The following is a 256,655-nucleotide window of genomic DNA, read 5'->3' as shown; positions in this document are numbered from 1 at the left end:
AGACTAAGTTTAATTCAAGATTGAGACCTCATTGTTTTACAAATCTGTGATTGTAATTTTCAAAATTGTCTATTGCCAACATCAATGCTTGAAGTATCCTTAATAGGGAGCTAGCATTATCTATAAAGGAACCAAAAACACACGATCCAGCAGCGGTGGCCTGTGCTGCTCGAGCCGTCTGTCTTGTAGCTCAAGCCGGCCTCGCCGCTTGACTTTCCAACGGTCGTTGGTTAACAGTCGGGGCCAGCCATAGAATATACCAAAAAGTTCAAACTAGGTAATTGTAGCTATTGTATTTGTAGTGTATTTTGTAGCAGTCGGTAATTAGTTTGTGACATTGTTGCTACCTTCATTTTTGGACTGGTCATAGTTGTTTCTCCGTTACCGTCAGCTAACTCTTAGGGTAGAGGTAGCTAGCTATGTGATATTTGGTAGCTAATTGAGCTAGCTAGTATTTTTGTTTGTAAAACATCAGTAGTCTACTGTAGCTAAGTGTAACGGATGTGAAATGGCTAGCTTAGTTAGCGGTGCACGCTAAATAGCGTTTCAATCGGTGACATCACTTGCTCTGAGACCTTGAAGTCGTAGTTCCCCTTGCTCTGCAAAGGCCGCGGCTTTTGTGGAGCGATGGGTAACGATGCTTCGAGGGGTGACTGCTGTTGATGTGTGCAGAGGGTCCCTTGTTCGCACCCGGGTATGGGCGAGTTTGCAGGTTTTCTTACTTACAAAGCATGTAGAGGTCTGTAATTTTTATCATAGGTACACTTCAACTGTGAGCTTTCTTGGGAACAAGAACAATGGTGGCCCTCTTGAAGCATGTGGGAACAGCAGACTGGGATAAGGATTGATTGAATATGTCAGTAAACACACCAGCCAGCTGGTCTGCGCATGCTCTGAGGACGCGGCTGGGGATGCCGTCTGGGCCTGCAGCCTTGCGAGGGTTAACACGTTTAAATGTTTTACTCACGTCGGTTGCAGTGAAGGAGAGTCCGCAGGTTTTGGTAGTGGGCCGTGTCAGTGGCACTATATTGTTCTCAAATCGAGCAAAGAAGTTATTTAGTCTGCCTGGGAGCAAGACATCCTGGTCCACGACGGGGCTGGTTTTCTTTTTTGTAATCCGTGATTGACTGTAGACCTTGCCACATACCTCTTGTGTCTGAGCCAGTGAATTGCAACTCTACTTTGTCTCTATACTGACGCTTAGCTTGTTTGATTGCCTTGCGGAGGGAATAGCTACACTGTTTGTATTCGGTCATGTTTCCGGTCACCTTGCCCTGGTTAAAAGAGTGGTTCACGCTTTCAGTTTCGTGCGAATGCTGCCATCAATCCACGGTTTCTGGTTTGGGAATGTTTTAATCGTTCCTGTGGGTATAACATCGCCGATGCACTTTCTAATGAAAGCCCCAGCTCATCGAATCAGCGTATTCGTCAGTGTTGTTGTTGGACGCAATGCGGAACATATCCCAATCCATGTGATCGAAGCAGTCTTGAAGCATGGAATCAGATTGGTCGGACCAGCGTTGAACAGACCTGAGCGTGGGAGCTTCTTGTTTTAGTTTCTGTCTGGAGGCTGGAAGCAACAAAATGGAGTCGTGGTCAGCTTTCCCGAAAGGAGGGGGGGGCCTTAAATGCGGCCACTCACTCAAAGTGGTCATTCTCCCTCATTTTTCAGAATAAAAGACTGAAACAATGTCTAAACGCTGTTCACAACTAGTGGAAGCCATAGGGAATGGAATCTGGGTCCTATCTTTTAAATGGTGGATAGGCTTTTATTGTAAAAACAGCCATTTCAAAATAATGACACTTCCTGGATGGATTTTCCTCAGGTTTACGCCTGCCATATCAGTTCTGCTATACTCACATACCTTATTTTAACAGTTTTGGAAACTTTAGAGAGTTTACTATCCAAATCTACCAATTATATGCATATCCTAGGCTTCTGGGCCTGAAAAGCAGGCAGTTTACTTTGGGCACGCTTTTCATCCAGAGGTGAAAATAGTGCCCCCTACCCTAGTGAGGTTAAATGACAGTGAAAATAACAGTTGCGAGGCTATATACCGGTGGTACCGGTACAGAGTCAATGTGCAGGGGCACTGGTTAGTCAGGCTAATTGAGGTAATATGTACATGAAGGTATAGTTTAAGTGACTATACATAGATGACAAACAGAGAGAGGTAGAGGTCCTGGATGACAGGCAGCTTAGCCCCAGTGATGTACTGGGCCGTTCACTCTGTCCTCCTTTTCCTGTAGTCCACAATCATATCATATCAACTGTAAAGTGTCCGCATAACAGAGCAACACAACTCCAAACATGACAGATAAGAAGCCACATAGCCCCTAGGCCATATGACTATAAAGAGACATGAGCCAAAAAAAACTATAGAATGAAATCAGTTATAAGACCTCTATCATTAATTTTGTCAGTTCTATCAGCTAATGTGTGATTTTTACTTTTTGAGGACACATAACTTAAGGCCCTATGTATTTTCAATGTTTTGTTCACCTACAATCTAACCACAAAGCTCACCATCTTTTCCCCTCTCTTTCTGGCTTTCCTCCTCCTTCCCTTTTAAGTTCAAGTTTGTTTATTTGTCATATACACAGAGTATACCAAACATTAGGAACACCTTCCTAACATTGGACTCTACAAGGTGTTGAAAGCATTCCACAGGGATGCTGACCCATGTTCACTACAATGCGTCCCACAGTTGTGTCAAGTTGGCTGGATGTCCATTGGGTGTCTGACCATTCTTGATGCACACAAGAAACTGTTGAGTGTGAAAAACCCAGCTGCGTTGCAGTTCTTGACACAATCCGGTGTGCCTGGCACCTACTATCCTACCACGTTCAAAGGCACTTACATGTTTTGTCTTGCCCATTCAACCTCTGAATGGTACAGATATACAATCCATGTGTCAATTGTCTCAAGGTTTAAAAATCCTTCATTCACCTGTCTCCTCCCCTTCATCTACACTTATTGACGTGGATTTAACAAGTGACATCAATAAGGGATCATAGCTTTCAACTGGATTCACCTGGTCTATCTATGTCATGGAAGAAGCAGGTGTTCTTAATTTTTTGTATACTCAGTGTACACATGATATGCATGGAGTACACTACAATGAAATGCTTACTTGCAGGTTAACCTCTCGACAATGCAACAACAATAGAAAAAGTAAGTAACTAAGTGAATAAAAAGAGTAATACAAATTAAAGCTCAGTGAAATAATTTCACCAATTTCAATAATGGGAAGATTTCTACAAATAGTTACATAGCCTACATGGAAATACAGACATGAGCCAAGCATGCTCACTGACAGGGATGTGTGCGCACAACATTTTAAATACGTTTTTTGTGCGTGTGGACCATTCCTGGGATCTTTTATTTCAGCGTATGAAACATGGGATAAAACTTGACATGTTGCATTTATTTTTTTGTATAGCGTATCTCCCTCCAAAATAACTTCAGTCGCACTCATAAATGTGAATAATAGTTTCCTCTTTATCACTAAATATGCATTTATCCTCTAAGTCCATGAATTTAGACAAGGGAAAGATACCGTAGAATAGGTATATTTTGTAAGATTATATTTTGTAAGAATTAATATATTAATTCCAGATTCATTTCCTTCTGGGAGAGATCTTGTTCTTGAAATGAAAAAGTTTCCTTATTAATTTAGTATTATATTTTTTATGTAGCAGTGGACAACCTTCTAACAAGTTGTACATCTCTTGAAATGTTCTCCGATACACATATGAGATTTCATTAATTGAGTAAATGTTGCTTTGCATATATAATTACATTCTTTAATTTATTGGGAAGTTATGTTTCTAAGACCTTTCTATAAGCATATATTCCCTTTGTAAATCAGTAAATCAAGCACAAATGTATTTTTTCAAACCATTTAGAGAATATCTGTTCCGCAGAAGTGTTTTGCTGGGAGAGAAGTTGTGGACAGGCTGAAAGGGCTCGGTAGTTATATTTTACTGGAGAATAGTTGCACTTCCACAAAAATAGAAGACTACACAATTTCTTAAAAATATGTCAAGAAATGAAGTACCATGTACACTGTAGATTAAGAGCTAAGCATGCATATTTTTATCCAGTTTATTTTAAAGGTGTTGATATAAATTAAATCCACAATCAGCTCTTTTTGTTTGATATTACAGATTTATTTTGTTTATTTTTCCATAAAATCTAGAAAGGTTTTGACATCCTTGCTGGTTGTACTGTATCTGCTACAAATAGAAATAGGGATAGAGCAGGGTAGACAACGTGACAGACCTTCTGCTTTGGAAGATAAAACCCTTTCAATAATAGATGTCACGCTGTAGCAAGTTATTCAAGATGGATGTTGTTTTTTTTCATCTTGGAGAGACATTGAGATGTTCAACAACTATATGGTTCAAGACCCGAAGCTGAAGAGGATGATTTTGTCTTAAGAGCGATAGTGATCCTTGTGATTTAGTTGTATCATCTACTAACTTATATATTTTTGTTAAATTTATTTTCCAAATATAGAAATCAATGTTGTTTAAAATGCTGAGAGATAGTACTTCTGAAAGGCAATAAAGAGAAGACAAAGACAGTATGTGATGATGCAGGCACTGGGGAGACACATTTGGTGCCACCCAGTGGATAGAATTAGAATGAGCGTATGATTACAACTAAGCTAAAGCTACAGCAATGATTCTAAATTCTATGGAATGTACTGCGTGGGAATAGAATGTGGAACCATAGAAATAGAATGAATAGAACGGTCTTGGAAGCTCTAACCCTGGAAATATGACTGGTACATTCGCAATGGCTGCCTGGTATTGTGACGCAATCCTTTCCATCGGTATTTTGGATTGTTCTATCAAATGATGCTGGATTGCCACGGTAACATAGAATGTTTGTTCAAATGTTGCAATCTGATGTGGCTCATGCAATGGAATGTATTTTCTTTGTAATGTCAGTTGAGTTGATTCAACAAATCACACCACAGATTGAAGTGTACACTTCCTGCTTTTACTTCCTGGGATGGGCACCCTCAATGGCTGCCAGTCCATCCAATATGCCACCATTGACTTGAATGTAGACAACCTTTTTATTCATTATATTTCTATAGAACTCCCCCAACTCTGTTCTGGTTCTTTACTAGTTTTGTGGGTAAGAAACCACAGAGAATTTCTACTCCCGCTCTATCTCTATGGAAAAGGAATAGCCCCTTTTAGTTGGTTGCTAGAACACCACTGCTAAGTATTTCCTGACCAGGTATGGCCAAAACCACCCATTAGATATTGCATGTACTGATGTGACAGGAGTAGTCCACAGTAGGTGTCTTGTTGCTACCAGTATAGCTGACACAGCCAGACTGACTGTCAGACATGGACGATAAGAAGGCAGCAGAAGATCTGACAGATGACTTCAAAACATACTTTGTGAACAAACTTCAAATAAAACTGCTGTAAGGTCACAAATAACCTCATGACTTTCATGATGATAATTTTACTTTGGGATAGGCTCCTTACCCATAAAAACTGAACAAGGTTGTAAATGTCAAAAATAAATCACACAGACTTGCTATTGTTGTCCACCAGGAAGGCGGCCCCGTGCCAAGTCCACTGATGTCTTGGCTCCCTCGCCTTATTAGGAAGACAGTAGCTGAACATACACAAGGTCATGGAGGCCCTTCAAGAGGGGACACACACATGCACGCAGGCACACACATAATAGTTCTTACCCCATAACGTCTGAATCTCTGGCCTGTAGACCTCTGACTTCTGCCCTCTTCTCCTGTCTGTCTCTGTCTGTCCGTCTCTGCCAGGACTTTAAACGTGACCCTGATGGCCCAGCGTGTCAGAGATAAAGAACTGAAGGAGAGGGAGGTCCAGATGAAGGAATACCTCAAAGAACTTCGACTCCTTCCTCAAGCTAATGGGTGCCTGCTTTCGATCCAGCCCTGCTCTACCACACCTGATTCAACCTTTCATAATCTTCAATCCCGGAGTCTGTCCGAAGTTTATATGCCACCAACCACCAAGAAGAAATCAGCGCAGGAAAGAGATCTAGCCCATCAGAATGCAGCGGACCTACTCATCATCATTGGGCGTGCATGACAATTGCACGCCCAATTTTTCAGTTTTTGATTTGTTAAAAAAGTTTGAAATATCCAATAAATGTCATTCCACTTCATGATTGTGTCCCACTTGTTGTTGATTCTTCACAAAAAAATACAGTTTTATATCTTTATGTTTGAAGCCTGAAATGTGGTAAAAGGTCGCAAAGTTCAAGGGGGCCAAATACTTTCGCAAGGCACTGTATATACATAAGTATGTGGACCTCCCTTGTGTGGATTCGTCCATTTCAACCCGTTGCTGACAGGTGTGTAAAATCGAGCTAACAGCCATGCAACCACAAACAAACAGTGGCAGTAGAATGGCCTTACTGAAAAGCTCAATGACTTTCAACATGGCACTGTCATGGGATGCCACCTTTCCAACAAGTCAGTTCATGAAATGTCTGGCCTACTAGAGCTGCACCGGTCAACTGTAAGTACTGTTATTGTGAAATGGAGAAGTCTTGGAGCAACAACGGCTCAGCCGCGAAGTGTTAGGCCACACAAGCTCACAAACGGGACTGCCGAGTGCTGAAGCATGTAGCGTGTAAAAATCATCTTTCCTTGGCTTTAACACTCACTACGAGTTCCAAACTGCCTCTGGAAGCTACGTCAGCACAATAACTTGTTGTCGGGAGCTTCATGAAACGAGTTTCCATTGCTGAGCAGCTGCACAAAAGCCGACCCAGCTAACACAGTGGATCTGGGCCGGATTCCGGCTGAGAGTCGGGGCATTTGGCTGAGAGTCAGACTTGGCCGAAGTCATGTTGGCAGTATTAATTATGGTGAGGATGCTCGGGCCGATTCTGGTGTGAGTTCGGGCCGATACCAGTGAGAGTTATCTGGCCCAAGTGTTTAGATTACTTGGGGCTCGGGCAGATTCCGGTGTGAGTTATCTTGCCCAAATGTATTGCTTCTTAAAAAAATAGCATAGCAGTCAGACGTTCTTTGTCCTTGTCTTGTTGTTTTCCGTGTATATATATTTACATCTTTCTTCGCATATCTTTTATATATTTTAAAAAACTCACCTTCAAAACACACTCCTGCAACCCGCATCACCAAATTTAAAAAAAGTATTATTTACATCAAATCTGAAATCCACAATAGAAGCTAGCCTGAAGCTAGCCAGAAGCTAACCAGAAGCTAGCCAGAAAATAACCAGAAGCAAGCCAGTTTCCTACAACGCGACTCAGACCAGAACATACCGGACCTATTTTTCTCTCCATAACCCCAGATTTCAACCGCATGATCTGGACATTTACACCTGGATCTCGCAGCGAGCTAGCTGCTATCCGTGTAACTATTGGCAAACATCAATTATTCCGGAGCTAGCCAGCTGAAGAGTTCCATCAGCCACTCCTGGGCTACAATCACCGATCCGGACCCGTTTTACTGCCGATGCGGAGCCCCACCGGGCCTTCATAGCTGGACTACCGACGTAATCTGCCAGAGGGAGTTATCCAACTGGTCCCTCCGTCACGACGTTACCTGAACGTCCATCTGCGGCCCACTAATCGTCAGCTGTCTTATTGGCTGCTATCTGAATAGGTCTATCGGACAATTTGTCTTGGGTCACTAAAACTATATATTGCCAATTGGTCTGATCCCCTCTACCACACGGAACCCCACTAATCTACCGACGGAAACGCACGAGGTAGCTAAAAACAGACCTCCATACTATGCTAGCTTGCTACCGATGGCCCGGCTAGCTGTCTGAATCATCGTGACCCCAGCCAACCTCACTACTCACTTAATGTCAGTATGCCTTGTCCATTGCTGTTCTGGTTAGTGTTTATTGGCTTATTTCACTGTAGAGCCTCTAGCGCTGTTCATTATACATTATCCAACCTTTCAGTTCCACCACCCACACATGCGATAGCATCACCTGGTTTCAAGGATGTTTCTAGAGACAATATCTCTCTCATCATCACTCAATACCTAGGTTTACCTCCACTGTATTCACATCCTACCATACCTTTGTCTGTACATTATACCTTGAAGCTATTTTATCGCTCCCAGTAACCTCCTTTTACTCTCTGTTCCGGATGTTCTAAACGACCAATTCTCATAGCTTTCAGCCGAACCCTTATCCTACTCCTCCTCTGTTCCTCTGGTGATGTTGAGGTGAATCCCTGCAGTGCCTAGCTCCACTCCTATTCCCCAGGCGCTCTCTTTTGATGACTTCTGTAACTGCATACCACCCTGCATATCACTGCTGGCTTGCTTTCTGAAGCTAAGCAGGGTTGGTCCTGGTCAGTTCCTGGATGGGAGACCAGATGCTGCTGGAAGTGGTGTTGGAGAGCCAGTAGGAGGCACTCTTTCCTCTGGTCTAAAATAAATATCCCAATGCCCCAGGGCACTGTCCTGTGTGGGGGGCTGTCTTTCGGATGGGACGTTAAACAGGTGTCCTGACTCTCTGAGGTCATTAAAGATCCCATGGCACTTGTCGTAGGGGTGTTAACCCTGGTGTCCTGGCTAAATTCCCAATCTGGCCCTCAAACCATCACAGTCACCTAATAATCCCTAGTTTACAATTGGCTCATTAATCCCCTGTAACTATTCCCCAGGTTGTTGCTGCAAATGAGAATGTGTTCTCAGTCAACTTACCTGGTAAAATAACAGATAAACAAAATTAAAATAAAAACCGTAATAGCCTTGGTTTCATGCATGTTAACATTAGAAGCCTCCTCCCTAAGTTTGTTTTATTCATTGCTTTAGCACACTCTGCCAACCCGGATGTTCTAGCCGTGTCTGAATCCTGGTTTAGGAAGACCACCAAATAATTTGAACTTCTACTTTTAAAAATCCACCTCTCTAAAAACAAGTCTCTCACCGTTGCCGCCTGCTATAGACTACCCTCTGCCCCTAGCTGTGCTCTGGACACCATATGTGAACTGATTACCCCCCATCTATCTTCAGAGCTTGTGCTGCTAGACGACCTAAACTGGAACATGCTTAACACCCCAGCCATCCTACAATCTAATCTTGATGCCCTCAATCTCACACAAATGATTAATGAACCTACCAGGCACCTTCATAGATATCATCCGAACCAACATATGGGTCAGTGGTGAAACAACCTCCACTCATCACTGTCAAATGCTCCCTGAAACACTTCAGCGAGCAGGTCTTTCTAATCGACCTGGCCGGGGTATCCTGGAAGGGTATTGATCTCATCCCGTCAGTAGAGTATGCCTGGTTATATTTTTTTAATGCCTTCCTCACCGTCTTAAATAAGCATGCCCCATTCAAGAAATGTAGAACCAGGAACAGATATTAGTTCTCTCCAGACCTGACTGCCCTTAACCAACGCAAAAGCATCCTATGGCGTTCTGCATTAGCATCGAACAGCCCCCGTGATATGCAACTTTTCAGGGAAGCTAGAAACCAATATACACAGGCAGTTAGAAAAGCCAAGGCTAGCTTTTTCAAGTAGAAATGTACTTCCTGTAACACAAACTCAACAAAGTTATGGGACACTGTAAAGTCCATGGAGAATAAGAACACCTCCTCCCAGCTGCCCACTGCACTGAAGATAGGAAACACTGTCACCACCGATAAATCCATTATAATTGAGAATTTCAATAAGCATTTTTCTACGGCTGGCCATGCTTTCCACCTGGCTACCCATACCCCGGTCAACAGCACTGCACCTCCCACAGCAACTCGCCCAAGCCTTCCTCATTTCTCCTTCTCCCAAATCCAGTCAGCTGATGTTCTGAAAGAGCTGCAAAATCTGGACCCCTACAAATCAGCCGGGCTAGACAATCTGGACCCTTTCTTTCTAAAATCTCTTTCATATCGTCTGAGATTCCCAAAGATTGGAAAGCAGCTGCAGTCATCCCCTCTTCAAAGGGGGATGACTATCTATCCTACCCTGCCTTTCTAAGGTCTTTGAAAACCAAGTCAACAAACAGATTACCGACCATTTCGAATCCCACCATACCTTCTCCGCTATGCAATCTGGTTTCAGAACTGGTCATTGGTGCACCTCAGCCACGTTCAAGGTCCTAAATGATATCTTAACCGCCATCAATAAGAAACAATACTGTGCAGCCGTATTCATTGACCTGGCCAAGGTTTTCGACTCTGTCAATCACCACATCCTCATCGGCAGACTCGATAGCCTTGGTTTCTCAAATGATTGCCTCGTCTGGTTCACCAACTACTTCTCTGATAGAGTTCAGTGTGTCAAATCGGAGGGCATGTCGTCCGGGCCTCTGGCAGTCTCTATGGGGGTGCCACAGGGTTCAATTCCTGGGCCGACTCTCTTCTCTGTATACATCAATGATGTCACTCTTGCTGCTGGGGAGTCTCTGATCCACCTCTACGCAGACAACACCATTCTGTATACTTCTGGCCCTTCTTTGGACACTGTGTTAACAACCCTCCAGGCAAGCTTCAATGCCATACAACTCTCCTTCCGTGGCCTCCTATTGCTCTTAAATACAAGTAAAACTAAATGCATGCACTTCAACCGATCGCTGCCTGCAACTGCCCGCCTGTCCAACATCACTACTCTGGACGGTTCTGACGTAGAATAAGTGGACAACTACAAATACCTAGGTGTCTGGTTAGACTGTAAACTCTCCTTCCAGAATCACATCAAACTCCCCAATCCAAAATTAAATCTAGAATTGGCTTCCTATTTCACAAAAAAGCCTCCTTCACTCATGCTGCCATGAGCCTCGACTTCGGCGATGTCATTTACAAAATAGCCTCCAATACCCTACTCAATAAATTGGATGCAGTCTATCACAGTGCCATCTGTTTTGTCACCAAAGCCCCATATACTACCCACCACTGCGACCCGTACGCTCTCGTTTGCTGGCCCTCGCTTCATACTCGTCGCCAAACCCTCGGGCTCCCTGCTAGGTAAAGTCCCCTTATCTCAGCTCGCTGGTCACCATAGTAGCCCCCACCTGTAGCACGCGCTCCAGCAGGTATATCACTCTGGTCACCCCCAAAACCAATTCTTCCTTTGGCCGCCTCTCCTTCCAGTTCTCTGCGGCCAATGACTGGAACAAATTACAAAAATCTCTGACACTGGAACCACTTATCTCCCTCACCTGTACATAGCCCATCTATAATTTAGCCCAAACAACTACCTCTCCCCCTACTGTATTTATTTATTTTGCTCCTTTGCACCCCATTATTTCTATCTCTACCATGCACATTCTTCCACTGCAAATCTACCTTTCCAGTGTTTTACTTGCTATATTGTATTTACTTCTCCACCATGGCCTTCTTTTTTTGCCCTTACTGTCAGGATTTGGCCAGGGTTGTTCCGGGTTTTGGTCACTAGATGCCCCCATTGTGCTTTTTGACCTTATGTTTTTTCCCTTGTTCCCCATTATTATTTGCACCTGTGCCTCGTTTCCCCTGATTGTATTTAAACCCTTAGTTTCCCTCAGTTCTGTGCTCTGTGTTTGTATGTTAGCACCCAGCCCTAGTGTTCTGTGTATTCTTGTCGATTCCGGTGGATGCTCTTGTGGAATTCTGTTTTTGGTTTTGAGGATCTCTTAAGGCTTTTTGTGCTATTCCTACCATCTTTTGGATTTACTATTTTTGTATTGAAGGACTTCTCCTTTTTACTTTATTAAATACACCGTCTTAAGTACTGCTGTGTCTGCCTCATCTTCTGGGTTCTGCTGACTATTCGTGGCTCAGTTGGTTAAGTAACTGTTTCTCACTCCGGAGACCCAGGTTCGTAACCGGGTCCTGACACTTACCTCCCTTATCTCACCTAATTTGTACTGTATTATTGACTGTATGTTTGTTTTAATCCATGTTTAACTCTGTGTTGTTGTATGTGTCGAACTGCTTTGCTTTGCTTTATCTTGGCCAGGTCGCAATTGTAAATGAGACTTCTCAACTTGCCTACCTGGTTAAATAAAGGTGAAATAAAATAAATAAATAAAAAATTGCTTGGACCGATTCTGGTGAGTTATCTGGCCCAAATCTATTACTTTGGGCTCGGGACGATTGGGACTACTCTCAGGCAGATGATTAAACGGGCTGCTTTATATAATTAACATTTCATTATTTATTTTTCCATATTTTCTCCTTGTTTCTGTGGCCAGTGTTCTAAGACACTGCATCACAGTGCAAACTGCGTTGCTTCAGATGCTGGTTCAAGACCCGTGCCAGCCGTGACCGGGAGACCCATGAGGCGACGCACAATTATCCCAGCATTGTCCAAGTTTGGGGAGGGTTTGTCCCATCGCGCTGTATCAACTCCTGTGGCGGGCCAGGCACATACACGCTGACACAGTCACCAGGTGTGTGGTGTTTCCTCTTTCACAAAATGTGTTTTTGTGGATGGGTATAATTTGTATGTATAGAAGTAACATTTTCACCTGCAAATAAGATTGCTTAGATGTGCGAGTGTCTTTTGAATTTTATAATAGTAATATTTAAAATGACTAAATCAGGTAATTTTGTATAAATGTCTTTAAATTCTGGGGGGAATTCTGGTAAGACGCTGGCAAAGTTGGCTGAATTCTAGTAGACGGAAATGGCTCAATATACTTGGGCCAATACTTGGGACAGTCATTCATTTTGATTCCGGGCCGAGTCCGACACCCAATTCTGGGCCGATTCAATCAGTTCTAGTCCCCCGGAAGAGAGCCGCTTCTAGGCCGATTCCTTATCGCTAGCTGGGTAAAATCACCATGTGCAATGCCAAGCGTCATTACACAACTATCAAACCACATTTAAAAAATGTCAGATACATGCATAACTTCATCAGTTAATCCAAATTATTCCAATCTACTCAGCAGCATGTGAGGTTGGCACAAAACACAAAATAATCTATAAATTTATGTTGGAGATATATTTGACATAATGGATGTATTCTCCATTTAATAAACCTGCACGAGTAGGTCAACTTTGTCTCAAGATGTCTAAAATGTATTTAACAGCCTGCATTTAGAGATTTGATTTTGTTTAGCTGTGGGCCTAGGTTGCTAATATACAAAATGAACGTTTGCCAGACTGCTGTCTTGCATCAACTGTCAGTTGACTAAAGAATGTTCCATGAAGTTGAACATTCCAAAGTTCCAAACTTTTGTTTTGTTCGCCTTTTGTGATAATCCTTTGAATTAAAATCTAAAAGTGTGGCCAGACTGAGGCTGTCCAACCAGAGAGAGTCTCTCTAGGCAGACTTCATGTTGTTCAGGTCTCTCTCGCATATACAAATTCTTAATCAGTGGTTTTCATTTTTAATTTTTTTGTTGGATGAACATTATGATATTTATTATGCTTCTATTATTTGAATTATTCAATAACAGTTCCCATATATGCTGAGCAGTTGTTGGCTGCTTTTCCTTCACTCTGCGTTCCAATTCATCCCAAACCATCTCGGGTTGAGGTCGGGTGATTGTGGAGGCCAGGTCATCTGATGCAGCACTTTCCTTCTTGGTCAAATAGGCCTTACACAGCTTGGTGTGTTTTTGTCATTGTCCTGTAAGAAAACAAACGAAAGTCCCACTAAGCGCAAACCAGATGGGATTCACTGTATCTAGCGGGTCAGAAGTTTACATACACTACGTTGACTGTGCCGTTAAACAGCTTGGAAAATTCCAGAAAATAATGTCATGGCTTTCGAAGCTTCTGATAGGAAAATTGACATCATTTGAGTCAATTGGAGGTGTACCTGTAGATGTATTTCAAGACCTTGTGAAGATGCTGGAGGAAACAGGTACAAAAGTATCTATATCCACAGTAAAACGAGTCCTATATCGACATAAAGGCCGCTCAGCAAGGAAGAAGCCACTGCTCCAAAACCGCCATAAAAATGCCAGACTACGGTTTGCAACTGCACATGGGGACAAAGACTGTACTTTTTGGAGAAATGTCCTCTGGTCTGATGAAACTGTTTGGCCATAATGACCATCGTTATGTTTGGAGGAAAAAGGGGGAGGCTTGCAAGCTGAAGAACACCATCCCAACCGTGCAGCACGGGGGTGGCAGCATCATGTTGTGGGGGCATTTTGCTGCATGATGGACTGGTTCACTTCACAATGGATGCCATCAGGAGGGAGGAAAATGATATGGATATATTGAAGCAACATCTCAAGATATGAGTCCGGAAGTTAAAGCTTGGTCGCAAATGGGTCTTCCAAATGGACAATGACCCCAAGCATTCTTCCAAAGTTGTTTCAAAATGGCTTAAGGACAACAAAGTCAAGGTATCAGAGTGGCCATCACAAGCCCTGACCTCAATCCTATAGAACATTTGTTGGCAGAACTGAAAAAGCTTGTGTGAGCAAGGAGGCCTACGGACCTGATTCAGTTACACCAGCTCTGTCAGGAGGAATTGGCCAAAATTCACCCAACTTATTGTGGAAGCTTGTGGAAGGCTACCCAAAACAATTGACACAAATTAAACATTTTAAAGGCAATGCAACCATATACTAATTGAGTGTATGTACACTTGTGATGAAATAAAAAAAATAAAAAAGCTGAAATAAATAATTCTCTCTATAATTATTCTGACATTTCACGTTCTTAAAATTAAGTGGTGATTCTAACTGACCAAATACAGGGGATTTTTACCAGGATTAAATGTATTTGGCTAAGGTGCATGTTAAGTTCTGACTTCAACTATATGTGTATATGTAAATATTGTTGTCAGGTACCATCTAAATGGTGTCTCTATACATAGTACAATAGTGTTCAATAGTGTTTTGAGACATATCATTGCATGTTTTTAAGACATAGCACAAAATGGCATGGGGGTGTCTTGAGGCACGTCTCCAAAACAGCAATGTCTGAAGACGTCTTGAGATGTCTTGAGAAATAGCTGATGGCTGGGTATGTATTCCCTAATGGAGATTCTAGAAAACAGTAGTCACATCAAACTCTGAAATGACAGCAGGGGAAGATCAAATTCATATTGTTAAACATTGTTGCCAAAGGTCTGAGTGGCAAACAGCAAGGTTCGTACAAACCTGTGCTGTTGCAAACTAAATGGGAGCTAGAAGCAAGAGGAAATAGTGTTTAATAAAAGCATACACTCTTCGATATTTTTTTTTTTTAATTGCCATTCCAGCATGATTACACAAAGTTTATTATTTTATTCAAATATAAATCAAATCAAATTGTATTTGTCACATGCACTGAATACAACAGGTGTCGGACCTTACCGTGAAATGCAAGCCTTTAACCAACAATGCAGTTCAATAATTTTTTTTAAGAAAATGGAGTCGTTGACCATTTTTGGGGCCTTCCCCTGACACCGCCTGGTATATAGGTCCTGGATGGCAGGAAGCTTGGCCCCAGTGATGTACTGGGCCTTACGCACTACCCTCTGTAGTGCCTTACGGTCAGATGCCGAGCAGTTGCCATACCAGGTGATGAAGCCAAAGTCATAAGATAAACATTTACAGTAGGCTAGATAAATAAAGTTGAAATGTTAGTAGATTTTTGCATTTTTGAAACCTAGCTAGCTAATTTATGCTAGTTCTGTTGCGATAACGTTAGTTGTGTTGTGTCAGAGTTAAGGCCTGGGCCATCCACCATGCAAATAACTATGATGGTAATAAACTATAGGCTAAGGCTGTAGCACTATAAAACATTGAGGAGCATCCACACTAGAGGAAAGTTTATCATTTGTTGTTCTACAGTCCTTACACCTGTCAGTCAACTGTTCAACGCATAGTACTGCATGCGGCAACACAAGACCATTCGTGAGGTCTCTTCACTGGTTCAGACCATTCAGGGCTTTCGGGGTGTGTTCGTTGTCACAGTGACAACTGTAAATACTACTTCAGCATACATGTAAGCCTAGTGACCAAGTCGAGTGACTTGCATTTAAATGTAGCAATTCAACAAGGAACACCCTTTCGCCTGCGCATCTTTTACAGTCTAGTTGCTCAAGTGGTTTGCAAGGGTCTTCTTTTCCACTGTGCTTACCTCTGTATGTCCTGTGCAACTATTTGCAATGTATCAGTGCGACTATGTTATCATGAATGGCAAAAAGTGATCACAACAATGCACTTTCTCTCCTCGACTTTCCCTGACATGCATTTTCTATGCCGTACGCCTGCTTCTTTCGCCGAATAGGCTATTATGCCTAGTATATAACTTTGGAGAGAGGCCAAGTGTGTAATTGCCCAACAGAACAAGGAAGGCAGACAGTCTCGAGATGTAGGTAGCATAGGTAGCCTAGCTCGAAAAGCTACCATATTGTTATGAAATATATCCTACCTAAGCTACAACAACACAATGTAATGAAGAATGTTATTGTTTTCCAGTGAGTACAAAACTCTAGTTAAGGCAGTGAAACTGCAGTGAATAGCCTGTCATTTAAATAACCCCCCAAAACCACAGCGTTTTAAATGCACATTCATTTCGAAATAACTTCATATAGCCTGCATGATTGGGCACTTGGATCAGTTATGGGGGTTTTTCTCTGCAGTTTAGCCAGGCACATTAGCAGGACAGTCATATGGTGTCTTCCTTCATGATGTATCAGCTAACAGAAACACACTAACGCAGGGATTTCTAGTGGTGTGTGCGTCTGATTTATGATAAAGTGCTCGCACGGAGGAAGTTTTATCCATAGTTTCAGCGTTTAGCTTCCGTGTTTTAAAAGTGTTCGAAAATTAGGTGGATAAAAGGCTTCTAGAACTTTGAACCTCGTTTTCTAAGAGTGTATGTGACAAGACCTAGATGTAGTGTTATGAGTCTGGATATGAGTCCTTTCCTTCTTTTTGGCTGTGCCATTGGCAGTAATGTGTTTCATCAGCTGTAGATGGCGATGTTTCATTTCAGATGATGTTCCTCTACCCACTCAGCACTCAGAACAGCCACACCTGAACTTGCCAAAAACATACATGGCAACGGATGAGTGTAGAAAACATTTTCCTTAGTTCCCACTTCACTTTAGTGCTTTAAAAGGTCCACTGTCTCTCTCTCGCTCTCTCGCTCCCCCCCTCCCCCTTTCTCACATCTCCTCTATTTCTCTCTCTGCCAACACTCCTGTGTCCATTAGCTCTGGCCCTCTGAGTGGGGAAATGGTTTTCCAAGTGTGCGTACCTCTCTCCCATGAGTGGTGGTGTGGTCGTGAGTGGGGCTTCAAGAGTTTTTTAGTGGACAAAACGTGATGCAAACCCGAAGCATCAGCTGAAATCTCTCCCAAATGATCTGGTACAAAGGCAGCCAAATGATCTGGAGTTTGGATTGTGTTTTGTGCGGAGACCAGAGGGGGAGAGGTGGAGGAGAGAATAAAGGAGAGCAAATTTCACTGTCAATTCACAGCTTCGCACATTAGGCCAGGTGTTGTTCATAAATTATACATGGAGGACATCAAAGCCCGTGTGTGTGTGTGTGTGTGTGTGTGCGTGCGTGCGTGCGTGCGGGAATGAATGAATCTCTCATTTGCATCCTCAACATTTGCATCCTCCACTGTCACCTTGATTCAGACATCCTTCTGGAAGAGACTTTGTTACCTGACATGAACCACAGGTGCAATGACAATGCGTTTCCCATGGACATGATCACAAAAGAATATGTCAAGATAGTGACATTTAACTATTGTAGTTCTGTCATGTAAGCGGACATATTAGTTATATGTCATTTATGGTGACATATTACGTATCGGTTTAGCGCTCTATTCGATCCGTACCTTGGAAGTTCAGCGTAACAGCGTGATTGAAATTGAAAGGCAATGTTCCCGCGTTTGCGGAGACTGCATTCACGGTAAATGCACGGCTCAATTGGAAATTACCTTGACATTTTTAATGCACGATCTGTAACTCTTCAACAATACAGATTGAATAAAGCCCTTAGTTACAGTTAAATAACTACTAGTTTTAATAAAAAACAACCTGGAAACTATCAGTAAATTTATGATTATGCAATATTTTCTCCACTTAACAAAATCTTGTACACCGTATCAACATAATAGAGTGCTCTTGGTTCTATCCCAGTTTAGAAGTCTGATAGCAGCATCTCAGGCCAATACAAAGCATGCTCTGTTTATTTCCATGGTGTTTCTGTGTTAGCGCTATCTGCTCGGTGGTGTCGGGGAGCTTCTAAACACGACACAGGGACCTTAATGGTACCGCAGACCCAGGACGTTGTCACATAGAGGTCAAGGATCAGACAACACAATGAGTGCCAATAACACATCAAGGTTGAAAGTTACCAAGTTACTCAGTTGCCCAAGCATTGGCAAGTACTGTTGTCTTGCCTGACCCTTGAATTTGATGTGCCATCAGTAGATGTAGAGTAGAGTGTGTTGGTACTATCCAGATTACTCTTTGATGTGTAGCATTGCCAACAGGACTGGACGGCTGGACTGGCATACATCAGCTCACACTTTGAGCAGTCAGAGATCTAGTCTGGCAGTACAGATAAAAAGGAGATCATGTGTTGTGTGATAGAAATGTGAAGGTGTTAGATTACTAGGAAATACAATAACTATTTTTTAATTGAAAGAGTTAGAATTCTGGGAAACATTATATTAGATTGAGTTTATTAGACACAAGTACAGGGATGCAGAGGTAATTGTAGGGTACTGTGAACAAAGGTTTAAAAAAATCTACAAATCTAAAAGTATGCAGTATATGAAATAAAAAGAGAAGTGAACGAGACAAAATATGGAAAATAATAATTATATATATATATATATATATATATATACACAATGATAAATGACCGTTGGGTGTTGGGGCATAGGAAGAGTCCGTTGGGGTATGTCCTTAGGGGGAGCAGAAGGGAGGGAAGTGAGACGTGAATAGAACAGAAAGAAAAAATAATAATACATACAGTCGTGGCCAAAAGATTTGAGAATGACACAAATATTAATTTTCACAAAGTTTGCTGCTTCGGTGTCTTTAGATACTGTATGTATGTCAGATGTTACTATGGGAATACTAAAGTATAATTACAAGCATTTCATAAGTATCAAAGGCTTTTATTGACAATTACATGAAGTTGATGCAAAGAGTCAATATTTGTAGTGCTGACCCTTCTTTTTCAGGACCTCTGTAATCCGCCCTGGCATGCTGCCAATTAACATCTGGGCCACATCCTGACTGATGGCAGCCCGTTCTTGCATAATAAATGCTTGGAGTTTGTCAGAATTTGTGGCTGTTTTGTTTGTCCACCCGCCTCTTGAGAATTGACCACAAGTTCTCAATGGGATTAAGGTCTGGGGAGTTTCCTGGCCATGGAGCCAAAATATTGATGTTTTGTTCCCCGAGCTACTTAGTTATCACTTTTGCCTTATGGCAAGGTGCTCCATCATGCTGGAAAAGGCATTCTTCGCCACCAAACATGTTCCTGGATGGTTGGGAGAAGTTGCTCTCGGAGGATGTGTTGGTACCATTCTTTATTCATCGCTGTGTTCTTAGGCAAAATTGTGAGTGAGCCCACTCCCTTGGCTGAGAAGCAACCCCACACATGAATGGTCTCAGGATGCTTTACTATTGGCATGACACAGGACTGAGGTTAGCGCTCACTTTGTCTTCTCCGGATAAGCTTTTTTTCCGGATGCCCGAAACAATCGGAAAGGGGATTCATCAGAGAAAATGACTACCCCAGTCCTCAGCAGTCCAATCCCTGTACCTTTCATAGAATATCAGTCTGTTCCTTGTGTTTTTCCCGGAGAGAAGTGGCTTCTTTGCTGCCCTTCTTGACACCAGGCCATCCTCCAAAAGTCTTCACCTCACTGTGCGTGCAGATGCACTCACACCTGCCTGCTGCCATTCCTGAGCAAGCTCTGTACTGGTGGTGCCCCAATCCCACAGCTGAATCAACTGTAAGAGACGGTCCTAGCGCTTGCTGGACTTTCTTGGGTGCCCTGAAGCCTTCTTCACAACAATTGAACCACTCTCCTTGAAGTTCTTGATGATCCGATAAATTATTGATTTAGGTGCAATCTTACTGCCAGCAATATCCTTGCCTGTGAAGCCCTTTTTGTGCAAAGCAAAGATGACAGCATGTGTTTCCTTGCAGGTAACCATGGTTGACAGAGGAAGAACAATGATTCCAAGCACCACCTTCCTTTAGAAGCTTTCAGTCTATTATTCAAACTCAATCAGCATGACAGAGTGATATCCAGCCTTGTCCTCATCAACACTCACACCTGTGTTAACAAGAGAATCACTGTCAGCTGGTCCTTTTGTGGCAGGGCTGAAATGCAGTGGAAATGTCTTTTGGGATTCAGTTTATTTGCATGGCGAAAGAGGGACTTTACAGTTAATTGCAATTCATCTGATCACTCTTCATAACATTCTGGAGTATATACAAATTGCCATTATACAAACTGAGGCAGCAGACTTTGTGAAAATCAATATTTGTGTCATTCTCAAAACTTTTGGCCACCACTGTACATATTTATAGTTGAAGTCGGAAGTTTACATACACCTTAGTCGAATACATTTGAATTCAGATTTTCACAATTCCTGACATTTAATCCTTGTAAAAATTCCCTGTCTTCGGTCAGTTAGGATCACAACATAATTTTAAGAATGTGAAATGTCAGAATAATAGTAGAGAGAATGATTTATTTCAGCTTTAATTACTTTCAACACATTCCCAGTGGGTCAGAAGTGTACATACACTCAATTAGTATTTGGTAGCATTGCCTTTAAATTGTTGAACTTGGGTCAAACATTTCAGGTAGCCTTCCACAAGCTTCCCTCAATACGTTGGATGAATTTTGTCCCATTCCTCCTGACATAGCTGGTGTAACGGAGTCAGGTTTGTTGGCCTCATTGCTCGCACATGCTTTTTCAGTTCTGCCCACAGATTTTCTATAGGATTGAGGTCAGGGCTTGTGATGGCCACTCCAATACCTTGACTTTGTTGTCTTTAAGCCATTTTGCTACAACTTTGGAAGAATGCTTGGGGTCATTGCCCATTTGGAAGACTCATTTGCAACCAAGCTTTAACTTCCGGACTCATGTCTTGAGATGTTGCTTCAATATATCCACATCATTTTCCCCCCTCATGATGCCATCTATTTTGTGAAGTGCACCAGTCCCTCCTGCAGCAAAACACCCCCACAACATGATGCTGCCACCCCCGTGCTGCATGGTTGGGATGGTGTTCTTCGGCTTGCAAGCCTCCCCCTTTTTCCTCCAGACATAACGATGGTCATTATGGCCAAACAGTTCTATTTGTGTTTCATCAGACCAGTGTACTTTTCTCCAAAAAATACGATCATGTCCCCATGTGCAGTTGCAAACCGGTTTTGTAGCAGTGGCTTCTTCCTTGCTGAGCGGCCTTTCAAGTTATGTTGACATAAGACTCATTTTACTGTGGATATAAACACTTTTGTACCTGTTTCCTCCAGCATCTTCACAAGTTCTTTTGCGGTTGTTCTAGGATTGATTTGCACTTTTCGCACCAAAGTACATTCATCTATAGGAGACAGAACGTGTCTCCTTCCTGAGTGGTATGACGGCTGCGTGGTCCCAATGTGTTTATACTTGCATATTATTGTTAGTGCAGCTGAATGTGGTACCTTCAGGCGTTTGGAAATTGCTCCCAAGGATGAACCAGACTTGTGGAGGTCTACAATGTTTTTTTTCTAAGGTCTTGGCAGATTTCTTTTGATTTTCCCATGACGTCAAGCAGAGGTACTGAGTTTGAAGGTAGGCCTTGAAATACATCCAGAGGTACACCTCCAATTGACTCAAATTATGTCAATTAGCCTATCAGAAGCTTCGAAAGCCATGACATAATTTTGTTTACCGGCACAGTCAACATGGTGTATGTAAACTTCTGACCCACTGGAATTGTGATATAGTGAATTATAAGTTAAATAATCTTTCTGTAAACAGAAAAATGACTTGTGTCATGCACAAAGTAGATGTCCTAACCGACTTGCCAAAACTATAGTTTGTTAAAACTTGTTATGGCTGCAATCCCCCTATCGGGATAAGTGTCATCAACAACCACTGAATAGCATAGCGCTACATTCAATAAATATTACTAAAAATATTTATATTCATTAAATCACAAGTGCAATATAGGAAAACACAGTTTAGCCTTTTGTTAATCCACCTGCCGTGTCAGATTTTGAAATGATGCTTTACAGCGAAAGCAATCCAAGCATTTGTGTAAGTTTATCGATCGCACGACAAAACATTAAGTACACTTAGCATCAGGAAGCTTAGTCACGAAAATCAGAAAAGCAATCAAATGAATGGTTTACCTTTGATGATTTTCGGATGTTTTCACTCACGAGACTCCCAATTACACAAAAAATGTTCCTTTTGTTCCATAAAGATTATCTTTATATCCAAAATACCTCTGTTTGTTTGTCGCGTGATGTTCAGAAATCCACAGAAAAGAGTGGTCATGACAATGCAGATAAAAATTCCAAATAGTTTCCATAATGTCCACAGAAACATGTCAAACATTTTTTATAATCAATCCTAAGGTTGTTTTTAAAATATATAATCAATAATATATCAACCACAAATGTCTTTCACAGTAGGAGAGGGAAAAGCAATACCTATCCAAACTCTGCTGCGCGAGCAAAACTCATGTGACCACTTGACACGATGTTATCGTTCTGGCTAATTTTTAAAAATAAAAGCCTGAAACTATGTCTGAAGACTGTTGACACCTTGATAAGCGACAGGAAAATGAATCTGGTTCATATCCCTTTAAATCCAGCAAAGGGAGGCTATGGAACATGGAGTTTTCCAAATAGAAGCCACTTCCTGTTTTGATTTTCCTCAGGGTTTCGCCTGCAATATCAGTTTTGTTATACTCACAGACAATATTTTGACAGTTTTGGAAACTTTTTAGAGTGTTTTCTATCCAATACTAATAATAATATGCATATATTAGCAACTGAGATTGAGGAGCTGGCCGTTTACAATGGGCAACTTTTCATCCAAGCTACTCAACACTGCCCCTGCAGCCATAAAAAGTTAACAAGAAATCTGTGGAGGGGGCTTCCCGGGTCGCACAGTGGTCTAGGTGCGAAACCGAGACTCTGGGTTTGCGCCCAGGCTCTGTCCCAGCTGGCCGCGACTGGGAGGTCCGTCGGGCGACGCACAATTGGCCTAGCATCGTCCGGGTTAGGGAGGGTTTGCCGGTAGGGATAGCCTTGTCTCATCACACACTAGAGACTCCTGTGGCGGGCCGGGCGCAGTGCACGCTAACCAGGTTGCCAGTTGCACAGTGTTTCCTCCGACACATTGGTGCGGCTGGTTTCCAGGTTGGATGCGCGCTGTGTTAAGAAGTGTGGTTGTGTGAGTGGGATGTGTTTCGGAGGTCGCATGGCTTTCGACCTTCGTCTCTCTCGAGCCCGTACGGGAGTTGTAGCAATGAGACAAGATAGTAACTACTAACAATTGGATACCATGAAATTGGGGAGAAAAGGGAGTAAAAAAAACTAAACAAAAAAACCCAAGAAATCTGTGGAGTGGTTGAGAGATTTAATGACTCCAACTTAAGTGTATGCTAACTTCCGACTTCAACTGTAGCAATTATAAATGTCCATGGGGAAGGGGGGCCAGGGTAAATGTACATTGGGGGGTGTCAGCTGGTTCAGGCCGGGGAAGTCGATCACTGGACTCTGGCGTTAGTGTCAATGAGGCCTTTTTTAGAGGACACTGAGGAATGACCCCTTTAGGCCTTTAGTGTCCTGTTTGTCGATGGGAGATTTGGCATCAAGACAAAGTAACTTCTCAGCTGACCATAGGCTAACATTAGCTTGATAAAAAAAAAATCACAAACCATTTATTTCACAATTTGTTGCAGGAAGGACTACAGTATATTGTTAGTGTGTGGCAAAAGGTTTGTTCTACACACAGTACAATCCAGGTTGAACTTTATTGAACTAACTAATTGGGACATCAAAGTACAACTCTGCAACAATTTTTATAAAAGTAGTCATTTGTTTTTTTAATTCATTTTCATTTAAGGCAATCCAATACAAAGCATTTCACAACCCACCGTATGACAACGATCATATACAACAACAACAAAAAAGTTTCAAATAAAAAGGGGGAACCATGCACATGAGAAACCCAGAGGGATAAACAACAAAGGTGAAAAGAGGAGGATCACAAAAAATGGTGTTAATAAAAAATAATGAACAATTAATTGTTGCAACATGCTGGTCGGTTACAGTTTTCCCATGTGTGATCTCTCCTCCTGTCAAGAGATCTCATGGCAACAACAGAAATGGCCAGGCATGAGAGAGAGAGAAGAGAAAGCAGACAGCCCACTGAATTTGTGGCCATTAATCCAGATGAAATGGTGTCTATATTCCCATTTATACCTGGTGCTAATATGGATCCTTTGTCCTGATCTTGTCTACATTCTGATTGTGCCCACATTTCCAGAAATGTATCTACACAAAAATGTGCTTAAAACGTGTCTGATATCCATCTGCATTGCGATCAGATTTCCTGGCACTTCCTTTATGCAAATAGCTTCACAGCTATTCATTCAAAATAAGATTTATTTATTGTAAGACACATATTGATGTACTTGGATATTGGTGCCACTTTTCAATGATTTTAGATGGCTGAATAATGATGATTTAAATGGTTTCTCTATCCAGATCTGTCTACACCTGTAAGATATCCAGACACAATGTGTGTCTGACTACCTCCAGGGGTGGGCAGAATGATCAGATCCCAATCAGATCACAATGTGTCTTTTGATTGCGCATTTTTTGACCGGTGTAGACATTCAGAATGTGGATAAGATCAGGACAAGGACGCAAGCTAGAACCAGTAGTAAATGGGGCTAGTGTTACAGATAGTTGGCACAAAATATAAAACACTGTCTTTCCATCCCAGGTGAGTGGATGGATCTTGTTCACAATCTGGCAATCCTACAGGGGTCGATTGAGGCGAGATTGAGGACTTGGCAGCGTAGTCTAGTGGTTAGAGCATTGGACTAGTAACCGAAAGGTTGCAAGTTCAAATCCCCTAGCACAAATCTGTTGTTCTGTCCCTGAACAAAGCAGTTAACCCACTGTTCCTAGGCCATCATTGAAAATAAGAATTCTTAACTGACTTGCCTAGTTAAACATTAAAAAATACTGTTTTTATAGCATAGCCATAGAAATAGAATTACTAGAATGAATAACATCCCCATTGAAGTCAGTGTGCAAGTCTACTTCTATTATTGTGGCGTTGTCGGCAGAATAAATGGCTTTTTATCATACAAATTCCAGAAAAAATTAATTGAATCATATAATATATCAATAAGATCATCACTATCTCTAAAAATGTATAAATAAACATACTGTCGAAGTACCAGTACACCTGTTAAGGAATAGAATAAAGTGCTTTCCTTAAAATGTATCAGTAGGAATATGTACTGTTGTAAACCACTCTTATTATTGAACACACACACTCACTCCTGATACTCTAGGTCCACACCACTTAGTAAGAAAAAAACAACCCATATAATTAACTGTATAGATATCAGATATACCATTTGTCTTTATCCCCATATATTATACACAACACTTGTACAGAACCAGGTTTAGCCATTTCCAAAACATACAGTACTCTTAGCGATTATGACTCCAAGAGAAGAGAGCTGTGAATAGGGTTGCAAAACTCCAGTAACTTTGCAAAAAGTCCTAGGTTTTCAAGGAATGTTCCTTGTGATTCCAGGGATTTTCAAAGCAGGATTTCTGGAAAACCTGAACATTTTGTAAAAGGTAATTAGAATTGTTCAACCTTAGTTGTTTATCAGGCTTGGTTGGAATGCTGTCTACAGTACGTTAAGGCCTACAGAGTATTTAGCTAGCTGAGGAGATCTGTCCCTCTGTCTGTCTATGTGTGCACCGTGCAGCAGGTGTCCAGACTGTCTATACTCCTCAGCTTGATTTAATTTCAGCCTGGCTTCATCTGATTATAACACAATAATGGCTTATTCTCAGGGAGCAGAGAAGCTGTTGGGTGACCAGGGAGAGAGAGGGGCGGACGGTAAAGGACTGGTGGGCGAGTTATTGTTGGTTAGGAAAAGGTTTCAATGGAATTCAATGTGATTCAAGTGAATACATTTGCTGTCTTTATCCAGCAGTTTAATGTCAATAAACAAAAATCCATTCACTATGGGAATTGGGGAGATGGAAAGAGAGAGAGAGAAGAAAATAGTAGTTGAAAGAGTTGTATATATTTTCACTCTTTGACTGATGAAATATAGGACACGGTAAACTATCAGAACCCTTGAAAAAAATAAAGCAATACTTCTGATGTATGTATGTATGTCACAGACAGGTTCTAGTGTGTCCAAACGCTGATGTGCATAGTTACATTCCTGTGGTGGTGGTTAAGTGGTTTAGAGAGCTATGATGAGCTCTCCCTTGTGCTTCTCCATATTGTTAAACTATCCTTGTTTGTAATTGAGAAATTCAAACTGGATGGTCACATATTAATTATATATCCTTATATATCCATGCCACTTTTGATACATTATAAATACAGACATATGGGGAATTCCATCCTATATACGAACATGCTTTAAAATAGAAAGCAAAAGAAGAGTCCACAACTTATGGGAGTACAAAGAGCAAAGACACTCAATGACTAAAAATTAAACTCACAAGGTGAATACACTTTTCTTTTTTTCAACCTTAAATCATAAAGCTACAAATTAATATGGGAATGTGTCTTAGGCCCAAAACAAAACAAAACAAAAATGAATGAAAAGTATCCAAAAACATCACCTTATCACACACTCTAATACACCAATGGCGAGCTAGGTCAAAAGTCAAAGATCAGAGTTCAGATGAGAGTTCCACTTGTCCCATTACAGTTAGACAACCAGATCACAGACAGGCACAAGTTTCAACCACAATATGACCCCACATGACCCCTTCACCCACCCGCTCTCAAACAAGACAAGAAGAAACAGTCACTGGCCCATGTATGTTGATAAAAAGACAAGTTCTTGTATGGTCTGTCCATTGCCGTCTCTCTTTCGCAGAGAAACAGACAGAATAGATAGAATCACAATGAACAGAAACGCTGTTGTCTTCTCCAGAGAGTCACCTGTCTGGGAGAGTCCTGACACAAACACCTATTGCTTCAGCAACTTCCTATTACATCACTTCCCGTCCCAACATTCCAATCAGGAAGTAGAGAGTTCCCAGGGTCTGCAAATCTTTGACTCTGTCTCTCGTCAGTACTCAGTGTAAAGGTTTGTGTGGTGGGCTCAGATCTGTGTGTGGTGTGTGTGTCCAGGGGGTGTGTAGGGAGGCGGTGTGGGGTTGGGTTTGACGCCCCTACTCTTCATATAGGAGATTAACTGATCAGGGATCTCAGCCAGGACATCCTTGGCTAACCGGGCCATACTCAACACGTGATTTCCTGTTCGGTCCATGTAGTCTCTAAATGGGACAAACTGACAGGGAGAGAGCAAAGACATGATAGCAACTGAGAAACAGCCTGGGATAACACTACAGCATATGAACATTTTCATTAATAATACATTACACATATTTATACATCCGTTTGAGCCTAGTGGTTAGAGCGTTGGGACAGTAACCGAAAGGTTGCTGGATTGAATCCCCGAGCTGAGAATGTAAAAATCTGTCGTTCTGCCCCTGAACAAGGCAGCTAACCCACTGTTCCCCGGTAGGCCAACATTGTAAATAACAATTTGTTCTTAACTGACTAGTCTAGTCAAATACAGATTAAATAAAAATGAAACAATCATTAATACTGATAAGGCTCATCCTTTGTACTGCCTTTGCCTTGTTGTTCTTTTACACAACAGTTAACCAGCATTCCCAGCATTTTTACTCTGTATACCTTCCCGTTTTGAAATTCCTTGAAATTCCTCTTGAAGGCAATTTAACAAAGCAATGTAACCTTCCATTCATCCATTTACTTAACCCCTCTTGTACAATGTCTGTACAAAGCCTTACTCTGGATAAAGACCTCCTGGAAAACCTGGACATTTCTACTGCTCAAGGTTACGATGTGTTTGTTCATAGCCGTGTTCATGGTCAGATTGCGTCACTGAGCTGTGTGCGCGCGCGTGTGCTTGTGTGTGTGTGTGTGTGTCTGTGTGAGTCACCTGGACAATATCTCTCTCTGCAAGCTTCCCTCTGGATGAAATTCTGATGTCATCACCGTCCAACTCCACCATGGCTGCAAGGTAAAGAGATCACACAAACCCGAACATGTACAACGCACACATTTGAACCAATATGTATCAAGGTTAGTCTCATTGAGAGGAGCATCTCGTTCACAAGAAAAACAAGGAACATGATGAAATACAAATGCATTTTTAAAGGGTGTGTGTTCCCAGTACAGATGTAGGATCTTCATTAGAGATGTATTGCTACGGCAGGGTAACAATCCAGCAGCAACAGAACATATACTATTATTATTACTACGTAGATTAGAATTCATGTACATTTCTGTAGGGGTTGACACATTTTTTCCCCCTCTGGGAAAATCAAGTCTGACGTTTGAAAGTGGAAATTCGAAACTCCAGAAGCCTTTTTAAACCTCAAATACAGGGAAGAACTGAGAAGAAAGTAAGACTTGTCGTTTTTTTTGTTGTTGTCCCTAATTACCAAGAGATCGATTGGAACTGGAGACACCATATTTTATGACAAACAACTTATATACAGTGAATTCAGGAAAGTATTCAGACCCCCTGACTTTTTCCACATTATAAAACTTGTCAGAACCAGGATGAACCCATCCATTAGCCCTGATTACTTTAAACTACATTACATTAAAAAACCCTCAACGCCATACCACTCTACTCTCCTCCACACACAAACACAGATGCACTGCACGTACAGTAGGCACACGTGTTGTCTCTCTCTCTCTCTCTCCCTCCCTCCCTCCCTCCCTCTCCTCTGCTGAATCAAATGAGTTGCTAATGGTCTTGCAGGCCGTCCGTCTAACTAATTGCTAGAAGTGAGAGCGAATAGGGGCTACACCCACTGGGGAGCCAGGCCCAGCCAATCAGAATTAGTTTTTCCCAACAAAAGGGCTTTATTACAGACATAAATACTCTGCAGTTTCATCAGCTGTCCGGTTGGCTGGTCTCAAGACTATCCTGCAGGTGAAGAAGCCGGATGTGGATGTCCTGGGTTGGCGTGGTTACACGTGGTCTGCGTTTGTGAGGCCAGTTGGACGTACTGCCAAATTCTCTAAAACAACGTTGAAGGTGGCTTATGGTAGAGAAATGAACATTCAATTCTCTTGCAATAGCTTTGGTGAAAATTACTGCAGTCAGCATGCCAATTGCACACTCCCTCAACTTGAGAAATAAGCTCAAATAAGCTCATGTTAAATGAGCTCCCTCATTTTAGAGAAATAAGCTTTTTGTGTGTATGGAACATTTCTGGGATCTTTTATTTCAGCTCATGATACATGGGACCAATACTTACATGTTGCGTTTATATTTTTGTTCAGTATAGCTTTCAGGCCAGCTTAATGGTGATAATGAGAATATGGACGGAGCGTAGATTGCTTTTTGATTAGTTGTCTGACTGTATCAATCGGGCACTAACAATCAGCCTCATACGTTAAATGATATATCATCGGATCTTGGTAGAGTTTAAACATGAAACACTAGGTTATATTTGAAACATTAAATACTAGGTTAAAGTTTAATAAACATTCATTTTAAAAGAGTTTTAGTAGAGTTTCAGGCAATGTGAGTATTGAGCAACAATACCAGGGAGTAACTTTTTCCTTTGATATTTATTGCTATAAAAAAAACTACAACAACAAGTATCGTAAACTAAGTGAGATGCAGCTACTTACCGTCAAACTCAGCCTGTCCCACTCCCACGATAATGATGGACATGGGCAGTTTAGCCCCCTGAGGAGAAGAACAGGAACACACCATAATGTTATAGAGACTCTGATGGTCATTCAACACAGCCAACAAATCCTAACGCTTAACTCTTGACATAACCACTTCACAACTCCAAAACACTCTTGATATGACACACATGTAAAGTACATCCATTCTCTTTTTTCCATATAGACAGAGAAAAATGGAAATATATTCGAGGCTGTTCCATACAACCTGATCTATTACACATATATATAGTCATGTATAAGTTAAAGACATGTAGGAGACATGGGTCATTTACTTTCCTGAGAGACCGATGAGTCTCTTACATGCTATACTACATACGAATACACGGCCACACAACTCCAAGAGGGCAGTCGTATTCATTCAAGCTCACAGTGAGTCTCCATTGTTGTTGACCCAGATGTGATCTCCATGCTATATATTCTGTGACAGCTACATGGTTAAACACCCAGTTATAGGTTAGTACACCACACCACTAATGTTCTGGAGAGGAGAGCACTTTAGCTTGATGAAGGGCCATTAACTATGAATGGGTCTTTATTGCTGCAGACACATGGAGTACAGAGAGAGAGAGAGCAGTGCATTGTTACTGCGTGATCTAAACCATTTCTGCACTGTTTGCATCTCTATCTGGGTGCATCTCTCTCTGTGTGCAAACCCACCGCCGGTGTGCATGGCCAACCATGACTATTTTCAAGTTATATGACCATAGCACCGGTTCCAATCTAAGTGCCATTGCCATTTAACAAACTCCAGGCGGTGCTATGGTTAGATGACATTAAAATAGAGGTCTTTGGTCAAGCACACCAATGCTGGGTTTAGCCTTCGAAAGAACAATGCCAAAGGCTCAGTGTCGTTATCCTAGCAAGGGGAGGGTGCTGGAGTATTGAAAACTGGGGATCCAATCATTTTGACCCTTATCTTTTATATTTTGTTTTTATTACTTGTTTTTATTACTTTATTACTTAATTCTCTTTCTCTGAGCAATTCTATTAGTCTAAAATAATAGAATTGGCGCAGTATACACTGTGGCTCAGTATTTGTATTATTTATTCCATACAGCGCAGTCTTTTTTTGCTCATTGTCACGGTCGTCCTCCTCTTCATCTGAAGAGGAGAGGCGAGAAGGATCGGGGACCAAAATGCGGCGTGATTTGTGTTCATGTTGAATGTTTTAATTAAAGAAAGAACTGAACACAGAAACACTATATAAAAACCAGTAAACAAAATAACAACCGTGAAGCTAATGCGAGCTGCGCTGAAACAAGTCATCAACATAGACAAACACCCACAAACAAACAGTGCAACCCAGGCTACCTAAGTATGATTCTCAATCAGAGACAACTAATGACACCTGCCTCTGATTGAGAACCATACTAGGCCGAAACATAGAAATCCCAAATCATAGAAAATCAAACATAGACTGCCCACCCAACTCACGCCCTGACCATACTAAATAAATACAAAACAAAGGAAATAAAGGTCAGAACGTGACACTCATCTTTATCAAGGAAGCCAATAAACATTGGTAAAGTGTTGATTAGGTAGGAGTTGGGAGATTGAAGATGACTGTGAGGTGGGAATGGGGAGGCAACCCTTCCCGCAAATCACCCTCCCAACCACTCCCAAGACAAGTCCTGCGGAAGCAGGAACAGGAGCTGGAGGAAGTTACTTCTAGACTATGATCCAAGGTCCAATTTAGCATTTTTTTTTAACCCTAATGTTTAGTATTGGGGGAACTGATCTGAAATACCTTGTAGTTATTTGTGCTTAAATCATAAAAAATATATATATTTCAGATGGATGCATATTCTCACAGAAACTGCATTTGTCTCCAGCCCAAGACTAACGCAGCGTGACAGCTGACCGAGTTTGTTACGGGGGCGAGATCTACTACTTATTATCCTGAAACAGATTGAGGATCCCAAAGTATCAGTGTTCAACACTGTCAGTCCCTGTCCTCCCATGCTACACACACACACACACACACACACACACACACACACACACACACACACACACACACACACACACACACACACACACACACACACACACACACACACACACACACACACACACACACACACACACACACACACACACACACACACAGCTCATCAAGTATTTACGCTGCTAAAATATGCTGACGTGTGTGTGGGGAGGGGGGCTTGGAGTGTGAATGGGTAGACTTTAATTAAACTACAACAATATTCCAATAAAATAACTATGCAAGGTAGAAAAAAACACTATGTTTTTCTTGGACAAACTTTAATTAGATAGAGAATGGATTGAGAAGCCTATTTTTCATGTATTTCTCTCTCCGACTTCCCACCTCTCTCATTTCTCCCCCTCAGTCGTTCCTATCAATTCAAACACACTGAAACTGACAGTATCTTTAATTAAAGATACACCATGGTGTTAGGACTGTAGTCAGTTAACAATAGAACCGCTGGGTTTCTCAGCCTCCGTGTATCGCTATCAGGCGTCCCCTTTAGCCTATTTATCAGAATTATCCACTGTGTTGTTGTGACAACCGGGCGATACTCGTATTCTTAATATTATCCGTAAATTGACAGTTGATACTCCTGATCAGAAAAAAGGGTAATGTTTATAATGCCTAAAAATTGGCAAATGACCAATCTCCTCAAAAGTTTATTTATAGACCAAAAAAAGATGCAGATTAGGAGCAGTGTGTGGAGGTGACTGTGTCTGTGTGTCTGTGCAGTAGCGTAGTTCATCATGACAGGCCCAGATGCCCCCCCCAAAAATTATGGGCCCCTATCACCAGCCATATTTCCCTTAAAATTCAAATAATTTTGTTGGTAAGGCTGTGTGGTAATATTACTAAGCATTGTAACAGCTGAGCAGAACCTAGTCTAAGGGCACATTTGAAGCTGTTACCAGAGAAGCCGCAATATAGCCAATACATTCAACGCTATGGATGGCACCAGAACATGGTTTCCAAAGACAGATCGAGCATAGTCGTAGATAGACAAGCAATGTAAATGAATATCGACTTATCTGGGTAGCCTGCCCTGTAATAATCTAAACTCACTCACTCATTTGATTGGCATTCGACGGGTCTGCGAAGTCGTTGACAATGGCATTGAAATTCATGGTCCTGGCCCTGGTGTTTTCAGTGGACAGAATGGCCAACCCACTCAGTCTCTCCTGTACCATGCTGCTCCGCAGGTATGGTTTCATTATTTTACCTTTGGAAAAGGAGCGCTCGGCACTGGCTACCGTTAATTAAAGGCAGAGTCATAAAAAAGAGCATCGCTGTAACTACTTCCCCAAATGTAGCAGTGACTGAATTGTTATCCACAATGAGCATATTGGCCAGATCTCTCACTGTAGTGTGCTTTGCTATTTACATTCTTAAAAACAGGCCCTGAAAGAGAGTAATTGGCCAGGGAAGCATGCTGATATATCTTTGCTGTAATGTTCAGCCAGCCGGCTGGCGGTCTCGAAGAGCGCATCATCATCTGCGTTGGCCAGGGTAGTGGGATGGATGGAGTCAAACAGACTCGATGTTGCCTGCATACTTTTAAATCGGTTTGACAGCTGGTGGATAACGATGTCAGGGTTTGCATTAAAGGCGTTGACTCTAAAACGACTCTCCCCATCAGACAGTCGCTCGTCCTCGCATAGCTCATCAAAATGACGCCTAACCTTCCTTCCCCGAATGTCTTCAAATGCGTTCTTAGCTTCCCATTTTATCGGCAAGGGTCTTTGCAGTGACTTTGGCCATCTCAAAACCCCGTTGGACAGGACCTCTATCATGCCTTTATCATGCCCTTGCGTAGGCTGACTGCTCTGTGCAGGTCTGCGTCTTTGGCCTGTAGCACTTGAGTCGACGTTCAAAACAGTCTGCACAACGACAACAAAAAAATGTAACACAATTTTTCCATTTTCTTTTTCAGTGCCCCTGCATCATCCCTCTCGCCCTTCTTGTCACTTAAAAGCACAATCTTGGTGAGGGCCTTTATTATGTCCACATATCTGTATCTCTGGGCCGCAAGGGACTCATATCTAAATGACCTGCGGGTGGGACACAATCGTTTTAGAGTTACATTTTTTTTCTCTGATGCAAAATCAAATATACCACTCAACATTAACCATCTCTTTATGCTATGTCCGAAGAAGGTGTATAACAGTTCAACAGTTTTATAAAACTTGAATAGCCAGGTTAAGATTGTGTCCTGCACAATGCACATAAACAGCAAGCGTCTCTTTTTCAGATATTCTGGCCTGCGCACCCGAATAGACCCTGCTCATGTCAGCAGCTACATCATACCCCTGCCCACGACATTTTGAAATATCCAGCCCATTGTCCTCTATGCTGCCCAGTATTTTAGTACGTGTCAGCAGTCTCCAGAAATCCTAAAAACGACTCTGTGATGGTCAGATCTGTGGCGACATTATCTGCATCCCTTATCACTCTCACATAGCGATAAACTTGGCTTAACTGGTCTACTTTGGATACATCCGGTGTGGTGTCAATAATAAAAAATTTAAAACATGGGGGCTTCCTGCATCTCTCCCTGCATGTCACACTTCACTCGCTCGGCTAAAATATACATCAGCTCATTTTGGATTTGAGGACTGAGATAGTTCACGGATCCTGCGGGGTGTTCTAAAAGTTGTTTCAGAACTGGGTTGTAAAAATGACAGAAGTTCAATTATACTGAGCAACCCCCGCTGTTGGCCTGCCCTAGCTTTTCACGGTGCCGTCTGAACTCCAAATTACACAATGCAAGTGTGAGAATTACATTAACTATGCACTCCAACACCTGTCGCCAGAAATTTGCTGCGTTACTCATGCCTCCATTTCTGCGTCAATAGTGCCATTGAGCTTCCATTGTTCATGTGAATCTGGGATGTCACCCACGCATCAGAGAAGGAAGGGGCACACCGATCTCAGAACAGCCAGCAAGGCTCACAATACGCAATCTAGTTTGGCCGAATAACATGTGTTAATTTGTTTCCTGCCTTGGTTGTAGTGGTGTAATGCGACTCGGAAAAACACCGCCTTTCGTCATCTCTTGGGAATGGGCCAGTAGGCTTACACGAGTGAAACAGTATAGCTTCCGTTCCTCTCCTCGCCCCTACCTAGGCTGAACCAGGGACCCCCTGCACACAACAACCACAAAGCATCTTTACTATGAGGATTCTGTGTTATGCATTATAGCCCGTTACCATATATGTGATTGAATATTATCTGCTGTTGGCTTGTGTGGATGTATGTGTTATGCAACATAGCTGATTTGAGACATTGTTAACAGTTTCTGGGCCATGGGCCTTTCTCATGATGGAAAAATACAGAATAACATGAAGACAGGTACTGTGCAATGAGTTGGGGGGTCACATTCAGAACGTAGTGTTGCGAGAACAAACAGTCTTTTGTTCGATAACAGGAGCCAGGTGCCTGATAACTGTATATTCTACACAACTACAACGACTGACCGCTGAAGTGGTTAGGGGGCTGGGACCAGCTCGGGCGCCAACAATAAATGATAGGCTGAGTGAGTTTAAACCACGCCCAGTCTCTACTCTGACAGGCCGGCTCGGAAGCAGGAACTACTTCTGTCAAGAGTATATTATAGTATATTTGTCAGGAACAATTTAGTTCTCTGTTTGCCCTGCGAGGTGTGACAGAGAGCCCATATATACGAAAATTGCATTTACCACTTATTGCTTAGCTAATAAAAAATACATAGCATACAATGCGGTGACTCATTGTCATATTTATCCTGATACCAGATTCGATTGACGCAACCCTAACATTACCCATCGCTCAACAAAAGCCGCGGCATTTGCAGAGCTAGCGGAACAACTACTTCAAGGTCTCAGAGTGAGTGACGTCACCGATTGAAACGCTATTAGCGCAAACCCCGCTAACTAGCTAGCCATTTCACATCGGTTACACGTGTGGTTAACTTTTGCATCCACATTTTTTGCATAATGCCCTCTGTCATTTGGATAGATTAAAAGGCCGTCTGTCCCATTTCCACAGTTTCCTCAGCCGACACGATTCTAGCCTCACCCTGCTCCCTATCCCCCCGCCCGACCCGGGGATAGCTGGTGCTCAGGGTGTATCTGCCGATACCTGACAACCTGTACCCTCTGTCAAAGTTGCTTCTTCTGGCACAATGGAACAGCTTGGCCTGGGCTCACTTGACCCGCTAAAAGCTGCTACTGGCGATGATAAACCTACATCGTCTTTTGCATTTGAAAAAGGAATCTAATTTAACTAATTTTGATACCTCCTTTGCGTTCTCATTTTTTGGCCTTCCTCTTTTGGGATCCACTTGTGTTGATATTTTGCTGATTTTTAAATCCGGAATTTTATATTCTCGACTTTCTTTATTTAATTTTGGCCATTGTCTCTTGACACAATGAGGTGTGTTCCGCCTCCTCATTAATTCACATAGAAGTAGCCCATTTCACTGTTGTAGACAATTTAATGTTTGAGGCTTTACTGAGCCGGACAAACTACTCGCTGAGGAGAGGCTAAGCACTTTCCCAGACATGTGCGCCTCTCCAGTCAGAAAATAACTTGCACAAACATTTTCCCCCTGGCACATTTTCCGGCTGGCGCCCGCATTGCCTTCATTGTTGTTTTCCACACTAAAAATAACTTTGGACATGTCTGCGTAAGTAAGTGCCTGATTACACTGTCATTATACTTTCTGAATATGTGCCTCACCAGCTGGATTCAGTCTTTCGTAGCAAAATTAGAAAATTAGTTTGTTTTTTACATTGGATAAAAGTAGAGACTCAGAGCTACAAAATGGTATATCATACCCTGCATTTTTTACGAACAATGGAAAGTAATTATTCTTTGAAAGTTGCTAAACTTGTAAACTCACTTTTGAGAAAATGGCCTTTGAATGTTTTGGTATCTAGTGAAGAGCTCTTCTTTGTCTACACCCATTCAACATCTTTCGCACCAGAAACTACAATATGAATTAGCTAATAGCAATTACTATTTATATTTAATCACATCACGGGTGCGCTCATCATTGATTGAAATAATTGAGTAAAACACTTTCTAGAAATCAAAAGTAATCCGACGATGGGTAGTTTGTGCATGCCGGAATGTTTGTTTTATCGCATCAACCAAAGATAATAAGAGGAGACAAGATGAGTTTGATCTGTTTATAGTATGCATGTTGAAGGGGGAGTGTCATCTACGATCATCCACTTCCCTTCATTCACTTCTGGAAGTTTACCCAAAAGATGAGTGAACCATTCCTTCACCTCATTAGACGAGTGGGAGGCCCCGTTGCACAACTGAGCATGAGGAAAAGTACATTCGAGTGTCTAGTTTGAGAAATAGGGGCGGCAGGGTAGCCTAGTGGTTAGAGCGTTGGACTAGTAGGTTGCACGTTCAAACCCCTGAGCTGACAAGGTACTAATCTGTCATTCTGCCCCTGAACAGGCAGTTAACACACTGTTCCTAGGCCGTCATTGAAAAGGCCTAGGAACAGGCCGTCAAGCTGTATTAAATAGTACGCACAACATCAACAGTGAAGATGCAACTCCTGGATGCTGGCCTTCTAAGCAGAGTTGCAAAGAAAAAGCCATATCTCAAACTGGCCAATAAAAATAAAATATTAAGATGGGCAAAAGAACACAGACACTGGACAGAGGAAATCTGCCTAGAAGACCAACATCCCAGAGTTGCATCTTCACTGTTGATGTTGAGACTGGTGTTCTGCGAGTACTATTTAATGAAGCTGCCAGTTGAGGACTTGTGAGGCATCTGTTTCTCAAACTAGACACTCTAATGTATTTGTCCTCTTGCTCAGTTGTGCACCGGGGCCTCCCACTCCTCTTTCTATTCTGGTTAGAGCCAGTACAAAAGCACTTTCTAATGATCAATTAGCCTTTTAAAATGATAAACATGGATTATCTAACACAACATGCCATTGAACACAGGAGTGATGGTTGCTGATAATGTGCCTCTGTACGCCTATGTAGTATTCTATAAAAAAATCAGCCATTTCCAGCTACAAAAGTCATTTACAACACTAACAATGTCTTCACTGTATTTCTGATCAATTTGATGTTATTTTAATGGACAAAAATAGTGGTTTTCTTTTAAAAACAAGGACATTTCTAAGTATTCCCAAACTTCTGAACAGTAGTGTATATTCTTTTAATCAAAATGTGTTTTTTTGGGGGCAGAAATGCCTTCTGGAATATGTGAACTTTCATGTGCCTTAATAACAAACGTGTATTTCATCTGTAAATACAAAGAAAATGGTTAAATTACGAGCCTAGTTGGTTTAGCAACGGAAAAAGACAGGAACTTTCCCGCTGGGCATGATTGGCTGAGATAATGGATGGATTAAACATACCGGGAGATGAGTTTGGATTGGTCTGCCATGCAACATGTTTCTGTTTATAACGTGAGCTGCTCAGTATGTGTTGAGAGCCCTTTCTACCGCATCCATTTTTAAATATATAACGTTAGCCAACTAGAACAAAAGTTTTTTTTACTTTTCTCCACAACATTGATGCCCTGAAATTAGCAGGCTCTATTGACCAATCAGTTGGGAAAAGTGATTTGTTACTTTCTGCACATGCCACAGTCAGTGTGAACTGGAGTGACTTGACACAATGCTGCCCAAACAAGATGTAGCTACGAACAAAACTGAGTTAAATGTTTCCAGTCTGCCTTGAAGCATTCATCAATGTATACGGGTAAGAGTCTAGATACATTTTTAGTTAGTATAAGTTTCTAATTTTGTCAGAAAGTCATTTTTCATTGCAAGTTACAGTGTACTGTTAGCTAGCTAGTAAACGTTAGCTTGCTGGCTCGCTAACTAACGTTACATGTATGATCTGTGTGGTAATATTATTTGAACCAGAAATCCAGTTGCATTCTTAGTTATAGCCTAATGTTAGCTAGCTAACGTTGAACCTGGTTGGTATAGTAGTAGCGTGAGTTGGGATTATGCCGGTTCATTGTGTAGCTAGCTAGCTACATGTCTAGACAATAGTGACCCATCCACTTAGCTAGATGTGTTTGGGTGTTGGTTACAGAATTTCCTTCACATGACCCATCAATTTAGACACGTGTGTCAGGTAAGTGTCATCTCATAATGATAAAATATTTTTATCTGGACACTTTCTGTTTTTGATATTGCTTCTCTGCAAGTAACCATTTCATTGTACTGTTTACACCTTCTGTTTCCAGTGCATGTGACAAATCAACTTTTTATTTTATTTCATACCGTTTGTGTTTTACCAGAGACGGTAATGCGAAGAACCACATGACCTGCACCAAAGTCAGATTAGGATGTAGGCCAATGACTAGATAAAGTGTATTTTTACCTGGAGTTTATCCTTATTGTAGGCTACTACTTTCACCGCGTTTAGTCTTGAAATCTTTGGTTGTTTACTAAACGAATCCCCCTGTTCAGCAAATGGCCTCACATGTGAATCCTTAAAGAGATGGATGGGGCTAAGACTTAAGAGGGTGTGAACGATGCTGAATGGGTGTAGATAAAGAAGAGCACTCCAGTAGGTGTACCAAAACATTTTCTCAAAAGTGGATTTACAATGTCATCAACTTTCAAAGAAGAATGACTTTCCCATTGTTCTTCAACTGCAGTGTAGGATATACCATGTATACTTTTATCCCATGTAAAAAAAACACAATTTAAAATTTTGCTACATAAGACCGAATCAAGGCTTTCGGTCACATATTTGCGATGGTACACTCCAGGGACCACTCAACAATGATCACAAAGATGTGATCGTACGCGTCAAAGGGTTAAGTTAGGAATAGGTGTGGGAAAAAGAAACAGGTATACGGGCTCTAAATACTTTTCTGTTTGTGATTTTTTTTAAACAACAACATTTTGACAGCTGAGTAATGTAAAATAAAATGATTTAGGAAGTCAGGGAAGCAGGAGGATGTTGCTTTCAAAATGGCTGATTTATTTTAGTTACAAAATCAAACGGTAGGAGGCATTAGCGTTTGGTGGTTCTAGTGTTTTTTTCTCTTCTTTACATTTTTTTATATATCCCCCCTACCCTACCATCCCTACCCTAATTGGAGTAAACTAACTAACAACAGTACTTCTACTACTACTTACAGCTATTTTGCAAGGGATGGCCATTTCGGCAGAGGTATAGAGGTATCAGGCCTTCTTGTGTGGACAGCTGGACTTTAGGGAGCTAAAGGGGAGTGGGTGAAGACTCAGGTTGCAGCCCAATTTTCTCTCCTTCCTCCGAAAGTGTACACTTCCCTACACTGATTTAAAAGGAAATGACTGGTATAAGACATTTGATGTAAACTCCCACTAGCCCATGGCTACACCAATCCAAGGCTTTTACTTTTGTGGGAAGTGGTGAAGGAGGCATTATTGGGACGCATCCTACACAGTGGTGTAAAGTACTACTTAAGTTATTTTTGGGGGGTGTTTGTACTTAAATTCACTATTTATATTTTGGACAACTTTTACTTTTATTTCAATACATTCCTAAAGGAAATAATGTACTATTTACTCCATACATTTTCTCTGACACGCAAAAGTACTCATACATAGCAGGACAGGAAAATGGTCCAATTCACACACTTCTCAAGAGAACGTCCCAGGTCATCCCTACTGCCACTGATCTGACATACCCATTAAACACAAATGCTTAATTTGTAAATGATGTCTGAGTGTTGGACTGTGCCCCTGGCTATCCTTAAAAAAAGAAACAAAAGAAAATGGTGCTGTCTGGTTTGCTTAATGTAAGGAATATGAAATTATTTATATTTTTACTTTTAGTATATTTTAGCAATTACATTTAGTTTTGAAACTTAGGTAAATTTAAAACCAAAACTTTTACTATTTTACTCAACTAATATTTTACTGGGTGACTTTCACTGTTACTTGAGTCATTTTCTATTAAGGTATCTTTACTTTAACTCAAGTACTGGACCAGCAGAACACAACAGGAAGTGATGTCACAGTAGTTTAACATGTCCATCATCCACTCTGAGACCACCGTCCATAAAAAAATGTTTAGGAAGCCTGGGGCTGTCTAACTGATTAGTCCTGTCTGTTTCTATAACACTCATTCAGAGGCGACGAGAATGCATGTCTGCGGCGCAGAACGTCTTCTGTGTGACACACCAAAGGATTTCTGACCAGAGTCTGAGAAGCCAATCACACCTACGTCTGAGTCGGTGACTCATAAATAACGTAATTCACAAGTCGTCAATTATGTCCTGTGATGTCCCACTGAGAGAGACAAGAAACTACCCCAGACTTCGACTGAAGAAGACATTAAGCCTAGTACGTCATTTGGAGGACTCCCCTCTAGATACCACAGTGGCAAATGAATGTGTGAATCCAACTAAGAGCTTTGCAGCGCAACGCTAAACTTCTCCCCTGTTTTGGTCTCGAGGCTACCACGTTGTAGCAGCGTGAAGCGCACCCGTGCACATGAGCAGATACTCTGTGTGACCGCGTGGTCTCAATATCTGCGGTGCTGTTCGTTGCAACATCATCTCGCTGAGTCTTCCTTTAAATGTGTCGGTTGTAATCAACTGAAACGGCAATGTCCAAACTCTCTTCGTATATGGGTCCTGGACTAGAGTAGCCTACAGAACAGGTCTACAAAGGGAGGGCTGGATGAATGTTGTCTTAAAACCAGATTTGAACCACATAGGAAACACCGGGGAACCGATAATGAGAGAACCACACCTCAATACATTATCAGGCTGTGGCAGACTAATAGAGAAGCAGTGGGCTAGCCTCCTAAATCCTCTCTAAGGGATATACTGTACCTCTAGTAAAGCCATGTTTTGAAACCTCCCGAGAAAGTGTGAGAGACATGAACAACATGATCTGTGACATGCAGAGTCACATTGATGCTAACATCAGGATGTGGCGTTAGGCTCCGTCTGAGAGTGTTGACGGGGCCATAGTAGAATCGTGCACGCCACAATTTAATCGTTGGGCGGAGAAAGAAATGTGTCAAAGTGTCTGATTCACCAGGGGCCCTGATATGACATGAACTGTTTTAACATGACAGGAGCCCGAGAGGAGAAGAGAGAGGGAGAGAGGGAGAGAGAGCCTGAGAGGAGGAGAGAGGGAGAGAGAGCCTGAGAGGAGAAGAGAGAGGGAGAGAGAGCCTGAGAGGAGAAGAGAGAGGGAGAGAGAGCCTGAGAGGAGAAGAGAGAAAGAGAGAGGGAGGTACATAGAGAAAGAGGGAAGGAGGTAGGGAGAGGCCAGAGAGAAAGAGAGGTGAAGCAAGAGAGAAAGAGAGAGGTGACGCAAGACAGAAATAGAGAGCAATGAAAAGAGGTAGAGCGAAATAATGCATTGAGAGAGCATTGCTTTGCTTTGGAGCACTGTTGTGTTCTCTAACTGAGTGACAGGTTCCATAGTGTACTGTCCCCCTGCCCCAGCTGTGTTATGAATGACACACAGCATGGGCCTCGCCTTCCTCCCTCCGTTACCTCCCTCGCCTTCCTCCCTCCGTTACCTCCCTCCCTTCCTCCCTCCGCCAGCTGTAGAGAAGTAGGTCAGTGTTCCTGAAAACACTCTCCGGAGGACACACACACACACACACACCATCCTGTCCAGCTCTTTGAACTGAAGAGGACGCTCAAAGCATTTCAACTTCACTCTCCTATTTCAGAGAAAACACTCAAATAATCAATGTTTCCCAAAATTAGATTCCATCATCATCAAAAGAGCAGAACTGAAAGCAGTAGAGGCAGCAGGTTTGTATGCCGGTAGAGGTGCAGTAGTCAGTCAGAGAGGCCAAGCAAGATAGAGCAGCAGGCAAGATCTTAAAAGGAAGGTGTGGCTGTTCTAACGGTTTGACTAACAGTCGCAAATTCCCTTTAAATCCAGTGTGCTGGAGGTCTGGCCGATTCCACGCAGACGACTTTCTCTTCATTCTTTCTCTTCGTTTGCTTCTCTCTCCAAACATTCTTGCTTCTCTCTTTCTCTCTCTCTCTCTCTCTCTCTCTCTCTACATATCCCCTAATTTCTCTTTCATGTACCACCATTTTATCCCTCTCTCTCTCTCCCTCTTTCCTCCTTCCTCTTCAACCACTCTCTCTCTCTCTCTCTCCATCTCTCCTTCTCTCCAGACTTACATTGACGATGGCCTCCTTGGTCTGAGCCATGTCTGATATGACTCCATCTGTGATGATGAGGAGGACGAAGTACTGGGACCCGTCCTGAACCGCTGCAGCATAACTGAAGAGGAACACACACAATCACACACACACACGCACGCATGCAGGCAAGTCAGGCAGGCAAGTATGCACACACACAAACAGGCGCGCACACACACACACAAGCAGATTGTGAGAAAAAAAGCAAACACCCTGAACCAAACTCAAACTCCCTGTGACCAATGACATGCTTGAATGTCATTCTTTAACTAAAGTCATTGTACTCCCTCTCCATCTTCTCCACTCCAGTCCCTTCTACATTTCAGTGTCTATTAAATTTAAATACTATACTCTGATATCATTCTGCAGATTGATAACATTCATTCTATTCATTATCATACCTCGAAAAACACTTTGACCTCAAACACTGCAGGATATGAAGCCGAACTACGCCGTGTGTTTCAGTGATCAACTGAGTGTCTGTGTTCATTTGTTCCCTCTGTCTGGAGTCATTTTCTCCCTTTCAGCCCAACTCCATTCACATGGTAATAGGGTTGGGCTGACTGTTACTGTGCCTGGAGGGACATATTCAGAACTCTTTTTATCTCTATGGTCTTATCTCTGTTTGAAAAGTTAGCAGACTGTGGACTAGGTGTGTGTGTGCCTGTGTGTTTGTGTGTGTGTTAGTGATGTGCGCGTCAGCTGTTTGAGCACCCAGGCATATGTTACTGCTCATAATTTCCAACATTTTGGTAGGCTATTTGTTAGTCAACTGGTCTATAGATACATGCAGCTTCTGTTGCTTCCCTTGCTCACCAGAGTAATGTCATAGATCAATAGAATGAATGCTTCAATCTAGTTGACATAAGTAAAGCTTGTTTTCTTTTCCTCTTTTATCTCTGCTTCTCTCGAGCAGTAAAGACATTTAGGGACTGTGGAGAAAATGCAATAACAAATTACGGGAACATTTCCAAATGACATCAGTTTGACCGATTTTAAGGGAATTAAAAACATGTTTCTGATAAGATTTCAGTTTGGCTTGGATGCATATTTTATGTTTTTGAAATGCTATCAGATTTTATGATGCTGATAAAGAACGCAGCTTTACAGACGGTCCCTAACAGTGCATTCATTCTCTCAAGATGCTGAAAAAATATACATATATTTCTCCACTCCTGTTCCCGAAGACAAAATTTCATTTGGTCTATCATTTTACTGCAAGAAATACATAATTCTGCAGCAGTTCATATTATATTAGGCTATATGAGATGTTACAGACTACTATTTAATTTAACCCATCTGAACAGCACAGTTCCCTTGATGTACCATACTGAAGTCCCCGTCTCCTGACTGTCAAATTCGTATAGCACCTCACAATCATCACACATGACAAAGCTGGAACTGCTATCATACTCTTTTACCGTTTCACCAAATCTTTTCCAAACATTAGACTACTAACTTTTACTGCTCAAGTTCCCAAAAGGCAATTGCCGTGTATTTGGCACGCTACAGTCAGGCCCTACAGCTTCGGCTACACACTAACGGCAGATAAAAATTCTGAAAGAAAAACCTCAACGTTGCCTATTGATATGAATTGCACAGGAATGATACATTTATGGATTATTTTGTGTGCGTGCCTTGTTTTATCTTTATTCAACCCGACCGGCACCCACACGTTCCTCATCCACACAATGCTGCACTTCATGGACCTAAACCCCGGGTAATGCGGGTTACGAGTCAACCCGTGCATCTCTAGTGTGTGTACCCCATCATCCCCCCCTTCCTTATTAAACCACCATCCCTATCCTGTGTGTGTGTGTACAGCAGTGTCTGCATTTATCTCTCCTTTTTCCACTTCCCACTCCTCCTCTAATGTGATCAGAGTGCTTGCCCTCTCTGACTCTGAGTTATGTTTATATGTTTACGTTGAGTGCTCCGCCGCCAGTCTGGCGAGTCAGTAATTGATTCATTCTCTCACAGTGCCAGGGTGTTAATGTGTGTCACATCCTGTGTTTTGGGTTTTTTCTGTCCATTGAAAGGCCAATCGTCACAGCCTTTGAGGTCAGAACAGGAGAGAAGCCCAGGGATGGAAGACTGAGTATGAATTACTGGGATTACTGTCGTGGAACAACTACACGACAAGGCTGATATCTGACAGCAGCAGAGAACGAGACATTTCACGCTGGCTTGCACTGCTGATAATCTGTGATAGCAGATTTGTGAGGGTGTGTGCCTTTATGTCTGCCTGTGTGTACAGCATGTGTGTATGTGAGTGTGCATGTGTGTATGTGGGTGCATGTGTGTATGAGTCTGCCTGTATGTACGTGTGTATATGTATGTGTTTGCAAATGCGCGCCTGCATTTGTACGTTTGTACGTGTGTATGCGTCCATTACCTGGCCACGTGGTTGACTACGGGGGCGAAGTTGGTTGGTCCATAGAGCTGAACAGTCTTCAGACTCTCGTGATAGGCCTCCAGGATGCCATCTATACCGTTACAGTAGGGGTTCTCTATGTTACCGTTCTGGAGAGGAGGAACAACAGAACAATCAACAGGTTTAAAACAGTTTGCTCTAGTTTATCTATATCGTTAAAGTCGGGCTTCTCTCATGTTCTGGAGAGGTAGAAACAATCAACAGGGTAAAATCTCTTGTATTTAATAAATCAATATCTTCTTTCTGGAGTGGACTGAATTTGGTGAGTCAAGTAAATTCAAGCCCAGTCAAGTCCAGTCCAGTTTTAGTCCAATCTTGTCCAGTTCAGTTCAGTAACAAGTGACCAGAAAGGGCTCTGTGTTTGACTCACCAGTGGGAACTCGTGTGAGACCCGTCCATCCGGGGGCAGCTTGGCTCCGAAGCCCAAGGCAGGGAACATCTTATCACTGTCGTAGTCCTGGATGATCTCCCCTACAGCCTTCAAGGCCATGGCGTAGGCATTCATCTGGTATGGGTTCATATAGTGTAGAGAAGTGGACTGGGATGGGTTACCTAGGGAAGGGGCAGAAGGCATAGGTCAATAGTGTATGGCCAGTTTGTTCGTTGTTGAGAAAGGGGGCTGGAATGCTGTTGCAACTAAATCAAGTGCAGCAGGTTCATGCAGAAAACCCAAGCATTGTCATCAGCCAGAATATGTTGCTCTACATTAACATGGTAGTCTATTTAGTCAATCAGGTTCTATACACACATTATCTGATGGCTGCCATGCACAAGCTATGTGCTGGTGTTCTTAGTGGCATGCTATTACGGAGGACAAACTTGCCATAATAAATAAATAAAATAAAATAAATAAATAAAACGCACACATAAATATATGAATAAATGAATAAATAAATACATCCACACATAATTAAATAAATGAGCAAGGAAATATTAAAATACTGACCAAAATTCATTCATTTTCTCGACATCTGTATGTATATAATTATTTATCTATGTATTATCTAATTACTCAAACTTTAAATAATTTAATTCATTTATATACAGTGGGGCAAAAAAATATTTAGTCAGCCACCAATTGTGCAAGTTCTCCCACTTAAAAAGATTTTCATCATAGGTACATAGGTACTTCAACTATGACAGACAAAATTAGAAAAAAAATCCAGAAAATCACATTGTAGGATTTTTAATGAATTTATTTGCAAATTATGGTGGAAAATAAGTATTTGGTCAATCACAAAAGTTTATCTCAATACTTTGTTATACACCCTTTGTTTGCAATGACAGAGGTCAAATGTTTTCTGTAAGTCTTCACAAGGTTTTCACACACTGTTGCTGGTATTTTGGCCCATTCCTCCATGCAGATCTCTACTAAATATTTTTTTGCCCCACTGTATATAAATGAATTTAATTATTTAAAGTGTGAGTAATTAGATAATACATAGATAAACAATTATATACATACAGATGTGTCGAGAAAATGAATTAATTTTGGTCAGTATTTGGTCAGTACAGGCCTCTCTCATCTTTTTAAGTGGGAGAACTTGCACAATTGGTGGCTGACTAAATACTTTTTTGCCCCACTGTATATATTTCTTCCTCCAATATGATAATAATGGGATGTGAATCAAACGTCGGTGGGTGGTATCTAACACACCATTGGTTGATCAATAAGAGCTACGACGCTAATGTTTGTGTACACTCTTCACAGTTGTGTTCTGTGGGTGTCACTGAATAGGCTGATACCCCATTTCATGGACCCAAGATCCATAGGTAAGGCAGTACAGTGCATACAGTATGCCCCTATTGCAATGATAAAGTCTAATACATCCAAAGTAGGATTTCAACTGATTTGTACTTTTTTGCTATATTAACAAATTATTTTCTTTTGTTGAATTTATATAATAACATTCCAAATTGAAGCAATATCTACAGATGTGGCCAAAGGTTTTGAGAATGACAACAATTAATTTCCCCAAGGTTTGCTGCTTCAGCGTATTTAGATATTTTTGTCAGATGTTACTATGGAATAGTGAAGTATAATTACAAGCATTTAATAAGTGTCAAAGGCTTTTATTGACAATTACATGAAGTTGATGCAAAGAGTCAATATTTGCAGTATTGACCCTTCTTTAAGACCTCTGCAATCCGCCCTGGCATGCTGTCAATTTACTTCTGGGCCACATCCTGACTGATGGCAGCCCATTGGGTAATACATGCTTGGAGTTTGTCAGAATTTGTGGGTTTTTGTTTGTCCACCCGCCTCTTGAGGCTTGACCACAAGTTCTCAATGGGATTAAGGTCTGGGGAGTTTCCTGGCCATGGAGCCAAAATATCAAAGTTTTGTTCCCCGAGCTACTTAGTTATCACTTTTGCCTTATGGCAAGGTGCTCCATCATGCTAGAAAAGGCATTCTTCGTCACCAAACATGTTCCTGGATGGTTGGGAGAAGTTGCTCTCGGGGGATGTGTTGGTACCATTCTTTATTCATGGCTGTGTTCTTAGGCAAAATTGTGAGTGAGCCCACTCCCTTGGCTGAGAAGCAACCCTGCACATGAATGGTCTCAGGATGCTTTACTGTTGGCATGACACAGGACTGAGTGTAGCGCTCACCTTGTTTTCTCCGGACAAGCTTTTTTACGGATGCCCCAAACAATCGGAAAGGGGATTCATCAGAGAAAATGACTTTACCCCAGTCCTCAGCAGTCCAATCCCTGTACCTTTTGCAGAATATCAGTCTGTCCCTGATGTTTTTCCTGGAGAGAAGTTGCTTCTTTGCTGGCCTTCTTGACACTAGGCCATCCTCCAAAAGTCTTCACCTCACTGTGCGTGCAGATGCACTCACACCTGCCTGCTGCCATTGATTTAGGTGCAATCTCACTGGCAGCAATATCCTTGCCTGTGAAGCCCTTTTTGTGCAAAGATAACAGCACGTGTTTCATTGTAGGTAACCATCGTTGACGGAGGAAAAACAATGAGGCCAAGCACCACCCTCCTTTTGAAGCTTCCAGTCTGTTATTCTAACTTAATCAGCATAACAGAGTGATCTCCAGCCTTGTCCAGCCCTGTGTTAACGAGAGAATCACTACCATGATGTCAGCTGTTCCTCTTGTGGCAGAGCTGAAATGCAGTGGAAATGTTTTTTGGGGGGATTCAGTTCATTTGCATGGCAAACATGGACTTTGCAATTAATTGCAATTCATCTGATCACTCTTCATAATATTCTGGAGGATATGCAAATTGCCATCATATAAACTGAGGCAGCAGACTTTGAAAATTTATATTTGTGTCATTCTCAAAATGTTTGGCCACAACTGTAGTCCAAATATGGCAAGATTCCAATATTTGTATTTGTTTGCATCCGTTTCAATAAGGGACTTTAATTTTTAAGACAAATAGCAAATTTCAATATTTTGGCTAATCGTTATTGTGGCTAGCTTCACATAGGTGGCTCTGGCAGTGCCTGCCTCTGCTGAATACGACACATCTCCAGATTACCTGCTCTTCTGTGTGGAGGCATGCATCGAAAACTTTGGTCAGCTAGCTGCTACAAGGGACACATAGGTGTACAAATATTTTTGCTAGCTATTGACGCAATTTCTTTGTTGCTAAAATTCGAATAGTTCACCTAATTTCAGTTTATGTCACAAAACACGAAATGTATAGTGTAGACTAGAGAATCATTGTACCGTCAAAACCAATGTGAAATATGTAACCCAAAATATTGTATTTTTAGCTGTTTGAAGATTGTGTACAATACCAAAAGTAAAAGAACAAGAAGTATAGATATAGCCCACATAGAACCAGTTTTAGACTTGATTTTAATGAGAATGACAGTTCTATAACTCACATTTCTATGTGAATGAGGTTGGGTCACCCAAAAAGTTACATATTGCAGCTTTAACTAGCCAGCTATACCGCTGTGGGAAAGCTAGCCCAATATTGGACTAAAGGAGCCTTGCGTTACTCCTTAGTCCAAGGAGCTTACATGTCCTGTTTCTCAACATAAATCCCTCTGCTTTCATATCCCATCAAAATAAATTCACAAATGCAAAATAAATACTTACTGTACACAGTTTAAAAAAAACTGATAACACAGTTGCAGCCGACAGTATTTTATATTGGGTATTGGGTAGGGTAGTGTGTACGGCACAGTATATCATAAGGGCCAAGCTTCCTGCAATCCAGGCCCTAACTAGGTGGTGTCAGAGGAAGGCCCCAAAAAATGGTCAAGTCATAGACTGTTCTCTCTGCTACGGCACGGCAAGTGGTACCGGAGTGCCAAGTCTAGAACCAAAAGGCTACATACTTACTGTACGCAGTTTTTTTAAACCAATAACATAGTTGCAGCCGACAGTATTTTTATATTGACAACACGCTTGTGCCGTCTGTCTTCTGTTTACACACAGGTGTTAGGAGATGCAGATAGCTAATTAGCACAGGTAGTTCACTCTGTTTTGGTCTGTTTTCAATAAACAAGTGGTGTAACATGAAAATATGGCCATGTGGGAACCATAACCCTAACCCTATTAAAGGTGTGTAACAATGGAACCTTTATTTACGTTTTTTCCCCCGCCGTTATGAAACCGAGCTACAGTTCACTTAGCTGAGCTATCTAGCTAGCTAGATTAGGTGAACTCTGATGGTGGGAGTAAGCATATCAGGTCCTTATGCTTCCTAATCCATACAGCAAGCAATGCGTGATAATGTTGCGACTCTTAACAACCCCCCCCCTCCCCCACAGAGAACGTCTTTGTCCAATGACTCTTATGTGTAGTGTAATGGAACTGAGAGTCATGATCAAGGGCTAGGGGAAAGTTAGCTAACGCTAGCTTACTCCCACCATCAGAGTTCACCTTAGCTAGCTAGCTGAATAGACTGTATCTAGGTTTCTAGAAAATAACATACAAATTGGTAGCTATATTTTAAAGACTAGCTAGTTTCTGACTATTGAACACTTTTTGTCAAACTACTTTGTTCCCCTGCTTGTTTATTGATGTATTGTTGACTGAAAGTTGGCAAGATAATACCCCTCCTAATTTCACTGCAAATAGACTGTGTTGTTTTCATATAATTTGGCTTGTGCACATTTACATGAGTGTTTCAATAGCTAGTTAGCTAAGTTACTGACTGACTAAGTTAATTATTTTGTTTTTGTTGCATTTCAGGTGTAGTGGCATTGCTGACAGACCAGCATGCAGACAGGCCAGGGTCCATATTCACAAAGAATTTCAGAGTAGGAATAATGATGTTAAGATCAATATTGCCTTCACATTGAGTACAATTATATTGACAAGGGGGAGGTTATCCTTGATCACTATCCCTACTCTGAGACACTTTGTGAATTTAGGCCCTGGAAGAAAGCTGTTGCTCAATACCTAGCACAGCAGTCGTTTCACCGCAGGACCCTAGAGCAGTGGTAGGTAACCCTATTCGTGGAGTGCCCCAGGTACTTCAGGATTTTGTTCCAACTAGGTACCATACCAGGGGTGTGTTCAGTTCGCTTGAACATTTGCTACTTTGTGGAACGGTTTGTACTGAATGACACATTTTCCCAAAACAGACTTTTAGATATGTTTGCTAGGTATGGAGTGACATATTTACAGGTCAGCGGTGCATTTGAACCCACAACCCGACTCCCCTCTGTTATTCAACTGGTCATTCAGTACAGCACTGTTTCTGTTCAATTTAATGTTCTGTTAGGTTTTTATGTACTGAACGCAACCCTGCCAAACTGAGCTAATTGATCAGTTCAGTGATTGCCTAAATTCAACACACCTGGTCTTCCAGATTGGTTAAATCAAAAACATGAAGTGCCTGCGGCACTCCAGGACCAGGGTTGCCTACCCCTACCTTAGAGGTATTACAGTCAATGCTTATGAATTGAATATTGTATTTGAATTTCCTTATATCAATGAAACTAACAAAATGGTGGAATTGGCATTGAGGAGTATACGACCTCAGTCACCGGCTTCATCAATAAGTGCATCGATAACGTCGTCCCCACAGTGAACGTACGTACACATCCCAACCAGATCCATGGATTACAGGCAACACCCATAATCAAGCTAAAGGTTATAGAGCTGCCGCTTTCAAGGAGTGGGACACTAATCCGGACCCTTATAAGAAATCCGGCTACGCCCTCAGACGAACCATCAAACAGGCAAAGCGTCAATACAGGATTAAGAATGAATCCTACTCCACCGGCTGAATGAATACTACTAATCCTACTCCATGCACGGACCAACTGGCAAGTGTCTTCACTGACATTTTCAACCTCTCCCTGACTGAGTCTGTAATACCTACATGTTTCAAGCAGACCACCATAGTCCCTGTGCCCAAGGAAGCGAAGGTAACCTGCCTAAATGATTACCGCCCCGTAGAACTCACGCCGGTAGCCATGAAGTGCTTTGAAAGGCTTGTCATGGCTCACATCAACACCGTCATCCCAGAAACCCTAGACCCACTCCAATTCACATACCGCCCCAACAGATCCACTAACGACGCAATCTCAATTGCACTCCACACTGCCCTTTCCCACCTGGACAAAAGGAACACCTACAGTGCCTTGCGAAAGTATTTTGTCACATTTCAGGCTTCAAACATAAAGATATAAAACTGTATTTTTTTGTGAAGAATCAACAACAAGTGGGACACAATCATGAAGTGGAACGACATTTATTGGATATTTCAAACTTTTTTAACAAATCAAAAACTGAAAAATTGGGCGTGCAAAATTATTCAGCCCCTTTACTTTCAGTGCAGCAAACTCTCTCCAGAAGTTCAGTGAGGATCTCTGAATGATCCAATGTTGACCTAAATGACTAATGATGATAAATACAATCCACCTGTGTGTAATCAAGTCTCCGTATAAATGCACCTGCACTGTGATAGTCTCAGAGGTCCGTTAAAAGCGCAGAGAGCATCATGAAGAACAAGGAACACACCAGGCAGGTCCGAGATACTGTTGTGAAGAAGTTTAAAGCCGGATTTGGATACAAAAAGATTTCCCAAGCTTTAAACATCCCAAGGAGCACTGTGCAAGCGATAATATTGAAATGGAAGGAGTATCAGACCACTGCAAATCTACCAAGACCTGGCCGTCCCTCTAAACTTTCAGCTCATACAAGGAGAAGACTGATCAGAGATGCAGCCAAGAGGTCCATGATCACTCTGGATGAACTGCAGAGATCATGGCTCACATCAACACCGTCATCCCAGAAACCCTAGACCCACTCCAATTCACATACCGCCCCAACAGATCCACTAACGACGCAATCTCAATTGCACTCCACACTGCCCTTTCCCACCTGGACAAAAGGAACACCTACAGTGCCTTGCGAAAGTATTTTGTCACATTTCAGGCTTCAAACATAAAGATATAAAACTGTATTTTTTTGTGAAGAATCAACAACAAGTGGGACACAATCATGAAGTGGAACGACATTTATTGGATATTTCAAACTTTTTTAACAAATCAAAAACTGAAAAATTGGGCGTGCAAAATTATTCAGCCCCTTTACTTTCAGTGCAGCAAACTCTCTCCAGAAGTTCAGTGAGGATCTCTGAATGATCCAATGTTGACCTAAATGACTAATGATGATAAATACAATCCACCTGTGTGTAATCAAGTCTCCGTATAAATGCACCTGCACTGTGATAGTCTCAGAGGTCCGTTAAAAGCGCAGAGAGCATCATGAAGAACAAGGAACACACCAGGCAGGTCCGAGATACTGTTGTGAAGAAGTTTAAAGCCGGATTTGGATACAAAAAGATTTCCCAAGCTTTAAACATCCCAAGGAGCACTGTGCAAGCGATAATATTGAAATGGAAGGAGTATCAGACCACTGCAAATCTACCAAGACCTGGCCGTCCCTCTAAACTTTCAGCTCATACAAGGAGAAGACTGATCAGAGATGCAGCCAAGAGGTCCATGATCACTCTGGATGAACTGCAGAGATCTACAGCTGAGGTGGGAGACTCTGACCATAGGACAACAATCAGTCGTATATTGCACAAATCTGGCCTTTATGGAAGAGTGGCAAGAAGAAAGCCATTTCTTAAAGATATCAATAAAAAGTGTTGTTTAAAGTTTGCCACAAGCCACCTGGGAGACACACCAAACATGTGGAAGAAGGTGCTCTGGTCAGATGAAACCAAAATTGAACTTTTTGGCAACAATGCAAAATGTTATGTTTGGCGTAAAAGCAGCACAGCTCATCACCCTGAACACACCATACCCACTGTCAAACATGGTGGTGGCAGCATCATGGTTTGGGCCAGCTTTTCTTCAGCAGGGACAGGGAAGATGGTTAAAATTGATGGGAAGATGGATGGAGCCAAATACAGGACCATTCTGGAAGAAAACCTGATGGAGTCTGCAAAAGACCTGAGACTGGGACGGAGATTTGTCTTCCAACAAGACAATGATCCAAAACATAAAGCAAAATCTACAATGGAATGGTTCAAAAATAAACATATCCAGGTGTTAGAATGGCCAAGTCAAAGTCCAGACCTGAATCCAATCGAGAATCTGTGGAAAGAACTGAAAACTGCTGTTCACAAATGCTCTCCATCCAACCTCACTGAGCTCGAGCTGTTTTGCAAGGAGGAATGGGAAAAAATGTCAGTCTCTCGATGTGCAAAACTGATAGAGACATACCCCAAGCGACTTACAGCTGTAATCACTACAAAGTATTAACTTAAGGGGGCTGAATAATTTTGCACGCCCAATTTTTCAGTTTTTGATTTGTTAAAAAAGTTTGAAATATCCAATAAATGTCGTTCCACTTCATGATTGTGTCCCACTTGTTGTTGATTCTTCACCAAAAATACAGTTTTATATCTTTATGTTTGAAGCCTGAAATGTGGCAAAAAAGGTCGCAAAGTTCAAGGGGGCCGAATACTTTCGCAAGGCACTGTATGTGAGCATGCTGTTCAGTGACTACAGCCCAGTGTTAAACACCATAGTGCCCACAAAGCTCATCACTAAGCTATGGACCATGGGACTAAGCACGCACCCCTGACCCTTCATGTACTCCCTGTTCACCCATGACTGTGTGGCCAAACACGACTCCAACACCATCATTAAGTTTGCTGACGACACAACAGTAGTAGGCCTGATCACCGACAACGATGAGACAGCCTATAGGGAGGAGGTCAGAGACCTGGCAGTGTGGTGCCAGGACAACAACCTCTCCCTCAATGTGAGCAAGACAATGGAGCTGATTGAGGACTACAGGAAAAGGCGTGCCGAACAGGCACCCATTAACATCGACGGGGATGTAGTGGAGTGGGTCGTGAGTTTCAAGTTCCTTGGAGTCTATCATAGTCCAAACACAACAAGACAGTCGTGGAGAGGGCACGACAACACATTTTCCCCCTCAGGGGACTGAGAAGATTTGGCATGGGTCCCCAGATCCTCAAAAAATTCTACAGCTGCACCATTGAGAGCATCACTTGAGTGGGTTGAGTCACTGATGTGATCTTCCTGTCTGGGTTGTCGCCCCCCCTTGGGTTGTGCCGTGGCGGAGATCTTTGTGCGCTATACTCGGCCTTGTCTCAGGATGGTAAGTTGGTGGTTGAACATATCCCTCTAGTGGTGTGGGGGCTGTGCTTTGGCAAAGTGGGTGGGGTTATATCCTTCCTGTTTGGCCCTGTCCGGGGGTGTCATCGGATGGGACCACAGTGTCTCCTGACCCCTCCTGTCGCAGCCTCCAGTATTTATGCTGCAGTAGTTTATGTGTCGGTGGGCTAGGGTGAGATTGTTATATCTGAAGTACTTCTCCTGTCCTATCCGGTGTCCTGTGTGAATTTAAGTATGCTCTCTCTAATTTTCTCTTTCTCTCTTTCTTTCTCTCTCTTGGAGGACCTGAGCCCTCGGACCATGCCTCAGGACTACCTGACATGATGACTCCTTGCTGTCCCCAGTCCACCTGGCCGTGCTGCTGCTCCAGTTTCAACTGTTCTGCCTGTGATTATTATTATTTGACCATGCTGGTCATTTATGAACATTTGAACATCTTGAACATCTGTTATAATCTCCACCCGGCACAGACAGAAGAGGACTGGCCACCCCACATAGCCTGGTTCCTCTCTAGGTTTCTTCCTAGGTTTTGGCCTTTCTAGGGAGTTTTTCCTAGCCACCGTGCTTCTACACCTGCATTGCTTGCTGTTTGGGGTTTCAGGCTGGGTTTCTGTACAGCACTTTGAGATATCAGCTGATGTACGAAGGGCTATATAAATACATTTGATTTGATTTGATGATCCAGACCGGCTGCATCACCGCCTGTTATGGCAACTACTCAGCATCTGACCGTAAGGCACTACAGAGGGTAGTGCGTACGGCCCAGTACATCATTGGGGCCAAGCTTCCTGCAATCCAGGCCCTAACTAGGTGGTGTCAGAGGAAGGTCCAAAAAATGGTTAAGTCATAGACTGTTCTCTCTGCTACGGCACGGCAAGTGGTACCGGAGCTCCAAGTCAAGAACCAAAAGGCTTCTTTACAGCTTTTACCCCCAAGCCATAAGACTGCTGAACAATTAATCAAATGGCCACCCAGAATATTTACATTGACGTCCCCCCTCCATTTGTTTTTACACTGCTGCTACGCGCTGTCTATGATCTATGCATAGTCACTTTACCCATACCTACTTGTACAAATTACCTTGGCTAACCTGTACCCCTGCACATTGACTCAGTACCAGTACCCCCTGTATATTCTACCTTTATTTAACTAGGCAAGTCAGTTAAGAACAAATTCTTATTTTCAATGATGGCCTAGGAACAGTGGCTTAACTGCCTGTTCTGGGGCAGAACGACAGATTTGTACCTTGTCAGCTCGGGGATTTGAACTTGCAACCTTTCGGTTACTAGTCCGACACTCTAACCACTAGGCTACCCTGCCGCCCCATATAGCTTTGTTATTGTTATTTTATTGTATACCTTTTGTATATTGTATACTTTTTATTATTTTTTTGCTTTAGTGTATTCAGTAAATATTTTCTTCACTCTATCTTGAACTGCGTTGTTGGTTAAGGGCTTGATTTGAATACAGCAAAAAAAATAACAACGATTTAGAACTCTCCTTCTCTTCAACCCTTCAGAGATAAACTACCGCCTGCTCTCACCAACCCCGTCACACAATGAATGGGAATAGGAAGGAATACTCTGATAGGCTAGGAGCTTAATGGAAGGGTGGGAAATGAACTGCTGAGCTAGAGCTCAAGTGTGGCCTTTTAGACTGTGGTAAGGAGGGTGTATTCGACCATTTTGGGTGGCATTTGGTCTCTGAAGCAGTGCTATTATGGGGCACAGTGGTCATCCATTTTAGGCACAGTGTGGTGGTATTGACCATAGGCACTCAGGAAGAAAGGCAGGAGGCAACCCAAACCCAGAGCAACACGTATAGTATGGAGGAATAGGGAGGGTTTGCGTGTGTGTGTGTTTCGAGTTTTATTTGTCACATGTACAAGTACAGTGAAATGCTTAACTTGCGAGCCCTACACAACAGTACAGTAATTCAGTATCAAAATGGTATAACAAATAAGAGAAGAATAATACAAAATAAACAAGAGAAGTAGAAAATAAGAGAAAGAAAAAAATGTGAATGTCAGCTATATACAGGGTCAGTGGCAGTACCACATATACAATGTGCAGGATACTGGGGTATTTGAGGTAGATACCTTTATATACATAGGAAGAAATGAGGTGAAAGTGACTGGTAGCAGGATAAATAATAATAATATTATACAGTGTGGCAGCAGAGTGTGTGTGTGTGTGTGTGTGTGTGTGTGTGTGTGTGTGTGTGTGTGTGTGTGTGTGTGTGTGTGTGTGTGTGTGTGTGTGTGTGTGTGTGTGTGTGTGTGTGTGTGTGTGTGTGTGCGCGCGCACGCAAGAGTGTAGTGTAGGGCGGCAGGTAGCTTAGCGGTTAACAGAGTTGGTCCAGTAACTGAAAAGTGGCTGGTTTGAATCCCCGAGATGACGAGGTGAAAAATCTGTTGATTTGCCCTTAATCAAGGCACTTAACCCTAATTGCTCCTGTAATTTGCTCTGGATAAGAGTTTAAACCATTTAAATGTAGGCCTGACGTGTGGATATACATGTAAACAGGACTGAAAAGTGACTGATAGCAGGAATATATGAATGGTAATGTAAACAGGAGTAATAGTGACCAGTAGCAGGATAAATAGACATATACTAATGGCAATCAATGAACAGTAATGTAGTGGTAGTAATACATCTAATCAATAATCATTTTAGCAGCAGTGTGGCCTTATTAATGAGTTTGTGAGTAAGAGTGACAGTGAAGGTGTGTGTGTCTGAGTAGGTAGAGACCTGTGGATGGACATAGAGTCAGTGTGGCTTGTCTGTGGGAGAGGGAGAGCAGTAGTTGTTTGCCATTTAATAGCCATTTGGCCAGGGGATAGAGGATGTTTAGCAGTCTGTTGGTCTGAGCCTTGATGCACCGGTACTGCCTGCCGGACGGGAGTATGGAGAACAGTCATGTCTTGGGTGGCTAGTCTCTTGCAATTTTCCGGGCCTTCTCAGTACCACCTGACCTTCTCCCTGTAGGCTCTCATCGCTGCTGGTGATCAGGTCTACCACCAGCATGTTGGCTGGTAACTTGATAATGGAGTTGGAGTCGTGTGCGGTCACACAGTCGTGGCTGAAGAGGGAGTACAGGAGGGGGAGAAGCTCACAACCCTGGGGTGCCCTCGTGTTGAGGGTCAGCGTGGGGGAGGTGTTGTTTCCTACTCTTACCACCTGGTGTTGGCTCATCAGGAAGTCCAGAATCCAGTTGCAGAGGGAGGTGGTCAGTCCCAGGGTCCCGAGCTTGGAGGGAACTATGGTGTTAAACGCTGAGCTGTAGTCAATGAACAGCATCCACCCTATTGGACTCCCAATCATGGCTGGTTGTGTTACAGCCTGGAATCGAACCAGGTTCTGTAGTGACGCCTCTGGCACTAAGGTGACCCGACCAAGCTGCATTGCTTCTTGGCACAATGCCCGCTTAACCCGACAGTCAGCCACACCAATATGTCGGAGGAAACATCGTACACCTGGCGACCGTGTCAGCATGCATGCACCCGTCCCGCTACAGGAGTCTCTAGAGTGCGATGGGACAATGACATCCCTGCCGGCCAAACCCTCCACTACCCCGAACGACGCTGGGCCAATTGTGCGCCGCCCCATGGGTCTCCCGGTTGCGGCCGGCTGCGACAGAGCCTGGACTCGAACCAGGATCTCTAGTGCCACTGCTAGCAACTGCGATGCAGTGCCTTAGACCACTGCACCACTCTGGAGGCGGCCTTAAGGGTGTTGACCCGTTTAAAAACCTTACATCAGCCTCGGAGAGAGAGATCACCCATTCCTCGGCGGGGGCCCTCATGCAGGGATCTGTGTTGTTATCGAAGCATTCAAAAAATGATGGTAGAGAGGCATCGTTGGGCAGATCATGGCTAGGTAGTCAGAGCCGGAAAATAACAGGATTCCACCATGTTCTGATATTGCCCTTTTGCCTGTTTGATGGCTTTGTGGAGGTCGTAACGGGACTTCTTGTATGCGTTTGTGTCATCAGCCGTAGCCTCAGGGTTGGCTGTGATAGCCCTGTGAGCGGTAGCTCGTTCCTTTAACTTAATGCGCACCTCAGTGTTCATCCAGGGCTTTTGAACGCTGAAGCAGTAAATCTTCACTGTGGGGATGACGTCGGTGATGCATTCCTTGATGACGGAGGTGGTTAGCTCGTCGATGCTGTCGGCAGAGTCCCAGTCAGCACGAGCAAAGCAGTCCTGCAGCATAGCTTCTGGTTTGGTAGGCCCTTTTTCTACAGAGCACGTCACAGGTACTCCCTGTTTGAGCTTTGTTTGTAAACAGGAACCAGGAGTCATGATCTGGTTTGCCGAAGAGGGGACGAGGGAAGGTCTTGCATGCTTGCTTGTGGGTTGAGTAACGGTGGTCTTTATCGCCCCATAGTGGCGCGCCACATTCTCTCTCTCTCACACACACACACACACACACACACACACACACACACACACACACACACACACACACACACACACACACACACACACACACACACAGTCTTTAGAATCCCTTACCATTAGACAGTGAAATCACACACACACACACACACACACACACACACACACACACACACACACACACACACACACACACACACACACACACACACACACACACACACACACACACACACACAGTCTTTAGAATCCCTTACCATTAGACGCAGTGAAATCGATGGCCACAGTGAAATTGATCTGGGTCCTGAAATGAGGATATAGAAGAGAGAGTGAAAAATCAACAAGAGAAGTGCAGGTAGACCACCAGATAATTATATGCAAAGCACAAACTAAAGATATTTTCTCTGAACACACACACACGTGCACAAGCACACACATGCACACACACAGACACACACAATGTAAATGTAATATATGGGAATTGTTGCTAATTGCATTGTAGTCACGATCATATATTTAAGTGACCCTGGCAATTAATTCACTCTATATCAGTGTGTGTGTGTGTGTGTGTGTGTGTGTGTGTGTGTGTGTGTGTGTGTGTGTGTGTGTGTGTGTGTGTGTGTGTGTGTGTGTGTTTGGACTGAAATTTCTTATTCTTATTCCCCTTAGGAAGAGGAGAAGGGGTGTGAGAGGTGCATGACATCCTCACATTGAGCTGAATAACAAGCAATTAGACTGCTGGAGCACTTAAGAGAAACATAACCATAATCCAATTTTCCGACTGATGAAATGCTCTTTCGCCGCAACGCTAATATATGAGTGAGAGAATAAACTCCAGATAACCTCGTTAAAGATCAACCCAGAAAGAATACAACAATAAGAAAGAGTCAAATATTCCGGGACAGAGGGAGGGATGGAGAGATTTGGGATTTTATTTGGATCCCTATTAGCTGTTGCAAAACCATCAGCTACTCTTCCAAGAACAAGAACAGCTCAAGGACAGAGCTACATACATTTAAAATAAATATAGAAATTAAAAAGGTCCTACAGTGCCTTGCGAAAGTATTCGGCGCCCTTGAACTTTGCGACCTTTTGTCACATTTCAGGCTTCAAACATAAAGATATAAAACTGTATTTTTTTGTGAAGAATCAACAACAAGTGGGACACAATCATGAAGTGGAATGACATTTATTGGATATTTCAAACTTTTTTACCAAATCAAAAACTGAAAAATTGGGCGTGCAAAATTATTCAGCCCCTTTACTTTCAAGTGCAGCAAACTCTCTCCAGAAGTTCAGTGAGGATCTCTGAATGATCCAATGTTGACCTAAATGACTAATGATGATAAATACAATCCACCTGTGTGTAATCAAGTCTCCGTATAAATGCACCTGCACTGTGATAGTCTCAGAGGTCCGTTAAAAGCGCAGAGAGCATCATGAAGAACAAGGAACACACCAGGCAGGTCTGAGATACTGTTGTGAAGAAGTTTAAAGCCGGATTTGGATACAAAAAGATTTCCCAAGCTTTAAACATCCCAAGGAGCACTGTGCAAGCGATAATATTGAAATGGAAGGAGTATCAGACCACTGCAAATCTATCAAGACCTGGCCGTCCCTCTAAACTTTCAGCTCATACAAGGAGAAGACTGATCAGAGATGCAGCCAAGAGGTCCATGATCACTCTGGATGAACTGCAGAGATCTACAGCTGAGGTGGGAGACTCTGTCCATAGGACAACAATCAGTCGTATATTGCACAAATCTGGCCTTTATGGAAGAGTGGCAAGAAGAAAGCCATTTCTTAAAGATATCAATAAAAAGTGTCGTTTAAAGTTTGCCACAAGCCACCTGGGAGACACACCAAACATGTGGAAGAAGGTGCTCTGGTCAGATGAAACCAAAATTGAACTTTTTGGTAACAATGCAAAATGTTATGTTTGGCGTAAAAGCAGCACAGCCCATCACCCTTGAACACACCATACCCACTGTCAAACATGGTGGTGGCAGCATCATGGTTTGGGCCTGCTTTTCTTCAGCAGGGACAGGGAAGATGGTTAAAATTGATGGGAAGATGGATGGAGCCAAATACAGGACCATTCTGGAAAAAAACCTGATGGAGTCTGCAAAAGACCTGAGACTGGGACGGAGATTTGTCTTCCAACAAGACAATGATCCAAAACATAAAGCAAAATCTACAAAGGAATGGTTCAAAAAATAAACATATCCAGGTGTTAGAATGGCCAAGTCAAAGTCCAGACCTGAATCCAACCGAGAATCTGTGGAAAGAACTGAAAACTGCTGTTCACAAATGCTCTCCATCCAACCTCACTGAGCTCGAGCTGTTTTGCAAGGAGGAATGGGAAAAAATGTCAGTCTCTCGATGTGCAAAACTGATAGAGACATACCCCAAGCGACTTACAGCTGTAATCACAGCAAAAGGTGGAGCTACAAAGAATTAACTTAAGGGGGCTGAATAATTTTGCAAGCCCAATTTTTCAGTTTTTGATTTGTTAAAGTTTGAAATATCCAATAAATGTCGTTCCACTTCATGATTGTGTCCCACTTGTTGTTGATTCTTCACAAAAAAATACAGTTTTATATCTTTATGTTTGAAGCCTGAAATGTGGCAAAAGGTCGCAATGTTCAAGGGGGCCGAATACTTTCGCAAGGCACTGTATGCTGACAAAACATTTTGGAAAAACATATTACTTTACATAGACATCCAAGTTATTTAGGTCAGATAGGGGAGAGGCGTAGTACTGTGAGGTGTTGTTTTATTTGTTTCTTAAGCTGATTTTGTTGTTTGATTGAGTAATTTGAGATAGAAGGGCATTCCATGTAACTATGGGTCTATACAATATTGTGTGTTGCCTTAAATTTGTTTTCGAATTGGGGACTGTGACGAGACCCCTGGTAGCATGTCTGGTGGGGTATGTATGTCTGTCAGAACTGTATGTTATATTATTCAAGATGTGATAAAACCAGAGCCTGCAGGACTTTTTTGGTCGATTGTGGTGGAAAAAAAGCAGAGCATCTCTCTATCACACACAGACCTCTCCCCATCTTTACAACAATTGAACCAATGTCTTGACTATGACCATTTCCAATCTAATGTAACACCAAGAAGTTTAGTTTCCTCAACTTGATCAACAGCCATGTCATTCATTACCAGATTCAGCTGAGGTCTGGAACTTAGGGAATGATTTGTACTAAATACAATGCTTTTAGTTTTAGATACTGTATGTTCATATCTAGTTAATTACTAGCAACCCTTTCCAAAACTGACTGCAACTCTTTGTTTAGGGTTGCAGTGATTTTACTGGATGTTGTTGCTGACGTGTATAATCTTTAAACATCAGCATACATAGACATGCATGCTTTGTTTAATAAGGCTAGTGATCATTATTAAAATAGAGACACAGACAGCTGCCTTGCGGAATACCACACTTTACATATTTTACATTCGAGAACTTTCCAGTAGCTTTTTCCTGCAGTTAATGACCAAAAGCTCCCCATTTGGCCTCATGAGTGGAATGTTATCAACAAAGATTATATATTTTTTTACGACTAAAATCCAGTGTTTCTATGTTGAACATTTTTGTTATACAGTGGGGCAAAAAAATGTTTAGTCAGACACCAATTGTGCAAGTTCTCCCACTTAAAAAGATGAGAGAGGCCTGTAATTTTCATCATAGGTACACTTCAACTATGACAGACAAAATTAGGAAATAAAATCCAGAAAATCACATTGTAGGATTTTTAATTTATTTATTTGCAGATTATGGTGGAAAATAAGTATTTGGTCACCGACAAACAAGCAAGATTTCTGGCTCTCACAGACTTGTAACTTCTTCTTTAAGAGGCTCCTCTGTCCTCCACTCGTTACCTGTATTAATGGCACCTGTTTGAACTTGTTATCAGTATAGAAGACACCTGTCCACAACCTCAAACAGTCACACTCCAAACTCCACTATGGCCAAGACCAAAGAGCTGCCAAAGGACACCAGAAACAAAATTGTAGACCTGCACCAGGCTGGGAAGACTGAATCTGCAATAGGTAAGCAGCTTGGTTTGAAGAAATCAACTGTGGGAGCAATTATTAGGAAATGGAAGACATACAAGACCACTGATAATCTCCCTCGATCTGGGGCTCCACGCAAGATCTCACCCCGTGGGGTCAAAATGATCACAAGAACGGTGAGCAAAAATCCCAGAACCACACAGGGGGACCTAGTGAATGACCTGCAGAGAGCTGGGACCAAAGTAACAAAGCCTACCATCAGTAACACACTACGCCGCCAGGGACTCAAATCCTGCAGTGCCAGATGTGTCCCCCTGCTTAAGCCAGTACATGTCCAGGCCCATCTGAAATTTGCTAGAGAGCATTTGGATGATTCAAAAGAAGATTGGGAGAATGTCATATGGTCAGATGAAACCAAAATATAACTTTTTGGTAAAAACTCAACTCGTCGTGTTTGGAGGACAAAGAATGCTGAGTTGCATCCAAAGAACACCATACCTACTGTGAAGCATGGGGGTGGAAACATCATGCTTTGGGGCTGTTTTTCTGCAAAGGGACCAGGACGACTGATCCATGTAAAGGAAAGAATGAATGGGGCCATGTATCGTGAGATTTTGAGTGAAAACCTCCTTCCATCAGCAAGGGCTTTGAAGATGAAACGTGGCTGGGTCTTTCAGCATGACAATGATCCCAAACACACCGCCCGGGCAACAAAGGTGTGGCTTCGTAAGAAGCATTTCAAGGTCCAGGAGAGGCCTCGCCAGTCTCCAGATCTCGACCCCATAGAAAATCTTTGGAGGGAGTTGAAAGTCCGTGTTGCCCAGCAACAGCCCCAAAACATCACTGCTCCAGAGGAGATCTGCATGGAGGAATGGGCCAAATTACCAACAACAGTGTGTGAAAACCTCGTGAAGACTTACAGAAAATGTTTGACCTCTGTCATTGCCAACAAAGGGTATATAACAAAGTATTGAGATAAACTTTTGTTATTGACCAAATAGTTATTTTCCTCCATAATTTGCAAATAAATTCATAAAAAATCCTACAATATGATTTTCTGGATTTTTTTTCTCATTTTGTCTGTCATAGTTGAAGTGTACCTATGATGAAAATTACAGGCCTCTCTCATCTTTTTAAGTGGGAGAACTTGCACAATTGGTGGCTGACTAAATACTTTTTTCCCCCACTGTATTTCAGTCTTCTGTGATGTATATAAAGTACAATGTTTGGGATGCAAACTCAAAATTGAATACATTTTAACTCTATATTTGACATACTACTGGTGTCTTCTTTTTTAAGCCCATAACCATGTGTGTGAGGTGTATACTTTTGTTTCAAATTAGATTTGTTTAAGACTACCAAGAATCACTCTGCGTGACCCTGATTTAGTCCACTGCAGTAAAAGGTTAAAGAAGACCCTCGAAAGCTCTTAACCCATGATATTGTAGAGAATGTAAAGCCATAACACATACGTTTTTCCAAAAACAGATTATGGTCAATATTATCAAAGGCTGCAATAAAATCTAACAGTACAACTCCCACCACATTCTTATTAAACATGTATTTCAACCAATCATCAGTCGTTTGTGTCAGTGCAGTACATGTTGAGTGCCCGTCTCTATAACCATGCTGAAAGTATGTTATTAATTTGTTCACAGAAAAATAGCATTGCATCTGGTCAAAACCATTTTTCCCCCAAAGGATTGCTAAGAGTCGGCAGGAAGCTGATAGGTAGGCTGTTCGATCTAGTAAAAGGGTACTTTACCATTCTTGGGTATCGGAATGACTTTACCATACCTCCAGGTCTGATGACAAACACTTTTCTTCAGGCTCAGATTAAAGATATGACAAACAGGAGTGGCAATATAGTCCAATACCATCCTCAGTCGCTTTCCATCTGTTGTCAATATCAGGTAGTTTCTTATTATTGATGGACAACAATAATTTCCCACCTTTCCCACACTAACTTTACAGAATTCTAAATTACAATGTGTTTCTTTCATTATTTGGTATTTTATGCATAAATATGATGGCTCGCGGGTTGTTGTTGACATTCCATGTCTGAGTTTGCCCACTTTACCAATGAAATGGTCTTTTAAAATAATTGACAATATCAAAAAGGTCTTGTGATGAATGAGCCTTCTGATTCAATGAAGTTGAATTGGTCATTCTGCCCATAATTTAATTTAAAGTGCTCAAAAGGTTTTTCCCATCATAATTTATATAATTGAACTTACTAGTTTCATAATACAATTTATTGTTATTTTTGTTCAGTTTAGTCACATATTATTTAAATTGGCAGTAAGTCTGCCAAGCAGCTGTGCAGCCAGACTTATTAGCCACTCCTTTGCTTCATCCCTCGCAACCATAACATTTTTCAATTCCTCATCAATCCACAGAGCTTTAACAGTTCTAACAGTCCGTTTCTTAATAACTGGATGAAACAATTTCATAAATGCAACAAGTTCAGCATCTGGATGCTCCTCGTTACACACATCAGACCAACAAGTACTTTTTACATATTCAACATAGGAATCCTCACAAAATGTTTTGCACAATCTCTTATATACTATTTTAGGCCCAGCCTTTGGAACTTTGGCTTTTCTGGATATAGCCACTATATTATGGTCACTACAGAGTTAGAAATGGAGGGAGGAGAGATGTGATGGTCAAACCTCTAGGATCCAGGTATTTATTAATAGTTATGGGGAGCCATGCTCCCCTGATTGCACCTTCCCTGGGTCAACCAGACTGAATACTGAGCTCGGCATTGCTTAATTTCTCTTATCAGTCTGGTTAACCAGGCTAGATTTCTCAGATCTCCCTCCCCAGCTGTGTGTGTGTGTGTGTGTGTGTGTGTGTGTGTGTGTGTGTGTGTGTGTGTGTGTGTGTGTGTGTGTGTGTGCGTGCGTGCGTGCGTGCGTGCGTGCGTGCGTGCGTGGCCATGTGTGTGGCCATGTGTGTGAGAATAGGTCAAGGTCAGTGTGTGTAATCAGAGTGAGAGAAAGTAGGAAGCAGCTCCCCTCAGTCTCTTTTCACAAAAGTGACCCCTTGTCCAGTAAGAAGCTCTGGCATTGGGGTTAACATGGAGATCTACACCCTTTCTTCCCGCCTGACTGACTAACTGTACTTACAACCTTGCCTTCCATTCTTCAGTCTGTATTCTCTGTAATGTACAATACATTTTAATTCAGTGCTACCATTCCTTGGAGTGTTCTCTTCACAACGTAGAGAGGTAAGCCAGGGTGCTGTGTGTGTGTGGATGTGTTCCTAAGAACTGTTCGAGGTGTTTTCAAACTATTCCCAGTAGTTGCACTAGACAAGCTGCTTTTCTGCTGCAATGTCTTCTTTTGATTGGAGCTGGCACTTAATCAATTCACTGTCAACATCTCCTTCGCGCACAACACCCACTATCAATATCCTAGATCACTCCGGCAGTTCACAGGCTCACTTGCTTACACGCAAACTTTTTGTTGTTGTTGTTCTTTCTCTTCATTGAAACAGAATGTCACGAATGAAAGGGTTGCGGCAAGGGGGAGGATAAATACACACATGAGGGCGCAGGCGGGGTTTGAACCCCTGCTGCAAGGGTCCATGTGTGGCGCCGAGTCAGCCGCGCTACCACTAGACTCAGGATGATATTTCAAAATGAATTGTAAAACCCATTTCTGACACATTGCCCTGCCCAGTCAGTATAGATCCATGTCAATATGCAATGCACTTTGCTCTATCTATATTCCTTTCTTTCAGTCGCCCTGAATTTACCCCAACCTTTTTTTTCACCTTCGCCCATTCATTCCCAGTCATCTCATATCTCAAAACTTTTCTCCTCTCTGTCAAGATGTGGCTGATGTAGTCTAAACCATTTCCCTCCTAAGAGGGGCCATAAACCAGAACCAGAAAGGGAGAGATATAGGGCCATTTATCCTCTCACCTCAGTACCTCCTGTCCTTTACCTCCTGTCCTTTATTGTGATCCTGAATAGAACGGGCCATTGCAGTCAATGTGAATGAATGAATGAATGAGAGAACATATGTTTCCCATGCCAATAAAGCCCTTTGAATTGAATTGTATTGAGAAAAAGGGAGAGAAAGAGAGAGAACCTTTTAATGAAGTTAGGGCTTTTTATTCCAAGTGTCTGCGTTGGCTTAATGGTCCTAAACGGTCACTGATGGTCCTAAGTGGTTTTTAGAGGATTGGTCATAGCCAGGGTGAACATTCTGATCTCTCTGATGAAGGCCTCAATAGACATTAGCTTTCAATAAGTCTCATTTTCATCAGCTGAATATCTTTTCATAGATAGTTTGTTTTTCCTAGATCCATCCTATTTTTTGTCCTTGCATTTGTCTCAACTTTCATTCCCCAGAGAATAGAGGTCAGATCATGTTTTATCTGGTAGAGTAGAAGTGTCATTACTCTTGTTAGAGCCCTCTAGCTGGGGGGGGGGGGGGGGGCTACCGACTGTCAACACACCAAAGCTGAAGGGTGTCAGTGAGCTCTGTCACAGTTGTCAAATCTGCTACATCTGAAAAGCCCTGGAACCTCTGAAATGTCACCTCTCTCCTTGTGACGGATGTTGCGATCAAAGCATTGTCCTCGATGACTTAAAGGGACACTTCACCCACCATAATACAGTCGATACCGCCAACGTGTGTAAGCCATCTGTTATTTAGAAACTAGGCTGTTTAGATATGGAATTTATGCCAGGCTGTTTATTGCTATAAGGACATTATGTGTTGGTTATTAATATCTATGTATGTACAGTATATATGGCCTAGAATGTATGTCTTAAAGACAGGAAATCATTAAGGCATGGAATAATTCCTGTCAGGGATAAGCGCTGGGAGATATACGATGCTGTGGATGTGCATAAACGTACACTACATAAACAAAGCTCGTCGAACATCGGATTTCAAAATCATGGGCATTCATATGGAGTTGGTCCCCTCCCTTTGCTGCTATAACAGCCTCTACTCTTCTGCGAAGGCTTTCCACTAGATGTTGGAACATTGCTGAGGGACTTGCTTCCATTCGGCCACAAGAGCATTAGTGAGGTTGGGCACTGATGTTGGGCAATTAGGCCTAGCTCGCAATCGGCGTTCTCGACAAACCATTTCTGTATGGACCTCGCTTTGTGCACGGGAGCATTGTCATGCTGAAACAGGAAAGGGCCTTCCCAAAATTGTTGCCACAAAGTTGGAAGCACAAAATCGTCTAGAGTCATTATACGCTGTAGTGTTAAGATTTCCCTTCACTGGAACTAAGAGGCCTAGACTGAACCATGAAAAACAGCCGCAGACCATTATGCCACCTCCACCAAACTTTACAGTTGGCACTATGCATTTGTGCAGGTACCATTCTCCTGGCATCCGCCAAACCCAGATTCGTCTGTCGGACTGTGTAATTCAACACTCCAGAGAACGCGTTTTCACTGCTCCAGAGTCCAATGGCGGAGAGTTTTACACCACCAGCCGATGCTTGGCATTGCACATGGTGATTTTAGGCTTGTATGCGGCTGCTCATCCATGGAAACCCATTTCATGAAGCTCCCAACTAATAGTTATTGTGCTGACGTTGAGTCCAGGAGCAGTTTGGAACTCGGTAGTGAGTGTTGCAGCCGAGGACAGACGATTTATATGCACTATGCGCTTCAGCATTCTGTTTTCCTGTTCTGTGAGTTTGTGTGGTCTACCACTTCGTGGCTGAGCCATTGTTGTTCCTAGACATTTCCACTTCACAATAAGAGCACTTACATTTGACCAGGGCAGCTCTAGCAGGGCAGTTATTTGACGATCTAACTGGAAAGGTGGCATCCTATGACGGTGCCACATTGAAAGTCAATAAACTCTTCAGTAAGTCCATTCTACTGCCATTGTTTCTCTATGGAGATTGCATGGCGGTGTGCTCGATTGCATAACCAAATCAAATGTTATTGGTCACATACATATGGTTAGCAGACGTTAAGAAGAGTGTAGCGAAACGCTTGTATACACCTGTCAGCAACGGGTGTGGCTGAAATAGTCGAATCCACAAATTTGAAGGGGTGTCCACATACTTTTGTAGATATTGTGTATATCACAGAATGTGGGTGTGTATGTGTTTGTGTGTGTTGTATGTGGTATGTGTGTTCCCTTCTCCTCCCACTCACCCTCCTTTGATGTAATCCAGGAAGGTGCACTCGGATTCCACTGAAAAGGAGAGGAGGGTCACCTGGGAGAGAAAGCACAAAGAGGAACATGAGACCTCAGTACCCATTCACATCCAGACCTCTCAATACACACACACACACACACACACACACACACACACACACACACACACACACACACACACACACACACACACACACACACACACACACACACTCCCTAGTGCCCATATAGACCAGTAGCATATGTTGACTTAGACGGAGCCACTGTATCCAGTAGCACATCACTCTCCTCATCCTGAAACAAGACGTGGGATGTGGCAGGTTGCAACCTACTCTCATCACAGACACATACTGTAGATGATTGATGAGTTCATTACTACACTCTCTGAAACCACGGGGGAGAGGGGAGAAAGAGAGGAAGCGAGAGACAGATAGAACAACATTAAGCGAGAGAGAGGGTGGGATGCGTATGTACAGCTCCATCTGGGAGCGAGAGAGAGAGAGAGAGAGAGAGAGAGAGAGAGAGAGAGAGATAGGGAGCAGATGGGAACGTGGGATCTGGGCCCTGTAATCAGTCTTCGTAGCGAGCCAATATCACATTAGCCGCCGCATGCTACGAGATGCTAACTCCACTACTCCCACTCTCAGATCTCTCCTGGGGTGTGAGGGGAGACTTTCATATTCTTCCTTCCTTTCTTTTTTTATTCCTTCATTCCTTTCTTCCTCTCTTCCGTCTCCTTCCTCCCACGTCTCTCTGCTGTTGTCATTGTTCAAGAACCTCTCTCACCCTCTCTTGTTCGATCGCTTTGCTAACTTTACTTTACCTACTCACCCCTCCTCCCTCGACAGCCTCCCTCCATCTGTCAATGTTACGAAACAATGTACAGTACACTAGCTAGTTAGCTGGCTCTAAGAACTCACAGCTCTGCTCTGCGTGTTTCTCTGACAGAGATGGGCACTATTGTCTAATGTCTTTAGACAGCTGAAGCGGACAGACATGTGTGTTCTTCATCTTTCACTTTCACAAGTTTTAATTAGCAGGAAGGCGAGAGAAGAGGAGATACCAGTTAATGAGCAAAACCTGCATTGACAATCACAGTCTATGGTTGGTAGCACTGCTCCTTTCAACAGAGCCCAGATAACCATCAGAGAAAAGCATCATAATTACCAGAAGAAAAAGTGCAGAGGAGGCAAGTGAGGAGTGAGGGAGAGAGAAAAGGGGAGTGATGGATGGATAGTAGCGAAGGACGACCACAACGTTCTAACGCTCATAATGTGTAGGCTATAATCACCGTTCCAGAATTCCCATATTTCTTTTTCTTCATTTTCTTTTTGATATTCACCACCTAAGAGAAGAAACGAAATGACCAAATTAGAGAGAAAGAATAAGCAATTATGTTACGTTAAGGAGAGATTTGGAGGATGGTGGACATGGAGGGAATTCTCCTCACAGCAGGGGGCTTTTGGGAAGGAAAAAATGCAAGTAATTATATAAGAAAGGTGGCAGCGATGAGAAATGTAGTACCATACATCTCCTGTAGGGGAAAGGCTGTTTCTCTGAACGAGAGAGAGAGAGGGTGTGATACAGGTTTCATGTTCCATTAGTCAACTGTAAAATGTATACTCTCTCTCTCCCCCTCTCTTTCCCCATCTCTCTCTCCCCCTCTCTCTTTCCCCATCTCTCTCTCTCCCCCTCTCTCTCCTCTCTCTTTCCCCACATATACACACCCATTCCCTCTCCAGCTCTGCTTCCCTTTCTTTCTCTCTCCCCCTCTCTATCTCTCTCTCCTCCACCCCCCCCCCTCCCTGCATCCCCCGCCCCACCCTCTCTCTCCTTCTGTTCCCTGTCCATCTCTGTTCCTCCCTAATTAAGTTATGTAACCAGCATAATGAGAGGGTGTGTAGGAGGGAGGGACACCATAGAGAGGCATTCTAATGGATAGAAGCATTACCTATGTTCAAATACTATTTGAAATCATTTAAAATACTTTAGCTGGGTTTGATTGGGCTTGCCTGGTACAATGGAACCAATAGAATAATTGAAAAAGTCAAAACCCCGCCCATCTGGAACTCCAGGCAGACTAGGGGAAACGTTTGAAGTATTTAAAATGATTTCAAAAGTATTTGAACCCAGGTCTGACTGATGGAAGGCAGGACTGGAAGATGGGGCTGGAGAGAGGGCCAGATCCAAACTATTGACAGGCTGGATGTGGGAGGAAGACTGATGGTAGGGAACTGACTGTCGGTGCATGAATAAACAGAGAGGCACACATACTGCATGTCTAACGGAGGTGTAATGGAGTTGGTTCGGTGAACCATACTTGAGTGATGTGTATCCGTGGCTGAGAGCTGAGGACTCGCATTAGCTCCCCATTGCAAGAAGCAAGATGTTTTATCCAGAAGTAGGTTTACTGTAAACTGAGTCTGGGAAACTAGCCCTAAATTATATTAAAGCACTGATCCAAGACAACATTAGTCCTTTTACAATTGAGAGAGAATGATGAGCAGAAGATTCACTGGAGGTTTTGGTGGCAAAGTAAGAATCAAAGTCTAAAGGAAAAAAAACTCTCTCGTTTGTGCTTCCAGAGACAAAAGCTGCCTGGTCTCATTAAGGTCCCCTGTAGCGCCAAGGGGCCTGGAAGTGACAGACAGTGACAGGCCCTAATCTAATCTAGGGAAGACAATCTGGTTGACACGCAGACAGCAAAGAGACCTGCTGATGCTGAACCTAAATGAGCTTTCTGTCACTGTTCCTGTCCCTCTGCCAGGTAATACTAATGGTGAACACCATGTACAGAAGCAAGGTGACGTCTAAAAGATGGGCCGGCGTGTGTGTGTGTGTGTGTGTGTGTGTGTGTGTGTGTGTGTGTGTGTGTGTGTGTGTGCGCGCGCGCACGCCCTGTGACAGCAAATCTCTGTGAAATAGATCATAATAGATCATAAACAAAGGTGAAATAAACAATCAGCAATGAACAGGAAACCTGAAACTCACAAAAGTTTCAGAAGAATAGAGATGTTCCAAAGTTATATTATGGTTATGTACAGTATTCTAACAATGCGCAAATAGTTGAAGTACAGAGGGGGAGATAAATTAACATAAATATGGGTTGTATTTACAATGGTGTTTGTGCATCACTGGATATGTTTTAGATTTCTTTGTGGGTCTGCGTAATCTGAGGGAAAAAAATAAAAAATAAACATCCCTTTTTCAGGACCCTGTCTTTCAAAGATAATTCGTAAAAATCCAAATAACTTCACAGGTCTTCATTGTAAAGGGTTTAAACACTGTTTTCCATGCTTGTTCAATGAACCATAAACAATTAATGAACATGCACCTGTGGCACGGTCGTTAAGACACTAACAGCTTACAGACGGTAGGCAATTAAGGTCACAGTTATGAAAACTTAGGAAGAAAAGAGGCCTTTCTACTGACTCTGAAAAACACCAAAAGAAAGATGCCCAGGGTCCCTGCTCATCTGCGTGAATGTGCCTTAGGCATGCTGCAAGGAGGCATGAGGACTGCAGATGTGGCCAGGGCAATAAATTGCAATGTCCATACTGTGAGACGCCTAAGACAGCGCTACAGGGAGACAGGATGGACTGCCGATTGTCCTCGCAGTGGCAGACCACGTGTAACAACACCTGGACAGGATCGGTACATCCGAACATCACACCTGCGGGACAGGTACAGGATGGCAACAACTGCCCGAGTTACACAGGATTGCACAATCCCTCCATCAGTGCTCAGACTGTCCGCAATAGGCTGAGAGAGGCTGGACTGAGGGCTTGTAGGCCTGTTGTAAAGGCAGGTCCTCACCAGACATCACCGGCAAAAATGTCGCCTATGGGCACCAACCCACCGTCGCTGGACCAGACAGGACTGGCAAAAAGTGCTCTTCACTGATGAGTCGCGGTTTTGTCTCAGCAGTGGTGATGGTCGGATTCACATTTACCGTTGAAGGAATGAGCGTTACACCGAGACCTGTACTCTGGAGCGGGATCGATTTGGAGGTGGAGGGTCCGTCATGGTTTGGGGCGGTGTGCCACAGCATCATCAGACTGAGCTTATTGTCATTGCAGGCAATCTCAACGCTGTGCGTTACAGGGAAGACATCCTCCTCCCTCATGTGGTACCCTTCCTGCAGGCTCATCCTGACTTGACCCTCCAGCATGACAATGCCACCAGCCATATTGCCCGTTCTGTGCATGATATCCCTCAAGACAGGGATGTCAGTGTTCTGCCATGGCCAGCGAAGAGCCCGGATCTCAATCCCATTGAGCACATCTGGGACCTATTGGATTGGAGGGTGATGGCTAGGGCCATTCCCCCCAGAAATCTCTGGGAAACTTGCAGGTGCCTTGGTGGAAGAGTGGGGTAACATCTCACAGCAAGAACTGGCAAATCTGGTGCAGTCCATGAGGAGGAGATGCATTGCAGTACTTAATGAAGCTGGTGGCCACACCAGATACTGACTTTTACTTTTTTAGACCCCCTTTGTTCAGTGACACATTATTCCATTTCTGTTAGTCATATGTCTGTGGAACTTGTTCAGTTTATGTCTCAGTTGTTGAATCTTGTTATGTTCATACAAATATTTACACATGTAAAGTTTGAAAATAAACACAGTTGACAGTGAGGGGATGTTTCTTGTTTTGTTGAGTTTGTCTCTCTAATCTGGTCATACATTTGGCAGGAGGTTAGGAAGCGCAGCTCGGTTTCCACCAATTTTTTGGGGCAGCGTGCACATAGCCTGTCTTCTCTTGAGAGCCGGGTCTGCCTACGGCGGCCTTTCTCAATAGCAAGGCTATGCTCACTGAGCCTGTACAAAGTCGAAACTTCTGTTAATTTTGGGTCAATCACAGTGGTCAGGTATTCTGCCACTGTATACTCTCTGTTTAGGGACAAATAAGATTCCAGCTTTGCTCTGTCTTTCCAATGTGTCAAGTAATTATCTTTTAGTAATTCTTATGATTTGGTTGGGTCTAAATGTGCTGCATGACTCTTCTCTAGGTTCATCTCTCTGTAGGTGATGGCTTTGTTATGGACGGTTTGAGAATTGCTTCCTTTTAGGTGGTTGTAGAATTTGATGGCTCTTTTCTGGATTTTGATAATTAGCAGGTATCGTCCTAATTCTGCTCTGCATGCATTATTTGGTGTTTTACGTTGTGCACATTGTACTGTATGTTCCTTTTGATGGCGTAGAAGGCCCTTCTTGCCTTGTCTCACAGATCGTTCACAGTTACCTGTGGTGCTGATGTTGAGGCCGAGGCAGGTATAGTTCTTTGTGTTGTCAAGGGCAACGTCTAGATGGAATTTGTATTTGTGTTCCTGGTAACTGGACCTTTATGGAACCCCATTATTGTTGTCTTACGGAGATTCACTGTTGAATCTGTGCAGAAGATCTAGGTGCTACTGTAGGCAAGATTTTAGCCTACTGCTCGCACGCACGCACGCACGCACACACACACACACACACACACACACACACACACACACACACACACACACACACACACACACACACACACACACACACAGCCTTAAACAAAGGGAATTATGAATGCATGGAATAAATCTCTGCTGACGTTATACGATGCGGAGATGGTTTCTCTATATTCCTGACAGAACAGAACTGTGTGTGTGTGTTTGCACGTGTGCGTTCGTTCGTGTGTGTGTCGGGAGGGACCAGAGGGATCAGAGAGGAGCATTCATTAGTTCTACTGCAAAATAAACACATAAACAAGAATAGAGCAGGGTGAACGAGGGTGAGGACGGGGGAAGAGGAGTGGGGGGCGGAGGGGTGATAGAGGAGGAGAGTTGTGATGCAGTAAGGGTATTGGAATATTTGTCACGCTTGTCTTTGAACCACCTGCATGCATAGTCCCTTCAAAAACACGTGTTAAATATTAGAGGACTTTCCAGATGCATTCCTAACGCAACGGTCATCAGATAAGGTAAGACTTTCTATACACATTCCTAATTGCTCAAGAACTCTAATGCTAGAGGACAACAGCAACATTGGTTTCCCAGTCAATTAGTCATTGATTTAGACCAGAGGCATAAAGAAAAGGCAGCATGGATGAAAACAACAGACACTTCGTTTGTGATCCTGGAGGACTGAAGTTGAGGAGTTTTAGGGTGCATCCTAAATGGCACCCTATTCCCTATTTAGTGCACTACTTTAATCCTATGGGCCCTGGTTAAAAGGAGTGCACTATAGGGAATAAGGTGTCATTAGTTATCACCTGACCTTGCCCAGGGGTATTATTCTTGTTAAATAAAATACATTTGGGACGCAGCCCTAAACTTTTTGACCCGCGAACAGAAGCTATATGATGAAATAAATGAAAGAAAAGCTCACCTCATAGACATTGAACTGGCTCTGGCCTCGAGCCAGCTCCCGGTAACTAGTGGTGAACTCGCCTATGAAGTCATGGCTGACAGAGAGATGAGAGAGGAGAAAAGACAGGAGAGGAGAGAGGAGAGAGCAGAAGAGAGGGGAGAAGAGAGAACACAGGAGAGAGAAGGTGGAGGGAGGACGGGGAGAAGAGAGAACACAGGAGAGAGAAGGTGGAGGGAGGACGGGGAGAAGAGAGAACACAGGAGAGAGAAGGTGGAGGGAGGACGGGGAGAAGAGAGAACACAGGAGAGAGAAGGTGGAGGGAGGACGGGGAGAAGAGAGAACACAGGAGAGAGAAGGTGGAGGGAAGACGGGGAGAAGAGAGAACACAGGAGAGAGAAGGTGGAGGGATGACGGGGAGAAGAGAGAACACAGGAGAGAGAAGGTGGAGGGAGGACGGGGAGAAGAGAGAACACAGGAGAGAGAAGGTGGAGGGAGGACGGGGAGAAGAGAGAACACAGGAGAGAGAAGGTGGAGGGAGGACGGGGAGAAGAGAGAACATAGGAGAGAGAAGGTGGAGGAGGACGGGGAGAAGAGAGAACACAGGTGAGAGAAGGTGGAGGGAGGACGGGGAGAAGAGAGAACACAGGAGAGAGAAGGTGGAGGGAGGACGGGGAGAAGAGAGAACACAGGAGAGAGAAGGTGGAGGGAGGACGGGGAGAAGCCGGAAGACATCCGTAACATCAATAACATAATTGACACGTCTTTGTTTCACCCTTTGAGCTAGTGAAAGTTATAGGTAACATGGCTATATTACATTCAGGTTCCTCTGGACCGATAATAAACTCTTAGTGAAACATACACTGAGTGTAAATAACATTAGGAACAGGTGAATTCAGGTGAAAGCTATGATCCCTCATTGATGTCACTTGTTAAATACACTTCAGTCAGTGTAGATAAAGGGGGAGGAGACAGTTTAAAGAAGGATTTCTAAGCCGTGAGACACGGATTGTGTATTTGTGCCATTCAGAGGGTGACAAATAAATGATGTGTCTTTGAATGGGGTACAGTAGTACGTGCCAGGCGCACAGGTTTGTGTCAAGAACTGCAACGCTGCTGGGTTTTTCACGCTCAACAGTTTCCGTGTGTATCAAGAATGGTCCACCACCCAAAGGACATCCAGCCAACTTGACACAACCGTGGGAAGCATTGGAGTCAACATGGGTCAGCATCCCTGTGGAACACTTCCGACACCTTGTAGAGTCCATGCCCCAATGAATAGAGGCTTTTCTGAGGGCGAAAGAGGGGGTGCAACTCAATATTAGGAAGGTGTTCAGTGTATACTCAGTGTAATACAATGACTACTAAAGACAAAATCAACATTGTGAATACATGAGAACACACATTGATTACAAACTGTTGGCTCAAACACACTCTCCTCCTAATCTATCCGACCATCACCTGCACTCACCTGCCATCTCGGTCCCAGTCGTACACCTCTATCTTGATCGTTCTGAAACGACAGGAAACACACACCAACAGACGGATGTTACTGAAGCAAGGTTGTCATAGACCAGAGAGTCAAACATGGGGCTTCACTTTACAGACTGGTAAAATCAATATCTGCATTGTGAAAACACACCCATTACAGATGTTCGGCAATCTTACAGCACCTATCTATGGCTCATGGGTGTAACACACGAGAGACATGGTAGAAATATAACAATGAATCCCCATCTGTCCATTGTTACAAGTAATACATAGAGCTGTTGTAGGCTATTGAACTTTAGCTGTTGGTCATTATTTATGAAGTAATTAGTGTAGTGGAGTGTCTTGCTTGAGTGGTCAGATATGCTTTAGAAGATGGGTGTCCTAAGAACCTTTTAGAAAACACAAATGCACGCACACAAACACACATTCTGAGTAATTGGGTACGAGCTGCTTAAGATTGCCGCTGTGGATTGACTCATCAGTCAAAGCTGAAAAGAGGAACATGTCCTGAGGCAGGCGTTGTGATTGTGTGTGTGTTTGTTCCGCACGGCTTTAAACAAACATCAAACAAGACAGAGAGGAATGATCGCTACAGCCTTTTCTTAAAGGTCCAATGCAACTGTTTTTGATCTCAATATCAAATCACGTCCGGGTAAGAATGAACCTTACTGTGATTGTTTTCAATTAAAATGGTCAAGAAGACACAAAAATAGCTGCTTAGCAACATTTCTCAAGCAAGAATTTTGATAGGAATGTCTGGGAGTGGTCTGAGTGGGGAGGGGAAAACTGAAAACTAGCTGTTATTGGCAGAGATGTTTGGAACTCTCTTTCTTATTGGTCTATTAACTAATTTGCCGTTTGGTGATGTCACCGGGCAGGCCAAAACACCATCCCACCAAAACATTTCAGCGAGTATTTTCAAACAGCTAAAAGGGCATTATCATAATCATTACAGTATTATTCCAACCTCATAGGTGTGGGAATATATACTGTATAAAACACAGGAAATCACATTTTTGACTGCAAGGGGCCTTTTATGAGGAGCAGTAACATTTACATTTGAGTTATTTTGCACCTGCTCTTATCCAGAGCAACTTACTGTAGTGAGAGCAGTCCCCATGGGAATCGAACCCACAACCCTGGCGTTGAAAGCACCATGCTCTACCAACTAAGCCGCACGCACATCAGGTTGCCAAAGCACCTGCCCTTTTTCCCCTCCTATGACAAAAGTGCCCTTTCAGATTGGCGTTTTTTTTTAAATGATTCAACTTTTATTTCACTCGTAGTCTATTTTCTCTCTTATTATTGAAATTAATTGCAAACTAGATTATTTCTCAATTTTTGAATCTTGTAGATTCTGCCCTCACACGAGTGCTGCACTGCACTCGACCTGCTGGCAGAAGCTACCGCTGCCGAACAGTAGTGTAGCAGTGGCTCCCTTTAAAGTTGCATATGTCATCTCACAGTCAGGAACATATGAAATGCTTCAGCTGGACTGTTTCTTAGTGGGCCTAAAAGCAGCAGAACAAACGCCAATCACCGGTAAATACCAGTTAAGATTGTTTCAACAGCATAGCTAACTAGCTAGCTAGCTGATTTACGTAATATACATTCACCATGATAAATTGATAGCGCGCCCCTCTTCGCCGGTTCTTTGAGCAGTAGGCTAAAATCTTGCTTGAGTGTGACTTTGCAGAAAATAAAGGCCTCCAAATGTCTTTGTACGGCCCTGCCTCACCTCACCAACAAGGTCATTAGTTAGTTTTCACTGAGGCTTTTCAAGCCCCTAATAAACAAACAAGCCTCCTTGACAATAACACTCAGGAAGCCACGTCTCTACAGCTCCATGCTGTGTAATTTCAAGGCTGGGTGATTTTACCGTTTCACTCCTAAACAGAAAACAGCAGCATTCATTATTCACAGTTCCTAGGAAAAAACAACAACGTAATAATCAGATTAAAGAGGGGGAAGCAAGAGATTATATTTTTCATAATAAACTAACAGATTATGAAAGGGGCAAATCGTGAGGATTTTATTTTATTCATGCTTTATTTAACCAGATGAGTCCCATTGCAGATGATTTATCCAGTCCACTGAAATATCTACCTGTCAACATACAGTATCTGATCAAATCAAATTGATTTATAAACCCCTTCGTACACCAGCTGATATCTCAAAGTGCTGTACAGAAACCCAGCCTAAAACCCCAAACAGCAAGCAACGCAGGTGTAGAAGCACGGTGGCTAGGAAAAACTCCATAGAAAGGCCAGAACCTAGGAAGAAACCTAGAGAGAAACCAGGCTATGAGGGGTGGCCAGCCCTCTTCTGGCTGTGCTGGGTGGAGATTATAACAGAACATGGCCAAGATGTTCAAATGTTCATAGATGACCAGCAGGGTGAAATAATAATAATCATCACAGTGGATGTCGAAGGTGCAACAGGTCAGCACCTCAGGAGTAAATGTCAGTTGGCTTTTCATAGCCGATCATTCAGAGTATCTCTACCGCTCCTGCTGTCTCTAGAGAGTTGAAAACAGCAGGTCTGGGACAGGTAGCATGTCCGTTGAACAGGTCAGGGTTCCATAGCCACAGGCAGAACTGTTGAAACTGGAGCAGCAGCACGGCCAGTCAAACGTTTGGACACAACTACAGTACTCATTCAAAGGTTTTTCTTTATTTGTACTACATTGTAGAAAATAGTGAAGACATCATAACTATGAAATAACACCTATGGAATCATGTGGTAACCAAAAAAGGGTTAAACAAATCAAAATACATTCCAGCTTCACCTGGAATGCTTTTCCAACCGTCTTTCCACATATGCTGAGCACTTGTTGACTGCTTTTCCTTCACTCTGCGGTCTAACTCATCCCAAACCATCTCAATTGTGTTGAGGTCGGGTGATTGTGGAGGCCAGGTCATCTGAGGCAGGACTACATCACTCTCCTTCTTGGTCAAATGGCCCTTACACCGCCTGGAGGTGTGTTGGGTCATTGTCCACGAAGTGCATACCAGATGGGATGGTGTATCACTGCAGAATGCTGTGGTAACCATGCTGGGTAAGTGTGCCTTCAATGCTAAATAAATCACCAACAGTGTCATCAGCAAAGCACCCCCACAACTCCTCCATGCTTCACGTTGGGAACCACACATGCGGAGATCATCCGTTCACCTACTCTGTGTCTCACAAACATGGTAGTAGGAACCAAAAATCTCTATTTTGGACTCATCAGACCAAAGGACCGATTTCCACTGGTCTAATGTCCATTGCTCGTGTTTCTTGGCCCAAGTAAGTCTCTTCTTCTTATAGGTGTCCTTTAGTAGTGGTTTCTTTGCAGCTATTTGACCACGAAGGCCTGATTCATGCAGTCTCCTCTGAACAGTTGATGTTGAGATGTGTCTGTTACTTGAACTCTGTGAAGCATTTATTTGAGCTGCAATATCTGAGGTGCAGTTAACACTAATGAACTTATCCTCTGCAGCAGAGGGTCTTCCTTTCCTGTGGCGGTCTTTATGAGAGCTAGTTTCATCATAACGCTTGATGGTTTTTGCAACTGCATTTGAAGAAACTTTCAAAGTTCTTTAAATTTACCAAATTGACTGACCTTCATGTCTTAAAGTAATGATGGACTGTCATATCTCTTTGCTTATTTGAGCTGTTCATGCCATAATATGGACTTGGTATTTTACCAAATAGGGCAATCTTCTGTATACCACCACTACCTTGCCACAATACAACTGATTGGCTCAAATGCATTAAGAAGGAAAGAAAGTCCACAAATTAACAATTAACAAGGCACACCTGTTAACTAAAATGCATTCATGGAGCTGGTTGAGAGGATGCCAAGAGTGTGCAAAGCTGTCATCAAGGCAAAGTTTGGCTACCTTGAAGAATCTCACATATAAAATCCATTTTGATTTGTTTAACACTTTTTTTGGTTACTCCATATGTGTTATTTCATAGTTTTGACGTCTTCACTATTATTCTACAATGTAGGAAATAGTACAAATAAACAAAAACCCTGGAATCAGCAGGTGTGTCTGAACCCATGACTGGTACTGTACATCTAATCCAACACTCTCCACAAGCATGTGTAATGGATTTGAAAAATGTAAATATATTTTCGCTGTATTTTAATACATTTTCATGTATGACTGTTAGGAACTCTTAGATAAAGTTTCACACTGGCATAGTTGCAAGAAACGTTGTATCGGGTGAATCAGAGCCTATGGCTTGTTGCTGATATTTTCAAAAGAGGAAGGATCAACTTACATCTATGAGAAGGAAAAATTCTGAGCTAAACCGCAACGAATGCAAATTTGCTCAGGTTAAAAATACCTGCCGTCACATTTTCCCAAAAGCAGATGACAAATCGATGATGGGGGTGACAAACGCGATGCCGTTGAGAGTTTTTTTGCAGACTTATACAACTTTAGAAGCAGCGCTTCATCCTTCTCTCGTTTTTAATCTTTCTCTCTCCTTTCCTCGTCTCCCCCTCTCCCCCTTTCTCCCCCTTCTCCCTCAGCCCCCACTAAACACAGTTGAGATTCTAACTAAGAGACATCAGAGCCAAAAAGTGGCACAGCTAAAATACTTCCCTCTCCGTCTTTCTCTCTCTCCCTCCTCCTTCCCTCCCTTCCTCTGCCTTCTCTCCCCATTTCCACATCAACCCACTATAAAATGAAGTTAGACATCAGAGATGTTTTCTGCCGCTAAGAAAAAGGGCTACATCTAACATATTACGTTCCTCCCTCGCTCCCTGCATCTCTCTCCCTCCCTCCTCTCTTCTACCTGTAGTGGCAGTATCTTCAGGGTTGTGAGCCTTTTCCCCAGAGGATCTATCAACTAAGAAGTGTGTGTGTGTGTGTGTGTATGTGTTTATACAACGGGTTAGTCTAATCTTGAATGCTGATTGGTTAAAACGGCATTCCAACAGGTGTCTATTCCACAAGTTACCACCGACTAAATATATATACACATTTTATTTGTCATATGCGCTGAATACAACAGTGAAATGTCTGTCTCTCTGACATTTGCAACATTGTTTGAATATTCAAATTCAGTCTCCAGCCGTCCCATAGTAATTAACTTGTCGGGAGTCGGAACGAGACAGACAGGAAGGAAACATTTCTCAGCCAGTTGAAATCATGAATCAGCTTGCATAATTTTTATGGATTTACAGTGGGGAGAACATGTATTAGATACAATGAGGATTTTGCAGGTTTTCCTACTTACAAAGCATGTAGAGGTCTGTAATTTTTATCATAGGTACACTTCAACTGTGAGAGACGGATTCTAAAACAAAAATTCAGAAAATCACATTGTATGATTTTCAAGTAATTCATTTGCATTTTATTGCATGACATAAGCATTTGATCACCTACCAACGAGTAAGAATTCCGGCTCTCACAGACCTGTTAGTTTTTGTAAGAATCCCTCCTGTTCTCCACTCATTACCTGTATTAACAGCACCTGTTTGAACTCGCTACCTGTATAAAAGACACCTATCCATACACTCAATCAAACAGACTCCAAAATCTCAACAATGGCCAAGACCAGAGAGCTGTGTAAGGACATCAGGGATAATATTGTAGACCTGCACAAGGCTGGATGGGCTACAGGACAATAGGCAAGCAGCTTGGTGAGAAGGCAACAACTGTTGGCGCAATTATTAGAAAATGGAAGAAGTTCAAGATGACGGTCAATCACCCTCGGTCTGGGGCTCCATGCAAGATTCCACCTCGTGGGGCATCAATGATCATGAGGAAGGTGAGGGATCAGCCCAGAACTACACGGCAGGACCTGGTCAATGACCTGAGGAGAGCTGGAACCACAGTCTCAAAGAAAACCATTAGTAACACACTACGGCGTCATGGATTAAAATCCTACAGCGCACGCAAGGTCCCCCTGCTCAAGCCAGCACATGTCCAGGCCCGTCTGAAGTTTGCCAATGACAATCTGGATGATCCGGAGGAGGAATAGGAGAAGGTCATGTAGTCTGATGAGTCAAAAATAGAGCTTTTTGGTCTAAACTCCACTCGCCGTGTTTGGAGGAAGAAGAAGGATGAGTACAACCCCAAGAAAACCATCCCAACCGTGAAGCATGGAGGTGGAAACAACATTCTTTGGGGATGCTTTTCTGCAAAGGGGACAGGACGACTGCACCGTATTGAGGGGAGGATGGATGGGGCCATGTATCGCGAGATCTTGACCAACAACCTCCTTCCCTCAGTAAGAGCATTGAAGATGGGTTGTGGCTGGGTCTTCCAGCATGACAATGACCCGAAACACACAACCAGAGCAACTAAGGAGTGGCTTCGTAAGAAGCATCTCAAGGTCCTGGAGTGGCCTAGCCAGTCTCCAGACCTGAACCCAATAGAAAGTCCTTGGAGGGAGCTGAAAGTCCGTATTGCCCAGCGACAGCCCCAAAACCTGAAGGATCTGGAGAAGGTCTGTATGGAGGAGTGGGCCAAAATCCCTGCTGCAGTGTGTGCAAACCTGGTCAAGAACTACAGGAAACGTATGATCTCTGTAATTGCAAACAAAGGTTTCTGTATCAAATATTAAGTTTGGCTTTTCTGATGTATCAAATACATATGTCATACAATAAAATGCAAATTAATTACTTAAAAATCATACAATGTGATTTTCTGGATTTTTGTTTTAGATTCCGTCTCTCACAGTTGAAGTGTACCTGTGATAAAAAAAATGACAGACCTCTACATGCTTTGTAAGTAGGAAAACCTGCAAAATCGGCAGTGTATGAAATACTTGTTCTCCCCACTGTATATACAAAGAAATGTCAATTGAAAAAAGGTAAAACGAAACAAAGTGCAGCTTGTCTTTCCAGTTTCAGTTTGAAGTGATTGTGTTAGCTGTGTTGTTGGCTAGCTCCTCTGAACAGTGTCCTGACGAGTGAGCACATTTGCTAGGCGAAATCGCGCCTCATTAGCTCATTGTTATGGATGTATCCCAAAAAATGTAACTTGAAAACAGCTTAAACAAATGCCAATGCAGCTACTTTTCTGTTATTCTGGCTGCACTTTTTGACATGTCTGTAAGTTAGCTGTAGTTGGCTAGGTAGCAAGCAAGGGATAAGAACGTTGCCAGCCAGTATGGTAATGGTACATTTAGAACGAACAACTGGTTTATGATGATTCAGATCCTACATACATTTCTTAATAGTTCATTTTCCCTAAATCAGCTGACCCAGTGTTTTTATTTAAATGTAAAAAAAAATTGGATTGAAAAAGAACAACTATTTAAAACAAAACCAAAACAGATTTGATATGTTTTTCTTTTCAGAAGGCACATAAGTGAAAGTGCTTTATGTCACCAGCCCCGATACAAAAAACTGTACTATAATATAACCGGACGAAGTCCTTTATGAATGTCCTTTACGAATGTCCTTTACGAATGTCCTTTACAAATGTTCTTTACGAATGTGGTTTGTAATGGTTGTTTTGATAAGTCTCGACAATCCTGTGACACGTTTTTAATTGACGCTGTAAGCAATTAGCATTGGAATAAATCATTTATGATTTATGTATTATTGACTTTGTCTCGGGCCTAACAACACCCGTGCCAATATATCCTTCAAACACCGGCTTCTCGTGCATCATCACTTACGCGCGTGCGTGTGTGTGTGTGTGCGCGTGTGTTACGTCGGGGAGGAACATGAAAGACACCATGCCCTGCATGCCCTATCAATCATCCTCTCTTTGACTGTCCGCCAAGCAGTAACAGGTCAGGAGAAAAAAAGGTTCCAAAAGGGTTCTGTGGCTGTCCCCATTAGGAGAACCCTGGTTGGTTTCAGGTAGAACCCTGGTTGGTTTCAGGTAGAACCCTTTTGGGAACCAGGTGGAACCAAAAAGGGTTATTCAAAGGATTCTGCTATGGAGACAGCCAAAGAATCCTTTTAGATTCTAGATTCTTTTTCTATGAGTGTACTCCAGACCAAACATACAGTAACACAAGACAGGATGTCTTCATCTGTTGCTGTCTAGTGAGTCATGTCTTCCCAGCGAAATCATGCTTTTAAAAACCCTCACGTTGTCTCTCTAATAAACCAATCTTCCAAGTGGGGTTCCTAACATCATTTAAGACGATGATTCAAACAGGCATATGTCTCCTTCACTAATAACCCAAACACACCCCACGAGAGATCACAAGAATGAGTACATGAGCTGCTACGCTTGTGAAAAACAACACCACCACTTCAGCCCTAATTCCGTGGCTCTGTTTGCGATCTTTCCCAGCCTGGGAAGAAATAGTTGCTTTGACATGGACAGACTCATATAGACTACCATGCTAATGAGGAAGACAGTCCTGGGATGAAATGTCCTCTGAAGCATATAGACAGCGTAGGCCGGACTGACAAAATGCACCACATCCCCATTTCCTCTCCTTTCCTCTCATCCCCCTCTTCCCAGGACACTCAAGGAGAGGACAGGGTACATCTACATGCTATATTAATAAAGGAGTCTGTCGTTTGTGTGGTGTCTGATTCTCTGTCTACAAATCGCAGCCTGTTCGTACTTGTCATTTACGATATGGATTGATGCTAAATAAGATGAACATAGCCACGCGATATAAACCACGCAACATACACATTATACTGAACATACCACCTACACATGCATGCGTGCACACACACACACACACACACACACCCACACAAACCCAGTGTGTAACCGGTTGGCTGTTCTCTGCTGGGCTTTGTGATATCTCATGACACATGTAGTGTTTCCAGGTCTGCCCCAGTCAGATCCTATTTCACTCACACTGAGGCGGAGTGTGTGTACGCGCATGTGTGTTCATGTGTGTGTGTGTATGCATGTGTGTGTGCATGCACGTGTGTCCATGCTAAAGTGTCTGTGTTTGTGCGTGTGTGTATTTTTGTTTTTGTGTGTGTTTGTGTGTTAGAGAGGCATTCTAGGAAAGACTCTCCTGTAACACATCTCAATCCCCCATGTCTGATTGATTCTGACAGGGTGATGACCTCACTATGTCTGATGTTTGATTTGTCGGCTGACACTCAGTGACCCCGACCTGTTTACCCACACTCCTTTGGGGCACCCTCAATACATTTGTATCTAGACACAGTGAAAAACCTGGGAATGATATTTGGATTTATTTCTGCAGAATTTGGGTGTAGTAATTTGTCACAGAAGGCTAAGCAACTCAGCTTTTTCTCAGCAGAGAGAGAGAGAGAAAGGGAGGAAGGAGAGAGAGAGAGAACGAGAGAGCGGGGGGTGCGAGAGAAGGCAGGGAAGGAGGCTATAGGGAAATCCTGCTTTGACCTGTACAGAGAAAGTAGCATCCAATATGTATGGTCTTTAAAAATCCAGTTTCTCATTTCTCTCTCGCTTTCTTATTCATCCTCTCTTTCTCTATAGTCGACCCATGTTTAAGTCCTCCTCCTCCCTCCCTTTCTTTCTTTCGGTCTTCCTCCCTCTCTATATAAACTCTTCTCTCTCTGTTGTTCTTATGTCTTACATAAGCCATATATCTGAAGTGCATTTTGCTATATCACCGTCTCATCTCTTAAAGCTAGAATCCAGCCTAGTGTTTAGAGGCCCGTCTTTCCTTTTTTTGGGTTGTGATTGGCAGGTACCAGGTGACCCACCTGATGGAGGCGGACCTCAACAATATCGTCAAGTGTCAGAACCTGACGGACGACCACGTTCAGTTCCTCATATATCAGATCCTCCGGAGTCTCAAGGTAGGCCTGTGTATGTGTGTGTGTTTTCATAGGTGCAGGTATAGGTTGTCATAGGTACTGTATGCAGTTGAAATATTTGTCTGTTTTGTAGTATATCCATTCAGCAGACATCATCCACAGAGTAAGTTACATCAAACTTACAGTGTATGTCAAAAGTTTGGACACACTCATTCAAAGGATTTTCTTGATTTTACTATTTTCTACATTGTAGAATAATAGTGAAGACAACAAAACTATGAAGTGTTAAATCAAAACATATTTTGTATTTTGAGATTCTTCAAAGTAGCCACCCTTTACCTTGATGACAGCTTTGCACATTTGGCATTCTCTCAACCAGTTTCACCTGGAATGCTTTTTCCAACACTTGTTGGCTGCTTTTTGGTTGGAGCGTTGGGCCAGTAACCGAAAGGTTTCTAGATCGAATCCCTGAGCTGACAAGGTAAAAATCTGTCATTCTACCCCTGAGCAAGACAGTTAACCCATTAAAAGACAGTTAACCCATTAAGGCAGCTACCCGCACCTCTCTGATTCAGAGGGATTGGGTTAAATACGGAAGACACATTTCAGTTGTAGAGCTGAGTAGATATCCCCCTTTCCCTTAGTTACAACATTCATTTAACTTCTAAATTAATGATATATACCCAATGATTCTTGAAGAATATAACTTATATATGCCTCATGAGCTAAGTTCAACTGTCGTACCCCATCAGAACCCAAAATATAAGCTTGCTTTACTCAAATGTTTGCAAACAATGTAAATGTAAACAAGCACTGTATAGCCTCAAAACTAGAATGTTACCATTGCTCTGTCTATGACTTTTAGAGTGGTTACATTCCTCCAGGCCTATTACTCAGCTTTTTACCTAAACAGAAGTGGGGTATCCACTTTGTCATTGTTTTAATGAAGGATTCTAGCTTTAAGTGCTCATAGGGCCTATCTTACGTCCTAATGGTCTTAGGGGCTATCATCTCCAGCTTACTGTTTCAGGGGGCTTTATAGTGGTAAGTGGACCCTGACAGAACGACATGTGGAGATTACCATGTGATTATGTTGACTGTTAACACTATGGCTAACGGCTTATCCCCGAGACCAGGCCATTCAGGGCAAAAATCATAACCAGACCTCCTCTTTAAACACTGATTTCAGCCTAAGAGTCTGTCGTTGTTAAATAAATACTTTCCGTTTGGTTTAAAATTCGTTGACTGCCATTTTGCTTCTTGAAATTTATTGAAACTTTTAATCACTGTCAATCCGCAAACACAACCCTTTATGGACATAAGAGTGTACATGGCTAAGAGAAATGTACTGTAGACGTTAATTACCTGTCAAAGTTAAAGTGACCAGGAAGTAAGAAGCCAAACTTTTGGAGTAGCGACACACCACTGTGTTTTATACTTAAAAAAAACACTTATACATTTTACACTGTGTTCGGCTGGGTTTTTACCAACTCCTGGAGCTGACATTAGCAGGCTAGTTCGATTACCTGGCTGTCACTGACAAAGCTTGTCTCACATCGTGGTTGGTTCCTGTAGATCACTGTTTCTGATATCTGAGTATAAGCACGTCAGACCTTAGTCGTCTCCTCGGTCTACACTACTGGCTTAAATCCTGCTGTTCCTCGATGGATTTGGAGATCATTGACAATTTTGACAAATTCTAGGTGAGTCCCAAGTTTTGGATGGCTTGCATCCAAATAGGAGAGGGGCAAGTGTTCTCTCGGCTAACATCAAGGAGGCTCTTACAAAACATTGACCCCCCCCCAAAAAAAACTCTGCCTATTTCACGTCGTCGACATTTGGTGTATAATTTCACTAATTTCAGGAGTTAATATTAACTGACCCTCTGAAAAGAAATCACACCGGACAGTTGAGGTAATATCATGGACAAAAAGATACAGCTTTTCCCTTATTAATTCATTGTCCTTTTTGCCTCCATGGATGGATCGCTCAAAAAGCATTTGGGTGAAAAGCGGACAGATGAGTGGATACCTCTATTAATTCAGTTTTTTAGTGGTTAGAGCGTTGGACTAGAAATCAAAAGGTTGCAAGTTCGAATCCCCGAGCTGACAAGGTACAAATCTGTCATTCTGCCCCTGAACAAAGCAGTAAAGCCACTTTTCCTAAGCTGTCATTAAAGATAAGAATTTGTTCTTAACTGAAATTTGTATTTATTTAAATTCCGCCAGAAATAAGATAATGGTCTTCATTAGAAACCTTGTACCTACTGGCACTGTGGTTGGATGCCTCAGTCCAATCGACATTAGATGACGCATATGGAAATAAATATATTTATGAAGAGATAGAATATCATCCCGAATGAGAGAAAAAAAAACGTTCTGCCGTTCCCATGTTCAATGCCAGTGTAAAATCAAAAATACGTAAACATCATGCAGAAAGGCCAAGGACTGTAATAGCAGGAGTGGCAACGGGAAAACCCAATGCCCATTTTATTCTGAGCTGGAAGCAGTATTGGATGACCATCCCACCACCCACCGTTCATTCTGGACAGTGCTGTGGAGGCTAGAGTTATTGAGCCGCCGAGTGCTTTATAAACTTTTTTTTTGTAACATGAAGAATAGTCTAATTCCGTTGCAGATTAGAAAATAATAGGCCACAGTAATATTATAGTCTACAGTGGCTTGTCTATGGAAATGTTATAGAAGTCCATACTGGTTAGATCTAAAGGTACAGGTGGAAAATTAGGCCTACACATTATACCTTGCCGTACACTTGTGCTGTGACTCCATCATAGTCCGTCCAATGATCTCTAATACATTTGTAGTTCAGTATATCTTGATGAATGTCACAATGTTACTAAATTATCACTGATCAATGATTTGGAGGAAATCAAACAGTCATTTTTTCAGCATGTCACATTTTTGTTTCTTTGGTAAAAAAAAACATTTAGGCCTATAACCTACTCAATAAGAATCTGACCCCTGAAATATATTGCAATCCTTTTTGATTTGATTATATTCGGTGAACCTTTTAGCCTTTTCCAGCCAAATCGTTAGCAATAAAGTGCATAGCTTTCTGTAAGCATGAGTGAGGCCACATCCACAGTTACAAATCATTCGGAATTAAAACAAAAATCATGAGCTGATGTATTCCCAACATGTTCAGTACACACTGTATGAAGGCCTAGATTGCCTGGCAGTGAAGAAGAGTGAGGGCGAGAAGGATCAGTGGGATGAAAGGGTGTGAAGGTGTAAGAGGGGATGAGAGAGGCGAGAGGGAGTGAGAGAGGCGAGCTCTATACCTGTCAAAGTCCCCATTGCAGAGTGCTCTGACTGGAATGGTGAATGACTGCCAAACTGGATTCAACGTATTTTTCACCACCTCTGTCTTATGGCAGATAGTAAACCTGCAGGAGAGAGTGAGGGGGTAGAGAGAGGAGAAAACAGAGAGAGTTGGGCAGGAGTAAAGAAAGGAGATAGGAAATAAGAGAAGACCAGAGGGGAAGAGAAAGATAAGCGAGGAGAGACAGACAAGGACAGAATATATCCAGTTAAAAGACAGACAATTCATAGTGTTGAAAACAGCAACTTCATGATAGCGTCCGTGTATAATCTTTGTTTACCGACATCGCTGTCCAAACAAAGGTGTGTGTTTTTGTCCTTCACTATTATAATGACTCTCTCTCTTCTCCCTCACACAGGTGTGATACAATTTGCATATTGTTTTGATACTTGAGTGCCTTACCTAAACGGGGACTGCACACCAACCCAGTGTGTCCACCCACCACAATTCTGCTTGAGCAGATCTAGATTTGCACAATATTGTGTGTTCCCTCTGTTATCCTGAGCTGTGGGATTTACTTCATCTTGCCTCGTTGCCTTCGGTCCTTTGGCCATTAGAACAGCACGGTCCATTTAGCAGCATCCGCCAAGTACTCATTTCTATGTGTGTTTGTGTGTGTGCCGTGCCTCCCGCTAATTTGTCCCTCTCCTCTCTCCTACACAGACACTTTTAGCACATCTGTGCTGGCCACTATCCCCTCTTGTCACTTTAAGAAATGCCTGAATGAAGATAAGGGCTAAGAAGTGCAGGCTCTCTCTAAACCAGTGGCCCTTAAATGGTCTGACACCGCTCGCTGCAAGGGCCTCTGGGACAACAGAGTGCACTCTGGTAGCCTGTTAGGGGATTGGGGGGTGTTGTATAGCGCATTCTCTCTGGGTATGGCTCATGCACACACACACACATACACAACTACACACACACACTGGAAGCCTGTTAAGGAATGGGGAGGTGCTGTATGGTCCCTGGTGGGTTTGGCTCAGTCCTGCTGGTGTGTGTTTAATTTGTTTATACAAAGACCTGTTTGCCTTCTGTGTGTTCTCTCTAATTGCATTCTCCACCGCACCAATTCTCCACTGCATAGTTTGTCACACTGTAGAGATACAGTAAACCAGTGTGATTGGTAATGCAAGACATGACACCCACCATTGTTCTGAAATAGTTTAGAAACGGATAAGATTAGCATTCCCGCAACATTATTTTGTTGGAATATAATTAGATTTCTGGGAAATTAAGCTAATTGATTGCACCCAAATTGGACATTTTAATTTATAGGATTCATAGAATATTCAAAAAATATAGTACCTAAGAAATGCTTTTCTAATAATGAGTAAGACATGAGGAATCCAAAGAAATTGTCCAAAGCCTCCCACAGACCTCCCAGACCCCACCCCAATCCCAACCCAACAAAGAGTATACAGTACAGCGCTGCGGCTCGGAGTATTGTTTCTTCATCCTATGTTATGTATTCTCAGTGAATTTTGGTTAAAAAAAAATGTAAAACAGTGTTCAGAGAATTTTGTCATTAAAGTTATGTCTATGTCCCATCCTTTATGTCCATATTACCTTGTTATGACCACTAGGTGGTGTGGTTCCTGCTATTAGGTGATTTTTATTAATACCCCCCTCAATGTTATAGGGATAGTTCACTGAAATTACACAATGACATTGGTTTCCTTACCCTATAAGCAGTCTATGGACAAGGTACTACAGCAATCCATGTTTTGGTTTTGTTTACCTGGCCACTGATTCAAATGCTAACTTTTTTGCATTTGTGGCACAAATCCAATGCAAGTCAATGGTACCTATTAGCATTTTTGCATTTCATATCCACATTTTCTATTAGAATCTATCCCTTTAACAGGATCAGGATCACAGAACACAGAGCCTTACGTTCCATCTTCGTTGCTCCTGTAGAACACCATGAAAGGATCTGACTTGCCAAAGAAGTCCTTCTTGTCCAGTTTGTTGGCACAGAACTGCATCGTTGCACTGTCCTTTGGGGGTGAGGAGAGAGAGAGAGAGAGAAAGAGAGGGAGTGAAAGAAAGGGCAGAAAGAGAGAATGAAAAGAGAGCAAGAAAAAAAATATTTCAACTTAATGATACAGTTGATTAATATTGTTGTTTGTGCTTTTTCCCCCTGTTTGTTGTCGTCACTCATCTGTTTGTGTCAAATAAAAGGCAAAATGCATTTTGCATTCTAATCAATTCACCACTACTGCCACAATTACGACCAAGCCACCTCCATCTCAGTGTGTGTGTGTGTTTGTGTGCGTCTATGTGTGTGCGTGTGTCCGTGTGCGAGAGCACACTTGTGCTTGTGTTTCATCTCTTGCTGTAGGATGAATATGAGAGCTCATTAGGGGTACACCGGGAGCTCTTGGGAGAAACAGAGCCACATAAATTCTACAGTAATGATGCTTACAAACCAACCCTACTCATCCCCATGTTCCAGAGAAGGACTGTGTCCCAGATGGCACCCTATTCCCTACATAGTGCACATGAAAGGAATAGGGTGCCATTTGGGATACAGACAAGATTATGTTACGACCTCTAACTCCCTGGTGCCTAGGTCAATCTCTGATGGTTGGGGGGGGGCATGCTCTCCAACCAGTCAGTAATCCCCAGTCGAACCAACACTGATTCCACTGGCCAGTATGACTGATCCTAAAGAGTAGCACAGCAGCATGAGTAAAACTCCTCAGGTCAGACAGTCCCACTAATGTCCTCTCAGACCTGTCACAGACAGCAGACACTGTGCCTGATCGTTGACCATCACTAATGATGGTCAGACAAATAGCCCTCCCTCCCATAACGCTCTCTCTCCTACTCTTCCATCGTCGCTGATGTAGGCCTATCTGCCAAATTACAAATTCAATCGCTACATCACCGAGACGTTATTATAGATGAAACATTCCAAGACAATGACAATCCATTTAAGGAGAAGTTTACTTTTATACAACCAAATCTCTATTTTTGAGAAACTTTCCCCACTCGCGATACACTTCCCCATGGCTCATTCTGCAGTATGGGAGGTGCGAATAAAAACACCAAATAGAAATTGCAAAGCTCTCACAGTATAGTGATGCAGGGTCTTTAGATGTTGTGCATATTAAATTGTGTCATTCCGAACATTATCTGCAACGTTACAGTGCATTTTAGACCCCATGACTTGTTCCACATTGTTTTATTCTAATATTGTTAGTTCCATTCAATCTACAAACAATACCCCATAATGACGAAGCAAAAACAGCTTTTTAGAAATTGAATAACAAAAAGAAACTCCTGGAAATATCACATTTACATAAGCATTCAGACCCTTTACTCAGTACTTTGTTGAAGCACCTTTGGCAGCGATTACAGCTTAGAGTCTTCTTGGGTATGATGCTACAAGCTTGGCACGCCTGTGTTTGGGGCGTTTCTCCCATTCTTCTCTGCAGGTCCTCTCAAGGTCTGTCAGGTTTGATGTGGAGCGTCGCTGCACAGCTATTTTCAGGTCTCTCCAGATATGTTCCATCGGGTTCAAGTTCGGGCTCTGGATGGGCCACTCAAGGACATTGAGACTAGTCCTGAAGCCACTCCTGCGTCGTCTTGGCTGTGCTGGTCGTTGTCCTGTTGGAAGGTGAACCGTCGCCCCAGTCCGAGGTCCTAAGCACTCTGGAGCAGGTTGTCATCAAGGATCTCTCTGTACTTTGCTCCATTCATCTTCGCCTTGATCCTGGCTAGTCTCCCAGTCCCTGCAGCTGAAAAACATCCCCACAGCATGATGCGGCCACCACCATAGGGATGGTGCTAGATTTCCTCCAGACGTGACGCTTGGTTTTCAGGCCAAAGAGTTCACTCTCGGTTTCATCAGACCAGAGCATCTTGTTTCTCAATGTCTGACTGTATTTAGGTGCCTTTTAGCAAACTCCAAGCAGGCTGTCCTGTCCCTTTTACAGAGGAGTGGCTTCCGTCTGGCCACTCTACCATAAAGGCCTGATTAGTGGAGTGCTGCAGAGATGGTCCACAGAGGAACTCTACAGCTCTGTCAGAGTGACCCTCGGGTTCTTGGTCACCTCCCTGACCAAGGCCCTTCTCCCAGAGTGCTCAGTTTGGCCAGGCAGCCAGCACTAGGAAAAGTCTTGGTGGTTACAAACTTCTTCTATTTAAGAATGATGGAGGACACTGTGTTCTCGGGGACCTTCAATGCTGCAGACATTTTTTGGTACCCTTCCCCAGATCTGTGACTCGACACAATCCTGTCTTGGCGATCTACGGACAATTCCTTCGACCTCATGGCTTGGTATTTGCTCTGACATGCACTGAGAACTTTGGGACCTTATATGGACAAGTGTGTGCTTTTCCAAATCATGTCCAAATGATTGAATTTACCACCGGTGGACGCCAATCAAGTTGTAGAAACGTCTCAAGGATGATCAATGGAAACGGGATGCACCTGAGCTCAATTTCGAATCTCATTGCAAAGGGACTGTGTTTAAAAAACTGTTTTCGGTTCGTCATTATGGGGTATTGTGTGTAGATTGATGAGGAAAAAAACAAATGTAATCCATTTTAGAATAAGGCGTTAACATAACAAAATGTGGAAAAAGTTGACGGGTCTGAATGCTTTCTGAAGGCACTGTGCATTCCATTTTGTTGCAACTCGAGCTAAACATCTCTGTTCATTCTAGCAGCAGGCTAGACGGAGAATGGAACAGCTGGATAGGGAAAACCATTTGAGTTGCACAAAATGGGATATAACGTTGTGGATAAAGTTTGGAATCACACCATTTCATGTGTACAACATCTAAAGACCTGCATCCCTACATTGAGAGCGTTTCCTGTTCTAAAATTGCGTATTTGGGTACAAAACGAGGATGAGGAAGTGTATTGCTGGTTGGGGTAAGTTTCTCAAAAAGTGACATCAAAAGGAAAATTATGTCTGGACACTTCTATAACATGCCATTTACATTCAAAATACAGAATTGGTTGTAAAAAAGCTCAATTCTCCATTAAGAATGTAAATTAGCAGTAAGACTTGAATAATTCAAGCGTTATTCTAAATTACTGTTGTTGTCTGTCTAACTCTGTCTCTCTCTGGGGACCACTATGTTTGCTTGCTAAAGACATTCTGAAGAAGCTATGGGTCTGAGTCCCAAATGGCACCCTATTCCCTACATAGCGCACTGCTTTTGACTGGAGCTCAATGGACCCCGGTCAAAAGCGGTGCACTAATTAGGGAATAGTGTGCCATTTGGGACACAGTGGCAAAACAAAAACAAAGAGCCATTATTCTGTAGGAGCTCCTTGTAAATCAGCCCGGGCAGAATTTGTAGCTGGCTAATCTTACCATGGGAGTAGAGATTGAATAGCTTTGTTATCTAAAGAGCTGAAGTGCCAGCAGACAGCAAAGGCAGTGGGCATCAGGAAGATAAACACCTCTCCTGTTGTTGTTGGAGGGCCCGAGGCTCTACACTGGACACTACCGGCGCTAGCTGCACCTCGTAATGATACTGCTAATGGCTTTTTAATGTTGAAGCAGATCTACTTTGTGTGAGTGTGATGGTTTGAGTTTGGGTGAGTGGGAGAAAGTGTGTGTGTCGCTGTGCATGGTTTGTGTGTGTCCGTGTGTCTGTCCTAGGTCCTGTCTCATTATCACTCTCAGTCAGACTTAGACTGCAGGCTGTGTTCAGTGAGTACAATCACACTCCTCTCCACGGTGGCCCGACGTTTGAAATCACTAAAATACTATTTAACGTAATTCTTCCCACCATTCATCCTATTCTCCTAGGTATGGGTCTCAAACTTGTTAAACGCGTCAATAAAACGTGTATACAAATAAATGAGTGACATTCATGATGTTCTGGGTCAAGAAACATGATGCTTGCTGCACAGGAATGGTGCAACCATGCTGATCAGAGGCTGAGCAACACACTCAACATGATTTTTGACAAACTATGATTAATGGTGTCGGTTCACCGACGATCTGATGGATTTGTGACTTTTTACATGCATCAAACATTTGGCTCTGTCTCTTATCAACCCTGGGAAAAGAGCATCTGAAAGAGGACATTCTCTGCAACATTTAGATAAGGTAAACTGTACTTAGTGTTCTATGTTTACTGGACTTACTGTAAAAGAGTCTAGTGACAAATTTGGGTACATCTCAGGCTGCCTTTGGGGAGTTTTGACACTGAGGGTTTGTACGTTTCTGATAGCATTTAGTGACTTTTCCCACTGAATTCTGCCACAAACGAGCGTGGGAAAAGCTGTCTGTGCAACAGAAGTCACAGCAATGTCACAGCACAAGGGGAGGGGGTGGGAGATGGGACGAAAACACTATGACGGGTACTGCAGCTGTGCCGCAGCAAGACAAATTGGTGGTGTGACATTGTCATGGCAATGGCAAAACGTCATCTAGCGACTTCTAGCAACAAATCAAGGTGCCAATACCGATGCTCACTGATGAATAGTTGGCAACATTGAACGCCGCATCAACGAGTTCGCATTTATTCTGGGAGACCGCAAAACATAACTTCTAAATTCAAGACAGGAGAAGTAAATTGTTTCAGATGATAATAAAAACACTTTTCTTTTAGTTACTTTTTTCTCAGCTTGTTTCTAATCCTTTCTAGCTCGACAAACTAGATTACACAGAGTAGCTAGCTAGCAAGCCAAATAGCTTTGAAGCCATTAGTGTGCATCTTCCATTATTTAACTATGTAGGTGGTAGATGTTTTACTTTTGTAAACAGGGCAGAGGAAAGAAACATTCACCACCACATAAATTCTGTTTAGATTGATATTTATACTGAATTAAGCACTTAAGGGACCTCATGGGCACCATTAACCTTTTCACTTAATTTAAGGATACATTTAACCTCAATATGCTTTGTGCAACTGCTGTAAATGTAAGGAAATGTTAATGGAAAAGGGGAACATGTACATAAGATGTTTTATGCATTATCTACAGAATAGGGTGCCATTTGGGATGGAGCCTGTATCTTCCCTATGGAGCGATTAAAATCGACTCAGTTCATTCTAAAATAAATATAAGAGAATGGAATTTCACATTGTCTAAACATTCTACTTCTATGGTTTGACTTAACATGATCACCACTCCCTCTAGCTCCTCTGTCATCTCCATACCCACTATACTGCTTATTTTTGTTCATAGTGCTTAGTTTTTTCAGATCAGCAGTAATACAGTTGAAAAGGGAATTTGGAAGGTAATTCAGGGCAACAGAGACGCCATCTTGGATTGTTGAATACATGGACCGTTTTTTTGTGGAGGGAGCACTGAGAACTAGCAATGTCCGGCTACTAACTCAGACTAGCATTAGCGCCTTTGCGTTCTCATTGGGAACCATGTTTAAACAAGTGCTAGTGTTGGTCAGTGTTAGCGCCACAGCACTCCCATTTGGATCAATGTCAGAATAGCATTAACGCCTTAGTTTAACATTGTTCCTAATGGGAATGCTATCACTAGGGTTGGTCAAAAGTTTGGACACACCTACTCATTCAAGAGTTTTTTTCTTTATTTGGACTATTTTATGCATATTATAACAATAGTGAAGATATCAAAACTATGAAACAACACATGGAATCATGTAGTAACCCCCAAAAACATCTGGTTTGCCCTTAGTGGGACTATATTTTTTTTTCAACAGGATAATGACCCAAAACACACCTCCAGGTGGTGTAAGGGCTATTTGACCAAGGAGATGGATTGCTGCAACCAATTGAGATGGTTTGGGTTGAGTTGGACCACAGAGTGAAGGAAAAGAAGCCAACAAGTGTTCAGCATATGTGGGAACTCCTTCAAGACTATTGGAAAAGCATTCCTCATGAAGCTGGTTGAGAGAATGCCAAGAATGTGCAAAGCTGTCATCAAGGCAAAGGATGGCTACTTTTTATAAAATATTATTTAATTTGTTTAACACTTTTTTTGGTTACTACATTATTCCATATGTGTTATTTCATAGTTTTGATGTCTTCACTATTATCCTAAATGTAGAAAATAGTTGTAAAAAATAACTTTTGTCTGGTACTGTAAGTCATGACGTATTTGAGGAATATCCACAGATCAGAATTTGTCTGAGTGGTGTGATCTGAGTGGGCATTCTATGTTGGATGTCTTGGATGTCTTGTTTGTCTATTTCTATGTCTGGCCTGATATGGTTCTCAATCAGAGGCAGGTGTTAGTCATTGTCTCTGATTGGGAACCATATTTAGGTAGCCTGGGTTTCACTGTGTGTTTGTGGGTGATTGTTCCTGTCTCTGTGTCTGCACCAGATAGGACTGTTTAGGTTTTCGCACATTTATTGTTTTGTTAGTTATTTCATGTCTAGTTCCTTTTTTTAAAGAACATGAATAACCACCACGCTGCATTTTGGTCCGCTTCTCTTTCACCAGAGGAAAACCCTTACAGAATCACCCACCACAACAGGACCAAGCGGCGTGGTAAACAGCAGCTGCAGCAAAAGCAGCAGCAGGAGAAGGAATGGACATGGGAGGAGGAACTGGATGGTAAAGGAACCTGGGTTCAGCCTGGAGAATATCGCTGCCCCAAGGAAGAACTGGAGGTGGTGAAAGCGGAGAGGCGCAGGTATGAAGAGACAGCACGGCGACGCGGATGGAAGCCCGAGAGTCAGCCCCAAAAATGTATTGGTGGGGGGCTCACAGGAAGTATGGCGAAGCCAGGTAGGAGACCTGCGTCAACTTCCTGTGGTTACCGGGGGGCTAGAGAGACCGGGCAGGCACCGTGTTATGCTGTGGTGCGCATGGTGTCCCCAGTGCGGGTGCACAGCCCGGTGCGGTATTTTCCAGCTCCGCGTATCGGCCGGGCTAGATTGAGCGTTGAGCCAAATGCCATGAAGCCGGCTCTAGGCATCTGGTCCCCAGTGCATCTCCTTGGGCCGGCTTACATGGCACCAGCCTTGCGCACGGTGTCCCCGGTTCGCCTGCATAGCCCAGTGCGGGCTATTCCACCTTGCCGCACTGGCAGAGCTACCGGGAGTATTCAACCAGGAAAGGTTGGGCAGGCTCGGTGCTCAAGAGCGCCAGTGCACCTGTACGGTCCGGTCTACCCAGTACCACCTCCACGCACCAGCCCTCCGGTGGCAGCTCCCCGCACCAGGCTTCCTGTGCTTGTCCTCGGCCCAGTACCACCAGTGCCAGCACCACGCATCAGGCCTACAGTGCGCCTCGCCTCTCCAGCGCTGCCAGAGCCTTCCTCCTCTCCTGCGCTGCCGGAGTCTCCCGCCTGTTTAGCCCTGTCAGAGCCTTCCTCCTCTACAGCGCTGCTGGAGTCTCCTGCCTGTTCAGAGCAGCCAGAGCTGCCAGTCTGCATGGAGCTGCCAGAGCTGCCAGTCTGCATGGAGCTGCCAGAGCTGCCAGTCTGCATGGAGCAGCCAGCGCTGCCAGTCTGCATGGAGCAGCCAGAGCTGTCAGACTGCATAGAGCTGCCAGTCTGCAAGGAGCTGCAAGTCTGCAAGGAGCTGCCAGTCTGCAAGGAGCTGCCAGAGCTGCCAGAACTGCCAGTCTGCAAGAAGCAGCCAGAGCTGCCAGTCTGCAAGAAGCAGCCAGAGCTGCCAGTCTGCAAGAAGCAGCCAGAGCTGCCAGTCTGCATGGAGCAGCCAGAGCCTCCAGTCTGCATGGAGCAGCCAGAGCCGCCAGTCTGCATGGAGCAGCCAGAGCCGCCAGTCTGCATGGAGCAGCCAGAGCCGCCAGTCTGCATGGAGCAGCCAGAGCCGCCAGTCTGCATGGAGCAGCCAGAGCCGCCAGTCTGCATGGAGCAGCCAGAGCCTCCAGTCTGCATGGAGCAGCCAGAGCCGCCAGTCTGCATGGAGCAGCCAGAGCCGCCAGTCTGCATGGAGCAGCCAGAGCCATCAGTCTGCCAGGATCCGCCAGTCAGCCAGACTCTTCCAGGTCAGCCAGATTCTTCCAGATCCGCCAGTCAGCCAGACTCTTCCAGATCCGCCAGTCAGCCAGGATCTTCCAGATACGCCATTCAGCCAGGATCTTCCAGATCCGCCAGTCAGCCAGGATCTGCCAGTCAGCCAGACTCTTCCAGATTCGCTAGTCAGCCAGGATCTGCCAGAACCGCCAGTCAGCCAGACTCTTCCAGATCCGCCAGTCAGCCAGGATCTGCCAGAACTGCCAGCCAGCCAGGATCTGCCAGAGCCTTCCTCCTCTCCTGTGCTGCCGGAGTCTCCCGCCTGTCCGGCGGAGTCTGAAGAGCCCCTCTGTCCCGAGCTGCCCCTCTGTCCCGAGCTGCCCCTCTGTCCCGAGCTGCCCCTCAGTCCAGTGTCATTAAGTAGGGTCGGCGTGGCTAGGAGGCCACGGAAGCGGACAATGTTGGGGGACTAAGACTACGGTGAAGTGGGGGCCACGTCCAGCACCAGAGCCGCCACCGCGGACAGGTGCCCACCCAGACCCTCCCCGATAGGTTCAGGTCTTGCGGCTGGAGTCCGCACCTTGGGGGGGGGGGTACTGACACACCCTGACCATAGTTTGCTTTGTATGTTTCTATGTTTTGGTTGGTCAGGGTGTGATCTGAGTGGGCATTCTATGTTAGATGTCTTGTTTGTCTATTTCTATGTCTGGCCTGATATGGTTCTCAATCAGAGGCGGGTGTTCGTCATTGTCTCTGATTGGGAACCATATTTAGGTAGCCTGGGTTTCACTGTGTGTTTGTGGGTGATTGTTCCTGTCTCTGTGTCTGCACCAGATAGGACTGTTTAGGTTTTCGCACATTTATTGTTTTGTTAGTTATTTCATGTCTAGTTCCTTTATTAAAGAACATGAATAACCACCACGCTGCATTTTGGTCCGCTTCTCCTTCACCAGAGGAAAACCCTTACAGATTTGTTGAATGTGAGCTTGCCAACCAAGGCCAACCTATCCCGGGTTGACTTCAAAGTGCGATGCGAATTTGAACAAAGAGGTACGCTACAACAGGACATGCGCCATTTCTATTGAAAAAAGACAATTTCCCCGACTTTCCCAAAAACAGATGTTCCAACGTGTAAAGGAGAGAGGGGCCTATTAGACTGGTTTTCAGGGCTGACAACTTTTGAAGGAAGCGTGGAGTGAGATTTTCTTTGTGAGTTTCATTCCTTGGCACAACTGCTGGACTGGGCGTCCTCCCCCAGGACTATTTTACTGTTCTAAAGCAAATTTCTTATAATTCTACGTGTTTTGACATGGCTTAGGCCAGGGTAAAAACCTTTTTTTATGATAATAAATAAATAAAACAGGTCAGGTGTATTCAGGATGCTTTACATTAAATGAACACTCAGAATTTGACGACTTTGTTACTTTGAGATTTTTGGGGGCCGTACATTTAATGTATGCTAAAATGTAAAATATTTTTTTAGGTAGTTTGATACTTTATTCAGATAGTAATGAAATGAGATCGGGAGACAGGCAAATGCTAGAAACAGCGGGAAGGTTTGAAGCAATGATTGAGCATTGTTGTGTTATCACTACAGCAAGGCTCTGCACAGGATCTTTTAATATTAATGGTTGATGGCAGTCGGTAACCAAATCATAGATTGCAGTCTCCTTGTCCATAGACTGCTTTCAAGGTAAGAACACAAACATTTTGTAATTTCGGGTCGAAGTCACAAATTTAAAATAGGGCTAATTTCGCATAATCACCCAACCTTGAAGAAAAATCGAATGAATATCTGTATTCCGGTGGTTTATTCCTACTAGTTGAAGATCCTTACTATGATCTTACCCTACGTAGAAAAAAATATGATGCGTTTATGAGTTGAGTCCCCTTACCATCTCTGCCTAGCATGTGCACAATATTAAAATAAAATAAATATATTTTTGATTCCTGGAGCATTCAATATCCATTGTTTATCTGTATGACCTTATTAAAAATTGTCCATGAATCACTGCAAAAATACGTCGCCTCATATAACTCACTTTTAAAAGACACAAGGAGGCATGTCATATTTCAAATTTGTGATTACACTGGCAAAATTGGGAAGAAGTGGAATAATAAAATAAGTGTGGGGAATAACAGTAGTTTTCTTGCTGCAAAAACAGTAATTACCCTATATTTTAGCCCATTGTTAAGAATGAAAGTTGTTCCACTGATCAGGCTAAATAAAGTAAATTGTCAATGTTGTGCGCGACTGGTACGAAGTCAGGTGCAGGAGAGCAGTGAGTTGTGATCAGGCGCACTTTTATTTGGAAAAAGCACAAAAGACAGACGCAACTGCGTCAAACATCCTCCAGCCAGAGGTAAAAATCAATAAGCGCGAAATCACTCACAAATATACAAATGTATGACAAATACATACAACGGGTCAAAATACATTACCCGGGAGAAAAACCAGTCTGGTGCATCACACTCAACACGCAACAAAACAATTTCACCCAAAGACATGGGGGGAAACAGAGGACTAAATACATGCAGTGAGATTAGGGAATTTAAACCAGGTGTGCAGGGAACAAGACAAAACAAATGGAACAATGAGAATGGCGATGGCGATGAATGGCGATGGTTAGAAAGCCGGAACGCGGCCCGAACAAGGAGAGGAGCTGACTTCGGCGGGAGTCGTGACATAAATAGATAATAAAAATGTCTTGAAGACAAGATGCCATAAATCTGCCCTCACACCCTAACTCAATTATTTTATATTTATTGTCCCCCCTCTAGAATAAAACATACAATTTTGGGTTTACAATGTTTGACTAAAGTATTTTCATAGTTACAAATCAGGTCACCCTACCAAACATCCCTGCTAAAACATACTGTAGGTCTGTCTGCTGCGTTTCATTGTCACAGCATAAATGCCCATCGCCGAACAAGGGGACTAATGCAAATTGGGAATAAATCGACTTTAGTACATGCTGTCAAAAGGCTGCATTCTGCAATAGGGACAGGAGTAACATCAACTTAATTCTGTTGCCAACATTGTACATAAAACAGTGCTGTGTCAAGACATGATAATGATAGAGGCTCTGCATGTGATGTGAAACTGTAGGTGCAGAAGCTCAAACTTCAAAACGATTTGGAGCACAAAATAATTTGAAAATGGTGCGCGCATATGTATTCACCCCCTTTGCTATGAAGCCCCTTAAATAAGATCTGGAGCCACCAATTACCTTGAGAAGTCACATAATTAGTTAAATAAAGTCCACCTGTGTGCAATCTAAGTGTCACATGATCTGTCACATGATCTCAGTGTATATATACACCTGTTCTGAAAGACCCCAGAGTCTGCAACACCACTAAGCAAGTGGCCATAGGACCACTTTATGCCGTACACTCCACAGAGCTGGGCTTTACAGAAGAGTGGCCAGAAAAAAAGCCATTGCTTAAAGAAAAAAATAAGCAAAAAACTCCCCAAATATATGGAATAAGGTACTCTGGTCAGGTGAGACTAAAATTGAGCTTTTTGGCCATCAAGAAAAACTATGTCTGCGCAAACCCAACACCTCTCATCACTCCAAGAATACCAACCATGTTTTTCATCCTCAGGGACTGGGAAACTGGTCAGGATTGAAGGATGTATGGACGATGCTAAATAGAGGGAAATTCTTGAGGGAAACCTGTTTCAGTCTTCCAGAGATTTGAGACTGGGACGGGGGTTCACCTTCCAGCAGGACAATGAGCCTAAGCATACTGCTAAAGCAACACTCGATTGGTGTAAGGGGAAACATTTAAATGTCTTGGAATGGCCTAGTCAAAGCCCAAACCTCAATCCAATTGAGAATCTGTGGTATAACTTTTAGATTGCTGTATACCAGCGGAACCCATCCAACTTGAAGGAGCTGGAGCAGTTTTGCCTTGAAGAATGGGCAGAAATCCCAGAGGCTAGATGTACCAAGCTTTTGGAGACATACCCCAAAAGACTTGCAGCTGTAATTGCTTTTGTCTTATTTGTTGTTTGTTTCACAATAAAAAATGTTTTACATCTTCAAAGTGGTAGGCATGTTGTGTAAATCAAATGATACAAACCCCCCCAAAATCTATTTTAATTCTAGGTTGTAAGGCAACAAAACAGGAAAAATGCCAAGGGGGGTGAATACTTTCGCAAGCCACTGTACATGCCCCCTCGTAAAGTCTGTGATCAACATTGGATGGGTAAGGTGGGCAGAATAAGTTTATCAATATTTGAACGGGGTGGGGAGGATTGATGGGACGGTGGGGTGCCTGGGGACAGGAACACACAGGAGGTAGAGGACAATGACGGAGAGAGTGAGATCTGAAAAGCTTGGTATTGTGAATGCTGGGTATCATATATCATGTCTGTGGTGGTGAAGAGGAGAGGGAATGGGATGAAGAATGCTTTGGTAATGTAGAAGGCAACAGGGTGGTGGTGATGAATGAAGAAAGGGTTGGGAGAGAAAGAAGGGGACAGGGTGGGTGCTGGTGGTGGTGGTGTAGAGGAGAGAGAAGGGGATGAATATAGACAAATAAGGGAACAGGGTGGATGGTGGTGGTACGTTGGAATACAAGGAGAGATAGGCAGGAAGGACAGAAGGGATGCAAGTCCTGTTAGTTCCATACCTGCTGCTTTAACGGAGGGAGGCATGAAAGACACATGGATCAGAGGGAGAGAGAAATAAAGAGAGAGAATATAGGGGACATTGTGATTCATTTAGAGCCCCTGTTGAAGGAAGAGGCTGGGACAGGGGGAGAGAAGGATGAGAGAAACATGATAAGAAATCTCTGTATTAGTTTGTTTGGTGCCACATGGGGTTGCTATTGGGGGTACGGATATTGTGCGTATGTGTAAGTGTAAGTGTGTGTGTTTGGAGAGTGTGTGTGCATGCATGGCTGTGTTTGTGTACGTGTGTGTGTGTGTGGTCTCTCTCACTGTACTGGTCTTGTTACTGTACATATTGCTAGTCAGTGACAAGTCTACTAGTCCTTTTAACAGCTGTACTGTAACGTTATTGTCCCCCAGTCAGTATGATACAAGGTCAGTCAGACGGCTGGGTTTTAATTAAAGCCCATTTAGCCACACATTACGATCAGCTGTAGTAGCTTTTACAGTCAGAGCTGCACAGAGCATCAATATAATCCACTATTGATTCCTTCCTCTCGGTCTGTCATTTTTTCTCTCTTTGTCTCTCTCTCTCTCCATCTCTCCCTGTCTGTTTCTGTCTATGTCCCTCTCTGTATTTATTTCTCTATCCTCTCCCCCATCTATTTCTCTTCTTCTTCTCTCTCCCTCCCTACCTCTGCTCTTTCTCTGTCTGTCTATATATGTCTCTCACATCAGTGTCAGATCTAGCCTAGTACTGAGAGCCATATAAATGACAAAGATTACAGAGCCTAGAGATGACAGAGCTTAGATATCAAATAGATATAATCTGTCATGCCATAGCTCAGTGGAGCCCAGTGAAGAGCTAGGAGAGCCAAGGGGACCATTCAACCTCCTCTCATCATCTCACTGTGTCATTTCATTAGATACACACCGTTCCACTGATATATCACACCCATCACAGGCTACAGTGACAAGTAGCCTAGCGGTTAAGAGCATTGTCCCAATAACCGAAGGGTCGCTGGTTTGAATCCCCAAGCTGGCAAGGTGGAACAATATATCTTTCTGCCCTTGAGCAAGGCAGTTAACCCCCCAACAACACCTGCTCCCAAGGTGCCAATGACATGGATGTCAATTAAGGCAGCCCCCACACCTATCTGAGTCAAAGAGGTTGGGTTAAATGCAGAATACACATTTTGTTTAAATGCATTCAGTTGTGTCCACTATTAGGGTAAAGGTGGCCGCATACACCGGTTCGGTTGGCACCTAGTAGAACTTGGCTAAGTGAACGTCTGTGCTCGTATACTCCCTAAAGACATTCGCTTGAAAAATGAGAACTACAATATTACTGTTGTTTGTCCCTCTTGGGCCACCGTAGCAACAACATAGCCAGAAACAATTCCTCAAAAGACTAAATTAATCAAAGATGTATCAGGAAATCTGTCATTTATTTTGACATTGTGGCCGAAGAGGTCTTAGTCTTAATGATGTTTGGTGCAGTATTTCGCAGTATTTCTCAAGTGAAAGAATGTGCTTGAAAACTAGTCGTCTCTCATTTCATGACAACAAACACTTCATTTTCCCACTCCTACTAGCTGTAATTCTGTTGACCAATCACCTAGACTTCCGCTACCGAACTTTGACTTGCCTCAAGACTTTGTTTTGTGTGCAAAAACTGTTTGGACTGGGAAGCATACTGTAAGCTTAAAAGTATGTGTGAAATGTGTGTGCGTGTGTGTGTGTGTAAATCAGTCCCATCCCATTCTAATACCTGAACAGGGACACTACATCCGTTGTTCCTTCACTAAACGTTTAGAAAGGTTAGAAACATCAACTGCCTTTCAGCTAGGTTGAAAGTCTCTCAGACAACTCCAAGGATGTTCTGTACTGTATGTCCCGTTTGTCTCCTTTATGGATCCTGTGTGCTTCAATAAGTAGGTGCTTCATCTCTTTGTGACCAGTAGACCCAAGAACCTAAGGATACGTATGTATTCCATCATTCTGATCTGTGAAATCTGTCTGAACATTTTGGCCTCAAGTCAACTGTAACTTTCTGCATACATCTAAAGTGAGTACTATAGCTAGAAACCTTATTCACACTGTATCTACAATCAGACAGTCGGGCAGTAACAGACTAACACTGAATACAGTGTCAACATGATGAGCTATTAAGGATGTCTTAGAAGCAATGATAAGCAGTAGTATCTCCGTTATAAATCTGCTATAAGCAATGATACAATTAGTCTAGGGTATTCCAAACTTACCCTACAAGATCTGGAGTACTGCTGGTTTGCTGTTCTACCTGAGAAATATAATTGCACCCACCTGGTGTCCCAGGTCTAAATCAGTCCCTAATTTAGATGTAAACAATGAAAAAAAGCAGTGGGACTGGTTTCAAGGTCCAGATGTTGAATTTGAGGGGTATAGGCAGTTGTAAGAGTAAGCAGTAGTGCTATGATATTTATATGATATTGTGTGCCGTAACAGTGATAGTAATGTGAGAAGGTAGATTTGTGCTTTCTCTGCAGTTATATACAGAACAATATGAAGATATGCAGTGACAGGTAACAGGAGAATTATGCTTAAGTTGTACGTAGTGACAAGGCAGTTGAAAGGAATATCAGAAGGTAGTGGTGTTTACAGTCTACTTCACAGTGATAGTATTGTCAGAAGGTAGTAATAGCTCTACTTACTCTACAGTTTCCCAGCTCCTCTGCAGATAGAATTATGGTGCCACATTTCTTCCCAGCTATCCCCCTGTAGAAAACAGGGAAAGAAAGAGAGAGGACAACACATGGTTGCGTTTAGCCAGGTGCAGGTGTAGAGGTGTCTGTACAGTAGAGGTGCCAAGTTCCAGTCCTCCAGGGCCAGAGTGTCTGGATCTGTTGGCACATATTGATCAGGAAATGTCAATTAGCTGGAGATGGAACACACCTGGTTGTCCAGGTCAGAATGAGACACTCATTTGCATGTACCAGAATCGGCACGCTACTCTCTGTCACTGTCCATGGTGCTGAACGCAACCAGAGCACAAGGTTGAGAGTTGTTGTCCGTGGTGCTGAATAGAGTTCTCCTCTCTACCCATCTGCCACCCTTCAGCAGTGCCTGCTTCTGTTCTTTCCCTCCGTTTAGGAGACATAATAACTGGACAGATTAATGTTATGATCCATATGTTTAGTTTTATTTTAATGCCCTCGAACGAGCATGTTATGAATGTCATAATTTGAGTTTTTACAGTTTTACAGATCAGTGAACAAAGCAGCCACCAGCAAAATATGGTTATATATAAGGAGAGAGAGAGAGAGATAGAGAGAGAGCGAGAGGATCACTTAGGAAGATGACAGACAGAGATGAGAAAGTAGGAGAGGAGAGGTGGGGAAACACCTGAGGCTGAGTGAAAAGCACCTTTTTGACTTCTCACTCACTCTCTCTCTCTTTGTTTTTCACTCTCTTTCTCTCTGTCTTTCTCCCCCCCCTCTTTCTAGCGACTGTGTGTATAAGAGCCTTGGTACCAGCCCTCATTAAAACCCATCATGGATCCATCGTGCCTCTACCAGACACTACAGGCTGCTTCTCAAATATCCCATAATTCCTCTGACCTTTGTAATAACCCAGCCATGAGAGTTACAGCCGCCATTAAAGTGAGTTGTTAGTTTGTACTGTTCATTATGCACTAGAGGGAAGTGGTGTGTGTGTGCGTGTGTGTGTGCTTTGGTGTGCGTTTGTGTGTGATGTCTCTCTGTTTGACCAGGGGGTTAAATGACACCGGCGTGGATGTCTGCTAATTTGCTCATTCATCAATGGACGTGTGTCACGAGAGGAGGGGGCTGTATCTTAACAATGTGACAGGACTGCGAATGGGTGAGGTGGCAGGGCAGGGTTGTGTGTGTGCGTGTATGTGTGTCATTCCCCATTATCCTTATCCATCTCTCGCTTTGCCTCAATTTCTCTCTCCCAATATCCCCTCCCTCCTAGATGGTGAAGCTGATGTTCCAGTATGAAGCTCATTGGTGCTGGTTGGAGGTAAAAAAGGCAGTGGTCCCTAAGGATCCCTTCAGATCTACACTGCCAGGTCACTCAACGAGAGGAGAGGGTCAGGGAATTGATTTATTTAGGGCCCAATTCAGATGAAGGAAATGCTCACTTCTCAGTGATTGGTATTCAGACTTACCTTATGTAGGTACGTAATGGGCTTTACAGGCGGGATTCCCTTGCATGGGCTGAATAAATTGAATTCAACTCTGAAAACCCTCCCACTTGCTGGCCAAAATCATTTATTGTAGTGTTTTAATTCAATCGGGTTTTCAGTAAATTTATCTAAATCCATCCCTTTAAATTTGGTGTACCTTTAATTTTATTAAGCCATGTAAATCAGTGGAGGCTGCTGAGTGGAGGATGGCTCATAATAATGGCTGGAACAGAGTGAATGGAATGGTATCAAACACATGGAAACTATTTGTTTGCTGTATTTGATACCATTCCACTGATTCCGCTCCAGCCATTACCACGAGCCAGTCCTCACCAATTAAGGAGGCACCAACCTCCTGTGATGTACGTACCTTTTCAGCACCAATGGTTAGATTTTTAAATACTCTGATCATGTAGATTATGCAGGGTTAGAAAAGTATGTATGAATCATACATAAACAGAGTTGGAGAGCCTTTAAACAGTAAATATATTGATTATGTTACGGCTTTCGTTGTGGGAAGGAGGAGCGGACCAAAATGCAGCGTAGTTTTGATTCATTTGATTAAATACGGAAACTATACACGATTAAACTAACAAAATAACAAACCTACGAAAACCGAAAACAGCCCTATCTGGTGCAGACACAGAGACAGGAACAATCACCCACAAACACACAGTGAAACCCAGGCTACCTAAATATGGTTCCCAATCAGAGACAATGACTAACACCTGCCCCTGATTGAGAACCATATCAGGCCAAACACAGAAATAGACAAACAAGACATCCAACATAGAATGCCCACTCAGATCACACCCTGACCAATCAAAACATAGAAACATACAAAGTAAACTATGCCCCCCCCCCCAAGGTGCGGACTCCGAACGCAAAACCTGAACCTATCGGGGAGGGTCTGGGTGGGCATCTGTCAGCGGTGGCGGCTCTGGTGCTGGACGTGGCCACCACTTCACCGCAGTCTTCCCCCACCTTGTCCGCTTCCGTGACCTCCCAGCCACGACAACCCTACTTAACAACATGGGACAGAGGGGCAGCTCGGGACAGAGGGGCAGCTCGGAACAGAGGGGCAGCTCGGGACAGAGGGGCAGCTCGGGACAGAGGGGCTCTTCAGACTTCGGCAGCAGCGCCGGACAGGCGGGAGACTCCGGCAGCAGCGCCGGACAGGCGGGAGACCCTGGCAGCAGCGCCGGACAGGCGGGAGACCCCGGGGGCGCAAGAGAGGAGAAAGGCTCTGGCAGATCCTGGCTGACAGGCAGATCTGGAAGAGTCTGGCAGACTAACGGTTCCGGCAGATCCTGGCTGACTGGCGGATCTGGAAGAGTCTGGCTGACTGGCGGATCTGGAAGAGTCTGGCTGACTGGCGGATCTGGAAGAGTCTGGCGGATCTGGAAGAGTCTGGCTGACTGGCAGATCTAGAAGAGTCTGGTTGACTGGCAGATCTGGAAGAGTCTAGTTGACTGGCAGATCTGGAAGAGTCTGGTTGACTGGCAGATCTGGAAGAGTCTGGTTGACTGGCAGATCTGGAAGAGTCTGGCTGACTGGTAGATCTGGAAGAGTCTGGTTGTCTGGCAGATCTGGAAGAGTCTGGCTGACTGGCGGATCTGGAAGAGTCTGGTTGACTGGCGGATCTGGAAGAGTCTGGTTGACAGGCAGATCTGGAAGAGTCTGGCTGACTGGTAGATCTGGAAGAGTCTGGTTGACTGGCAGATCTGGAAGAGTCTGGCTGACTGGCAGATCTGGAAGAGTCTGGCTGACTGGCAGATCTGGAAGAGTCTGGCTGACTGGCAGATCTGGAAGAGTCTGGCTGACTGGCAGATCTGGAAGAGTCTGGCTGACTGGCAGATCTGGAAGAGTCTGGCTGACTTGCAGATCTGGAAGAGTCTGGCTGACTGGGAGATCTGGAAGAGTCTGGTTGACTGGCGGATCTGGAAGATCTGGCTGACTGGCAGATCTGGAAGAGTCTGGCTGACTGGCGGATCCTGGCAGACTGACGGCTCTGGCTGCTCTGGCTGCTCCATGCTGACTGGCAGCTCTGGCTGCTTCTTGCAGACTGGCAGCTCTGGCTGCTCCATGCAGACTGGCAGCTCTGGCAGCTCCTTGCAGACTGGCAGCTCCTTGCAGACTGGCAGCTCCTTGCAGACTGACAGCTCCTTGCAGACTGACAGCTCCTTGCAGACTGACAGCTCCTTGCAGACTGACAGCTCCTAGCAGACTGACAGCTCCTTGCAGACTGACAGCTCCTTGCAGACTATTACGTTAGCCTAACACGATCCACTATTGCCATCCTCAGGAACAACCGCATAGACCTGACAGAGGAAAGAAAGGTAAACTAACGATGTAATGGAATGATGCAAAATGTAGGCTACAAATTGAAGGAAACTAAAAGATCACTGCACAAGTGGCATTTTTTATTATGCATGTGGGTATTACTGATGGTGGCTACTGATGGTGGCTCATATTTAATATAATGGAAATGGTTAAAATACTGTATATATATATATATATATATATCAAAAGGGCATATACATAAAATATTATACAGTGCATAAATCAACTCGGTAGGTTTGGCATTACCATCAGTGCGCAAAGGTTTCCATAGATTACAGCCTCGACTTGGGTCTCCAAATTTCACCCCTGCAAATTATGAAGCCACAGGCCTAGAATAAAAATGTGGAATATCGACACAGCTATTTATGCTTTATTGTGGAATAGAGGCCCGAAATACCTGTCATGCTTTTCAGTTTGCTGAAATTACTATTTTCACATTTGTCTCCAGCAATCACAAGGTAAAATAGATCTGAAACAACTGTTCTTTTTATTTAAATCCCCTACTTATTTACCTACAGATTTTAATTTCAACCAGTTTGCTACAGCAAGAAAAGAATCCCGCAGCAACAGGAAATGGGAAATATTGTTGTTATTGTAGGAGTTGATACACTTTTTGTTACGGCAAATCAAGTCTGAGTTTTAAAGTGGAAATTACAAACTTTAGAAGTCTTTTTAAACCTTGAATACATTCTATGTTCTATTACAATATGCAAATGCGGAAATCTTTAATAAAATATGCACATATTGGGGGTGGCCCGGGTGGCGCAGTGGTCTAGGGCACTGCTTTGCAGTGCTAGCTGTGCCACCAGAAACTCTGGGTTCGAGCCCAGGCTCTGTTGCAGAAGGGCCGTGACCATGGGGCAACGCACAATTTACCTAGCATCGTCCAGGTTAGAGAGGGCTTGGCAAGGGATATCCTTGTCTCATCGCACACTAGCGACTCATGTGGCGGGCCAGGCACAGTGCACGCTAACCAGGTCGCCAGGTGCACAGTGTCTCCTCTGACACATTGGTGCGGCTGGCTTCCGGGTTGGATGCGCGCTGTGTTAAGAAGCAGTGCAGATTGGTTGGGTTGGGTTTCAACCTTCATCTCTCCCGAGCCCGTACAGGAGTTGTAGCAATGAGACAAGATAGTAACTACTAACAATTGGATATCACAAAATTGGGGAGAAAAGGGGGTACAATACAAAAAAAGCACATATTTGCATATCACATAAATACAATATTTGGAACACTGGATGAAGTTGGCCTAATTATTTTTGCTTTATTTTGATAAGACACTCCAGGACCGGACCTGTCCAGAGCAAATTGTGGAAAAAGACATACAATGCATTTTTGGTGCATTTTTTCAAAGAAAATGTTATCTAGAATAAAAATGGAGAGTATGAACCAGCCTTCAATTGGCCCAAACAGACATTTATTTATGTTTAGTTACGATTTTTTGGCCCGGTCTGAACCAAAGTAATGGTAAGTAAAGTATATTTCAGTACAATACAGTCCAGCACTGTAGAGTATAGTACAGTATAATAAACTGTATTGTACCCTACTTTACTCTACTGAATTAAACTGTACTGTACTCTACTGAATCAATCTCTACTGTCTTGTACCGTACTGTACTGAACTGTACTATGCTGTTCAAACTTGAGAAACATAGCCTAGGCGTCTATGATTCGTTCAGATTTGGTCTAGTCCGGACCAACCACATTTGTATTTGTTTGGGGGGGTGGAGCTCATTAGAATAATAACCAGAATGCTTTGCATGTGTTTGTTTTCGATTTACATTTTGGTTATTCAGCAGATACTCTTATCCAGAGCGATTTACAATCATTGCATTCAACTAAGATAGATAAACAACAACATATCACTGTCATAGCAAGAAAAATATATTCTGTAAATATACTTCTGTAACTGTTACTGATAATGCTATTGTAGTTGAAGTTGTCTGTTCTGTAGGTTGAGCTACTTTGAACATCATCGCTGACAGTTTTAAAGCTTTTGAAAAGTAAGTGCATGTGACAGATGGGAGCAATAATAAATATACTATGCTGCGATCTTCAGTTGGTTCCTCTTCTATATTAAATGGATTTAAACATAATTATTGTGATATGATGCTTACATCATTGAGAATGTATGTGCAGTTGAAATCTGGCCATTGATTCTACAAAATATATATATTTCAACATCTTTAAATTACATCTTTTCAACTTTAATTCTGAACCGAAAATGTACCTGATTTCAACGTCTGGATAATACGCATTTTCAACGTCTGGACAATACGCATTTTCAACGTCCGGATAATACGCATTTTCAACGTCTGGAAAAGATGCCTTTTCGCCTTTCATTCAGAATATAGAATGAACCCAATTTACTTTGCCTACTGTGTGGTAAAGTGTTAATGCTCTGAGCAGCAAGATTGAGAGAAGACTGCACACTACGTCATTATGGATCTTTCGTAGAGAGAGATCACACAAATACACCCTCCCCTTCCCGCTATCGGCTATTTCATCACCATTCCACGAGTTCTGAGAAAACCTTCAAAGGCCACTGAAACCCCAAGACACACTCTCTCTCTCTCTCTCTCTCTCTCTCTCTGTCTCGGTCTCTCTCACAACTTTATGGTCCTTTCAAAACAGCCTCAGATAATGAGCAGTTGCTCCAGTGCAATCTGTCTCCTTGCAGGATCTGAACACTCCTTTCTATCTCTCCCTTCTATCTCTCTGTGTGCGTGCGCGCGCGCGTGTGTGTGTGTGTGTGAATGTAGATAACAGGAGACAGTTCGCCTTTGAAGGAAACCAGGGAACTAGAGAATGGGGAGAAGATCCAATCAGATCCTATTCACTCCTCACCACATACATACACTTCTGAATGAGAGACACAGAGTTCCACAACACCCCTGTCATTATTGAGAACCTGCCGCGGCACCACAACATTAAACCAAATGCACAGACGACCCAAAAGACTCAACGCAATAAGCAGCGCTATTTGAACCTTACAAGATGAGATGCGGAAGGAAGCGGCTCTCAACACTGAAGCAAAGCGAGGACCACTGAAGAAGTGAACAGCGTTTCCACCACACAGCACACAACAAAAACGTACAACAGAGAAAGCAACGGTGCGGCCATGTTCTCTCCATCTCCCTTGCATGTGTAATGCAGTCATTAATACACAGCTTCAAAGCCGAGGGAGAAGACAGGGGTTTGAAGATTAAAGTAGAGCACTGTTAAAATGCAACTGCGAAATGGGGAGAGGGCAAAATGGGGTGTGGGTGCTGGGTGTACACACACACACACACACACACACACACACACACACACACACACACACACTTACTATCAGCGTTGACAAGCTTTAATCACCGTACAATACTCTTGAGGTAGACAAAGAAAAACAAGAATAAAACGCTATGAATATGAAAACCTTAACATATTCCTCTGACTAGAGAGAGAAAGGTAGACATCGTTAGAAAGCAGTGAAATATCATGGGGAAAAACACGCCTGTGTAGATTTGACATAATTTATCATTTTCAAAATAAATATATTTTGGATAGATTTTTAGAATGTACGATTAAAGTATTTGATTATTACATAATATTTCAACGACGGTAAGGAAAAGTCTATGTTATATCTCCATACTTAACACCCCACATACTGTACATTCCAGTGCTGGCCTCCCTACATTGGCTCCTGTTAAGGTTAGGGCTGATTTCAAGGTTTTACTGCTAACCTACAAAGCATTACATGGGCTTTCTCCTACCCATCTCTCCAATTTGGTCCTGCCGTACAGACCTACAAGTACGCTACGGTCACAAGACGCAGACCTCCTTGTTGTCCCTAGAATTTCTAAGCAAACAGCTGGAGGCAGGGCTTTCTCCTATAGAGCTCCATTTTTTATGGAATGGACAGCCTATCCATGTGAGAGACGCAGACTCAGAGATCTTCGTGGGCTATACTCAGCCTTGTCTGAAGGTAGTATGTTGGTGGTCTGTTGACTTCCCCCTAGTGGTCTGGGGTTAAATCCTGCCCGGTTGGCCCTGTCCGGTGGTATCGTCGGAAGGGGCCACAGTGTCCCCCCCCCTGTCTCAGTCTCCAGTATCAATGCTGCAATAGCCTATGTGCCAAGGGGCTAGGGTCAGCCTGTTATATCTGGTGTAATTCTCATGTCTTTCTGGTGTACTGTGTGAATTTAAGTATGCTCCCTCTAATTCTCTCTCCCTCCCAGAGGACCTGCGCCCTGGTTGTCATCCTGGCTGTCCCCAGTCCACCTGGTCGTGCTGCTGCTCCAGTTTCAACTGTTCTGCCTGCGGCTCGGGAACCCTGACCTTTTCACCAGATGTGCTACCTTGTCCCGGACCTGCTGTTTTCGACTCTCTCTCTAATGCACATGCTGTCTCGACCACTGAATGCTCGGCTATGAAAAGCCAACTGACATCTACTCCTGAGGTACTGACCTGTTGTGTTGCACCCTCTACAACCACTCCCTCCTGCAGCAAAGCACCCCCACAACATGATGCTGCCACCCCCGTGCTTCACGGTTGGATGGTGTTCTTTGGCTTGCAAGCATCCCCCTTATTCCTCCAAACATACTGATGGTCATTATGGCCAAACAGTTCTATTTTTGTTTCATCAGACCAGAGGACATTTCTCGAAAAAGTACAATCTTTCTCTCCATGTGCAGTTGCAAACCATAGTCTGGCTTTTTTAATGGCGGTTTTGGAGCAGTGGCTTCTTACTTGCTGAATGGCCTTTCAGGGTATGTCGATTTAGGACGTGTTTTACTGTGGATATAGATACTTTTGTACCTGTTTCCTCCATCATCTTCACAAGGTCCTTTGCATGTTCTGGGATTGATTTGCACTTTTCGCACCAAAATACATTAATCTCTAGGAGACAGAACGGGTCTCCATCCTGAGTGGTATGACGGCTGCGTGGTCCCATGGTGTTTATACTTGTGTACTATTCTTTGCACAGATGAACGTGGTACCTTCAGGCATTTGGAAATTGCTCCCAAGAATGAACCAGACTTGTGGAGGTCTACAATTTTTTTCTGAGGTCTTGGCTGATTTCTTTTGATTTTCCCATGATGTCAAGCAAAGAGGCACTGAGTTTGAAGGTAGTTCTTGAAATACATCTACAGGTACACCTCCAATTGACTCAAATGATTTCAATTAGCCTTTCAGAAGCTTCTTAACCATGACATCATTTTCTGGAATTTTCCAACCTGTTTAAAGGCACAGTCAACTTAGTGTATGTAAACTTCTGTCCCACTGGAATTGTGATACAGTGAATTATAAGTGAAATAATCTGTCTGTTAACAATTGTTGGAAAAATGACTTGTGTCATGCACAAAGTAGATGTCCTAAACGACTTGCCAAAACTGTAGTTTGTTAAGAAGAAATGTGTGGAGTAGTTGAACAATGAGTTTTAATGACTCCAACCTAAGTGTATGTAAACTTCCGACTTCAACTGTACATATACAGCACAGGAGGTTGGTGGCACCTTAATTTGGGAGGATGGGCTTGTCGTAATGGCTGGAGCAGAATTGTTGGAATGGTATCAAATACATAAAACACATGGTTTCCTTGCGTTTGATGCCATTCCATTTGCACCATTCCAGCCATTATTATGAGCCAACCTCCCCGCAGCAGACTCCATTGATATACATTGTCTTCAGAAAGTATTCATGACCCTTAAGGTATTCCACATTTTGTTATGTTACACCCTGCTTTTTTATCACCCCTCTACACACAATTAAATACAATTAAATTAAATACAGAAACATTTAAAAAAGCAGCAGCTACTCTTTCTGGGGTCCACACAAAACATGAAACATAACACAGAATGACAAAATACAGAACATCAATAGACAAGAACAGCTCAAGGACAGGTGTGTTGTGTCATTGAGATGAGATGTGACTGTTACTTGAACTCTATGAAGCATTTATTTGGCGCTTTGTGGTTTTTGCGACTGCACTTAAAGAAACTTTCAAAGTTCTGATTTTCTGACCTTTATTTTTATTTCCTTATTTGAGCTGTTCTTGCCATAATATGGACTTGGTCTTTTACCAAATAGGGCTATTTTCTGTATATCACCCCTACCTTGTCACAACACAACTGATTTGGCTCAAATGCATTAAGAAGGAAAGAAATTCCACAAATTAACTTTTAACAAGGCACACATAAATCTTGTTGAGAGAATGCCAAGTATGTGGAAAAGCTGTCATCAAGGCAAAGGGTGGCTACTTTAAAGAATCTTAAATAGGTTTAACACCTTTTTGGTTACTACATGATTCCATATGTGTTATTTCATAGTTTTGATGTCTTCACTATTATTAATGCAGGACATAGTAAAAATAAAGAAAAACCCTTGGAAGAGTAGGTGTGTCCAAACTTTTGACTGGTACTGTATGTATTCACACCCCTTTGCTATGACACTCCAAATTGAGCTCAGGTTTATTCAATTTCCTTTGATCATCCTTGAGATGTAACTTCACCTTGATTGGTGCCCACCGGTGGCCAATTCAATTGTTTGGACACCTGTTTATATAAAGTCCAACAGTTCACAGTGCAGGTAAGAGGAATACAGTTCTGGTTCAGGAAAAAGATGGCAAAGGTGGATGCTGGGTTCAAATCAACCAGTGTGCCGAGTAAAGTTAGTCAAGACAAATGTTCTGAATGGACAACAGTAGTAGCAGAAACTCAAACAAAAATGAAGTTGTCTAAAATTGGAGTGGAGATTGGATGTATTAAAGATAATGAATCGCTTCTTGTTGGGATGCGTTTGTCGAGAAAGGATGCATATGTGGGAAACCCGTTTGAGGTGTCAAATGGTGAAGTATGTGCTAGGAAAAGTGGAGTCTGTCAGAGTGACCAGGAGTGGTCTTATTTGGATTATTAATTGTGTTTCTGAAGAACAGAGGAAGATAGCAGTGAGCCTCAAAAGAATCAGAACAACAGAAGTTTTGAAGTTCGGAGAAGAGCACCCGTCAATGGAATAATCTCAGGGGTGATGCCTTATGTTCAGGTTGAATACTTGAAGAAAATTCCTGGTGTGGAATGTGCTCTGCATCTGATCCGCCAGTCCTGTTGTTTTTTGCTAAAGAGCAAATATCTACCAGTGGCGGTAAGTGACAATTTTTTTTTTAATGAACGTGGCCTTATTTCTATTACAGGATACTGGAGGACTGTCATTCATATTCCATGTAACAGCTATAGGTTTAGGCAAAATTATACTCAAAGTTTCCCTATACCCATCATGAGGCTGCTACAACCGAGCCTATGAATGCAAGTTTACAACGCAGGTGCACACAGTTTGAGAGAGAAATTTGAGGTGACAGATGGTGACATTCAATACCAACGTGCACACTCTTGCCTGGATCTAGTTGGTATAGGGTGCAATCATTAGTCCAACAGTTGATAACGAGAGTTTCTATTGGACAAATTCAGGTATGTTTATCACCGTTTTGTTCCATTTGCTTCTGTTTAAGAAATGTTTTTGAACAGAATCGCGGAATGAATACATCCCTGATCAAGCGTAAACACAGTTAACTTTCATAGCAGCCACGTTGTATTCCTTCTTGCAACTATGCACTCTCTTTCTCTCACCTCTTCCCATCGCTTGTGGACTTCAATGCACAACACATCAGCTGTATGTGACCAGGCGAAAAAAACTTTCCAAGCCAAACCGCTACACACAGCCTACATCATTGTCACCATATTAGTTAAAGTAAAGTCATAGTTAGTTAGTAAACCCATTACATTTATGCAGTACCGTTATAGTGTAGTCAGTAAGCACTTACACCAGCGACCCCCGGTGGCAATAAATTAGTTTGACCAAAAGCATACAGTTTTCTGTTGGATAGTGATATGCAGCTTGCTAACATAGCATCCCTCTGTTTGAGCATGGTGTTTCAGTAGGCTAAACTAGCTAGCTGCATTTGCTAGCTAAGTAAGTGAAACAATGAAACAAAAAAATGACACACTATAAAATAGTGCTTTTAAATTATTCTGTGACATGATTATATCTAGTAAAAAAATTATAACTAAAAATGATAACTTTTTAAAAATTCACTGAGGAGGATGGTACTCTCCTTCCTCCTCTAAGGAGCCTCCATTGATACCTACACATGTGAAGCTTTGTTATGTCAGATATGCTGCAAGAGCTTTTGCTATGTTTTTTTTACATAAAATTTGTTTGATTTAGTTTAACTGATTCATTAATTTGTTTTTGTATTTTGTAAAATTTTGGGGAATCGTGTTTCACATTGAATTGTGCCAACATACCATGTCAGAGAGCACATGCTGCTGTTGAAGTGGTTTTGTCCGTAGTGTTGTTTTGACAGGCAGCAGGGACTGCTGGAGCCGAGGAGTCGGAAATGGAGGTCGAGTAGTGTGAACAAAAGGGAGGAAATTGAGAAAAATTGGTGAAGCAACATCTGTGCTGGGTGTCAGTTATGATGGTATGGAGCAGGAGGATGAGGGTCAAGGACCGGAATGGTTGGTAGTGGAAAGATATAGGAAGAAGCGAGATCATGATACAGAAAGCAGTGGAGCGCAAAGAAAGCATGAAGAGGACCAAGATAGGAAGCAAATATGTGTTAGAGTGGAAAGTGGTGATATTGTCTTTTTTTGTACTTTTACTTATTTTTCTCCCCAATTGGTAGTTACAGTCTTGTCACATCACTGCAACTCCCCTATGGACTCGGGAGAGGCGAAGGTCGAAAGCCATGTGTCCTCCAAAACATGACCCTGCCAAGCCACACTGCTTCTTGACACACTGTTTGCTTAACCCAGAAGCCAGTCGCACCAATGTTTCAGAGGTACCACCGTCCAGCTGGCGAGTGCAAGTTAGCTTGTAGGCACCCGGCCCGCCACAAGGAGTCATGAGAGCGCGATGGGACAAGGAAATCCCGTGCCGGCCAAATACAGCCTGGGATCGAACACTGGTCTGTAGTGATGCCTCAAGCACAGCAATGCAGTGCTGCACCACTCAGTAGGCCCTAGTGGTGGTAGTGTTTGATGAGACTACAGGGTCTCACTTACACCCTATCCGACCAACTAAGGACGTAGAGACAGTGGTAGGTGAAGTGAAATTAGCTTGGTTCATTGAAAATGGTTGATTGTTAATATTTTGTGGGAGCCAGGCTCAGCAAGCAAAGATTCTGAAAATGGAAAAGCTTAATGGGAAGAAGATTAAAAGTCATGTCCCTGGTGCATATGCTAGATTGAGGGGAGTCATTACTGGGCTTCCAATATCTGTATCCATTGATGATATTAAAGAAAATGTGAAGGGAGGAAGAATGATTGAGGCCAAAAGGTTGATCAGTAGGAAAGAAGGTCAAAGAAGTGAAAGCCTATCAGTGCCTGGGAAAGTACCGATAGGATTCCTCAGTTTCAAATGTCAGAGAATTTGTCCCATTCACACTGTGTGTTTTAAATGCCAAAGAATGGGACATGTAGCTGTTCACCGTAAAGGAAGGAAAAGATGTGCCAAGTGTGGAGGGGAACATGATTGCACTGAATGTGGGAGCAATGTGGAGGTTAAGTGTTGTAATTGTGGGGGGCATAGCCCAGCATTTGGTGGATGCCAGGTGCAGAGAGAGGCTAGAGAGGCTCAGAGATATAGAATTACTCATGATGTATCGTATGCAAAGGCTGTGAGACAGATTGGTGGAACTACAGTGAGGACTCATGGAGCTTCCATGACTGCTCCTGTACTAAGTGGACCTAATGTCGGGGCTGGTGTTTCTGCTGGTCCTCGCATGGTTGGGAGGCCTGTTCGGAAATCTTGCCCCTCATGAATGTGCGCTATCAAAGGACACTTTGATAATGAATAAAGTGGACTTCATAGATTTTATTGGTAAGGTTATCAATATGACTCGTGTTGTAGAAAGCAGAAATGTCGAGGTGAAGGTTACTGTGGAGACGGCAAAAGAGATATTGGGGGTAACAGATGTTACCTTTGAAATGGTTGTTGACATGCTGAACAATCCTAAGGGTGGAGTGGTTCAGCATGATATAAATCAAGTTTAATGGGGCTGGGGGTTGGGGAGGAGTTTTGGGGGGAGGGAGACAGTGTGGTAAAAGCTGGTAGGGATTTGTTTTTTTATTTTATTTTCATGGTAGTACAGAATTGGGCAGATCATGATTGATCGTAGATTCCAGCACAGTAGGTAGAGAAATGCACTTAAGCAATTGTTTGGGGACTGCCATGATATCAAAGAAGAAGAAGTAGTGCATGTCAGAGTAGGAGTTTGAAGTGAATGGAGTTCAGGGCTTAGCATGTCTCTTGAGGAGGCTAAAAAGAGATTTTGGCTTGGAAGAGTTGAATATTTTCAGGAGTCGGGTAATTGGTTAAGGGAGGAGGATTGGAGGGAAAGAAAAAGGGGGTAGAAAAGACTGAGGGAGGCAGAGGACGGGTTTGAATCTGTTGAAGCTAGCAATAACAAGGGAGAGGGTATGTCGAAGAAGATTGGTGTCAAGTTCAAACAGAGGGAGCCGGATGCCAGTTCCAGTTCGGGAGGTGAAATGGAAGGCGTAGAAGGTGTTGTGAGGAGTTTGGTGCCCGGACATGGTAATCACAAAGATACGTTTGGTCCAGTGGGAGTGAGATTTTTGAAGAGGATGGAACCAGGCCTTTTGGCTGAGGTTTCAGGTTTCAGGTTAGGCCCTTCGTGGGAGGTTTCAGGTTGGTTTGGGAATGATGGTGGGTGCTGTTGAGTCGGTAAAGGTAACCCGAAGTGGGCTTGTGATGTTTGTTTTTGTTCCTTCAGATCAGAGGGAGCAGCCACTCCTGTGGGACACCTCTTGGGGAAAGACTTCTATCTTGCTTTATGCTTAGGTACAGGGCACCATTGAAGGGAGGGTTTCTGGGGTAGTTTTAAGTGTGAGGTGGAGCAATTTAAGTTGAAAATTCCTGGTGTTTGTGATGTCTGGTGTTTGTGATGCCTGCCGTTTGGTGCGACATAGATCTGTTGAGGAGCGTAGTGAAACAGAGGTGACACAGTCTGTTCTTTTGAGCTTTGATTCAGAGTCTTTACCTGACAAAGTACATAAGTTATGCTGTTAGAGCTTTTGTGCCGAATACACTGCGGTGTTATAGGCGCCATATTTATGGGCAGCAGTGTGTAGGAGGGAGATTTCAAGATGTGGGTGGAGTGCAGGAGGACTTGGGACAGAGGAATGTGTAGTTGCTGGCCATGTTGCTGGGGATTGGAGGTGTCCGGTGTGAGAGGGGCAGGTTGAGGTGGCCAGGGTCAAAGTAGTGCAGAAGATGTCGTATGCTGAGGCAGTGATGAAAGTAGAGGAGGGTGGATCAAAATGTGAGGGATTCTGAGAGGATCTTTCTAAATAGTAGATCTGTGCCAGAACAGAGGGGTAGGCCAATGAGTGATATGTTTCAGTAAGGTTGGCTTCTTAGCTTTCATGGCTATTATTATCAACTGTACCGAAGAGACGTAAGTCAAGTCAGTCAAGCGTAAGTCACAGAAAATAGATGATGTGGTAGTAGCTGCAGAGAACTACTTGGGGGTATGAGATTTGTAACTTCAGAAGTGTTACAGGGTGTGTTGAGAGGTAGTGTCCCATCCTCTCAGGCCGTTGGCCCTTGGGTAGGATCAGATAGGGTTAAAGTAGTGGAATAAGGTGGTGGGTTTGAGTTTAGTTGGCAGGGTAATTAAATATATATTTTTATTTTATTTTTCCTGTTTCCCCTTTTCGTATCACAAAGTGTAATGGATTCATACTATATTTTTATTATTTTTTACTATTTTCAGCATTATAGAATAATAATGAAGACATCAAAACAATGAAATAACACATATGGAATCATGTAGTAACCAAATAAGTGTTAAACAAATCAAAATCTATTTTATATTTGAGATTCTTGAAAGTAGCCACCCTTTGCCTTGATGACAGCTTTGCACACTCTTGGCATTCTCTCAACCAGCTCCATGAATGCATTTCAATGAACAGTTGTGCCTTAAAGGTTCTGTCAACTAGCGCCACCTTGGAATGCTTTTCTAACAGTCTTGAAGGAGTTCCCACATAAGCTGAGCACTTGTTGGCTGTCTGATGTCTGATGCAGTGATGGAGTCATCACTCTCCTTCTTGGTCAAAAAGCCCTTACACAGCCTAGAGGTGAGATGAGTCCTTGTCCTGTTGAAAAACAAATGATAGTCCCACAAAGCGCAAACCAGATGGAATGGCGAATCGTTGCAGAATGCTGTGGTCACCATGCTGGTTGAGTGTGCAAAGCACCATCACACCTCCTCCTCCATGCTTCACGGTTGGAACTACACATGCAGAGATTAACCGTTCATTTACTCTGCATCTCACAAAGACACGGCAACTGGAACCAAAAATCTCAAATTTGGACTTATCAGACCAAAGAACAGATTTCCACCAGTCTAATGTCCATTGCTCGTGTTTCTTGGCCCAAGCAAGTGTCTTCTTATTATTGGTGTCCTTTAGTAGTGGTTTCTTTGCAGCAAGTCGACAATGAATGCCTGATTCACGTAGTCTCCTCTGAACAGTTGATGTTGAGATGTGTCTGTTACTTGAACTCTGTGAAGCATTTATTTGGGCTGCAATTTCTGAGGCTGGTAACTCCAATGAACTTATCCTCGGGGTCTTCCTTTCCTGTGACGGACCTCATGAGAGCCAGTTTCATCATAGGGCTTGATGGTTTTTGCAACTGCATTTGAAGAAACTTTCAAAATTCGGATTGACTGACCTTTAGGTCAGTAAGGATGGACTGTCATTTCTCTTTGCTTATTTGAGCTGTTCTTGCCATAATATGGACTTGGTCTTTTACCAAATGGGGATATCTTCTGTATACCACCCCCTACCTTGTCACAACACAATTGATTAGCTCAAACGCATTTAGAAGGAAAGAAGAAATTCCACAAATGAACTTTTAACAAGGCACACCTGTTAATTGAACTGTATTCCAGGTGACCACCTCACGAAGCTGGTTGAGAGAATGCCAAGACTGTGCAAAACTGTCATCAAGGCAAAGGGTGACTACTTTGAAGAATCTCAAATACAAAATATATGTTGATTTGTTTAACACTTTCTTGGTTCCTACATGATTCTATATGTGTTATTTCATAGTTTTGTTGCCTTCACTATTATTTAAAAAGAAAACTTTAATGATTAGGTGTGTCCGAACTATTTCTGGTACTGTGTATATATTTTGTTTAGTGTTAGAATACATATCTTATATCTTTCAGAAATAGGATAGACACTTCAGAACAAACTTCCTTTAGATTTTTTTGGGGGGGACAATCTCTTGTCGCATGTACAGAATCTGTTATTCAATGTGTCTTAAAATTCCAAATCAAATAGCTAAATAATCCTTGGTATGACCTTCTTAAAACAACTCCATCTAGTTTACTAGAACCCCCCCCCACACACACACACACACACACACACACCCGGCTTAGACGGGGCTTAGACTCTTATGGGTTAAGATCCTTTCACAGTAGCTACCAGCTGCTGAAAAGTGCGGATATATAATATTCCTCCATCCTTCGCTTTACTACTGCACTTGGCGTCCTTAAGCGTATATGTGACCTGTGCTCTACCAGCCACTGTTTGTGCAGTCTACCCAGAGTTTTTCAGGTTAATGTACCTACAGCCCTGGGTGTGAACTCCTTTCCTATGTAACTGGGTCCTGGACTTCCTGATGGGCTTCTCCCAGGTGAAGGTAGGAAACATTACCTCCTCGACTCTGATCCTCAACACAGGGGCCCCACAAGGGTGCGTCATCAGTCCCCTACTGTATATTCTCTGTATACCCATGACTGTGTGGCCTCTCACAGTTCCACTCCGTCATCAAGTTCGCTGACGACATGACAGTAGTATGCCTGATCACCAACAACGATGAGATAGCCTACAGGGAGGAGGTAGGCACTCTGATGGTGTGCTGCCAGGTAAACAACCTCTCCCTCAACGTTAGCAAAACAAAGGAACTGATTGTGGACTTCAGGAGGACCCAGGCTGGACACACCCCCATCCTCATCAACGGGGCCACCGTGGAGACAATCAATAACTTCAAATTCCTTGGCATACACATCTCAGAGAAGCTGAAAGGGTATAACCACATGGACATCGTAGTGAGGCACCACAGCGACTCTTCAACCTCAGGATGCTGAAGAAATTCATGCCCTGTTTTCCCCGCTTCAATCACTCAGACGTGGGAAGTGCAGAAGCATCATGGCAAAAACTAAAATACTGGCCAATAGTTTCTACCCTCAGATCATCAGGCTGCTGAATAACCACCACTAATCACCCCCCCACCCCCTGCACCTCCCCCAATGGACACCCCCCCCCCCCCCCCCCCACACACACACACACACCCTCAACTCTAACTTGCCTTACCCGCTACTCCCCCTATGGACATTCTTTCTCTTTCTTGCTGAATCTGAAACCCCATTTTACGCTCGGCTCCACTTTTTCCCCATTGTCTCACCTATGGCTTTTCACCTTCATTGTCGTTGTCCAGTTGTCCAGTTGTCCATCCGGAGCGCATCTACTGGGATTGTAGGAGAGCTCAGGCAAGGCTGTTAAGCTCTTCGCTCATCGAGCCACCACCCTCAGAAGTGGGTGGGCCCTTCTCTCTTTGATGATGTCGTGCTGTATATTACATTGATTTATAATAGCTAGGGTGGGGGTACTGTTTTTGGGAAATTCATCATTAAACTGAGACTGTGTGCGCCTTGTATTGGGCTTTGTTATGAGGTTGTTGTTTCTGTACCCTCCCTCAGTTTTCTGACCTCTGAGGGTTGCTGATGTTAAGACTACCCTAGCTGCAGAGAGCCTGTCTTTGCTATACAAGAGTTGGCCATATACCCACGTGAGATAACGGAACAAATAATTGAAAGAGAACTTAAGGGGTTACGCAAGTAACGTTGAGTTATTCCCTATAGAGACTTTATTTTGACTGGTATTACTCTGGTATTTCTCTGGACAAAATGATGATTGGTGATGTGCTAAAGGAGTCAAATGGTTTTTCAAGGGTCAGGTTGGGAGAGGGGATAGGCAAACACAGAAGAACACCAGCGAGAACACCAGCACATACACACTCATCGAACAGACACAGGCACACACACCCCTACATAGACACACAGATACATACAGCACAATGACACAGACACACACACACACACACTCTACATCTTTGCTATGATTGCAGCATACGTATCTCTGAGTACCCGCTGCTTCATTTGTAGTATTTTATCTTCACCCGCCATGACACCCCCTCTTAAGACAAGTACACTGTGCTGTGATATAACATCAAAGGGTCTATTAAATCCACCCAATATATTCCATTATACATTCTAGTGATCTGGTTACAGACAAACATAACAGGAAGCATGGAATCAACAATACAATTCACCCTGATATCCTTTGTTGATCATGACTCACACTGACACCACACTGATTGCTGTGGATGTTACATAATGAACAGGGGTCATATTCAGTCTAGTTTCAGATGCTTGATTGACGGGGTAAAGTATTGATGAATGATGATTGATGATCAGTCCATTCTGACTTGACATTAGACCTGTCAATCATGAATTCTCTTTCATTGCAGGAAAGTCTCTTGAGGGCTAGAGGTGCACGCCTGATCTAGCTAGTGATATACTGTACCTGGACACTGACAGGTGTGCAGGATTTGGTTCCACGCCAGCAACTCATGTCAGTATAATACAGCCTCAACAACCTACATACAGTACCAGAGATACGGTACTGCACTGCTACACCAGGCAACAGTCTCTCTCTCTGGCACAATTACTGAGAACCTGCACCAAAGTATTTCAACGCAATAATTCAAAGCATGCGCATAAAGAGGAGCCAAGTCACACCAGATCCCTTGCAGTGTTAGATGTTTGTCCTCGTCCCCAGGACATCGGGAGATGCCTTCAATACCATCCACTAGGGTCAACATGAGCACCTATTACCATCTAGTAGCCTCACGGCTTGCGAGGGTGTTGTGGACAGAGACAGAGGAAGGGCTTAACACTAGAACGGCTAAAGCAGTCATTTTGACCGCTCATTCATTTAAAAAAAAATATTACTCTACCATTCACGTCCCCCTCCGTCCTTGACTTTTCCTAACCAAGCCCATATAACAGACTGTTGTTTTTAGAATCTCAATTTCACAAACAGACCTGGCGTTATAACCAGTTTTAGGAGGGCATGTCATTTTTTTAACGGTTATCCCCGTTTCCTCTCCCGACAGTAGGGCCTGCTCCGCTCCTTCTCCCGACAGTAGGGCCTGCTCCGCTCCTTCTCCAGACAGTAGGGCCTGCTCCGCTCCTTCTCCAGACAGTAGGGCCTGCTCCGCTCCTTCTCCAGACAGTAGGGCCTGCTCCGCTCCTTCTCCAGACAGTAGGGCCTGCTCCGCTCCTTCTCCCGACAGTAGGGCCTGCTCCACTCCTTCTCCCGACAGTAGGGCCTGCTCCGCTCCTTCTCCCGACAGTAGGGCCTGCTCCGCTCCTTCTCCCGACAGTAGGGCCTGCTCCGCTCCTTCTCCCGACAGTTGAAAGTGCCGTGTCCAGCTGATAATCACCGGATAATTGTCTCGAAACTGAACCTAAACTACACCATAACTAATTTCACACATATAACAAATGATTTTGTACATGAAGTAAAGTATGATGCTGCGAAAGGGGGAGAATAGGTGAGTTGATGAGCGAGGGGAAGCGAACTATACATAATTATGTCATCAAAATGGTGAATGAAGGAAAGGGCAGGCCATTCTATTGTAATGATCTATTCTAAATATAATGTACCCTATATCAGTCCACTGAATCCAAGCAGTCTTATCAGTCTACTCTGGTCTACTTGGTGTAGGCTACATTGTGAGAGTGTGCATAATTGTACATGCTGAACGGCTTTCAATATCTGGGAAAAGATCCGCATCAGGCAGCAGGTGAGCAAGTGTTGGAGAATGTGGTGATGAGGCTTGTGGAACCTTACGTTGGCAAGGGGGGAAATGTCACCACGGACAATTTCTTCACTTCACTGTCATTGGTGAATAAGTTGCTTGCAAAGAAAACAAGCCTGGCTGGCATCATGAACAAAGTGAGACCGGAGTTCTCTCCCTCTGCGCAAAGGAAGGCAGCTGCACAGCTGTTGTACTCCACAACGGTGCTGAAGAATTACAAGACAACGGGGCCCCAGCTGTTTTGAGCCCAACATTTGTTTTGCCTGTTTTGCATATTGTTTTGGAATTAATGTGTCACATATCTGTTTGTAAACAATGTAAAAAATAAATAAAAATGCATTGAGTTAAAAAAAACTCCATACAAACATGGTTTCTTTTTTGCTTTCTTGAGAAAGGCAGCTCCAAAATGTAGGTGTTTCAGCCTACCTCAGTGCTTTCTGTGGTGGTGGGGCAGCCAGTGGAAAATACAGAGCGCAGGGGTTGGTAATGATCTCTAGATGTGTCGTGATTGGCTCAGTGTTCTGTCATTCATGGGGACACTACGTCACTGCCAAATCTAAGGGTAGAGCTAGAAATTTCAAGCCCATCCAAGAAGGCTCAAGGTCATTGGCCACAGATAAAATGACGTCAAATCACATTATATCTACAGTAGCTTTGATTGGACTGATCAGACTTTCAAAATATTAGCTAGCAGCCATCATCACGAATCATCATGTATCGACAATCTACTGGCAAATTATTTTTAATAGTTGTCATATGAAGAGAAATGTGTGGAGAAATTATAGCTAAAATGTTTTGGTGCTCATCGGCCATTGGACATAAACATTACACAAGTTGGAAATGGCAAATTCAACAATGAGTAGTTTGGACGGTATCAATGGCTAACTGCAAGCATTGCAAAGCAATCACGAGCCTGCTATTCGGTGGAGTGGGTGTGTGTTCCCATTTCTCGGTTTAAGGATCTATTTTCAAGCTTGAAATGATAAACATTCAACATTGGCCATGCTGTCAATCCAGCATGATTTCTTCCGCTCTCAATCAGTCTGAATTCAGTGAGATCCAGACATCTGTGATCTCAGGAAAAAACGAGCTCTGACTGGGAAGGTGAGGTGAGTCCAAAGAAAGTGTATGTTGTGTAGTAAGCTGTTAGTAGCCCATGTGCCTCACCCAAAAAATGTGGTCTATTTTCCCCTCTTAATTTCGCCTACTGTTCTGACTTGGTGGTGCACATGTAGCCTGTAAGTTTTAGAGAAATGTAATCACCAAATATTGTAAGAGCTTTCATTGTCTGCTTATATACCACCTTTATTTATTCTGCGGTTCTGACTTTGTGTACAGGGAGAACACTATAAGAACGGCCCATGTTCTGAATTCTGACGCTGTACATTTCAAAGGTGCTGAATAAATCATTATATTGACAATGTCCGTCCTAGCTCGCTCATTAATGTCTTAATCTAAATTACGGATTGCCTCTTATAAGAAGAAATAGGCGTATGTCGCAAGTCACGATTTCACAGGACAGGTATTTTAATGTTTATTTACATTTTTTATCAAAATGCTTTTTTGGGGGCAGAAATTCCTTCTGGAACATTTTAACTTGTATGCCATCTGTAAATATTAATACAGTTGGTAAATTATGTGCCTAGTTGGTTTAGCCACCGAAAAAGAGAGGAACCTTCCCGTTAGCCATGGTTGGCTGAGATAATGGATGGGCTGAACATGCTGAGAGATGAGTTTCTGATTGGTCTGCTGTGTAGCATCTTCTGTCTATAATATGAGCTGCTCGTTATGTGTAGAAAATTCTTTCTACTGCAGTTCTTTCGAAATATATAACGTTAGCAATGGAGAACTGCAAATTTGTTGCTAATGCTGTCAATAACATTGCTGCCCTGCATTTATCAGGCACTATCGACAAAGGTCAGTGGGGAAAGAGTTGTGATGGACTACTTTCAGGAGGACGATCGTACCGTGCTGATTCTCCCTGAAAATGAATCTCGACGATGAGGTAAATCCTTGATTTGAGGTAAAAACATTTTAATTCAAGAACACATTGTAGAGTCTTCTGATGACAGTGATGGGGAAGAAACGGAGATCAACAGTGTTGTTGTGATGGAAGAAGTTGACTGAGTTTTGAAATCAGTAGAATGTCTGGTGGAAGCAGAGTATGATAAGGATATTAATACAATTCTGGAGTTTGATTGCAAATCCAGAGGGAGTCGAAAAGAGAACACAGAAGGCTGTTGTCTAAAACACCTGTCTCCAGATTACATCTTCAAACTAAGGGCAACAATGGCATCCGTGAGAGAGAAGGAGAAAGATTTGATGATTATAATGGCATTGCACACGGTCAGTGTGAACTAGAGTGATTTGACACAATGGGCCAAGCAAGCTGTACAAACAAAACGGAAACAACACAGGACGTCTTATTTAATGAAAGGGATTGCAGTCTGCCGTGAAGCGTTCATCCATGTATACAGTCTTGTTACAGTTTCAGATATTATATGTTTCTAATTTTGTCAAAGTTGTTTTCATTGCAAGTTAAAGCTTACTGTTAGCTAGCTGACATTAGGTGGCTAGCTCGCTAGCTAACTTTAGCGTTACGTGCATGATTTGTGTCGTAAGATTATCTCAGAAAGCCATTTGCATTGCTAGTTATAGCCTAACTTTAGCTAGCTAACATTGAACCTATTTGTCTAACTTTAGCTAGCTATGACATTCGGTTTGTATTGCTAGTACTCTATGGATTGGGATTATGGTTCATTGTTTAGCTAGCTAGCCACCTGTCTAAACAAAATACCCCAAGTTAAAGCTGGCTCGCTAGCTAGCATTACTTGTCTGATCTGTGTAGTAATGTTATCTCAGAAAGCCATTACTGCTATCTATTGTATAATAATGCTTAAATATTTGTATCTGGAATTTGTCTTTCAGCACCAGTAGAACACACCTGACTCTCCTCCACCAGTCATACAAGGAGAATGGTCTTATGCCTCCCATCAAAAAGAGAGCTGGCCCAAGCAAGCACAGGTTACACCTGAAGAATGAGGACTTGCAGCGAGCTGTGGCTATCATCAACGATTATGCAGAGGATAGTGCAATAGTATTACCCGGACGCCACCCAGGACACAAACACTCTGGTGGAAAGCTGCTGCCATCTCATGTGCCAAAAAGCAGCAGTGTGGCATCTCTACAAGGAATCGATGACAACACTTTGTCACACCCTAATCTGTTTCACCTGTCCTTGTTATTGTCTCCACCCCCTCCAGGTGTTGCTTGTTTTCCCCAGTGTATTTATCCCTTTGTTTCCTGTCTCTCTGTGCCAGTTAGTTCGTCTTGTATGTTTTCAAGTCAACCAGCGGTTTTTCCCGTTCTCCTGCCTTGGCTATTCTCTTTTCCCTCCCTGTTTTGACCCTTGCCTGTTTCTGGACTCGTTACCCGCCTGCCTGACCATTCTGCCTGCCTTGACCTCGAGCCTGCCTGCCACTCTGTACCTCCTGGACTCTGAACTGGTTTAGACCTTTTGCCTGTCCACAACCATTCTCTTGCCTACTCCTTTGGGATTATTAAAATCTTAAAGTCCAACCATCTGCCTCCTGTGTCTGCATCTGGGTCTCGCCTTGTGTCATGATACACTTAGTATGTAAAGCATAAACAACACGTTTTGATTATTTAATTTACCTCCAACATGATTGTCTGGGTAAGCGTCATCTAATATTTATTTAATATTTTTATCTGGACACTATGTTTACCTGGAATGTTTCCTTTTGTAGGCTACTGCTCTTATTCTTAATCTTTACCACACAGTGAATCCTTAAAGAGATAGGTGGGGCTAAGGCTTAAGAGGGTGTGAACAATGCTGAATGGGTGTAGACAAAAGAGTTCTCCAGTAGGTGTACCAAAAGATTTAAGGGACATTTTCTCATAAAGCGAGGTTGCAAGTTTATCAACTCTCAAAGCAGAATTACTTTCCCATTGTTCCCCAAATGCAGTGTATGATAAACCATTTTGTAGCTCTGAGTCTCTACTTTAATCCAATGTAAAAAACACCATTTCAAATTTTGCTACATAAGACTGAATCAAGGTGGTCGGTCACATTTGTTTAAGCAAGTCACCCATATCAGCAATGTTTTCTTTAAAGGCAGTAAAGGAGGCTGAATGAACTTCCGCTGCCATACACGGCTCCGTTGATAGCCAGGTGTAGTAGTGGTAAAGTGTTGGGACTGCTGTTGGAACTCTGCTGTTGGGACAGCTTTATGTAGGCACTAACAGTTTGTGGGCACCGTTTGTCAAGGTTCTCGTGCAATTGATGTATTGTTTAGTGTTGTGTACTGGAGTTGCTTTGCTGGCATGCATCCCCAACATTTGTTTTTTTTTAGCCCCACCAAGATTTACATTCTAAAATCACCACTGGTTGGGTTATTCAGTTTTTACATATAGCCTACAGTAAAATAAACGAATGAAAATACTATTGTGTTATCTGTAGCAAAACAATTGTATTCTAATCATAAGGCCTTCATAAACACAACCAAATTATTATTTATGTGATAGCATTTACACTATATATACAAAAGTATGTGGAGACCCCTTAAAATGAGTGGATTTGGCTATTTCAGCCACACCTGTTGCTGACAGGTGTATGAAATCGAGCACACAGCCATGCTATTTCCATAGACAAACATTGGCAGTAGAATGGTCTTCCTGAAGAGCTCTGTGACGTGGCACCATCATAGTATGCCACCTTTCCAACAAGTAAGTTGGTCAAATTTCTGTCTTGCTAGAGCTGCCCTGGTCGCGTGCACAAGCATTGCAAAATGTGTTTACACATACATGTTATTCAATCATTGCACACACACTGTCACGCCCTGGTCTAAGTATTTTGTGTTTTTCTTCATGTATTGGGTCAGGCCAGGGTGTGGCATGGAGTTTTTGTATTGTGGTGTGTTTTGTCTTGGGGTTTTGGTGTGTATGTATTTGGGATTGTAGCTAGTGGGGTTATCTAGCAAAGTCTATGGCTGTCTGGAGTGGTTCTCAATCAGAGGCAGGTGCTTATCGTTGTCTCTGATTGGGAACCATATTTAGGCAGCCATATTCTTTGAGTTTGCCGTGGGTGATTGTCCTTAGTGTCTTGATGTCCTTGTGCTGTGTTAGTTGACACCAGTTTAGGCTGTTTCGGTTTTCATTTTCGTTTATTTGTTTTGTAGTGTTTTGTATTGATTCGTGTTACGTTTGTTTTATTAAACATGGATCACAATAGACACGCTGCAGTTTGGTCCGACTCTCCTTCACCATATGAAAACCGTGACACACACTGCTCACATGCTTCAATGAGAGTCTGCGTAACCAGGCGCTAAAATAGAACTTGGTTCTAAGTCCCGCCTCTCCCATCTCCACATTGGTTTTTAGGAGCATATACCCACGTGCCATCTCCTCATTGGTTTTTAGGAGAATATACCTGGGTGATTGAAAGATGAACTGAGGTCCACACTTCAGTCCATTTGGTAATGCTAATGCACCTTAAAGTTGGTTGCCATCTGCCCATATAAAGTCCAAAGAAGAAGAAGCCTGAAGAAGGAGAGACTACTAGAAACAAACTCAGTTTACCTTTTTATCTGTGTATTAATTATCAGAGCAGAGGGCCTTGTGCATTTCAGGTAAAATAACAAGCAAATGTTTAAATCCCAGGACAGATTAGATAGCAGCAGCAAGCTAGCTAGCTAAATTGCCATAAATGTTTAATGCTTTTCGACCTGTACCCAAATGAATTTAGTTGGTTCAGAGTTTGTTTTGATATTTCAACCTGCATGTCCTGATCGCGTCTGGTGTTGGTGGACAAAATCAACATACGTGCAATGGCGCACGCGGGTCTGGTCAGCATGTAAGTGCTGTTATTGTGAAGGGAAAGGAGCAACAACAGCTCAGCCGCGAAGTGGTAGGCCACACAAGCTCACAGAACACGACCGCCGAGTGCTGGAGCACATGCGAGTAAAAATCATCTGTCTCTGGACTCTGGAGCAGTGGAAATGCTTTCTCTGGAGTGATGAATCACGCTTCACCATCTGGCAGTCCGACGGATGAATCAGGTTTGGCGGACGGCAGGAGAACGCTACCTGCCCCAATGCATGGTGCCAACTACAGTATCAAGTTTGGTGGAGGAGGAATAATGGTCTGAGGCTGTTTTTCACGTCTCTTTAACATCATCCTCAGCTCAGGCATAATCCCCAATATGTGGAACCATGGACCGATCACCCAAATCCACAAAAGTGGAGACAAATTTGACCCCATTAACTACCATGAGATATGCGTCAACAGCAACCTTGGGAAAATCCTCTGCATTATCTTTAACGGCAGACTCGTATATTTCCTTAGCGAAAACAAAGTACTGAGTAATTGTCAAATTGTCTTTTTACCAAATTACAGAACGGCAGACCACATATTCACTCTGCAATCCCTAACTGACAATCAAACCAAAACAAAGGCAAAGTCTTCTCATGCTTTGTTGATTAAACAAATTTAAAAAAAATTCTACTCAGTATGGCATGAGGGCATGCTATAGAAACGGATGGAAAGTGGTGTTGGGGGAAAAACACATTACATTATAAAATCCATGTACCCAAACAACAAGTCTGTGGTTAAAATTGGCAAAAAAACACACATTTCTTTCCACAGGGCCAGGGGGGTGAGACAGGAATGCAGCTTAAGCCCCACCCTCTTCAACATATATATATCAACAAATTGGCGAGGGCACTAAAACAGCCTGCAGCACCCGGCCTCACCCTACTAGAATCTGAAGTCAAATGTCTACTGTTTGCTGATGACCTGGTGCTTCTGTCCCCAAAAAGGAGGGCCTACAGGAGCACCTAGATATTCTGCACAGATTCTGTCAGACCTGGGGCCCTGACAGTAAATCTTAGTAAGACAAAAATAATGGTGTTCCAAAAAAAGTCCAGTTGCCAGGACCACGAATACAAAATCCATCTCGACACCGTTTCTCTAGAACACACAAAAAACTATACATACCTCGGCCTAAACATTAGTGCCACAGCTAACTTCCACAAAGATGTGAATGATCTGAGTGAGCGGTCCATCAAAAGGAACATCAAATACCAACATACCAATTAGGATCTGGCAAAAAATACTTCAAACAACTATAGAACCCATTGCCCTTCACGGTTGTGAGGTCTGGGGTCCGCTCACCAACCAATAATTCACAAAATGGGACAAACACCAAATTTGGACTCTGCATGCAGAATTCTGCAAAAAAAATATCCTCAGTGTACAACAAAGAAATAATGTATGCAGTGCAGAATTAGGCCGATACCTGCTAATTATCAAAATCCAGAAAAGAGCCGTTAAATTCCACAACCACCTTAAAGGAAGCATTTCCCAAACCTTCCATAACAAAGCTATTACCTACAGAGAAATGAACCTGGAGAAGTGCCCCCTAATCAAGCTGGTCCTGGGGCTCTGTTCACAAACACAAACAACCCCCACAGAGCCCCAGGACATCAACACAATTAAGGACATATTTGACTGTGTACAGACTCAGTGAGCATAGCCTTGCTATTGAGAAAGGCTGCGCACACTGCCCACTGCCCTTAACCTCCTGCCAAATGTATGACCATATTAGAGACACATATTTCCCTAAGATTACACAAACCCACAAAGTAATTGAAAATGAATAAAATGTTGATAAACTCCCATATGTATTGGGTGAAATTCCACAGTGTGCAATCACAGCAGCAAGATTTGTGACCTGTTGCCACAGAAAAAGGGCTACCAGTGAAGAACAAAAAAACAATGTAAATACAAACTATATTTATGTTTATTTATTTTCCCTTTTGTACTTTAACTATTTGCACATCATTACAACACTGTATATAGACATATTACATTTGAAATGTCTTTATTCTTTAGGAACTTTGTGAGTGTAATGTTTACTGTTAATTCTATATTGTTTATTTCACTTTAGTTTATTATCTACTTCACTTGCGTTGGCAATGTAAACATATATTTCCCCTTAAATTGAAATTGAATTGAGAGAGGTAGAGAAAGAGAGAAAACCACACAATATAGCGAGAGATAAAGAAAAAGAGATATATAAAGAGAGAGTCAGAAGAAAGAAGGGGAGGGGAGATCCACTTCCTAATTTACAGGCTGCTGATTCCACAAAGCCCCAGCCAGCCGAGACCTCATCCGACTTTAATAGTAGGATGGGAGAGAAAATTCCATTAATAAAGAATAATACAGAGACCCAGACAGCCACAGAGGGAAACTGAGGAACACAGGAGGAACCAAAAAGGCTGGCGCTGTGTCTCTTCTGTCTCTCTCTCTCGCTCTTCATCTTTCTTTCTCTCGCTCTATGTCAATATAAAACCAGCAGATCCCAATGAGCTTCCTCCTCTCCTCGTCTCAAACAGAGCCTGTTTCAAAAGGTCAGCTCTCTGCCGTGTCTTACGTATAGCGCTCTTTCTGTAGGGCTGTAGTTCCCTCGCAGTTCCCTGGCTGTAGTTCCCTGGCAGTGAGGCACAGAGGCAGTAAAATACTAAGATAATTAGCTCCGGTACATCCTTAGATTGATTTCACCATTCTTATTCACACTGCTCATAAAACATATGCTTTATTTCCTTTGTAACAGTTTATTTTTCTAATCCCAGTCATTACAAGCTGTTGCATCATCCATTTTTAAAATATAATTTATTTACGCGGAAAATGAGGCAAAAATAATAACCATTTTGAAAAAGAATATTCAAAGTAGTACATCTAAATCGTCACATTTAAAGCATCGCACACTACCTCACATCAGACAAGCTGGGAGAATTAATTCCATTCCATCTGGTTTAGTGGATTTATTTTCTTTCTAGTTTGCTAAGCAACAGGGGAAGGTGAAGCCAAGGCAATTATTGTTTTTTTGTAGCACCTGTTGGGGAGAGCAAATTAAACCCCAGGCAATTAGTTCCGTGTGTGTGTGTGTGTGTGTGTGTGTGTGTGTGTGTGTGTGTGTGTGTGTGTGTGTGTGTGTGTGTGTGTGACAATAACAAGGCAACCAAACTATCTATGCTTTGTTTGCCATCAGGGCTGCTGGGCCTGTTAATTCATTTGGAGTTTGGAGGGAAATCAATGTTAGTCGACAGAGTCAGAACAGAGACCCAGGACCTGATCCTAGAACTGTTGCTTTGTTGATTCTCTCTCTCAAATATAAGCAGATTTGTTTTGGGCATGAAAAACAATATTACAATAATTATATGAAAAAAGTGATAAAAAAGTAATTATAAAAATACGGAAATAATATAAATAACAACAATAGAATGGTAACAATGAATAGTAAACTTTCTCTTTATCTCTCTCTCCTGTAACAAGGCTAATTGAGGTCAAAATCGGCCCTAATACAGCAGAGACCTACCAGAGGTGAAGAGGTTCATTTGTTCAAAGGTCAAACTTACCCATGAAACATTAAAGGCCCAATGCAGCCATTTTTATATCAATATCAAATAATTTCTGGGTAAAAATTAAGTATCTTACTGTAGAATATTTCCAATGAAATAAGCAAAAATAGTTTTTCAGCAAATCTGCTGATTAAACAGTCCCGTGCAGATTGTACTTTCAACCAGCAAAAAATATTATATAAAACACAGGAAAAATATAATTTGCACTGCACTGGGCCTTTAAACACTATTTTCCCTCCACAACGTCACTCCTAAATATGTTTAGTACTATAGAGCAGCCATTGGGCCACTGCCATAGGAACTGTGATTGATTGTTTTACCTCAGCTAGCTACACCTAAAGAATACCATTCGCGGGCTCACACACAAACAGCCAGACTAACAGATGACACTGGTGTGAGAAACTTGATGAATTCTGCCTTCTGAGAGGAAATGGTTTAAAAGGACTCCTGCCGTGAAGAGACTAAGACACAGGACTTTCATATTGGCCAAAGTATGATTCTTCCTCCTAAAAATATATTGTCTGTACAAATACATGACCTCCGGGATCTCTCACACACACACACACACACACACGCACACACACACGCACACACACACACACACACACACGCACACACACACGCACACTTTTGATAAAGGATGTTTTTTTCCTCCTGACAAATACACAGCCTCCAGAGATCAAACCCATAATGCAGTGAGAGACGGATGGTTGTCAGTCGCTGATCTATCAGGGTATCCCAGCGATAGGCTTACAGCGACATGCCATTCATCATCATGAACCAGACACACACAAATGAAATGAACGCACATGACACTGGCATTACACACACGCATGAACACAAGGAGACACGCAAACAGGTATGTACACACCTACACACACACACAAGTTTGACGAAATATCTCGACACATAGACAACGAAGTGTACATGATGTTGTGCATATACAAAATATTCTGCAATTATTCTTCCAGCAGAAGAATGAGCAGGCAAGCTGAGCAGAAGCTGAGACAGCAAGACGACAAATCATTCACCTTCCCCCCTTTCTCCCTCTAATATATTAAAAGTTTGTTCCTGCTCTCCCAAAAGAGAACACAATCCATTTTCTCCAACCTGCGTCACTGTATCTTAATTCAATTCTCTACTGTCTATTTCTTCTAAGACTTTGAGTCAACTGTTATTAAATCCCTTAAAAACAGTTTAATTCAAACACCCTCGCTTAATTCAAGACCCAAAGGTTGCCTTTTAAGTAATGCTACATTAGCCTACATTCCAAGGTTGCCTTTCAGTTGCACTGCCCATCAAAGCTGCAACATTAATAACCTTTTACTGAAGTGGGCTGAATCACACAGAGTGATTCTGGGTAATCTTCAACAAATCTGATTTGAAACAAAAGTGTTCACCTCACCCACGTGGTTATGGAATTAAAAAATGAAGACATCTGTACCATGTCGGATATAGAGTTGAAATGTATTCCATTTTGAGCTTGCATCCCAATATTACACTCATTAAACACCAGATTTGAGTCAGAAAAAAAGGAAAAAAAAGTGTATTAATTAAGTTATGAAACGTTAATAACATTCCACCCCATGAGGCCAAAGAGGGCACTTTTGGTCATTGACTGCACTTTAAGGGCTACCCTAGAGCTTGGATATGTAAGAGTTGTTTAGAGTCCATTCTCTGCTGCTAGTATCAGTCTATCAAGCTGGTGATTGGCCTGTGAAGCCTGTAGGGAAATAGCCATCAGCCATCTGTCTGTCTAACAAATATCAATCAGCCATCTGTCTGTCTGTCTAACCAAACCCCAGCCGAAACCCCTGCTGCTGCTGGATCGGGCTGGTCTCTGGAAGGTTGTTACGAGCAGCACAGCACCAGCTGTAGTTTTTGGGCTTAAAGAGATAGCTCACCGTTAATAAGACAGCGGCAATCTTTTCCAAACATTTTGGAAAATGTAATACAGAATTTGGAACATGGAATATGACAGCCAGGACAGGCATGCAGGTGTTTTCGGAGCCAGGGCTAACACGCACAGGGCTCCAAGCTCTCCTCCCAGCATTAGTAGTGCCATGCTCTGCTCTGAACCTTGAACTATTCATTTTACTTCACACAGAAGAGCGCACACAGCTCTCAATCACTACCTGCCTTGAGCCTCGCGTGTCACCTCTCATCACTCCATCAAAGTCATCTCATCCATGCCAGGACAGACAGAGGGAGAGTAAGAGTAAGGGAGGAGCTGCCTTGCTTTTATCCCTCTGTTTTTTTATGGCTCTTCATCAATGGCAGCTTTAGACCAGATCCTACAATCTCTCTGCTAGGTCAATGTATGATGAGTCTCATCAAGCTCAAGGGACACATCAACACGTGCGCGCGCACAGAGAGGCACAGACAGACACAGAAACACCAGAACAAATTAAAGCCCTGGCCTGCACAAATCTCCAGTAAATCTCCTGGTTGGCAAAGAACCTGTTGTGGTTTTACAGCTCCCTGGACATATAGATTCTGTGTCCCAAATGGCACCCTCTTCCCTACGAAATGCACTTCTTTTGACCAGAGCCCTATGGGCCCTTATCAAAAGTATATATATATATAGTATATTGGGAATAGGGTGCCATTTGGGGACACATGTAGAGAGTATCAGGAACTACCGTAGTAAAGCCATCACACTGCTGCTCAGGATACAGTGTGGATAGAGAGAATGAGAGAAGGAGGGATGAGCCATTACCCTTATCATCTGACCACCCAGACCCCCAGGAAGGAGAGAAGAAAGGAAGGAATTGATGAGGCAATTCCTGTTCCTCCTCTCCACACATAACCAGTGCTGGACCATTACCAGACATACACACCTTCTGTAATTACTAACCCAACCATATCTCATCTCTCTTCAAGAGGCTCAGGCCCAGACCACCAGAGAAGAGACCCAGGCTCTTTTACCATTCTCTCTCTCTCTCTCTCTCTCTCTCTCCCCCTCTTCTTTTCTCCCTTTGTAATTCTCTCTCTATTTTCCTCTTTCTGTCTTCTCAACTCCACAATAGGGACCAGAGACCTCATCACTGCATCAGCCAGACACCGTGGCGAACCGTGGTAATTGGACCTAGGTCTTCAGTGGGGGGGTGTGGGGAGAGGAGGAAGGGGGTCTTCTAACACATTGTACCAAAATCAAAAATCAAGACAAATTACAGAAACATAGCATCACTTACTGTGCCCAACTGAATCAAACAAGGCTGAGCCTGAGCTGTGCTTCGTGCTGCGACTCACATAGTAGAGACAGCACCCGCACTGATAATGCTACCAGCAACAACAACCACAGTGCTTACACAACCAACGGTAGCCTTACGCCATCCCTATCGCACGATATACCAAACGTGACAACGGTGACATATCAAAGAATGCGAGTGTGACAGTGTATTTTTAGCATACTCTATGTAGGAGAGAGTGCACTTTTTTTGTAAAACACTTAGGGGCGATAGAAATTCACACAGTATGATGCTATAGGATAAGCAGCCCACTCCCTCGGACATAATAATCCAGGAGGTTCCTAACTTAAGTATACAAAAATGCGACCATTAGGCTAAGCATTTCCTATTCAAAATGTACAACTATTACTTCCCATTGAAAACGTGTTTTCCACATTCAGAACACAAAGTAACCAGGGATCTAAAGTTGAAATGCAACAATGCTATTTTCAAAGACGGCTAACAACAGCAAGTGATCTGCAATAGGAAACACAGTTCCACTCACCAGAAGATGATCATTGGAAACGTAGCATTTAAAAAAAAAAGTGAATCTTGAAAAGGGCGATGCTAACAAATCAGCAACAACATCCTTCCTATAAACACAAGCACACACACGCACGCACGCACACCACACACACACTCCCCGGTCAACCTCATTACACATTAACAGACCAGTCCTGTGCTGGGTTTACAGTGTTAGTGATGGAAATCATATGTGGACTGTACCAGTTAGAGATAATCACTCCTCCAACTGATCCTGATGGGTAGAAATTAGGGAGCTATAAATATGTAATGACAAGGGCTCTGTAATGGCACCTTATGGAGGAAAAGGGGCAGACTGGGGTCATAGACTTGCGAGCTCGCAGGATTAGGTGGCTTGTGAGGCTAGGCATTATTTGCGGTAGTTATGAATCGGTTCTCTTTTGTTGGGTTGCCTTGCCTTGTGTTAACTAGCCCCGGAGGAAGTTGGGGTGGGATGGAGAGGGAGGAAGAGAGCGAAGAGAGGGGAGGAGAGGGCAGATAGGAGGAGAGGGGGGAGAGATAAAGAGAGCACAGATGGAGGGGGGAAGAGAACAGAGACGATGTGACAGCTTTATCAAAAGACCTGTGGTCACTCCAGATCCCAGATCTCCACTGGGGCTCTATCTGCCATAGTACCATGCCCGAAGAGGACGACGAACATAGAGGGGGGGGGGGGGGGGGGGGGTGTTAAGACACCATGGGTTGTCCCTTTTCGCCTAGGGGGATGGTGTGTGCTCCTGGTGGGGGGAGGGGGATTACTGGCACCCCTATGACTGCACTGGCACCCCTACAGCTCCAACTCAGCTTAGTCACTATGTGGGGGAAATCTAAGGTGAGGTAGGGGGTATTCGGAGGGGAGCAGAGTTCCTCAAAGGAGGAAAAATAAACCCATAACTCCAAACCAAAGGAGCCAGAGTCTTATAGTGGCAGCATAGAGCGACAGCATCTGCTGTCTCCTGGCAGCCTCTTAATCCTGATCAAAGGCTCCCAAACCCACTCCTTCCATCAGGAGGTATATTTTTAAGCCTTCTGAAAAAGAAAGTGAAATCTCTCCCTCTGGCCCTCTGCCTGGTCCAGGCATGTGAACTACTGTGGTTCTGAAGCTGTAAGGAAAACTACCTGCCGTCTGAAGACATATACTGTACCTCCACCCAGAGAGCCTGTCTGCATCCCAAATGGTACCCTATTTCCTTTAAAGTGTACTACTTACGACCAGGGCCCATAGGGCTCTGGGTGGTGCACTATACAGGGAATAGGGTGCCATTTGGGGGATACGTCCTGAAACCCTGGAACCATGACAACCACACAAAGAAGTAGATCCAAAGCCCCTGAAGTCCCTGAGCCCAACGAGCATCCCCTCCACAGACACAAAATGTCACTCTGTCCAACTCCGTCACACAAGCTAAAAATACGTCCCTTATCGCACCAAAATGCCAGCCAGCACAGAGCCAACTATAGGGGTTGCAACAGGACCCTATTATACGGGTATGGGTTTGTGGGCATCTGCATATTCCAGATAGGTAATGACAAGGCCCACCGGAGCCGCAGAGGGTTAGAAATAGCTGGTAGCCATGCAACAGAGTAGAGACATGCTGCATTGTGACAGGTAGGAGGAGGGGGGATAGAGGGAAGACAGAAAATGAGAGGACGAGAGGGGAGAGAGAAGGAGGAGAGAGCAGAAGAGAGAGAAAGCGGGGGAGGAAGTTAGATGAAGCAAGAGATGTCAATGAACAGAGAGAATGAGAGAAGAGAAAGGGAGAGAGAGAAGTCTTTCAACAGATAGAGAGAGAGAGAGAGAGAGAGCGAGAGAAACAGAGAGAGGACGGAAGAAGAGACCGATCACTGAAGCGAGATGGAGTGAGAGAGCAATACAAATGTAAAGGGAGTGTTCACTAATGTTTATTTACCTGAAGAGCATGCCACAGTGCAGCCTACGCATGCTGCCTTACGAATGGCTGTCATCGTATAGGTCATAACAGTGGGCGTCATACGCCACCTAGCTTCTTATTCAACAGATGTAAATGATCAAACTTTTCATGTATTTCTCAAGGACCATGCAAAATTTTTGCATTGATATATAGCTATATAGCTAAGCTTAGCTTAGCTATGAAACTCATTTGTCTCTTGTACATCTATAGTTCCTGGCTCAACCCATACCCCCCAGCTTACTGCCTCAGAAGTGAGGTTTAGCTAGCTCGCTGCTCCTGTGACACCTAAGAAAGGCTTCGGGCAACTGGGAAGAAGGCCAGGAGATACAATGTATTTATTACTAGATACTGTAAGAGGAGATTGAACCAGAGTTCCCGCCAGGTTAAAATGGGGTTTTATACAAATGATATCGGAGGATCGAACTCTGGCAGGCAAGAACAGTTTGGGGTTGTGAATGTGATCCCTGAGATAATGGATCAGGAAAAAGGTCTGAGAGCGAATGGATCGGGGGAAAGGTCTGAGAGCGAATGGATCGGGGGAAAGGTCTAGTGGAATAGAGGTTGGAATCAAAGGCTAGACAATGTCTTAATGGCGGTGATAGTGGTGGTGTGAGCGTGGTGTGTGTATGGGGTGGGGGAGCATTAGATTGAATGCCGTCAACCGACCCTAACCTTTAACCTGATTGGACAAATCTCCCCTGATCGTTTCTTTGACTAGCCCGGCCCTCGGGAGAGTTCGACCAATATCATATCTTCAGCCGGACCCATGGGACAAGGATGAGCTCTAACATTTTACCATAATAATGCATTATGGGTCCTGTTGGAAAAGGAAGGAAGGAAGCTTTTGACTGTTAGTTTACACGTTGTTTACGAAGCATGTGACAAATAAAATTTGATTTGGATTGACTTCATTTGATTTGGACACACACAAATACATACAGACACACACACGCTCGCACACACGCACGCACGCCCACAAAGATTAACAGAAGGTCGTCAAATGGGCTCTTCATCAAGTTTCTCGCGCTGACACTCTCGCTCTCTCTCTCACATCCCCACGCACCACAGTTATTTCTCACATTAGACAAAGCGATAGCAATATCTGCCAAACGTCAAGACCAGGCAGAAAAGCCACTTGAGGGAAAATCAATAATGAGCATTGCTCTTTCCTCGCTCCGTATAAAATGTAGGAGGCAGGATCCCTGTGCAGCCCAAGCATCGGGCATTACCTATCTTCAACTCTCTCTCTCTCTCTCACTGTTTCTCTCCCTCTCTCTACCTCTCTCAAATTCAAATTTCCTGTACCTCTCTCTGCCTGTATCTATCTCTCTCCCTTTCTACCACTTTATTCATAAAAGCAATTTAGGGGGCTGATACGAGATAAAGGTCTTCAGTTTTACTTGCCGCTCCAAAGAATTGCCAGTGGCATTTTTGTGATCGTTTTCTCAAATCCGCCACCCCGGTGAACATTAAAATGCATCTCCACATATTGCTGCCGGCTTCGACTCCGCATCCACACACACACACACACACACACACACACACACACACACACACACACACACACACACACACACACACACACACACACACACACACACACACACACACACACACACACACACACACACACACACACACACACACACCTGTTTCAGAAGGAATGCATCCTTCATGGCTTCAGACAATTTCACAGTCCTTCCTCTATGTGGTAAAACAAAGCTTGGGTCCTTTTTCCTTTGCTTATTTCTCCTTGGTGATCCGAAGAACCAACAATTTTACACTTCAACACGACAATTATGGTAAACATAGAAATCACAGACATCTGTACTTTTTAAAATAGACACATAATGAATGGGTTCTAACATGGGAGGCAGCTCCACTCCCCGCAACATTGACATGCATTTCTCCACGCTGCCATGGTTTCTGTATTGGTAGTGTTATCTTAGTGTTCCTGATCACGATCCGGGTATTATTATGGTGCGATGGTTGGGTTTTATATATACACACTACCGTTCAAAAGTTTGGGGTCACTTAGAAATGCCCTTGTTTTTGAAAGAAAAGCACATTTTTTGTCCATTAAAATAACATCAAATTGATCAGAAATACAGTGTAGACATTGTTAAAGTTGTAAACGACTTTTTGTAGCTGGAAAAAGCAGCTTTTTTATGGAATATCTACATAGTCGTACAGAGGCCCATTATCAGCAACCATCACTCCCGTGTCCCAATGGCACGTTGTGTTAGCTAATCCAGGTTTAGATTTTAAACGGCTAATTGATTATTAGAAAACTGTTTTGCAATTATGTTTGCACAGCTGTAAACTTGTTCTGATTAAAGAAGCCTTCTTTAGACTAGTTGTGTATCTTGAGCATCAGCATTTGTGGGTTCGATTGCAGGCTCAAAATGGCTAGAAACAAAAGAACTCGTCAGTCTATTCTTGTTCTAAGAAATGAAGGCTATTCCATGTGAGAAATTGCCACGAAAGGCCAGCATCCTGGAGTCGCCTCTTCACTCCTGACGCTGAGACTGTTGTTTTGCGGGTACTATTTAATGAAAGGACTATATAGACAATGGGCTAATGAAACAAATACCAAAAGATAGCTTTTAGGTCGAGTTTACCTTTAAGAAGGTCATTCCTGCTTGTTAAATAGGCTAATCTCAAGCACTACTTCTTAACGAGGTTAGTTGTAGCTCCTTTCCTTTTCGTCTTGATGGTGTGTGTGTGTGTGTGTGTGTGTGTGTGTGTGTGTGTGTGTGTGTGTGTGTGTGTGTGTGCGTGTGTGTGTGTGTGTGTGTGTGTGCGTGTTTGAGACATCCACAGAGAACTTGTGTGGCTCTTCGCCTGTTCCTTGACTCCCCTGCAAGGCACACACAGCCTAATTCAAATTACCCAGCAACTAAACAAACAAATTCTAGCTTGCAGCCCCTTAACAATCATCATAGTAATTATTTCTCACATAGTAAGAGGTAGAGACAGAACACCGGAGTTGTTGTGGGGGAAATAATAAAGATGAATCAAACACCAAAACCAGGTGAAACCGAAGATACAGTGAAAATGTATTTTTTTATGGAATGTTGGCATATTGCCATTCCGATAAAACTGTCTGACTAGCTAGCTAACGAATATAAAGTGCAGATAAATTCAGCAAATTCATTATTTTACACAATATCTTAACATATTAACTAACATATTCCATTTGTTTTGTGTTAGCCACAACCATTCGCTAACGTTAGCTAACAGTATGAGAAGGTGGTGTGCAGCGAACGTAAGTGTCTGTTTTGGGTCCAAACTGACACTAAAAAAATAAAAGTGGCCATGTAAACTTTCTACTATATTTAGTAGGACAAGCTAAGTCATTTTCAGTTTGAATATTGACGGTAAAAAGCCACAGTAATCCTAAAAGTAACTGTTTGATGGTTCACCAGAACATTTTGGAATGTTCATAGAAATAGTTCAACTGAAATTGTTACTCTGGCAACATGTTCGCCTCAAACAGAAGCCTTGTTGAACTCGCCTCCAGTCGGTATAGAACATCGGGACCCTGATCGCCTGTGGAGAAACCAACCTGTGGTTACCTAGGTTACCATATTGGTTCACTGAAAAAAATTGACCTTTGTCAAACTCAATTTTCTTGTTGTCTACTTGTTTAAGTCAATTACAAAACTTCATTTAAGAAAAGTACAACATCTAAAGATTACTTTTCAACATTGCCTGCTCCCTAGCGTTCTCACTTCTTAGAAAAATGTAATATTGCCCTTTTTCATGATGATGCTAGTAGCCATTTGAGTGAGTGCAAGGTAGCTACATTAAACTTAAACTAGCCAAGACCAACAACACAAACAAACAGACTACACAGCTGCAAATGGACTGTTCTAATCAAGTTAAACGTCTTATCTGTGATTAAATGTTTTCCACAAACATAGCTACGTGTAGCCTACTTGGACACCGCGCCCCCACATTTCCCACACCGAATAGCCTGAAGCCATAGGGCTCTTCTCGCAGGCTCTATTTCCCAATATGGGAGCATTGAGAACGGTAGGCCAGGCTGTTTGGCCTGGCTACATGTTGTGGAGGAAAGTAATTAATGACCTACTATGCTGTTTAATTAGGTATACTATGCTGTTTTTTACTTAAAGAATTGTCCATTGTTATATGCTAGTATTTTTTACTGATACAAAACTCTCGTGAGACTTAGTCATAAATCTGAACGTACAGATTTATGTGCCATTTGGGTACAGCCGCAGTATGTGACCTCCTGTGTTCACAATCGGCAGGAATTTATCTATGTGGGATTTGCAGGGAGGAACAGAGCATGGCGGCGATACCAGCTATCTTGCTTTGCACAGATGAGCTAAATTACTATTTACAACTCTGTTCCCCAGCCCTGTTTCTCTACATCTGCTAACTGTCACATAGATAAGAGTATGTACTTTCTATAAAAGGAGAGGGCCAACTCTGTTCGTCGGGCTTTTCAACTGAACTATTTGAGTGATGTTGATTGTTCCATTTTTGCAAATCTTATAATAAAGTTGTTGTTAGAAGAATCTACAGTCGCTCTCTTCAGAAAGTATTCATACCCCTTGACTTATTCCACATGTTGTGTTACAGACTATTTTTTCTCACCCATCTACACACAATACCCCATAATGATGATGTGAAAACATGTTTTTCGACATTTTTGCTAATTTATTGAAAATTAAATAAAGAAATATCTCATTTACATAAGTATTCATATCCCTGAGTCAATACATGTTAGAATATACATGTTAGAATAACCTTTGGCAGCGATTACAGCTGTGAGTCTTTCTGGGTAAGTCTCTTAAGAGCTTTGCGAACCTGGATTGTACAACATTTGTCCATTATTCTTTTCAAAATTCTGGAGACACATTTCAGTTCAATGCATTCAGTTGTACACCTGATTCGGTATCCCCCTTTCCCTTTCAAGCGCCAATTGGTTGTTGATTATTGCCAGACAACCATTTTCAAGCAGATTTAAGTTAAACTGTAACTTGGCCACTCAGGAACGTTCTCTATCTTCTTGGTAAGCAACTCCAATGTACATTTGGCTTTGTGTTTTAGGTTATTATCCTGTTGAAAGGTTACAAGGATACCCATAACATGATGCAGACACCACTATGCTTGAAAATATTGAGAGTGGTACTCAGTAATGTGTTCTATTGGATTTTCCCCAAACATAACACTTAGTATTCAGAAAAAATAATTAATTGCTTTGCCATTTTTTTTGCACTATTACTTTAGTGCCTTGTTACAAATAGGATGCATGTTTTGAATATTTGTATTCTGTACAGGCTTCCTACTTTCACTCTGTAAATTAGGTTAGTATTGTGGAGTAACTACAATGTTGTTGATCCATCCTTAGTTTTCTCCTATCACAGCCATTAGACTCCTTAACTGTTTTAAAGTCAACATTGGCCTCATGGTGAAATCCCAGAGCGGTTTCCTTCCTATCCAGCAACTAAGTTAGGAAGGAAGCCTGTATCTTTGTAGTGACTTAGTGTATTGATACACCATCCAAAGTGTAGTTAATACTTTGGCTACACCATGTGCAAAGGGATATTCAATGTCTGCTTTTTTTATTAATCTACCAATAGATGCCCTTCTTTGCGAGGCATTGGAAAACCTCCCTGGTCTTTGTGGTTAAATCAGTGTTTGAAATTCACTGCTCGACTGAGGGACCTTACAGATAATTGTATGTGTGGGGGTACAGAGATGAGGAAGTCATTCAAAAATCATTTTAAACACCATTTGTGATTCCATGCCACCTATTATGAGACTTGTTAAGCACATTTTTACTCCTGAACTTATTTAGGCTTGGCTTAACAAAGGCGTTGAATACTTATTGACATTAAAGATTTTAATTTAAAATTAAATAGAAGAAACAAAATACATAATTCCACTTTGACATTATGGGGTACTGTGAGGGGCAGTGTCAAAAAATATCTGTTTAATCTATTTAAAATTCAGGCTGTAACAACAAAATTTGGAAAAAGTCAAGGGGTGTGAATACTTCCTGAAGGTACATTGAACAACACAGCAGCTTTTCGGCATGTTTTGTTATTTCTGTATAACAAAACATTGACAACAAAGTTGCTTCTTTTAAATTGAGGGTCAATAGGAAAGAATGTTGGTTTACCCCAATTTGTGGGGTAAAGAGGAATTCCTTATTATTAAGTCAATACTGACTGGGACTATAGCAAGCCATGCATGCCCAGGTGCATATTTTGGAAATAAAAACAAGGGGGGTTGAAATTGAATAAAGATGTTATAACAACTAAAGCAAAGAAGCAATTCAAAGTTAACTACCCTGCGGGACAACCCTGCGACCCCTTTGAGGTACTTCAGCGGACCCGAAGAGAGGAGAGTGAGATGCAACCTGCTGTTCTTCACCCCACACCCTACAGGTTGGCACTCTGTTATCACTGCTCCCCTACCCTGTACCAGGAAGGGTGGCATCTGCAAAGGCAGGCAGATCACTGTGGAGGGAGAACAGGAAGAGGAAAAACTGAAGCTAACATTCATAACAATGGAGCAACAATGGTCCAGGGTCATGAGAGCAGCCTGGAGGAGTTCCCAACACTAAAAGTGGCCAAAGAGCGCTTTCAACAGGAGGAGCCAGAGGTGAACCCTAGTCGTGAAGATGTGTCAACATCAGAAACAACAACATGGTATCCCTCCCCACTTCCTCATTCCCGCCGATTCCCCTGAAGTTGACGCTCTGAAAGAGCAGCCTGGCTGAACAGGGAGACTACACCATCTCCAGCAACCAGACAAGATCTGACCCACAGACGTGCAACCAGCTAATCGCACAGGTACGATTGATGTGCTGTGCTGTAAGGCAGGTTGAAGAGGCAAACCAGGATCTGTGTAATGGAGCTAAACCTCATGAAGGAGAAAGTCATCAGGCTATGCAAAGTGGTCTTGTGCATGTCTCATGTGACTGTCTGGGAGTTGCAAATATTTTTATTTATTTAGTACATTTACAAATAGTACATTTGCATCATACTATAATTTTTTTGTTGCTTTTTTATCGGTTTTTAAAATGTTCATAGTTTGGAGAAACAGCTGGAAGAGATGAGGACCATCCTGCTCTCCACCCTGAAGACAGACATCCACACACACACACACACACTCCACACCACTACTGCAACACACACCCACAACCTCTCCAAAACCTCCACACACACACCATTCCTGACACTGGCAATCATACTAACATCACACATACCACTGACATGCATTCAACACCCTGCATTGACAGCCACAAAACCAACATCCCCACCACTAACAAACACACATTCCCGTGGTGAGCATCACTCCAGACAACACCCAGCCAGAGCAGCAGACAGAGGACAACATTGTCATCCTGCCCTTGGATTCCTGGCAGAGCAGAGACTGAGAGTGCCGACCCACATAAATCTCCACACAGTGACGGATGAGCTCTGCACAGGCAGGGTGGATGTAGTCAAGGCGCTGACCCAGGTGGCTATAACAACCACACAGGCCTTACCGCACAGCCAAGATCATCGTCTCCACTCTTCAGCCCAGAACAGATGTACATCAGGGAGTCATCCACGGGATAAATGCAGAGGTGTCTCGTAACTGTGCTCTGACATTTGTCATAACCAACTCTATGACCACGTCCACGTCACCAGAGAAGCCTTTGTAAAGGTTCTGAAGGACACAGCTTTGGACATCAGGTCAAACAACCACACTCACATTAGAAGACCAACCAACCACCAATAACCTCAAAGGGACTCTAAGCCAAGGCAACACAACACCCATACCCAAACAACACAAGCAGCCTGAGGAAAGGATGAGCAAACCCCAGAAAGCCTGCTACCCAAAATATACATGCTCAGAGCATGGGTAGAACATTATAAGCCTCACATATTAACAATTTTAGAGACTGAGTTAAAAATCCGGTGTTACATATTAAATAGAATCTATATGTGCACTCGAGGTGGGGGAGTAGCAACCTATGTCCTCGATATATTACTGCCAATGAAGATTTCACCTAAAATTGTCCCTTTAGATTTTGAAGGTTTATTCGTTAAAATAACTCTACATGAGGCCTCCCGAGTGGGTCAGCGGTCTAAGGCAATACATCACAGTGTTGTGGCATTACTACAGCCTGGGATTGAACTCAGGCTGTGTCACAACTGGCCGTGACCGGGAGTCCCATAGGGCGGCGCACAATTGGTCCAGCGTCGTCCGGGTTAGGGGAGGGTTTGGCCGGGGAGGGCTTTACTTGGTTCATCACGCTCTAGCGACTCCTTGTGGCACCTGCAGGCTGACTTCGGTCGTCAGTTGAACAGTGTTTCCTCTGACACATTGGTGTATCTGGCTTCTGGGTTAAGCGGGCGGGTGTTAAGAAGCGCGGGTTGGCAGGTCATGTTTCGGAGGACGCATGACTTGACCTCGCCTCTCCCGAGCCCGTTGTGGAGTTGCCCTTCCTGGCCCACCCACGGCTGCTCCCCTTCCCAGTCATGTGAAATCCATAAATTATAGCCTAATTTATTTATTTCAATTGACTGATTTCCTTATATGAACTGTAACTCAGTAAAATCATTGAAATTTTTGCATGTTTTGGTTATATTTTTGTTCAGTATATTTTACTCAATTAATTAAAGAACCAACGAGAGTCAATCCAAAAACTCACAATGGATTTACTGGATTGGCTCTTGGTGATTATAAATTCAGGTGTTCTTCCAGACTGTTTGAGTGATCATTCCATCATCTACTGTGTTTGGAAAATTAAGATAACTAATGCACCACCCAAATGGGTTGTTTAAGGCAATATAAACATTATATATTGATTCTTTCATTGATGACTTGATATCCATAAACTGTTAAAAGATTCCAACTAATCCCAGCAGCCCAAAATGCATGGGATTACTTTGTCACTGAATTCACAAAGGTATGTGATAAACATGCACTTTGGAGAACAGTGAAGGTTAAGGGTCGTCAACGGCCCTGGCTTAGCTCTGACTTAATACATCTGTTCAGAGAAAGGGATAAAGCGTGGGCTAAGTAAAATTAAATGATGAAATGAAAATTAAGAAACGCCAGTAAAACTCAAACTAGAAATGCAAAAGCCTCCTTCTATACGGATAGTCTTACAGAGAATTAAACAAATCCACAGCAGTTCTGTATTTCCAGCAGTTCTGGAAATACAAAACTTTGTTTCTGGTGTCCTTTGACAGCTCTTTGGTCTTGGCCATAGTGGAGTTTGGAGTGTGACTGAGGTTGTGGACAGGTGTCTTTTATACTGATAACAAGTTTAAACAGGTGCCATTAATACTGGTAACAAGTGGACGACAGAGGAGCCTCTTAAAGATGTTACAGGTCTGTGAGAGACAGAAATCTTGCTTGTTTGTAGGTGATCAAATACTTATTTTCCACCATAATTTGCAAATAAATTCATTAAAAATCCTACAATGTGATTTTCTGAATTTTTTTTCTCATTTTGTCTGTCATAGTTGAAATGTACCTATGATGAAAATTACAGGCCTCTGTCATATTTTTAAGTGGTAGAACTTGCACAATTGGTAGCTGACTTTTTTGCACCATTGTATAATACATGTAACTTCGTTTCATTAGCTGCATTAGTAGTTGTAGCAGTAGTTTTTATGAGTTGCAGCAGTAGTTGTAGCAGTAGTTTTTATTAGTTGTATTAGTAGTTGTAGCAGCAGTATTTATTAGTTGTATTAGTAGTAGTAGTTTTTATTTGTTGTAGGCATATTAGTAAATGCTGTTAATGTAGGTTTTTTATTTGTATTATTATTATTATTATTTCATTGTTATTATTATTAGACAGTGGTTGCCATATTATTCTTGTCACTAAGTATAGTTTTTCTTCTTATTATTGAAAACTATATAGTGCATCTCAAAGATATTTAATTCTGAAAAGGCCAATATACCACGGCTAAGGGCTGTTCTTACTGTACGCCCGACACAATGCAGAGTGCCTGGATACAACATTTAGTCGTGGTATATTGTCCATATACCACAAACCCAATATGCCCTTATTGCTATTTTAAACTGGTAACCAACATAATTAGAAGTAAAAATAAATGTTTTGTCATACCGGAGGTATACGGTCTGATATACCACGGCTTTCAGCCAATCGGCATTCAGGGCTAAAACCACCCAGTTTATCATTTCAAATAAACCATATTTGACCAACTCCCTGACCAAAATGGCTGGCATGTATCCAATCATAATAAGTCCATTCTTGTATACGAATTCTTAATTTTATGGAGCAAACCCTATCCATCCCGCCATCTGTGAAAGCATGGCTGACATATTGTTGTCCTACACTTGGGTCACTGAAGTGCAACAAGCTCTGCTACTGGAGGGGATTGGCTGTCCAATAGTATCTCCCCATACTATTCCTACAGGAGAATCAACATGTCCACAATGTACAGATCGTGCAGTATCGAAGAGCCCTCACTGCTGTTCGATCATCCTATTTTTCCAACTTAATTGAGGAGAATAAGAACAATTCAAAATTTACTTTTGATACTGTCGCAAAGCTAACTAAACAGCAGCATTCCCCAAGAGAGGATGGTGATAAATTTATGAACTTCTTTGACGAAAAGATAATGATTATTAGAAAGCAAATTAAATAACTCCTCTTTAAATCTGTGTATTTCTCCAAAGCTCAGTTGTCCTGAGTCTGCACAACACTGCCAGGACCTAGAATTAAGGGAGATGCTCAAGTTGTTTAATACTATATCTCTTGACACATTGATGAAAATAGTCATGGCCTCTAAACCTTCAAGCTGCATACTGGACCCTATTCCAACTAAAAGACTGAAAGAGCTGCTTCCTGTGCTTGGCCCTCCTATATTGAACATAATAAATGGCTCCCTATCCAGAGGATGTGTACCAAACTCACTAAAAGTGACAGTAATAAAGCCTCTCTTGAAAAAGCCAAACCTAAACCTAGAAAATATTTTTAAAATCGGCCTATATCGAATCTCCCATTCCTCTCTCAAAAAAATGAAAAAGCTTTTGTGCAGCAACTCACTGCCTTCCTGAAGACAAACGATGTATACAAAACGCTTCAGTCTGGTTTTAGACCCCATCATAGCACTGAGACTGCACTCGTAAAGGTGGGACGGCATGGAAGAGCACCAGTTGACAACATCGATTACCACATTCTTTTGGACAGATTGGAAACCCAAATTGGTCTACACGGACAAGTTCTGGCCTGGTTTAGCTCTTATCTGTCTGAAAGATATCAGTTTGTCTGTGGATGGTTTGTCCTCTGACAAATCAACTGTACATTTCGGTGTTCCTCAAGGTTTCATTTAGGACCACTATTGTTTTCACTATATTTTTTTACCTCTTGGTGATATAATTGGGAAACATAATGTTAACTTTCACTGCTATGCGGACGATACACAGCTGTACATTTTGATGAAACATGGTGAAGCCCCATAATTGCCGTCCCTGGAAACGTGTTTCAGACAAAAGGAAGTGGATGGCGGCAATTGGAAGGACCTTGGCGATACTCTGGACCCTGATATCTCTTTTGGCAAACATATCAAGACTGTTTCAAAGATAGCTTTTTTCCCATCTACGTAACATTGCAAAAATCTGAAACTTTGTCAAAGAATTGGGCAGAAAGATTAATCCATGCTTTTGTCACTTCTAGATTAGACTACTTCAATGCTCTACTTTCCGGCTACCTGAATAAAGCACAAAATAAACTTCAGTTAGTGCTAAACACAGCTGCTAGAATCTTGTCTAGAACCCAAAAATGTGATCATATTACCCCAGTGCTAGCCTCTACACTGGCTTCCTGTTAAGGCTAGGGCTGATTTCAAGGTTTTACTGCGAACCTACAAGGCATTACATGGGTTTGCTCATACCCATCTTTACGATTTCGTCCTGACGTACATACCTACACGTACGCTAAGACGCAGGCCTTCTTATTGTCCCTAGAATTTCTAAGCAAACAGTTGGAGGAATTTTTACGGAATGGTCTGCCTATCCATGTGAGAGACGCAGACTCTGTCACAACCTTTATGTCTTTATTGAAGACTCATCTCTTTAGTGGGTCATATGATTGAGTGTTGTCTGGCCCAGGGATATGAAGGTGAACGGAAAGGCACTGGAGCGACAAACCGCCCTTGCCGTGTCTGCCTGGCCGGTTCCCCTCTCTCCACTGGGATTTTCTGCATCTAACCCTATTACGGGGGCTGAGTCACTGGCTTACTGGTGCTCTTCCATGCCGTCCCTAGCAGGGATGCATCACTTGAGTGGGTTGAGTCACTGACATGATCTTCCTGTCCGGGTTTCCACCTTGGGTTTGTGCCGTGGGGGAGATCTTCATGGGCTATAATCGGCCTTGTCTCAGGGTAAGTTGGTGGGTTGAAGATATCCCTCTAGTGGTGTGGGGGCTGTGCTTTAGCAAAGTGGGTGGCCCTGCCTGGTTGGCCCTGTCCGGGGGTATCATAAGACGGGGCCACAGTGTTTCCCGACCCCTCCTGTCTCAGCCTGCAGTATTTTGGCTGCAATAGTTTATGTGTCGGGGTGCTAATATCAGTCTTTTATATCTGGAGTATTTCTCATGTCTTATCCACTGTTAAGTATGAATTTAAGTATGCTCCCTCTAATTCTCTCTCTCTTTTCCATCTTCTCTCAGAGGACCTGGGCCCTAGGACCATGCCTCAGGACTACCTGGCCTGATGACTTCTTGCTGTTCCCAGTCCACTTGGTCGTGCTGCTGCTTCAGTTTCCACTGTTCTGCCTGCGGCTATGGAACCCTGACCTGTTCACCGGACGTGCTACCTTGTCCCGGACCTGCTGTTTTCAACTAAGTCTCTCTACCGCACCTGCTGTCTCGAACTTTGAATGATCGGCTATGAAAAGCCAACTGACATTTACTCCTGAGTTGCTGACCTGTTGCACCCTCTACAACCACTGGGATTATTATTATCTGACCCTGCTGGTCACCGATGAACGTTTGAACATCTTGTCCATGTACTGTTATAATCTCCAGACAGCACAGCCAGAAGAGGACTGGCCACCTCTCAGAGCCTGGTTCCTCTCTAGGTTTCTTCCTCGGTTCCTGCCTTTGTAGGGAGTTTTTCCTCGCCACCATGCTGCTACATCTGCATTGCTTGCTGTTTGGGGTTTTAGGCTGGGTTTCTGTATAGCACTTTGTGACATCGGCCGATGTAAAAAGGGCTTTATAAATACATTTGATTGATTGATTGATTGAGTGGGATTTGCTGTAAAAACGAAACATTATGTACTGTGTAGGCACGCGATATACAATGATACTGTACAGTAGGTGGAAAGACTGTCTTAGACTGCTGAGCTAAAGCCGAAGGTATTAGTCCGAGGAGCTAACACACATATTATCATCACGTGAATATAGTTCACCGACCGAACCATCTCTGTTTCTCTTTCACCACTGACTCTGTGCGCCTGTCACTGTGAGACCCAGCAGGAAGTCTCCATGCTCTGTTCTAGTCATACAGTTCTATTAATGTTCCCGAGAACATTCCTTTCATTCTGCTACACTGTATCACTAATCCCTACTGATAGAACACATAACCTGTAAAGGCCACGCTCACTCTAACCCATTGTTACGCACCCCAACTATTCTCCTCCTCACCCTCTCCTCCCCCTTATCTCTTGGTCTCCTCTCCACCATCTCTTGCCTTGGTACCACTCTCCTCTTTTCTCATTCTCATTCTCTATCCTATATCTCGTTCTCCTCTCCACCCTCGCCCTGGTATCCCTCCTCTCCCTTTCCTCTCTGCCTTCTCCTCCTCTCCATAGATAATACAAAGTAATTCCTATGGGGCTTAGGCCATAATACTTTGTACGCCATTTTGTTAGGATAGCAACAACAATGCCACAGCACTCCACAACGCCTACCGTGCTCAGAGAACTGCAATGCAATCTGAATCCACAAACACTGCTCTTAAATCAACCTATTTTGTTAGGACCACATTACCATACTAAAACAAGCCGCACCTAGGTTGTTTCTGAACCCTTCAGGTCATGCTAATATACAATTCATGCTACAATGTAGTAATGGCTTTAAGCTGGGGTGGCAGGTAGCCTAGTGGTTAGAGCATTGGACTAGTAACCAAAAGGTTGCAAGATTTAAAAAAAATAAAAAATAAAAACATATCGGCTAGGTGTACACAGCTCATTCCTCACTTGCAAAAGCATGCACTTTCATGCAATTTGAGAACACACACAAGTACCTGCTTGCTAAATGGGCTAATCTCAAGCACCACTTCTTAATGAGGTAATTTGATCATTTGCAGCTCCTTTCCTTTCCTCTTGATGGAGTGTGTGTGTGTGCTCGAGACATCCAGAAACCACTTGTGTGGCTCTACACCAGTTCCTTGACTCCCCTGCAAGGCATAGGCAGCCTAATTCAAATTACCTAGCAACTAAACAACCAAATTACACCTATGCTTGAGGCCCACTAACAACCAACAACCCAACATCACAGTAAATATTCTTTACCAGGAAGTGCAGGGTTATAGAAAAGAACACCGGAGTCCTTCTGGAGGAAAATAACAAAGACACTATTCAATCAAACACCAAAACCAGGCGGAACTGGAGATACGGTGAAAAAATCTGTCTTGTTTCAGTGCACGTTTGGAATCTCTAACCTGGCTTCTACCGTTACAATGGGAAACTAGATGATCCTATATGTAGAGAGGAGATGTTACCCATGAGGTTTGGACTGATTGCCAACAACAAAAGGTTTAGATACGAAACAAACTCCCCAAAAATCAACCGTGTATGAATTATATAAATCTTTAATTTTTGACTTCCAACAATCCCAACAACAGGTGTTTGACTGAATAGGTTCCAAACCGTGTCCAGTCCACCACCCCCTCCTCCAGGACTGGCCACCCGGCCTTGGTCTATCTGTTTGAACTATATGGTGTGTCCCATTCCCTACACAGAGCACTACGTTTGACCAGGCTATGGTTCTCCATATGGTTCTGAATCCCTAGATATCAGCCAATAACGGACTACAGTGCCTTCAGAAAGTATTCATACCCCTTGACTTATTACACATTGTGTTGTGTTACAGCCTAAATTTCAAATGGTTTAAATTGCTATTTTTTTCTCACCCATCTATACACAATACCCCATAATGACAAAGTGAAACCATGTTTTTAGAATAAAAAAATAAAATAAATATGAAATACAGTAATATTTTATTTACATAAGTATTCACACCACTGAGTCAATACTTTGTAGAAGCACCTACAGCTGTGAGTCTTTCCATACCTGGATTGTGCAACATTTGCCCATTATTCTATTCAACATTATTCAAGCTCTGTCAAATGGTTGTCGATCATTGCTAGACAACCATTTTCAGGTCTTGCCATAGATTTTCAAGTAGATTTAAGTCAAAACTGTAAAGCGGCCACTCAAGGAACATTCACCGTCTTCTTGGTAAGCAACTCCAGAAGAGTTGGCCTTGTGTTTTAGTGTATTGTCCTGCTAAAATGGCCCAGTATCTGGTGGAAAGCAGAATAAACCAGTTTTTCCTCTAGGATGCTGCCTGTGCTTAGCTCCATTCTGTTTCTTGTTTATCCTGAAAAATTCCCCAGTCCTTAAATTTGACAAACATACCCATAACATGATGCAGACACCACTTCGCTTGAAGATATGGAGAGTGGTATTCAGTAGTGTGTTGTACTGGATTTGCCCCAAACATAACACTTTGTTTTCAGGACAAACATAATTGCTTTGCCACTTTTTTTGCTGTATTACTTTAATGCCTTGTTGCAGACAGGATGCAAGTTTTGGAAAAAATGTATTCTGTATAAGCTTTGTTCTTTTCACTCTGTCAACATGGTCAGTATTGTGCTATAACCACAATGTTGTTGATCCATACTCAGTTTTCCCCTATCACAGCCAATAAACTCTAACTGTTTTAAAGTCAACATTGGCCTCATGGTAATATCCCTGAGCGGATTATTTCCTCTCCGGCAACTAAGTTAGGAAGGACGCCTGTATCTTTCTAGTGACTGGGTGTATTGATACACCATCCAAAATGAAATTAATAACTTCCCCGTGCTCAAAGGGATGTTCAATGTCTGCTTATTATTTAAATAATTTTACCCATCTACCAATATGTGCCCTTCCTTTGTGAGGCAATGGAAAACCTCCCTGGTCTTTGTGGTTGAAATGGTGTTTGAAATTCACTGCTTGACTGAGTGACCTTACAGATAATTGTATGTGTGGGGTACAGAGATGACTTAGTCATTCAAAAATCATGTTAAACACTATTATTGCATACAGTGAGTCCATGCAACTTATCATGTGACTTGTTAAGCACAACACCTCAATTTAATCATTTTTAAATGCAGGCTGTAACACAACTGAATGTGGAAATAGTCAAGGGGTTTGAATACTTTCTGTACTTCCTCACAACACAAGGAAAATATTGTATTCCTGTAAACTTCCATATAGAGGCTTTGATTGTATACCGCTCAATTGAAGCTGTAGCTGGGTCAATGGTGCCCAGGTGTGCAGTGGGCATGTCACTAATAACTAAAGAATACAATGTATTTAAGATATAACACATTGAAATTATCAAGTCTCCTGAGTACTTGGGGCAGCTGAATCTCATCATGCATTCATTACTACTCCGTATTAATTACCAGTGAGTCTCTGTCCTCTCTCCAGACAATGACACAAGGAGAGGGTCTTGACGATAGATGTGGAACAGGAATAAAGCAAGGCATAAAACTTCCTTCCCAGCAGAACTGTTTTGTTTACTCCTTCTCACAAATTTGCTTGAGCAGGAAAAAAATACCTCACACATTTGTCTGTCCAATGGCTTCCCTAATATACTGCCTTCCACCCTTCTAATTCTTCTGTTCTCAAAAAGCCTTTCCTCGGTTCCATCCCTCTCGCTCTTTCGCACTCTCTCACCTCGGTATTTGATAAAGATTAACACAATGGCCACTTCCTAACCGAATTAAATACATACCGGTAGTTATATCAAAGTTAAATGCCGAAAATATTATATCCGCAATGTCACAAAGCAGAAAACAAACAAACAAAACATCAATAGCCACTACAATGTCAAATATGATTTTGAGTTCAGTACCATTTCCTTGATTTTGCGGAACCGCGACTATGGTGTATCGACATTAGCTAGCATTACCATGCTAGCAACGCTAGTCAACATAGGCCACTACAAGGTAATCAGCTTGCATTAGCTCGCTAGTATTAGCTACCTACCTAGCCAGCCTAGCAAAATCTAATCCAATGGAAACCGATGCAACCCTGCTGGCTAATGGCTAGCTAGATTACCAATGGTGACAACGAGGTCCTTATGCGATTTAAGGCATCAATAAGCGCCATCGTGCAGAAACAGCTAAGAAAATACTGGTTTGTGAGCTCGCTAAGTTAGCTAGCAAGGTGGCTATGACAGTTACCAATGTGCATGCACAAATGCATGATGGCATGTTGTATCAAAGTCAAGAAGGCAAGTAGAACAGACTGTCTCTCTGGGACTGGACTGATTGTTACTAGTTGTCATACCTGCTTAGTCCAAGATGGCATAGCAGTCAGATGTCCATGGTCCTCGTCTTGTCGTGACTCGTGTACATATATATTTACAGCTTTCTTTGCATTCTTTTATATATTTTATTTTCCAAAAACTCAAATTCAAAACACTCTCCTGCAACACGCCTCACCAATTTAAAAAAAATATATTATTTACCTCAAATCTGATATTCACAATAGAAGCTAGCCAGAAGCTAGCGTTAGTATTCAGCTAACCACGGTTGATGGTCATCAGCTATCTTTTAGCTCGCCAGTTTTGTACAACGCGACTCAGACCAGAACATACCGGGACCTATTTTTCTCTCCATATCACCGGATTTCAACCGAAAGCTCTAGACATTTACACCTGGATGTCGCAGCTAGCTAGCTGCTATCTGAGTGACTATTGGCTTATGTCAATCCCGGAGCAAACATCAATTATTCCAGAGCAAGCCAGCTGAAGAGTTCCATCAGCCACTCCTGGGCTACAATCACCTATCCGGATTCGTTTTACTGCCAATGCAGAGCCCCACCGGGCCTTCACGAATGGACTACCAACGTTATCTGCCCGAGGCAGTTATCCAACTGGCCCCTCCGTCGCGACGTTACCTGAACGCCCATCTGCGGCTCGCTAATCGTTAGCTGTCTTATCGGCTGCTATCTGAATAGGTCTATCGGACAATTTTTCTTGGGTCACTATAACTATATCTGTTTTGCCAATTGGATTGATCCCCTCTACCACACAGAACACCACTAATCTACCGACGGAAACACACGAGGTGGCTAAAAACATACCTCCATCCTATGCTAGCTTGTTACCGATGGCCCGGTTAGCTGTCTGAATCGCCGTAACCCCAACCAACCTCACTACTCACTGGACCCTTATGATCACTCAACTAAGCATGCCTCTCCTTAATGTCAATATGCCTTGTCCATTGCTATTCTGGTTAGTGTTTATTGCCATATTTCACTGTAGAGCCTCTAGCCCTGCTCATTATACCTTATGCAACCTTTCAGTTCCACCACCCACACATGCGATGACATCACCTGGTTTCAATGATGTTTCTTGAGACAATATCTCTCTCATCATAACTCAATACCTAGGTTTACCTCCACTGTATTCACATCCTACCATACCTTTGTCTGTACATTATACCTTGAAGCTATTTTATCGCCCCCAGAAACCTCCTTGAACTCTCTGTTCCTGGACGTTCTAGACGACCAATTCTCATAGCTTTTAGCCGTACCCTTATCCTACTCCTCCTCTGTTCCTCTGGTGATGTAGAGGTGAATCCAGGCCCTGCAGTGCCTAGCTCCACTCCTATTCCCCAGGCACTCTCTTTTGATGACTTCTGTGTCATGCATGTTAACATTAGAAGCCTCCTTCCTAAGTTTGTTTTATTCACTGCTTTAGCACACTCTGCCAACCTGGATGTTCTAGACATGTCTGAGTCCTGGCTTAGGAAGACCACCAAACATTCTGAAATCTTCATCCCTAACTACAACATTTTCAGACAAGATAGGATGTCCAAAGGGGGCGGTGTTGCAATCTACTGCAGAGATAGCCTGCAGGGTTCTGTCCTACTATCCAGGTCTGTACCCAAACAATTTGAACTTCTACTTTTAAAAATCCACCTCTCTAAAAACAAGTCTCTCACCGTTGCCGCCTGCTATAGACCACCCTCTGCCCCCAGCTGTGCTCTGGACACCATATGTGAGCTGAATGCCCCCCATCTATCTTCAGAGCTCGTGCTGCTAGGGGACCTAAACTGGAACATGCTTAACACCCCAGACATCCTACAATCTAAGCTTGATGCCCTCAATCTCACACAAATTATCAATGAACCTACCAGATACCACCCCAAAGCCGTAAACACGGGCACCCTCATAGATATCATCCTAACCAACTTACCCTCTAAATAAACCTCTGCTGTTTTCAACCAAGATCTCAGCGATCACTGCCTCATTGCCTGCATCCGTAATGGGTCAGCGGTCAAACGACCTCCATGCATCACTGTCAAACGTTCGTAGAAACACTTCAGTGAGCAGGCCTTTCTAATCAACCTGGCCGGGGTATCCTGGAAGGATATTGATCTCATCCCGTCAGTGCCTTCCTCACCATCTTAAATAAGCATGCCCCATTCAAGAAATTTAGAACCAGGAACAGATATAGCCCTTGGTTCTCTCCAGACCTGACTGCCCTTAACCAACACCTATGGTGTTCTGCCTCAGCGTCAAACAGCCCCCGTGATATGCAACTTTTCAAGAAAGCTAGAAACCAATACACATAGGCAGTTAGAAAGGCTAGCTTTTTCAAGCAGAAATTTGCTTCCTGCAACACAAACTATATAAGAATAAGAACACCTCCCCCAGCTGCCCACTGCACTGAGGATAGGAAACATTGTCACCACCAATAAATCCACTATAATTGAGAATTTCAGCATTTTTCTACGGCTGGCCATGCTTTCCACCTGGCTACCCCTACCCCGGTCAACAGCACTGCACCCCCCACAGCAACTCGCCTGGGGTATGTCTCTATCAGTTTTGCACATCGAGAGACTGACATTTTTTCCCATTCCTCCTTGCAAAACAGCTCGAGCTCAGTGAGGTTGGATGGAGAGCATTTTTGAACAGTAGTTTTCAGTTCTTTCCACAGATTCTCGATTGGATTCAGGTCTGGACTTTGACTTGGCCATTCTAACACCTGGATATGTTTATTTTTTAACCTTTCCATTGTAGATTTTGCTTTATGTTTTGGATCATTGTCTTGTTGGAAGACAAATCTCCGTCCCAGTCTCAGGTCTTTTGCAGACTCCATCAGGTTTTCTTCCAGAATAGTCCTGTATTTGGCTCCATCCATCTTCCCATCAATTTTAACCATCTTCCCTGTCCCTGCTGAAGAAAAGCAGGCCCAAACCATGATGCTGCCACCACCAAGTTTGACAGTGGGGATGGTGTGTTCAGAGTGATGAGCTGTGTTGCTTTTACGCCAAACAGTTTTGCATTGTTGCCAAAAAGTTCAATTTTGGTTTCATCTGACCAGAGCACCTTCTTCCACATGTTTGGTGTGTCAATATTATATATATTATATTATATTATTCAATATTATCGCTTGCACAGTGCTCCTTGGTATGTTTAAAGCTTGGGAAATCTTTTTGTATCCAAATCCGGCTTTAAACTTATTCACAACAGTATCTCAGACCTGCCTGGTGTGTTCCTTGTTCTTCATGATGCTCTCTGCGCTTTTAACGGACCTCTGAGACTATCACAGTGCAGGTGCATTTATACGGAGACTTGATTACACACAGGTGGATTGTATTTATCATCATTAGACATTTAGGTCAACATTGGATCATTCAGAGATCCTCACTGAACTTCTGGAGAGAGTTTGCTGCACTGAAAGTAAAGGGGCTGAATAATTTTGCACGCCCAATTTTTCAGTTTTTGATTTGTTAAAAAAGTTTGAAATATCCAATAAATGTCATTCCACTTCATGATTGTGTCCCACTTGTTGTTGATTCTTCACAAAAAAATAGTTTTATATCTTTATGTTTGAAGCCTGAAATGTGGCAAAAGGTCGCAAAGTTCAAGGGGGCCGAATACTTTCGCAAGGCACTGTATATCTATCCTACCCTGCCATTCTAAGGTCTTCAAAAGCCAAGTCAACAAACAGATTACCGACCATTTCGAATCCCACCATACCTTCTTCGCTATGCAATCAACCTCAGCCACGCTCAAGGTCCTAAATGATATCTTAACCGCCATCAATAAGAAACAATATTGTGCAGCCGTATTCATTGATCTGGCCAAGGCTTTCGAATTTGTCAATCACCACATCCTCATCAGCAGACTCGATAGCCTTGGTTTCTCAAATGATTGCCTCGCCTGGTTCGCCAACTACGTCTCTGATAGAGTTCAGTGTGTCAAATCGGAGGGCCTGTTGTCCGGGCCTCTGGCAGTCTCTATGGGGCTGCCACAGGGTTCAATTCTTGGACTGACTCTCTTCTCTGTATACATCAATGATGTCACTCTTGCTGCTGGTGAGTCTCTGATCCACCTCTACGCAGACGACACCATTCTGTGTACATTTGGCCCTTCTTTGGACACTGTGTTAACAACCCTCCAGACGTGCTTCAATGCCATGCAACTCTCCTTCCGTGGCCTCCAATTGCTCTTAAATACAAGTAAAACTAAATGCATGCTCTTCAACCGATCGCTGCCTGCACCTGCCCGCCCGTCCAACATCACTACTCTGGACGGTTCTGACTTAGAATATATGGACAACTACAAATACCTAGATATCTAGTAAGACTGCAAACTCTCCTTCCAGACTCACATCAAACATCTCCAATCCAAAGTTAAATCTAGAATTGGCTTCCTATTTCGCAACAAAGCATCCTTCACTCATGCTGCCAAACATACCCTTGTAAAACTGACCATCATACTGATCCTCGACTTTGGTGATGTCATTTACAAAATAGCCTCCAATACCCTACTCAATAAATTGGATGCAGTCTATCACAGTGCCATCCGTTTTGTCACCAAAGCCCCATATACTACCCACCACTGCGACCTGTACGCTCTCGTTGGCTGGCCCTCGCTTCATACTCGTCGCCAAACCCACTGGCTCCCTGCTAGGTAAAGTCCCACCTTATCTCAGCTCGCTGGTCACCATAGCAGCACCCACCTGTAGTACGCACTCCAGCAGGTATATCTCTCTGGTCACCTCCAAAACCAATTCTTCATTTGGCCGCCTCTCCTTCCAGTTCTCTGCTGCCAATGACTGGAACGAACTGCAAAAATCTCTGAAACTGGGTACACTTATCTCCCTCACTAGCATTAAGCACCAGCTGTCAGAAAAGCTCACAGATTACTGCACCTGTACATAGCCCATCTATAATTTAGCCCAAACAACTACCTCTCCCCCTACTGTATTTATTTATTTTGCTCCTTTGCACCACATTATTTCTATCTCTACCTTGCACATTCTTCCACTGCAAATCTACCATTCCAGTGTTTTACTTGCTATATTGTATTTACTTCGTTTTTGCCTTTACCTCCCTTATCTCACCTCATTTGCTCACATTGTATATATACTTATTTTTCTACTGTATTATTGACTGTATGTTTGTTTTATTCCATGTAACTCTGTGTTGTTGTATGTGTCGAACTGCTTTGCTTTATCTTGGCCAGGTCGCAATTGTAAATGAGAACTTGTTCTCACCTCGCCTACCTGGTTAAATAAAGGTTAAATAAAAAAATAAAAAATTGGCTACCGCTATTGAGGGCTTGCATGTGCGTCACAAATCACCTAGCAACCACACCAGGCGCAATGTTGGAAGACCAGAATCAGTCTGTTGGATGCCTCCAAAAATCCCCATGATCGGCTGTGTTCTGCAACCACCGGAAACTTTGGGAAGATTGCCCATTATTTATTTTTTTGTAAGGACTCATAAAACCGAGGCAGTGGAAGAACGTATTTCCAAGTAAATAAATACATTTAGAAAATGATCAAAAGCAAGCTATTATTGGCTAGCTTGCTAAAGACACTTAGTGTGTAGGCTAACTCAAATGAGCTGCTCAAGTAATGTTCGCTACCTAGCGAAGCGAATTGAAAATCACCGGCTTGCTAACTTCATATTACCTAGTCAGCTAGCTATCTTGATGCATTTAATGTTGTAACTAAATGCATTTGTAGTTAGCTAGCTAACAACCAAGGAATAGGGTGAAAGGATTAGCTAGCAGTTCCAGCTGTCAGAGAAGGGTGAGTAGGCTGCCCTGGATAGAGCAGGTACCTTTTAGGGAGGACATTGTGGAAATATTCTCCAGTTCCAGTCCCTAGCGAGAAAAACTGCGGACAACGATATATAGCAACATAATATTCAGGGCTGTTTATTTTTTGTATAATGCAGCCTGTTTCTTTGTTGATGTTTTCTGTCCTCAGATAGAGTCGTGAAACCCTGTCTGCAGATGAAGAGGTCCAAATGAATGTTCCAAGAGAATACGGGTACATCCTTGAATACCATGGATTATATGTGTACCTTTATTGGCAAATTTTGTGAGCAAAAAAATACATTTTAAAAGTCACACAGAATGTATAAACCTACTACAACTGGAGCAGGCCAACCCTGCTGGGTGTGCAGGGTTCTGTTCCAGCCCAGCACTAACACATCTGATTCAATATATCAAACCTAATTAGTTAGCAATCAAGTGTGCTATTGCTGGGCTGAAACGGAGGTCTACTCACCCTGTAGATCAGTGATCAGTCGAGTGAGGTTGGCCACCTCTGGTTTTGACTTTTTTTCGTTGTTCACCTGAAATGATGCTTTAGTAGTAATGGCCTACTTGTTACTAAAATGTCTAACCTTGACATATGAGTCAGCTTACATGTACGCTTTGAAATAGTGTTGGTTCTTTGAAGTTAAGTGTTTAAACTTGTTTTAATTGTTAACTTAACTATATTTCAAGACAAACTAGTGTCGATGTTGATTAATCACAGATCACAATCCTGCAGCATAGGGGAAGGGAATCTGTCTCTGTTTCTGTGTTATATTCTCAAATGAGCATTACCTTTTTGTTCAGGCATAAGCAATTCTTTCAGGATATCATCCATGTGAACCCATTTTCTAACTGATAATGGCATGCAACACCAGTGCCGCCATAGGTCTATAGCAATTGTTCCCAACACCAGTCCTTGCGTACCTCCAAAAGCACAAACACACCTGATTCAACTCGTTGAGGGCCTGATGATTAGTTGACAAGTTGAATCAGGTGTGTTTGTCCGGGTCTACAATAGAACTGTACTGTTGGGAGTACTCGGGACCGGAGTTGGGAACCACTGACCAACAGTATGATGGCAATTGTCTTATGGGCATTTGCAATGCACCTCTTGACATTGTGCATCTGAAGTAGAGAATAGCTTAACGCACACGTTGTTTACACTTTTCAGCTATGTGTCCTCTTATTTCAAAACGATACCAGTGGACAATGTATGAGGCTAATCATTATACTAGATGTTGCACATGCCTTGTGCTGACATGAAATTGTTTATTGCAAATCCAACCCTTGTAATCTAGGTGGTGAAATGTCTGGAAGCAGGAGATAATGGGATCCTTAGCTTAAAACATACAACTACCACCATGTTCAATGCCAGATACTTTTCTACCAGAAGGTCTGTGTGGTACTTAGAGGTGCCAGTGTGATAATGAAGATGATTTGCCTAAGACTACCACAACAATTACATTGTCTTTGCTGAATGTGTTTGTAAAAGAAAGGCAATAGTTATAAGAAATACTTTTTATTCAATGGGGCTAAGCAAAGCAGAGATTACCTTTTCATTTTACCCATGTTTACAATATCAATAATAGTCTTTTACACTTTCAAAATTACATTATATATATATTCATACACTTTAAGGGGGGCACTTTGTCATGACGACAAGGTGAAGGTGCTCTCTACTTGAATGGCACAACAGTATCATTCAGATTGTCCAAAGCACAGCATATGACAACCCTCTCATATAACTGGGATGTCTCCGTTCATATCTGTAAAATCACACAGTAGAAGTAGAAACGGATGCTGCTGCAGCATTGCTCGTCTTCACAGTCAACATTTCTTTTATTTTTTTAACTAGGCAAGTCAAGACATAGGTGTCTTGATAGACGTCAGCTGGTGAACCTACAGGACATAAGCAAATGAGAAGCACACCTGATGTTAGAACTTCAGCATCACCTACACCATCAGGTAACTTACGTGTTTGGTTGTGCTTAATTCATTCATATGTTTTAGTGTCATATAAAGATTAAATCCATTGTTGGTCAACCGATCTTCAACATATCAGGTTGTCCTATCCCATTGAGGCCTTTGTCCCATGCTGTAATATCCATACATTTCCCCCTCCGCTTATGAACAAAGTTATCAAATTATCATTGTGTTATCACACGAATATATGATACCCACGGCAGTATGTTTGGACAATAATGCCCTCCAGGCTATATGGATGTCATATTGTACAATTTGCATCTCCCCTTTTCATGATCATGGCTAGAAGGGATCCAGCTTTTGTCAAATGAATGTAATATTTGACATTTCATAGCAGATTAGGAGGATTTACGCAGCAGGTTAGGAGAATTAGGTTAAATATAACCTTTTATGTGCATTTGACAAAAGCTGGATCCCTTTTAGCCAGGACCCCTTTTCGGTTAAGATTTCATGGTTGCGTTCAAGACAAAGTCATTGTTAATGATCTGTTGTCAATGTCAGTAGAGTAGGCCTAGACTACCATCATAGTCTTCTCCAGTCACATAACGTGCAAGTTAGTAGAATTGCATGAAATGTTTATCAAAAGGCAACATTTCTCCCATGCAAGGGAAAGAAACATCTCTGATACAGCCTGTAAACGTATGCCACTACACGCTTATTAATAGCCAGAATTATCACTATCCAATCTACTCATCACATTAGGAATAGTAGGCTTACATTAGTCTGCAAATGCGATGTTAGAGGCATGCAATCTTTTGTTATAAAAGATCATTAAAAAAAAATAGCTTCCCCAAAACTTAACTCAAGCGACAACATGCTGATAGCTAGACAACAAGCTATTGAGCTAGCTAATTTTGGCTAACTTAGTGTTGATGTCCACTTGGTTAGTATAACAGCGAACCTAAACTCAAAATCAATCAGACTTGATTTACCAGTGATGAAATTATCATAGCAAACCATGTATTGACAACTGTCTGGGTTCAGGTTTTGACGGCCAAAAAAGGATTCTTCACTTTTCTGACAGTTCTTGAGTTTTATCTCATTGGTGTCACCAATCGTGTTTCAATGATTGCGGGGAATCTGTAAACCTTTTTTTCCCCCCGTTGTCTTTCCTGCCTGGTTAGAGCAGCCGAATACTTGACAGAAAATGACCGTGGTGATGAATCAACTAGCTTCAGGCACTGTTATCATGCAGTTTGGGGTAGCCACTCAGCTGTTGTCAGAATAATTGATGCGGTGGCCTTCCAAAATGGCCTCCAGGAGGCATTCTACATCAATTGCAAGCCCTCTATATCGTAAAAAATCATTAAATCTAAAATGAGCTTTTTGGTCTTAATTTAAGATTAAGGTTAGACATAAGGTTAGCACTGCAGTTAGGGTTAGGTTTAAAATCAGATTTTAAGAAGATACATTTTTAGAAATAAGCAGTTTATCCATAATAATGACTTTGTGGCTGTGGTAACTAGCGACAACTGACTGGAGTACCCATCTTAGCTAGCTAGCAGAGGGGTACAAAAGAGGCGGTACACAGATGCATATCTCATACAATTATATTTGGGTCTAGTCAATGACAACACGTGTTACAAAGTAAATACCTGTGTCAAATATATCTCATTGCATTACATGCTAGTGCAGAACATCTATAGTTGTGTTTTTTTGCACAGGAAAGAGGAGTCACCCATCAAGCTTGGATACACATTTATGTAGCCTGGCGGTTAAAAACGTTGGGCCAGTAACTGAAAGGTTGCTGGTTCGAATCCCTGAGGCAACTAGGGCTGCAGTCCAAACTGAAAGTAGACACCGATCAGCCCTTGAATGACATTTTACAACGTCACATCAGAGTGATTCTGAAATGAGAGTGATGATCAGAGAGGCAACGGCCTTGGTGGAAATCTTGTTGAGCTTAAAAACAACCAAACTAAATCAATTAATGTACCTAGCTAGCTAACGTAAACTCACCCCATTCCGTACAAATGTGCGCAACCGCAACATTCAAACGAGTCTACAAAGAAAACTAATGGGACTGTAGGGACTGTGTTGACTTCAAAATCGGGGGTGTGAACTAGGTTTCTATTCAAGCGTTGATCGACATGGTAATGGCTCTATAGTATTGGAGAAAAGTTTTAAAAAACTGACCCTCCGTTACATCTTGACGTGTCATGTCGTAATATACAGCACACATAACGCAACTATTTCTGTCTTACAATCTCTCTCCACCAGGTGTAGCACTTCTACCTTCCTTTAAAAACAAGAAATGGTCAGTGACGGGGGTAAGGGGTTCATGAAATCTCATTAAAATCCTTAAGAGTCAGCCTCCCGGGTGGCACAGTGATCTCTCTCCTATCCTGGGCTCAAACCCAGAATCTCACCTGAGATTCTGGGTTCAAGCCCAGGCCCCGCCGCCACCGGCCGCCCCCGGGAGGCCCATGGGGCGACGCACAATCGGCCCAGCATCATCCGGGTTAGGGAGGGCCTGGCCGGCAGGGACATCCCCGTCTCATCGTGCACCAGCGACCACCATGGCGGGCCAGGCACAGCGCACAAGACTCTCACGAACACAATTATCATGACTTCCACCAAAGTCAGTTCCTCTCCTTGTTTGGGCTGCAGTCGACGTCACCCGCTTTCTAGCCATCGCCGATCCACCCTTAATTTTTCCATTTGTCTTGTCTTGCTTTCCTACACACCTGGTTTCAATTTGCCAGCAGCATACCCCCCTGCATACCACTGCTGGCTTGCTTCTGAAGCTAAGCAGGGTTGGTCCTGGTCAGTTCCTGGGTGGGAGACCAGATGCTGCTGGAAGTGGTGTTGGAGGGCCAGTAGGAGGGGCTCTTTCCTCTTGTCTAAAACAAAAAAATGTCCCAGTGCCCCATGGCAGTTATAGGGGACACTGCCCTGTGTAGGGTGCCGTCTTTCGGGTGTCCTGACTCTCTGAGGTCATTAAAGATCCCATGGCACTTATCGTAAGAGTAGGGGTGTTAACCCCGGTGTCCTGGCTAAATTCCCAATCTGGCCCTCAAACCATCACGGTCAACTAATAATTTACAATTGGCTCATTCATCCCCCTCCTCTCCCCTGTAACTATTCCCCAGGTTGTTGCTGCAAATGAGAACGTGTTCTCCGTCAACTTACCTGGTAAAATAACGGATAAATAAAAATTCCCTCAGTATTAGACGTGTATATAACCCTCTGTTCCCCCCCATTTCTGTGTGTGTGTGTGTGGAATTGTTTGTTGTATGTGCTTGCTAGACTGGTTTGCGCTGGGTTATGTCAACCCACCTTCTGTTTAGTGTTCTTCGTGCCATGTTTTTGTTCGCTGAAATAAAAGGCTCCTTTGGCTACCAAACTTCTGCTCTCCTGCGCCTGACTCCCTTACAGCCAGTTACACATACCTAACAACAATGGTGTTCTTTGTTTTGCTCTATGACCCCCCACAAGTGTCCCGTGACTAGTCTGAAGGTAACCCATAGAGATGAATGGAAGTATGGAGGTAGTTTTGTGCCAACAAAAATAAGGGGTTAAATATGTGTCCAAAAAACTAAAATATACACTGTATTTCCTCAGCCTTCAAAACCTGATTCCTTATGATTTATTTTTTTACTGCCTTTTTATGCCATTTATGAATGTGTTGTTCAATGTGTTTCTATGGGTATAGTAGTAGAGGCCAAATTCAATTTATTTTTTTTATACCTAAAGGGGTCCTAAAATTCAAAATCAAATAGCTAAATGATCCATGGTATGACCATCTTAAAACAATTCCATACTGTACATTAGCTTAAGCCAATGGCTTGGACTTTTAGAGGTTGCATTTCAAAGCCTCCTTCAGATTCTTATTAGACATGCAATGTCTGTTTTAATAAAGCAGCTGTATACTTGGAGTGGGGGGGGGGGGGGGGGGATGTAGTGTTGTACTTGAATCATGAAGTAAGCAAACAAACTCCCACGATTGCCACTTTGACTCTCGTCACACATTCTTCTCCCCATCTCCTCAACTAACCCCTTCAAATCACACTATTCATGCACTCCCACTCGTCCCCACTTTCTCATTCTTATCCCCTCTTTCAGTTCTGTCATATAGGCCTCAACCTAATCTCTTGTGGACCGATCTACATTAACATAACTGGTTCATCTCAGCCTATGTCGCCCTTAAGTCTCTACAGTTTTTGTTGGTGACGGAGACACGGATTACCCCAGAGAACACTGCTACTCCTGCTGTTCTATCATCACTTAGTCCAAGAACATCTGGTCATTGCGGTGGTGAATTTGAATTCCATCTTGTCACTGTCACTTGTCCACTCAAGCTTTACATTGATGCCATCTATCACTCAGCGGCTGGAGCGTTCCTCAATGAGCTTGACACCGTGATAAGCTAATTTCCCGAAGATGGCTTACCACTCATCGTACTGGGTGACATAAAACTACACTACATCTCACTACAACCCCCCCCTTCATGTCTTTGATCAATACTTTGTTTATTTTTCTCTCCCTCCCTCTCTCCTCCAACCCTACCCACTCAGCCGCTATCCAGATGGTCATGCACCATCGCAATCTTTGCTCTCTCTCTCTCTCTTATCCTATCATCTCTTCCTTCTGTCTCCTGATTCTGCCTCTATGACCCTACTCTCTTCTCTTTCCACATCCTATGACTCTCACTGTCCCCTTTCCTCCTGGCTGGTTCAGCCATCCCCTCCTGCTCTGTGGTTTAGTGACTCACTCCGAGCTTACAGAATAGGACTGCGGGCAGCTGAGAGGTCATGGCGGAAAACTAAACTTACGGAGAACCTTATATCACTTTAAATTTCAAGCTTCTGCCTCTAATCCTCCCTCCTTAATCCTCAACCTCCCCCCCCCCTTCTCCCTCTCCACGGGTAACTTTATCAATCACTTTGAAAAGAAGAGACTTTTGCCCCTCTCTCTCCATAACCAATCGCCCAAGAACCTGCCCGCTCGATCCCCATCCCCTTCTCCAGACCATCTCTGGTGACCTTCTCCCATTCCTCATCAACTAATCCCTGACCACTGGCTTCATCCACTCTGACTTTAAGATGGCCAAAGTCGCTCCCCTCCTCAAGAAATGAAGACTCGAGCCCTTTGACGTCAACTACTACAGACCAGTATCTTCTTTCTTTCCTTCCCAATACACTTGAGCGTACTATCTATTGCTAACTCTCCCGTTATCTCTCTCAGAATGATCTTCTTGACCCTAACCAGTCAGGTTTCAAGACAAATCACTCAACTGAGACTGCTCTCCTCTGAGTCCCGGAGGCTCTCCAGAATGCTACAGCCCACCTGGTGTTCAACTTCCCAAGTCACCCCACCCCTCAGCAAACTCCACTGGCTTCCAGTTGAAGCTCGCATCCACTACAAGACCATGGTGTTTGCCTACGGAGCAGCAAAAGGAACTGCCCTTCCCTACCTTCAGGCTATGCTCAAACCACACCCCAACCCGAGCACTCTGTTCTGCCACATCTGATCTCTTGGCCATTCCACCTCTTCGGGGGTCAGCTACCGCTCAGCCCAGTCAATGCTCTTCTCTGTCTTGGCACCCCTAAGGTGGAAGCAGGACAGCAGAGTCCCTGCCCATCGTCCGAAAATGTCTGAAACCCTACCTCTTCAAAGAGTATCTTAAATTAATCCCAAGGTGCTATTACTACTAATTGTTGTAATTCTGGTTCAGCGCCTCGCCCCCTTTCTCTAATGACAATAATTTGTCGGAGCGAGTATAATTGTATTTATTTATTTTTTCTTTCTCTCTCCTTCTACTTCCCTCTCTGTTTATTTTAAGTAATCTCTTTTCTCATTATTTTTCCTTTGTATGTCTTTTTGTCCCTTTTCTGTCAACATAGTCTCATTAGAATAAGTAAAAAAATAAATTAAAAAGACTCTACAGGAGTAAAACATCCTGTCTATTCTCATTATCACACAATGACAACCAACAGCCTTGAAATGGACCCAGCAGTTTTGGGTAACAAGAGGGGGTCCAGGCAAGTAGGTACTTTTCAGGCAGGTACTTCAGCAACATTAGGGGTCCAGAAAAACAATCCCAACTGACACAGGTGGAAAACAAGACTGTGTGACTTTGCCACAACAAGAGCAAAAGGTAACAACAAGCAAATAGCGGGGATCAGAGATTTCAGTACCATGGACAGCGGTGAAACCATACTCCAGAGGTCTGGCGTTCACCACCACAGAACAGTGGACAGCGGCCAACTTTTCATCCGTAATGGTCTCATTTAGGACAACAGCAGTTTGAAAAAAAGTTATGATATCATCAGAGAGACTCACCCCAGTGGTTTCTCCAGTCTACTGGCAGGTGACCCCACGATCTCCCCCAGGGTACAGAACACTTGACCCAAGAAGTCCTGAGAGGGGGAGGAGAAGGAGGGAGAGAGAGGGGGGAAGAAGAGACAGACAGGATGGAGGAGGTATAGGGTTACAAAAGGGAAACAAGGGGAGAGGGGAAGTCAACAGGGATGAAGGGAGTTGGGGAGAAGATTGGACAAGGTGATAGCGAGAGCGAAAGAAGGGAGGGAGGTAATATACTGAGGTTATTAAAGTATGTTACATGCATTACAGTTGCGTTTGTTTTCTGTATCTAGCTAAAATATACTATAGCTACAGTACTAAAAGAAAAGGAAAGAGGCAGAGACGTACGTTGAGATCAGAAGGCTTCCAGAGGGCAGGGGAGAGCAGGCAGCAGGGTCAACAACAACAACAAAACACATCATGTACACACAAACACTACAATACCCAGAACACCTAGCACCACTCAAACCAGGAAGTGTAGCAGGAGAGAATACAGATTAGGTGTCATATAAGAGCTGTAAAAAAAAACATCCGGGAGGAATAGAATTCATGAAAATCATGCAATTGGAGATATGCAAATCTTCTCTTTGTATGCAAATGCCTCAAATAATCTGTTAGACTGTTTTGATCCAACAGTCTCCCCAGCGACAGAATGTGAAGATTGTTATCCTCTTATGAGCAGTCAAATAGTGACACGATGATTCATACATCCTGTTTATTCAATTCAAATGCACTAAAGCATTTCATGATCAATTCTAGTCTAGTTGAGGACACAGAAGGTACATTATTCTACAACAGTAATACAACTACTAATCATCTGCATATAAATGTAAATCCTGCACCAAAGCAGTGGTGGAAAAAGTACCCAATTGTCATACTTGAGTAAAAGTAAAGATACCTTAACAGAAAACGACTCAAGTAAAAGTGAAAGTCATCCAGTAAAATACTACTTGAGTAAAAGTAAAAAAGTATTTGGTTTTAAATATACTTAAGGTAATGTAATGTAATTACTAAAATATACTCAAAAGTATAAATCACTTCACATTCCTTTTATTAAACAAACCAGATGGGATAATAATATATATATATACAGTGGGGCAAAAAAGTATTTAATCAGCCACCAATTGTGCAAGTTCTCCCACTTAAAAAGATGACAGAGGCCTGTAATTTTCATCATAGGTACACGTTAACTATGACAGACAAAATGAGAAAAAAAATCCAGAAAATCACATTGAAGGATTTTTTATGATTTTATTTGCAAATTATGGTGGAAAAATAAGTATTTGGTCAATAACAAAAGTCTATCTCAATACTTTGTTATATACCCTTTGTTGGCAATGACAGAGGTCAAATGTTTTTTGTAAGTCTTCACAAGGTTTTCTCACACGGTTGCTGGTATTTTGGCCCATTCCTCCATGCAGATCTCCTTTAGAGCAGTGATGTTTTGGGGCTGTTGCTGGGCAACACGGACTTTCAACTCCCTCCAAAGATTTTCTATGGGGTTGAGATCTGGAGACTGGCTAGGCCACTCCAGGACCTTGAAATGCTTCTTACGAAGCCACTCCTTCGTTGCCTGGGCGGTGTGTTTGGGATCATTGTCGTGCTGAAAGACCCAGCCACGTTTCATCTTCAATGCCATTGGTAATGGAAGGAGGTTTTCACTCAAAATCTCACGATACATGGCCCCATTCATTCTTTCCTTTACACGGATCAGTCGTCCTGGTCCCTTTGCAGAAAAACAGCTCCAAATCATGATGTTTCCACCCCCATGCTTCACAGTTGGTATGGTGTTCTTTGGATGCAACTCAGCATTCTTTGCTCTCCAAACACAACGAGTTGAGTTTTTACCAAAAAGTTATATTTTGGTTTCATCTGACCATATGACATTCTCCCAATCTGCATCTGGATCATCCAAATGCTCTCTAGCAAACTTCAGATGGGCCTGGACATGTACTGGCTTAAGCAGGGGGACACGTCTGGCACTGCAGGATTTGAGTCCCTGACGGCGTAGTGTGTTACTGATGGTAGGCTTTGTTACTTTGGTCCCAGCTCTCTGCAGGTCATTCACTAGGTCCCCCTGTGTGGTTCTGGGATTTTTGCTCACCGTTCTTGTGATCATTTGGACCCCACGGGGTGAGATCTTGCGTGGAGCCCCAGATCGAGGCAGATTATCAGTGGTCTTGTATTTACATTTACATTTACATTTAAGTCATTTAGCAGACGCTCTTATCCAGAGCGACTTACATGTCTTCCATTTCCTAATAATTGCTCCCACAGTTGATTTCTTCAAGCCAAGCTGCTTACCTACTGCAGATTCAGTCTTCCCAGCCTGGTGCAGGTCTACAATTTTGTTTCTGGTGTCCTTTGACAGCTCTTTGGTCTTGGCCATAGTGGAGTTTGGAGTGTGACTGTTTGAGGTTGTGGACATGTGTCTTTTATACTGATAACAAGTTCAAACAGGTGCCATTAATACAGGTAATGAGTGGAGGACAGAGGAGCCTCTTAAAGAAGAAGTTACAGGTCTGTGAGAGCCAGAAATCTTGCTCGTTTGTAGGTTTCCACCATAATTTGCAAATAAATTCATTAAAAATCCTACAATGTGATTTTCTGGACGTTTTTTTTCTTCTCATTCTGTCTGTCATAGTTGGAAGTGTACCTATGATGAAACTTACAGGCCTCTCTCATCTTTTTAAGTGAGAGAACTTGCACAATTGGTGGCTGACTAAATACTTTTTTGCCCCACTGTGTGTGGGTGTGTGTGTGTGTGTGTATATATATATATATATATATGTATGTATGTATGTATGTATGTATGTATGTATGTATGTGTATATTAAGGATAGCCAGGAGCACACGCCAACACTCAGACATAATTTACAAGCGAATAATTTGTGTTTAGTTAGTCCGTCAGATCAGAGGCAGTAAGGATGACCAGGGTGGTTCTCTTGAGAAGTGTGTGAATTTGACCCTTTTCCTGGCCTGCTAAGCATTCAAAATGTAAGTACTTTTGGGTGTCAGGGAAAATGTATGGAATAAAAATAACATTATTTTCTTTAGGAATGTAGTGAAGCAAAAGGAAAAGTCGTCAAAAAATGTAAAGAGTAAAGTCAAGTACAGATACCCCCCAAAAAACTACGTAAGTAGTACTTGAAAGTGTTTTTTACTTAAGTACTTTACACCACTGCACCAAAGCCTACCACCTTTTCCTCCAATGGAGATGTTTCTTTATAATTGCCTAATTGTTATTTTGCACTGGACCCAGGCATACTGAACATACAGAAGGTTTGCCCTACTGTATGGTCACGGAGCCATTGTATGTACTTGTAGTAACAACCACATTGTATGAACAAACAAAAAGGTTCATAACATTTTCATGCTGTATATTTGGATACCTGGATGGTTCTTTGGGGGGGAAAGGGGGGATACCTTGTCAGTTGTCCAACAATGTATTCAAATGAAATGTGTCTTCCTTCCGCATTTAACCCAACCCCTCTGAATCAGAGAGGTGCGGGGGGCTGCCTTAATCGACATCCACGTCTTCGGCGCCCCGGGGTGGGTTAACTGCCTTGCTCAGGGCACAATGGTAGATTTTACCTTGTCAGCTCGGGGATTCGAGCCAGCAACCTTCCGGTTACTGGCCCAACTCTCTAACCACTAGGTTTGCATAAATCCATGAAGGTAGTTTGTTGACAGAACATGCAACATGTAGCAGGCACAACTAATCAAACCATGCAACTTCACGATCAGACCAGAGTCATAGATAAGGAGAGTTTGGCCAATCAGAGTGCAGGACTCTCATGTTTAATCTCTCTGGACATTCCATCAGTTGTCCATGATGAGTCCTATGCTTTTAGCTCTGATCATTTTCTTCAGGAAATTCTGTTAACTTGTATTGATCAATGATAACTTTGAAAAATCAATGGTTTCAAGTCAGTGGCGTTGATTATTGTTGGGAGTATTGGCCAATACCTGTTCATCTGTGTCTGTAGGTCTGAGAGGGTGTGTCACTCACGTGTTTGGACAGGTCTGGGCTTTTAGAGTCCACATCATATCTGGAGGAGAGATAGGTAACACAGGTTACATGTGCGTGTGTGTGTGTGAGAGCGAAAGAGAGAGCGAGAGAGAGAAGGAGAGAGAGAGAAAGGGATCTCTAACGAGGCCTCTGGTAGATGAACTTTCTTCGTGGCTCATTACTGACATCCATATAATCCAGCGTTTCCCAAAACTCTGTGTTCGGGACCCCAAGGCATGCATGTTTCACTTTTTTAACCTAACACTACAAAGCTGATTCAAAATTATCAAAGCTTCATGATTAGTTGATTATTTGTGTAGTGCTAGGCAAAAAACCCAAAACTCGCATGCCTTGAGGTCCCGAGGACCCGAGTTCAGGAAACCCTGATCTAATATTTTCACATCTATCAGTGTACGTGAGTAAATGCTAAGTGGGTCGTATTTCATCTTGGTTATCTATTTCACCTTCCTATTAGTGGGAAGATATCTCACCATTGGAGGCTAGTTGTTCATGGGCCTGATCACCTGCACGTGAGTGTAAAGGCCTGCACCAAAGCCTGCCACCTTATCCTCCGTTTCTTTAGAACTGCCTAATTGACCTTTGACCCACTGTATTTTGTTGATGCATACACGGGTATAGATGACGTAATGCATTATAGATGAGGCCGGTAACATGTTTTGACTGGTTGTTTCTTAGTGTCTCAAAGCTCAATTTGAGTGGTCTGCAATGCGTTTCTTATTCTCTCCAGCTGTGTTCTGCGTCACTGTGTCACTGTGGAGGGACACTTGAATACATTTCTCTTAACTCCTTGAACATAGAGACATCAAGGAGAAGGACATCCACTTTGTGAGCCCTGTGAAGATGAAACAGGCCGTGATACAATAGACCACTACAGCCCAGAGTCAGACGAGAGCCGCACATGCTGTAGCATGTGACGCAATACCGATCATGAATCAGGAGGACTCAGATTACTAAGGGTCATCACCTCAGAGCAAAAGGGGGTAGCTTCTCATTATGTCCGACTCTGTGTACTTCTACACTATACAAATTGGGGTGATCGTATTCGTCTGACAGGGTTGAATTGAACCTCTAATGGGAGGTCCTTGCTCCTCCATTCCCCTCTGTTCTTGCTGGATGGGACTGGTTGAGGATTGAAACCAAAGCCACATGTGTTTTTATCTCCCTACGTTTTTATCATTGAAGTCATAGATCACTTTAACTAACTGTTCACAGTTAAACTCCAAAAGAGAAGATGTTCTGTGAATATTATATTAGCCCGCCATATTCCATCATCGCCCAGCCATTTGCGGTTATAGTTTTCATTCCAAAATCCAATCCTAGCCCTGTTATTGCACTACCTCCTCCTGGATACATTATGTGTGAGAGAATGAGACAGCTGTGTGCCAACCACTATCGTGTCTGTCTGATGTTTACTATTGATGACTAAACACCATTCGAAAGGAGAGGAAACCGTCTCTAGGATTCCTCTCGGTGTGAACGTGAGGCCAACAAGGAACAGAATAGTCACTACTGTATAACGGAACGTGTCTTTTTAAAATGTATTTTACCTTTATTTAACTAGGCAAGTCAGTTAAGAACACATTCTTATTTTAAATGATGGCCTAGGAACAGTGGGTTAACTGCCTGTTCAGGGGCAGAATGACAGATTTGAACTTGCAACCTTTCGGGTACTAGTCGGGTACTACTCCAAAGCTCTAACCACTTGGCTATCCTGCCGCCCCAATATATGGTTCTTCATGTTTGCTTTGACAATGTAAGTCCCTACACTTTCCAAGCTAATATAGCCTCTTGAATTGAATTGAATGGAAAAACACAGAGAGGGGGAAAGAGAAAGACACAGAGACAGTGATACAGACAGAGAAAGAGAAAGAAAGGGAACAGAGGGAGGGTTGTATTGTGGGGACTCATCAGGGCCGGTGTTTAAAAGAAATAATCACTCACAAGTCAAAGCGTAGATTCTGCTTCTCCTCAAAGAAATAGTCCAGGATGTACTTCCTGACAAAGTCTGGGTTTAGAGTGTTGTCAATCACCTCTGTTCTCCCAAACTAGAGAGAAAGAGAGGGGGGGAAGCATTATTCAGCATTATACATATCTATCTCTCTCTCCGACACATACACACCTGTCAGAGAGAGAGACAGAAGAGGGATGATTAGGAGTATCACCCCGTGAATACCAACACATCACACACTCCTGTTGTGTGAGTGTGTTTCCTTGATCCTGTCTCGTCTCTTTTCTCCCATTCTAATTACTGAGGCAGAGAACGCCCACTCATCACCTCAACTCACCCTCCAGAGAGAGAGAGAGAGAGAGGGAGAGAAGGAGGGGGAGAGGAGAGGAGAGGAAGGAGGGGAAGAGAGGGAGAGAAGAATAGGAAGAGGGAAGAAGAGGGGAAAGGAGAGAAGGCTTGGCGAGAGAGTGTAGAGAGATGAAGGGTGAGAGGGAGGAGAGAGAGAGTGATACAGAGGGGCAGAGTTGGCAAGAGACATGAAAAGACAGAGTACAAGAGATGGGGTAGAGAAAGAGGCGGAATTAGCACCGGAGACCAGGAAAAGGGAGAGACAGGGAGATGAGAAAAGAGAGAGGGGGAGTAGAGAATAAAGATAAAGAGAGGGGGAGATGAGAAAGAGAGGGGGAGATGGGCGGGGGGTTAAACCCAGTTAATTACTGGGATTCTCACTCCTACACGAACGGCTGCAGATCCAGGAAAAAAGCCAGCAAGCTTGGAAGTCACCCAATCACACACCCCACCTAGTTCCGAAAGAGGACAGTGTGAGTGACATGACACTGTTGGTAAAGCCCATGGAGGAATCCTTAAATATAAGGTAGGGGTTACAACCCCTTCTCTAAATATAGCTGCTGTATGATACGGGTTTCAATCATGGAGACCTGGTAAGCCAATATGGTAATGGGATTCTCTGACTACACATTTAAACATGTCTGAAACAAAGACTATGTCGCCCAGTAAGGGGTCTGATTCTGATTGCAACTCTCTATGAGGAGATACAGTGGGGTGAAGTACACCCATTGATCTCACATGAATTGAGACTGTAAATAAACTGCTGAAATATGGTTGCTTCGGAGTCAAACTGGGGCAACGTCTGTCTACATCCCTTAACAGGGAGGCAGTGCCGTCTGCAGTGGTCGTGTAAAATGGGCCAATGTCTGTAATGTATGGGGAAACAAGTACAGAGAGGCAGCACAGTGGTTATATGGTGTATTGGTCAAAAGTAGTGCACTACATTGGGAATGGGGTGCCATTTGGGACACATACAATAACTGTTTTGTAAAATACTGGAAAAAAATCACTGTTTCAGTCTGGTTTCTAAGTAAAACGGGGCCGACATCTGAAGCCCTTAACAAGTGTACAGCGTGGTGAAACAGCAGCATTATGGTTGTGTGGTGTAGAAACCCAGTAGTTGAATGCGGTAGACTCTAGAGGCTTGTGCCCAGAGGTGGGCTGCAGTTTGTTCACAGCTATTTGTGTTGATCCATGAATTATTCAGACTGGGAAACAGAAAGCGAGAGAGAAAAGTGAGGGGGAGGGAGAGAAATGGAGAGAGAGAGAGAGAGAGAGAGAGAGATGGAGGGAGAAGGGAAGGTGTGAGAGAGGAAACCGAGAGAGAGCGACAGAGAAAGACAGAAATAGAGAGGAAGAGAAACCTAGCCTCTCTGATAATGCATGAATAAAACAGCCATTTCCCAACCGTGCTTGCCTGGCTCACACTCCAGAGAAAGCTAGTCATTTTCCAAACAGGGCCAGTTATAAAAGCTAGAGAGGATTGAGGTTAAAACGTCTCCATTCTCTGAAGTTGGAGGACAAGATGTAATAGAGAGGGGCTTCAGTTGTACTATTTAAGGGAGTCCCAAGAGTCAATATTGCCTACGTATTTGGAGAGAAGAAGTGGTTTGAACTTTGAGAAGTCAACAACTTAAATTGTACACATTAGCAAAGTTATTTGAACTGTTCAGATGATGCAAATTGTTTTTCATTTTTGGTTAATAAATGACCTTTTTACAAGATACATAGCTGTGGGTTTACAGCTCTAATCTCCTGACGTACAGACTCATTAAATAATAACAATGTGTAATGTGAACAACGCCTCCTCATTGGCATTTTTTTTTGCATTGCTATTCCTATCGGAGTAAACAACTGATCTGCCATTTGGGATTCTGTGTGTTTACTTTGTAATTACTCTTGGTGACATTTGCAATCAATACATCCTCTCTAAATGCAGAGATTAACCTCATTTAGCCTTTATTTAATCATGCAGGATAATAATAATAATAATAATAATAATAATATCCCATTTAGCAGACGCTTTTGTCCAAAGCGACTTACAAGTCGGCTGGGGCCACTACTTTTGCATATGGGTGGCCCCAGTGGGAAACGAACCCACGACGCTTGGCGTTGCAAGCGCCATGCTCTACCGACTGAGCCACACATAAAATCCCTTGAGGTTAAGACAGGGGTTCCCAAAATGTGTCACTCGGGGCCCCCCTTCCAGTATTTGGGAACATCCCGAGCCATGTCTATGACACAAACTGTTCTTGTTGGTCGAGATAATTTTCTAGGTTTAAAGTTTATTTCCTGCAATTTCTACACATTTTGTCATGGGGGGGGCAAAGAAATGTTTGCAGTTTTAAAGCACATTTTCTTACAATTCTATACATTTTGCCATGCCCATGTGTATTCATGTATTTGAGTGCCTAATGTGTATTCATGTATTTCAGTGAGAAAATAATGCATACAGTATCTATGGGCCAAAAAAAATGAAATGAAATAGAAAAACCCTCTGACATGGGCTAGTTGATCTGGACATTTTCTGACAATTTATAAATAGCTCTCGAAGGTATGCAATGACTAACACAACAAGAGGAATTGATGATGCCCTACACAATTTTCGAAATTGCATTGTGCATTGTGCATTCTACTATTACAACTTTCAAGAGTAGGTTAAAAGACGGATTTAGTTCATTAAAAAAAGTATAAATATATACTGTATATTATTATTTATTATAATAATTGGAGGGGGGGTGTATGAGCTTCGATCTAGAGTCTCCTGACAGAGAGATTTGAAGAGCTGCAATATTGTCTTACTGAAACGTGGCTGGATGATGACGGTGGATTCTCCGAGCAGCGGCAGGATCGTTCAGATGTGCTGCTTCAAGTGTGAAGGAAATCTCAAGCTTTTGTTCACCTGATAAAGAATAACTCATAGTAAACTGCAGACCCTTTTATCTACCAGGAGAGTTTTCCCTCCGTAATGTTTTCAAGCCAGTGTGAGCAAAATGTTTAAACAGGTTAACAATCAGAGACGGAATAACATGGCTTGTTCTCAAAGCACGCGCTGACCAGCTGGCAAGTGTCTTCACACACATTTTCAATCTCTCCTGGTCCCAGTCTGTAATCCCAACATGTTTCAAGCTGACCACTATTGTCCCTGTTACCAAGAGCCTGCCTAAACAACTATCACCCTGTAGCACTCACATCTGTAACTATGAAGTGCTTTGAAAGGCTGGTCATGACACACATCAACACCATCATCCCAGTCACCCTAGACCCACTCCAATTTGCATACCGCCCCAACAGATCCACAGATGACCCAATCTCAATTGCACTTCACACTTGAAGGGGGAAAAACTATATGACCAAAAGTATGTGGACACCTACTTGTTGAACATCTCATTCCAAATTCATGGCCATTAATATGGAGTTGGTCCCCCCACTTTGCTGCTATAACAGCCTCCACTCTTCTGAGAAGGCTTTCCACTAGATGTTGGAACATTGCTGCGGGGACATGCTTTCATTCACCCACAAGAGCATTAGTGAGGTCGGGCACGGGTGTTAGGCGATTAGGCCTGGCTCATAGTCGGCGTTGGGGTTGAGGTCAGGGCTCTATGCAAGCCAGTCAAGTTTTTCCACATCAATCTAAACAAACCATTTCTGTATGGGCCTCGCTCGGGGGACGGGGGCATTGTCATGCTGAAACAGGAAAGGGCCTTCTCCAAACTGTTGCCACAACGTTGGAAGCACAGAATCATCCAGGAAGTCATTGTATTTCCCTTTACTGGAACTAAGGCACCTAGTCTGAATCATGAAAAACAGCCCCAGACCGTTATTCATCCTGCATTCTGGCAGGTAACGTTCTCCAGATGGTGAGGTGTGACTCATCACTCCACAGAAACACATTTCCATTGCTCCAGAGTCCAATGGCAGCAAGCTTTACAACACTGCAGCCGACGCTTGGCCTTGCGCATGGTGATCTTAGGCTTGTGTGCGGCTGCTCGGCCATGGAAACCAATTTCATGAAGTCCGATGAACAGTTCTTCTGCTGACGTTGCTTCCAGAGGCAACCGAGTACAGACTGTTTTTACGTGCTACGCGCTTCAGAACTCAGCGGTCCTGTTCTGTGAGTTTGTGTGGCTCACCACCTCACGGCTATGCCGTTGTTGCTCCGAGATGTTTCCACTTCACAATAACAGCACTTACAGTTGACCGGGGCAGCTCTAGCAAGTCAGAAATTTGAGGAACTGACTTGGAAAGGTGGCATCATATAATGGTGCCACGTTGAAAGTCACTGAGCTCTTCAGTAAGGGCCATTCTACTGCCAATGTTTGTCTATGGAGATTGCATGGCTGTGTGCTCGATTTTACACACCTGTCAGCAATGGGTGAGGCTGAAATAGCCGAATCCACTAACTTGAAGGGGTGTCTACATACTTCTGTAAATATGTGAACTATGTGAAAATGCTGTTTATAGACTACAGCTCAGCATTCAACACCATAGTCCCCTCCAAGCTCATCAACAAGCTAGGGACCCTGGGACTGAAACCCTCCATCTACAACAAGATCCTGTACTTCCTAAAGGCCCGGCCTCAAGTTGTGAGGGTAGGCAACAACACCTCCGCAACGCTGACACTGAACATTGGGGCCCCTCAGGGTGGTAGACCTGATCACCAACGTCAATGAGTCAGCCTACAGGGAGGAGGTCAAAGACTTATCAGTGTGGTTCCAGGACAACAACCTCTCCCTCAACATCAGTAAGACCAAGGAGCTGATTGTGGACTATAGGAGAAAAAAGGGAGAGCAAGCCCCAATCCACATCAAGACGCTAACATGGTCCACACACATCCGAGGAGTCGTGAAGAGGGTAGTGCAGACAGCCCAGTACATCACTGATGCCAAGCTCCTTTTCATCCAGGACCTCTATATCAGGCAGCCAAAAATGGCCACAGAATTGAACCAACCAAGCAATAGACTTTTCATCTTACTACCATCTGGCAAACAGTAACGGAGCATCGGCTCTCGGACCAATAGGCTCCGAGAAAGCTTCTACCCGCCTAAAGCCATGACTGCTAAATAGCCATACTGCTAAACTGCCATACTGCTAAATAGCTAGATTGCTAATTTGCCAGACTGCTAATTAGCCAGACTGCTAAACAGTCAATTAAGGCTACCAGAACTATATACAGTATATATACACAGTTGAAGTAGGAAGTTTACATACACCTTAGCCAAATACATTTAAACTCAGTTTTTCACAATTCCTGAAATGTAATACTAGTAAAAAATTCCCTGTATTAGGTCAGTTAGGATCACCACTTTATTTTAAGAATGTGAAATGTCAGAATAATAGTATATTTATTTCAGCTTTTATTTATTTCATCACATTCCCAGTGGGTCAGAAGTTTACATACACTCAATTAGTATTTGGTAGCTTTGCCTTTAAATTTATTAACTTGGGTCAAACATTTCGGGTATCCTTCCACAAGCTTCCCACTATAAGTTGAGTGAATTTTGGCCCATTCCTCCTGACAGAGCTGGTGTAACGGAGTCAGGTTTGTAGGCCTCCTTGTTCGTACACGCTTTTTCAGTTCTGCCCACAAATCTTCTATGGGATTGAGGTCAGGGCTTTGTGATGGCCACTCCAGTACCTTGACTTTGTAGTCCTTAAGCCATTATGCCACAACTTTGGGGTCATTGTCCATTTGGAAGACCCATTTTGCAACCAAGCTTTAACTTCCTGACTGATGTCTTGAGCTGTTGCTTCAATATATCCACATAATTGTCCTCCCTCATGATGCCATCTATTTTGTGAAGTGCACCAGTCTCTCCTGCAGCAAAGCACCCCCACAACATGTTGCTGCCACCCCCGTGCTTCACGGTTGGGATGGTGTTCTTCGGCTTGCAAGCCTCCCCCTTTTTCCTCCAAACATAACGATGGTCATTATGGCCAAACAGTTCGGCTTGCAAGCCTCCCCCTTTTTCCTCCAAACATAACGATGGTCATTATGGCCAAACAGTTCTATTTTTGTTTCATCAGACCAGGGGACTTTTCTCCAAAAAGTACGATCTTTGTCCCCATGTGCAGTTGCAAAACGTAGTCTGGCTTTTTTATGGCAGTTCTGGAAAAGTGGCTTCTTGTTGAGCGGCTTTTCAGGTTTTGCCGATACATTACTATTTTTTCTGTGGATATAGATGCTTTTGTACCTATTTCCTCCAGCATCTTCACAAGGTCCTATGCTATTGTTCTGGGATAGATTTGCACTTCTCGCACCAAAGTACGTTCATCTCTAGGAGACAGAACACGTCTCCTTCCTGAGCGGTATGACGGCTGCGTGGTCCCATGGTGTTTATACTTGCATGCTATTGTTTGTACAGGTGAATGTGGCACCTTCAAGCGTTTGGAAATTGCTCCCAAGGATGAACCAGAATTGTGGAGGTCTACAATTTTTTTTCTGAGGTCTTGGCTGATTTCTTTGGATTTTCCCAGCAAAGAGGCACTGAGTTTGAAGGTAGGTAGTTTGAAGGTAGGCCTTGAAATACATCCACAGGTACACCTCCAATTGACTCAAATTATGTCAATTAGCCTATCAGAAGCTGCTAAAGCCATGACATCATTTTCTCCAAGCTGTTTAAAGGCACAGTCAACGTAGTGTATGTAAACTTCTGACCCACTGGAATTGTTATACAGTGAATTATAAGTGAAATAATCTGTCTGTAAACAATTGTTACAAAATTACTTGTGTCATGCACAAAGTAGATGTCCTAACCGACTTGCCAAAATTATAGTTTGCTAACAAGAAATTTGTGGAGTGGTTGAAAAACGAGTTTTAATGACTCCAACCTAAGTGGAGTCTTCAACTGTATAGTGTATATATAGTCTAGTGAGTGTGAATATGGTATGTGTACAGTATCTACCTCAAATACCTTATTAGTATCTATCCTGATGTCTAGTCACTTTACCCTGCCTTAATGTACATATCTACTTCAAATACCATATCATTATCTATCCTGATTCCTAGTCACTTTACCCTGCCTTGAAGTACAAATCTACCTCAAATACCTCGTACCTCTGCACATTGATCTGGTACTGGTACTCCCTGCATATAGCTCCATTCTCATGCATTTTATGTTATTCTTCTTGTGTTACTATTTTATTTTTCAACTCTGCATTGTTGCGGAAGTCTCATTAGCATTTCACAGTAAAGTCTAAACCAGTTGAAATCCCTGCATGTGACACATAGGAGGCTACTGAGGGGAGAACGGCTCATAATAATGTCCAGAACAAAGCAAATAAATGGTATCAAACACCTGGAAATGGTGGGTTGGATGTGTTTGATACCATTCCACTGATTCCGCTCCAGCCATTACCACGAGCCCATCCTCCCCTATTAAGGTGCCCCCAACCTCCTTGTCCCTAGCAGAACCAGGGACAGAGTGACACTGTGATAACAGGGTAGAGTTCTGTCTTCCGATAGGCAGTTTGTAGTAATAGAATACTGCATCCCCTCTATTGGCTTTCATTGATGTTCTTCTCTGAGGGTGTTTTTCTGTTCAGCAGCTGAATTAGGGTGTTGAGGATTGTAGCATTTGGATGTGTGTCATCATGGCTTTTCTGTTTCCTCTCTATTTCGCTCTCTCTCTTTATCACCCCCCCCCCCACCTTCTCTCTCCCTCACTTTCTCCTTCTCTCTCCATGCAACGGATCTATCAATTTCTCTTTCTTCCTCGGTCTAGCTCTATTCTGTCTTGCCAGTCCTGTGTTCCCAGAGACACATTGTAGTAATAGATAGAGTGATCAGTGTACTGAGAGTAAGTTCTTTATGCTATGATGCTCAATATGTCTCAAAACTGTCTGAACAGACTTCCAGCACACATGTACACACACTGTCAAACACACTGGCAGCACTAGAGGGGGTTCTGATTCACAGGACAGCCCCCCTCAACCTTATCCTTGACTGTCACCTGGTCACTTACTTTAAAACGTTTGGAACTTTGAGTTTCTCCCTTTGCGGAACTTATACTGCGATTACACAGGCAGCGATCGGTATGGTAGCACACAGACACTGGCGGTGGGAACTGGTCGTGTTCTCTCGCCTGGAGTGTACAGCTAGGATGTCACAGACAGGCAAATCAGACGGTACAAGGCTTGAAAAGGTCAAGCTTGTCAGATCTCCACTAAACAGCTCTGAATAAACATATCATCCCCCTATGCACACACACACACACACACACACACACACACACACACACACACACAGAAAGGTTCTTACAGTAATGAGTTTGTCCTATTTTGAATCTCACGCTGTGGCTTGTATATGTTGAGTATAGAGGTGGGTGTGTGAAGAGTTAAAGCTACATTTACTCCAAAACTAATCCTAAAGTTTAAACTTTTAAATGTCAGCACTGGGCTTAATTGATTGGTATTTGAAAAAAGGACAAAAATAAAGAGAAGCTATTTCCCTCACAAACAGTCAATACCCCACTGCAAGGGAATCATTGAACTTTAGAAGTGTGTGTGTGTGTGTTTGTGGGCGGGTGTGTGTGTTTGCGTGTGTATGCCCACCTCTCTCCACTGCTTGGTCTCCACTCCTTGGGTGTAGAGCACACACACTGAGGGAGAGGGAGTAGAGAGAGAGAGAGAGAGAGAGAGAGAGATAGAGAGAGAGATAAAGAGTGAGATTGAGAGAGCGAGAGTAGAGAGAGAGAGAGATAAAGAGAGAGAGAAAAAGAGTGAGATTGAGAGAGAGAGAGAGAGAGAGAGAGATAAAGAGTGAGATTGAGAGAGAGAGAGAGTGATATAGAGGATGTGAAAGAGAAAGCGAGACATACAGGGCAGAAAGACAATCAGAAATAGATGCTGGCAGATTGAACAGCGCAGATTAATACAAAAGTTTTAGCTCCAAAACACTGAGCAAACAACAGACGGAGGCTAAAGGCAAAGCTAACATCTACCCCTCAAGTCAACTATCATGCAGGGACAGAGAGGTAGGGATGGGGAAGGGGGGGGGGGTGTGGACGGATGGAGGTAGGGAAAGACGGAGGGAGGGACGCATGGAGGGATGGAGGCATGGAAGGACAGATAGACGGAGAAACAGATGGACAGACGGAGAGAGGAAGGAAGGTAGACAGGGAAGGAGCACATAAAAGGTTGAGTCATACTCACATGGGTCAGATTTGGAGAATGTGTCTTTATCTAGTAGATTCCTGAAAGACACAAAGGAAAGAGGAAAACTGTCAAGCAATATCGACTTCATAATCTTATCGAAACATATCAGAGACCAATTCATCCAATTGTTCTGTGCTTCAGTTATTGCATGAGTCATTACACAGGCATTAATGTCTTTCAGAATTTCTCCTGAGATCTATTAAGTTAACCATAGAGGTCCTGACTGAGTACCTTTTCATATCATCCAACAGCTGTAGTGGCTTGCAGTGTCATCAACTAAAATAATGACGACGTATACCAAGACTGATTATACCCCAAATCCTTTTGCATTTGGGTTGACGAAAACAAGACGAGACTAAGTTCTCTCTGGGACTAAAATCTGACTAGTAAATGGACTGGGCAGGAGTTTTTGGAAAGCTTGAGATATTTTCAGTGTTACTTGCAATCTAGAAGCAACAAACCACTGATGCATATAAGGCACATGCCATGGCTCCTCTCCTGGTGGTAAAAGCTCCCGGTAGAAAAAGGGAAGATGTTTGGAGCCACTTTAAGTATCGTGCAGATTCAAACAAGACCGAATGCAATGTTTCCATGGGAGAAGACAGAGTTTGCTCCCACAAGTTAACCAGGAAAAATACTGCCGACCTCAAGAGAAATCCAAAAGTGCATCATCCCAATATATAGCCTACGCTAAGGTAGGCTAATAACAGATTGATAATGCTAGCTAGTAGTTTGCTGAAATCTATCAGGCCACTAATTTTGACACAACTTTGATTACAATATAGCTACAAGGGGCGGGTCGTCCAAACTGCAACCATTTGGCATTTTGCGACCATTTGACCTGACTGCGTAAGTTACATTTGTAATTGCTCGCATGCAAGTTGAACATTCATTACATGGTCACTTCGCTCAAAAGTTTCAAAACGTCCTAATGAGCATTATCCTCATGATTCCTCTAATGATAGTGTCTGCCCAGCCCGTGGGCCTGTTTCACCGGGGCCTGTTCCGCTGGCAAGTGGCCCCTGCTGTGATGAGTGAGCCACTTGATGTGTGCTCTGAGAGAGAGAGCCAAAAGGCTTCTGATTGTATATCATTTAAAAATCTCATTTGCGGGAAACACATAGCTCCATATGGCTGTGGGCTACACTAGTTAGTTTAGCAGACAAGATTAGCGTTGAATTCCGAGGCATTATTTTATATTATTTCATAGTATGAAGAATACAATGGAATATAGCTGAATAAATAGAAAGGATATTTTCTCCAAAGATTTCCAAGGGAGTGCGCACATTCGGCTATTCTGTATTGAACCAATGCCTGCAACCCAGCAATAATGTATTGTATTGACCGGTTAATGAAGAAACAATTCCTCCTATATGCGTAATTTAGAGCTATTAATACAATTTTAATTGTAATACAAACATTATGGCTATATGTTTTGATTGTTAATACATTCTAAGGCCACATAATGTTGCATGAAAGGCATGAGCTCTGCTCTGCGTCTTGCGCAGGCTGCACACACTTCATCAGTCTCTCATTCACAAGAATTTGATGATATTCTCACCCATCAGACTATTCTGAATTTAATCTGGTCTTTACATATAGCCTACTAATATATGTGTGGAAGTTTTTGTTTTTAGAATGGTCAACAAAAACAAAATGTCATCAAATAATAAATACAGGTTGTGCAGTTACGTTTTTATGCAAGAATAGGCAGCGTCCATAAGGCTAGGGGAAGCATAAGTTTAAAAATGTGTTTTTTTAAATACATAGAATCATTACAAATAGGCGACGAAAGCATGATTTGGCCACAGAAGATATTTAAATATTTGGATTGTTTTAAATCACATTGCCTATAGTCTGAAAGAAATACAGCACACACAATTTTGGTAGATTATTGTTGAGTTGCAACTGTCTGTGAAAAGAGGCCAAACCAGGCATATGCAATATTTCAAAATACAATTGCGGGAAAACATAGTTTGGAAAGCAAAAGGGTTATTGCTGTAAAAAAGAAGACCATGAAAAGACTACTCTGTCTTTTAGTCTCTTAAGATTCCCAACTTCATTGAGCGAGCAACAGTATAGCCTATCTTACTAGCACCAGGGGAGAGCATCGGCAATATCCTCGGTGCACTGCGCACTGTGCATATCCACTATTCATCATTGTTGGGTCAGCGCCACTTAAAAGTTTGTTTTTGGACAATAATTTCCTCCTCCAGTTTAGATGGAAGTCATGTTGTATTTGTGTCTCCACTTCTCATAGGTCGATTATATGGACAATGTCATTTTTACTGATAGTTTGTCACTGTCGTCAGAGTAGGCTACCCTTCAATATTCTGCTAATGCCTCCAGTCATGTATAAAGTACGGTAGAACTAGATGGAATGTGTTCATAAAAGGCCACATTCCTCCCAAACGAAGAAAGAAAGAAAAAACATATCGGATGAAGCCTCGGCCTGCCCTACGCCAAATGCATTGAACAGTCTTTTTTTTGCGAACAATGATGGAGTTACAGGATATTATTATCCTAAATTATGACTATCCAATCAACTCATCACATTACTAATAGTAGGCTAGTTTACCTAAATCTGAAAACGCGATTATTCATGCAGGCCTAATGCTTTATTAGAAATGTGCATTTTATTCTTTTCTTTTCAGTTTTGGGATGATTTACGTATTGTTTGTATTGCTAGGTATTGTTTTGGATAATACTCACTGTTGAGTATGGAAAGCCGTAGGCTCCCTGTTGGAGCTAGAAACACAAGCATTTTGCTGCACCTGCGATAACTTCAGCAAATCTGTGTACTTACGACCAATACATTTTGACTTGATTCTTACTATGTAATGAATCCTATTTGCTTCTAGTATTCCATTCTCAGACCTCTCTTAATACTATATTCCTATAACTCTATAAGAGTCTTGCTTACACATTGCTATGTATCTATCGGAGTCAGATAATATACACCTTGATAGGCCTTGTTAATATTATTTCCACCTGGTTGCACAATCGATATGCAGATAGAATTTAGGGAGTCTTGTTTTCAGATTAGCCTTGTTAAAATCCCCAGCTACAATGAATGCAGCCTCAGGATATGTTGTTTCCAGTTTGCAAAGAGTCAAATAAAGTTCGTTCAGAGCCATCGATGTGTCTGCTTGGGGGGGGGGGGGAATATACAGTGCCTTGCAAAAGTATTCGGCCCCCTTGAACTTTGAGACCTTTTGCCACATTTCAGGCTTCAAACATAAAGATATAAAACTGTATTTTTTTGTGAAGAATCAACAACAAGTGGGACACAATCATGAAGTGGAACGACATTTATTGGATATTTCAAACTTTTTTTCAAACTGAAAAATTGGGCATGCAAAATTATTCAGCCCCCTTAAGTTAATACTTTGTAGCGCCACCTTTTGCTGCGATTACAGCTGTAAGTCGCTTGGGGTATGTCTCTATCAGTTTTGCACATCGAGAGACTGAATTTTTTTCCCATTCCTCCTTGCAAAACAGCTCGAGCTCAGTGAGGTTGGATGGAGAGCATTTGTGAACACCAGTTTTCAGTTCTTTCCACAGATTCTCGATTGGATTCAGGTCTGAACTTTGACTTGGCCATTCTAACACCTGGATATGTTTATTTTTGAACCATTCCATTGTAGATTTTGCTTTATGTTTTGGATCATTGTCTTGTTGGAAGACAAATCCACTCCATCAGGTTTTCTTCCAGAATGGTCCTGTATTTGGCTCCATCCATCTTCCCATCAATTTTAACCATCTTCCCTGTCCCTGCTGAAGAAAAGCAGGCCCAAACCATGATGCTGCCACCACCATGTTTGACAGTGGGTATGGTGTGTTCAGGGTGATGAGCTGTGTTGCTTTTACGCAAAACATAACGTTTTGCATTGTTGCCAAAAAGTTCAATTTTGGTTTCATCTGACCAGAGCACCTTCTTCCACATGTTTGGTGTGTCTCCCAGGTGGCTTGTCGCAAACTTTAAACAACACTTTTTATGGATATCTTTAAGAAATGGCTTTCTTCTTGCCACTCTTCCATAAAGGCCAGATTTGTGCAATATACGACTGATTGTTGTCCTATGGACAGTCTCCCACCTCAGCTGTAGATCTCTGCAGTTCATCCAGAGTGATCATGGGCCTCTTGGCTGCATCTCTGATCAGTCTTCTCCTTGTATGAGCTGAAAGTTTAGAGGGACGGCCAGGTCTTGGTAGATTTGCAGTGGTCTGATACTCCTTCCATTTCAATATTATCGCTTGCACAGTGCTCCTTGGGATGTTTAAAGCTTGGGAAATCTTTTTGTATCCAAATCCGGCTTTAAACTTCTTCACAACAGTATCTCGGACCTGCCTGGTGTATTCCTTGTTCTTCATGATGCTCTCTGCGCTTTTAACGGACCTCTGAGACTATCACAGTACAGGTGCATTTATACGGAGACTTGATTACACACAGGTGGATTGTATTCATCATCATTAGTCATTTAGGTCAACATTGGATCATTCAGAGATCCTCACTGAACTTCTGGAGAGAGTTTGCTGCACTGAAAGTAAAGGGTCCGAATAATTTTGCACGCCCAATTTTTCAGTTTTTGATTTGTTAAAAAAGTTTGAAATATCCAATAAATGTCGTTCCACTTCATGATTGTGTCCCACTTGTTGTTGATTCTTCACAAAAAATACAGTTTTATATCTTTATGTTTGAAGCCTGAAATGTGGCAAAAGGTCTCAAAGTTCAAGGTGGCCGAATACTTTCGCAAGGCACTGTATATACGGTTGTGATTATATATTAAAATTATATTATATTAAATTATTTTATTATTATATAATTCCCTTGGTAGATAATGCGGTTGACATTTGATTGTAAGGAATTCTAAATCAGGTGAACCGAAGGACTTGAGTTCCTGTATGTTGTTGTGACCACACCACGTCTCGTTAACCATAAGGCATACGCCCCCGCCCCTCTTCTTACCAGAATGATGTTTGTTTCTGTCTGCGCAATGCGTGGAGAAAGCAGGTGGCTGCACCGATTCCGTTAGCGTCTCTCCAGTGAGCCATGTTTCCATGAAGCAAAGAACTTACAGTCTCTGATGTCCCTCTGGAATGTTACCCTTGCTCGGATTTCATCAAACTTGTTGTCAAGAGACTGGACATTGGCGAGAAATATGCTAGGGAGTGGTGTGCAATGTGCCCGTCTCCGGAGCCTGACCAGAAGACCGCTTCGTTTCCCTCTTTTACGACGTCGCTGTTTTGGGTCGCAGGCCGGGATCCATTCCGTTGTCCTGGGTGAAAGGCAGAACACAGGATCTGCTCCGGGAAAGTCATATTCCTGCTCATACTGATGGTGAGTTGATGTTGCTCTTATATTCAGTAGTTCTTCCCGACCGTATGTAATGAAACCTAAGATGACCTGGGGTACCAATGTAAGAAATAACATGTAAAAAAAACAAAAAACTACATAGTTTCCTATCCTAGGAACGCGAAGCGAGGCGGCCATCTCTCTCGTCGCCGGAATTCATGTCTTTGCTGAAATAGCCATGAAATCCCTAGTTTGAAAGTGACTGGTTTCTGGACGCTTACGGCTCCATTTTACCTATATTTTCCCCCACATGAGCCAACCCCCTAGCAATTTGAGTTTTAGCGAATGAGCTTCAGCTCCTTGCCATTTGAGTGACATCTAGCAAGATGCCCACACAGCAGAGCGAGAGAGAGCAATGACGTGGTGTCCATATCTGCACGTGACACATTTCTGGGACCATTTTTGGTTTTGTGACCGCTACTTTCAGAACTACTAGCTAAAAGGTATATAAGTATAAGTAGAGCATCTTTAAAATGGAGGGTAAAGATGCAGCTCGGTTATTTGAAATGGCTTTACACACAAGAATGGAGAAGTTCTATTGCCTTACATACGTACATGTAGTATAAACAGAGGAACAACAGCTATAGTATTACAGCAAGATGGATTACCTTTTCATCTCTCCTGCCACAGTCTCATCTCTCCTGCCACAGTCCCATCTCTCCTGCCACAGTCTCATCTCTCCTGCCACACTCATCTATCCTGCCACAGTATCATCTCTCCTGCCACAGTTTCATCTCTTCTGATAGTCACTTTCAAACCAGGGATTTTATGGCTAATTGAGGTAAGACATCAATGCAATCCTCTTAAGAATTAGCCCTTTTTTTCCCATTTTCGCCTAAAATGACATACCCAAATCTAACTGCCTGTAGCTCAGGCCCTGAAGCAAGGATATGGTACCATTTGGTACCATTTGAAAGGAAACACTGATGTTTACGGAAATATGAAAGGAATGTAGTAGAATATAACGCAATAGATCTGGTAAAGGATAATACAAAGAAAAAACCAACCGTTCTTTTGTATTTTTTTGTGCCATCTTTGAAATGCAAGAGAATGGCCATAATGTATTATTCCAGCCCATGTGCAATTTAGATTTTGATCACTAGATGGCATCAGTGTATGTGCAAACTTTTAGACTGATCCAATTAACCATTGCATTTCTGTTCAAAATTCTGTATCAAGACTGCCCAAATGTGCCTAATTTGTTATTTAATAACTTTTCATGTTCAAAATTGTGCACTTCACGTTCAAAATTGTGCATGTTATTCTTTCACTGTAACAGCTACTGTAAATTGGGCAGTGCAGTTAGAGTAACAAGAATTTAAGCTTTCTGCCAATATCAGATATGTCTATGTCCTGGGAAGTTTTCTTGTTACTTACAACCTCATACTAATCGCATTAGCCTACATTTGCTCAACCGTCCCATGGAAGGGACACGAATTCGAAGAAGTTAATTCTGCTCATAGATTATGCATCTATAAACTACACATTGACAAATCCAGCCCAACGCGACAGTTTTAAAAAGACTTACTAGTCACCAAAGTTCCGGAGCATGTCTTTAATGAAACAGTCCTCTATGGGAGCCCAGAGAAAAGCAGAGCCAGTTGAGTGTGATGCAGAAAATGTGCATTGATGGGGCGGAAGGAAGTCTAGCGGTTAAGAGCGTTGGGCCATTAACTGAAAGATCGTTGTAGTTCGAATCCCCTAGGTGAAAAAGATGTTTGTGACCCTTTGAGCAAAGGACTTAACCCTAATTGCCCATGTAAATCACTCTGGATAAGAGCATCTGCTAAATGACTAAAATGTAAGTAGACCGGTGTGGCTTAGAAAGGGGGTGGGGTAGCGTGTGACTGAGTGAGACGGCAAGATAGTGAGGGAAAAAAATAGGCACTCTGGGAATCTGAATGCTTGAAAGTTACCACACTCCCCCGACTCTCCTCAACTCCCCCTACACACTTCTAGACTTAATGAACTTAAGAGAGAAACACTTACTCTAATGAACCTGCTGGATCTTAAATTGCGGCCAGAGAGCAACAGGGACGTGTGTGGGAGGAGAGGCGTTGGGTATAAGTATATAAAGTGACGTGGGCGAGATGAGGGGGCTGTAGCCGTTTCTATTTCTATCCCAGTAATCTACAATACACTCTTAGAAAAAAAGGGTAATTCGAATGTCCCCTTAGGAGAACCCTTTGAATAACACTTTTGGGTTCCATATAGAACTCTTTCCACAGAGGGTTCTACCTGGAACCAAAAAGGGTTCGCCTATGGAGACAGTCAAAGAGGCCCATCAACATGAACAGCGTGTGTGAATATGTGTGCTTGTGCGTGAGGGACCCTCTGGGACCTTCACAAATCAGAGCAAGATTACTGAATGTAAGTACATTATTTACCTTCAGATGTCAATGTATCGAACCAGTTGCCGTGATAAAAGTGTTTTGTTGTTGTGCACTGTCCTCAAACAATAGCATGGTATATGTTTCCTGTAATATCTACTGTAAATTGGACAGTGCGGTTAGATTAACAACCATTTAAGCTTTCTGCCCATACAAGACATCTCTATGTCTTTAGAAAGTTCGCTGTTGTAGACAATGTTTTCTAGTCACATTATCGTACATTGAGCAACAACGGTCCCGGTTTAGGGACACCGATCCCGTATAGGTTTACTCATTTCAATTAAGTGTTTTAGACTAAACTGAGCACCTTAGCGTCTAGTCTGGATATAAGAGTCAGCTGTCTATAAGCTCAACTCTCCAGGTTCCTGTTCAAACACTTAGTGTGTGTGTGTGTGTGTGTGTGTGTGTGTGTGTGTGTGTGTGTGTGTGTGTGTGTGTGTGTGTGTGTGTGTGTGTGTGTGTGTGTGTGTGTGTGTGTGTGTGTGTGTGTGTGTGTGTGTGTGTGTGTGTGTGTGTGTGTGTGTGTGTGTGTGTGTGTGCGTGCCATGAGCACGTTAAACAGCAACAATACTTTTCCAAATTCTCCAAACATCCTTCTTCCCCAAACCTGTAGTGTTAGTTCCATAGCATATCCTATTCCACACATTAACTTCAATCTATAATCCATAAACTATCCCCACACACCCTATTGTACAAACTGTCAACCCCAACACCCTTAATAATCCATAATACCATCTGTCTAAATATGCACACTACTGTTCAAAAGTTTGAGGTCACTTAGAAATGTCCCGTCAGCAACCCGTCAGGATGCTCTCGATGGTGCAGCTGTAAATTCTTTTGAGAATCTGAGGACCCATGCCAAATCTTTTCAGTCTCCTGAGGGGGAATAGATTTTGTTGTGCCCTCTTCACGACTGTCTTGGTGTGCTTGGATCATGTTAGTTTGTTGGTGATGTGGACGCCAAGGAACTTGAATCTCTCAACCTGCTCCACTACAGCCCCATCCTCCTTTTCCTGTAGTCCACAATCATCACTGAGTTCCAATCTTCATAGTGTCAAGCATGGTGGGTATGCTTGTCATCGGCAAGGACTAGGGAGTTTTTTATGATAAAAATACGTTGAATAGAGCTAAGCACAGGGAAAATCCTAGAGGAAAATCTGGTTCAGTCTGCTTTCCAACAGACACTGGGAGACAAGTTCACCTTTCAGCAGTACAATAAAACACAAGCCAGGGGAGGGGGGCGTTCTAAGCTAACATATGCATTTGTTTTATGCTGGTCATACCAAGGATCATTTAGCTATATGATTTTACATTTTTAGACCCCTTACGATATCAAAAAAAGAATTTGACATTACTGCTATTAGCTAATAGAAACACATTGAATAACAGATTCACAACATGGAACAACAGATAGTCCCAACATAATCAAAAGGAGGTTTGTTCTGAAGTGTCTATCCTATATCTGAGAGATATAAGAAAGGTCAGGATTTTTTATATTTATATTGATCTCCTGGTTTTAGGCACTAAACTATCTCCATATATGTACTTCCATTCACTTTTTAAACTGGTACGGGGATCTTCAGACGAGGCTTGTGGGCTTCATAGGGATGTCTAGCAACTTGACAGAGCTTGAATATTTTTATTTTTTAAAGAATAATGTGCAAATATTGTACAATCCAGGTGTGCAAAGCTCTTAGAGACTTACCCAGAAAGACTCACAGCTGTAATCACTGCCAAATGTGATTCTGAATGTATACTTGAATCTAATTAGTATTACTATTAAAAACATTTTTTTTTACAAATTGTAGAATTTTGGGGGGGAGTATTTGTAGCTCATTGACAAAAAAACAACAACTATTAAATTCCATTTTCCCACTTTGTAACACAACATAATGTGGAAAAAGTCAAGGGAGTTGAATATTTTCTGAAAGCACTGTATTTGAAACCAGGCCTGCTTCATTGACACGACCTACGTGACACGGACAAAAGACAACCGTCAAAACAGACTCTATAGAGGCTTAAGTACTGGCCATGTACAAATTAGCCTACAGCTAATTATACATTTTAGTGGCATGAAGCTTTAAGAAGCTGTTAAAACTATCAACTAGGAATCCATTAGGATAATTCACCAGGATGACTCCATGTGCTTTAATACAATGCATAAGGTAATGCTGGCATCAGTTGGATTGTTTATCATAATTGGTCTAATGACAAGCATACGGTTATATATTATTATAATTTATCATTGACCTTTTTTTTTACCAAGGAATGTTTATTGAGATTAAGGGGAGGGTATATTTAAAAGTTTACCAGAAAACTACAGGAAACTTGAGGATTTTATGGAATTTACATAAAATGTACACACACACACACATATATATATATATATATATATATATATATATATATATATATATATATATATATATATATATATATATATATATATATATATATATATATATATATATATATATATAGCAAAACATCTTGGAAGATGGTGAAAAGCAAAGCTTCTGATCGACTATCCCATCATACATATTTGGAAATAGATTTGCAGCCTACTGCCTGCCGTGCATTTAACTGGCTATATGCTTTAGTAGCTAGGACTAGAAGTTGTAACTGAACAGTAACATTAGCTACTTGGTTATTTGCTGTTGAGCGACAACTTCATATTTAACATTAGCCTAGTTAGTTAGCGAGTTTCATTGCACATAGGATTGTAATCGTTACTCCAAAAGTTGCAAATCGATCTGTTTTGCAATGAAAACTAGAATTTCTATTGGACAGATTCAGGTAGGTCGCTCCCTGTTTGCTGAACCTGTCCAATAGAAATGCTAGTTTTTCGTTACAAAATGGAACACTGCAACTGTTAGTAGTATACACCCCTATTATGGTGAAAGTAATGGTAAGATGCACTCATTACTGTTTCACCTTGGCACTCCAATTTGATAAAGTATGAGTCAGTCTAGCTACAGAATGTTCACACAACAATAGCTCGGTTCATGTTTGGTTAATGTTGTCCTTCAACTTGTGTATTTTCAGGATCTATGTGAAAGTGTGAGCTGGAGGGAGGTTAAAAAGAAGTGGGCTCCTCTCCTCTCCCTCCCACAAAGTTCCAGATGTTGAGGCGGGAGAATGTATTTTATGTATAGCTATTAATTTATTCATTTTCTACTGTTTTTGGTGAATTCCTGTTTTTAACCAAAAGTTGATTTCTGTTTTCTCAATGAAAAGTGTTTCTTGTTTGTAATAAAAAAAAGTGTTTACCGGTACATCTACTGTTAGGGTGTTTTACTTTCAACATATAAATGCACTCGCACATCTGAGATATCTTGTTGCAGGTGCATGGTAACAATTAGATACGTTAAAAGAAACCTGTACACCGCTCTTGCTAGTATCACTTTTTTATTGAAGCTTACTTGTCGGCCTCTTGAGCTTCATCAGAGCTTTTTTTTTGCTCTACTAAACTAAATAAACCCTCTGTGGTATAATAATTGGTGTTTTCTATAGCGCTTTTCATAATGTCAAGCGCATTAAAAGTATAAAAAAACTAATAAGCAATACATGATCACAAGTAGCCTAGCTATAGTTGGCTAGGTCAACCACTAGAGGCCAAGTCTGAGTGCATGGATCCTCCAAAGATGGAGAGGGACAGTTCATGGCTTGATCAGAGTAAGGTGGTCAGGGAAATGGCTGATGAAGATGGGATTTGGTAACGATCTTGTAGAGGTCTACTCTGGGAACCAGCCTGATTCATGTAGCCACTGGACTTCTCCTTCACAATTTACAGTTGTGGCCAAAGGTTTTGAGAATGATACAAATATTAATCTCCACAAAGTTTGTTGCTTCAGTGTCTTTAGATATTTTTTCTCAGATGTTACTATGGAATACTGAAGTATAATTACAAGCATTTCACAAGTGTCAAAGGCTTTTATTGACAATTACATGAAGTTGATGCAAAGAGTCAATATTTGCGGTGTTGACCCTTCTTTTTCAAGACCTCTGCAATCCGCCCTGGCATGCTGTCAATTAACTTCTGGGCCACATCCTGACTGATGGCAGCCCATTCTTGCCTAATCAATGCTTAGAGTTTGTCAGAATTTGTGGGGTTTTGTTTGTCCACCCGCCTCTTGAGGATTGACCACAAGTTCTCAATGGGATTAAGGTCTGGGGAGTTTCCTGGCCATGGACCCAAAATATCGATGTTTTGTTCCCCGAGCCACTTAGTTATCACTTTTGCCATATGGCAAGGTGCTCCATCATGCTGGAAAAGGCATTGTTCATAACCAAATTGTTCCTGGATGGTTGGGAGAAGTTGCTCTCGGAGGATGTGTTGGTACCGTTCTTTATTCATGGCAGTGTTCTTAGGCAAAATTGTGAGTGAGCCCACTCCCTTGGCTGAGAAGCGACCCCACACATGAATGTTCTCAGGATGCTTTACTGTTTACACAGGACTGATGGTAGCGCTCACCTTGTCTTCTCCAGACAAGCTTTTTTCCGGATGCCCCAAACAATTCGAAATGGGATTCATCAGAAAAAATGACTTTACCCCAGTCCTCAGCAGTCCAATCCCTGTACCTTTTGCAGAATATCAGTCTGTCCCTGATGTTTTTCCTGGAGATAAGTGGCTTCTTTGCTGTCCTTCTTGACACCAGGCCATCCTCAAATTCTTGGCACTTGCTGGACTTTCTTGGGCACCCTGAAGCCTACTTTACAACAATTGAACCGCTCTCCTTGAAGTTCTTGATGATCCGATAAATGGTTGATTTAGGTGCAATCATACTGACAGCAATATCCTTGCCTGTGAAGCCCTTTTTGAGCAAAACAATGATGACGGCACGTGTTTCCTTGCAGGTAACCATGGTTGACAGAGGAAGACAAATGATTCCAAGCACCACCCTCCCTTTGAAGCTTCCAGTCTGTTATTCGAACTCAGTCAGCAGAGTGATCTCCAGCCTTTTCCTCGTCAACACTCACACCTGTGTTAACAAGAGAATCACTGACATGATGTCAGCTGGTCCTTTTGTGGCAGGGCTGAAATGCAGTGTAAATGTTTTTTGGGGGATTCAGTTCATTTGCATGACAAAGAGGGACTTTGCAATAAATTGCAATTCATCTGATCACTCTTCATAACATTCTGGAGTATGTGCAAATTGCCATCATACAAACTGAGGCAGCAGACTTTGTGAAAATTAATATTTGTGTCATTCTCAAAACTTTTGGCTACGACTGTATGGCACCCACTTCGGTGATGCCTCAGCAGCTCTAGACGCTAGAAAGCTTGCCACACAGGTAACGTCACGATTTTTCCCAGTCTGAGCTTGTTTTGTTTCTGAATTCCCAGTTGTCTTGAACACACCAAAAGTAAGACGTTTTGGCTGTGGCATAATGCATATTTTTTTACTAAACAGCATGTGCTAAGTAGTACACAGTGTGCAGTTTAAGTAGCAAGCAGGCCAGATTTCGTCCTATATAAACACCAAGTAAATGGCAGCAACAAGAGACAACACCAGAGTGGCGAAATCTGGATCCTGAGATTCCCTATGCAAAAATATTTCAGTGATTTGTTGTTGAAACTGCATCCACATATTCTCTGATGGGGTTATTATGAGCCGTCTTCCTCTCAGAAACCTCAACAGGCGCAGAGCCACAGGTGGCTCAGCTAACGGTCTGCCATGTTGGCACCAAACATTCAACCACTACTGTAGAATGTGATCTATGTTCTATCTGGAATGTCATGGAACATTTGGTGCCAACATGGTGGTCATAACAATTCTAAATCTGCAGTTAAACAGAGTTTTGCCCATATAATTAGAACACTAGAACGGACATGAAACTTATGATGGGACAAAGGTCAAGGAGTTGGGGGCAATTCCATGGTAATGGAATTACGCTGAGACTCCGATTTTTCAGTTAATATATACCAAACAAAAACCATAGATTTCTAAGTTAAACAAACCATAGAACTCTATCCACAAAGACGAGTTTTATCAATTTCCACGGAAAATGGTACAAAAATCCATTTAATGGAACAACAATGTCGATACAAGCATTGAAAGTTTGCCAAAAAGCACCAGGAAGCACCTGGATGATCATCAAGCATCTTTGAAGAATGTTCTATGGACAGATGAGTTAAAAGTATAACGTTTTGGACGACATGGGTCCCATTATGCCTGTCAAAAACCAAACACTACATTCCACAGTAAGAACCTGATACCAACGGTCTAGCATGGTGGTAGTAGTGTGATGGTTTGGGGATGCTTTGCTGCCGCAGGACCTGGACAACTTGCCTTGATAGAAGAAACCTTGAATTCTGCTCTGTATCAGAGAATTCTACAGGAGAATGTCAGGCCATCCGTCTGTGAGCTGAATCGCAGCTGGGTCATGCAGCAAGACAATAATCCAAAACACACAATCAAGTCTACATGCTTGAAAACACAAATGTCACTGAGTTATAGACTTTCGGCATTGAAGAGTGGGCCAAAATTTCTCCACAGCTAAGTGAGAGACTGACCAACAACTACAGAAAGTGTTTGGTTGGAGTCATTGCAGCTAAAGGTGGAGGGGGCAATTACTTTTTCACACAGGGGGTATTGGGTGTTGCATAACTTTATTTATGAAATAAATGAAGTAAGTATGTCATTGTTATGTTATTTGTTCACTCAGGTTTCCTTTATCTAATATTAGGTTTCGGTTGAACATCTGATAATTCAGTATTAGAAATATGCAAAAGTAGAGAAAATTAGAAAGGGGGCAAATACTTTTTCACAGCACTGTAGTTTTATATTCTGGACTCAGGTCCGGAAGCTAAATTCTTGCAATTCTATCCATTTTGCACTGTGTATTTAAATACTGTATTCTCGACATAGCTCATTCTATTATTTCTACCACTGTGCATTGCATTTTAGTTACATTGCTTATACATACCACATATTCATTTCAATACTGGATTCTTGACATATCTCACTCTGCCATATCTACCGCTAAACATATCATTCTTAGTATATCTTGTGTAAATTCACCCGGCTTACATATAGCGATGGCATTTTACTGTTACAGTGCTATTTGAGTTCATTTGATTTTTTTCTGGCATTTTTATATTTCTTGTTTTATTATACTTTTTCCGATGTTGTTGATTTATTTGTGTACTTGTTGACATTTTACTGCTTTGTTAGGAGCTAGCATTTCCCTGCACCTGCTACAACTACCACAACATCTAAACTGTGTGTGCCACCAACAAACTTTTATTTGATTTGCCCTACTTTTATTTTCCTGCATCGGTAAAATCCAGATTGTGCTTCTACTGCCATTCATTCCCATTAAACAGTCCTATTGATTTTGAATGCTGTATTTTCTAAGGCCAAAAGTTTACATCCAGAGTGTATTCCAGCTGGCCAGCTGTATGCACAGTAGGGTCTCCGCTAGTGGGCGCATAACATGAATATGCATACAAAGGTCACTGTTTATCTGACCTCCCAGCTCTAGCATACTGTGTAAGAAATACATCTGCTAGTCAAAAACTGCTCATGGATTCAACCAGGCTGATGTTCTGCTCAGGCCCGAATGCCACTGAGATTGTGTTCACAACGGAGGGATATTATCAAGGCATGCTTTCGCATTTGAATCGCAATGAAATCAAATCGATCTGGAAAAGGTGTGCACACCTCGCCAAACATATTCATTGTTTGCCTCTCCCTACCCAACAAAAAGATCTCATGTTCTCACTTCAGTATTTAATGTTTGTCCAGGCAGGAATAAACGTCTATGTGTGAAGTGAAGGTAGGCCTGCTATGTGGCAACTGTGCCAGTTGAAACCGAAAGTGAAACTCGAAACTCAATGGTTAAATTTAGTCATTAATTCCTAGGGATTAAGGTGAGGGTTACGGTTTGGGGTAAGGTTGAAACAGAAATCATTTCTAATAAAAACGTGTCTAGCACTGGGATTGAATTCACGATCCTCGGAGCCGCAGTTTAAGCTTTTCGTCTATCCCCATCCACAACACCCTCCTAGCAAGCCCACGAGATGATGAAAAGGTACTAATGTTGCCCCTAGTGGACAATAGGAAACCTATTGAAATTGCATGCATGCACAAGGGGACCTGGGCAAACATCTAATACTGCAGTGGATCTGGTATGACCTGGCTGCCCTACCTCCCCTTCTCCCTCTCCCTGCTTCTCCCTCTCCCTCTGCCTCTGCTCGCCTCTCTAGCTCTGCACTGTCTGAATCACAAACCATCTGTGCTTCTCAATTAGATCCCAATCGATGGCCTCAGCCACGGCCACACTAGTATTACCCAGACAGAAATGTACAGGATATGATCTGTATGTGAGTTATGAGATCAGCTCGCTCTCACCCCTAAATACACAGAAAAAGAAACCACACAAAGTTGATTGATTGTCGCCCGGGGGAGACACACCACAGCTCTGAAATCAGAATGTAGAAGGCACACGGCAGCATCTAGATGCAGAAATAAGAATTCTTTAATATTCCGCCCCTAGTCCTCAATCACTCCTGAGATTAATGTCAGCAGGGGGAGAATGTTTAGAGGACAGAGGAGGGGGAGAGGGAGGAGAGAGTAGGGGATGAAGGGCTTTGCATGCTACTGAGTAGATGGAGAGGGTGATACGGAGGGAAGGAAGAGGGTAATGGTGTGGGAGAAGAGAGGAGGATGGAGGAAGGGAAGAGATAGAGAAGAAATAGGTTGGAGGAGTAAGGAAACAAGTTGTGAGGAGAGAGGGACGCATGAGGAGAAAGGAGCATAATAGAGGAGGATAAAGGCAGTAAAGGAATGAGGGATGGCATTGCCCCTGCAGACCTCTAGCATTAGACTCGAGGTCGGTCTTCCCAGGGTGAATGAGCGTTGGTCTTCCCAGGGTGGATGAGCGTTGGTCTTCCCAGAGTGGATGAGCGTCGGTCTTCCCAGGGTGGATGAGCGTCGGTCTTCCCAGGTTGGATGAGCGTCGGTCTTCCCAGGGTGGATAAGCGTCGGTCTTCCCAGGGTGGATGAGCGTCGGTCTTCCCAGGGTGGATGAGCGTCAGCCTTCCCAGGGTGGATGAGCGTCGGTCTTCCCAGGGTGGATGAGCGTCAGCCTTCCCAGGGTGGATGAGCGTCGGTCTTCCCAGGGTGGATGTGGGCTCGATGGCGGAGCTGGATCATTTTTCTCACAGAACCCTTAATTATTCATAAGTGTTTCTCTCTGGGGAGATCCCCTGACAGGAGCCAGCCACCACATATGCACACATACACGTACATGCAAATATACACACACCAGTTACCGGCCAACAGCCACAGAGGGAATCTTGGAACTGACTATCATGGAACGTGTCACAGAGACCCATGTTCAGTTCAGTGTGTCAAATTGGAGGGTCTGCTGTCCGGACCTCTGGCAGTCTCTATGGGGGTGCCACAGGGTTCAATTCTTGGACCGACTCTCTTCTCTGTATACATCAATGAGGTTGCCTTGCTGCTGGTGAGTCTCTGATCCACCTCTACGCAGACGACACCATTCTGTATACTTCTGGCCCTTCTTTGGACACTGTGTTAACAACCCTCCAGGCAAGCTTCAATGCTCTTAAATACAAGTAAAACTAAATGCATGCTCTTCAACCGATCGCTACCCGCACCTGCCCGCCTGTCCAACATCACTACTCTGGACGGCTCTGATTTAGAATACGTGGACAACTACAAATACTTAGGTGTCTGGTTAGACTGTAAACTCTCCTTCCAGACCCATCAAATCAAATATCTCCAATCCAAAGTTAAATCTAGAATTGGCTTCCTATTTCGCAACAAAGCATCCTTCACTCATGCTGCCAAACATACCCTTGTAAAACTGACCATCCTACCAATCCTCGACTTTGGCGATGTCATTTACAAAATAGCCTCCAATACCCTACTCAACAAATTGGATGCAGTCTATCACAGTGCAATCCGTTTTGTCACCAAAGCCCCATATACTACCCACCATTGCGACCTGTACGCTCTCGTTGGCTGGCCCTCGCTTCATACTCGTCGCCAAACCCACTGGCTCCATGTCATCTACAAGACCCTGCTAGGTAAAGTCCCCCTTATCTCAGCTCGCTGGTCACCATAGCATCTCCCACCTGTAGCACACGCTCCAGCAGGTATATCTCTCTAGTCACCCCCAAAACCAATTCTTTCTTTGGCCGCCTCTCCTTCCAGTTCTCTGCTGCCAATGACTGGAACGAACTACAAAAAGCACTGAAACTGGAAACACTTATCTCCCTCACTAGCTTTAAGCACCAACTGTCAGAACAGCTCACAGATTACTGCACCTGTACATAGCCCACCTATATTTTAGCCCAAACAACTACCTCTTTCCCTACTGTATTTAATTTATTTATTTATTTTGCTCCTTTGCACCCTATTATTTTTATTTCTACTTTGCACATTCTTCCATTGCAAATCTACCATTCCAGTGTTTTACTTGCTATATTGTATTTACTTTGCCACCATGGCCTTTTTTTGCCTTTACCTCCCTTATTTCACCTCATTTGCTCACATCGTATATAGACTTGTTTATATTGTATTATTGACTGTATGTTTGTTTTACTCCATGTGTAACTCTGTGTCGTTGTATGTGTCGAACTGCTTTGCTTTATCCTGGCCAGGTCACAATTGTAAATGAGAACTTGTTCTCAACTTGCCTACCTGGTTAAATAAAGGTGAAATAAAATAAAAAATAAAAAAAATGTTCCAGCACACAGAGGAGCTATGATTAATTATGTTTGCTTAGCGTTGATAATAAGCTCTGTGTACCAGGGCAGTTTGTACCTGTTCTTTCTTCCAAAGGGAATATAATAAAATGAACAGTGGAATAAAATAAAAGGAGGGAAAAAACAAAATGTAGTATTTTTTAGGTTTAATTTTTTATTTATTTTTATTTTACCCCCTTTTTCTCCCCAATTTCCTAGTATCCAATTAGTAGTAGTTACTATCTTGTCTCATCGCTACAACTCCCATACTGGCTCGGGAGAGACGAAGGTCGAAAGTCATGCATCCTCCGAAACACAACCCAACCAAGCCGCACTGCTTCTTAACACAGCACGCATCCAACCCGGAAGCCAGCCGCACCAATGTGTAGGAGGAAACACCGTGCACCGGCCTGCTGTAAACATTTCTTGATAGTAATGGCCACTCGCCTTCACTCCCCTCAAAGATGTAAAAGCAGTAGATGAATTGTATACCTATACAGTTACACCAAGCCACTGCTTTTAATCTTTGCGGGGGTCTGAACGAGTGCACAGGCGACTAGGGGTGCGAATTGGGATTGTGCTCCTGTCATACTAGTAGTACCGTAGCACATGCACGCAATCTTCTCATTTCTAGTTAGTCATCAATCATCGTTGAAGCTGACAGCTACTTCTCAGATAAATAACGCTGTTGTTTGATTTAGCTAGTTAGTTGTCATTACTCTTTGAGCAAAGCTGCCACTATGCTCCGAATTACCAGTAATCAATGATTATTGAATCAACGATCGTCTGTCACCTTATAATTGATGAAGAGATGAGAGAGCATCTTCAACGAGGAGCTAGCAAGGCATGTTAAGCTAGCTAGCTAATTAAGTACACAATGCATTAGCTAGACTTTAAAAACCATCAGGCCTCCACTACCTGCATCTACTTCGTATTTGTTCAAGGTAGGCTTCAGCCAGTGTTGTTGGAGTGACAGTACTCTCGAAGACAAATTTGAAGACAAGCAGCTATAGCTAATGTTAGCCTAAATGTTCCACTTACTATTTCACCAGCCATGGTATTTTCCCCTCCCTATATTCCATCCACAAAACATGTTAGCTAGCTAACAAGAGTGTCATTTAAAAAAATATATCTACATTTGGGTCTCCATGACATTTGACCTTATTGTGGGCCCAAAGAAATAAGACTGATAAAGCACTGAAACGTGTGTTTTTTCCCCTTGGGGTAAGATGGTGAATGGAATAGGCTAGCTCATGGATCTAGGGGTCAGCGCTGGATCCAATATGGTCGTCACCATGGAGCACTCGGCTAAGGCAAGAATGAAGACCTACTGTAGTAGTTTGTGTTTGTGTGTGTTAGAGATCTCTTTGTGTTTGTTTGTCAGAGAGAGAGTCAAATTCATTAATATCAATATTAATTAAATCCTTCTTGCCAACTGCAATCCGGGCCATCAACAATACCAGGTCACAGTCAACACACGACCTTACCCAATAACTTTATTTTGTTTTGAACACTAGTACTGTACTCTTTTATTTGCCTCTACAGTTATATTTAGGTTTCGTGTGATTGTCTTCTAGTTTTGTGAGTGTTTACATTGTTTTTACTTTGCCTGTATGAAAAACTAATTTCATCTAATCTCTCAGCAGATGAGATTGTTCCTTCTGGCCATAGAGACGTAGGCAAATCATTCCACTAACCATTCCTGCAAGCTGAATTTTCATGCCATCCAGTGTTGTCACATCAAACAGATATTTTTTTTAAATGTTTTTCTTTTTAAGGAAGTGTTATTGACGGTTCATAATTGCATTGAAATGTACATTATTTTGTCTACAATTCAAATATATGTATCTATTATTGTACAGTATGATAATTTGTTCTAGTAATGATTATTTAATGCAAACAATACCAGCAGATGCTGTTTTAAAATAATATATATATAGTGACAACCTCTTTTGAAACAGTCAAGCGGAGAGTTGGTGTTTTTCTGATGCCTCTCAATGGAATTTTCAAATGCTGTTTTCTCCTTTTTTATATTTTTAGCCAAACTCAACTTTAAAAGCTCAAAACTCGGGTTCTGATGAAGATATCTCAGTGATTTGGGACAGCTTCAGAACTATAAAAAATGTTAATGTCTCCTTGCCAGGAGTGGGTGTAATTACTCTGAAATATTTGACCTGGGATAAGGTTATTGGGGTCCATGCATGTTCCCGGGTGGTCTTCTTGAACAAGCCTTTGATGTATGACAAGTTCTGTGTAAGTTGGATATTAAATATGAATCATCTAAGAGTGAAGTTATTCGGCAAATCTTTATATCCCTGCCTTACATACACGGTGACAGCGTCTGGGGAACATAACTTTTCTGTTTCCGTTAGGAATTACGGACCTTATGTGCAGTTTCGTATGACGGCACTACCGACCACAGCATTGAACAAGTTAGCTAGCTACAGTTGAAGTCGGAAGTTTACATACACCTTAGCCAAATACATTTAAACTCAGTTTTTCACAAATTTTGACATTTAATCCCAGTAAAAATTCCCTGTTATAGGTCAGTTAGGATCACCACTTTATTTGAAGAATGTGAAATGCCAGAATAATAGTAGAGAGAATTATTTATTTCAGCGTTTATTTCTTTCATCACATTCCCAGTCGGTCAGTTTACATACACTCAAATACTATTTGGTAGCATTGCCTTTTTTAGCTTGGGTCAAACGTTTCGGGTAGCCCTCCACAAGCTTCCCACAATAAGTTGGGTGAATTTTGGCCCATTCCTCCTGACAGAGCTGGAGTAACTGAGTCAGGTTTGTAGGCCTCCTTGCACGCACACACTTTTTCAGTTCTGCTCCAGAGGTCAATGGCGCTGTACGTGCAATGATTGACGAGAATGTTGATCAGTTGATCATGTTGATCAGTTGATTGAATATTATCTGATCGAACCAAGTCACAGCCCCTGGTGTTCTCCAGCAGTTATGGTCAAAAAGAAAGATGGAAGCTACAGATTCTGTGTCTATTACAGAAATATTAATGCTTTAATATGTGACTCCCATCCCCTGCCTTGAGTGGATGACACTCTAGAGTCGCTCGGAAATACGGATTTTCGGTACGGTTGATCTATTCAGTGGTTACTGGCAGGTTCCCATGGCTTCTACAGACAGGAAAAAGTTGTTGTTTAACACAAGAAGCGGCCTCTAGTATAAATTCATGCCAGTTGTCACTGTAACCACTGCCTAGTTTACCTGGATGAAGTCATCGTGTTCAGCAGGAACTTGGAAGAACACCATCAGCACCTGTACAAAGTTTTCCAGAGATTCAGGTCAGCAGATTTGAAGCTGAAGCCATCAAAATGCACCTTTGTTCAGAGCAAAGTGACATTTCTAGGCCATGTTGTGTCTGCCCAGGACGTGAGACCAGATCCCAGAAATGTGGAGCATGTGAAAAATTGACCTGTCCCATCCTCTCCCAAAAACGTCAGAGCCTTCGTGGGTCTGTGAACATACTACAGGAAGGTTCTCATTAATAAGAAACCCAAAATGCAGCCCGCACATAAGGACGTTCCTTTTGAGTGGTCAAGGGAAGCAGCTTTCAAATACTTGAGACAGACCCTCTCTGAGCCACCGTACAGGAATTATTTTACCAGCTCTTCCTCATTCACTGTTTTGCATTCAAGCTGGCAATTGGTGCTGTTCTCAGTCAAGTGCAGAATGGCAGAGAAACAGTGATCACCTTTGCTAGTCACATGTTCAACCCGTCTGAGTCAAACTGGTCCACATATGACAAGGAACTCATCCAATATTTCAGACATTATTTCGGCTGCAATCCGTTCAAGGTCGTAACTGATCACAAACCACTCGTGGCACTCAGAAAAATCCCACTGGACAATGACCCCACAGGGTGGAGACAACGATGGGCACTGGAACCCGATGTTTACAACTACATGGTTGAACACAGGGAGGAAAGAAAATATATCAATGCTGACTCGTTGATCCGTTGCCCAGCTCGAGCAACGGAAGATGACCCCTCTACACGGCTAACACTCCGCCTCTGCTACAAAAGCATTGACCAAATCAGACACAGGAAAAGCCCAGTCAGGTTCTGCAGCTGTGCAATATTCTCCTGTCAAGCTTGACCAAACCTCACCACACTTACCTGATTCAGTTACTGGAGAGCAACCATCCCCACCTGAGGATGACCTACCGCACTTAGATAGCCTCCAAGCTGCCCAACACGCTGACCCAATACTACATGAAGTGTTCCACTGGCTCGAACTGGATCAGATGAGGCCAGTGGGGAGACCACCTCAAAACTCCCCTGCAGCACTTTGGAAATGATGGTCTGAATACCCAAAGCTTTCATCCACAACAGTCTCTTGTGTAGAGAAGTCCTTCTTTCTCCAGGTGATACGCTGGCATACCAGGTTATCATTCCAGGTACACTGATCCTTGAAACCCTAGCCCACCTACATGGACACCCTCTGTGTGGGTATATGGGCCCAGCGACAACACTTGAGCGGGCTAGGATGCTCTGTCACTGGCTATTCATGAGCAAAGATATTGGTCACTTTTGTAAGGGTTGCCTCTCATGTCAATCTAGCCACTCCCCAATGCTTAACTCGAAAGCTCCCGTCCAGCAGAAAAATGGCTTTACACACATTTCAGAAGGTGGCTACATATTTTGCATAGTTGAACCCCACTACTGGTGGAAAAATATACATTTAGGTTATAACGGACTATTTCACAAAATATAACAATCTCTATGCTACCCTTAACCAAACAGCACTGAATGTAGCTAAATATCCACAAGGGAACTGTTTTCAAACCATTTTAAGTTGGTGATCTGGTTTTCATGACAGATCCAGGCAAGCTGCCCTGCAAAATCCTACATCAGTTTGACACAGATGGACAGCCTGGTGTCACATACAAGGTACAGGACTTGAAAACTGGACTTGAAATCATCTCAAACTACCCCAAAAGTTATTCATCATTCTATGATGACGTCGCAAAGAATCCCCCACCCAATAGGCAGCTACAAGTGTCTGCAGGGTTTTGTACCTTCAGCCAAGTCCCATACCCCCCACTCACTGCCCTCTCAGGGGCATTTTGATTCAGTCACCCACTATCTCATGAAAATGGTTCGAGACAGGCAGCCCCACTGTCAGCTACTCCTGTGAGAGCACTCCGACAGGGTCCCCCCCCCCCCCCAGGGCATATACAGAAGCCACAGTAGCTGATAGACTATGATTTCCAGATAGATTTTTGAAAAAAAGGGGAGAAAATTTAAAAGAAAAGAAAATGAGTGACAAAAAAAAACATCTCCCTGTCTGGTAAAAAAATATATAGTGCTTGGACTCTCTTGGACTATCACAGGAGTAGCTGACAGTGGGCCGTCCTGTCTCAAACCATGAGATAGTGGGTAACGGAATGACTAGAATATGCAAACACAGAACACTTTCAGATCAATCATATAAACAGATTTACTTCTCCCAAATTGTTTTTGCACAATCTCCTATCCCTTCTTATTTTTATCATTTCGATTCCGTTCACCTGAAAGTGCTCTGTGTTTACATATTGTAGTCACAGTGTAGTAAGAATGTGGATTACAGTCATGTTTTATCCCCTAACAACTAAGATGTTCTTCTCATGCTTTACGGTTCTTTTACTTCTAAATTAAGTAATTTTCTTCTTTTTTTTACAGGGATGTATGTAGAAAGTGATTTATTGTTAATGTCTCCTCACCAGGAGTGGTCATACTCACTCTATGGAATACGTTACATGGGAAAAGGTTATAGGGGTTCATGCATGTTCCCAGGTGGTCTTTTAAATGTTTTTATTATATTCTTCTTCCATTTTACCTCCTTTTTCTCCCCAATTTTCCGATCTTGTCTCATCGCTGCAACTCCCCAACGGGCTCGGGAGAGGCGAAGGTGGAGTCATGCGTCCTCTGAAACATGACCCCGCCTAACCGCGCTCCTTAACACCGTCCAGTTTAAACCGGGAAGCCAGCCACACCAATGTGTCAGAGGAAACACCGTTCAACTGGCCTTTGATGCATGACATGTTCTATGTGAATATTAATCATCTAAGCGATTTGGCTCAACATTATCATCTATGCATTACAATCCCAAACCCTGACCATCCTCAACTTTACATTTTGTGACCCATTTCAGGAAACTAAGCATATGTCGCGGGTCATGAATTCACACAAGAGCCATTTGAATATAATCCTTTTTTTTATCATAATGCGTTTTTTGGCAGAAATGCCTTCTGGAACATGTGAACTTTAATGTGTCTTAAACTTGTATGCCATCTGTAAATACAAACAATATTGTTAAATTATGAGCCTATTTGGTTTAGCCACAGAAAAAGACAGCAACCTTCCTGCTAGCCATGATTGGCTAAGATAATGAGTGGGCTGGACATGCCAAAAGATGAGTTCAGATTGGTCTGTCTATTTCTGCTGGTGAATATGTGTAGGTGATCCTGTCTAATGCTGCTTTAAAAAAATATATTGCTTAGTAGAACTGCAGAAGTGTTGCTCTCCAATTTCTGTAGGACCGAGTTTTGAAATCAGTGGAATTAGAGTATGACAGCTAAGGAGATGGAGAAAACACCTGTCTCTGGATTACATCTTCAAACTAAGTGCAACCATGGCATCCATGTCAGGGAGAAGCATCCAACCATGATGTATACGGACGGGTAAGATATTCAGATATTACACGTTTCTAATTTTGACAAAGACGTTTTCATGTCAAGTTAAAGTGTACTGTTAGCTAAGTAGCTAACGCTAGCTGTCTGGCTCGCTAGCTATTGTTACGTGAATGATCTTATTATTCATATCGCAGAGCCATTTGCTTGGCTAGTTATAGTCTAAGCTAGCTAACATTCAACCTGGTTGGTTAGCTACCTGCAGATTCATGCAAGGTAGTAATATCATGAGTTGGGAGTATGGTTCATTGTTTAGCTAGCTAGCTAAATGTCTTAACAAAAGACTCCAAGATGCAAGTGTGAACGATGCTGAATGGGTTTAGACAAAGAAGAGCTTTCCAGTAGGTACCAAAATATTCAAAGGCCATTTCCTCAACAGTAAGGTTACAAGTTTATCAACTTTCAAAGCAGAATTACTTTCCCATTGTTCCTCAGATGCAGTGTATGATATACCATTTTATAGCTCTGTGTCTCTGCTTTTATCCAATGTAAAAAAAATACCATTTCAATTTTGCTACATAAGACCGAATCAAGGTGGTCTGTCACATTTATTCTCAAACTAATGAAAGGTTTTCACAACCAGAACTTTGAATGTACTCTAGGCTTCTCTGATTCATCCAGATCCTAATGGGAGAAAGGCTTTCACTCAGAGACAGAACTTTGTCTGACTGTACACTTAACTCCTCCTCACATCAAAGAGCTAACGCACAGTTTAACTCCCCCCCCCTCTACCTGCATGGCAATGAGTAACTCTGATTAACTCTCTCAAAGACACCAGACATACTGATGATTACCACACACACGCACACGCACACGCACACACACACACACACACACACACACACACACACACACACACACACACACACACACACACACACACAGGATTTTTGGGGGATAAAAAAGCAATGTTGCTTTTCAACAAACATTGGAAGACAAATTCACCTTTCAGCAGGACTTTAACCTAAAACACAAATATACACTGGAGTTGCTTACCAAGGCAACATTGAATGTTCCTCAGTGGCCTAGTTACAGTTTTGACTTACCCAGAAAGACTCACAGCTGTAATCACTGCCAAAGGTGATTCTAACATGTACTGACTCAGGGGTGTGAAAACTTTTGTAAATGAGATATTTCTATATTTCATTTTCAATAAATTTGCTAAAATTTCAACATAAAAAAAAACTAATTATGGGCTATTGTGTGTAGATGGGTGATAAAAAAATATATTTAATCCATTTTGAATTCAGGCTGTAACACAACAAAATGTGGAATAAGTCAAGGGGTGTGAATACTCACTGAAGGCACTGTATATTCCATTTATTGATAAGGCCATATTTCTGTACGTGGGTTTCTCTGCAACAGACGACTATCTGGTGTGCATAGTCACGCATAATGATGCTAAGAATGAAATGATGATGAGAAAAAAAGATACATGAAAACTCATTGTCATAAAAGGCAACGATACATTGGCAATGCCTGTGGCAATATCACAGAGCAATGTTGCTGGCAGTGGTGTGTAATCATGGATGCCGAAGGAAGCCAGGCTTCTCCCAAAAATTGACCAAGAATTGATTTTATACAAAAAATGTATTTTATCTTTCGTCTCAGTTTTTTTCGTAATTTTCTATCAATTCGCTAGAGGCGGAATAAATCTCATAGGATAATGCATCCGAGTGAGCAAAACAGCACCCGTCTCCGTGTGTGTAGGCCATCAATCTGATCCTGTGTGGTCCAAATAAGTATGACAATGTTGCCACCCGTAATATTGAATGCAAGGGAAGCCAGCAAACTTTTGGCCTCCCTTGATAAAGTTTTTTTTTAAATGCCGATTAGCATTGAGGTAAACAGAGAACACAACTGTGAATGGTCCTGGCACACCAAAAAAAAAAGGGAGAGGCAAGCCAGCTTGGATTTTGGCTATCAAATCGCATTGAGAGAATACATCCTTGACAGAAATAAATTGAATTGTGACATCTTGTAGTGTTGTTTTCCTCCAGTGGCTAGCTAAAATGGGCCCTTTCCTAAATTCACCATGGATGGAGATAGGGATTTGGAAGTTCAATATGTCCCTAGATGTAGAAGGCTAATGTTAACAAGCTAACATTGTCCATGAATGGAATATAGCCTAGCGAGCAAGCATTTTAGCCACACAAAATAAAAGCGTCTACTGTATGACAGAGTGATAGACCGTTTTTGTCAACACGAAAGAGAGGAGGATGACATTAGCGTTTCTCTAAAAGTAGGGTGAGCCAACCTGTTTTTCTACTTGCTTGAGCATGCACGCACACACACAGAAATCAGAACCATGGACAGCCACATCATATTTAGCTTACATTGACTGGACTAAATTGTTTTTTGTATCTTTTAGTTATCACTGTATTAGACAAAGCAGAGGTGATTTGATGATGTTGAAATTGAAATGGTGCTGGAATAGTGGAGGCAGCTCTTGTTTTCTTTACGACTTGTGGTAACTCTCTGTGGTTCGAAATCAATAGCTGTTTAGCTGTTTGTCAATCACCACATCCTCATCGGGAGACTCGACAGCCTTGGTTTCTCAAATGATTGCCTCGCCTGGTTCACCAACTACTTCTCTGATAGAGTTCAGTGTGTCAAATCGGAGGGTCTGCTGTCCGGATCTCTGGCAGTCTCTATGGGGGTGCCACAGGGTTCAATTATTGGACCGACTCTCTTCTCAGTATACATCAATGATGTCGCTCTTGCTGCTGGTGAGTCTCTGATCCACCTCTACGCAGACGACACCATTCTGTATACTTCTGGCCCTTCTTTGGACACTGTGTTAACAACCCTCCAGGCAAGCCTCAAAGCCATACAACTCTCCTTCCGTGGCCTCCAATTGCTCTTAAATACAAGTAAAGCTAAATGCATACTCTTCAACCGATCACTACCTGCACCTGCCCGCCTGTCCAACATCACTACTCTGGACGGCTCTGACTTAGAATACGTGGACAACTACAAATACTTTGGTGTCTGGTTAGACTGTAAACTCTCCTTCCAGACCCATATCAAACATCTCCAATCCAAAGTTAAATCTAGAATTGGCTTCCTATTTCGCAACAAAGCATCCTTCACTCATGCTGCCAAACATACCCTTGTAAAACTGACCATCCTACCAATCCTCGACGTCGGCGATGTCATTTACAAAATAGCCTCCAATATCCTACTCAACAAATTGGATGCAGTCTATCACAGTGCAATCCGTTTTATCACCAAAGCCCCATATGCTACCCACCATTGCGACCTGTACGCTCTCGTTGGCTGGCCCTCGCTTCATACTCGTTGCCAAACCCACTGGCTCCATGTCATCTACAAGACCCTGCTAGGTAAAGTCCCCCCTTATCTCAGCTTGCTGGTCACCATAGCATCTCCCACCTGTAGCACATGCTCCAGCAGGTATATCTCTCTAGTCACCCCCAAAACCAAATCTTTCTTTGGCCGCCAACTTGATACAACTGTGGGAAGCATTGGAGTCAACATGGGCCAGCATTCCTTCGGAACTTCGACACCTTGTAGAGTTCACTTTGTAGAGCACATCGACACCCAGAGTAACAGTTTCTTTACGACAGAAGGCAACTTTCATTTGTGGCTTCACACATCAGCACATTTTCTCACTAGACAGCTGTCCACCCAGTTAGCTCCAAAACTGGCTGAGTCTGACATGGAAATAGACTGACTAAAGCAGATCTTGTCAGTCTTGTCTATTGCACCTCTAACACCCCCCCCCCCTGCTACGTAAATATAACTTCCTGCCTGCCTGTTGTCATTCTGAGAAACCTCTCTCTCTGTCCTGGGGCGTGTTATGACATTTTGACCAGGCTGCTATTTTTCTCCTTTCTGTCACAAAAATCAATCTCTTTTCGCCTTTTTCCTTCCCCCTTTCTCCCTCGACTCTGGAGTGGAAATGTGTTGTAGGTTGGAACATGGAGCAAGGCAGAGCTTTGTGTTGGTGACCTACAGTATCTCAGAGCTTTGTGTTAGTGGCACACAGTGTTTTTGACCTGACTAGTCTCTGTGTTCCAGGCTGTTGTGGTTGAAACACAGTGGGGCTCATACTTGCGAACATTAGAAAAAGTTTCAGTTTAACCTGGACCTCCGTCTCATAATGCGCATCAGCCAATTACAATCGTTGACGTAGTTGCAGGTGATCAAACGCTATATGTTAGGTGTTCCAATCAGACAACTGGCTGTGATTATATCCGGTTCAAATTCCATAACAGCCAATTAAAATGGCGTAATAGTTTTTGATCCAACATTTGTTCATGAAAGCATGCTTTCAGAAGTCCAAAGGCAAGTTCTGATAATCAAAGCAACTAGATCACATGCGTATGACTGACTGGTATTATAGCTCACAGAGTAGAGCACCTACCTCCTCATAATTGTAGCAAGGGTTGGAATTTTTCCCCCTTTGAAATGTAGAATAACATGTATTGTTTTAGTGTGCCGAGAAGGAAGTGCAGCCAACCATTTGAATATGAAGATTAAGAATTAATTTAATAAGGCGCTACATCTTTCTTCAGCCTTACAGCCATGGCCTAATAGTCATATTGCATAGGCTATACTACACGGATGTGTACGCCTAAATGTAGTCCTACAACTTTTTACATGCATTTTTATAATCATTTACTTTGTCACATAGATCTGTTTTCCAATTCCAATCACATCTTGGACCAGGTTAGCGTCTTCCGTACAGTCCTGCCAAATGCGGATGGATCTGAACAGCTGTGTTTGAGATTATTACCACGTCTGTCTGCTGGCTTTCTCGCTTAACATATTCTCTACACTCTAAATATTAATATTGAATATTCATGCACTTCATAAACGTCTACAGTCAATGCATCCATCTATCCCTCTATAGTGTAAAGAAGTACAGTAAGTGTACAGCAGCCAAGGACACACACCCTTTTTGAAGGTGAGTGGGAACTACAGTAGCTACATTATGTCTAGTCTCCAGGATTTAATACCTCATGATGTGCTGCTGTCCAATCTGCCCCAGATCAGTGACAAACCATCAGATATAGGATGTGCCCGAAATGGCACCCTATTCCCTATATAGTGCACTACTTTACAGTATAAAGTAGTGCACTGTAAAATGAATAGGAACTCAACCATCAGATGCAGATAGAGAGTGTCTGGTTTCATATGGCACCATGCATACAACTTTATGCTCATTTAAAGTGGAGACTCAGGGATTTATATCTAAATATATTGAGTACAGTAAAGTGGAGATGTTACTGTGTGATGGTACCAACCCAGAAGTCTCTCTCTCTCTCTCACCGTACCTCCATCCACTCTCTCTTTATCTCCCTCCTTTCATCTCTTAGATGTAAAGTAACTAAAATAGATGTGTTTCTCAGTTTCAGGACCCTGAGGGTTCTAAGTACTGTAGTAACAGTAATAACAGATTACAGAAGCAGCACTTCCCATTTGTCTCTGTCAAACCGTACGACTAGCTTTGTTATTTCCTTTTTTTTTACCCAATTTTCTATTTGTTTTGTCATTTTTACAGGTACAATATCCATTTCAATAAATATATTCAGTTCGTATAAAAAGTACCCATGTGCTACACTGTGTTACGTTCTCAAGAGAAGCGGTCATTCAACAAAAACACAGGAAGTGCAGCATGATCTAATCATGTAATGGGGTTTTCCTCTCACTAATTTGATCTACAGTATTTGACCTTGCCATAACTCACCCTGTCTGACCCCTGATCTCTAACCGTACATCACAACTTGCTTAGGCTAGTCACCTGGGACTTTACCCTAAATGACCCAACCATTCATCAACCAGTTAATGGTTGACCAATTAAGACTATTTAATTTTACTTACAGTTCCTTCAGAAAGTAGTCCGACCCCTTGACTTTTTCCACATTTTGTTACGTAATAGCCTTATTCTAAAATTGATTAAATATAATTGTAATTCTACACACAATACCCCTAATGATAAACCGAAAACAGGTTGTAATACATTTTAACAAATATATATAAAATAAAATAAATACCTTATTTACATAAGTATTCAGACCCTTTGCTATGAGGCTCGAAATTGAGCTCCGTTGCATCCTGTTTCCATTGATCATGTTTCTACAACTTAATTGGACTCAACCTGTGCTAAATTAAATTGATTGGACATGATTTGTAAAAGGCATATACCTGTCTATATAAGGTCCCACAGTTGACACAGCATGTTGGAGAAAAAACCAGGCCATGAGGTTGAAGGACAGGATTGTGTCGAGGCACAGATCTGGAGAAGGGTACCAACACATTTCTGCAGCATTGAAGGTCCCCAAGAACACAGTGGCCTGCATCATTCTTAAATGGCAGAAGTTTGGAACCACCAAGACACTTCGGAGAGCTGGCCGCCCGGCCAAGCTGAGCAATCGGGGGAGAAGAGCCTTGGTCATGGAGGTAACCAAGAACCCGAAGGTCACTCTAACAGAGATCTAGGCTTCCTCTGTGGAGATGTGAGAACCTTTCAAAAGGACAACCATCTCTGCAGCACTCCACTAATCAGGCCTTTACGGTAGAGTGGTCAGACTGAAGCCACTCCTCAGTAAAAGGCACATGACATCCTGCTTGGAGTTTGCCAAAAGACACCTAAAGACTCTCAGACCATGAGAAACAAGATTCTCTGGTCTGATGAAACCAAAATTGAACTCTTTGGCCTGAATGCCAAGCGTCACGTCTGGAGGAAACCTGGCACCATCCCTACAGTGAAGCATGGGGGTGCCAGCATCATGCTGTGGGGATGTTTTTCAGCGACAGGGACTGGGAGACTAGTCAGGATCAAGGCAAGGTTGAATGGAACAAAGTACAGAGAGACCCTTGATAAAGAGCACTCTGGAGCACTCAGGGCCTCACACTGATGCAAAGGTTCACCTTCCAACAGGACACTGACCCTAAGCACACAACCAAGACAACGCAGGAGGGGCTTCGAGACAAGTCTCTGAATGTCCTTGAGTGGCCACGCCAGAGCCCAGACTTGAACCCGATCGAACATCTCTGAAAAGACCTGAACATAGCTGTGCAGCAGTGTTCCCCTAGCCAAGAGTGTGCAAAGCTGTCATCAAGGCAAAGAGTGGCTACTTTGAAGAATCTCAAATTTCAAATATATTTTCATCTGTTTAACACTTTGTTGGTTACTACATGATTCCATATGTGTTATTTCATAGTGTTGATGTCTTCACTATTATTATACAAATGTAGAAAATAATACAAAAAAGAAAAACCCTTGAATGAGTAGGTGTGTCCAAACTTTTCACTGGTACTGTATGTGATGTAAAAAATAATACTAAGCAGGCTATCCAACCTTTACTCAAAAAAGCTGTCTTCTGCAAAAATACATTATTGTATATAAATATTATAGGATGTTCTAAATTCAACATTCTATATTCCATCCCACATGTACCACCATTATGATAACCAGACATGTTCAACAGGCCCGGTAGTTTACTCCCTTTGGTAGTCTCTGACAGTATATATCAGCACTGAATGGTTATGATTACTGTGTGTGTGTGTGTGTGTGTGTGTGTGTGTGTGTGTGTGTGTGTGTGTGTGTGTGTGTGTGTGTGTGTGTGTGTGTGTGTGTGTGTGTGTGTGTGTGTGTGTGTGTGTGTGTGTGTGTGTGTGTGTGTGTGTGTGTGTGTGGTGGTGGCAGGGGAGAGAATGTACTGTTACAATATAGATTAGAACCCTGCCAGTAATACATCCTGAATGTATTTTATTCACTGCCATTTCATTCACAGCCTGAGCAAAAGCCATTAAGATAGATTTGTAATGCCTTGAAATATTAAACGGTTGGATGTGGACGTACTTGAGAAGTGTGACAGATTGATGTATGATGTCTGTATAGTTTTGGAGGGCCAGGTTGATGCAATGTGTCATTTGGTGTCACAGACATGGAGAAATGGTGGTTATATCTGTGGGGCAACTGGATTTAGGGTCATGAAATATTGTGTGGATGAAGGGCGGGTGGTTGGCGGGCGGGTTAAATAAAGAGAAAACAATGCATTAAAAATCTATAAATGTATAATTATTGTGCAATTGATCTATATGGTACATTTAGGTTTTTGTTTCAAAATGTATACCTGCAAATATTGTGTAAGCCTAAACTTCAGGGCCTCCTAACTGTACGCTTGGCAAATACATGCCAATCTGCAGGCTTTTGGGAACTTGGGCAGCAAAAGTCCTTGATGATCCAGTGAGGCAAAAAGGACAATGTCAGAGTTGAATTCAATAAGAGAAAAGGCTATGAAATGGACAGTTGAAAATAAAGTGAAGGGAGGAACAGAACAGTAATGTTTGGGAAAGATTTTGTGAAATGGTAAAAGAGGATGATAGCATTGTCGACTATGGTATGTGTGACGCTATACAAATTAGAGAGTCACAAGACTGGGACTTCAAATATGGCACATCAAGAAAACTCCAGTCTGTTCAGATGGGTCAAATCGAATAATGACCTAACTGAAATCTGGACACTGACTGTAGGTCTATAACCTTTTCACATAGCCTAATATTATATGAACTATTATTAATTAAGCATTTCTTGCAGTAGAACGATAAACCCCTTGTACATTTCTGCTCGGGAACAGTAGTGGAGAATACTACTTGCCAATGTTCAATCATTAATTTACAAACTTGATGAACTCAGAGCGAGGATCTCCAGAGGAACATCAGATCCGGCAACATACTCTGTTTTTCTGAGACTTGGCTTTCTTCCATCACCCAGATGGATTATAAACAACCGGAAGGATTTAACAGTTTTTTGAGCGGATAGGAAGCGGGCTCCTATCTTGCGAGTTTCTGCTCCGCCGACCTGGAATACTTGGTCATAAATCGTCTTCCTTTTTAACTTTCGAAAGTTAACCGGGATTATCGCCATGGTTGTGTACATCCCGCACCAAGCCGACAACAAAAAGGCTCTCAAAGAGAGAGGACCCTGAACAAACTGGAGACTGGATTCCCGGAGGCAGCGTTCATTGTTGCGGGGGGTTTAAACAAAAGTAATTTGAGATCCATGCTCCCAACACATTGACTGTCTAATGCTCGGAAATTCTACTCTTGACCACTGCTACACGCCTTTTAAACACGGGTTTAAGGCCCTCTCCCGTCCTCCTTTCGGAAAATCCGACCATGACTCCATCTTGATTCTCCCTGCCTACAAACAAAGACTCAAGAGGGAAGCTCCGGTGATCAGGTCTGTACAGCGTTGGTCCGACCAATCAGAATTCAAGATTGGAATATACATTCCAAGATTGGAATATGTTCCGGGTTGCCTCTGGAGATAATGTCAATGAATATGTTGACTCACAATCGCCATTGCACTGTACACTGCCCTTACCCACCTGGACAAAAGGAATGCATACAGTATGTGAGAATGCTGGACATCGACTACAGCTCAGCCTTCAGTACCATAGTGCCCTATAAGCTCATAACAAAGCTCACAGCCCTGGGTCTGAACTCCTCCCTATGTAACTGGGTCCTAGACTTCCTGACGGGCCGCCCCCAGGTGGTGAAGGTAGGCAACATAAAAGGAGCATAAAAGGAGCATCCATTACAAAATACAAATCCAAACATAAAAACATGGTAGTGAAAAATGGGTTGACAAAATATGAGAAGTGGATGCTATCCATTCCTTATCTATTTTATTTTCATTACCATTTCAGAACATTATCTCCTCGACACTGATCCTTAACATGGGGGCCCCACAAGGGTGCATCCTCAGTCCCCTACCCACGACTGCATGGCCTCACACAGTTCCAACTCCATCATCAAGTTCATTGATGACATGATAATATTAGACCTGATCACCAACAACAATGAGACAGCCCACAGGGAGGATGTAGACACTCTGACGGCGTGGTGCCAAGTAAACAACCTCTCCCTCACTGTTAGCAAAATAAAGGAGCTGATTGTGGACTTCAGGAGGAACCAGGCTGAACACGACCCCATCCTCATCAACGGGGCCCCGTGGAGAAGTCAATATCTTCAAATTCCTTGGCGTACACATCTCAGAGAAGCTGAAATGGTCTAATTACATGGACATCATAGTGAAGAAGGCACGACAGCGACTCTTTAACCTCAGTATGCTAAAGAACTTCCCTCACAGTGTTCTACTGGAGCACCATCGAGAGCAGACTGTCGAGCTATATCAAAGCCTGGTACAGCAGGCTGTGATGTACCGCGTACCTCAAGGCTCTTCAGAGATCTATACGTGCACCCGAAAGCACCATTTGGGTGCCCTACAGGACACCTACAACACCAGGTATCACAAGAAGGCCAAGAAGATCATCAGGGACCCCAGCCACCCTAGCCATGCCCTGTTCTCGCCGCTTCAATCACTCAGATGAGGCAGTGCAGGAATATCATGGCAAAAACTGAAAGACTGGCCAATAGTTTCTACCCTCAGACCATCAGGCAGCTAAATAGCCACCACTAATCAGCTACCTGCTCCCCCCACTATTCCCTCCCATGGACATGTCCACCAGAGCTGTCCACCAGAGCTGTTGCCAGAGAATTTAATGTTCATTTCTCTACAATAAGCTTCCTCCAATGTATTTTTAGAGAATTTGGCAGTACGTCCAACTAGCCTCACAAGAGTGCACAACAACAACAACATTTCATCACGGCAACTGGTCTGATACATTCACCTTGTTTGATAAAATTGATTTTTATATTCAAATGTAGGAGCTGGGTTCTACAGTTTGAGCCCCTACTGTGTCTGTCACCACACCCACCCCACCATCTAGTCGTGTGAAAGTTATTGTATAAGCTAATGATCCATCATGTACGACATTCCCTGGAATGTGTAAACTTACAAAAAATATATGGTAATACAAAATGAATGTTCCCTATAGTTATGTACTTGAAAATGTATCAATTGACCAATTTGCCAGATTTGGGCAGACTTCATACAAAATACTGTGCAGTATTGCAAATCTTCCCTGAATCCATCTGAAACCTTACACACACACACACACTACAAAATATAAATTGCTCCCAAATTGCAATATTATATTATGGCCTTTCTCTTGCATTTCAAAGATGATGGAACAAATAAATAAATAGAAAATGCATGTTTTTTTCTTTGATTTATCTTTTACTTGATCTAATGTGTTATATTCACCTACATTATTTTCACATTTCCACAAACGTCAACGTGTTTCCTTTCAAATGGTATCAAGAATGTGCATATCCTTGCTTCAGGTACTGAGCAACAGACAGTTATCTAGGGGTATGTCATTTAAGGAGGAATTTGAAAAAAAGGGTCCAATCCTTAAGAGGTTGCATAGTTTGAAGCATTCATCGATTTATAATATCATTCTGTTGAGCAACAGTTAATTTAGTTTTCTATGGCAGTAATGACAGAAGAGAAGCTGAATGTACAGTGCCTTGCGAAAGTATTCGGCCCCCTTGAACTTTGCGACCTTTTGCCACATTTCAGGCTTCAAACATGAAGATATAAAACTGTATTTTTTGTGATGAATCAACAACATGAAGAGGAACAACATTTATTGGATATTTCAAACTTTTTTAACAAATCAAAAACTGAAAAATTGGGCGTGCAAAATTATTCAGCCCCCTTAAGTTAATACTTTGTAGCGCCACCTTTTGCTGCGATTACAGCTGTAAGTCGCTTGGGGTATGTCTCTATCAGTTTTGCACATCGAGAGACTGAAATTTTTTCCCATTCCTCCTTGCAAAACAGCTCGAGCTCAGTGAGGTTGGATGGAGAGCATTTGTGAACAGCAGTGTTCAGTTCTTTCCACAGATTCTCGATTGGATTCAGGTCTGGACTTTGACTTGGCCATTCTAACACCTGGATAAGTTTATTTTTGAACCATTCCATTGTAGATCTTGCTTTATGTTTTGGATCATTGTCTTGTTGGAAGACAAATCTCAGTCTCAGGTCTTTTGCAGACTCCATCAGGTTTTCTTCCAGAATGGTCCTGTATTTAGCTCCATCCATCTTCCCATCAATTTTAACCATCTTCCCTGTCCCTGCTGAAGAAAAGCAGGCCCAAACCATGATGCTGCCACCACCATGTTTGACAGTGGGTATGGTGTGTTCAGGGTGATGAGCTGTGTTGCTTTTACGCCAAACATAACGTTTTGCATTGTTGCCAAAAAAATTTTGGTTTCATCTGACCAGAGCACCTTCTTCCACATGTTTTGTGTCTCCCAGGTGGCTTGTGGCAAACTTTAAATGGACACTTTTTATGGATATCTTTAAGAAATGGCTTTCTTCTTGCCACTCTTCCATAAAGGCCAGGTTTGTGCAATATACGACTGATTGTTGTCCTATGGACAGAGTCTCCCACCTCAGCTGTAGATCTCTGCAGTTCATCCAGAGTGATCATGGCCTCTTGGCTGCATCTCTGATCAGTCTTCTCCTTGTATGAGCTGAAAGTTTAGAGGGACGGCCAGGTCTTGGTAGATTTGCAGTGGTCTGATACTCCTTCCATTTCAATATTATTGCTTGCACAGTGCTCCTTGGGATGTTTAAAGCTTGGGAAATCTTTTTGTATCCAAATCCGGCTTTAAACTTCTTCACAACAGTATCTCGGACCTGCCTGGTGTGTTCCTTGTTCTTCATGATGCTCTCTGCGCTTTTAACGGACCTCTGAGACTATCACAGTGCAGGTGCATTTATACGGAGACTTGATTACACACAGGTGGATTGTATTTATCATCATTAGTCATTTAGGTCAACATTGGATCATTCAGAGATCCTCACTGAACTTCTGGAGAGAGTGTGCTGCACTGAAAGTAAAGGGGCTGAATAATTTTGCACGCCCAATTTTTCAGTTTTTGATTTGTTAAAAAAGTTTGAAATATCCAATAAATGTTGTTCCACTTCATGATTGTGTCCCACTTGTTGTTGATTCTTCACAAAAAAATACAGTTTTATATTTTTTATGTTTGAAGCCTGAAATGTGGCAAAAGGTCGCAAAGTTCAAGGGGGCCGAATACTTTCGCAAGGCACTGTACCTAATTATAGAAATCAAAACACCTGAATTAGGCTTTAAAAAATGTATCCTGCACCCCCTGTCAGAAACTCGTTCTGACATCTCTGACTGCAGCCTACAGAGCATTTTCAATCAACTCATTTGTGGGTTAAGGTCGGGTGCGGGCCTCAGACATTCATTTTATCACATATAGTCTGGTGGTTGCGGATGGGTTATTAGCAATTGCGGGGCGGGTGAACAAACAGCTGACCCGCGCATCACTAACACACACACACACACATACACACACACACGCGCGCACACACACGCACACACACGTTTTCCCGTATCCTCATCTTTCTGGAACACTCTCTGAAAGCCAATGGAATCAAACCGCTCAAACGAGATGAGTCACCTCAGCAGTACAATACAATGGGACAAGGAAAGGTGCCACTGCATCTGAATCAAATTACAGCGTTTAGCTGAATGATCGAGCCAAAATTGCACACCCTCAAGCATAATGAGACCCAATTGCACCCCCTCTACCTCTCCATAACTCTCTTTGTTAAACATAGGTGTTAAGAAGCACTCAGCCAAATGGATTAAGTCTGGATTTAGTCAGTGGACTCACTCCATTTGGCTGAGTGCTTCTTAACACCTACATTTAACAAAAGAGAGTTATGGAGAGGTAGAGGGGCTGCCCACCCACACTTGAAAGAGTGTGTTTTTAAGTGTGACCCCCACTGGGCACAGACATCAATTCAACATATATTCCACGTTGGTTTAACATAAATTCAATGAAAGGCTGTAGAAACGACATTGTTTCAACCAGTGTGTGCCCAGTGGGGTGCAATTTGGTCTTATTCTGCTTGATGTTGCGCAATTTTGACTCAATCATTCAGTTAAATGCTGTAATTTGATTTAGTCTGTGGACTCACTCCATAGTGAGGTAAGTTCACATTGAATTTAGCCGGCTTATCTCCATCACTGCTGACACTCACGATGTACCAGTAGGTCGGTAGGAAATAAAGACAGCAGGCTTTACATTCACGCTCAGCACAGCAGCTGGTTTTCAGCTCATGTTCAAGTTTTATTAGCCGTGTGTACAACAATTTGCATGGTATACGTCATTCAACAAAACGCTTACTTGTAGATTCCTTTGTCGGCAATGCAAGAACACCAAGAAATAATACAAAATAAGAATACAAAACAAAGTAAATAGCAGTAGAATAGAATAAACATTTAAGCATAAGTATAATACAGGAAGGCACAATTTAGGGTCCAATATTTACACGTGTATTGGGGAGGGGGGGGGGCAAGTGTATTAATTGAGCAGTAAATAGGAGTCTGGCAGCAGCAGTTGTGATGTGTGTGTGTGTAGCATGAATGTATATGTATGTTTGTGTATGTCTGTGTGGGTATGTGCATGAATGAGTGCATATGTGTTAAGGTGTGGACAATCAAAGCAGGTGGTCAGTCCAGTACAAGTGTTCAGCAGTCTGATGGCTTGTAGATACCAAAAGGCTCAGAGAACGTTTCTATCAGAACTCATGCTCTGATACCATCTGCACAACAGTAAGGGAGAGAACAGCTTGTGGCGAGGGTGTGTGGGGTCCTTGATACAGCCTTCCTCAGGCACTGTTTCGAGTAGATGTCCTGGATGGGTGGGAGCACATGATGTACTGGGCCATCTTTACCACAAGCTGGAGGGCCTTGCGGTCGAGGACTGAGCAATTCCCGTACCAGGTTCTGATGCAGCTGATCAGAATGCTCTCGATGGTGCAGTGGTAGTATTTGTTTTTTGCAGACAAATGAGTCGTAACCCCGTCCTTGTGGGTATTACTGCACTATGTGAGTATTACTGCACTTGCTACAATCAACGGAAAAGTACAATCCCACTCGCTCGACTGCCAAAACCAAACAAACACGTGAAGGAGATGCAGTTTGACATATGAATGTATATGGTTTCTTCTTTGTGGATGTACAGTTGAAGTCGGAAGTTTACATACACTGAGGTTGGATTCATTGAAACTCATTTTTCCACCACTCCACAAATTTCTTGTTAACAAACTAGTTTTGGCAAGTCGGTTAGGACATGCATGACAAGACATTTTTCCAACAATTGTTTACAGACAGATTATTTCACTTAATTCACTGCATCACAATTCCAGTGGGTCAAGTTGAATGTGCCTTTAAACAGCTTAGAAAATTCCAGAAAACAATGTCATGGCTTTAGAAGCTTCTGCTAGGCTTATTGACATCATTTGAGTCAATTGGAGGTGTACCTGTGGATGTATTTCAAGGCCTACCTTCAAACTCAGTGCCTCTTTGCTTGATATCATGGGAAAATCAAGAGAAATCAGCCAAGACCTCAGAAAAATAATTGTAGACCTCCACAAGTTTGGCTGATCCTTGGGAGCAATTTCCAAATGCCTGAAGGTACCACGTTCATCTGTACAAACAATAATACGCAAAGTATAAACACCATGGGACCATGCAGCCGTCATACCGCGCAGGAAGGAGATGTGTTCTGTCTCCTGGAGATGAAGGTACCTTGGTGCAAAAAGTGCAAATCAATCCCAGAACAACAGTGAAGGACCTTGTGAAGATGCTGGAGGAAACAGGTACAAAAGTATCTATATCCACAGTAAAACGAGTCCTATATCGACATAACCTGAAAGGCTGCTCAGCAAGGAAGAAGCCACTGCTCCAAAACTGCCACAAAAAAGCCAGTCTACGGTTTGCAACTGCACATGGGGACAAAGATTGTACTTCTTGGAGAAATGTGCTCTGGTCTGACGAAACAAAAATCAAACTGTTTGGCCGTAATGACCATTGTTATGTTGGGGGGAAAAGGGGGAGGCCTGCAAGCCGAAGAACACCATCCAAACCGTGAAGCACGGGGGTGGCAGCATCACGTTGTGGGGGTGCTTTGCTGCAGGAGGGATTGGTGCACTTCACAAAATAGATGGCATCATGAGGGAGGACAATTATGGGGATATATTGAAGCAACATCTCAAGACATCAGTCAGGAAGTTAAAGCTTGGTCTTCCAAATGGACAATGACCCCAAGCATACTTCCAAAGTTGTGGCAAAATGGCTTAAGGACAACAAAGTCAAGGTATTGGAATGCCCATCACAAAGTCTTGACCTCAATCACATAGAAAACCTGTGGGCAGAACTGAAAAGTATGTGTGAGCAAGGAGACCTACAAACCTGACTCAGTTACACAAGCTCTGTCAGGAGGAATGGAGGTGGAAGGCTATCCGAAATGTTTGACCCAAGCTAAACAATTTAAATGCAATGCTACCAAATACTAATTGAGTTTATGTCAACTTGTGATGAAAGAAATAAAAAAATGTGATGAAAGAAATAAAAGATAATAATTATCTCTAATATTATTCTGACATTTCACATTCTTAAAATAAAGTGGTGATCCTAACTGACCTAAGAATTCTTTACTAGAACTAATGTCAGGAATTGTGAAAAACTGAGTATAAATGTATTTGGCTAAGGTGTATGTAAACTTCTGACTTCAACTGTACATAGTAGCTCCCCAGCGCCAACACTTGGTTTGGAATGTAAATACATTCTAGCATGGCTAGTAGCTAACGTTAGCCAGCTGGAACCAGCTAGGCAGCACCAGTTCTCCATATGACGTTGAGAAATAGTGCACTGTAGGTAGTTCCGAAGACATCCGGAAATAAGTTCATATGTAAAATATAAAATATAACTATGTTGTAGTCACCACATTGTGACTACAACTAAGTTACTAAGTCTTTCACCAAACTGTGTTGTTACTTTAATGAGCAAAAACTTTCTCATCCGACCCTTTAAAATAGGAAATCTGAGGAAAACGCTTCCGAAATTCTGTTTTGGGTTGCCTCTGAGAATAGTATTTGCTTATACACTGACTCGATGACCGAGTTCATCGGGAAGTGCATAGGAGATTTTGTTCCCACTGTGAATATTGGAACTTATCCAAACCTAAAACTGTGGACAGGTGGTAGCATTCGCACAAAACTGAAGGCGCAAAGCACCGTATTTAACCACAACACAAGCAATACCCCATAATGACAAAGCAAAAACTGTTTTTTTTTTTTCAAATGTATAGAAATGAACAACATGAAGGAGCTGATCGTGAACTTCAGGAGGCAGCGGAGAGAGCATGCTCCCATCAACAGGGCAGCAGTGGAGAAGGTGAAAAGCGTTAAGTTCCTCGGCGTGCAAATCACTGACAACCTGAAATGGTCCATTCACACAGACAGTGTGGTGAAGAAGGCACGACAGCACCTCTTCAATCTCAGGGGGCAGAAGAAAAAATTCCACAAACGTCTACAGATGCTTCATTGAGAGCATCCTGTCAGGAATGTATCACAACCTAGTACGACAATTGCACCGACCGCAACCGCAGGGGTCTCCAGAGGGTGGTGGTGGGGTCAGCCTAATGCATCACCGGGGGCACACTGCCTGCCCTCCAGGACATCTACAGCACCTGGTGTCACAGGAAGGCCAAGCAGATAATCAAGGACCTCAGCCACCGGGGCCACGGTGCAGGTGCATTAAAGCTGGGACCGAGAGACAGAAAAACAGCTTCTATCTCAAGGCCATCAGACTGTTAATTGTCACCACTCGCCGGCCCCCGCCCTGTACACTGCCCTGAAACATAGTCACTGTTACTAGCCGGCTATCACACAGTACTCTACCCTGCAACTTAGAGACTGCTGCCCTATGTACTGTACATAGTTATTGAACACTAATCACTTTAATAATGTTAACGTACTGGTTTGTCCACTTCATATACATATACTGTATTCTAGTCATCATATACAGTGCCTTGCGAAAGTATCCAAAACAGATCCAAAACATAAAGCAAAATCTACAATGGAATGGTTCAAAAATAAACATATCCAGGTGTTAGAATGGCCAAGTCAAAGTCCAGACCTGAATCCAATCGAGAATCTGTGGAAAGAACGGAAAACTGCTGTTCACAAATGCTCTCCATCCAACCTCACTGAGCTCGAGCTGTTTTGCAAGGAGGAATGGGAAAAAATTTCAGTCTCTCGATGTGCAAAACTGATAGAGACATACCCCAAGCGACTTACAGCTGTAATCGCAGCAAAAGGTGGCGCTACAAATTAAGGGGGCTGAATAATTTTGCACGCCCAATTTTTCCGTTTTTGATTTGTTAAAAACGTTTGAAATATCCAATAAATGCCGTTCCACTTCATGATTGTGTCCCACTTGTTGTTGATTCTTCACAAAAAAATACAGTTTTATATCTTTATGTTTGAAGCCAGAAATGTGGCAAAAGGTCGCAAAGTTCAAGGGGGCCGAATACTTTCGCAAGGCACTGTATAAGTACTGCTGTACACACACTTTATATACATATTTATATTCCAGACTGATTTCTCGTTCTCATATCTCTTAATTTCTTAATTTTTATTTTATGGATTTGTGTGTTTTGTTTTGTATTGTTAGATATCACTGCACTGTTGGCGCTAGAAACATAAGCATTTTGTTGCACCTGCAATAATATCTGCAAAATATGTGTACTGTGCACAACCAATAAAGTGTCATTTGATTTTGACACACACACACTGCAAAGTGGACTTAAGCGGACCCTCGAATCACTTAAAGACCCACAGACTCACATTCAAACATACCGTGCACTGCGGGTGCATCAAAGTGCACGTTTTCCTGCAACCTGTACTCTACACTGGAGCATCATTCACCACCAACAACAACTAAATAATTAGCCAATACATGGTGACACAGTGCAGCCAGCCGATCTATTAAAAGTGATTCATCCAGCTAGGTTCTGGAGAGCGGCTGGATGGAAAGTGGCACTGTAAGCACAGTGATAATTACATAACAAACAAAGAGCACATGTCTGTTTAAATGACACATTTTTTTCAATCCAAGTGTAACTTTCCTCAATGAAAGAATTGATCCCTAATTTAAAAAAAAGCTGATGTGAAAAAGATAACAGCACTTGCGATAGTGACATCTCAGCTGTAACTTCCTATCCTGTATTATTCAGCCACAGCCTACCTTAGTCGAATGCAGATAGCAACCCCTCCACTCTCAGTGAGTCTCCCGTATCCATTAGCCTACAAGTCTACACGGAGTATAGCAAACATTAGGAACACCTTCCTAATATTGAATTGACTGTGACGCTGCTACAGTGTGCTTGCTAATGATCTCAGTTGATTAATGGTTACCCGAACTATCTGCACTGACCCTATCTTGCACTGACGCTATTGCACAATCACAAGACTATACACTGAGTGTACAAAACATTAAGGACACCTTCCTAATACTGAGTTACACATACCCCATTCAAAGGTACTTAAATATTTGGTCTTGCTCATTCACCCTCTGAATGCCACACATCCATGTCTCAATTGTCTCAAGGCTTAAAAATCCTTATTTAGCGTGTCTCCCCCCCTTCATCTACACTGATTGAAGTGGATTTAACAAGTGACATCAATAAGGGATATTATCTTTCACCTGGATTCACCTGGCCAGTCATGGGAAGAGCAGGTGTTCTTAATGTTTTGTACACTCATTGTATATCTACGATCCATAGGCTATCTGTCCTCACCATAACGCGCGGCCAGTCGTCAGGACTCAACAGCAGTTGAAGACGACATGCTAAGTGGTGTGTTATCAAATGTAAAACTAACGGTATGTTCTTTTAAAAACATCACAGCGTACACGAAAACCCTTATTATATTCCTACACGTGAACGTCCAAAACTGACCAGGGACCACTGCGGGTAAGAATAGCACAGCTTTGGAACAATTTTGGAAGAACTTAGAACTGAAGATCAGAGACTACCGGTCCACTCGGGGTTAAGAACTTACCTGCATGAGACGGTGATCTCTACTTTAGTAGCGGGGATGTTCCCGGTGATCGGGTCGAACTCATACACCGAGGCCATGTCCCCCAGTTTGTCCATGACGTCCCCCTCCATGGGCGCAAGCCCAAGGGCGAGCGCGCGGGGCGACTCGGGAGCGATCCGTGACTCGCACAGCCTGGCCCCAGTCGAGCGCGTGTTGGGTGGTGATTGTGTCGTGTCCCCCCTCCCGGTGAGTCGCGAGGACAGGTCGGAGATCAGATCACACGCCAGCCCCCCGCGATGAGACCGGGAGAGCCAGCCAGAGAGAGAGAGAGAGAGAGAGAGAGAGAGAGAGAGAGAGAGAGAGAGAGAGAGAGAGAGAGAGAGCGAGAGAGAGAGAGAGAGAGAGAGAGAGGTGATTCAGGGAAACCGGACACCAACAGCCTTTCTCTGAAGAAGCGCACTTAGCAAACTGTCCAAAGATAGTGCAGTTTTGGCTGGAGAGACCATGAAAGTGACGTGCCGCTCTACCGCGCTAGCTACAGCTGTTGCCGCACCGCTGACAGGCAGCGCATCGTAGGGGAGTAGCCTGATGACCTGCTCTTTGCGCGTCAAGCAGAGCTCTACTCCAACCGCTGGCTGATGAGCTCAGACTGCGCGGACCAGAGACTGAAGACAGAGAACGCGGTTTCTACACTACACTACTGCTCTGTACTCCACCTCCCTCCTTCCTTCTCTATACAAGTTATTCCACGCGGGCGTTCACAGACCAGCCCATGCCCGCCTCTTAGCCAGATGCGTAGCCTACAGCTGGCCAACTCTGGGTTGGCTGCTGTCACAGTTCCAAGTGTAATAATGAGATGGACAGCCGTTTTGACACATGGGTGTGGGTGGGATAATATTGCTTCTCTCAGCAAAAAGAAACAAAATATGTTATTTTCTGTGAGAAATTAATTTTGCAGCACTGCTCGAATTTTAAAAAAAAATGTAGGCTACCAAAATTAGAATGCCATTATTTCCAACTCTACAGGAAACCTGAATCCGACATGGATGCATTTGGCCTATGCAGTTATCGACACGTCGGCTCTTTTAGATATCGATCCATTGATTCATTTAGTCAGTTGTTGCTGTTACATAACTATATGTGTGTGAGAGAAAGAAAAATAAAGAAAAAGCGAGAGAGAGAGAATGTACATCTGCTTTTATCGAGCGATCCGCTTTTATAGAGCGATCCACTTTTTTCCCCTCGTGAGTAGAAGCCACACAGGAAAGTGATGATTTTTCATCTGTAAAAGTTGCCCTCCACCTCAATGCTCCCAGGTCTTACTAAGGGTCTGGCTCCCAGAAATCAATTTACACCCCAACATGGGCTCACGCTTGTCTCTCTGCAACAGGAACTAGGCTGACAGTGACAACCCAACCTCTCTTTCAGATGCACACACAACCCTGCTCCTTCTCACACAAACACAAAGATAACGTCACTTAACCCCTCTCCTTTCACCCTCTCTCTCTCTCTCTCTTTCTCACGGCACAATACGGCACACACACACGCACACACATACGCACGCGCACGCATACACACCCTGGTAGAAGAGTCCTGCCTGTAAAGGCATGGTAGTTATGGTGGCTGGGGTTGGTGGGTGCAGGCTAAGGGTGGGTGGGTGGTGTTAGTGCAGATGTATCCAATAAGGGGGTTGGCATGACCTGTCAAAGATAGAGAAAGAGGAGGAGGAGTGAGGCCTTGCCATTTGTAATTGTGACAGCCTTAGTCACAATTGTCACTGGCCCTGTGATAACAATGGCACACAGTAAAATGGCCAGCTCCCACTGTGCCAGCCTCTAGTCAACCTTCTTTAATAATAATACATAAGTAAGACTAAGCTAACATATGGAATTGTTTTAAGGTAGTCGTATCACGGATCATTTAGCTATTTGATTTAGAATTTTAGGACCCCTTTAGGTCTCCATTTCTTAATAATTATTTTTACCTGATCAATTATTGAATTTAGTCTTTACTACTATAGCCCATATAAACGCATTGAATAACTCATTCATAAATAGCAAAAAAGAGAGTAAAAAAAATAAATCATACGGAATAAGGTTTTGAAGTGTCGTCCTGAGAGACCGGCCCACTTAACATCGCCAGCTGTCATCATAGGCAGCTCTATGGTGAGAAACATCTCGGTTCCCAAGGCAAAAACCCGGTGCTACCCAGGAGTTCGAGTACAGGACATCACAAGGCTGCTTCCGACTGTTCTACAACAGATGCCGGGAGCTGACACTGTCGTAGTCCATGTGGGGTGAAATGACATCAGGAAGGCTAGCTCGACACATCTGAAAATGGATTTTAAAGAACTGATTTTAGCATTAAAAGACTCCAAAAAACGGCCAATCATTCCAGGTCCAGTATCATCGTTGGTCAGTGGGTGTGAAAGATTCAGCAGACTACTGGCATTGCAAATCTGGCTAAACGATTACTGTAGCACAGCTGGAGTCACTTTTATAGATAACTTTAACACCTTCTGAAAACAGAAGATACTCTACAAGAATGGCGGTGTCCATCCAAATCATCTTGGCTCCTGGAACTCTGTCCACACATTTCAAGGATAGGTTGAAACAATGATTTATCACTGACCTAAGACCAGCTCAGTTAATCCCTACCATTGGGACAATGAGTCGTCATAATGCTGCATCAAATGCACATTATCCCAGGGGCGTTGGCAGACACAACGTAAGTAACTTCATTTATGTCCCTCTAATTGCCCTGAATACTTTTATTAATCCAACAGCTATTGGATGCAGTAATCATGAGCCTATAAACCAGAGTTATACTGTTAGCACTGAGGCGGTGTGCCCTAATAGGAAGACCACTTTGTGCAGCTCACCCTGCACTATCAAGTCTACTTCTGATAAGATTCCCAGTAAAGCATTAAAAACAATCAAGCAACCCAGAAAAGTGCTAAAAATAGCCCATATGAACACATGCAGCCTGAGAAACAAGGTTCATGAAGTCAATAACTTGCTTGTAACAGACATTCATATTCTGACTCTGAAACTCACTTAGATCATACCTTTGATGATACAGTGGTAGCAATACATGGTTATGACATCTACTGAAAATACATAAATGCCAACAGGGGCGGTGTTGTGGTCTATATAAAGAGCCACATTCCTGTAAAGCTTAGAGACAATCTAATGTTAAATACTGTTGAAGTAATATGGCTACAGGGTCACCTGCCTCACCTAAAGCCCATTCTTGTGGGAAGCTGCTATAGACAGTCAGTATCTGGATAATATGTGTGAAATGCTTGATAATGTATGTGATATTAAGAAATCATGTGACTACGCTAAATAAAAAATACAAATAAACTATACTATGAAACAAAGATAAATTATATAAAGAATGATAGTAAAAAGCTTTGGAGCACCTTAAATGAAATCTTGGGGAAAAATGCCAACTCGGCTCCATCATTCATTGAATCAGATGGCTCATTTATCACAAAGCCAACTACTTTAATTACTTTTTCATTGCCAAGATAAACAAACTTAGGGATGACATGCCAGCAACTACACATACAAGTATATCTGACCAAATTATGAAAGACAAGAATTGTACTTTTGAATTCCGTAAAGTCCGTGTGGAAGAGGTGAAAAAATTATTGTTGTCGATCAACAATGACATGCCACCGGGGTCTAACAATCTGGATGGAAAATTACTGAGGATAATAGCAGACGATGTTGACACTCCTATTTGCCTCATTTTCAATCTAAGCCTACTAGAAAGTATGAGCCTTCGGGCCTGGAGGGAAGCTAAAGTTATTCCGCTACCCAAGAATAGTAAAGCCCCCTTTACAGGCTCAAATAGCCAACCAATCAGCCTGTTACCAACCCTTAGTAAACTTCTGGAAAAAATGTTGTTTGACCAGATACAATGCAATTTCACAGTAAACAAATTGACAACAGAATTTCAGCACACATATAGAGAACGGCACTTAACAAGCACAGCACTTACACAAATTACTTATGATTGGCTGAGAGAAATATTGTGGGGGCTGTCTTGTTAGACTTCAGTGCAGCTTTTGATATTATCGATCATATTCTGCAGCTGGAAAAAATGATGTGTTATGGCTTTACACCCCCTGCTATAATGTGGATAAAGAGCTATGACTTGTCTAACATAACACAGAGGGTGTTCTTTAATGGAAGCCTCTCATGCATAATCCAGGTAGAAGCAGGAACTCCCCAGGGTAGCCGTTTAGTCCCCTTGCTTTTTTCAATTTTTACTAGCGACATGCCACTGGCTTTGAGTAAGGCCAGTGTGTCTATGTATGCGGATGACTCAACACTATACATGTCAGCTACTACAACGACTGAAATGACTGCAACACTTAACAAAGAGCTGCAGTTAGTTTCAGAATGGGTAGCAAGGAATAAGTTAGTCCTAAATATTTCCAAAACTAAAAGCATTGTATTTGGGACAAATCATTCACTGAAGCCTAAACCTCAACTACATCTCGAAATGAATGCTTGGAGTTACCCTGGATTGTAAACTGTCATGGTCAAAACATATATATTCAACAGTAGCTAAGATGGGGAGAAGTCTGTCCATAATAAAGCTTTGCTCTGCCTTCTTAACAACACTATCAACAAGGCAGGTCCTACAGGTCCTGGTTTTGTCGCACCTGGACTACTGTTCAGTAGTGTGGTCAGGTGCCACAAAAAAGGACTTGGGAAAATTGCAGTTGGCTCAGAACAGGGCAGCCCGGCTGGCCCTCGGCTGTATACTGAGAGCTGACATTAATAATATGCATGTCAATCTCTCATAGCTCAAAGTGGAAGAGCGATTGACATCATCATTAATTTTTCATAAGAGGCGTTGACAAGCTGAAGGTACCGAGCTGTCTGTTTAAAATACTAGCACACATCTTGGAAACACGTGTATACCCCACAAGACATGCCACCAGAGGTCTCTTCACAGTCCCCAAGTCCAGAACAGACTATGGGAGGCGCAAAGTACTACATAGAGCCATGACTACATGGGACTCTATTCCACATCAGGTAACTGATGCAAGCAGTAGAATCAGATTTAAAAAGCAGGTAAAAATACACCTTATGGAACAGCGGGAACTGTGAAGTAACACAAGCATAGGCACAAACACATGCATACACACACATGATAACATACGCATTTTACACACAAGTACACATGGATTTTGTGTTGCAGATATGTGGTAGTGGAGTATAAGCCTGATGGTACACACTTAGCGTGTTGTGAATTCTGTAATTAATGTATTGTTATGTTTTTATAACTGTATAACTGCCTTAATTGTGCCGGACCGCAGAAAGAGTAGCTGCTGCCTTGACAGCAGCTAATGGGGATCCATAATAAATATAAATACAAATATATCTAGGAGATATAAGGCGGCTCAGGAAATATTTGTTTGTTTGCACAAAACTACCTCTACACTTCCATTTGTTTGTATAGGTTACCTTCAGATGAGTCCTGTGACACTTGTCGTAGAGCAAAACAGAGAACACCATTGTGTTTGTGAGAGTCTCCCCTTTCCATGGTGGAGGTCATATTAGTTTGTAGCTCAAACGGTTCGGATGCTACAGACTGAAGTTGGCACATCAGCGTTACAGACTTCAGACAAGTCCTGTAACACTTGTGGGGGATCCTCGCTCAAAACGGAGAACACCATCATGTCCGTGAGAGTCTTCCCCTTTCCATAGAGTGGTATATTTATAGACCATACCGTTCGGACGCTACATACGTTTTTGTTAGAAGACCGATTTTTGGGATGTCTCATGGTCTGACAAACACAGCTGTAGCTCGGTCACCTTCCACCGCAGATGCAGGAAGCCAACAGGCGGATGCAGTGGATTGAGACGTAGACCGGGCAAACATTTATTTATTTATTTATTTTTCTTTCTTTCTTTTTATTGGATCTGAATGTCACCAAGACCTAAAGGCCTGATCATAGATTTTAGGAAGCAACCATCAGCTCCAAAGGCAATCCCCATCGGTGACCAGAGCATAAAACAGGCGGAGAAGTATAAGTACTTCGGTACAATAGTTGATAATAAGCTGAACTTTTAGAGCCAACAGTGGGCGAGTGTTATTATCTAAATGTCAACCCAGACTGTTTTCCATGCTAAACTTAGAAGGCTGATTGTCGATCAATCTGTTTTATATTCCTTATACGGATATTTTATGAAGCCTGTCTTAACATTTAGTGTAGTTGCCTGGTTTGGCTCCATCCCATGGACAAGTCAGATTACCCTAGAGAGTTGTGCAAATCAGTGGTAAGATTGTAGAGAGAAAGCAAAAGGCTCTCCCAGACATTTACAAAGACCACACATGTGAGAGGGGTAAATCAATCTTACACATCCACCGAACAGGAATTGTATATGTTTAGAATATGTTCCTAAAAACTTGTACATTCATGTGGATGCTACCATGATTACAGATAAATCAGAATGAATTGTGAATAATGATGAGGGAGAAAGTTAGACGGTCAAAGATCACACCTAGAGCTGTTATGGTGACCATACCTCCACACCGGCGGTCACGAGTCATGACGGCCGTCAAATTCCATGTGACTATTTAGTCACGGTAATTAGGCTTCTCCAAGCTCTGATGCTGCTGATGGTGATTAGTAGCCTACCAAACTAGCTAACTGCCTGGTACTCAGCACTCTATTGTCCCCCTAATCACTCTGACATCAATGCAAATGTCTTCGAAATGTCTTCGAAAATATAATCAAACACTTCATGAGAGCCCATGAGAGCCTACTTCCGGCGCCGACAGAGATGGCCGCCTCGCTTCGCGTTCCTAGGAAACTATGCAGTTTTTTGTTTTTTTACGTGTTATTTCTTACATTAGTACCCAGGTCATCTTAGGTTTCATTACATACAGTCGAGAATAACTACTGAATATAAGATCAGCGTCAACTCACCATCAGTACGACCAAGAATATGACTTTCGCGAAGCGGATCCTGTGTTCTGCCTTTCAACCAGGACAACGGAATGGATCCCAGCCGGCGACCAAAAAAAACGACTTCGTAAAAGAGGGAAACGAGGCGGTCTTCTGGTCAGACTACGTAGACGGGCACATCGTGCCCCACTTCCTAGCATTCTTCTCGCCAATGTCCAGTCTCTTACCAACAAGGTTGATGAAATCCGAGCAAGGGTAGCATTCCAGAGGGACATCAGAGACTGTAACGTTCTTTGCTTCACGGAAACATGGCTCACTGGAGAGACGCTTTCAGTGGCGGTGCAGCCAGCGGGTTTCTCCACGCATCGCGCCGACAGACACAAACACCTTTCTGGTAAGAAGAGGGGCGGGGGCGTATGCCTTATGGCTAACGAGACGTGGTGTTATCACAGAAACATACAGGAATTCAAATCCTTCTGTTCACCTGATTTAGAATTCCTCACAATCAAATGCAGACCGCATTATCTACCAAGAGAATTCTCTTCGATTATATAATCACAGCCGTATATATTCCCCCCCAAGCAGACACATCGATGGCTCTGAACGAACTTTATTTGACTCTTTGCAAACTGGAATCCATACATCCTGAGGCTGCATTCATTGTAGCTGGGGATTTTAACAAGGCTAATCTGAAAACAAGACTCCCTAAAATGTATCAGCATATCGATTGGGTCACCAGGGCTGGCAAAACCTTGGATCACTGTTATTCTAACTTCCGCGACGCATATAAGGCCCTGCCCCGCCCCCCTTTCGGAAAAGCTGACCACGACTCCATTTTGCTGATCCCTGCCTACAGACAGAAACTGAAACAAGAAGCTCCCACGCTGAGGTCTGTCCAACGCTGGTCCGACCAAGCTGATTCCACACTCCAAGACTGCTTCCATCACGTGGACTGGGACATGTTTCGTATTGCGTCAGGCAACAACATTGACGAATACGCTGATTCGGTGTGCGAGTTCATTAGAACGTGCGTTGAAGATGTCGTTCCCATAGCAACGATTAAAACATTCCCTAACCAGAAACCGTGGATTGATGGCAGCATTCGCGTGAAACTGAAAGCGCGAACCTCTGCTTTTAATCAGGGCAAGGTGACTGGTAATATGACCGAATACAAACAGTGCAGCTATTCCCTCCGTAAGGCTATCAAACAAGCTAAGCGTCAGTATAGAGACAAAGTAGAATCTCAATTCAAAGTTTCAGACACAAGAGGTATGTGGCAGGGTCTACAGTCAATCACGGACTATAAGAAGAAATCCAGCTCAGTCACGGACCAGGATGTCTTGCTCCCAGGCAGACTAAATAACTTTTTTGCCCGCTTTGAGGACAATACAGTGCCACTGACACGGCCTGCAACGGAAACATGCGGTCTCTCCTTCACTGCAGCCGAGGTGAGTAAAACATTTAAACGTGTTAACCCTCGCAAGGCTGCAGGCCCAGACGGCATCCCCAGCCGCGCCCTCAGAGCATGCGCAGACCAGCTGGCTGGTGTGTTTACGGACATATTCAATCAATCCCTATACCAGTCTGCTGTTCCCACATGCTTCAAGAGGGCCACCATTGTTCCTGTTCCCAAGAAAGCTAAGGTAACTGAGCTAAACGACTACCGCCCCGTAGCACTCACTTCCGTCATCATGAAGTGCTTTGAGAGACTAGTCAAGGACCATATCACCTCCACCCTACCTGACACCCTAGACCCACTCCAATTTGCTTACCGCCCAAATAGGTCCACAGACGATGCAATCTCAACCACACTGCACACTGCCCTAACCCATCTGGACAAGAGGAATACCTATGTGAGAATGCTGTTCATCGACTACAGCTCGGCATTTAACAGCATAGTACCCACCAAGCTCGTCATCAAGCTCGAGACCCTGGGTCTCGACCCCGCCCTGTGCAACTGGGTACTGGACTTCCTGGCGGGCCACCCCCAGGTGGTGAGGATAGGCAACAACATCTCCACCCCGCTGATCCTCAACACTGGGGCCCCACAAGGGTGCGTTCTGAGCCCTCTCCTGTACTCCCTGTTCACCCACGACTGAGCGGCAACGCACGCCTCCAACTCAATCATCAAGTTTGCAGACGACACAACAGTGGTGGTCTTGATTACCAACAACGACGAGACGGCCTACAGGGGGGAGGTGAGGGCCCTCGGAGTGTGGTGTCAGGACAATAACCTCACACTCAACGTCAACAAAACTAAGGAGATGATTGTGGACTTCAGGAAACAGCAGAGGGAACACCCCCCTATCCACATCGATGGAACTGTAGTGGAGAGGGTAGTACGTTTTAAGTTCCTCGGCATACACATCACAGACTACCTGAATTGGTCCACTCACACAGACAGCATCGAGAAGAAGGCGCAGCAGCGCCTCTTCAACCTCAGGAGGCTGAAGAAATTCGGCTTGTCACCAAGAGCACTCACAAACTTCTACAGATGCACAATCGAGAGCATCCTGGCGGGCTGTATCACCGCCTGGTACAGCAACTGCTCCGCCAACAACCGTAAGGCTCTCCAGAGGGTAGTAAAGGTCTGCACAATGTATCACCGGGGGCAAACTACCTGCCCTCCAGGACACCTACACCACCTGATGTTACAGGAAGGCCATAAAGATCATCAAGGACAACACCCACCCGAGCCACTGCCTGTTCACCCCGCTATCATCCAGAAGGCGAGGTCAGTACAGGTGCATCAAAGCTGGGACCGAGAGACTGAAAAACAGCTTCTATCTCAAGGCCATCAGACTGTTAAACAGCAACCACTAACATTGAGTGGCTGCTGCCAACACACTGACTCAACTCCAGCCACTTCAATAATGGGAATTGATGGGAAAGGATGTAAAATATATCACTAGCCACTTTAAACAATGCTACCTAATATAATGTTTACATACCCTACATTATTATTACGTATATACTGTACTCTATCATCTACTGCATCCTTATGTAATACATGTATCACTAGCCACTTTAACTATGCCACTTTGTTTACATACTCATCTCATATGTATATACTGTACTCGATACCATCTACTGTATCTTGCCTATGCTGCTCTGCACCATCACTCATTCATATCTTTATGTACATATTCTTTATCCCCTTACACTGTGTATAAGAAATTAGTTTTGGAATTGTTAGTTAGATTACTTGTTGGTTATTACTGCATTGTCGGAACTGGAAGCACAAGCATTTCGCTACACTCGCATTAACATCTGCTAACCATGTGTATGTGACAAATAAAATTTGATTTGATTTGATTTTGATTTGACCTGATGTTGTGCAACATTTCTATAGGCTATGCAATTGCGTGAGAAAACAGAGTGATGGCCTCTATTAAAAACAGGAGGATCCCACCAGCCTTCTATGGACAAGGCCTACTACATTTATTTCTCACCTTTCCGAATATTAAGCACATTGCTTCGCTTTACAACAGGAGTATAGCCTACCTGGCTAACATGAAAATGAACCATGGGAAAAGTGTCCTCCATTCGCAATTCTTTTATTATAATTGTTTCCCATGTCCCTGTTCCAAGACAGGTGCATGATAATGGTCCATTCTAAATCAAAACTAATATCACGCATATATTACTTATTACACAGTACCAGTCAGAAGTCTGGAAACACCTACTCATTCAAGGGTTTTTATTTATTTCAAATATGTTCTACATTAAAGAATAACAGTGAAGACGTAAAAACTATCAAATAACACACATGGAATCATGTAGTAACCAACATTTTTTTCTTCAAACAAATCAAAATTTGAGAAAATGCCAAGAGTGTGCAAAGCTGTCATCAAGGCAAAGGGTGGCTACTTTAACAAATTTGTTGAACACTTTTTTTGTTTACTACATGATTCCATGTGTGTTATTTCATAGTTTTGATGTCTTCACTGCTAAAAGAATTTAAAAAAAATACAACTTGAATGAGTAGGTGTGTCCAAACTTTTGACTGGTACTGTATGTAAAGGCACCATTCGATTAAGAATAGTCGGATGGGTGACAAATAAGCCCATCACTTGTGAATGACGCCCAGCTTGCGACTCAAGGCAAGAAACAAAACATACCGTCTTTTGCGACTTTTTCAAAATCATAGTCTCACACCTCATGTGTCCTAGCCAATGTGCCTATACTGTATGTTTTGATAAGCTTTGTATCGCAACTAAAGTGGTCAAATAACTTCTTACAATTAAGCACATTAATCCACTCTATAACCGGTGTAAAACTTGACTGGCACACATAGGCTTTGTGTGAGTTTCAAGTTTGGGGAAAATAATTTAACCCACAAAAATGCACCTTTATAATAAAGCATTACACGCATAGTCATATTTGCAGTCACTTTGGAGAACAGTGTTCATCCGCTAATTGATTGCATTTTGGAACATTTGCGCTTATAACCTACTGAGCACATTGCTGAGCTTATAACGTGAAAAAAAGCCTAATAGTTTATCAACATTATAAGCTAAACAAAGAGCCTCATTGCTTTAAACCAATAAAATAGATACACTTTTTTTACTATGGGGGGGTAGTAAATTGCTTTTGCTGTTTGTTAGGCCTACTCATCTTGTTGACTGTTGAAAAGTAGGCTAAATGTGGACAAATCTAACATCATCCATATGCGCCTCAGAATTCGACAAGAGGGACACACGCAGTTGCATCCCCGATGTGTTGGTCTTCATTCACGTGTAGCTTACTTCTTAGCTGAAATGCCTGTGAGAAGGACCCGATCACGTGACGGGCACTGGCTTCATCTGAGAGAGCCATGTGAGTGAGAGGTGCTTCGGAGCACTGCAGCCGGGAGAAGGGAGAAGGGAATTATAATGATTAACTCCCAAGGTTACAATGGTGACTTTGGCCACAAAAAGCATGGATTTTTTTAGGGGGCATATCGAGGCCTAGTGAGAATATTATCAAGTGCTTGTCAAAATGTGAATGAGAGAGTGATGAAGTGTGTGTAGCTTGCACATTTTTTCAAAACATCATTAGAGTCCCATCATGCAGCCTTAGAATCTATTAAACATCAAAACATATAGCCCAACGTTTGTATCTCAACTAAAGTTGCATAAATCGTTCTAAATTAAACATAGGATTACTAGTTTCTTTGTTAACCGCTCAACACAGAATAGCTGGATGTCCATACTTCCTTTGAAATCATTTTGATAAAATATCCTTTCTATTTTATTAAGCTATGTTCAATTGTATTCTTCATACTAAGAAAATATATATTTTTTAAATGCCACAAAATTCTAAGCAAATCTTGTCTGCTAAATGACCTAGTGTAACCCACAGCCATAGTCATATCAGGGCCTAGCATAAGGACAACTCAGAGTATACAATTCTGTTCTTCTGAAATAGACTACATTTTTCTTCATATCATGTTTCTTTAGACCTGTCTAATATAAATCATGGATTTATTGTGATGTTGTACGTTATATTACATGGATTTATTAGACTATTTCAAATATAGATGTTCCAAAGGTCTGCGTCAGTGGCTTGTAGGCTGTGTGGAAGCCAGGAGATGCTAAAAGTGTTTATGTTAATTAACGGCCAATCACCGTGAGACCGGCAGTTATTTGCTTGACGATCACCGGCTGACAAAATTGAATGACCCCCACAGCCCCAATCATATCCCCAAAGACATGCTAACCTTTCCTGTTATTGGTAAAGGTGAGAGGTTAACATGTCTTGGTGGTATGATCTTTGACCCTCTGTAACTTTCGCACTCATCATTATTCACGATTCATTCGGGATTATCAGTAATCATGGTCGGTCCACATTAATGTATAAGTGTCAATAATTTCAGACTCCCACTGTACACTTCAGAAATGGACTGCACTGTTCCCACGAAACGTAGGGTACCCCCATGAATTGTAGTCTGTACCCCTGGCCTATGATGCACAGGACCCAAAGGGAGACTGCACACGCAAGCCGCTTCTCCCTGTGAGGTGCAAGGGAACTCACCTGTTCTCTGAGGGAACGGGGAGCCCTGAGGCAGCCGGGGAAGGGACTGGGCAAACAGTGGTGGGGAACGGTGGCTTTTCGAACTCCATGACCCTCCCGGAAGCCTCAGCGGGAAACATGAGGGTCCAGATAGAATGGTCAGCAAGGTGGCTTAACTCTGATAGCTTCTCCTGGTCAACAGTGCAACCACCTTCGGCCAGGGAGCTTGAACAGCTCCTTGGCCTGTATTGCCATGGAGACAAAGAGGGCAGCTGCATTACCGGAGCGCACCACCTGAGCTGTAGATTGGTAGATCCAGTCATGCACGGCCGCTATGCGCACATCTAGCAGGGTCAACAAGAGCCGGTGTGGTCCACGCTGAGGCAGGTAACGCAGAACTGATGGGAATCAGACTGTGACAATTAATGTCCGAAATTGCCAAGACAAGCTGCCTAGACTTGCGCTGGTCAACGATCACCACCCGAGTGACGATAGCTAGCTAGCTACAGAGGTCAGATCTTAATTTGACCCGTTTTGTCCCAGGTGGAAAATAAGACTCCAGCAGGAGGATTTTAATATCTGAAGAAATATTTAGAATCGCCGCCAGGGAGCAGGTACATTGTACCTTAGACTGCAGGTCCACTGGACACCAGTTCAAGTTGCCTATATAGGGTACGTGCAGGCTACACAATCGGATCATTAATTGTAAAATGTATTTGGATAGCCTATAGCCAACATTAGGCCCACAAGGTAATTGCATTTATTTAAATGCTTTCAAGAAGTAAAATTAATAGTCTGATAATTTACACATCAAAGAAAAGCTGACAAACAGCGCTGCTAACACGCAAACTTTACTCTGTAAAGAGAAGCTGAAGTTAGCAGAATTCCTGAAAATAGAAAAGAAGCCAATCAACGCCCTGTTGTGGAGTGGTAACCCACACCGAAGGGAACAGTTGGGTAGAGAGGTACGTTTTCTGAAGAAAGCTGCTAAATGGGTTCATAAGCAAATAGACTCATGAAGAGGAGTAAAATGAGGAAACCAGAGCATTGAGCGGTGCTTACACCCACAAAGCTCTGATTGGCCTGTTAGGAGTGATTGAATAAGGCTTAAGCGAATACATGCACGCGAGCCTGTGTCCCATAATGAGATGTTGAACCGAGTTGACTGAAAGAGAACCTCAGTACAACAACCCAATGTAGCCTACTCTGCAAAACACTGTCAGGGTGAAGGTTGAAAAATTGTCTTCTGTAAAGTATACTCTGACCAAAATAAACATTGTAACCCTTCATAAATTGATAGCGTCTTAATGCCTGCCTTTGGAAATAAGAGTATGTTCCAGTGAGCCGTTTTGATCACATCTGTTGTCAGTAGAGCTGTGTGCTGTGAGACACAGACGACCTTGCCCCCTTTAGATACTACCTGAGTTGGCTAATGCACTGATCCAAGAGGACTGATGATCAAAGGTCCAACATTCCATCTCCACAGGACACACCCTTACAGAGTGTCTGACTCTCTGCGGGAGAGTGAGTGTGTGTGACGGAAGGACCAAAAGGCCTGGCTGAGTGCCAGTCAGGAGGACCGGGTGGTGCTGGCAGAGGGCGCCAGCGTCAACGTCTTCTGTCTGTTCGTCCTGGCTCAGTCGCAGTGCCTGGTGGTGGGGCAATACACCGGCATGCTCATATATCTCATCACAGCCCTGGTGTCTTGCAGCTTCCTGCCATGGAAATAAACAGGTAATACAGCGGTCACAAGCCAGGAGGGGAGTGGAGAGATGGAAGGAAAGGTGGAAGGAAAGAAGGAGAATAAAATGTCAAACTGGGTACGAGAAGGTGTGCAGCAGTAGAGATAACAAACTTGTTGTCAGAGTAGAGTAAAGTGACTAGTGTTCCATTTATTAAAAAGTGGCCAATGATTTCAAGTCTGTATGTAGGCAGCAGCCTCTCTGCGTTAGTGATGGCTGTTTAACAGTCTGATGGCCTTGAGATAGAAGCTGTGTCTCAGTCTCTTGGTCCCAGATTTGATGCACCTGTACTGACCTCACCTTCTGGATGGTAGCGGGGAAACAGGCAGTGGCTCGGGTGGTTGTTGTCCTTGATGATCTTTTTGGCCTTCCTGTGACAACAGGTGCTGTAGGTGTCCTGGAGGGAAGGTAGTTTGCAACCAATGATGCATTGTGCAGACCGCACCACCCTCTGGAGAGCCTTGCGGATGTGGGCGGTGCAGTTGTTGTACCAGGTGGTGATAGAGCCCAACAGGATGCTCTCAATTGTAAATCTGTAAAAGTGACAAGGTTACAAGCCACATTTCTTCAGCCTCCTGAGGTTGAAGAGGCGCTGTTGCCCCTTCTTCACCACAGTGTCTGTGTGGGTAGACCATTTGAGTTTGTCAGAGATTTGTACACAGAGGAACTTAAAACTTTCCACCTTCTCCACTGCTGTCCCGGCAATGTGGACAGGGGATGCTCCCTCTGCTGTTTCCTGAAGTCCATGATCATCTCCTTTGTTTTGTTGACGTTAAGTGAGAGGTTATTTTCCTGACACCACACTCTGAGAGCCCTCACCTCCTTCCTGTAGGCTGTCTCGTTGTTGTTGGTAATCAAGCCTACTACTGTTGTGCCATCTGCAAACTTGAGGATTGAGTTGGAGGCGTGCATGGCCATGCAGTCATGGGTGAACAGGGAGTACAGGAGGGTTCTGAGCACGCAAGTGGAGATGTTGTTTCCTACTTTCACCACCTGTGGGGGCGGCCCATCAGGAAGTCTAGGACCCAGTTGCACAGGGCGAGGTTGAGACCCAGGGCCTCAAGCTTAATGATGAGCTTGGAGAGTACAGTACTATGGTGTTGAATGCTGAGCTATAGTCAATGAACAGCATTCTTACATAGGTATTCCTCTTGTCCAGCTGGGATAGGGCAGTGTACAGTGTGATGGAGATTGCATCGTCTGTGGACCTATTGGGGCGGTAATCAAAATGAATTGGGTCAAGGGTGACAGGTAAGTTGGAGGTGATATGATCCCTGACTAGTCTCTTAAAGCACTTCATGATGACAGAAGTGAGTTCTACAGGGCGATAGTCATTTAGTTCAGTTACCTTTGCATTCTTGGGTCCAGGAACAATGGTGGCCATCTTGAAGCATGTTTGGGACAGCAGACTGGGATTGGGAGAGAATGAATATGTCTGTAAACACACCAGCCAGTTGGTCTGAGCATGCTCTGAGGACGCGGCTAGGGATGCCGTTTGTGCCGGCAGCTCGTCTTACTCACGTCGGTCACGGAGAAGAAAAGCCCACAGTCCTTGTTAGCGGGCCGTGTCGGTGGCACTGTATTATCCTCAAATCGGGCAACGAAAGTGTTTAGTTGGTCTGGAAGCAAGATGTCGATATCCGTAACGAGGCTGGTTTTCCTTTTGTAGTCGGTGATTGTCTGTAGACCCTGCCACATCTGTCTCGTGTCTGAGCCGATGAATTGCGACTCCACTTTGTTTCTATACTGACATTTCGCTTGTTTGATTGCCTCGCGGAGGGAATAACTACAGTGTTTGTATTAGGCCATATTCCCAGTCACCTTTCCAAGGTTAAATGTGGTGGTTCGCGCTTTCAGTTTTGCGTGAATGCCGCCATCTATCCACGGTTTCTGGTTAGCGTAGGTTTTAATAGTCACACTGGGTACAACATCTCCTATACACTCCCTTATAAACTCACTCACCGAATCAGCGTATACGTCGATGATATTCGCTGAGGCTACCCGGAACATATCAGTCCATGTGATCAAAACAATCTTGAAGCGTGGATTCCGATTGGTCAGACCAGTGTTGAATAGACCTTAGCTCGGTATTTCCTGTTTGAGTTTCTGCCTATAGAAAGGGAGGAGCAAAATGCAGTCGTGGTCAGATTTGCCAAAATGGAGGCGGGGGAGGGCCTTGTATGTATCGCGGAAGTTAGAATAACAGTGGTCCAGTGTTTTTTCAACGTGAGTGCTACAGTCGATATGCTGTTAGAATTTAGGTAGTATTGTTTTCAAATTTGCTTTGTTAAAATCCACAGCTACAATAAATGCAGCCTCAGAATATATGGTTTCCAGTTTGCATGAAGTCCAGTGAAGTTCCTTGAGGGCCATCCCGGTATCGACTTGAGGGGGGATATACATGGCTGTGACAGTAACCAAAGAGAATTCTCTTGAGAGATAATATGGTCAACATTTGATTGTGAGGAATTCTAGCTCAGGTGAACAAAAGGATTTGAGTTCCTGTATGTTGCTACCAATTACACCATCGATAATCATGAAACATACACACCCGCCCTTCTTCCCGGAGAGATGTTTATTCTTGTTGGCGCGATACACTGAGAATCCAGGTGGCTGTACCGACTCCGACAGGATATCCCGAGAGAACCATGTTTCCGTGAAACAGAGTATGTTATAATCCCTGATGGTTCTCTGGAAAGCAACCCTTGCCCTGATTTCGTCTTCCTTTGTAATCTAGGGACTGGACATTAGCGAGTAATATACTCTGAAGAGGTGGGTGATGTGCGCTCCTCCAAAATCTGACCAGAAGACCGCTCCGTCTCCCTTTTCTCCAGCGGCGTTGTTTTGTGTCGGCCTGTAAAATCAGTTAAAATGCCCTGGGTGGTGCGGACAAAGGACCTGCTTCGGGAAAGTTGGATTTCTGGTCGTAGTGCTAGTTGACGTCGCTCTGATATCCAATAGTTTTTCCCGGCTGTATGTAATAACACTTAAGATTTTTTTGGGCTAACAACGTAATAATTTTTTTTTAAATAAGGAAATACATTTCTTTAAATACTGCAAAGTTTCCTAAGGACTAGAAGCGAGGCACCCTCACTGTCGGCGCCATTAACTTATTGACGCTACCAATCCCGGTACCGGGATAATTGTCATCAGCAACCGCTGAATAGCATAGCGCCACAGTCAAATAATATTACAAAAATATATTCATATTCATGAAATCACAAGTGCAATATTGCAAAACACAGTTTAGCCTTTTGTTAATCCACCTGTCGTCTCAGATTTTGAAATTATGCTTTACAGCGAAAGCAATCCAAGCATTTGTGTAAGTTTATCGATAACACAGCATTATGTACACTAAGCATTAAGTAGCTAACTTCAGTGTAAATGCAGTGGACATGGACAGTGGCTGCGATTCTGCTAAGACAGAGAAACTACAGCTAGTATTGCAAGGCTTCTGTGTTCTAATCATATAATTAGAACTCTTCTAACCTTGGAGGAGTTGGTTTATTGGAATGTACCTCAGCAGCAGCACACACACACACACACACACACACACACACACACACACACACACACACACACACACACACACACACACACACACACACACACACACACACACACACACACACACACACACACACACACACACACACACACACATTACAATGATTGGTTGGCTGCCACAGCCTTGATGAGGCTCAAAGGGACCTTGATGGCAGGCAAACAGAGGCTGTGAGAAATAGAGAGAGAGATAAAGAGTGATTTTCAGTGTGGTATATTTTCAATCACTTGCTTTGGCTCAGTATATTGTCAGTGACTCAACTGTATCAAATAGAACAAGAACTAAAAACCCTTGAATGAGTAGGTGTGTCCAAACTTTTGACTGGTACAGTCAGGGTTTTTCTTTATTTTTCCTATTAATCTACATTGTAGAATAATAGTGAAGACATCAGAAATATAAAATAACAAATATGGAATCATGTAGTAACCAAAAAAGTGTTAAACAAATCAAAATACATTTTATATTCGTAGCCACCCTTTGCCTTGATGACAGCTTTGCACACCCAAGGCATTTTCTCAACCAGCTTCACGAGGTATTCACCTGGAATGCATTTCAATTAACAGTTGTGCCTTGTTAAAAGTTCATTTGTGGAATTTTGTTCTTTCTTAATACGTTGGAGCCAATCACTTGTGTTGTGACAGGATAGGGGTGGTATACAGAAGATAGCCCTATTTGGTAAAAGACCAAGTCCATATTATTGCAAGAACAGCTCAAATAAGCAAAGAGAAACGGCAGTCCATCATTACTTTAACACTTGAAGATCAGTCAACACGTTAAAATGTTAAGAACTTTGGTAGGGGTGGTATACGCTAGGGGTGGTATACAGAGTAGGGGTGGTATACAGAGTAGGGGTGGTATACAGAAGAACTTTGAAAGTTTCTTCAAGTGCAGTCGCAAAAACCAACAAGCGCTGTAATGAAACTGGCTCACATGAGGACCGACACAGGAAAGGAAGACCCAGAGTTACCTCTGCTGCAGAGGATAAGTTCATTAGTTACCAGCCTCAAGAAATTGCAACCCAAATGAATGCTTCACAGAGTTCAAGTAACAGACACATCTCAACATCAACTGTTCCAGAGGAGACTGCGTGAATCAGGCCTTAATGGTTTAATTGCTGCAAAGAAAACACTACTAAAAGAGACTAATAATAATAAAAGACTTGCTTGGGCCAAGAAACACAAGCAATGGACATTAGACAGGTGGAAATCTGTCCTTTGGGCTGATGAGTCCAAATTTGAGATTTTTGGTTCCAACCGGCGTGTCATTGTGAGATGCAAAGTAGGTGAACGGATGATCTCCGCATGTGTGGTTCCCACCTTGAAGCATGGAGGAGGAGGTGTGATGGTGCTTTGCTGGTGACACTGATTTATTTAGAATTCAAGACATACTTAACTAGCATGGCTATCACAGCATTCTGCAGTGATACGCCATGCCATCTGGTTTGTGCTTAGTGGGACTATCAAACTGCAAACTTTCTACTTTTAAACTCGGACAAAACAGAGATGCTTGTTCTAGGTCCCAAGAAAAAAAGATCTTCTGTTGAATCTGACAATTAATCTTAATGGTTGTACAGTCGTCTCAAATAAAACTGTGAAGGACCTCGGCGTTACTCTGGACCCTGATCTCTCTTTTGAAGAACATATCAAGACTGTTTCAGGGACAGCTTTTTTTCATCTACGCAACATTGCAAAAATCAGAAACGTCTCCAAAAATTAAGCAGAAAAAATAATCCATGCTTTTGTCACTTCTAGGTTAGACTACTGCAATGCTCTACTTTCCGGCTACCCGGATAAAGCACTAAATAAACTCCAGTTAGTGCTAAATATGGCTGCTAGAATCCTGACTAGAACCAAAGAATTTGATCATATTACTCCAGTGCTAGCCTCCCTACACTGGCTTTCTGTCAAGGCAAGGGCTGATTTCAAGGTTTTACTGCTAACCTACAAAGCATTACATGGGCTTGCTCCTACCTATCTCTCTGATTTGGTCCTGCCATACATACCTACACGTACGCTACGGTCCTAATTGTCCCTAGAATTTCTAAGCAAACAGCTGGAGGCAGGGCTTTCTCCTATAGAGCTCCATTTTTATGGAATGGTCTGCCAACCCATGTGAGAGACGCAAACTCGGTCTCAACCTTTAAGTCTTTACTGAAGACTCATCTCTTCAGTGGGTCATATGATTGGGTGTAGTCTGGCCCAGGATTGTGAAGGTGAACGGAAAGGCTCTGGAGCAACGAACCGCCCTTGCTGTCTCTGCCTGGCCGGTTCCCCTATTTCCACTGGGATTCTCTGCCTCTAACCCTATTACAGGGGCTGAGTCACTGGCTTACTAGGGCTCTTTCATACCATCCCTAGGAGGGGTGCGTCACTTGAGTGGGTTGAGTCACTGGTATGATCTTCCTGTCTGGGTTGGTTCCCCCTTGGGTTGTGCCGTGGCGGAGATCTTTGTGGGCTATACTCGGCCTTGTCTCAGGATGGTAAGTTGGTGGTTGAAGATATCCCTCTAGTGGTGTGGGGGCTGTGCTTTGGCAAAGAGGGGGGGGTTATATCCTTCCTGTTTGGCCCTGTCCGGGGGTGTCATCGGATGGGGCCACAGTGTCTCCTGACCCCTCCTGTCTCAGCCTTCAGTGCCGGAGGGCTAGGGTCAGTTTGTTATATCTGGAGTACTTCTCCTGTCCTATCCCATGTCCTGTGTAAGTATGCTCTCTCTAATTCTCTCTTTCT

The 256,655-nt window shown here is 42.8% G+C and overlaps 1 protein-coding gene and 1 long non-coding RNA gene across 5 annotated transcripts; one reads left to right on the top strand and one right to left on the bottom strand.

Annotated features, from left to right (window-relative positions):
- Positions 1-23,598: 23,598 nt before the first annotated feature.
- Positions 23,599-236,079, bottom strand: LOC135542311 (copine-5). Of its 4 annotated transcripts, XM_064969190.1 has the most exons (20): positions 235,716-236,079; positions 190,716-190,756; positions 190,116-190,162; positions 181,208-181,311; positions 179,246-179,285; positions 175,213-175,289; positions 107,677-107,740; positions 92,380-92,483; positions 90,449-90,553; positions 77,446-77,487; positions 75,996-76,071; positions 70,926-70,979; positions 69,631-69,692; positions 59,717-59,763; positions 45,845-46,026; positions 45,436-45,563; positions 43,020-43,122; positions 29,840-29,897; positions 28,128-28,201; positions 23,599-27,449 (listed from the first exon to the last, which is right to left on the bottom strand). In XM_064969190.1, the coding sequence occupies exons 1-20, from the start codon at positions 235,823-235,825 to the stop codon at positions 27,261-27,263; spliced, it is 1,707 nt and encodes a 568-aa protein (XP_064825262.1). In that variant the 5' UTR covers positions 235,826-236,079; the 3' UTR covers positions 23,599-27,260. The 4 variants fall into 4 exon arrangements, with proteins under 4 accessions (XP_064825262.1, XP_064825261.1, XP_064825263.1 ...); XM_064969189.1 differs by lacking the exon at positions 70,926-70,979 and having other exon boundaries at positions 235,716-235,904; XM_064969191.1 differs by lacking the exons at positions 175,213-175,289; positions 179,246-179,285; positions 181,208-181,311; ... (1 more) ...; positions 190,716-190,756; positions 235,716-236,079 and adding an exon at positions 141,642-141,743.
- LOC135542313 (uncharacterized) lies at positions 166,555-201,738 on the top strand. Its single transcript, XR_010456047.1, has 4 exons — positions 166,555-166,652; positions 167,111-167,173; positions 168,800-168,909; positions 201,509-201,738. It is a non-coding gene; the product is annotated as an uncharacterized LOC135542313 (long non-coding RNA).
- Positions 236,080-256,655: the final 20,576 nt, after the last annotated feature.

Source organism: Oncorhynchus masou, chromosome 6, assembly GCF_036934945.1.
Source record: "Oncorhynchus masou masou isolate Uvic2021 chromosome 6, UVic_Omas_1.1, whole genome shotgun sequence".
In the NCBI taxonomy this organism is placed as follows: Eukaryota; Metazoa; Chordata; class Actinopteri; order Salmoniformes; family Salmonidae; genus Oncorhynchus; species Oncorhynchus masou.
The sequence above is the reverse complement of the archived record's forward strand: the minus strand, read 5'-3'. Positions and strand labels throughout refer to the sequence as shown.

Coding starts and splice junctions, on each gene's coding strand:
- LOC135542311 (XM_064969190.1), bottom strand. CDS start 235,825: ATGGAGGGGGACGTCATGGACAAACTGGGGGACATGGCCTCGGTGTAT. Junction 179,286..181,207: donor CAGAATCTACGCTTTGACTT/GTGAGTGATTAT, acceptor TCTCTCCTCCAG/ATATGATGTGGACTCTAAAA. Junction 43,123..45,435: donor GTAGTCAACCACGTGGCCAG/GTAATGGACGCA, acceptor GTTCCTCTTCAG/TTATGCTGCAGCGGTTCAGG.